This window comes from Gopherus flavomarginatus, chromosome 3, assembly GCF_025201925.1.
Source record: "Gopherus flavomarginatus isolate rGopFla2 chromosome 3, rGopFla2.mat.asm, whole genome shotgun sequence".
Classification (NCBI taxonomy): domain Eukaryota; kingdom Metazoa; phylum Chordata; order Testudines; family Testudinidae; genus Gopherus; species Gopherus flavomarginatus.
In genome coordinates this window covers 133,977,543-134,228,646 of record NC_066619.1, presented here as the reverse complement: position 1 = coordinate 134,228,646, position 251,104 = coordinate 133,977,543, and the positions used below count along the sequence as shown (strand labels likewise).

The 251,104-nt window shown below is 43.1% G+C and overlaps 1 protein-coding gene and 1 pseudogene across 10 annotated transcripts; one reads left to right on the top strand and one right to left on the bottom strand.

Annotated features, from left to right (window-relative positions):
• Window positions 1-116,817: 116,817 nt before the first annotated feature.
• ZNF462 (zinc finger protein 462) lies at window positions 116,818-227,579 on the bottom strand. Of its 10 annotated transcripts, XM_050948148.1 has the most exons (14): window positions 211,914-212,909; window positions 198,408-198,562; window positions 177,558-177,809; window positions 171,628-177,104; window positions 169,807-169,971; window positions 167,892-168,163; window positions 164,743-164,861; window positions 160,364-160,555; window positions 141,302-141,569; window positions 139,239-139,375; window positions 132,969-133,192; window positions 127,195-127,327; window positions 121,042-121,156; window positions 116,818-119,402 (listed from the first exon to the last, which is right to left on the bottom strand). In XM_050948148.1, exons 2-14 carry the CDS (start codon window positions 198,430-198,432, stop codon window positions 119,201-119,203), a joined length of 7,581 nt encoding a protein of 2,526 aa, XP_050804105.1. In that variant the 5' UTR covers window positions 198,433-198,562; window positions 211,914-212,909; the 3' UTR covers window positions 116,818-119,200. The 10 variants fall into 10 exon arrangements, with proteins under 10 accessions (XP_050804105.1, XP_050804108.1, XP_050804109.1 ...); XM_050948151.1 differs by lacking the exons at window positions 198,408-198,562; window positions 211,914-212,909 and adding an exon at window positions 226,743-227,579; XM_050948152.1 differs by lacking the exons at window positions 198,408-198,562; window positions 211,914-212,909 and adding an exon at window positions 225,525-226,295.
• On the top strand, window positions 206,760-209,741 carry LOC127048429 (pre-rRNA-processing protein TSR1 homolog; annotated as a pseudogene).
• Window positions 227,580-251,104: the final 23,525 nt, after the last annotated feature.

Sequence of the window (251,104 nt, the reverse complement as noted above, 5' to 3'; positions counted from 1 at the left end):
CCCAAGGCCTGTGAAAGTGTGGGGTCATTGTCCAGGATGGGTTGTAGATCCCTGATGATGCGTTGGAGAGGTTTTAGCTGGGGACTGTATGTGATGGCCAGTGGAGTCCTGTTGGTTTCTTTCTTGGGTTTGTCTTGCAGTAGGAGGCTTCTGGGTACACGTCTGGCTCTGTTGATCTGTTTCCTTATTTCCTCGTGTGGGTATTGTAGTTTTGAGAATGCTTGGTGGAGATTTTGTAGGTGTTGGTCTCTGTCTGTGGGGTTAGAGCAGAGTTGTACCTCAGTGCTTGGCTGTAGACAATGGATCGTGTGATGTGCCCGGGATGGAAGCTGGAGGCATGAAGGTAGGCATAGCGGTCGGTAGGTTTTCGGTATAGGGTGGTGTTAATGTGACCATCACTTATTTGCACCATCACTTATATGCCACCAGCCCTCCCAGCTATCTCCATGACACCACTGATTTCCTGAGGAAACTACAATGCATTGATGAACTTCCAGAAAACACCATCCTAGCCACCATGGATGTAGAGGCTCTTTACACAAACATCCCACACACAGATGGAATACAAGCTGTCAGGAACAGTATCCCTGATGATGCCACAGCACAACTGGCTGCTGAGCTCTGTGCCTTTATCCTCACACACAACTATTTCAAATTTGATGACAACATGTATCTCCAGATCAGTGGCACCACTATGGGCACCCGCATGGCCCCACAATATGCCAATATTTTTATGGCCGACCTGGAACAACGCTTCCTCAGCTCTCGTCCACTCATGCCCCTTCTCTACCTACACTACATTGATGACATCTTCATCATCTGGACCTATGGGAGGGAGACTCTGGAAAAATTCCACCGCAATTTCAACAGCTTCCACCCCACCATCAACCTCAGCCTGGACCAATCTACATGGGAGGTCCACTTCCTAGACACCATGGCATTCTTGACAACAGAGAATAACTTGGTTGCATTGTATTCAGTGTCATTCAAAAAGAGAGTGATGTTCAAGCACATCTAATATCCCTTGTTGTTCTTGTACTGGTTGGTTGTTCACAAGTTAAAACATCATTTGCCCTCTTTTACTACTACTGCGTGCTACTGTATTGAATTTCTTGTCTTGCAGCTAAAACCTTTAATTGTACTTCAGCGTTTCATTTAGCAGTGTTTGAATTTAAAGCAATCAAACCTCCTTAAATGCTGCTTTCTACAAATATAGCTGTTTTGTAGTTAATAGATCAGTACAAATGTAGACGTTTTGTAGTGAATAGTTCAATTTCCCTCAGTTGCACTACCCTTTACCACTGAAATCAAGTAGAATCACTTAAACATAAACAATCCCTTTTATCATTTGTGTATGGTTACAATTTATACATTGCAAACTTCTCCTCCCAAATATCAGATCTGATCCTCATTTATGCTGAGGCTGTTTTGCACTTCTCTGCCAGCGTACAGGGGCTTTAAAGATGGCTTAATTATAAAACCAGTGTCCACTTTAAGACCTTTTTACCTTGGCAGAGTGGTGTAAAATGGCATCAGCATAAATGAGAATCAAGTCCAAAGCTAATTTCCTAGACCCGAAGAAGCTTTGTGTAAGCCCCAAAGTTTGTCTCTCTCCCCAACAGTAGTTGGTCCAATAAAAGATATCGCCTCACCCACCTTGTCTCTATTGAATCCAAAGACATTTCATTTCTTAGGATGAAATTCTCAAAGCCTGTTATTTGGGCTTTAAGTGAGGAACCAATAGGGGATGAAAAAGAGCATAATCTTCCCCTAGTGTATAGGACAAGGCCCTGGGGCAACTCTACCATCTGCTTCTCCATTGCAGAGTTTGGAGGAGGCCAGAAATGCAGTATGGGCAATCCTATGGCCAATACATATCCTCTTCATTTCCAAAGCAGGTCACTGGAGATGTTGGCTGTTGGAGATGTGGTATCCCCACCACACCACACCCTGCATGTTCTTTCTGCAGCTCAGTTCCTACAGATAGTAGCTTTATGGTGCTTCCACTGTATTTGGTCCTTCAACAGCAGAGAGTATTTTCTGCGATGGAATCTGATTGTTTATTTTCTTCTCTTTTCATTCTACCACATTTGGAACAATTATTGCTTTGTGATCATAACAAGGCTCACAACTTTACATTTTGGTAACTTTTTTTTTTTTTTTTTTTACTATGTAAGGGCACAACACTGCTTCCATTCAAAGTCAATTGCAAAATTCCTGTTTGCTTCACTGACAGTAAACTTGAACCTAAAATTTCACTACTTTCAATTAAGTTCAGGTCTAGATTGCAAACCTATATGGCCACAGTGATTGTTATCTATTTTTCAAAAGACATGAGCTTTCTTTTCTAAATATTTGATCACAGTGATGCAGTCAGTCCAACTTAATGTTGCCATCAATTCGCCCATGTCTTTTCCCCATTATCCAAGACTCTTCCGTAGCTGATCTGACATTTCTTAGCTTAAAATCAAATCACCCAAACAGAGGTGTTTGTTTTCATTTCCTTACTATTAAAAAGTGAAATTATTAATTACAGAGCTGAAGGAAAACAAGCTGAAACAAAAAACATACAGTGCTGTTAATTGAAAAGATGAAAAATTTCTTGGGTCGCAGGGAATAGTGAATAGTAGTAAGGACCCAATCCTGAAATTAGATCTGTATGTGTGGACCTCTATGACCATGGAATGTTTCCCTGGACATATGGATACACTCACATGGGGCTAGTTGCAAGATCCTAAATATGTTTGAACAACAGCGATTTTCAATTGAAAATTGATATTAAATGGGCATCAGTTGTACCAAATTAGTACCATGGGTTTTGGCCCAGTGGTTGCCCCCCTCCCGTGGGGGTGACATTTTCCACTGAGTCAATATTAAATGATCTATGCCATACTTGCTTATAAGCTCTGTTTCTATGTTGCTGTTACATCCACAAGTACAATATTGCAATGGACCTTTCTGTAATGTGTTACAGCAAAATCAGTGAAACCTGCTGCAAACGCAGCTCCAGAATAGGTGACTTTGTCACTTACTTCCAGTTTGAAAGACAAATCACTTCTGTGTAAATGGTTTATATTTGTCAGTACTTAGCCTAATTTTAACTATTCGCAACTTTATTCATCTTTCAACAATAAAAGTATTCTTTCCTTTTTATTGAAGGAACGTTGTTAAGGTTGACAGGCCTGATCTTTAAAGTACATTAAAACTGCCATTTAAAAATAAAATTTCCTCCTGATCATGAAAAATCTATCAGCTTTGAATAATCCCACTGAAGGCAATGGTGCTATTTACACAACTAAAGTTCCTTGGGTGTAACTATTTGCATGGTCACACCCAAAAGTGAGGAAATTCAGTCAAGTCTCCAACCCCAAATTACAACAGACTGTCAGACCTGATTCTGATCTACCTCATGCAAGTGCAAATCAAGAGTTATTCTACTGTAGTTAATACATTTGCAATAGTTAATCAAACTAGTAGGAGATCAGAATTAGACCCAGCCTTCCTTCCACAGCTGCATTCTTAGTGAGTGCTACAGTGCCTGAGGGCCCAATTCTGCTAACACATATACGGGTCTAACTTTATTCACCTAAGACTTTACTCCACAGGACCTTTCATGTGAGTAGTTATGTCAAACCCACCAGAATTCTTCAAGATGTAACAAACATTTCCCAGTCAAAACCTTTTTAATTTATAGTGGCGGATATTTTCCTGCACCAAGATGCCTTGTGATGCAGGAGGGTTTGGGAAGTTGGTTCCAGGTCCCTAATTCTGTAGGACCAATCTGCACCAACCATCGTCCTGAACTGAGCATGAATCTGAGCAGCCTAGGGGCTCCTCTAACTTAAACCAGTGCTGCGCCTGGCACACTCTCTACACCAGGGTATGTGACAGGGGCAGCTGGTGAAAGAGGCAACTATCATGTCTTTACTGCAGTTAAGAATTTCCACATACATTGGAGGGGAGAAGGGGAATTTCTCAGGTGACCAGCTATGGCCAGATTCTATGGGAGGCATTCCCAAACTTGTGATTCAGAGACCATTGGTGGCCTGTGGAGAGCTGGCTGATGAGATGGAAGGGGAGATGAGATGAAAAGCAAAAGCAGACAGCGGATTTATCTACACTTGGAAAAACAGTGATGTTTTAAAATACATCAACTAACATTTTCTTTAACCTGTTTTTAAAAACCAGTTAGAACCTAGTGTAGATGCAGGCACTGAAATCTAAGAACATATTAGCTTATCATGGCTATCATATTAACTGTTTGGTTAGTCAGCACCATGCAACCAAACAGTTATCCTTGGGCCATGGGTTGTCCATGAGTCTGGCTATCTCTGGCTTATCCAAAGTGTCTCTGCTTTGCTGTGCATTGCAGTTTGGGGCATGATTGGAACCTTGTGTAGCCTACTCAGTGGGAATTTTGTCTGAATAAGGACAGTGAAATTGGGCCTGTAAAAGGTTTATATATTTATATAATTCCCAAAGTGGTCACTACATTGTGGCCCCGAGTCAGCAAAGCACTTAAGCGCCTGATTAGGTTTAGTCCTATTACTTCACTCATGATTTAATGGGACATAAGCACATGCTGAAAGTTGCATGTCCTTTAGAGTTTTTCTGAATTGAGGCCTAAGTAAATTAGTCTATGCAAGGAGGAATAAAGGGAGCAATTGTGACTTGAGGAGTGTTTCAGACACACTTCCTCCTGGCGCTGCTACTGAGGTGATGCAGCTTACTCCCCTCTCCTTGCATGGGGGCTGTAGCTCAAGTTATAATATACAAAGGGCTAGTTTCTATTTGTTTTTATAATTTGGTCATAAGTCTCTCCTCAAGTCATATCAGTGTCCCTGCCACTTCTGGAGGTGAGGCTTGCCAAGAAAGGGCATCTGGGAGTTTGTAACTGAACACCACACTGCACACTACATGATTCCCCAAACATTTAGAAGTGAAGATCATTTTCCAAGCTTGCAATGATCATGACTGACAGTTCTGGAAGCTTAGCCTCTCATTATGCATGCCCACCAGAGAGTATTGATTGTAAGTTTTTGTATGCATAAAGATTAGTTATTTTTAAGAGGCCCAGTGTATTGAATTCAATATGACAAGGAATTCTCCAAGTGAAATAAACAAAAATCCAGAAAATCTTTGGTTTCGGTAATACTGTAGTAGTTTGGTCATTTAATCAGAGGCTTTCTTTTAAGTGTAAGTGATTTATGAGGGGAGGAGGCAAAAAATAATTTTTGAGTTTGGATAGTGATCATCAGCTGAATCTCTGTGGCTCATTTTTTTTTCAGTGCATCAGGATTGCCCATCTGTGTAATATTTATGCTTTGCTGGGCTTCTCTCTTGCCTTTGTCCCTGTGAAATAATGGCAGGAGCAACTGGAAGCTGGAGATGAGCAAAGCTGCGATAGAGGAGGCCACACATCTGAACAGCTCCATGGCAATACTGAGTACCATGATGGTCATCAAAAGCACAGAGGGCGTATGATCAATTTATATTTGTGTGATTTGATAGTATCACCATCAAGGAATGTACTGCTGACCACACTACAAGGAACTCTGAGAGGGAATTTACCTCAGCTATTGGCTGTGATTAATCTGGAACATTGATTCCAAGCATGCCTGTCATATTAATAAAATTGTGAGACAAATCCTGCAGGACTAACTTGGGAAAAACTCCCTTTATTTGGTCTATTATGGAAAAGTTAGAAGAATTTATTATCATATGATTTATTAGTAACATATTACAGCTATCATTGTCATTATCAGGAAGGATTTTAATTTAATCAAAATGCAGTTAAAATTAATTTAAACAATTGTCAGCCCAAATTGCACTGTTCCATCCACAGACCAAACTTTTCAAAGCTGGGTGTTTAAAGTTAGGCCCCAGGTGTCCATATTTAGGAGCACACACTTTTCAACATTTTGCTTTTAATGCCTGTAGAATAAAGAAGAACAATATGGTAAGGCCTGGGGGTTGTTCACGCTGTTAGTAGCCTATACAGACCATCTGTTGTGCAGCAATACAACTGCTAGAATACACTGCTCTCCTACAATATGGGTAGTCTGACAGCTGGAGTGTGTGGTTCCTCTGGACTTGTCAGGGGATTGTTCATAGGTATAGCTCCTCTAGTTACTCAAGTACTTTATGTAAAACCATCCTAACTTTTAGGTCTTGGTGACCATCAAGCCTTCTAAGTGATAGAGTGTCATCAAAGTTCCTACCCCATTCTATGGCCAATGCAACTGGAGAGCAATTGCAAAAACTTATATTATGGCTCATAATCAAACTGATCTCTGCAAAGCATAGTCAATGGAACTGCCAAGCTCCATCTGCTATTTCCATTTCCTGACACTGCCCACCCTGCTTCCTTTCCTCCTCATGTAAACCCTTTTCCTGACTGAAACAAGACAGGTGGTTTTACAGCATCACTGTAACGATCCTCTTACATCAGCCAGAGTCTAATTTGAGTGTAGACACATGCATACGATAGGGCTATGCAAAGCAACTTGTATCTGCTTAACTTGTAGTGTAGACCCCAGGCCCCTGTTTCAAACTTACATGACTCTTCCCTTCCTAGCTCTGTACTCTTCCCCAGCTCTGCTATTGAGCAGGGGTTTATATACATTTAGCTGGCTCTGGCGAGCATAGGCAGCAGGCAGTCAACAAGTCCATTGGCCTACTGATTGATTGTTCTTCTTTCTGCAGCTAGCCATCTGCCTGGGAGGCAGTGTGATCCAGTGGATCGGGCATCAGACTAAGAGTATAGACCTGGCTTCTAATCCTGGCTCAATTATTAAAAAGCTAAGTAACTTAAATTACTTCACTACTGTGTTCCTCAGCTTTCCTTTCTCCCCCCACCTGTGGGGATGAAAAGGTGTCTTTCAAAATGTTGACTACCAGTTAATTTTAAACTTACCAGAAAGAAAAACAATCCAAATTATGAAAATTAAAAACTGGGAGAAACAGCAATCAATTAGATGGAACTATTAACTAATTGTTTCTCATATGACTAGTTCAGGAAAAAACAACATCAACAGATAGAATGTGGGATCCACTCCCTGGACCAGTCTCAAACAACAATTATCAATAATTCATGTCCCAAACTTAACAAAACAAACTTGACTTTGAAATAAAAGCAATTGTTTATTAAAGTACTCAAAGATAATAAAAAACCTAACAAAACAAAACTTCAACTAATAAAGAGTGTGCAAATGAGTTACACAGTATGAGAAGAAAGGTAAATAAATGGAGTGATGCAAGGCATTAGTCATGTTTAAAAAATCAAATAGGAAATTCTAGCATATAAAATAAAATGTAAAAGATAACAGTTTGACTAACTCTGTCTAAAGGACTTGAATAATGGGAGTATACATTTCAACAAGCAATGAGAATCAACAATAATGGTTACTCAGAACATTAATAGTATTGAAAGGATATTCATTTGAGGGAGGCTAACTCTCAAGCATCATTTACATCAATAACCGTACTTAAAAGAAATAGTATCATATAATCAAATGTAAATTAAAATGAAACTGACCTATATTGCATAACAATTCTATATTTAAATTAATATAACAAATCTCTGAAGCTAAAAGAATCAAAATGCCAGTAAGGTCTCAGCAGTACTTACGGTACTTTTAGAGGTTAGTTTTAGTAGGTCAATGGAACAAGCATAACCATCAGCAATGAGCTCTCAAAAAGATATGATGACACAAATCAGTGCAATCTGAAGAGGCATTGACAGCACAACAATTATAAGCTCACTAGTCTTTTATAGGCAGTGGCAAAGATAATTTTTGTAAGCTGGGCAATAATTAAATCAGCCTTAACATACAGAAAATGCAAACGTTAAGGTTATAGTGTTCTCTGTTTGCAAACAGGCAATTCAATCAGGTACCAAAGCAGCTTGTTTTCAGTGTTTCAGAAGTGAATCCTATAACCCAGTCTAATTATTATTTGTAGGAGAAAGATTTCAAACTCTTAATGCTATTTCAGTGCAACATCTTTCTCTCTTGTTCCAAAATTGATCTTTTCTTCTACTATTTGAAATCAGGATTTCTCAATAACAACTACGTAAGTTGTCAAGCTTATTAGTTTTGTATATCTCCCAAAGTTGATTCTTATCAGCACAATAGATCTTTGTTCAATACGTCCAGACTAAGTTCCAATTCTTTCAATTATCTAGTAAAGCAGTATTTTCACTCTTTCAGACCAAGTTCTGTCTTCCTTCAGAGTACAGAAATTCCCAGTGGACTCTTTGAGTGATAAATATTGATTTTTCCAGTCCCTCTGCTCTTTAAACAGATTAGGTTGGTCTCACTCTTAACCTCAGTGGTCATTGAAGTCTTCTCATGTGATGGTGGTTTCTTCTTTGTTGGGGTCTCTAATCTTCAGGAAAGCTTCCTCTTTCCCAAGATGATAAAGGGTGGGGTGGAACCGTGCCTCCATTTCCTTCTCTACCACCAATCAAAAGATGATCTGAAGCAGAGGAGAAAGATGATGGGTAGTGGAAAACAGATGGGGACCACACATTTCAAAGAACCTCAAGTTATGAAAGTAAGTAACTGGGAAGGGAGTGGGAGGTATCCTGTCTGCTTGAATCAATGGGGCCAGAGCAGTGACAGTCTGTGCCACAGTCAAACAAGACAGAGTTGAAACAATTGGTAGTGATGCTCTTGATGCTTATCCTTTATTGGTGCCAACAGAGTCCAGATTTTATGCTTGAATGGTACCAGAGGCAAGGTTTTGCTGAATTGTGGTCTGATTCCGATGGAGCCCTCAATTTGTGGGCTTTGTTGTCATGCCCATTACCAGATTTGCCCATTATTTTAGGGTATGCTCATTTATTAGGGTTACTCTTTTGTGGGGGTGGGGGTTCTGTAATTCTATCAATCTACTGCTTGTGTCACTTGTGTTCTCATACGGAGCTCTACTTCTGCAAGTTCTCTCCCAATGGAGTTATTCTGCAGTACCCAGGTTTCCCAGCTCTGGTTTCTTCCAGCCCCAGAATCAGACAAACACACACACACACATTAACAGAGCGCATCTGAGAGGATCAGGTTAATCAGCACTCCCAAGCTAACCCCTTATATGTCCCCGGACTTAGTAGGCTGGATCAAGCAGCACTTCCAAGCTGTCAGCCTCATAGGCCCTGGACTCAGCAGGCTGGGTCAAACAGCGCCTCCAAGCTGTCACCCTCCTATGCCATGGGCACCGCACCAGAATAGAGTAGGCCTGAGCAGGCTGGGTTGAGCGGCACTTTCAATCTGCCACCCTCAGATGCCCCAGGTTCAGCATGTCCCTATCCCCACTTTCACTCACCTGATGAGCAAACTCCACAGGATTTTTGGGCGCTGCAGGGATCATTAGCATAGGTACAAGGAGCGTTGCTGCAGAGCAAATGAGGAAGCCAAAAAACACCCACGAGGAAGAGAGAGTGTTGGTTACTTACAAGTCACTGAGAAGGGTGACAATAACCCTTTATAGTTATTGTGAGATTTCCCGACTGCTCCTTGGAGTTTGGCCAGAGGGTGTGTACTACATTCTTTAATCCAATTATTTAATTGTGGGATTACATTCTCTAAAATTTTATGAGTTATGCCCAGAATATTTAATTTCAATTCACTTAGACCTTCCATTCTAGTGCTAAAATGCAAGCAGTGTCTGACAGTATAAATTATTGCTCTGCTAGCCACCAAATACCATGTCAAATATGAAGAAAATTCCTTTCTCTCAACTGTGAGTTAGTTATGTTCCCTGTGATGGAATCACAGGCTGGGCAGGTATAAGAGTTGTGAAAGGCAAGTGGATTAGTTCTAGAATGATATTAGCCCTTTTCCCTAGAAGATGAAAAGGGATTACCTCAGGTGAACTAGGGACTCCTGAGTCCAATTAAGGGCTGCCCGAGACTTTAAAAACCCCTTCTCTGGTGTGAGAGGAGGAAGTGAGACAAGCTGCTGCAGGGCTGGGGACAGCAGAGAGAAAGGTTGCTCTAGGGTGGAGGGCTGATCCCTTCCCTACAGGGGAAGCTACCTAGCTACCTACCTACCTACTTGACTGTCTGTTTAGGGGAAGGACTGGCACCTTGGAGCCAATAACAAAGTCACAACCCTTCAGAGTGGTTGCTAGGAAGAGGTATTCCACTTTGTTTTGTGTTGAGAACTGGTTTCCTTTGTGTTTGGTGGAGGCACACTCCTTGGGCCTGCCCCGAGGCCTACCTGAAAAATAAACCCTGAGTGAGAGAATAAAAACCGTCCAGAGTGGGGCTGATTTATTCTGGGCCCCCACTGCCAGAGGGGGAAGCGCTGAGCCTGCCATGGAGGAGGAGGAGGAGGAGGTGCCTTGCCACATCACAGAGTTGTCTTCTGTCTTCTTCACTGATGAGAAGATGACTTCTTAATACATGTCTTAAATAAATAAATAAAATACACTTCTTAAAGCTTTCACATTTCAAGTTGATTTTGCTATTAATGCTTTTGGCTTTCATCCAGTTAGGATCACACCTGAAGTACAATACAAATACAATTATAGCAAACGGGGGGGGGGGGGGAATGGTAGTTAGTGTTACATATGAATGTTAACTTTGTTAAGTATAGCAACTTTGATCCCTTGACTGAGACTAAATGCAGTTTGAAATCACCAAAGGTGTCAATTTCTGAACAAGCTAAAATTTGAGAGGAAGCAATATTATTGGGTCAGAGTCATGCATTAGCTATCAAGCAAAAAATAAGTTCAAGCCATACAGTGGGTAGGGGAAATAAATGATTTTTGGGAGGCACTGTACTTAACAAGGCAAATTCTTGACACGCTTTGGAAACTAAACAATCTAGCCTTTGTCTGACTTTTCTGTTTAGATTGTAAACTCCTTGGGGCCGGGACTATCTCTTGCTATGTGTTTATATAGTGCCTAGTATGATGGGGCATGGATCTGAGTTGAGGTTTTTAGCTGCTACTGTATCATATATATATATAATAAGTGTCAGAGCAGGTTCACCTGCAGGAGTCCTGATCTAATTAATCTGCTAATGCTCTCCTGCCCAGGGAACTGTCGGCTTGTTATACACACACTATCTCCTCCTTGCAGAGGAGCATGCTGAGTTTATGAGCGGAGTTTGGCTCTGTCTTCCCCTCTATTATTAGGGGCTGTGAAATGGCTGGAAAGGTCAGGCAGAGGTGAGACTTGCAGCCAATTCTACTAACATTCCCAGCTTCCTCCTCCATGAAGAAGGAGGGCCAAAGCTCCTATGGTTTGGAGCTCTTAGTCACTAATTGTAATTTACATTGGAAGGACTTCATACCTTCCTCCATTTGACTGTTTTGGATTCTGGGGTCTCCAGCTTGCCTGCATTCATTTTAATATTTCTCTCATCCCTGGTACATTACTTACTCTGGTGCAAAGTCCAGGGCATTCATTCACATCCAGGGCTCTGGTTCAGATCCATGCCCCATGTGAACCACACAGTTCTCAAAACCGTCTGACTAGCTCTTTGTTCCTGCTGCTCAGCTCATTAGAGAAACAGCATTCAGACTCTGGCAGATCATTCTGCAGGCTCCATTCCAGTTCCTTTTGCTAGAACATCCCACTATCAGCAGATCGCTCCCAATGATACAACATAAAAAAAGACAGGGATTTGAACCCAAATCCAGGAACCTGGCTGTGTCAGCATAGTTCCTATCCTGAGACTCTAGATACAAACACAGAAAAAAACTTCAAAGGAAAAAAACACTTCAATTTGCTCAGCTAATACCCAAGGGAGAAAGATATTATGCAAAAAGGTTCAGAACTAGGGTAGTTGAACCAGTTCTCATCTCTTAGGCCCCAAGTAAGGAAAGCATCCCTATTTAGGATTATCTCCAATAAGATTTAAGCAAATACTTGAAGTTAAGCATGGTGGGTATGTGTGTTCCTGAATCAAGGCTCCAAGGCTGAATATGTTTGTCTAATGTGTATTTGTAAATTACCATCACCAACAAAAAATCCCTAAAACTCAGATTTGTTTGGTATTAATCTATAGTTGTTAACGACAGAAAAGACCTAATTGACAATTTGGAGCTATTAAAATCCAAAAGTGGTTTCTGGCTCTTGAACTGAAATTTTGCATGAGACTGTTGAATACTCTGAGTCAGTGTGCGTGTACAGCATCAGCAATGACGTGATGGACTGTTACAGCTTCAGAGGCATTGGTGCGCTCTATCAAGTCACAGTGTGCATGTGAAATAGCCCCTCCAGCACTCCTGGATACTGGTGCTATGACTTATCAGATCAGAAGGCTGAATAATTATGAGCTACTAAGTTCAAAACAATGTGTTTTAAAAGAAGGAAAGAAGGCATGATTGTTATTCATTTGTATTGTGCTAACACCCACAACATGAGGTGCTGCACACACATGCGCACACACACACACACACTCCTTGCCCTGAAGAGCTCACAATCTAAAGGCCAGATTCTGCCACCTGTACTCATGTTGAATAGTAAGTTAGGTGAGATCCTGCAAAGTCAATGAAGTGCATCTTGGTGGTCCATTTTCAGGCTGTGACCTTTTCATTCACAAGTTATCCCTTGAACTCAATGGGACTATTTGTAGAGTCAGGTACTACTCAGGGTAGAATAAGACTGTAAGAGGATAAGCAATATATGTAGGGTAAGGGATAAAACATAGTCAAAATACATACTTTAAAAATGAGTGGACAGTTGTGGGACTTGTCTGCCTTGTAGCAGCCCCTGCTGAGCTAGTGTGGCACTGCAGGCACTCCCTGACTCACTTTCCCTTCTCTCAGGGCCCCTTAAAAATTCCAAGTCCAAATTTGCAATACAAAATCCTCCTGCTGGGGTCCTACTTTAAAAAATCAAAAATAAACCTGAACTAAGGTCTCAACCCATGGCTTAGGGGTAGCACAGCCCTCCATCTCGGGGCCAGTGCCCGCTGGGAGTTCCTCTCTCTTAAGAGAGCCTTTCTCTCTGAGCACATCCCTGCACGTAAGCCCTGAAAGCCTTTTATCAGGCTCATTGTTCATTATTCAATTAATTGCCTAGACAGGCTTGTTCCCTTTAGATTAGCTCATGGTACCCTGGGCCCATGCTCCCCTTAAAGGGGCCAGCAGTCCTCTGATATAGATACAAACAAATACTATCTCAAACTTACCTTAAAGGAGGAGAAAGGTAAATTACACTGCTCTACAGCCAAAATGCTTCTGAAATAAATGTAGTCCAACTTTACTAATTCTGGGTCACTGAGAACGGAAATGATGCTTAAAATTGTTGATTGGCTCTAATTTTCAAGATATGCTAGTGGGTCAGTATATACGACCCTTGACTTGGGAATGGCGGAGGATAAGTGAGTTATAAAGGGAAGGGATCTCAGTTTAAACCAGAAATGACTAAAATACATCTTTGACTGGATCTATGAATAAATCTCTGACTGGGTTTGGACAGTACTTGCTTTCTAGGCAAAACAATGAATGATGCAATCTGAAGCTGGTATTGCGTCATACATGATATGAATTGCATCATGTTATTCCTAGAAGTCATGGATGAGGCAATCATAACGAAGCTTACATCAGTCTGCTGAACAAATTGCCCTAGATCAGCTCTAGAAATCATACAGTGTCGTGCTCTCTTATTTGTCAGTGTTTGATTTTGCAAAGGGACACATTTCTGTTTAGCCAAAGTGAGCAGAGATGCCTCGTACTTGTGTGAACAGTGCAGATAACTTCTGCTCTGTTTGTGGTGAAGTGACTTTTGGTTAAGAAAGCCTATCACCTTTATTCTGGCTGCAAAATTGGAGATCAGGACAAGAGGTGGGCCGCACACATATGCTGCAACACTTGTGCAACAAATCTTCGCCCGTGGTTGAACAGGAAAAGGAAATCTATGCCTCTTGCAGTGCCAATGACTTGGAGAGAGCCAACAGATCATACCAGCAATTGTTATTTCTGCATGGTGCCTCCAGTTGGGAAAGGTGTGTCAAAGAAGAAAAAGTGGACTGTGCATTATCCAAACATTCCATCAGCTATACGCCCAGTACCCCACGGAGAAGGACTGCCGGTTCCTGATGCACCAGAATCATTCTCACTTGAGTCAGACGAGGAAGAGGAAGAGGATGAAACTTCTGGTCCTGAACCATCAATGTCACAGGACCCACATTTTCTCCCATCCTCCTCCTCTGAACCACACCTCATAACACAAGGTGAACTGAATGACCTTGTCAGGGATTTGGAACTACCCAAGAGTAAGGCAGAGCTGTTGGGCTCCAGACTACAGCAGTGGAATCTCCTGGCAGGCTATCAGGGCAAATGGAGCCCATCAATGCTTGCAGACTATTGCTGGACAGTGACAAGAGATGCTCCATTTAATGAATACAAGAGACAAGCCAAGAAGCGCCAAGTAGACACTAAATAGGACTAAACTATGTACATAATAGTTTTTTGCCTTTTCTTTCATAATAAATTTTATTTATATAACCCTTTTGCTGATTTTTAAAGTGTTACATAAACAGGACAGGTGAAATATTGTTATGTCAAGCAACCATAAACACATGAAAAGACCTAGGTTTACAATTTATGATTAAAACTCTACTATCTACACAATATACATAGACATAAAATGTAAAAACTTAAATATCTTAGAAGCAGTAGCCAATCAGTTGTTTTAATTGTCATATTTGAATTCAGCGCATCAAAATACATAATAAATATCACATTTTATCTCTGAAGCAGACAACTTCTCAGAAATTGTAGACCAGTGTTATCAAATGTAGTGCAATGGGCAAACTCGTAAAAATCCATGCGTTTTCACTGCATCCACAAACGCCTTTATGTGCATGCAAATATTTTAAATGCAGATGCAAACAGGCAGAGGTGAAATGACCAGTTATAGCCGTAAAAATGCTGCTTTGTGGATTCCAGAGGTATGCACTGATATTTATGCAACCGTTTGTTCCACTTACATTTAAAAAGGTGGTCCCAAGTCCACATCTACTCATAGACTCATAGACTCTAGGACTGGAAGGGACCTCGAGAGGTCATCGAGTCCAGTCCCCTGCCCTCATGGCAGGACCAAATACTGTCTAGACCATCCCTGATAGACATTTATCTAACCTACTCTTAAATATCTCCAGAGATGGAGATTCCACAACTTCCCTAGGCAATCTGTTCCAGTGTTTAACTACCCTGACAGTTAGGAACTTTTTCCTAATGTCCAACCTAAATCTCCCTTGCTGCAGTTTAAGCCCATTGCTTCTTGTTCTATCATTGGAGGCTAAGGTGAACAAGTTTTCTCCCTCCTCCTGATGACACCCTTTTAGATACCTGAAAACTGCTATCATGTCCCCTCTCAGTCTTCTCTTCTCCAAACTAAACAAACCCAATTCCTTCAGCCTTCCTTCATAGGTCATGTTCTCAAGACCTTTAATCATTCTTGTTGCTCTTCTCTGGACCCTCTCCAATTTCTCCACATCTTTCTTGAAATGCGGTGCCCAGAACTGGACACAATACTCCAGTTGAGGCCTAACCAGCGCAGAGTAGAGCGGAAGAATGACTTCTCGTGTCTTGTTTACAACACACCTGTTAATGCATCCCAGAATCACGTTTGCTTTTTTTGCAACAATATCACACTGTTGACTCATATTTAGCTTGTGGTCCACTATGACCCCTAGATCTCTTTCTGCCATACTCCTTCCTAGACAGTCTCTTCCCATTCTGTATGTGTGAAACTGATTGTTCCCTCCTAAGTGGAGCACTTTGCATTTATCTTTATTGAACTTCATCCTGTTTACCTCAGACCATCTACATAGCAATCACAATTTGCATTATAAATATTTTTTGCCATACATTTCAACTTGGAGTCAATTTCTGTTCCTAGTCTTCTTTCATTATTATTTTCATTGGCATTGGAGACTTTCATCAGTCCAGTGGGGAGGGTATTGCACTGGGAATTAGAAGATTTAGATTCTGATCCCCATTCTGCCACTGACCTGGTGTGTGACCTTGAGCAAGTCACTTTACCTCTCTGTCCCTCAGTTTTCCCTCCAAAACTTTGACTATCTCATCTCTTTCAATTGTAATCTGTTCAGCCCAGGGACTGTCTCTCACTGTTTGTACATGGCCTCCATCTCTGTTGGGGCCTTTATGGGCTATGGTATTACTGATAATAACAACATTAGTGCAGTTTCATTTTAGGATCAATTCTGAGCAATAAGAAGAATGTAAAACTCTGGGCATTATAAATAAACTTAAATTATAACACGTGCTATAGTAATGATTACAGAAAATTACATTTTTTTCATAATTACAGAAAAGCATGAGTCAAAGATAAATTAAAGAGTTCATATACCTGATTCACAATACCCTGCTTTACTTTCTTCCATTCAGTGTAATAAAACCAACTGAAAAGTCTGGCAAAAGTATGCCATTTGCCAGAATCCACAAAATGTGCTACTATTTTTCTGTATGGGTTTTTCCTGGATTTTTTTCACCACAGCATTTGAGATTCTCACAAACATTAATGGATTTAATCTCACACCACCATTATGAGATAGATAAACATTATTATCATCCTTATTTTATTCATGGAAAACTGAGGCACAGAGAGGTCAAGTGACTTACAGAATCACACAGGAAGCATGTTATCAGAGCTAGGAATTGAACTTCTAAGTCCCTATCTAATGCCTTACTCTTTTCTCATGTAAGCAGGGTCTGAATGAATGCTTCCCAGACAGCTAGCTGGGAGAGACTTGGGTGTGTTTATGTAAATACAGTTTGCTCCTGCTCTGCTTACATATTCAGCAAAAAGTGATCAATTTTGGCTGGTGTTGGGTACAAATCACCTTAGTCCTGAAAGCAGGGGTAGTGAAATACGGTTACCAGTCTTGTAATTATTGCAGGAATACAGGAAAGCAGGACTGTGCTTAACTTGTTCCAAATGACTGAGAGTAACCTGTCACCCTCAGTGGAAAGAGACTTGTTAAGTCAGGTGCTCAAGTGTCAGCCACTTGTGATAGTGAAAAGGGTGGGGATAAGTATTCTCAGGCAAAAAGCTAGCCACCTGCAAGGCTTCTTATTATAGTGGTTTAATTTGTTTTTCCTGCTGTTCAAAAAGTGCTAAACAGGCTTTATTAGGAGCCTCTTTAACATGGGAGAGGTCTAGGTTGGATATTAGGAAACACTATTTCACTAGGAGGGTGGTGAAGCACTGGAATGGGTTCCCTAGGGAGGTGGTAGAATCTCCTTCCTTAGAAGTTTTTAAAGTCAGGCTTGACAAAGCCCTGGATGGGGTAATTTAGTTGAGGATTGGTCCTGCTTTGAGCAGCGGGTTGGACTAGATGACCTCCTGAGGTCCCTTCCAACCCTAATATTCTATAATTCTACTGTATGTTAAATAGCCAATCAGAGCTGAAATCAGTTGTGGTAGGACTGTGTTTCTGCCCAGCCTGCTAAGAGTTAACAGTCACTGAGCACTGCAATCACTTAAGATGGGGTAGTGTTTCTGCCCAGCCTGCAAAGAGCTGAAAATGACTAAGAGATTGATGTGCAGAGATCACAGCAGAGAGGCAGGTGACAGCAGAAGGTGACTCACAGTCAGCTGATGAATGAGTGGCTCGTGGGGTGGAACAGCATAATGAGTAGCCAGCAGGGCGACTGGTGGAGAGGTGCAGCGAGAGCAGTGAGCCGGCAGTTGGCGTGAGCGGCCAGGAGAGAGGGGCGGCAAACAAGTGCCCGAGCAGCGGCGCGAGTAAGATGCCTCTTTACCCCACCTAGGGGGAGGTGAACTCTGCAGATGCACCTCTGAACTTGGCCTGCATTGACCAAAGACAGCGCCTGAGAGTGGGGTGCAAAGAAGGGCCAGGCATGGGAAAGGGACATTTGGGTTGCTGGACTTAAGAACCTGAGGGGAAAAGGACACTGCCCACCTTACTTGGGAGTGGGTCTTTTGCTCATGGTTTATGTTTATGAGCCCTGTTTGTGGTGTTTTCCCAACTTAATGCTGAGTTTCTTCTTTCATTAAAAGTTTCTTTTCTACACTCAGACTCTGTGCTTGCAAGAGGGGAAGTATTGCCTCTCAGTGGCACCCAGGGGTGGTGTGTAATTTTCCCAGGTTACTGGGTGGGGGCTCAAGCCGGTTCTGTGTTGTATCAATGGAAAGGAACCCCTTGATATTGAACCCGGCCCTGGTTGCTGCCGGGTCCACCTGGCAGAAGGGTTACACTTACTCTATATTGTTTTATTGTGAACCCTGCATACATTCTCATAACACCTCTGCTGTCTCATCAGTATATGGAAACTATACAAGTGGTGCAATTACTGCTCAGAGCAATATTTTAAAAAGTTTGCAAAAGACTTGTTGCTTCAATTTAATTAATGGATCTGTGTCTGGTGTTCACCTACTTTGTTTCTCTTTGTGTGGGCAACAAGCAGGCTTTGAGAAAGTGTAGTTTCTTCTACAATATTCATTTATTTCCCCTACTGACACTGCTTCTTGATAGATAAAAGCAGAGATAGAAGACAGGCAGAATTACTGCTATATGATAGATTAATAGAAAGAGATAGCTCTGTCTCTTTATAGAATAACAGCTGCAACATCATCACAGGCTCGAAGACAGAAATATGTGTTTGGCCATTGTTCAGCCTTGGCAAGCAACTGTGGTGATTTTGTGCTGGTAGCCACTGATACCAAGGGTAAGTCTCACTGCTTTTGTGCGAATTCACTTCACATTACCCATGGTACTCTGCAGTTTTGCTTTTGAAGCATGCACTACTGACAAGTCATCTTAACCTAGATAAAGACAGCAGAGCCTACTATGCTGAACAGCATTTCCAAAGGTAGTCACCAATGTGCCAGTGCACGAATTGTGCATTGAGTTACATCCTGTTTTAGAAATAGTTTTGCCAATGAGGATAGAAATCCAGAAGCCGAGGTTTGAAAGTGAAAATCTATAGGAATCTGGCATGAAACTTTGCTAGCAACATTCCTGCTGAAGAATTAAGAAAAAAATAACTGGCTCTAATCCTTCCTCTTTATGTATTTTGGCAGTTTTCTTCCATTTAGAAAGAAATATAAACAAAAATGCATCCTGCTCCCCTTTTGGAAGGAATCCAAGTTACACAAATTGTCAGCATGGAAATTGGTGTTTAAAGTCCCTCGACTCTTTTCTCCAGATCTTAGATCATTCAGAAAAATACAGTTTATTTACTCCCTGTACCATCCTGAAACAAAAAGTAGCACTTAAAAGTGTGACTGTAGGATATTTTGGTGTGCAAAGGTAGTGATTAAAGCATTCTGGAAAACTGAGCATAAAACAACAAAGACTTTTATGCTCATGATTCCAACCTCACTCACATCAGTTTATACCAGTGTAGCTCCATTGATTTCAATGGAGATTAAAACTGATGTGAGATCAAAATCAGGGCTTTTATTTTTTCTAGTTCTACATTTTCCCCACTTATAATGGAACTGCAAACAATTTTTGAAGGGGCTTTTAAAAGCACAAAGGTTTGGGGCTTTGATTTATACACCTAAGCACAAACACACACACTTTAGAAGTTGTACATGCTGTATTTTAGCACTTGCCGTAATAAGATTTGCAAATAAAACCATGGGGAAAATATGATTTGAGATACATGGAAAACTTTTTTTCATAAAAAATATTCATTTGCTGCAAAACTAAACAAAACAAAAGTGTTCGGTTCACTGGTTCCAACAAATCCCAATTGCTCTTTCAATTAATAGTGCCTCCTTGCAATTGCAAGAATCGCTATGGAAAAGATTAGATGAAGAATTCTTACCCATTTATGAGGTTGTTTATTTCTATGCAAATGAAGGGCCTTCAGACTGGAACTCTCCTACTTGGAGAGTGAAAAACAATATGATTTGGGCACAAACTGCTTCATATTTTCAATTTGGATATAATTTTCTGCATTTCCCAATTTTATGTCTCTCGGGCAATGTAACCATGAACAATGGAATTTTTTTGCCCAGCTGTCTACAAATAACTCTGCCTCCTCTACCCCCAAACCATGACAGCAGTAGTAATAGTAGTAACATTTCTTAGTTACATTGCAGTAGCACCGACAGGCCCCTGTCAGGATCAGGTCCCCACTGTGCTAGGTGTGTACAAACTCCTAGAGAGACACGGTCTTTGTCTCTAAGTTACAGTCTGAGGCACGAATCGTTCAAAGACTTGGACTGTGTGTCTATACTAGAAATGCTACAGCAGCACAGGTGCAGCACCGCAGCTACAGCATCGTAGTGCAGACACTACAGCAATGGAAAGGGTTCTTCTGTCACTATACTAAATCCATCTCTCCGACAGGTGGTAGCTTGGCCACCAGTAGAGTTCTTCCATTGACCTCTATGCTATCCACACTGGGACTTAGGTCTGCTTAACTACATCTCTCAGGGGAGTGGATTTTTACACTCCTGAGCAACATAGATGGGTCAACATAACTTTCTAGTGTTGTCTAATCATTGTTTGTGGGCTTAATCTTAAGCATCTGAGTAGTTCCATAACAATTCACACACTTAAAGTTAAATCTGTGCATAAGTCCTGGCAGGACTGTGGCCTAATAATAATATAACTAATCCCACCATCCCAGCTGGAACTTCTTGTGGCTACAGGTTAGCATCCTTTGCAGATCAGTACAGCAGTACAGCACCTTGGAAGATAAGGCCCTACATCAATAGTGGTTTGTGTTCTTCCTAACAGCTATATAGAAAATGTGTGGCAATATGTAATTTGAGAAATTTAAACAATGTTTTTACAGCCGTTGTACAGTAAAGGTTTGAAAGTGTCTCTGTCACCCTCACCCACCTCCTAATTCAGTAATTATCATTAATTTTCACAGTCAATTCACGACTAAAGCATTCGTGCTTTCCTCAAGCATGGTTTGGGGGGGCTTGGCCCTTATGTGAACTACCCACTGAAAAACTAATGCTGTTACAATTAGAAAGGGGTCTGAGCCCAGCCCCAGAGATCTGTCCAGCCCCAAACTTTTGGGATGGTTGACTCCTAATCCAGTTCAGAATATCACTGCTGTCCTTGACCCCAAACCAAAACACCAAGTCACTTGAATCTTGGCAATTGTTAGCTTAGGATTCAGATCTGAATTTTGCAGCCCTGGCTCATCTCTGAAGGGCAGTGAAGCAGGGAGCCTGTGACAAAAATCTTACATTTGTTTTTTGAAGCACCTGCTTTCATGTTTCGCAGAACTAGTTTCCCTGAAAGCAGTACAGATAGGCAGGCAGAGGAGTTCTGTTTCAGAAGTTAAATCTCTTCACTCTGCTTATTCCTGAGGAAAGTCTGAACAATTACATACTTCTCTCTGAAGCTAGGGAATTTTTTTCATCGCCATTTTTTTTGCTGAAAAGTAGGTTTTTGGTCACAATGAACAAAATCAGTTTAATAAGTGTAGTCCAGTGGTTTTCGAACTCTTTGTATTGGTGCCCCCTTTCACAGAGCCAGCCTCTGAGTGTGGCCCCCCATATAAATTAAAAATAGGCGGGCTTCATTTAATATAATGGAGACTCAGGAGCTGACAGCTCATGACCCTCATCTTGCAGCCCCCTGAGGAGTCACGACCCCAGTTTGAGAACCGTTGTTGTAGTCTATAATTTGATTGCAGTACTAATACCTGGTGAGTAACAGTTTCTGTAGTGCGTAAGGCCCAGATCTTCAAAGGCATTTGGAGTCTTACTCCCATTCAATGGGAGCTAGGTACTTAAATAACTTTAAGGCTTTGGGCCACTAGCGTTCAATGAGACTTAGGCTCCTAAACCACATAGGCACCTAAAATGCTAATGTCAGATCCCATCAGTTAAAAACTGCAGTGGTTAAGACGGGCTGCACAATGCGCTGAAATGACAGACTAGCATTTCAGCCCTGGGAGTCTTAGTTCGCACATGATCACAACCTAATGCTTAAAGAGCATTTCTTCACCTTGCTATACCATCCTACTATTTTGCACAATCGTCCCTCTCTACTGAGGGCAAAACGGGAACTGAAGAGCAGGAATTCTGCAAGTCAGAGCTGAGTTTCTGGCAAAATCTGCCCAGTTCTCACTGGTGCTAAGATTATCTTCCTTTCATGGAGTCCAAGGCCACACGTGACCCTTGTGATCATCTAGTCTGACCTGTATAATACAGGTGTAGAATTTCCCCAATAAATTCCCAGAGCAGATCTTTTAGAAAATCATCCAACTGCGATTTAAAAATTGCCAATGTTGGAGAATCCATCATGAGCCTTTGAAAATTGTTCCAATGGTTAATTACTCTTACAGTTAGACATTTACACCTTATTCCCAGTCTGAATCTGTCCAGCCATTGGATTGTTTGTCTGATAGATTGAAGACCCATTATCAAATATCTGTTCCTCATGTTGTTCCTTATAAACTCTGTCTTTTGCAAGGATTAATTCACAAAACAATAACTGTTTATTCTCAGCGCTATATCAAGGAAGTCAATTAAGAATATGAACAATTTTCCAAGGCAATTTTACTTTCAGTATTAATGCACCAGAGTAGAGCTATTTGTCAGGACAATAATTTGTACATGAATAACAAATGACACAGTTTATTGGTTGACATTACAATTAAGCACATGAGTAATCTCATTGAACTCAAGGGATTACTCACATGCTTAAAGTTAAGCACATTCTTAAGTATTGTGCTGGGTCCAGGGCTGGAGTCTGTCAGTGCAGTCCCTTGTCCAGCGACCAGCAGATCTGACTCCAAGTGCAGGCTGGGGAGTTGAACTTGACACCCTTTCAAAGGATGGCACAGCAGCTGCATGCCTCCTACCCTTACGGGGGCCGTGTTCACAATACTTCACGATGCTCCTACTGGCACACTCCCTACACCACTGCTGAAGTGTTCTCCTGCGGATTGTGGCTTAGAACAACCTGAAGGTTCCAGCAGTTTCATACACTTACCCTAAACATGCAGGTTTCCTTTCTTGGTGTCTCCTTCCTCAGTTACATTTTCCTTCCTCCAGTTTTGATTAAGTTGTGCATGTTTCCTTTAGTTGTTTTCTCAGTGAGAGTTATTGCATTAAAGGGGGTTCGCACATCACTGATGGTAAACTGATTCTACGTAGAGCAAGCATCCCCCTGCAACGCTTCTTTTCTCTGACTCATCATGATTGAACTCATCTGAAATGGTCACTGACGCCTCTGGCTAATGGCTCCGATGCCCTCAGTAGATCAGTGATTGAACAGTTGAGCATGTCAAATTGATGATGGTTTGAATGAGTCAAGCTGTAACCACAGTTTCTTTGAGCTTCCACTGAGACTGAGTAAACAGGTTGATTCTAAGATTTTCAGACCAAGAGACAGTGAGAGTCTGTTTATATTCCAGCAGGTGTCTAGGCAAGTTGTAAATGAAATGAACTCTGCTTATGACATTTTGATTCAGCAAGCGAGTTGCCAATCTTCAGTCTCTGTGCATGCTGTGCAGTTTGGAGATGGCGGAAGAGGAATGAATGGAATGGCCCACCAAATTCTGTATGACCACAATCATATTCCACACGGAGGGTTATTCTGCTAAGGCCTGGTTCAAAATCTGTTGACATCACCATATGCATCTGTGACGAAGTGGGAATGTTCTTCATGTGTTCTTTGAATACTGAGTGGGGAGTATTGACCTGGGAAGGTTGCAGGGGAGTTTTGCTGGGACTGGCTGCATTGGAGATGGGACACTTTCCTTGAGGGAGGATACCTGAGCACGTAACATGAGAACCCAGGAGGGGGATTGGAGGCCAGGAGACACCTTGTGCCCAGGAAACTGGACAAAGGCAGGGAGGAGCAGGGGGGAAGCTGAGTGAGATGGCTGGAGGGAGTTTCAGTTTGGAGCTGGCTGGGAAAAGGGAGGGGAGCCCAGATGAGGCTCCGGCCTCCCAATGAGGCTCTGGCCTCCCTGGCCTCCCAAGATGGACCTGACTGAGGGGGTCCTGTTTTGAACTGTGTTCCTGTCGCCTAAATAAACCTGTTTTATTGGCTGGCTGAGAGTCATGGTGAATCTCAGGAAGCCGGGGTGCAGGGCCTTGTCTCCCCCACACTCCGTGACAACATCCTTTCCTTGAAAAAATACTACACCATTCTACAGTGGCAGCCCAAAACACGGCAGTGCTACAGCTGTTAAGGTGCACGGCCTGTTTCTTCTCTCATCCCATATTTGCTCTTTTTTGGCAATCTGCTTATAGTGGCTTAGAGTGGTTCCTCTCTGTCCGCCTCGTTGCACCACCTAGTTGCTGATACCATGCTAATCCCCTGTCAATTGGCTAACTGTCAGCAAAGAGTCTAGGGCCCTTGGGACAGGGCAGGGCAATTGGCAGTCTTTCCCCCAGCATCCTGACTGGGGTAGACAGCAAACACAATCGGGCTCAAGCCCCCAGGTTGGGCAGGGCGGGAGCAGTGTATAGCACAGCTTTCTGGCTGGAGCAGTCAGCAAACAAACACAGGCCATCCAGCCTAAGGTGAGACTGGCAACAGGGGGATCTGAACCAACCTTACTCCACTGGGCCCCAGCCCAGGACACTAACAGTGACGAGTGTCCCATCATGAAACAGTGGGGATCCTACTGCACCACACTGACTGTGGTTTCAGCAGCACAACCGGACTAATGTCTGGTTTCCCGGGGCTACTTTCTACCCCCACCTGTTTGTAGGGCTCTGTTGCTCATGGGTCCTCAATCTCCTCGGGGTACACGGCAGTCGACAGTCCCAGCAGCTCCTCAGGGTAGTCGTCTAGCGGCAGTCCCAGCAGCTCCTCGGGGTAGTCGTCTAGTGGCAGTCGCAGCTCCTCGGGGGGTAGTCGTCTAGCGGCAGTCCCAGCAGCTCCTCGGGGGGTAGTCGTCTAGCGGCAGTCCCAGCAGCTCCTCAGGGTAGTCATCTAGCAGCAGTCCGAGCAGCTCCTCGGGGGGTAGTCGTCTAGCGGCAGTCCCAGCAGCTTCTCAGGGTAGTTGTCTAGCGGCAGTCCGAGCAGCTCCTCGGGGTAGTCGTCTAGCGGCAGTCCCAGCAGCTCCTCGGGGTAGTCGTCTAGCGGCAGTCCCAGCAGCTCCTCGGGGGGTAGTCGTCTAGCGGCAGTCCCAGCAGCTCCTCGGGGTAGTCGTCTAGCGGCAGTCCCAGCAGCTCCTCGGGGGGTAGTCGTCTAGCAGCAGTCCCAGCAGCTCCTTGGGGTAGTCGTCTAGCGGCAGTTCCAGCAGCTCCTCGGGGTAGTCGTCTAGCGGCAGTCCCAGCAGCTCCTCGGGGGGTAGTCGTCTAGCGGCAGTTCCAGCAGCTCCTCGGGGTAGTCGTCTAGCAGCAGTCCCAGCAGCTCCTCGGGGGGTAGTCGTCTAGCGGCAGTCCCAGCAGCTCCTCGGGGTAGTCATCTAGCAGCAGTCCCAGCAGCTCCTCGGGGGGGTAGTCGTCTAGCGGCAGTCCCAGCAGCTCCTCGGGGGGGTAGTCGTCTAGCGGCAGTCCCAGCAGCTCCTCGGGGGGTAGTCATCTAGCGGCAGTCCCAGCAGCTTCTCGGGGTAGTCATCTAGCAGCAGTCCCAGCAGCTCCTCGGGGGGTAGTCGTCTAGCGGCAGTCCCAGCAGCTCCTCGGGGGGTAGTCGTCTAGCGGCAGTCCCAGCAGCTCCTCGGGGTAGTTGTCTAGCGGCAGTCCCAGCAGCTTCTCGGGGTAGTCATCTAGCAGCAGTCCCAGCAGCTTCTCGGGGTAGTCATCTAGCAGCAGTCCCAGCAGCTTCTCGGGGTAGTCGTCTAGCGGCAGTCCCAGCAGCTCCTCGGGGTATTCAGTTGATGGCAGCCTCAGCAGATTCCCTCCCTTAGGAGCCTCCTCCAGGGGCAGGAATTGGCACAGCTCTGTCCCTGGCCCAAGGCTCAGCAGCAAGGCAGAGGTGTCCGACTCCTTCCCTGGCTCTGGCCCAACGGAGCTGAGGGCCCTGCCTCTTACACTTCCTGTTCCACCCCTCCACTTCCAGCATGAGAGGCAGGGCTGGCCTGGCTCCGCTCACCAGCGGGCAGGAAGTGGTTCCTTCTTGTCAGCTTCACAGGGAGGCCACTCCACCTCACTGCACTGCCATTTTAACAAACATGGTCAGAATGCACTAAAGTAGTGGTTTCAGTGTGTTTGCTGCTGAAAGTCTCACAATGCAGCATAACTATTCCTGTGAACTCCTTGGACCAAACTCTGCTTTCAATCCCACAGCTGCAACTCTGGAAAGTTGCACCTATCTAGCTGAGAACAAAATTTGGCCCCGTATCTATCCAAGATGCCCCAGAATAGACTGTGTGGCATTGCTTTGCAATCACAGGTCTATGGTAAATGAGTAGCATTTCATGGATTTTATCAGAATTATCACTTGCAGCAAAAATATTTCATAAATCTCAGGGATTACACCAGTGGTCACCAACCAGTGGGTCGAGATCGACTAATTGATTCTGGAGCCTCTGACAGTCGATTGCCATCTCCAGCCATTAAAAGTCCAGCGGCACAGTGGGGTAAGGCAGGCTCCTTGCCTGCCCTGGCCCCACACCACTCCTGGAAGCGGCCAGCATGCCACGGAGGCCCCGGGGGATGGGGGCGCAGGGGTCTCCATGCGCTGCTCCTACCTGCAAGCATGGCCCCCACAGCTCCCATTGGCCAGGAACAGGGAACTGCAGCCAATGGGAGCTGCAGCGGCAGTGCCTGCAGAGAGGGGCAGTGCGCGGAACGATGTGCTCCCCCAAGGCCAGCAGGGCTGTGATGGCCACTTCCAGGAGCGCCGTGGGGCCAGGGCAGGCAGAGACTCTGCCTTAGCCCTGCTGTGCCATTGCCTGGGAGACGCCTGAGGTAAGTGCAGCCTAGCGGGACCCCAAATCCCCTCCTGTACCCCAACCCCCAGCCCTGAGCCCCTTCCTGAAGCCAGCACCCTCTACACCCTCCTGCACCCCCAAACCATCCTGAACCCCAAGCCCCTGCCCCAGCCCTGAGCCCCCTCCCAGAGCTAGCATCTGGTACTCCCCTCCAATACCCCAACCAATTGCCCCAGCCCTGAGTCCCCTCCTGGGGCCAGCACCCCATACCCCCTCCTGCACCCTGAATCTTCTCCCACACCTCAACCCCCTGCCCCAGCCCTGAGCCCCCTCCTAGAGCCAGCACCCCATACCCCCTCCTGTACCCGAACACTGCCCCAGCCTGGAGCCCCCTCCTGCACCCAAATTCCCACCCAGAGCTTGCACCCCTCACTCCCACCCCCTGCATCATTTAGCCCAGAGCTCCCTCCCACACTCCAAAACCCTCAGCCCCAGCCCAGAGCCCATACCCCCTCCCAAACCCCAACTCCTGCCCCAGCCCGGTGAAAGTGAGTGAGCGTGGGGGAGAGCGAGTGATGGAGGGAGGAGGGATGGAGGGAGCATAGGCAGCAGGTTTGTATAATTTTTGGTGGTGCCCAAAATGGCGGTGCACCCCTGCTCCTGCCCTGTAAGCCGATATGAAATGAAGCTACAATCTGTCAGTGCCACAAGATTACAAGGGTCAATTAAAAGTGGAAAGTCAGAAGCAGCACTTGGCTGCTTCTATATACAGTATTATATTTTGTTGCACCTGTTGTGACGAAGTGGGAATGTTCTTAATGTTTTCTCTGAATACTGTGTGGGTGCCTCAGTTTCCCCTGCAAGGTGCCAACTGAAGGTGTTGGGGACAAAGAGATCAGGTGGCCTCCTTTTCCGGAAGAGACACAAAGGCCAGAGGAGGGAGTGTCAGTTTGGAGATGTCTGGGGAAATGGGGAGAGGCCAAGAAATTGAGTCTGGGCTCCCCACCCTCCAAGATGGACCTGACTGAGGGGTCCTGTTGTCTGTACCTACAAGCTCTGTTTTAGACTGTGTTCCTGTCATCTAATAAACCTTCTGTTTTACCGGCTGGCTGAGAGTCACATCTGACTGCAGAGTTGGGGTGCAGGGACCTCTGGTTGCCCCAGGACCTGCCTAGGCAGACTCGCTGCGGAAAGCGCAAGGTGTGGAAGGGCATGGTGAATGCTCCGAGGTCAGACCCAGGAAGGCGTAAGCTTCTTGCCCTGGACACAGTGTGCTCAGAGAGAGGAGGCTCCCCCAGAATCCTGACTGGCTTTGTGTGGAGTAGTTCCAGAACATCCCAGCATCCTCTTCCACACCATGCGCTTCCCAGAAGTCCGCACAGGCACTGACACTCCATCCTCTGACCTTTGTCTGTTTTCTAGGCATTAGGAGGCCATCTGATCTCTTTGTTCTCCAACACCTTCAGTTGCACCTTGCAGGAGAGCAGCCCAGGCCATCAGTTGCCCGGAGATAGGGTTTTGGTCATTCTATGTGCAGACGGCATCACACTGGCCCACTGGGGCTCTACAACAATCACACCCCCTTATCTCACCATCTAGATCCTTGAGAAATGCATAGGGGAAACTGAGGCACTCATACAGTATTCAGAGAAAACATTAAGAATGTTCCCATTTGTAACACCTGTATACAACTAGTTATATACTTTAAAGGGTGTAAAATAATCAAGTATTGTGCTAAACACAATGATACTCCAAACTGACCACCAAATTTAAATTGTGTGTTTTTCCCTTCAGGTGAGGGGTCCGGAGTGGGGCTGGGGATGAGAGGTTCACAATGCAAGGAGGGTGCTCAGGGTTGGGGTGCTGGGGGCACAGGCTCTGGGCTGGGGCAGGGCCGGGGATAAGGAACTTGGGGTGCAGACAGGCTGCCCCAGGGCTAGGGCCAGAGAGGACTCCTCCCCACCCCCCACCCCCACTGGCAGCAGGAAGCTCCAGGGGATGGACCCCTCCTCTCCCCCCCCGGTCACTGCACATGCTCCTAGGGCCCCTCTCAGGTCCAGAAAGCCCACTCGCCTCCCCTATGGTGGGTACGGGGGGGGGGGTTTGCCATCACATGTGGCCTCCCCTGCTGCTGCCCCTCACCATAGCCTTGCTGGGGATGGGGCTGCCCCTTGCCCAGCATGGGGCAGGAGTGGGGACTGCAGGGTGGTGGCTGGGGGTGGGGGGCAGGGTGTCACAAAATTCACACAAGCCCCAGCTGCTCAGGTCTAGGAAGCCCCCTTCCCACATCTCCCCTGTGGTTGGTGGGTGCTGGGGGGGGGACGAGACTGCCATCACGTGGCTTCCTTTCTCCCCTGCTGCAACCTGCTGCCCTTCACTCTAGCCTCACTGGGGTTGGGGGATGAGGCTGCCCCTTGCCCAGCATGGGGCAGGAGTGGGGGCTGCAGGGGAGGGGGTGGATCACAGGGTCAGACCTCACCGAAGCCCCAGCAGCTGCTCAGGTGAGTGAGGTCCACTCCAGAGGTCCATCTCCTGGCCGGAAGTCCCCTTGGTGTCTCCTCCAGGTGGGTGCCGGGGACGGGAGAGAGGGCCCCCAAGCACGTGTGTGCCTCTTCCCCCCCACCCACTCCCTCTGAGGTGCTCCCACAGTCTGCCGGCCGCTGCTCTCTATAGCCTTAGGCAGAAGCAGCGTCAGGCAGCCAGCAGCACAAGCAAGGGAGAGGCACGGGCTGTTTTCTTTTAGGTAGGGAAGCTCCAAGGGGGGAGGGCGGGGCTGGGCCCACTCCAGGCAGGGCCAGGGGAGAAACCCAGCTCCAAATGTTGCTGGAGCACAGCCCCCAGCCTTGAATATTCCTGGTGCTCGGGCACCACGAGCCCATATAACCTGGGAGAGAGAGGGGCAGGGCCTTGGGGAAGGGGGCTGGGTTGCACTTAAATTCAAAAAGTGATCTTGTGTGTATAAAAAGGTGGAGACCCCTGGATTACACCGTGAGCAAAGCACTTCTGAACACCTGACCACGAGTGCAAATCAGGGAGTTAGAAGCTCTAGCACTCTGATTCACACCTGCAGTTCAACTGAAGGGCACACACTGCAACGGCACAAAGGGAGGCCAGGTTGATGGGCCAAACCCAAAGACTTATTATTATTTGTATTAAATTAGAACCTAGAGGCCCCATTAAATATGGGCCCAATTGTGCCAGGCACTGTACAAGCACACAGTGAGAGAAGGACTACCGTGAAGCACTGACAACCTAAACAGACAATAGATGAGAGTGGAAACAGAGACACTGAGAGGTGAAGTGACTTGCCTGAAGTTTCACAGTAGGTCAGAGGTAGAGACAGGAACAGAACTGGATCTCCTAGTCACTAGACGGTGCTTCCTCCAGTCAGACTCCTCTTTGAATTCCAGAGGAGCTCAGACATACATCATTCAGTCTGAGCGTGCCCGTATGATTTTCATTCCAGTTCAGATCCAATACTGGACATGACCTAGTTTCTGGTTTTGGTTTGGCTGCTGCTGCTGCAACCTTGTGAAAAGAGCTGTTGAAGGGAGTGAAAATCTGCTCTTGCAATGTTTTGATCAGAATTTGGAAGCTGTACTTTTCACATTTCATGTATTTTAAACACGTTCTTATTTCGGGCCCAGTGGCAGCCTGTCCTACTTGTCTGCACTAGAGATTTCGAAGGTATAAAGCTCATCCCTTCCTCGCGTACATGGGCTGCCTGGATCATGGGGTACAGTGCAGAGAGAGCGCAATCTCTTCAGGAACTGCATTGCAGCCAGTGCACATGGGTGGAGCTGTGCCTCCACTGTTCCCAGTGCTCTGGGAAGCTCAGTGGAGCCAGCTTGGAGGAGGAAGCACCTGCATCAAGGATAAGACAAACACTGGTCACTGGGGAACCAGAATGAGACTGTGACTCTGGGGATGTCCACTCTGCAATAAAAGACCCACAGCAGTGAGTCTCAGAGCCCAGGTCAGTTGACTTGGGCTCGCAGGGCTGGAGGTGTGGGGGGTAAAAACATCTGTGTAGACATTCCCCATAGGGCAGGACCCCGGACTCTGAAACTCAGCAAGGGGGAGAGGGTCTGAAAGCCCAGCCTCCAACCTGAGCCCAGACAGCTACACTGCTAGTTTTAGCCCCACAGTCCAAGTCAATTGACCAGGCTCTGAGACTTGGTGCTGCAGTGCAGTGCTTTACAGTGCAGACGTACCTTCTGAGTCAGGGTCTGCTTTCAGGCCTGTTTCTTTGGCAGCACAGCTACATGCTTCCCCTTACTCTGTCCTACTGGCAAAGCCACAGCTTGGTCCCTTCTACATTTACTTTTCCTCTGACTGGCGTGTTTTACAAATTAATGTCAATTACATTTCATTTTGATGTGCCATCACAGCCTGTGTCATAAACACATTGTTAAGGGTTAATGTCTCTTGTACCTGTAAAGGGTTACAAGCAGGGAACGGGACACCTGACCAGAAGACCAATCAGGAGACAAGATACTTTTAAATTTGGGTGGAGGGAAGCTTTTGTGTGTGTTCTTTGTCCGTTGTGTGTTCTTCTCTCGGAGGGTCTGAGAGAGACCAGACATTACTACAGGCTCTCTAAGTTTCTTTTCTAATAGTAAGTAAAAACAGGCGGTTTAGGTTTTTTGATTGTTTTACTCTATTTGCAATTGTGGATCTGGCTGGTTAACTTTTATATGTGTAGTTGCTGGGAATATTTTGATTTGTGTTGGTACTGGGGGGAAAGTCTCTTTCTGGTGTCTGTAAGCTATAGGACCCTGTAATATTTACATCTTGAAGTTACAGAGATAATTCTTTACTTTTTCCTTTCTTTTATTAAAAGGTTTCTTTTTAGAGAACCTGATTGATTTTTTTTCTTGTCTCCCTAGTTTTATTCCAGGGGATTTGGATAACTCACCAGGACGGGTGGGGGAGACGGGAGGGGGAGAGATAGAATCTCTCTCTGTTTTCCTTGAATCTGTTTGCCTCTTTGTGGAAGGGAAGGGAGATGCTTCTCTGTATGGTGATTTAGAGGTTGGATCAGTATCTCTCAGGATAGGCCAGGGAGGGAAATTCTGGGAGGGGGAAAGGTGGGGGAATGGTTTATTTCTCCTGGTTTTAAGAACCCAAGGGATCTGGGTTCTTGGGGTCCCCAGGGAAGGTTGGGGAAGTCAGAGTGCCCCAAAACACTATATTTTTGGGTGGTGGCAGTGCTATCACATCTAAGCTGGTAATTAAGCTTAGAGGATTCAGGTGCTAGTATCTCATTTTCTGAACTCTAAGGTTCAGATCTGAGTTAATGTCAATTACATTTCATTTTGATGTGCCATCACAGCCTGTTACAAAAGCAAGCCAACTCCTTATGGATAGAAATTCTAATTTACTCTTTCACTTGCTAACACCAGTCACTTATGCAGATAGAACAGCACTCAGACCACTTCTCCCTACAGGAAGTTCAATAAACATTTCCCCTCTGCATTTGAAATTGTTCCCATAATTGCTCTCTCTGCCTGCTTCCTCCTTTGCTTTTATTCCATTCCCGCATTAAAGCTTACATTATACTTGAAAAATAAAAGGAAGACTTGAAAACTATGCCCTTTCCTAGTAAATGATTTGCACCAAGGTAATTGGCTAATCTCTCCATTATTAATCATTTAGGGCTACATTTTGACTTCAGGCACAGCCTTGAGCAAGGAATGGTGCAAAACCACACCTCCCCAAGAGACATGCTTCTGAGTCACAAGTCCTCCCCTGCTTTCTGTTGCTCCTCATTTAGGCTCAGATCCTCAAAGGTATTAGACTCCTAACTTCCATTGAGATCTATGGTTAGGTGCCTAAACACCTTTGAGGATCTGGGCCTTACTGATCTATACCGTAGGAAATTCCTACCTCCCCAGCACTGGCCTACAAGTAGAAAGATTGGAGTCCAGGTTCCACTCAGTCTACCCCAGCCATTCTCAAACTGTGGGTCGTGACCCATTTTAATGGGGTTGCCAGGGCTGATGTTAGACTTGCCTGGACCTGGGTGGGACTGAAGCCGAAGTCCAAGCCTCCCACTACCCAGGGCAGCGGGGCTCAGGCTTCAGCTTCAGCCCTGGACAGTGGGCTTAGGTTACAGCTCCCTCCCCTGGGGATGAAGCCCTTGGGGTTTGGCTTTGGCCTCCCTGCCCAGGGCAATGGGGCTCAGGCTTCGGGCCCCCCCTCCTGGAGTCGTAGAGTAATTCTTGCTGTCAGAAGGAGGTCACAGTGCAATGAACTTTGAGAACTCTGATCTACCCCACCCACCCATCTCTTCAAGCAGCATCTTCCTACTTCCGAGGACCTGATGCAGTCTGCAGAGGGCTGTAAAGGGGGTTCTTATTCCCCGGCGCGGGCACACAACCCTAGTCATGAGCCAGCCCTAGGATTATGCAACCTGTTCCTTTTTCAAGTGACGACTGGTTCCCCTCTTCTCCCATCCGCCTTCCTCCTTCCTCCTCAGTTTGCCTTATTTCCCTTTCCAGTGCAGGACACCCATTACATTGAGCCCAGGCAGGAGAGGAAGAGCTGCCTCTACAACAGCTGGGGCAGTGGGACAAACAGTGACAGGCAGCAACACTCAGGGCAATACTCATCAGGGAGCCTTCTCTTCCGACACCATGATTTTCAGCAGGGGGAAAATGCATTCTTCGGCACTGTCATGATGGCTGAACAGATCTGTGTCTTGATGCAATGTAATTGCCATTCATTCATTGAATGTGCTGGGCACCATCCAACCTTCATTAGAAAGGTTTTCCTTCACTGGAAATGCTCCAAGGAACATCAGACAATGCATGGTCTTGACCCTCTGTTGGAGAACATTGTACTGAATCTAAAGTCTGATGCAATTCCTAATGGGACAGATAAGGAGCTGCATCCGTTTACACCAGTCTAGGGTCTGTCCCCACATCTCCACTTGTAGTCTGGTCTTTCAGCTACCACACCAACAGAGTCCAAATGATTCCTCTGAGCCACCTTAACAGGCACAAGGCTCGTTCTGGCAGCTTGGGAGTCTGGGACAATTGCCATAGTTGAGTAGTGGGATAACTCCATGCTGGAAATAGCTACACTTGGAAGAGATTGCTTTTCTGTGAGGCAGCACACTGCCTATGTATGACCAGATCTAGTAACTGCTGGGAGAGCCATCTGCCAAGTAGATCCAAACAGAGGGAAATGAGTCAGCTTGTCTCATGAACTGGATCTTGTGATCCATCATGGGACCATATTCCTCATAACCACTTCATAGACCTTGGTGAGGGGCTGGTGCAACAGATCTTAACTTAACTGTACCTAGTTACATCCTTGCATCCTTATTTCCATCCCTCACCACCCCCCATCCCTTATTTCCTTTTTTATTAAACTGCATCTTTCTTGCTTCAGTAGAACTGCTCTGGCTTTCCATCGGTGCAGCAGATGTCAGACTCTGGCCTGCAGTGGGGAGTCTCCTTGCCAAAATATGTGTGCCTGATTTTCTTCTCACACAGGTGTAACTCCATCAGTGGAGCTACTCCTGATTTACACTGGTGTGAGTGAAAAATGGGGGCCAGGGTTTCAGTGGGGCAGCATGATCTAGTGGCTGGGGCACTGTACTAGAGTTGGAAGATCTGGGTATTCTCCCCAGGTATGCCTCTGACCTGCTGTGTGACCTTGGGTGACTCACTTCACCTCTGTGTCTCCTTATCTGGTTTTAGACTGTAAGCTCTTCAGGGCATATGCTATCTCTAGCTATGTGTTTGTACAGCACCTAGCACAAAGGGGCACTGATTTTAAGACTTTTGATGCTAGTGTAATACAAATACTAGTCATAATTTGGAGGTGCAAATATACAAATGGGATTTGGCTACAGTGTACAAGTTTGCTTCTGGACTTTCCATCCTTGCTATCATGGTGAAAGTGTCGCTAGCTTGTCAGACTAGATCTTCATCCTCCTTCTGTACAAAACAGAACTGTTTGCTTCTGTCTCCTCACCTGCCCCAGCAGAACTGGGCACCGTTTATTGGCAAATGATTTTCCACTGGGCAGCCATTACTTACATTTAGAAACAGGATTAAAAGTAGCTTGGTATGTTACTGCAGGGCTTTGTTATCTTACTAACGCTTTGACTACAAAAAAATCCTACTCAAGCCTATTTTTTTTAAAGCACACTCATTTTTATCACTCTCTGGTTTAGAGGGAAAAAAGAACATGAAAGTGATTTGGTTTGACTCTTTCTCTGCAATGTTTGTGAAAGCAGCCAAGATTCATTTGTGGTTTTGACAGGAGTATGTATTGACTAAAGGTCTTCAGTGTTGTAAGCTCATATTATTTAAGGAGGCAAATGGAGATCTGTCTATCTGCTATATTTACATGCAGCTGTTCGTGGTATCTTTAGGATTATATTCCTCATCTCAAATGAAGCAGTGACCACAACAGAGCTGACTAAGGGTTTTCATACTTGTTTAACATAGATGATTTAAAGACTAGTGAGATAAATTCTTTGTTTCGGAGAGAAAAATGTGTAAAGCCAGAAGAAACCATTGTCATCATCCAATCTAATGTCCTGCAGAGGGCACAGGATTTAGAATAATAGAATCATAGGACTGGAAAGAACCTCAAGAGGTCATCTAGTCCAGCCCCCTACACTCATGGCCAGACTAAGTATTATCTAGACCAGGGGTCAGCAGTGCTGTGCCGAGTCTTCATTTATTCACTCTGATTTAAGGTTTCACGTGCCAGTAATACATTTTAACGTTTTTAGAAGGTCTCTTTCTATAAGTCTATAACTAAACTATTGTTGTATGTAAAGTAAATAAGATTTTTAAAATGTTTCAGAAGCTTCATTTAAAATTAAATTGAAATGTGGAGCTCCCCAGACCGTAGGCCAGGACCTGGGCAGTGTGAGTGCCACTGAAAATCAGCTCGTGTGCTGCCTTTGGCACACATGCCATAGGTTGCCTACCCCTGATCTAGACCATCTCTGACAGGGGTTTGTCTAACCTGCTCTTAAAAACTCCAGTGATGGAGATTTCACAACCTCCCTGTGCAATTTATTCCAGTGCTTAACCACCCTGACAGTTAGGAAGTTTTTCCTATTGTCCAACCTCAACTTCCCTTGCTGCAATTTAACCCCATTGCTTCTTGTCCTATCCTCAAAGGTTAAGAAGAACAATTTTTCTCCCTTCTCCTTGTAACAAACTTTTATACACTTGAAAACTGTTATAATGTACCCTCTCTGTCTTCTCTTTTCCAGACTAAACAAACACAATTTTTCAATCTTCCTTCATAGATCATGTTTTCTAGACCTTTCATCATTTTTGTTGCTCTTCTCTGGTCTCCCTCCAATCTGTTCAAATCTTTCTCAAAATGTGGTGCCCAGAACTGGACACAATACTCCAGTTGAGGCCTAACCAGCGCGGAGTACAGCAGAAGAATTACTTCTCTGGTCTTGCTTACAACACTCCTGCTAATACATCCCAGAATGATGTTCGTTTTTTTTTGTTTTTTTTTTTGCAACAGTGTTACACTGTTGACTCATATTTGGCCTGTGGTCCACTATGACCCCCAGATCCCATTCTGCAGTACTCTTTCCTAGGCAGTCATTTCCCATTTTGTATGTGTGCAACTGATTGTTCCTTCCTAAGTGGAGTACTTTCCATTTGTCTTGATTGAATTTCATCCTATTTACTTCAGACCACTTCTCCAGTTTGTCCAGATCATTTTGAATGTTCATCCTATCCTCCAAAGCCCTTGCAACCCTTCCCACCTTGGTATCATCTGAAAACTTTATAAGTGTACTCTCTATGCTGTTATCTAAATCACTGATGAAGATATTGAACAGGACTGGACTGCCCTGAATTAATTCTTGATTTGAACAAAAGCAGATTTTTTTTAGAAAAACATTGAATCTTGATTTTAAAATTGCCAGTGATGGAGAATCCACTATGCTTCTTGGTAAGTTGTTCCAATGGCTAATTACCCTCACTGATAAAGATGCAAACCTTATTTCTAGTCTGGATTTATCTGGCTTCAACTTTTACCCACTGGATTTTGTTATATATTTTCGTAAAAAGCGACAAAGAGTCCCGTGGCACCTTTAGGACTAACAGATGTATTGGAGCATGAGCTTTCGTGGGTGAATACCCACTTCGTCAGATGCATGCAATGGAAATATTCAGAGGCAGGTATAAATATGCAGGCAAGAATCAGTCTAGAGATAACGAGGTTAGTTCAATCATGGAGGAAGAGGCCCTCTTCTAGCAGTTGAGGTATGAACACCAAGGGAGGTGTTACATACTTATGTTTGCTAGCCTGGGGTGGAGAGTCCGCAATCAAAGTTATACTTACTTACAAAGTTATACTTACTTATAGACTATGATACAGTCACCCTGTAACCTTCTCTTTATGAAGCTCAGCAGATTGTATTCAGAAAGGCAGATTGCTGAACAGATGTACTCCATTCAAATTTCATTTGTGACAAGACCGATCATAGTGGTATAACAGGGGTTAGAGGAAGTTAAGGCCTCCTCGGTCTTCAGTTCAGTCTCTATCTCCACCACAGACTTTCAGTGCGATTTTGAATACAGGAGCAATAGAACTAGGGGTGCTAGCACCTCCTTGTTTGAGCTAATAATAGCAACCGAAAGCATGGCTTCCATCCTGTACAGGGTTTTAGCATCCCACTATAAAAATTGTTCCAGCACTCTGCTTGGGCAAGTCATATAAGTGCATGGTGCCTCAGTTCCCCGTCTGCAAAATGGGAATAATAATTCTTCCTTCTTCCACCCTTTGTTTTGTTTATCTAGCCTGTAACCTCTTAGGGTTTTACTACACACATGTACCATGCCTAGCAAAATGGGGCCCTGGTCTTGGTGGAGACTGCAGATGTGCCTGTAGTATGAACACTAATAACTCTTTTGCATTATTCACTGAAATCTGGTTCTAAATCTCCTGGCCTGATGACAGTGGGGGAGTCCTTCCCCATCACATCTGCTGCTTGTACACTGCATCACGATACTTCAATTCCATTAGGAGAAGACGTGCCATATTATTACAAGCTGTCAAAGCAGTAGCTTTGAAGTCAGTTTGAATAAGAGGCCTCAACACAGCATCAAAGTAGGTAGTGAGAACTTAAAGAGAAAATTTGTTAAAAAGAGAATAAAAGATGGGGTTTTTAGGTTGTCATTTTTTTCCACAAGGAGAAACCTATTCTGTTAGCTATCACATTTTCCACTGTGTCTGGCTGTATATAATAAGGGCAAAACCTTCCCTTCAATTAAACAAACTAGGTTAGTGAATAATAGGTATAGAAAAATACAGGAACAATACCTTTTAGATGAATTTGGCACTCCAGTGCAGTAGACTGTTGCACCAATATAGCTGCTTTTGTTCTTTGTAAATAGAATTGGAGCAGCTAGTTTTTGTCTTCCTTTCTTTGTGGTGCATATTTTTGTCTGTGTTTAAAAAAAAAGAAAAGAAAAAATAAAGGCACTGGTCAGGCACATGACTCGGATTTCTCTGTTGTGGTATCACTTTGCACTGAAGTAACTAATGTTTTGCTTTGGGGGGTAGGGGAAGAATCACTCTAAAGCAACTCAGGCACCCAAAATACTTGGGAAAATACTGCATGAGAAGAACGTATTCTGAATGTGCTTTGCAGGTTGATACTGAAACATGGGTAAGAATGTCTTTCTAAGTTTGTCCACACTAAGATTCAGATGCAGAGGTTTCCTGAGGTGCAGGACCTTGTCTGGGTTAGGATAGAACTAGACAACATGTTCTAATGTGGTTGGAAACTCTTGTGTTGAACACATGCTAAGGCTAGAGAAAGCCTAGGTTTTAACTCAACCGGTTTAGCAGGAATTAAAATTCATGCAGACAAGCCTTTCGTCTCCAGAACACCTCGATGTGTTCAGGTGCAATGGTCCAGAGCACCCCCTTAGCCGTTCTGGTTCTACAGCAATCTGTGGTTTTACATGGCCCAGCTCTGCAGCCAGTTCACTATTCAGTCCATTCCCCTTCCGAGTAAACAGAAAAGTACAAAAATAGGAAACTTGAACTAATAAGCCTCAAGCCCATCTCCTGACATTTATCTGGAACCTTTGGGAGAGGAAGGGGAGCGTAGGTCTGCCCTCTCCTCTGGGTTCCCTGTTTTAGGCAAATAAGGACTGTTTCTTCAATCTGTCTGCCGCTTCCCTGAATTGCTCCTACCTCCACCAGGTCTCTGGACTCTGTTACCTCTGTCTGGATCTGAGAGTCCTCAGTGCTTCTCCTTAGCTAGCTAGGAAGGAGTTTTCTGATAGACTGATCCCAGTCCTTCTCTGCAGTAGCTGGGCTGTATTGTAAGCCGGCCCTCTGAGTCTCTCCCCTTTGGAGCAGTCAGTACCTCCCTCCTTCAAGCAGGATCTTCCCCTCAACCCTGCTCCTGGACCTAAGGTTTGTGTCTCTGGCCTCTTGCTTTGGAATAATACACTACCTGGTATTTGCCAGCTCCCATCAGCTGAACACCCTCTCAAACTAGCTTTCCAATCTAGAGAGCTCAGAAGTCCAGTCTTCACCTATCAGCATCTACACTTACTGTGAGGGAGGTGGCAGCTTTCATGCTGGCTCCTTTCTTCAATTCATCCCCTGATTGGTTGGGGAAGAGCGGAGCCTTGCCCTGCCCACTCTGCCAGGCTCCTGGTCCCAGGCCTTACTTATTTCCCATCCTTATTTATTTCTGGTGACGCTTCCTGTCTATTCCTACCCCTCCTTTGTTTCTTGTATCTCTCTACAGGACCTTTCAAAATTCCTAAAGGGCCAGGCTAGGTGGCAAGGTGGGCTGGCTAATAGGAACTACTGCCCTTAAGGGCAGGCCATCACATCACAGTCCACTCTTGCAATTTCATGAGTCGCATGATATTAGTGTTTTCTTTAAAGCCCTAGCTCCTGGAGCCATGTGACTATTTGAGAATTTCAGCATGAACCTTAAAGGCTCAAAAGCAGAAGGCAAATAAAAAAGAATCCCAAAGTTCATATATTTTTCAAACAAAACATGATTTTTAAGACAGCCACATGATTTTTGAACACTTGGCATTGGCAATACTGATACGCTTCTTTGTCTACACTGGATTTTTCAAATGTGTTAGTTAACACATGCTAACAACAAACCTTCATGTATTAGGGCTTCGCTACACTGGAGAGTTGCAGCGCTGGTGGTGGGTTTACAGTGCTGCAACTTAGTAACTGTCCACACCTGCAAGGCACATCCAGCGCTGCAACTCCCTGGCTGCAGCGCTGGCTGTACACCTGGCTTGCTTGGGGTATAATGATTGCAGCGCTGGTGCTGCAGCGCTGCTCGTCAAGTGTGGCCACCAAAAGCGCTGTTATTGGCCTCCAGGGTATTCGGAGGTATCCCAGAATACCTGTTCAGCCACTCTGCTCATCAGTTCGCACTCTACTGCCCTGGCCTCAGGTGACCCGTCCTTTAAATGCCCCGGGAATTTTAAAAATCCCCTTCCTGTTTGCTCAGCCAGGTGTGGAGTGCAATCAATCAGTGACCATGCCTCCACGCCCCAAACGAGCCCCAGCATGGAGCAATGGCAAGTTGATGGACCTCATCAGTGTTTTTGGTGAGGAAGCTGTGCAGTCACAGCTGCACTCCAGCCATAGGAATTATGATACCTATGGGCAGATATCAAAGGCCATGCTGGAAAGGGGCCATGACCGGGACGCGGTACAGTGCAGGGTTAAAGTAAAGGAGCTGCGCAGTGCCTATTGCAAAGCCCGCGAGGGAAACCGCCACTCAGGTGCTGCCCCCATGACCTGCCGTTTTTACAAGGAGCTGGATGCGATACTTGGGGGTGACCCCACTGCCAATCCGAAGACCACGATGGACAGTTCAGAGCAGGGAGAGGAGAAGGAGGTATGGAGGGGAGGAAACCAAGAGTGAGGGTACTGGGGGGAGACACCCCGGAGTCCCAGGAGGCATGCAGCCAGGAGCTCTTCTCAAGCCAGGAGGAAGCTAGCCAGTCGCAGCAGCTGGAACTTGTTGGTGAAGAAGAAGCAGAGGAGCGGGTTCCTGGTAAGCAGCTTTATTTTCAGGATGGAAATGTTTCGGGAGAGGAAGGGGGGGTTATGGTTGCACGCATACCTAGATGTAGAATAGCCCATTGATTTGCTCTATCACATCGCGGTAATCGGCCTCGGTAATCTCTTCAGAAGTTTCTGCCAGACCGTGGGCAATGCGCTTGCCCAAGTTTATAGGGACAGCCACTGTGGTCCTTGTCCCAGTCAGGCTAACGCGTCCGCGCCACTGTGCTGTGAGGGGTGGGGGGACCATTGCTGCACACAGGCAAGCTGCATAGGGGCCAGGGCGGAATCCGCATTGCTGTAGAAGACCCTCCCGCTCTTCCCAGGCGACCCGCAGCAGCGAGATATCTTCCAGGATTAACTCCTGTGGAAAATGTAGGGATAGTGTTCAGTGCAGGTCCCCCCTGCAGCTCTTTGCTTTCCCCAATGCACAGAAACCCCAGTGCAGCCCTGAACCAATCAGTTCCCCTTCCCAGGTGAGCCGCGGCAGCAAGATAGCTTCCAGGATTAATTAACTCCTGCACTCATTCCCCCTTACTCACCATGTCTTTGCTGCTGTGACCTCTCTGTGCTGTGTTTGGTATGTGGAAAGTATGCTACAGTGAGACTCTGTGATTATACACAATGCTGCCTCTCTATTAAATGTTTCAATTTTTGTCTTTTTTCTAATGACAGTGTCCTTGACTAGTACTACTAATCAACTGGCCCTATCAGAGACTGCTGAAAAGCTACAAAACCCGAGGAGAAAGCCAAGAAAAAGCATAGAAGATTTGGTGAAAGCAGTTATGAATCAGTCTGCCAGAGAGAGTAAGAAGCTGCAGGACTGGAGAGAAAAAATGCAGCAGTGGAGGGAAAGAGAAAGCAGGAGAAAGGCAGTGGCTAAGAAGAAAAGCACGAAGCAGCTGATAAGCCTCCTGGCACGCCAAACGAACTGTATGCAGTCACTCGTAGCCATGCAGACAGAGCACTACCATGCTGCCCCCACCCCACATCCCAAAGCTCTCTTCCTTGTGCCCCAATGTCAGCTCAAAACCCCCTTCTCCAGCATCCAGGTTCTTACCACCACCAGCTGCCCCCAACACCTGTACGTTCACCTACCAGCCCTGAGAACTATGACCCTTACCCTCTGCACTCAACCCCCATCACCATGCAGCATTTTCATCCTGAAGTGCAGCAGTCATTGCACAGCACTCCAGGCAGGACATATTCAAACCTCTGACTGTACAGTTCACCACCCTACCCCCCCTGCCCTTTTCCTTACTTTCTTTTCAATAAATGATTTCTTGGCTTTTAAAACAGTTTTTATTATTGCAGAAAGTGAAAGATACTGTACCCCAAGGAAAAAGAGGCACTGCAAATCATTGTAACCACTGCACTTCTCTCCCGTGCAAGGCACCAAACATTACTGTTGGCTTTCAGCCTGAAATTCCTCCCTCAAGGCATCCCTAATCCTTTATCCCTGTGCTGGGCCTCTCTAGTAGCCCTGCTCTCTGGCTGTGCAAATTCAGCATCTAGGCATTGAACCTCGGAGGTCTATTCCTGACTGAATGTTTCACCCTTCCCTTCACAAATATTATGGATGGTACAGCACACGGATATAACCGCAAGGATGCTGCTTTCCCCAAGTCTAGCTTCCCATACAGAGATCACCAGCGCCCCTTTAAACGGCCAAAAGCACACTCCACAGTCATTCGGCACCGGCTCAGCCTGTAGTTGAACTGGTCCTTGCTCCTGTCAAGCCTCCCTGTATACGGTATCATGAGCCAAGGCATTAACGGGTAAGCGGGGTCTCCAAGGATCACAATGGGCATTTCAACGTCCCCTACTGTGATCTTCCGGTCTGGGAAAAAAGTCCCGGCCTGCAGCTTCCTGAACAGGCCACTGTTCCGAAAGATGCGTGCATCATGCACCTTTCCAGGCCAGCCTGTATAAATGTCAATGAAACGCCCACGGTGATCCACAAGCGCTCGGAGAACCATAGAGAAATACCCCTTCCAATTAATGTACTCAGATGCCAGGTGGAGTGGTGCCAGAATAGGAATATGCTTCCCATCTATCGCCCCTCCACAGTTAGGGAAACCCATTTCTGCAAAGCCATCCAGAATGTCCTGCACGTTCCTCAGAGTCACGGTTCTTCTTAGCAGGATGCAATTAATGGCCCTGCAAACTTGCATCAACACGATTCCAACGGTCGACTTTCCCACTCCAAACTGGTTCCCGACCGATCGGTAGCTCTCTGGACTTGCCAGCTTACAGATTGCAATAGCCACCCGCTTCTCCACTGGCAAAGCAGCTCTCAATCTCGTGTCCTTGCGCCGCAGGGTAGGGGCGAGCTCCTCACACAGTCCCATGAAAGTGGCTTTTCTCATCCAAAAGTTCTGCAGCCACTGCTCGTCATCCCAGACTTCCATGACGATGTGATCCCACCACTCAGCGCTTGTTTCCCGAGCCCAAAAGCAGCGTTCCACGGTGCTGAGCATTTCCGTTACTGCCACAAGCAATTTAGTGTCACAAGTGTCAGGCGACTCGATAGCATCATCGGACTCCTCACTGTCACTTTGGAGCTGAAGGAATAGCTCAACTGCCAAATGTGATGTGCTGACGACACTCATCAGCAAAGTCCTCAGCAGCTCGGGCTCCATTTCCCACAGAAATCGCGCTGCACAGAGACTCACAATGGCGCCAAACTGCTGGGATGTGAAGCGATGCACCACGGGGCTTTGGGACAGGAAGAGGAATGACCCGCACCCTTCCGTCCCCTTCCCACAACCCACGGCGCCAAAATGGGAGGAGGTGCTCTGTGGGATAGCTGCCCACAATGCACCACTCCCAACAGCGCTGCAAATGCTGCAAATGTGGTCACACTGCAGCGCTGGTAGCTGTCAGTGTGGCCACATTGCAGCCCTGTCCCTACACAGCTGTACGAACACAGCTGTAACTCCCAGCACTGTACAGCTGTAAGTGTAGCCATGGCCTAAGTCTATATAGGATCAAAGTACTATAACTCTTGCTCTGTGGAGCAGCTGCTATTAGTAGGTGAAGACTGCGGATGGTTAGTTCGAAGGACACAGCAATGCAGGGCTCTGAATGACAATCAGAGCACAATAGCTAGGAGTAGACTGGGCTGAGGGCTGTTAGGTAAATGTAAAACTAATAATCAAGGAACTGATTTGTTTAATACAGACAAAACAATTTTCCATTGGAAAATGCCATTTCAACAAAACTATAAAATCATATAGATTTAAATGAAATTTGAATTTTAAAATACTGGAAAAAACACTGCAACATTTGGGAACCAAAAGTGTTGTGTTTTTTTAACCACTTTGTTTCAAAATTTAATTTATTATAAATTAAGAAAAAAATTAAAATAAAAAGGGCCAAATTTAAAATGAAACATTTCAGTTGGCTCAGAATTTTTTTTGACTTTTCATCTTTATTCAGGTTGAAGTTTTTTTTTTAATCTCAAATCTTTTTGCAGGATGGAAAATCTCAATCTAAATGGAGAAAATAATACTGTCTTTCCCAATTCTCTAGTTAATGCTTGCGGATCCTTTCTTAAGACTCATGCCTGCAGGCCCTGCAAGGAGTGAGACAATAGTAATAATTATTGTTTGCATATCAACCATTTAAAAAAGTTAACCTTACTTATGCCACCAAGATGTGCACATGCCTATGCTAAGTATTTTATCTTACTGCTGTTACCCTCATCCTTCCTCACTCTGTCCCCTTCCTGTTGTTTGCTCCTCTCAACTTAGCCCATTATATCTAACGTTAGATAGTGAACTCTTTTGTGTAGGGACTATCTTTCTTTTTTTTTTCTGAAAAGTGGCTAGCACACTCTTAGGGCATGTCTACACTTACCAGGGACTGATGCTGCGGCGATCGATGCATCAGGGGTTGATTTAGTGGGTCTAGTGAAGACCCATTAAATGGACTGCAGATCACTCTCCTGTCAACTTCGGTACTCCAACGAACAAGAAGAGTAAGGGAAGCTGATGGGAGAGTATCTCTCGTAGACCCAGCAGGGTGTAGACACTGTAGTAAATCTACCTAAGCTATGTTATTCACATAGCCGGAGTTGAATAACTTACATCTACTTACCCCAGTAGTGGAGACAAGGCCTTAGACTGCACAAAATTAACAAATCATAATAACTAATTGAAAAAGCACTCAAGGATTAAAAGCTATCACATAGTGCTAAGTACTACATATGTTAGCACCTCACATTCTCATGTATTTCCCCTCACAAAACCCCTGTGCTGCATTTATAGCTATTATTCCCATTTTACAGCTGGGCACAGAGAGGCTAAGTGACTTACCCAAGGTCACACAGGAAGTCTGTGGCAGAGCAGAGACTTGAACTCAGGTCACCCAAGGCTAGTGCACAAACCACTAGGCTATCCTTCCTCTCTATTTTCAAATTGGGCCTGATTCTTTTTTACTGTCAGGCCCCTTTTCATTGCTACTATTAATCAGACTATTAATGAAGCCCTCACTCAACAGCAATGCTAGAGATAGCCAACATTTGTTTGATTAGAAGTTTTTTGGGAAAAAATAGGTTTTCATCCAAAACTAAATTTTTCACAAACAATTTTTTTTGATGAAAATACATGCAGTTCCATTAAACCTGAAAACTGAAAGATTGTCAATCAGTTTTTAAATTCAAAACTTTTTGGCTTTCAGTTGCCAAACCTGAAAGTTTTAAGTCTAAACCTGATAATTTTCAGGTTTCAGTTCCCCAAAATTGAAAAAGTTTGGATTTTGTGTTTTCAGTTTTTCTATGAAAACTTGCAATTTTTTTGTGGGGGATTAGGAGAGGGAGGGGTCTCTCTTTTTGATATATATGTTTCTAGTGTCACTATATAGTGTGTATAGGCACTGATATCTGATAACAACCTCTTAGGCACTCTTACAATATAAATAGGTAATAATTATAATATAATGGTCTAGTTATCATTGGTCTTAAAAATGGGACTGAGTTCAGCAAAATGTATGCACATTAAAGATAATACACACATACTATGGAGTACAAAATGCTGCATGTGATTGCAGTCAGACACCTTAATGAGCTTAAAATAGTTGATCAGTTTCAAAGCAGAAGGATGGATCGAGTTATACGGTGGATTAAACAGGTAATCAGAAGTGAGAATAGAAAAGCAGCATTTTGGGTAAATTGCCCCTCCCTGTCCTAAGAACTCTTTTGTTGTTCCAGTGGAAATCATGCATGCAGAGGAAAACACGGTGAGTACTGTCAGTGTCTGTACGGAATGGCTGTTCATCTGAGAACACTTCTGGATTCAATTTTACATGAATATAAATGAGAGCAGAATTTTGTCAAAAAATGTAGTCTCAGTGGATCCCCAAAGTGTTCTGTAGGTGGCAGCAGCTGCCTCCAGAAAGAGAGTGACTCAGATAGAGGTCTAGCAACTCCAACCCTTCCTTCACCAGCAGTTTTGCAGGACTCTTTTTCTTAATATGGAAATATACCTCTCTTATAGAGCTGGAAGGGACCTTAAAAGGTCATCCAGCCTAGTCCCCTGCCTTCACAGCAGGACCAAGTACTGTCCCTGACAGATTTTTACCCCAGATCCCTAAACGGCCCTTTCAAGGATTAAACTCACCAGTCTGGGTTTAGCAGATCAATGCTCAAACCACTGAGCTATCCCTCCCCCCAGGATCAAAGGTGAAAACCTCTTCTGATTTGAAGGCAAGGAACTGATATTTTGTCCTTAATGTCAAAATAAAGAAAGCTGTCCAAGCAGCGATTAAAAGCCCCCAAACCTGTAAAAGGGAGACTGAGTGAGATAAGAAAATAAAATCAGGGTTTTCTTCTTTGGTGTGAATTTCAGACAGACAGACAGAGACAGATATGTATGGAATCTGCAGCAAAGGAGAGTGCTCCACAGTTTCACAAAAGCAATAACAACATATTCCAGTGTGTGTGATTGTACTTAGAGGCACGAAAGGGGTGTGATAATTTCAGAACATCCACATACTCTTCTATATGTTGTTGTGTTGTGTACTTTTGAATACACACACACACAATGCCTATTCTTTGCCACAGTGCAGACTACAGGGGAGGGGAGAGGGAAGTGTGAATTACAGAGGGCACCAAAGTGTCCCGAGATTCCGTTAATGTAAACTAGATACTGAGATTATGTTAATGTGAACTAGCAACCTTTTACTTCATGCCAGCAGCGTCCACGTGGGGCAGTTAGCTTGCAACACGTTGGTGTGCTCTGCAATTTACACACCCTCAGTCCCCACTGTGGTACAATGCAAACAAGCCCTTAATGTGAAATTCTGTCCCTGGTGAAGTCAAGAGGAGTTTTGCCATTGTTTTCAATGGGGCCAAGGTTTCAGCTTTGGCACAAGTCTTATTTATAGTAAGGCCTCTGCACATTGCCAAAGGGATATAAAGAGCTGTTATTGTAAATGAGAACCAGGCCCATTGGTATTTAGGTCAATGGAGCTACACCGGTTTACACCAGCTGAAGATCTGCTTCTTTATATATATGCATGAGCACACTAGTTAGTGTTCCCAACTCCTGTGAGTTTATTGCAAGTTTCACAACGTTCAGTTGTCTTTCTTAAAGCCCCAGCTCCTGGAAGCGTGTGATTGTGAGAATTTCATCTTTCATTTAAAAATGTAAGCCTTTAGCTCTCCTGGTTACAGAGAAAAGCTTGAAAATGTGAATCCAGAAGACAAATAAAAACCTACCATCTAGTATTTTTATATATATCATTATTCTCAAACCAATCTCATGATTTTGCGGGGTCCTGGCTCCTGGCTTTTGAACAGCTGGAGGTGCCAATGCTGGCATTAAATAAGTCAGGATTTAATAGAATGAATCAAATAGATTGAATAGAATGAAGTGAAAACGATGTAATAGAAATGAAATGATGGTTGCTGCAGTACTTTCAGTGTACATGAGAATGCAGAGCTCTGCTTTTCTTTTACCTATGGGGCTCCATCAAAACAGGCTTCTTCAAAGCTATTTTTGTTCTTGCTCACCTGATCAGAGATGCAGTCTTGCATTTCAATGTAGACCTTACATTGTCAGCTGCACTCAATCGGAAGCGAAAGGCCTGCATTTTAATATGGACCAGCTGAATGTTAACTATATTACTCTAATCTATCCAAGGGAAAAGTAATCTTCTTCTCATTCGTGTTTCTAAAAAGACTCCGTATGAATGAAACATTAGAAGGGTCCCAGCCATAGTTTGTGCACATTGTATTCAATGGAGCTGAAGCAACGGAAGGCAGCTGAGAATCAGGCCCAGTATATTTCAAAACTGAAAGAAAGTAGGGAGGGTACTTGCTCCAATGGACACATCCAGCACTGCTTTTTACTCTCTACCAGAAGTTGGCAGTTACTCATTAAGTGCCTGCTCCTGAGTAATGGGTTTGGGGTAGGCAACATGATAATGTCAGGTATAGTATTTTTTCCCCCTTCCTGTATTTCCGCTTACCTTTCTGTTATGGTACAGACCAAGAGCTTAGTCTGCGCAGGACTTTGATATAAATCAACCATATATCTCTGATAGAAGAGTGACACAAAACTTCTAAAGGAAAATGTTTGCTAGACGTACAGCTACATCTGAACACAGAACAGTTTATTTATAATCTTGGAGAAAATTGTGACTGTTGTACTCTTTTGAACACCACAGTTACAGGGGAATCTTTCCCTACGCATCAGTGCTGGTTACTATAAAGTCAAAAGCAAAATAAATTATGTGCACAAACTTACATACACTTCCCAAGGGCTCTTCCCTGGGCAAATTTACCCTTCCCAGTCTCTGTGAAATGGTTGCCATACCTTCCATTGGATGTGCCCACTCCTTGAAGTCTGGGAATCAAGTGACAGCCCCACAGTCGCCTTCAAACTCCCTTTGAGTCTTTGCCACAACAGCCTGCAATTTGCCCAGCCGACAGCAGTTCTAGTCTTCTTCCTCACAGGATCTCCTGCACCCCAGCTGGGGACCCTAACCACTGGATGGTACCGTCACTCTTGCTCTGTCTCTGTGGCCTAATCATTCTTTATTGGTGTATCCAGAGTGGAACAGCATCAGTGGGAGAGACTGAGCGATCCCCTGATGTCAGAATATCCCATAGTGCCCAGTGGTGAGACCACTACCCTGTTCAAACCCTTTCTCCTCCACTGGCCAAGGAGGAAAATGAACCTGGTTCTCCCCAATCCCAGGTGAGTGCATCAACTGCTGGGCTAAAAGTTATAATGTGGGTACTACCAGAGGTATTGACTTTGGGATTTCCCCAGGGGTGCTGGAACCCCATTCTGCCCCAGGTCCTGCCCCCACTCCTTCATTCTCTTCCTGCCCCCTCACCCCGCCTCTCTCCCTTGTTCTGTCCCCTCCCCCCAGCTCTGTGGTGGTGGAGCTCTTCACCCGTGCAGACCTTATTGCTGGGTTGTGGCTGTCAGGACAATCATATCTGGAGGAAGACAGACCAGTTTGGACAATGGATGAGAGAAGAGAACATTGTGCTGCTCCATTCTCATACTTACCTGCATCACTTGGACCCAGTTCTTGCCCAGGCATCTCTTCTATTGATGTTCATGGGAGCTATGCTTGGATAAGAGCCATGGGTATAGGTTAGGATTATGTATATATTAAAGTTCAGTGCAAGCTGATACTTACTGTATCTTTGTGTTTCTCAAATACACTCTTGCTTGTTGCTATTCCTCTGTTTCAGGTGTTGTATTACCAATTACTATTTGATCCTTAATAAAAAAAAATTAGTAATCAGAATTGAAAACACAATACTAGCCAAAATGTTTTCAAAGACAAACAGCGCATGGGTTCCACCCTTAACAACATGGGTGGAGGGAGAGTCCTTCACTTTGGGTGATGGAAATAAAGAAGAAGGGTTTGACCTCTTCTGCTGCTCTGACCTAGCTATCCTCTTATAGGTGTTCTGCATATCAGATTTTCCTCCACTGTTATTTCTACTGTTACCATAGTCATAGCAACAGTCCTGATTAACTCAGTAGCCTATTAGCAAAACAAGATCAACCATAATCAGAGCAGCATTGAGCATCTCTCCTCTGCATTTTCACAAATGGCATAATCACATTTCATTTCTTCCCCCTGGCATACTTGGGAGATAATTGCTATCATGTAGCTAACCTTTGCTGATTTTTCTGGGTGGAAATGCCAGTGGTTTAAAAACACAGCTAATCACTGCATGGTGTCATTAGTATTTGGGGGGGAGGGAAGGAATTAACCAGGTGTCTATCAGGACTTCAAAAAGTTTGGAGTCTGAGGGAGCAAATTTAGAAGTAGTGCTATCGAGGGCAGGCATCGTCTCATACTCTGTGCTTGTTCAGCACAATTGAGACCCTGATTGCAGTTTGGGCCTCTGTCCCCGATTGTAATACAAATAATAAGTCAACCCCAAGAGCATTAGGCGAGGATCTGTGACTATTCCTGGAGCACATTCAAAACAGGATCAAAGATGTACCAATCTTCATATATTAAAGGGGCCAAATTCTTCCCCGTGGTGTAATGACCTCAGAATTACACCAGGGAATGTGGACTGCAGAGAGTTGCTAAACAAGAGATTCATACTGCTCCTTCCAGCCATTGGCCCATTAAACCTCAGTCTATATCATGGGGCTGACAGACTGCCAGAAATGTTCCAACCCCTCATAGTTTTTGGTGCTAATGAAGCTGCCAAAATGAAGACGGCCCAATTCAGCATGCAGTCTGTGTGTTGTAAACTCACGACACACAGGAGCTCTTTGGGTGGGTTGATCACTTAGGGCCACATTCTCAAACTTCACCCCAACCATTTTTATGCCCAGATGGAAGAAAAAGAATATTTGCCCATTTGTTGCCTCCCTGATTTGACTCACAATTATTAGGGATAATACTGTGTAGGGGGATGAGGAAACTTTGTGAGTCTTTTCCCTTCATTTTTAAAATTCCCCACAGATTTTAGTGAATCCTTTCAAATGGACATTTTCCAGACTGCTAGCCGAGTGAATGCTTGGGAAATGAATATATGACTATATTATAGCTATAGTCCTCAAAGGGTTAAACTTGCCCAGATGCATGTGCTTGGCAGGCTGCTTTTCTAGAAGCAAACTGCTCACCAAGGAGCTTTTCCCAAGCTTTTACAGCCCCCCCTGCCCTCCCCCCAAAAAAGAGACTGGACAGGAAGGGTGGGAAAAATGATGGGGCTGCTAGGCTATTACTGAGGCGCCAGATGCATCTTTCCAGATCGGTAATGTAACGCCACCCATACATTATAGACAGGAATTGGTGAATTCAGCACTGCCATCCCCCAAGCATTCAAAAATCAGGACTCAAGGCCTCTGAAAAAAATCACAAAGCTGGTTTAAAATTCATGAGATTTTAATTTGTTTCCTGGTTTCTGAAGCCCTGATTCTCAGAAGTATTTAGGCACCTAATTTCCAGAGTATCAAAGATATTTTGGTGAGAGTTTAGCGCCTCTGACAATCTGAGCCTGAGCCTTTAGTGTGCCCTTGTAGCACTTTTTCAAGCTTTTCTCTTCAACCAATGAGAGCTAGAAACTAAATAATTAAAATAACATATGGGTTCCAGTGTGGGATGGTCGTTGAAAAAAAGGGGTGTGTGGCTGGAAGGGGTTTTCTTTCTGTATTGAAGCAGGTTCTCTCAGGGTATTTGGGTGGCCTATTCCATGATGCGATCTACTTCTCTGTTGGAGTGTCCTTGTTTGGTGAAGAAGGTTTTGAGTGTGTTAATGTGTGTGTATATTTCAGACCATCAGCTGTCTAACCACAGACAGTGATCAAACCGGCAGACAAAGGGAGCACCATCATAGTCCTCAACTGTGAGGACTACGTGAACGAGGCCAACTGACAACTCTCTGACACCACCTACTATACAGAACTCAAAGAAGACCCTGCACCACAATTTACCAAGGAACTAAGGATATCATCAAATCTTTCCCTGGGCAACTCCAACAGAAACTCCACAAACTTATCCCCCACAAACCCATCCCAGGGACTTTCTACATGCTTCCCAAGATACACAGACAAGGGAACCCAGGCAGACCCATCATATCTGGCCACTGCACTCTTATTGAAGGAATATTGTGACTCATAGAACCACCCTCAAACCACTCACTACACAAAAGACCAGCTTCCTCCAGGATACAACCGACTTCCTCCACAACATTAACAACCTTCGTTAGAACATCCTTGCCACCATGGAATTCACTTCCTATACACCAACACCCCTCACAATGACAGCATAGCTGCCTGAGTCAAATATTTACAAGACAATGGACAACGCTCAGATACCCACTCCAATCATTATCCAACTCATCCATTTCATCTTCTCCTATAACAATTTTACATTAAAAAACCAACACTTTGTCCAAACCATGGGAACAGCTATGGGTACTAGGATGGCTCCCCAATATGCCAACCTCTTCATGGGCCACCTTGAAGATGAAGTTCTGGACAAATGCACCATGAAAACAATGATGTACCTGAGATACATCGGTGATATTTTCATTCTCTGGACAGATCACTCCTATATAGATTTCCACCACAACTTCAGCCACCACCACTCATCTCCCTGGAACACTCCCACAACAGCATCAACTTCCTAGACACCCAATCAGCTTCAACAATGGAACCTCTCAAACAATTATATACAAGAAACCAAGGGATCACCACACCTACCTTCCTAGATCCAGAAACCACCCCAAACACGTAAAGACAGCTCTTACCTACAGCCAGGCACTCAGATACCACAGAATATGCCATGATGAAAAAGTCCAGATGCAACACTCTGTACTTTGGGGGAACACTGCACCCCCATGTTCATCCTTATAATATGACTGTGTGGTATCCAATGCAAAGTTTGTCACTTCGGGTGTCTTCGGAAGGCTCATGATGCATTGAACATTGTTGGCGTAGTAATGTTATAGGTTGTAATTTCATGTATATAGTTATGAGTCTGAAAGTGTGTCCTCATTAGGGTGACCAGATGTCCCGATTTTATAGGGACAATCCCTATTTTTGGGTCTTTTTCTTAGAGGCTCCTATTAACCCCCAACCCCTGTCCCGATTTTTCACACTTGCTGTCTGGTCACTCTAGTCCTCATGGCTTAAAACAAGCCCAGGCAAAACTCTCCAGGAGCAGAGGAGCAGTTCACACCTCATCAGGACATGTATGGGACAAACTCAGCCCACCTTCACGGGAACAAAGGACATTGGCCTAGGTAGCAACAAAGGATCTGTTGGACTCTCGAGTGAGTCACCCCCACTCCCTTGGTCAGTTTGGGACTATGATGAGGTAATGCTCACCTGACTCTGAAGGTGCAGGGCAAATCCAAGAGGGAAGAAAGAACATCATAAAAGGCAGAGACATTTGCCATGCTCTTTCTCTCTCTTCCACCTCCATCTACAAACACAACCACCAAGCGACTGAAGCGTTGATCAAAGATGAGAGCCTGGATGAAGGGCAACCAGCCAGCCTGTGGTGAGAAGCACCTAAGTTTGTAAGGGCACTGAAAGCGTTAAGATCAGCTTAGAATGTGTTTTCCTTTTATTTCATTTGACCAGTTCTGACTTGCTGTGCTTTGACTTATAATCACTTAATATTTATCTTTTGTAGCCAATAAATTTGTTTGTTTATTCTACCTAAAGCAGTGCATTTGGTCTGAAGTGTGTCAGAGACCCCCATTGGGATAACAAGCCTGCTACATATACATTTCTTTGTTAAATTGATGAACTCACATAAGCTTGCAGCATCCAGCAGGCATAACGGGACACTGCAAGCCAGAGGTTCCTAGAGTTGTGTCTGGGACCGGAGATATTGGCTAGTGTCATTCAGTTGTACAATCCAAGCAGCGGCTAGCCAAAAGTGCTCACTCACGTAGCTGGGAGCAGCTTACATGCTAGAGGCTGTGCATGACCAGCCCAGGAATGGGGTTCTCACAGCGGAGCAGGGTCAGGCTGGATCCCAGAGTTGAGGATTGGAGTGACCTAGCAGATCACCAGTCCAGATAACACCAGGGAAATGTCATACAAGGATACACCCTGACCACATTCACAAAACCACTTTCACCAAACAAGGACACTCCACTAGAGAAATAGATAGGATCATGGAATGGGCCACCCAAATACCCTGAGAAAGCCTGCTTCAATACAGAAAGAAAACCCCCTTCAGCTGCACACCCCTCATTGCCACCTACCATCCCACACTGGAACCGATATGGGGTATCATCAGAGAACTAAAATCCATACTTGATGGGGACCCCATCCTGAAAGAAATTTTTTCTGAACCCCCTCTTCTGGCCTGCAAACAACCCCCCAGACTCTCCAAACTCACCATCAGAAGCAGCTCCCCACCGAGCAGGAGACATCAACTCAAAGCAGCACCAGAGCCTGCCAGAACAACAGATGCAAAACCTGCAGACATACTTCCACCACTATAATGATCAACACCCCACAACACACCTTTCAAGATCCACGGGTCCTACACATGCCTATCACAACAGATGGTTTACCTCATCCAGTGCACTAAATGCCCCAATAGCACCTAGGCCAGTGAAACCAGACAATCACTTTGCTCTTGGATGACCTTACACAGGAAAATGATAAAAGACACCCTAACACCTGTGAGTGAACACTTCTCACAAAGCTATCACTCAATAGCTTATATTTAGCTGTACCTTTCCCAGACCTGAGGAAGAGCTCTGTGTAAGCTGAACAGCTCATCTCTCTCTCACCAACAGAAGTTGGTCCAGTAAAAAATATTTTCTCACCCATCTTGTCTCTCTAATATCCTGGGATCAAAATGGTTATACCAACACGGCATTAGCATTGGTGTAAGGCTGCCTGGCCAAACTGCATATGCTCTAAAAATCAAGAGGATTACTTGGCATACCCTGAATGCTACTCCATATTCATAGAATATCAGGGATGGGAGGGACCTCAGGAGGTCATCTAGGCCAACTCTCTGCCACAAAGGCTGCCCTCATCTTGAATAGTACCTTTGGGCACTACTGCAATACAAATATTTAATAAAATAATAACAACAACAATAACAGTAAACTATTTGCGTGGCTTGTGTGTTTCTTTTGTATTTGTATTTGTAGTGATGAATAGACCTCTAGTGGTAACAGTAAATATATACTTTCATTTATAAATAACTTACTTGGTTAGGGAAAATGACGTAAATAGTAGTTTTTAAAAAGTAAAGGTAAGAAACAATCTGGATAATTAAATACTAAACCACTAACTTGTAAAGAATGTCATAGCTCTTAACCATATTAGTTGTCCATGTTGGTCTTTGCTGTCAGTACTAAAATTAATAATAGTGTTAAGTGACTATTTTAAAAACTGTGAAAAGATTGCTATCAATCACTGTAGTTGTAATTGGTGTGTTTTCTGATTCAGATTTTCTGTACAACTGAGTTTTGAGTAACTTCTGTAGTCTGTTGAACTTCAAACCATGCTTGTCTTTGACATATCAGAGATAGATAGCCAAAATGCAATGGGAGATCAGTTCTGATTCAAGCCACACTTAGAACCTCATCTGTGTACTGTCTTCAGGAACCAGTAGGCAACCCAGGATTCAACATGCTTTTACACAGCTGAAGGAATGGATCATTGCCCCTTTCTCAAATCTGGTAGCTGGAAATTGGCAAAAGATTAAGACCAAGATAAACTTTTACTTTCCACTAGCTCACTCAGGTCATCCCAGGGACCTGCTCACCAGTGTAAGGGGCTCACAGTCTGGCCCTTAGGACTTGCAAATCTATAGCACCCCAGCGTGCAGCACTGTAAGGTCCCATCCAGACAGTACTCCAGCACAGTGGAGTTCTGCACCATGTGTTGGCACACTGTTGTTTGATGTGGCAGTGTGCCCACGTGTATTATGGAACTTTTCATGCACGGTAGCATGGCAGCCTGGTGCACTGTAGACTCACACCCTGGCTTGCTATGCAGTAAGGTCCCATGTAGACAAGCCCTGTGTTAGTTTAATTGATCTCTTTTACTGCACTGGTGGTTTAAGGCTCCTTTACACTGACTTTAAGGCCCTTTTATGCTGCCAGAACAGGGTAAAGGGGCCTTAGTGTAAGTGAGACTCAGGCCACACAGGTTTAGCTCATAGGCAAACTCAGCCCACGTCTAAATCACAGACGTCTGCTGGCACAGCTGTGTTTGCCAGGGGTGTGATTTATGACTCACAGAAGTCCCTCATGCAGATGCAGTTTCACTGGCCAAATTCAGTGCTTTTACCAGTATAGCTTGTTTTGTTCAGAAGAATACATGGAATGAGCTATACCTGCAAAAGGATAACTTTGCCAGCATAGCTGCGTTCACACAAGGAGCGCTTTGCCTGTATACTATACAGCTATTCAAGCACTCCTAGATAGACTGGCCTCTAACAGTGCTGGGAACCCAAGGAGCAGTTAAAGCCATTCTCAAAAACTCAGACCCCATGAGGATCACCTGTCCCTAGCAGTCTGTTGGACGTCTAGAGTCTGTCCAATGGACTATTTTGTCACAAAGCCTTTGAATGTCAGGGTTTTGATCTCTGGTTATGACCTTTATATTTATATGCATGACTTCTCCATCCACAGAAACAGAAGAAGGCCATCAACCCCAATATGCTTGCACTTTTCTGACTGATGTTTCTTGCTTCAGCTAACCCCTCAACTTCCTTCCTAGTCCAGAAACAAATCTAGGTCGCTCTCAAACTCACTGGTGACCTTTGGTGACTTATTTAGGCCTAGCATCCATTTCCTAGGATTTTCTCAGAAATTTATAGGGTTTTTTATGTACCAGCGCAGCATAAAGGGGGCCTTGGTATAAATGAGAAGCTGGCCCATAAGAGTCTTTATTGGCTTATTAGACTGGACCATGTGGTGTTCTTTACTCCTGTTAGATCAAGTTTTACAGAAAACTCACCAATCTAGCTATCTTAGGTACGTATCTGGTCCCTCTTACCACCGTATCTGAGAATCTTGCAATCTTCTACATAGCTATTCTTGTGAGGTAAGGAGGTATTATTATCCCCATTTTACAGATCAGGACTGAGACACAGAGAGGCTAAATGACTTGCCCAAGGTCACACAGGAAGTCTGTGGTGGAGTAGGGAATTGAACCTAGGTGGCTAGAGGCTAAGACTAATGTCCTAACTAGTAGATAATCTTTCCTCTCTACCAACCAACAATGCAGAAGTTGAACTGATTTAGTGGGCTGCAGTATAAATGCCATTTTGCTCTAGTTTCTTAAGGGACAAGTGCAAGCGTCTTCAGTTATTCAGCCCACCAAAAGGACACTCAGTAGAATGCTTAACTGATTGCACATTCTCAATCTGCCAGTTTATGCCTATGCATCTTGCTTTCAAATGACTGGAACTTTGGCACTGGTACATCTATCCACTCTGCGTAGCTGGATCCTTCTGGCATGCTACTCAGTGCTGAAAGAGGGAAAGTATCCATTTCTCTTGGTGTTCTGGCTGCAGACTCAAAGCCCACAGTTTCGGTTGATGCTGTCAGGGTTATCTTTGGAACCAGAAGAAAGCTAGAGATTCCTCCCACCTCCTCTTTTCAGATGAGAATAAACCCAGATGGGTTAACTTTAACCTGAGCCCTTAACCTTTCCTTGTAATGTTGTGGAAGCTGCTATCTTTGTTGCCCTATCCCGCACCCTCTCCCAGGTTTGCTGTTTCTGGTGGCACAGTTATCAGTACAATGAAAGTCAAAAAATATTTTATAAAATAAGAGTGCCACCTCTTTGGGCTTGCATTCCTTTAGCCTGGGATTTCCTCTTCCTGCACCCTATTCTGGCCCCTTTTCACGACTCATGCCACACCAAGAGGGTGGAAACTGGCTGTGGCTACCCAGCGAAGAATTTCTCTGAGGTGGGGAGCTCTCAGGGGGCATAGAACTGGCTTCTATGCCACCAGTCTCTGCCCCTTCAGTATAGGGCGGTGCCAGATGAAAGAGAGGCTGTGTCCACAGTAGGGTGGACTATCACTACACTCTGCCAATTCTCAGCTGATGTATAGTAGGGACTATAATCATCTGGCATAATTTAGAGCATGCCCTAGGCTGCTCAAACTTATGTCAGGGCTGGATCACTTAGTTTCAGAATGAGAGGCCCTTACCTTTCTCATCAGTTAAGCGCTCAATGCAGGAGAGAATCAGGCCTATATTATCTTATTTACCTGCTGTGCTAATGAGCATGTCTATCTTTTTCTTACAGTAACCTCCATAATCAATAATCTGTCAAGGATGGTCTAATAGCAGTTCTCAACCTTTCCAGACAACTGTACCCATTTCAGGAATCTGATTTGTCTTGCATACCCCCAAGTTTCACCTCACTTAAAAACTACTTGCTTACCAAATCAGACATAAAAATACAAAAGTGTCCCAGCACACTGCTATGGAAAAATGGCTGACTCTCATTTTTACCACATCATTATAAAATGATCAATTGGAATGTAAATATTGTACTTGCATTTCAATGTGATTCTTGAGCCTGCTTTTCACTTGTGAGCCCGAGGCGACAGGGCTGAAGCCCGTAACTTAGCTTTACGGGGCCCACTGTGTCATGGGGCCCTGGGAGTTGCCCTACTTGACACCTCTTAATGTCAGCCTGCACTTGCAATCCACTAACCCGTCTTGTGACCCTCCTCTGGGGGCTACAGCCCCCTGATTGAGAAACGCTGAGCTAGATGAGTTGAGTAACTCTGGAAGACCTCTGCCCACCCCAGCTTGAGAATCACTGCTCTAGATAATACTGCAGGGGACTGGACTAGATGACCTCTTGAGGTCCCTTCCCATCCTACCCTCCACTTGTGGCACTTCTTGGTTCTTTGAGCTCAGATTAATTTTTTTAGACCTATGTAAAAAGCGTTAGCCGTCTAGTGGCTAGTGATGACTTAACCTGTCCAATCCTTTTGAATGCAGGTGCTTGGTCCTTGTTTATGGTCTCCAGATATACTCTATTGTCCAAACTCTGTAATCTTGAAGAAACGCTCCGTCTCCCTTCCCTGCCGACTGTATATGTTTGGTTATCTGCTAGCAGATTACTGGAAATAATAGTATATTCAGGCTTCCCTCGAGATAACGTTCACTCTTTGGCCTCAAGGGAGCCATATTATGTGCATGACTGTGCTAGCCAAAGAATTGCGATACTCTGAACATTGCTGCTTGTGGGATCTGGTTTGCTAACTGCGTCATTATCCTCAGCGTATTAGAGTAGCTCATAGAGGCCCCAGTTGAGAACTGAGCTAGGCATGGTACAGACGCATAGTGCAAGACAGATCTTCTCTGGAAGAGTTTGCCATCTAAGCAGAGAGATGGGCAAAGGAAGGGGAGGGGGAATTTAAGCTGAGAGCGACTGACTTGCACAAGGTCACATAGGGAGTCATAGCTGGAAACTGAACCTAGTCGCCTGCATGTACAGGGCCTTAATTCTAAACCCACTCTTCTTCTTACCAAGATTATTAATAAAATATCAGATCAGTCCAATGAAACAAGAACAGGAATTTTCTTATGTCAATCAGGTCCGGCTCCAGGGGTTTTGCTGCCCCAAGCAGCCAAAAAACAAAAAAAGCCGTGATCGCGATCTGCGGCAATTCAGCAGGAGGTCCTTCACTCTGAGCGGGAGTGAGGGACTCTCCGCCGAATTGCCGCCGAATACCTGAAAGTGCCGCCCCGCTTTGGAGTGGCCGTCCCAAGCACCTGCTTGATAAGCTGGTGCCTGGAGCTGGCCCTGATGTCAATGCATTTCTCCAGAAATAGGGCCTTTGCAAAATATAACTTCAGTGCATAAAATTAAAGACACTAATTCTGAACTCACTTACATTCATGTGAATCAGGAATACTAAAGTTGTTGAAATCAAGGGAGTTACACTGTGCGAGGGCCAACTCCGATTGGTGATTAATAGGTTTGTGATAAATAAACGGGGGTGGGGGGAGATAGCTTCCTTTGATGGACACCCAGCCAGCCAGTTATCTGTAAAATCCCTCTTGGTAGCTGTTCTTTACTTGCTTTACCTGTAAAGGGTTAAAAAGTCCCCCAGGTAAAGAAAAAAAAGTGGGCACCTGACCAAAAGAGCCAATGGGAAGGTAGAACTTTTTAAAATTGGGAAAGAAACTTTTCCTTTGTCTGTTGTTCTCTGGGCTGGAGGGACAGAGTAGCCATGCTATAAGCAGCTAAGCTTGGTCTGATCGTAAATCATCAGATCATGCCTAGAACTATGTATCTGAACTCCAGATGTGTAAGTAGATCAGAATGTTTAGCTAGATGTGATCAGGGTTATTTCTTTTATTTCTTATTGGCTTGTGGATTCCTCTGTGCTAACCCCTGATGTTTTTATTTGCTTGTGACCTTTAAGCTGAACCCCCTGCTTGATTTTCGGCATTGCTCTTTTAAAATTGAACAAAAGCCTATGTTCCAGATGTATTTTCTTTCTTTTTGTTTTTAATAAAATTTACCTTTTTTAAGAACAGGATTGGATTTTTGGTGTCCTAAGAGGGTTGTGCATATTGTTTGATGAACTCTTAGCCACAGCTAATTTCCTTTCTTTCTTTCTCACCTCTTCCCCGGAGGGGTGGAGGGTGAAAGGACTTGAGGGTACCCTACAGGGAGGAATTCCCAAGTACTTCTTCCTGGGCCCAGGGGTTTTTTTTGCATTTGGGTGGTGGCAGCATTTACCAAGCCAAGGTCAGAGAATAGCTGTAATCTTGGGAGTTTAAAAAAAGCCCGGAGTGGCCAGTATTAATTTTTAAAATCCTTGCGGTCCCCACTTCTGCACTCGCAGTAACAGAATGGGGATTCAGCCTTGACAGTGTTGAAGTATTGAAATCTTTTGATCTTTGGAAAAGATATCTATTGGGAAATGCCAATTTCAATGAAACTGACATTTTTTGTGAAATCATATTGATTTCAACAACATTGCATTTAGAGAGAAAAAAATCAATTTTTTATAAAAATGTCAGAATGTCCCATTTTGACATTTTGAGAACAAAGTTTCAATTTTTCATTTTGAAATAACTTTTTATTTTGAACATTTTAATGTTTCTTAAGACAAAAAGAAAGGGTCGAAATCAAATGAAACTTTTACATTTCTCCAAACATTTTCAATTGACCTGCAAATGATTTATTTATTTTTTTACAAAACATTTCAAATTTTTGGTTTTCATCTGGTTTTGGGACAAATTTTGTTTTCCAAAATCTCAATTTTTTTTGCAGAATGGAAAATACCATTTTCGGACCAATTCTACTAGTAGTATGCCCACCCTAGAAATAGTTATTCTGCAGCAGTCAAACCGCAGTGGCAGGAAGGTTTGGGTAAGCTCACACTGTCGGCCTTGCTTTACACATGAGGTTTTCTTTGACTAGGTCGAACGACATGTTAACAATGTATGCTCCCTTCTGGCCTTAAAGATCTATGACCGTATTAGCTAACACATTCTAAAACTAAAGCGTAGACTTTAACACATGCTAGAGAAGTTCAGTGCTAGGCTCCACTCAGGTTTTAACTCAACCAGCTTAGTATGTGCTGCTAACATGCAATGGGTGAGATTTTCAAATTTGCCTATGTGATTTACAAGCACCAGTCTCATTGGAAGTCAATGGGCATTAGGTGTCTAACCTGCTTGGACACTTTTGTAAATCCCACTAGGAGCCAGATCCCCAAAGGTATTTAGTTGCCTACCTCCCATTGATTTCAGTGTGTAAAACACCTTTGATGTCAATAGGAGTTAGGTCCTTACATACCTTTGAGGATCTGGGCTCTAGAGGACCTATTCACAACTGGATAGGTGCCTAAATACCTTGTAAATCTGGACCTCTGTGCCTCAATTCCCTAGGTATAAAGAGGGGATAACAATCATTCCTTTCTCCTACCCTTCGTCGGTCTTGGATGTCTAGCTATCTATATACCATGGCATAAATTAAGATCTTTGGGTCAGGGACTGTCTCTCATTATAAGGTGTTTGTACAGCACCTGGCACAATGGGGCCCCAATCTGAGTTGAGGCCTCAAGATGCTGCAGAAATACTAATAAAAATGAAGAGACCAGCATAATCTTGGAAGGAAATGCCCCTTTTGACATCTATTTGCTGATACAAGATAGCAGCAGCCTGCTATGTTAATAAGCAATTGAATACAATGTTTATGCCGTATTAATAATTTAAAAATCACCAATGGGAATCTGGCCTTGCATAAGCGAAGGCATGTGTACCAATTAATATAGTAGTGAGGGATCATCTTGGCCACAAGATATAATTTGAGGAGAAATTTATCCAGAAAGCATTTGAATTATTAATAAGGGGAGGTGGAAGGGGGAATAAAGCACCCATCCTTTCAAACAGCACAAATTAGAACATCAAAGAAGATTAGGATTGGAGGGGACCTCAGGAGGTCATCTAGTCCAAACCCCTGCTCAAAGCAGGACCAACCCCAACTAAATCATCCCTAACTAAATCAGGGCTTTATCAAGCCAGGCCTTAAAACCTCCAGGAATGGAGATTCCATCACCTCCCTAGGTAACCCATTCCAGTGCTTCACCACCCTCCTAGTGAAATAGTGTTTCCTGATATCCAACCTAGACCTTCCCCACTGCAACTTGAGACCATTGCTCCTTGTTCTGTCATCTGCTACCACTGAGAACAGCCAAACTCCATCCTCTTTTGAACCCCCCTTCAGGTAGCTGAAGGCTGCTATCAAATCCCCCTTCACTCTTCTCTTCTGCAGACTAAATAACCCCAGTTTCCTCAGCCTCTTGTCATGCCATATGCCCCAGTCTCCTAATCATTTTTGTTTCCCTCCGATGGACTATCTCCAATTTGTCCGCATCCTTTCTGTAGTGGGGGGACCAAAATTGGACAAAAATGTGTCCTCACCAGTGCCAAATAGAGGGGAATAAACACTTCCCTTGATCTGCTGGCAATGCTCCTACTAATGCAGCCCAATATGCCATTAGGCTTCTTGGCAACAAGGGCACACTGCTGACTCATATCCAGCTTCTTGTCCACTGTAATCCCTAGGTCTGCAGAACTGCAGCTTAGCTACTTGGTTCCCAGCCTGTAGCAGTGCACTTGTCCTTGTTGAACCTCATCAGACTTCTTTTGGCCCAATCCTCCAACTTGTCTAGGTCACTCTGGACCCTATCCCTACTCTCTAGCATATCTACCTCTCCCGCCATCTTAGTGTCATCTGCAAACCTGCTGAGGGTGCAATCCATCCCATCATCCAGATCATTAATGAAGATGTTGAACAAAACCAGCTCCAGGACTGTCCCCTGGGGCACTCTGCTTGATACCGGCTGCCAGCTAGATATGGAGCCATTGATCACTATCTGTTGAGCCCGACGTTCTAGTCAGCTTTCTATCCACCTTATAGTCCATTCATCCAATCCATACTTCTTTAACTTGCTGGCAAGAATACTGTGGGAGACCATATCAAAAGCTTTGCTAAAGTCAAGGTATATCATGTTACATTCTGATTGACTGAACAATTTAATGTGTATTTTTAATTGAGTTTTATCACAGGGAGAAAATGAGCTAATCATACACTTTCCAACCTCATTTTCACCGTTATATGGCCAGATGATGTCACCACCAAACTGATCATCAAACAATCCTCCATTTGTCACCTGAAGTGCTGCAGTCATATGGCAGGTCCTTATACCATTCTGTTCGGCACTGGTGAAGTCTCAGCTGGAGTACAGTGTCCAGTTCTGGGTTCCACACGTTAGGAAAGACATGGATAAATTGGAGAGATTCCAACAAAAATGATGGTTTAGAAAACCTGACTGATGAGGAAAGGTTAAAAAAAATGGGCACATTTAGCCTTGAGAAAAGAAGATTGAGATGAGACATGATAACAGTCCTCAGATATGTTAAGGGCTGTTATAAAGAGGACAGTGATCAATTGTTCTCCGTGTACACTGAAGGTCGGACAAGAAGCAATGGACCTAATCTGCAGCAAGGGAGATTTAGGTTAGATATTATGAAAAACTTTCTAACTATAAAGGTAGTTACACTCTGGAATAGGCTTCCAAGGGAAGTTGTGGAATACCCGTCACTGGAGTTTTTTAAGCACATGATGGGTACACTTAGTGCTGCCTCAGTACCAGGGGCCGGACTAGATGAGCTCTTGAGGGCCATTCCAGCCCTGCATTTCCATGATAGACTCAGTTTCTCCTTCTGTAAAATGGAGATAATAGCCCTTCCCTACCTCACAGGGACTTTAAAGATAAATGCATCAAGGATTGTGAGATGCACAGAAACTAACTAATGGCGAAGTGTAAGAGTCCTAGTTAGATAGTCTTATAGTGCAAAGATATTTCAACCAATTTGCTCAAGGACTGAAATATCCTGGTAGTCTGGGATGGCAGATTAGAGGTGACTGCAGTATTGATGCTTTGGGATGGATTTGGGCTGTGACAACTCTAGAGATGGTACCAGCCTGCACAACAACAATGGTGCTGAAGCTTCCTGTCCCTGACTCCGACTAGCATCCCCACTTGGGATAGCACTTAAACACATGGTGAACTTCAGTGGAACATTAGTGATTTTTCCTGTCATTCTGAAGATGTGTTTTCTTCAGTCGGGTACCCAAAATACTGCAACAATGTTCATTTTATAGGAAGCTACTTCTGGCTCTGTATAAGGTTCCCTGAAATTTCAGCCTAATAACTAAGCATTTGTTGAGAAAGAACAGACAAGTGCACAGCAACTGAGCAATTTTAAATCTTGTTAAATTCACAATATGTGGGAGAAAGTAATTCAGAATTAACAGGGATTTTTTCCAGATACAGATTATTCTTTAGAAAGGAATCTATACCTAGAGAAGTTGAAATTTCCAAAGCCACTTAAGGCGAAACTTCCTTAGGCAGCTTTGCACAGCTGGGCTAGAATTTTTACATTCCTGGGCCAAATTCTTAGCTCATTCTCAGCTGATAAGGCTGCTCTAAACCAGAAGTTCTCAAGCTGGGAAGCACGGCCCTTGGGGGGGTGTGCAGAATGTATTTGTGGGGGGGGCATGAGAAACTTTAGGAGAGAAAAATCTTATTGTGCACATTGAGAGCGGCAGAGTGATGACTGCTGGTTGAACGCCCAGCTTTGAAGGCAGCGCCGCCACCAGCATCAGTGAACTAAGGGTAGGAATGCCATACCATGCCAACCTTAGTTCTGCGCTGCTGCTGGCAGCGGCGCTGCTTTCAGAGCTGGGTGTCCAACCAGCAGCCTCTGCTCTCTGCTCTGCCTTCACAGCTGGGAGGCCAAAGAGTGGCAGCTGCTGGCCAGGTGCCCAAAGGGGAGGAGCATAAACTAATATAAACACAAAGAAAGGGCGCAGTCAAATAAGATTGAGAACCACTGCTCTAAACCATCTGTCTTCTTCCTCCATCCTGGGCCTAATCAGAGGCTTAAATATCCATCATGTGATTTAAATGCTTGATCCAATGTCCATTGACATCAAAGGAAGTCTTACCATTGACTTCAGGGAGTATTGGGTCAAGTCTTAGAACAGCCTAAGGACTGCTCTAAATTACACTCTGACCCTGCCCTTAGGAGGTTTTGAGCTGCATCTTCCTGCCCACACACTGTGGGGGAGTGGGTAGCAAAGAGCTAGCTATACTGGCTTAATGTCACCAGTGGAATTCACTTACCCAAGGTCAATTCCTGGCTGCATCTTTAGTGCAAGTTCCAGCCACTTTGTGCTGCCCTAGTGCCAGGGCCGGTGAAGCCCATTGGGCGACTTAGGGCATTAACATTTGTGGGGCAGTGACCATGGCGGCTGGATCTTCGGCTGCCTCTGCCCTCAGCAGTATTTCGGGGGAGGACCCTCCACTGCCTAGGGCACCAAAAAAGCTGGTGGCACTCCTGCTTAGTGCCAAAGATCTGCCCCTGAGTGTTTCCCAGCAGTGACTATTCACTTCAATGGAAGCACGCTCAGGCTCAAATAAAAAATGACTCTTAAACAAATGCCTCCCACCTGCCTCAATGGGTGGTGAACTTGCCGGAGCCAGCTGTGAAGGGGGACAGTCCCAGCAGCTATGGAGGCAGGCACTTGCTGAGGGACACCAGTAGTTCCTCCCCTACTGGGGAGTCTCTGGCACCTGTTGGGGGCGGAGATATTGACTGGCTAGTATTCCTCAGTTCCCAGGATTCAACAGGGCATGGGGTCCATGTGGAGCCTCTTTCAGCACCATTCCAGCAGCCCCACTTGCCCACTTGAATTACAAATAGGAACATGGCCTGACAGATAGTGCCAGTCTAGCCAACTGCCCATCTGGGGGGCAGGGAGGAATTTTTTCTCCCAGGGGCAAATTAGCAGAGCACCAGGGAGTTTTCTGCCTTCCTCCCAGCACCTTCAAGGCACACTCAGTTAAGTAAACATGTGCTTAGTACCTAACTGAGGTATTTGGTGGAGTTGCTAAATTGTTGCATCTGTTTCCAGTGTGATTAAACAGATAATAGGAAGAGTTCCTAGAGGTAAAAGACCTGAGATTTTGGTGTTATGTTTTGGGTTCATAGAATAGACTCAGTTCTAGTGATCCTTGTGAGCCAGTCCCCACCCTTCTGTACCCTTTGTTCCCCTCATGGGGGGAAGGGTGCCAAGACCCAGAGAGAGCTGAGTCCTATGGGGCAGGCTGAGGACACTCTGTCGTTAGATGTTCGGCTGCCTGTGTGCATTGTCCCTGTGTGCTGCCCCAGCTCTGAGCAGACAGCAAGCACAGCAGACTGCAAGCAAACGGCCCAATGACCACAAGATCCATTGAGGTACGAAGACACCAGGCCAAGTTTATTGTAGATATAGCCCAGTACTAGCACTTGGCAGACTCTACGAGGATACTAAGAAATGTACACCCATGACAATGGACACAGCTCAGTGAATGGCAGAATTTTCCATTCCCCTGTTGGCTGGACAAAGATACTTCCTCTGAGATACATCTTTATACCCTGATACAAACATGTTACACGCTGCCTCTGACATAGTTAGTTACTGTCCCCTGACGTGGCTACTTATCACCTATCACCTTGTACATGTTGGTTGGATTAAAACATCTCTATCACATACCGTCATCATGACCTTATCTTTTAGGAGGGGTCAGCGTGTTCCTGTTAGCCTTGGGGAATGTTTTTGTACCATCCTTGATATCGGGATGTTCTGGTACCACTTGATATCAAAGTATTTGCGTGAGTGCTCTGTGCTTAGCACTTCTTAGGAATGTGTATTTCTGCAATAACAGCCCTGTTCTTGCCAGAGTCTGTGAGCAGGGCCTGCCCCATACCAGGCCTCTGAAACAAGGACTTATGTCTCAGGCTCTCTTCCCACTGCAGACCTTACTCCAAGTTATAGGTTATATGATAAGGAACCCTGTTGCACTGGAACCATTTAAATGCCTGGTATAGAAAAGTGTGAGTAGCGGGCAGGTAGCACTCCCTCCCCTTTGCTAAAGTTTAATAAAAGTTGTGCCCTAACACTTAATTCCACACTTGTCTCTCCTCATTGCGTTGCTGTGTCCACATGAGCATGGACTATATATTCATTATTTGCTTGATTCTGTAGATCTGCAGTTTTCTAGGAGATAATTATTACGACATCAGAAGGGACCTGCGTCTTCGTAAAACCCAATATGTAGATCATACAGTCAACAGCCGAAAAGCTCGTGATCAATGGAACTAAAAGATCAAAGGCAAGCATATTTATCATTACTTATATAGTATGTTCTACCATTACAGCCAGGTATAATGTAGGATTATTGCTTACAACAAAATCTAAACTTGGATAAACTAGTTCAAGGTCTGAAAAAGTTGGTAGGTTTCTTATACAAGAAAGCATCAGCGAAAAGAATCGGTAATAAATAGGTGTCTTGGGCATTATCATCTTTTCTCTTTTTATTCAAGCCCTTCAACCTCTAGTTGTTGCAATAAGAAGGAATCCAGGAATCAAAGGAATTCAGAAGAGCAGCAGGGAGCATAAAGCCCTGTGTCATGCAGATGAAATACTTATTAAAGGATAATCCTGAGCAGTCTAGGCAATCTTTGGTGAACAGTACAGGAAATTTTGGACCACTATCAAGCTAAACAAAAATCAAGTTAAGTGCTGTCACTTTTACAGCTTTGGCTCTGTATGATGCCAGATGAGTTGCAATTCCCTAGCTCTAAGAGAATGACATTCCTGGTTATGTTGCTCAATAAGGGAGTGATTCCCATTGACTTCAGGTTCTACATCAGCCTTGAACCCAAACCTAAGCATGTGTATATGAACCTGATCTAGCTCTGAACTCAGCCGCTTTGTCTTTCTGCTAGAAAAATGTATGAATTAGCCATAAATTATCCACATCTAAAATTGCCATTATACCACTCACTGTGTGCATTAAAAATGAGATGTCTTTGCTTTTAGGAATAATATCCTTCTGCCAATCATATAATCCATATCCCACTGAATAATTATCCTGGTGTAATAAAAATCTCTTTGCAATAATTTTCAGATAAGGATTATTATATTTAATTGTTTTTTTTAATTCACCTACCTTTAGCTCTTCCCTCCCTTCCTCCTCTCCCACCCCACCCCACCCATTTTGTTGCCTGGGGTTAATGAATCTAACTCAGCTTTTGTTCATGTTTTTTGTGTGTGGACTTCACATAATTGCAAATAGTGCAACCAAAACCAGGAAAGCAAGGTTTTATTTAAGAACATAAGAACGGCCATACTGGGTCAGACCAAAGGTCCATCCAGCTAGTATCCTGTCTACTAACAGTGGCCAATGCCAGGTGCCCCAGAGGGAGTGAACCTAACAGGCAATGATCAAGTGATCTCTCTCCTGCCATCCATCTCCATCCTCTGACAAACAGAGGCTAGGGACACCATTTCTTACACATCCTGGCTAATAGCCATTTATGGACTTAACCTCCGTGAATTTATCCAGTTCTCTTTTAAACGCTGTTATAGTCCTAGCCTTCACAACCTCCTCAGGTAAGGAGTTCCACAAGTTGACTGTGCGCTGTGTGAAGAAGAACTTCCTTTTATTTGTTTTAAACCTGCTGCCTATTAATTTCATTTGGTGACCCCTAGTTCTTGTATTATGGGAATAAGTAAATAACTTTTCCTTATCTACTTTCTCCACATCACTCATTATTTTATATACCTCTATCATATTCCCCCTTAGTCTCTTTTCCAAGCTGAAAAGGCCTAGCCTCTTTAATCTCTCCTCATATGGGACCTGTTCCAAACCCCTAATCATTTTAGTTGCCCTTCTCTGAACTTTTTCTAGTGCCAGTATATCTTTTTTGAGATGAGGAGACCACATCTGTACACACTATTCAAGATGTGGGCATATCATCGATTTATTTAAGAGCAGTAATATATTCTCTGTCTTATTCTCTATTCTTTTTTTAATGATTCCTAACATCCTGTTTGCTTTTTTGACTGCCTCTGCACACTGCGTGGACTTCTTCAGAGAACTATCCACGATGACTCCAAGATCTTTTTCCTGATTTGTAGTAGTTAAAATAGCCCCCATCATATTGTATGTATAGTTGGGGTTATTTTTTCCAATGTGCATTACTTTACTTTTATCCACATTAAATTTCATTTGCCATTTTGTTGCCCAATCACTTAGTTTTGTGAGATCTTTTTGAAGTTCTTCACAATCTGCTTTGGTCTTAACTATCTTGAGCAGTTGAGTATCATCTGCAAACTTTGCCACCTCACTGTTTACCCCTTTCTCCAGATCATTTATGAATAAGTTGAAAAGGATTGGTCCAAGGACTGATCATTGGGGAACACCACTAGTTACCCCTCTCCATTCTGAGCAGGGCCGCTCTAGCAATTTCACCTCCCCAAGCACGGCAGCACGCCGCAGGGGGCGCTCTGCCGCTTGCCGGTCCAGTGGCTCCGATGGACCTCCTGCAGGCGTCTCTCTGGAGGGTCCGCTGGTTCCGCACCTCCGGTGGACCTCCCACAGGCGTGCCTGCGGATGCTCCACCGGAGCCGAGGGATCAGCAGACCCTCTGCAGGGATGCCTGCGGGAGGTCCACTGGAGCTGTCTGCCACCCTCCCGGCAACCGGCAGAGCGCCCCCGGCGGCATGCTGCCCCAAGCACACGCTTGGCGCGCTGTGGCCTGGAGCCGGCCCTGATTCTGAGAATTTACCATTAATTCCTACCCTTGTTCCCTGTCTTTTAACCAGTTCTCAATCCATGAAAGGACCTTCCCTCTTATCCCATGACAGCTTAATTTACGTAAGAGCCTTTGGTGAGGGACCTTGTCAAAGGCTTTCTGGAAATCTAAGTCCACTATGTCCACTGGATCCCCCTTGTCCACATGTTTGTTGACCACTTCAAAAAATTCTAATAGATTAGTAAGACACGATTTCCCTTTACAGAAACCATGTTGACTTTTGCCCAACAATTTATGTTCTTCTAGGTGTCTGACAATTTTATTCTTTAGTACTGTTTCGACTAATTTGCCCAGTACCGACGGTAGACTTACCAGTCTATAATTGCCGGGATCACCTCTAGAGCCCTTTTTAAATGTTGGCGTGACATTAGCTATCTTCCTGTCATTGGGTACTGAAGCTGTTTTAAAGGACAGGTTACAAACCCTAGTTAATAGTTCTGCAATTTCACATTTGAGTTCTTTCAGAACTCTTGGGTGAATGACATCTAGTCCCGGTGACTTGTTAATGTTGAGTTTATCAATTAATTACAAAACCTCCTCTAGTGACACTTCAGTCTATGACAGTTCCTCAGATTTGTCACCTACAAAAACATTTAAACTAAACTAAATACTGGAAATGTAAGCTACAAATTGTGGCTGGGAATTGGCAGGACAGAAAATTACTGGCAATGGAATAGAAATAAAGGAGCTCTAATATGTAGGCTGTGAAACTGTCCTAAAGTCTGTGTCCTCGTGTGAAATGGGCCTTTGGACAGAGGTTTGCACAGTGTTGCATTTCTAAAGATACGGACCTAAATTTTCAAAAGAGTCTAGTAGATAAGATTGGCAGAAGAGGGGATTTTTGCCTCCCTGGTTTTTGTTTTGTAATTCAAAATTTTGTCAAATTTTGAAATTTTCAAAATTAAAAACAAACAAACAAACAAAAACGCCTGGCTCACAGATAGTGGAAAAACAGTGAAAAATTCCACAAATTTTCCAAAAAGCATTTATATTCAACACTGATTTGAAATTTAAACCAAGCAATGGTAAAATTTTCAAAAGCGACTTCAGCATGTAAGAGCCCAGGGCCTTGCCTACATTTGCTCCAACATGTAGGGTACACGTAGCTATATGTGGCAGTGAAAGGCAGTTTGCCTCCACAGTCACTGAGGTGGAAACTTTCGCACAGGGAAGGCAGTAGGGAAAGACTCCAGCAGCAGGGAGGCCGCAGGACTTAGCAATGTGAACATGGGAGGCATTGCTTGGGCATGTGGAGAGCAGTGGAGAGTATATACCCTAGGGTTCAGGTGAGCTTCTCACCGACCCATCAGTGGGCCAGCGCCAGTCTCTGAAATCTCCCTGACACAGTTAGGAAGGCAGCAAGCCAGTCCAGGGTATCAGAACGGTTGAGAAACACTGGTGTAGGGCACTATACTCCCCTATGCATTGCCACTCTGTCTACACTGCCATTTACACCCGCACTAGCTGGGCATGCAGTGTGTGCACACCACCACCAGTGTAGACAGACCCCAAAGCTCAATGGAATGTAGGAGCCCAAGTGCTTGAGTCACTTTGAAAATACGATTAAAGCTAAGTCACTCAAATGTTTTTGAAAATGCTACCTCTAGTATCTAGGGATTCTGGGTATCCGGCTTGCCCAGCTCCCACTCTGCCCTCCTCTTCGTTCCCTCCCACCGCTCAGTGCCATCTGTCCCAGCATCTCCCTGCAGGGCACAGTCACTGCAGCTGGTAAAGCCATGCCAAGGGACCAGCGTCTCCCCAGAGTCCTCCTGCTCACTTGGCCCCCCTTGCTACATCTTATCACCTGCCTATCTGGCTGGCCCTCCCTCCTTTCTCACCTGCCTATCTCACTCCTCTGCACGATATCTCCCACTCTCCTTCTCAGGAAAACTTTCAACTATCCTCACCACCAAAAACATGCATATGCTCCAACATCACCCTTGATTTGAGTAATGTCAGGAGCACAGTGTTTAACATATTGCTTAGGTGGGATTTTCCCTTCTACTGCAGCCTTTTTATGCTACTGCAAAATGTTTATTTCAATTTTGACATTTTTAATTACTTTAATGTAATTTTTTATATATTTTTATTTTAAAATTAGGGTTTAATAATTATTTTCAAAGTACAAAAGAAATTTTGTTTTTGAAAAATATAATTTCAAAATGAAAATTCTAAATACTCCCAACCTTATTGAACCATTCTGTTTCCATTTTTAAAAAATGAAATGTCATTAAAATCAACAATTTGGGAACATGTCAATTTCAGTGAATCAGTATTTTCTAATGAAAAACTGTCCTGTTGGAAATTTTCCAAGCAGCTCTGAGAATCAGTGAGATAATATCAGAATTGGTGAGGAATTAATCAACACCAATTACTCTTAAATCAAAACCAATATCCACACATGGGAGCGGGGCGGGGGGAATGAAAAGGGGGGCAAGGGAGCACCAATTTAACTTAACCACTTTGTAAAATGATTAAATCAGAACAATTTTCTCATGTAGACTAGATCTTAGATAATCCTTCTCCCATGCCACCTCCCACCCCACACCCTGTTGTCTATGCTGGACAGGGAGCTGTTTCTATCCCTTGAGCACCCTGGAATCCTGGAGCCACAAAGATGCCATAAAACCACCTTTGCTTCCAGTACCCTGGGCTGAAAGTTTTGTACACGTATATGCCTCAAGGAGCCAAAGCAGTAATTCTCATCACTATTCTTTTTTTTTGCCCACTGAACAATCCTCACTCCCCTCCTCCCATTGCTTTCAGCCTCAGAATGTCTGTCCCCTACTCCCGGCTGTCATGGGGTGGGCCTGATCGTTCTGATGACCCTGCACGGCGGTGAAAAACTTGCCTCTCAGCTCCTGGGAAAGCGGCCTGAGACCTACTTGGTGGTTTGAAAGCGGATGGATAGTATCCCTATGCTGGATCAGTTCCTGTGTGCCCAGAGTTAGATACAAGATCACATTCGCTAATTTAGATAAGAATGGACTTCCAAAGTGGGAAGCAAGATAAGTGGATCCAGAAAGGAGCAAAGGCAGAAAAGAGGGAAGAATATAAGTCAGTCTGAAGGGGAACAATACCATGAAAGATCAAATTTAGAAAAGAAAAAATGCAGTGGTCGGGAACCCACGCAGTATGAGGTTTGCCTCACAGACGTCATTAGCTTTCAAGTACTTCAAACAAACAAATAAAAAGGATTGGAGAGAAGAATTAAATTGTTGGATGAGGGGATGGAAGATTGAGGCCTGATGCAAAACCTATTGTAGTTAATGGAAAGAATACCAGTGGGTTCAGCCAGCTGTGACTCAGGTCCCTAAAAACACTATCTGGGGTAATTAGATGTTAGGAACATTTATCATCAGTTCTTAGGAATATCATGGCTCAGAACCTCAGCAACCGGCAAGGAACAGAGAGCACAGCTCAGGATGGGGCATGAAAGGTGCTCTCCTGACGCCAGGCCAGCTCTATGACGGTGGACGTAATTTAGGATTACAGCTAGTTGGAATTTTTACAACAACAACAAAAAGAAAGTTTTGTTTTGTTTTTTTTACCAAAATGAACAGTTTCTACTTAGATTAGAAATTAACATGGTATACTGCAAACGACTGGTGAATCAACCCATCCGGTCAGGCATGATAATTCTGAAAGAGTGATGAAGGAGGAGACCCTAAGGGAGGAGCTAATAACACATAAGCCAAACATGAGCATAAAAGGTTGCACACAGGAGGAAGGGGTGGTGGAGGCACTCTGGAAAATGAAAAAGGAGAAAACACCTGGCCTAGATGAAGTACCAGCGGATGCACTGCCCTGCCATCATTACAAAGAGAAGGCATCAAGTATTTTACAAGTCTAGTCAATGATATTCTTAAGAAAGAGAAAATGCCAGATGAATGGCATGAAATCTTTGCGGTGCCTATTTTTAAACATAAAGGAGATATTAACTTTGTGCTAATTAATGCCCCAACTAAGCCTATGTCACATGCTATGAAAGGGTGGGAGAAGATTATTGAAAAGTATTGGCATGGAAGAGTTGACATTTGGAAGGGTTGGAATGGATTTATGCAGGAGAGGCATACAATTGATGCCATATTTGCAGTGCAAATCCTCTGAAGAAGTTCAGAGACAAGAGACGGCAACTGGACATGATCTCCATCATCTTGGAGAAGGTGTACGATTATGTACCAAGAGAATTAGTTTGGTGATGTTTGTGACAGAGAAGCGAACTGGACAGATAAAATGGAGTGATGAGGTAGTCAAAACCAAATGGGACTACAGCAGAGAATTTCCAGAAAACGTTGGCCTGCATTGGTGTCAGGGTTAAGCTCTTTGTTTGTGGTTACCTTGAATGTGGTAAGTGAGAATATTCAAAGGGAGCTGCCTTGGAATATGCTGTTCACTGATGACTTCTGATACATGTGGAAGATTGTGAGCCCCTGCAAATCAACTCTGAACAGCAGCAGCACAGCTTTGAGTAGGCTGGCCTTAGAATGAACATTGCTAAAACGTAGGCTATGATAACTGAGGGAGGATATTACAGGCAGAGAGCTTAAAAGAGAGACAGAATGTAAATCGATAGGATCGATGATTGCTGACAATGGTGCCCTCCTGAATGATGCTGGCATTTTACCAAATTTGCTTGGTGCAAATGGTAGAAGCTGACCCCAATTCTCTGATAAAAAGATACCAATAAAAGTTACAAGGCACAGTATATAAAACTGTAATTTGAGCCATCCTAATGTATGGAACAGACACTTGGCCAGCAACAAGAAATCAGACTTTCCACCGTGGACTGAAGATACTGTGTTTGTCAACTATTTGGACACTCTATGCTAGGCAATAAACAGAGATTGTGAGGTACCTAATGCAGGTTGCCCCAACTGAAGACAAGTTGAGGAGGTTAGACTTCGTTGGTATGGACATGTCTGGTGGACATCTGAGAGTTATATTGGTAGGATGGCTCTTGCAATGATCATGGATGGAAGATGAACAAAGGGGAGGCCAAAGACATGGTATATGGCCTGGATATCAGCAGAACTTGGAGAGCAGTTTGCACAACAGCCAGACCTACAGTCATGAGTTTTGGCAGAAGGCTATTGAAGTTGCTGACCCTGAACAAGGAAGTGGAAAGAAAGAGAGAAAGAAAAAAAGAAAATTTGTTTTAGTCAAAATTGTCTGTGTCCTTTTTCATTGAAAAACTGGTAACCAAAATTCAAACATTGATCAGTAAAATGTTTGGGTTTTGGTTAAAAAAAAACAAAAACTTTTGGTTTGGGTTTTCATAAAAAAAATAAAGAAAATTGAAGGAAATCTTGAAAAAAAAAAAGCAGAAAAATTTCAAATTTTTCCCATGATGATAATTGACAATTTTCAGAAAGAGCTACATAAACCACAATTTGTTAAGACGCCCAGATCAATAAAAGTCATAATTAGAGCTGGACAAAAGTTTTTGACTAAAAATTTTTGGCAAAAAATACAGATTCAGCCATACCAGAATATTTTGCAAATTCATGGTGATTTCACTGACCTGATGTTATTTTTTTCAACTTTTCATTTCACCAAACATTTGGAGAATTTTTGGTTTGGGTCCTTTAAAAAAAAAAAAACTTTTTAAAATTGCAAGTGACCTGAAACTTCCACCATGCTCTGGTGGTGATATTTCTTAAGTAGGAATTCAAAAGCTTTCCTGTTCCTCCTGCCATGGTGTAACAGTATCAATGTATTTATTTGCACTGTGGTAATGCCTACATGCCTGAGTCATGGCTCAGAACCCCCATGTGCTAAGGGCTGGACAAATATAGAAGTTCATTGACTAGACCCAGCCGATGAGCTCCTGGTTTGTGATTATGTAGCTGATTAGCATTAACACACTCCTTGCAATTCTGGCTCTTTTGTACCTCAGTCAGATTTCCCTGCAAGTCTAGTTTTATTCTAAATTTACACAAGCCAACGCTGGTTAATCCCTCTTCAAATATCATAGTCCCAAAATATCTGGAATCATTTTAAACTTTGATCTCCGTAACATCCAGCAAACTGCACAGCATTTTCTAAACATGATCTTACTTGCTGGATAGTAGCATCATTTATATGCTCCTCACTTTTAGAATTACATCTCAAGACTGTGTTTGCTTTTCAACTGCTGCCAAATATTGTCCAGATGGTCTTAATGTCACACCACTATAGGCCTTTTATTTTCTGGACTATACTAGGCTTCCTTGTAGGCTATCATCTCTAGGATTATTTCTGGTCCCTTACCTCATTTCCTATCCCTTCTGCTGCATTAGTCATTTGTCAGCCCAGGAAACCTCGTCTATTTACCCACATCATTTCAGAATGGAAGAGAGAAGAAGAGAATTAAATTTTCCTACAGCACCTTTCATACCCAGGCTATCCCAAAGTGTTCTACCAAGTAATTAGATACATACTGCCAACTGCGGTCACTGTGCGGGCAAACAGAGCAGCCATTATGTGCTCAACAATACTGAATGCACCTCTTACAACATGTTTTACAGAGAGGAAGAATTTTAGCCAGGACACTGAGGTTATCACACGCTGCCCGATTTGATAAGGCCTCTATAACTTGCATCTGGACAACACCCAGGATTAGTAGAAAGGACCCTGATTTCCTGTCTCATCTGAAGGAACTCATTCCTAACAATGCAGCCATTCCCTAGTACTGCTCTGAAGCATCAGGGTTAAGTATGGGCCCAAGTTTGCTTTAACTCACACCAGCTGGCTGCGGTAGTAGAGGGACCTTATGGCATTTGAGTACCAGCAGAGGGAGGGGCAGAGTGCACCGGGTACATAGGGTGGGAGAGAGGTGGTGTAGAAGCTGACTATGCTGCTTTATGCCAGCTGAGAGTGCCCCTATACCAGGGGAGTCTCTGCTGGTCACCTCGGACCAGATATTGCCACTTTGATCTGCCTGAGAGACCCAAGGTGGCCACAAGAAGGCGGGGGGGGGGGGGAATCGAGCCCTTGTCTTAGTCCCCCAGCTGAAACTAGGGAAGATAATAATCAGCTCACCATGCATTCGGTGACTGCAGAATTCACCTCTTGAAAACTACTTGTGCTCTAAGCACTCACCTGTCATTTGCAAACATAGATTTCTGACCTTACGGCAGCCAGGCAACTGCAAACCTGTGAACTGAATACAAGCTGACTAAATGTTGCTTCCTGAATACACAGAAAGCCCAAAAAAATTGCTCTCAGCTGTGTGACCTGCCTCCTTCATCTCAGTTAAGGCATTGTGGAATTTGCCATTTTATTGCATTTTGTTTTCTATCTCCCTGCCCTGCTGGGACCTTTCTGCAGCTGACTCTTGCTCAGCTGTCTTTGGAAAGGGACTTAGTTGGGTTATATTGCATGGTTCCCTGGCCTGTTCTAGGGCCAGGCAGCAGGGCGGCTGTGAGCTGTGGCTGGAGTCCAGTTAATAGCCAGCAAATGCAGGGAAGCAGAAGTGCAGGCTGGTGAACTGGGCTGCCTCGAGGGTTCACAGCCAGGCTGAAAGTTGCCTAAAATCTCCCCCATGCAGGGAAAGATGTCCCAGGCCAGGAACTACTTCTTCATTGGGGGAACTGAGAACTGGGAAATGAATGGCTCTCTAGAACGCATGGAGAGCATAAGAGGGGAAAACTCATTCTCAGAAACAATCCTCAATGGATTTCCCCTCACTGAATGTATTTTCAGCAAAGAATCCTGTGGCACCTTATAGACTAACAGACGTTTTGGAGCATGAGCTTTCATGGGTGAATACCCACTTCGTCAGATGCGTGTAGTGGAAATTTCCAGGGGCAGGTATATATATGCTAGCAAGCAAGCTAGAGATAACGAGGTCAGTTCAATCAGGGAGGATGAGGCCCTGTTCTAGCAGTTGAGGTGTGAAAACCAAGAGAGGAGAAACTGGTTCTGTAGTTGGCAAGCCATTCACAGTCTTTGTTCAATCCTGAGCTGATGGTGTCAAATTTGCAGATGAACTGAAGCTCAGCAGTTTCTCTTTGAAGTCTGGTCCTGAAGTTTTTTTGCTGCAGGATGGCCACCTTGAGGTCTGCTATAGTGTGGCCAGGGAGGTTGAAGTGCTGTCCTACAGGTTTTTGTATATACCACACTATAGCAGATCTTAAGGTGGCCATCCTGCAGCAAAAAAACTTCAGGACCAGACTTCAAAGAGAAACTGCTGAGCTTCAGTTCATCTGCAAATTTGACACCATCAGCTCAGGATTGAACAAAGACTGTGACTGGCTTGCCAACTACAGAACCAGTTTCTCCTCTCTTGGTTTTCACCCTCAACTGCTAGAATAGGGCCTCATCCTCCCTGATTGAACTGACCTCGTTATCTCTAGCTTGCTTGCTAGCATATATATACCTGCCCTTGGAAATTTCCACTACATGCATCTGAGGAAGTGGGTATTCACCCACGTAAGCTCATGCTCCAAAACGTCTGTTAGTCTATAAGGTGCCACAGGATTCTTTGCTGCTTTTACAGATCCAGACTAACACGGCTACCCCTCTGATACTTGAATGTATTTTGATTAATAGCTGTGTTTGCATGGTAGTGGAGTAGATAGGGAAGAAGGGAATTTCACGGTGACAGAATAAATTCATGTTGCCATGGAATGTAGAGTGTTTGCCACAGAATTTCGCCAAGGAGGACACACGACCTTGATAGAGATAATACTTCTCTCCTGACCTTTGCCTGCCCTGTTTACTTACACTCCAAGCTCTTTAGATCAGGGACTATCTGTCATTATGTGTTTGTACAGGGCCTAGCACGCTGTGGCCCTGAATTCAGCTGGGGCTTCAAGCACTTCTGTAACATAAATTAAAATAACACTAACAAATCCAGTTCCCTCTCTGACAAGTGATTTACAGCACAACACAAGCAATTCAGTGAACTGAGCAGCCATGCTTTTCTTATGGATCCAACCTGCATTTTTCTGTTTGCAGTTGCTGAAACTGCATGTGCAATGAGTATTTGTATGCATAACCAGGTATGCTAACCCAAGTGAACATACAACTGCCTGATTTAAAACAGTCAGCTGTGATTAATGCACTTGCAAAGTAGTCATACACCCAGACACAGATGTTGAGTTTTAAACTCATGAAAATCATATTTGATTTTTTTTCCCAATCTTGTTGCTTATCAATGTTCTTGTAAAAGATCTGTCATTTCCTAGAGCCTCCATAGTTCCTTTTCCCATCCTCAGTGAACTCGCTCAGCAAAGTTTTCCTGCCTTTTACTACTTCCTTCCAAGTTCTGAGATACAATTTTCCAACCCTGGTACTTTCATAACTTCCCGTAGTTTTTGCATTGCCTTAGCTGCTCAGATGCAACAATAAATCCTTTCAAAATTCTGCTCCCCTCCCCCCCCCATCCCCAGGAAAATGCAGCTCATTCTCTAGGATGCTCCCATCAGCTTCTTTCATGACTACTGTGGCAAAGATATAATTTAAGTTTTGGCGAATAGCAACCTCATCTGCAGCCAGCTTTCCACTCCTGTCCTCCACAAGTGGAATCAGAAGGCTCATTTATTGACCAATGGCAAACAAAGATTTTGAGTTGATTGGCTATCCTTGATGTCATCTAAACAGTGAATGAATTGAACAGGTGGCTGATACTTCTTTCTTGTTTAAGTAGGTGTTCTCAGCACAGTTGTTGATGAATGTCAAAGCTTTTAACTCCTTGTCACCCAGATCTGGGTTACTCCCCAAATAATCATCATTTACCTGAACAGGGCCACCCAGAGGATTCAGGGGGCCTGGGGTCTTCGGCAGCGGGGGCCCCCTATTTGAGCGATAATTCAACGGCTGGGAGATCTTTCCACTCCAGGACCCACCACCAAAGTGCCCCGAAGACCCGCAGCGGGGGCTCCCTGCCGCTTAATTACTGCCGAAGACCCGGCACTTTGGCGGCGGGTCCCGCTTCGTCTGTAATTTGACAGAAGGACCGGGGCAGAAGGACCCGCCCGCTGCCGAAGACCCAGAGCAGAAGAAGCTCCGGAGGCCCAGGCCCCATGAGAGTTTTCTGGGGCCCTCGGAGCGAGTGAATGACCCTGCTCCAGGGCCCCCGAAAAACTCTCGTGGGGTCCCCTGTGGGGCCTGGGGCCTGGGGCAAATTGCCCCACTCCCAGCCACCCTCGGGTAGCCCTGCACCTGAAGCACCTGGCACATAAAATTATGTGCAGGTTTGAAGATCAGCATCTGAATTTATTACTGTCATTTTCTGGGATGCAATCCAGACCAGTGAGTGGGGTTGTGCCACCACCTGCCCTGTAACCCCGGGTGCCATAAATGCCCAGCTGCTGTGGTTCTTGCCCTGAGTGTCTGTGTCCTATGCGTTGCTGGATCAGCAACTCTGACTCCAGCAACCTGTCTAAAGCACAACAGCCCCACCCGTAACGGGGGTAAATACACCCTTCCCTTTAAGCATAGTACCGAGTTGGTTTATAGTAAAAATAAAACAGGTTTATTAACTAAAGGACATAGGTTAAGTGATGCCAGGTAAAAGAAACAAAAGCGGAGATAGTTACAAGCAAGTAAAAGTAAAAACATGCATCTAAAAGTCTTATTTTAATCTAGCAAGGTACAGGCTTTGTTCAAGATGTTTTCTCTCTTATTTCAGCCGGGCTGACTTTCCCTCAGTCAGGATCTTCCCCAGAAGTACAAGGTGCTGGCTTCCCTTGTCATCCTAGGTGAAACATCTTTGCCTAAGCAGGTTTTTCACCTATATTCAGTTCCTAGAGACTTCAACCCCTCCTTGGCTGAAGGACTCATCTTTCTCAGCTTCCAAAAGTTCTGGCCCCTTGTGTCTGCCTAGTGATGAATAACTTAGAGGTTCTCTACTCCTCCCTTTATAGTCCAGTAAACCTTTGAAAAACATCTCTCTCAGTCCATTGACCTTGCTTCAAGAGGCAGGAATGCTTCCCAGGGGGTGCCATCTCCATCCCCGGTCAAGACTGTTAAGTGGTCCTCTTTCCCTACTTGCTCTCCTTATGACTTTGTGTACCTTGCATTTAAATACTTCTTCATTTTCTCTGCCTGATAACAACACTGATCAGACAAGAAAATACACAGAGACCTGAATTAAAACTTGGTGTAAGCTTGAAAGTTTGTCTCTCTCACCAATTAAAGATATTACCTCACCAATCTTGTCTCTCTAATATCCTGGGACCAGCATGGCTACACCAACACTGCATAAAGCAAATGCACAGTCCACAGTGATCTTGACATGCTGACTCCCAAACTAGCTTGTGACCTTTGATGGTTCTGTTTACTGCATGTGTAAATTGCAATCCCACTTGTCACTGGTCAACCCTACTTCAGATGCGTTCAAGACCTGGCCAGACCAGGGTTCTACTTCGTTCAAATACAGATTTTAAAACATAATATCAGAGACCATCCATACCTCCACATACTGTGTGAATACATACATTTCCCAATGATATTAATCTCCAGTGTCATTAGTTTTTCCAGTGACATATTGCATGAAACTTTTCAGATACAGATCATGACACCAATGAGTAGGGGTACATTAGGGTCAAGGGGGATGAAACCCAATGCTAGATACCAAGGAGCTCCCTGCCCTTGGGATGCTGTTAGGGTCCCAAATTACCATCCAATAATTCCAAAGCATTGTAGCAAGGTGAGATAAAGGAGAGATAAATAGCTTTGCTTTCAGGTCAGAGCAATAAAAACAGTGTGAAATGATGTTCTAGGTCTCTAGCCCTAAATACATTATTATATTAAATATGTATTAGGCTACGGTCTGAGCTGGTGTGAACTGGTGTGTCACCATAGAGGTCAATGGAGCTGCACTGATTAATATCAGCAGAGGATATGACTCATTCTCTTAGTTAACTCAGAGCCTGATTCCGTTCTCCCACCTCTTGATCTGTTAAGCAGGCCCTTACTCTATAAGAAGCCTCAGTAAGGGTACATGTGGATTTGGTTGGTTCTTGTGGATCACCATCAGAATTGTTCACTGAGCTCCCATCACCAACACTTGTACAAATCCACTGAAGGTTGGTGGAGTTGTACAGGTGACGGAGAGGGCATAATCTCAAGACATGGTGGTGCACAGGTGTAACTGCAAATCAGATTCGGCCTTTATTTCTGCTGCTAATGAATGAAAAGGAATGAACCAGCTTGGTCTCAGATCTGGGGTTGAGTTCCTGGAGCTGACAGATGGGCAGTGGGTGGGGGGAAAGCTTCGTACTTGTAAAATGGGCAAATTTGATCAAACACTAGCTGAGAAACTATGAACATGCAGCTTCACGATGCCCTTTCTCAGGCACTCCTCAGAGCCATACTTTAAAGGACAAGACCATGCATCAGTAGGACACATTGTTTTGTCCAGAGTATTATTGTAGTGCAGGTTTCTTGCTGGAATACTATCCAGGATTCAGAACACAGTGCTAGTGCTGCCTTTGTCCAACAGCATGTTGAATAGCTTTGTATCAAGTATTACGCAATCTCAAAAGGCAACACTCAAACACGGTCAGGACTTGTGGCCTACAGTATGACAGTCCTACTTCCCATGCAAGCACTTAGCAGTATTACACAAGCGTCAGCTAAGCAGAATTTGGTGCAATTTTGCTTGTGCAACTGTGTATGAGATTGGATCCTAAAACAACTCCTGTCTTACATTTTCAAATACTTGGAGCCATGGCTTATATAATATCTCAAATTTATGTGATACTTACAGAATTCACTTCTCCACAATGATGTTAGAGACACTCAGAGCTAGATCCAACTAGTTATATACATCATGTTCTGATCACCTTACAAGACACTGAAAAGATTGGAGGCATGAGTCGTTTTGCTACTGGACCAATGATTGAAATTTGTAAGTGTTTAAGAGGCAGAATGTCAGGGTTGAAAATCTGCCTATCTGGCCTTGCAGATCTGCATGGCCATTTATTCTACAAAGCAATGAAGGGTATCCTGAGTCTTTGGGCCAGACCTTCAGTTGATGTAAATTGATGTAGATCCATCAATGCCAATGGTGCTATGCTGATTTATGCCAGCTGAGGATTTGACCCTTAGCTTCCTGGGGAAGTTCCAAGGGCTTGAAAACGCTTTGGACGCTCATTCCAAGCCATCATGAGGATCATCCTCTATTTGTGGGAGATACTGGGAGGTGAAAGGGACCTTCACCCACCATCAGTCCTCTGAACAAGTCACTAGGATCCCTTCACACAAACCTGTTCCTTCCGGACCCCAGGATTCCAAAACAATAGATTGTTGTTGTTGTTTTCCTTTGAAACTTTTTCCTGTTTCAGTGTTGTTTTTTTCCAGCATTAAAAGTCTGAACATATTGACTGTCATATTTTAGAGATGAGACTTCTTGATGTTTCAGACAAGTGACCATGTCTCTGACAAACTGAAACACTAGCAGAAGCAGGAAGTTGCAGGAGGAAATGCAGAGCAGGAAGTGGTTTCCAACATATGGTATCTGATCTCAACAAAGCTCTCACGCAGCAAACCACAGAACACACCCCAGCCCCACCAGGTGTCACTGGTCTGTAGGGAACTCAGCGCCTCCAACTGTGGCTCCAAGAGAGAGACAGATGGACAAGCTGGTGCACGCTATGGGCAAGGATGCACCCTCAAATTTGCTCAGACTCTTGAGATGCCCATGATGAGTGCCAGGAAGCTGCAGTGCCTGAATAATTGAGGCGCCTGTGCTCCAAGGTATCAGTGTAACCTCTGGGTGTCCTCCTCAACAATTGGCATGTAAGAAATTGAGCTTAGCAAGGTCTTGCCAAAATACTGACGTGATCTTCTCTGCCTTTGCTTTTTCTGCAATCCTTAGAGCATCTCTTTCAATTGCCTTTTACCTGGCTCCAGCTGTGGTAACAGGATCTTGTCAACTGGCTGCCTGCCATGTTTCCAAGACCTGGAGAAAGCTGTCAAAAAATGGCAGTCTCCCACGCCTTCCAGCTTAATTCTCCTGCTCTCAGTGGAGATGGAATTCAGCCCCAAAACTCTCTTCATCTGATATTCCACGGAGGCGAGAGAGGATTACCTCAATCCAGCCTTTTACATTTGCCTTTATTAGCATGCAAGGTTTCTCCCCTCCCCCCCATTAGCTTTATAGTAATTTGAGAATGTGGACTCCTACCTCCAGGTGTCGATTTCACTTTAATTAAAATTCCAGGTCTGCAAGGTGTCAGATGTCCTGTTCAGAGAGAAAAGGGGATTTGCAATGAAAATGTGCACCACCAAGAATTCAAAATAAGAGCAACACTAGTTCTGGAAAAGGAGAGAAGTTCATTACCACAGCACAGGTTAGTGCTGTACCTTAATCAAAGCTAATTAAACCTTAAAGAGCTCCCTAATTTGAAGGGAAGTTTATTTTGTGCAGCAATCTGGGGATGTCGGAGGTTTGCAGAGGGGATGAGGGGGTGGAGGTGGGATTAGATTGTCAGCTTCTCGGGCCATGGATGGTCTTTTAGTTCAGTGGGCTGCTGGGCCATGACTAGGGCTCCTAGGCACTATGGGAATATAAATGAATAGTAATAAATATAAACAATCAATCAGTGCCAAAGTGTACAAACGACTCCCCTCCTCTCCTCTTGAGCATGGGGACTTGATTGTGACACTCTGATTCCCAGACTGCTCCTGGGGCCATGTAATGCCATGCTGCCCTGGCTCAGGGTTTGACGCAAAGCCTCCATTGAACCCCCAGTGGAAACACATTAATGTCCTTGAGAAAGAAATACTCCACATACAGCCAAAGCCGTACGCACTCCATACCCACGATACCTTGGGCCACACAAAGGAAAGAAAGTGAGTGCTTTGAGTGGGTTATGGCACACAGTTATGCTAAGCAGCCTCTAACTGGCTCCAACAAAGGAATACAGATCTATTTATTAGGGCTGTCAAGCAATTAAAAAAATTAATTTTGATTAATTGCATGATTAAAAAAATTAAATTTTTTGGATGTTTTCTACATTTTCAAATATATTGACTTCAGTTACAACAGACTACAAAGTGTACACTTCTCACTTTATATTTATTTTGTATTACAAATATTTCCACTAGAAAAATACTATTTCTTTTGTTTTTTTTAAATTCTCCCATTATAAGTACTGTAGTGCAATCTCTTTATCATGAAAGTTGAACTTACAAATGTAGAATTGTGTACAAAAAACCTGCATTGAAAATAAAACAATGTAAAACTTTAAAGCCTACAAGTCCACTCAGTCCTACTTCTTGTTCAGCCAATTGCTCAGACAAATAAGTTTGTTTACATTTGCAGGAGATAATGCTGCCTGCTTCTTGTTTACAATGTCATCTAAAAGTGAGAATAGGCATTTGCATGGCACTGTTATAGTCGGCATCACAAGATATTACGTGCCCGATGCACTAACGATTCATATATCTCTTGATGCTTCAACCACCATTCCAGGGGACATGTGTCCATGCTGCTAACAGCTTCTGCTCGTTAATGATTCAAAACAGTGCAGAGCAATGCATGTTCATTTTCATCATCTGAGTCAGATGCCACCAGCAGAAGGTTGATTTTCTTTTTTGGTGGTTCGGGTTTTGTTGTTTCTGCATCACAGTGTTGCTCTTTTAAGACATCTGAAAGCATGCTTCATGTGTCTTCCCTCTCAGATTTTGGAAGGCATTTCAGATTCTTAAACCTTGGGTCGAGTGCTGTATCTATCCTTAGAAATCTTGCATTGGTACCATCTTTGTGTTTTGTCAAATCTGCAGTGAAAGTGTTCTTAAAATGAACATGTGCTGGGTCATCATCTGAGACTGCTATGATGGTAAAACAGAGCAGGGGACGTACAATTCTCCCCCAAAGAGTTCAGTCACAAATTTAATTAATGCATTATTTTTTTAACGAGCATCTGGAATGGGGGCTGATGCATGAAGGGGCATGCGAATGTGTAGCATATCAGGCACGTAAATACCTTGCAATGCCAGCTACAAAAGTGCCATGCGAACACCTGTTCTCACTTTCAGGTGACATTGTAAATAGGAAGTGGGCAGCATTATCACCTGTAAATGTAAACAAACTTGTTTGTCTTAGCAGTTGGCTGAACAAGAAGTAGGACTGAGTGGACTCAGAGGCTCTAAAGTTTTACATAGTTTTGTTTTTGAATTCAGTTATGTAACAAAAAAAATCTACATTTATACGTTGCAATTTCATGATAAAGAGATTACATCACAATACTTGTGAGGTGAATTGAAAAATTTTATTTCTTTTGTTTATCATTTTTACAGTGCAAATATTTGTAATAAAAAATAATATAAAGTGAGCACTGTACACTTTGTATTCTGTGTTATAACTGAAGTCAATATATTTGAAAATGTAGAAAAACATCCAAAAAAAATTAATAAATTTCTATTGTTCAACAGTGCAATTAAAACTGCAATTAATCACGATTAATTTTTTTTAGTTAGGCACATGAGTTAACTGTGATTAATCGACAGTCCTACTATTTATTGCTGTTTCTTTCCATGATGACTTTAGGTTTCAACTAGCAAGAAGTTAGGGGGCTATTAATACAATACTGTGACTATTCCTTTAATGTTTCGTTTTATTCTTTCCTGTGTGTCCACTGTAATATTGGCCCATGTTAAGTTTTGAATCAAGGGCCAGAATATCCCCTCAGTTACATCCACACTGGTCTGTTGACATCACCGAGGTAGCACAGGCTTATCTGTGGATAGAATTAGGGCTGGATGAATGGACAATAAGGTGGATAGTGGCTCCACATCTAGTTGGCAGCCAGTGTCAAGCGGAATGCCCCAATATCTACATTAATGATCTGGAGGATGGCGTGGACTGCACCCTAAGCAGGTTTGCAGATAACACTAAACTGGGAGGAGTTGTAAATATGCTGGATGGTAGGGATAGGATACAGAGGGACCTAGACAAATTAGAAGATTGGGCCAAAGGAAATCTGATGAGGTTCAACAAGGACAAGTGCAGAGCCCTGCACTTAGGATGGAAGAATCCCACGCACTGCTACAGACTAGGGACCGAGTGGCTAGGCAGCAGTTCTGCAGAAAGGGACCTAGGGGTTACAGTGGATGAGAAGCTGGATATGAGTCGACAGCGTGCTCTTGTTGCCAAGAAGGCTAATGGCATTTTGGGCTGTATAAGTAGGAGCATTGGCAGCAGATCAAGGGACGTGATCATTCCCCTCTATTTGACATTGGTGAGGCCTCATCTGGAGTACTGTGTCCAGTTTTGGGCCCCCCACTACAAGAAGGATGTGGAAAAATTGGAAAGAGTGTAGCCGAGGGCAACAAAAATTATTAGGGGGCTGGAGCACATGACTTATGAGGAGACGCTGAGGGAACTGGGATTGTTTACTCTGCAGAAGAGAAGAATGAGGGGGGATTTGATATCTGCTTTCAACCAACTAAAATAGGATGGATCTACACTGGTCTCAGTGGTACCAGATGACAGAACAAGGAGTAACAGTCTCAAGTTGCAGTGGAAGAGGTCTAGATTGGATATTATGAAAAACTTTTTCACTAGGAGGGGGTGAAGCACTGGAATGGGTTACCTAGGGAGGTGGTGGAATCTCCTTCCTTAGAGGTTTTTAAGGTCAGGCTTGACAAAGCTGTGGCTGGGATGATTTAGTTGGGAATTGGTCCTGCTTTGAGCAGGGGGTTGGACTAGATGACCTCCTGAGGTCCCTTTCAACCCTGATATTCTATGATTCTATTCTATGATTCTGTGATTCTAGATATTAGGAACTGTCTAACTAGAAAGGTAGTTAAGGCCTGGAACAGACTTTCAAGGGAGTTTGTGGAATCCCCATCACTGGAGGTTTTTAAGAACAGATTGGAGAAACCCCTGTCAGGGATGGTCTAGGGGTTTACTTAATCCTGCCTCAGTGCAGTGGGCTGGACGGGATGATTTCTCGAAGTCACTTCCAATCCTACATTTCTATTATCTCAAAACCTTGCCTCACATCTTAAATCTAGTGCATAAGACACCTTCACCAGCACTCCATTTACCATATATGTGTCACCTTCCAAACATCAGCCAGAGCTGAGCAAAAAAATTATTTGCCCAATTTTACCATTTTATATTAATTAATAGTTGCAAACATTTGCAACTTTCTCAAGTATATTCACTATTTGAAATTATTCACCAAATAATTTGAACCAAGAACTCTTTGCCTGTAGGTTATTGGTACAGCAGTTCTTTGCAAGCATTCCATATTTGAAATTCAAAATTTGACACCCCTTAGTAACAGGGTACATTCTGTTCCTTGACTGGAGGGGTGTCACTCTTTGCACCAAGTTTCTGTTGCAAATGTGGGTAATTTGCAATATTCATAACTTGTTTTCTGTGAATAGCATGTAACACTTTCTTAAATTGTATTATTTTAGCATGCATTCCTAGAGAAGGGAAGTGAACACGCTTGAATTCTCTCTCATACTTTTATACCACAACCCATCACCATAGTGCAAACTTCCAGAAAGAGCCCTAGAGAACGTAACTTATGTGCACAACACACATTCTCAGAAATCAGCCAAGGGCAGGCCTTGAATTAACCATACACATATGATCCTCAGGTTCAATATCCGCAACATATTGAGTCACTCAGTTATTCTGTCAGTAAACCAGAATTCAAACAAATATTTGCAGATTTCCGCCCCCACCATATTCTCAGCTGTAGTGCCAACATTCATGTGAAATATTGTCATTTCATGTTAATTTTATTGTAGCAATGACCAGAAATCAAACATCTTATAGGACTTAGTTTTACAATCTCTTCATAAAAGATCAGTGGAAGCCTATGTTAAAAAATGTTTTGATAGTAATACAAAACAAAGGATCAGATTTTCAGTTGCTTTTGATTGACATGAAAAGAAAAATAGCCCTATTCCATTTACATCAGATGGGTATCTGGTCTCAACTTATAGGACTGATTTTCAGCTCTGTTCCACCAGTATTTTGTTAATAAAACTCTATCATATTAATTAAATCAATGTAAAAGTGAAGTAACTGAGGTAGATGGTGTGGATCTATTTTACTGTCAGAATATGGTCAATATAATAAAGCTTTCAAGTTGAGCTGTGAAGAAACCAGCATTTCTATTTCACTGGAAACTCCATGGTTTTGAAATCCACTTTCATTCCAAATCAGAACAAAACGGAGAAATTCAGAATTTTCCACAAAATGAAAAAATTCCAAAATATTTTGGTTTGGGTCAATAGAAACATCTTGTTTAGATAAAATCAGAACTTTTATTTAGAATAAAAGATGAAATCAAAAATAAAATAAAAGTTGAAACACAAAAAAAGTTATTTTGAAATGAAAATATTGAAATGATTAATTTTGATTTTACTTAAATTAATCATTTGATTTTTTTAGTGAAACTGACACCCCTGCAGAACTTTTAAATTTTGTTGAATCAACATTTTCAACAGAAAATTGGTCCATTGGAAAATTTTCAGCCAATAATACTTTTGGAGACAGTGCCAATACAAGTAATACCACCTCAGTGTGATGGGGTGGGACCCACCATGCCAGCACCTCCTACTGGTTGTCTTGCAGATCAGATCCACAGGTCAATACGCTGAGTCCTGATGGTCTCTCACCTGCCGTCATCTCTGTTCCTGGACCCGTGTTTCTCCAAGCACCGTGGTGTCCTCTTCAGGGCTTGCTCCTCTCTTCCCGGTAACAGTATCGCAATCCAACAATCAAGCCATTTCCTCAGTGAAGAGAGGGAGTGAGGGTGGGACCTGGGCCAACCCACTGCTCCAGGTCCAGCCCAGGGACCCTGTAGGTGGCAGCCACATGCTGCGTCCCTCCAACCTCTCAATCTATTTCCCAGGGCCACGTCCCCACAGCCTCAGTACTTTCTTCTTCCTGGCCTCAGGGCCTCAGTATGCCAGCCTTGGCAGTCAGCCACGAGCTTGCTCTCACTCCCCTGATCCTGCCCAGCACTGCTCTGTCCAGAGTTCTTCCTCCTGCAAGGCACCCAGTTCTCCCTCCTCAAGCTCCAAGGAGCAACTCAACCTGCTCTGTTCTGCAGATCTTCTTATATGGGCTTGCCTGGCCCTGATTGACTGCTCCTCGCAGCCACTCTCCTATTGGCTGCTTGCTGCACAGCCTCCCTGGGGCTCCATTAACTCCTTACAGACCAGTGTGGGGCAGAAACCCCATCACACTCAGCAACATTAAAACAAAGTTTAGTTTGAGGTATAAACTTATAAGATTTTCAGATCAAGTTGTCTCACTTATTATATACCATAGGGCAAAATCTTTATTTCGCTTGTAATTTTTGTTAAGTGAATGAACATCATTACAAATTATTACAATGTTTACTTTGGCCAAATTAATTGCGTCTTGCTATTTGCTCTACCTCCCATATGGCATACTGGGTAATGTTAATTACTTGCAAGTGTCAATTTTAGAGATTTTAATAGCAACCAAAATAAATTCTCAGGATTTAACAACAATAGTACCTACAACCACCACCTCACCCTCCAAAAAAACCCAAAAACTTTGTTTTCAAATGGTCACTTTCAGGTAACCTGAAAATTTATGGCATAATTTTTGCAAAATTTAAAAGCTAAAAGATCATTTCCACTATGAAACAAGTATTTGGATGGCTCCTTTAGACAGACTTTACTGTATTTAGTGCATCATGTGATGAGAGGCTGCTAGTGAAGAACTACCCAAAGTAGTGACGTGCCATTTGGTCCAGTATTGTTAGTCCATGGAAAATGGCTCTTTACCAGATGGTCCGTCTCCCCCATCTTAGCACCTCATCCCATTAATGAATTTACCTTCAAACCCCAGAGGGAAGGAGGTTGATTGAACCTCACTTATAGGTGAGGAACCAAAGCACAGCCAAAATAAGTGACTTACACAAAGGCAGACAGGAACCATGTAGCAGAACCAGGCATCCAACATCATTCTGCTCAACCTTAATGCAGTACCGTAACCACAAGGCCACCTGTCCTCGCAGTTACAGGCTGTTAGTTCTGCTGTGTTGGCACCAATGAGAGACAAGCACAAACACCAAAGGGAAAACGTGCCCTGAAGACATAAATAGGTACCAATGTTTGAGCTGCACTGGTGGCATCAGAGATATTCGTCTTTTGGAGAAAATCTAGACAGTTTGATGCTGTGCGACCAGGGCCGCCCGTGGGGGGGGGTCAAGTGGGGCAATTTGCCCCGGGCCCCACAGGGGCCCCCACAAGAGTTTTTCGGGGCCCCTGGAGCGAGGTCCTTCACTTGCTCCAGGGGCCCTGGAAAACTCTAGAGGGGCCTGGGCCCCCAGAGCTTCTTCAGCTCCGGGTCTTCGGTGGCGGGGGTCCTTCCGCCCTACTGCTGAAGTGGGACCTACCACTGAAGTGCTGGGTCTTCAGCAGTAATTTGGTGGGGGGGGGGGCCACCGCTGTGGGTCTTTGGGGAACTTTGGTGGTGGGTTCTGGAGCGGAAGGACCCCCCACTGCCGAATTACTGCCTGAATCTTCTGGGCGGCCCTGTGTGAGACACATCCATTAAAATTATATTTTTTAACCAAAGTTCTTAGGGGTCTGACCCAGATTTATGAGGTTTTGTTTTTTAATAAAATGAAGCTATTCATGGTTTGGTCTCATGGGCTCTGCTATGAATCACGAACGCTTGTTCAACAGGGGAATGAAACTGGCAGAATCCCACCTGCCCCATCTGAAGTGGATTATGTAAAACCCCAGTCATCGTTCTGTCAAAAATAATAAATCTATCCTGATAATACAGAGAACAAGCTAATCCATTAACCTGCTCTCACCTCTTTAAAATTAGCTCCAGAAAAGTGTCTGTTGGCTTTTTCACACTGTGAGCAAGTTACATGCCTGGCTTATCCATCCTGCCCCATAAAAGGGAGACAATACAGGGAGCACAGGCTTTCTTTTTACTTCTGCGAGATGAGGGTGCTTATTGCTCATTCGTAAAGGCCTGTTGATCCCTTCGGTGCCTGTGCTAGTAGTATGGCTAGACGTGATGGTGCAGCAGCAATTTTAGTAAGTAGAGGGCTCGATGGAGGAACATCCTTGCGTCCCACACAACCCACCTTTGCAGTCAGTAAGAACTTCTCTCCCCAGCCTCAGGCCAAAGCCCACTAAAGTAAATAAGAGTCTTTCCATGGACTTCAGTGGGCTTTGGATCAACCCCCTAACTCTGGGGACCAGATTCTTAGCAGGGGTTATGCAACTCCACTGAATTTTGAGAATCTGGCCCTGTAAGTAGAATCCACTTTCTATAGGACTTCAGTTGTTCCAGGTGGCTTCCTAAGTGCAAACTGGATTGGCCCAACATCTGCTGAAATTTTCAAAGCTGCCTACAGGATTTAGAGGCCCAAATCCCATTGAACTTAATGTGTCCATGTCTCCGAGGCAGCCCTGAAAATGAAACGGTGGTTCTTCGCGATGTGATGTAGACGTGTATTCCATGGAGGTGTGTGCATGCCCAGCACATCAGAGATGGAGACTTTTGCCTAGCAGTACACAGAGGGGTTGTGCATGTGCCTTGTGACTGTGGCATCTCCCCTAGCTATGTAAGGCAGCGCCGGCCCGTCCTTGAAGCTTTCAGCTATGCTGTGTCTGTTTGATAGGATGAAGTATACCAGCTTGTAGTAATTTAATTAGTTACTATTTCTAAAGTGTTTTGAACATGAAAAGCATTTGTGTTAGTGGCTCTTTGTGCATCCCTGCCTATGTCTCCTGCATCCCCCACCAAGCCAGTGTTTTATATAAACCTGGAGTGTAAATGCTACACTGACATCTGTAAGACAATGTGCCAAATACATATCATTTAAATATTTATTTCATGTGAAGTTAGAACATTTTGCACTTTCCTCCACAACTCTTTCAAAAGCAGTTCCTTTCTCCTCTCTGGAAGAGTGCCCATTGTTCATTTGATGCTAAAGATAGGTCTTCCCTGTTTTCTTTTAAGGCAACAATTGAGAGGGAAAAAAGTTGAGCTTTATTATGCTGCCTTGTCACAAGGATACAAAAGGAATGATGTGAAACAAAAATTTCTTTCTCTTCAATGTGCTTTATCTCTCCGGCATACAGTCTTCAAGCCATATTCTTCCTTCACTTAAGCCTTGTGTACTGGTGGATTTCAGATATTGCTGTCACTTAAATGGCAGACATTATGCATCCTTCAGTATCAGTTACTTAGGAAGCAATAATCTGTTTTCTATTGCCCCCCAAATTCTCTGTATTTCTCAACAGATGGGGATGAGCGTGGTTTATAGCATATGCCTGTTTATCTTTCATACCTACCTGTCTGGCCCCTATTACTATATTATCTGAGCATCTCACATAGAATCATAGACGATTAGGGTTGGAAAAGACCTCAGGAGCTCATCTAGTCCAACTCCCTGCTCAGAGCAGGACCAACTCTAACTAAATCATCCCAGCCAGGGCTTTGTCAAGTCAGACCTTAAAAACCTCTAAGGAAGGAGATTCCACCGCTTCCCTCGGTAACCCATTCCAGTGCTTCACCACCCTCCTAGTGAAAAAGTTTTTCCTAATATCCAACCTAAACCTCCCCTACTGCAACTTGAGACCATTGTTCTTTGTTCTGTCATCTGGTACCACTGAGAACAGTCTAGATCCATCCTCTTTGGAACCTCCATTCAGGTAGTTGCAAGCAGCTATCAAATCCCCCCCTCACTCTTCTCTTCTGCAGACTAAATAACCCCAGTTCCTTCAGCCTTTCCTTGTAAGTCATGTGTCCCAACCCCCTAATCATTTTCGTTGCCCTCCGATGGACTGCCTCCAATTTGTCCACATCCTTTCTGGGTAGGAGGGGGCCAAAACTGGACACAGTACTCTGGGTGTGGCCTCACCAGTGCTGAATAGAGGGGAATAATCACTTCCCTCGATCTGCTGGCAATGATCCTACTAATGCAGCCCAATATGCCATTGACCTTCTCGGCAACAAGGGCACACTGCTGACTCATATCCAGCTTCTCGTCCACTGTAATCCCCAGGTCCTTTTCTGAAGAACTGCTGCTTAGCCAGTCAGTCCCCAGCCTGCAGCGGTGCATAGGATTCTTCCGTCCTAAGTGCAGGACTCTGCACTTTTCCTTGTTGATCCTCACCATATTTCTTTTGGCCCAGTCCTCCAATTTGTCTAGGTCACTGTGGATCCTATCCCTACCCTCCAGCGTATCTACCACCCCCCCAGCTTAGAGTCATCTGCGAATTTGCTGAGGGTGCAATCCCTCCCATCATTCAGATCATTAATAAAGATGTTGAATAAAACTGGCCACAAGACTGACCCCTGGGGCACTCCGCTTGATACCGGCTGCCAACTAGACATGGAGCCATTTATCACTGCCCACTGAGCCCCACAATCTAGCCAGCTTTCTAGCACCTTATAGTCCATTCATCCAGCCCATACTTCTTTAACTTGCTGGCAAGAATACTGTGGGAGACTATATCAAAAGCTTTGCTAAAGTCAAGGAAGAACACATGCACTGCTTTCCCCTCACCCGCAGAGCCTGTTATCTCATCATCGAAGGCAATCAGGTTGGTCAGGCATGGCTTTAATGTATTTATCCTTACAACACCCTGTGAGGCAGAGCCATGCTATTATCCCCATTTTACAGATGGGGAACTTAGGTACTGAGAGACGAAGGGAGGTCCATGCCGCTATCGGAGCTGTGATTGCATCTTACATAGACACATCTGCCTAGCTTTAATCTAACTAGCATGGCTAAAAGTAGCAGTGAAGACAAGGCAGTGCAGACCATGGCCTGGGTTGAGAGCACTAGTACACATGTGCCGTTGCATCTTCACTGCTAGTTTTTTAGCCATGCTAGCTAAATTCAAGCTAACATGGGTTTACCTATCTGAGCTGCAATCACAACTCTGATTGCAATGCAGACGTCTAAGAGACTGCCCCAAATCCCTGTCAACTACCTGAAGGGGGACTCTAAAGAGGATGGATCTAGACTGTTCTCAGTGGCACTAGATGACTCAACAAGGAGTAATGGTCTCAAGTTGCGGTGGGGGAGGTTTAGGTTGGATATTAGAAAAAAATGTTTTCTCTAGGACAGTGGTGAAGCACTGGAATGGGTTACCGAGGGAGGTGGTGGTATCTCCTTCCTTACAGGTTTTTAAGGCCTGGCTTGACAAAGCCCTGGCTGGAATAATTTAGTTGGGGCTGGTCCTGCTTTGAGCAGGGGGCTGGACTAGATACCTCCTGAGGTCCTTTCCAACCCTGATATTCTATGATAATCACACAGGAAGTCTGTGACAGAGCAAGGACTTGAACACAAGTCTTGCAAGTAGTAGGTTAATGTCCTTAACCACTAGGCCATCCTCCAGGGAGACTCAGCAGATGTGAGTGTGTGTACCCTGAAAAGGAGAATAAAGGGATAGAAGCTAACCAAATGCCTTTTCTGTGTGAGTACACAATATAAACCTGAAGATACACAGACATCTATGGCCAATGGGAACCCTAGAAAACAATTTAGACACACACCCTGCATTGATGTTTGGTAAATTGGAATCCCAGCAAAAAACATGGCCTCTTCCACCAAGCTAGAGTCAGTGTGGGCTAAAATGTGGAATATGGCACCAATCTCAATAACATGATGACAAGTTTGGTATGAAAGGCCAGATCAAAGTCCATTGAAGTCAGTGGAAAGACTCCCATTCACTTCAATGAGCATTGCATCAGACAGTCCATCCCTACTCAGCAAAGCACTTAAATATGTGCTTAACAGGAAGCACAAGGTCTATGCATCTGACGAAGTGGGTATTCACCCATGAAAGCTTATGCTCCAATACGTCTGTTAGTCTATAAGGTGCCACAGGACTCTTTGTCACTTTTTACAGATCTAGACTAACACGGCTACCCCTCTGATACTTGACACAAGATCAAAGTGGTTCCATTGACAGTCGTGCTCTGTGTGTTTAAAGTTAGGCATGTACTTAAATGTGCAGTTGGACTGAGGCCAAAAATGATGGATTTTTGTTTTAAATGGGAACTGTATCAAAAATGAAGCATTTTTAATACATGATCTGATGCAGTTCCTTTTAGGTCACTAGGTGGAATGCGTCTGAATTGTGAAGTAATTATAAAGTAGAAATTTCTAGTTAGGAGGGCAAAAATAAGGCTCAGACTTTGCAAAAAACTTAAACACATGCTTAATTTTATGCACATGAATAAAATTAAGAACATACATAAGTGTTTGGAGGATCAGCACCTAAGTCCATATTAAACACATTTCAGTAAACAATTAGAATGAACCTACCTCCATTTTGCTATTACAGCAAATCAGACTCCACAGCAAATATAACTATATTCTACATCCAAGCATTTCAGTCGGTCAGGGAAAGGAAATAGGTAATAAATAGACTCAGCTTTTCATTGCTATAGGAGTCTTGGAATTTGAGCATCCAAAGAAAAGTGTTCGATTGAAAACTCATATGGTACTCCTCCTTTTCCTGAAGTGAAATGTTCTAGGCCTTCTCCATCTTCCTTCTTCTCAGCTGCTTCTGTTTTAGGGCAAGGCCCTGGTCTTGCAAACACTCTCTGCATGCAACTAGTCCCACTGCAGGATTGCTTAAGCCTTTAACCTTTCGCCCCATGTCAGGTTCCCATTTCTCCCCTGTGCAAATTAGTCTTGTGCCCACAGCTCAAAAGCATTGGCAGCAACCTCTCAGTGTCCTCTAGATTAACAAAGCAGAGATTTCCCACAGCTGGTTAGGTGGGAAAGGAAAGCCAACACATATTTTCTATTGTTATCCTTATCGCTCGGAACTTTTACCAGAGATTGTGGTTGAGTCTGAATACTGGATAGAAAGGAGAAGGTTTACATTGCCTCAGCTGTTTTCTGAAACTATCATTTACATTACAGTGGGGCATAGAAGTGCAGTCAAGAGTGGGACCCCATCATGCTAGGTGCTGCAGGTCAGCCACAGAACCCAGGTCTCCTGCTGCCCAGCCCAGTGCTCTATCCACTAGGTCCCATGGCCTCTTCCTTAGTCCCTTCCGGTTTGTTTTCTAGTGATACATCCCAATAATCTCTTTGCTCAACTAGCTACGGCCAGGCATGCTACGGTATCATGTGTTGCTAATAAGAAGAGCCTCCCTACGTGCTGAGGTAGAGTCCCAGTGGCCAACCGCTCTGCACACAATCTGCGGGGAAAAGGTATGCCATACTCCAGGAGAATCCTACAGCTGAAAACGATTTGCTTTCCTATACCTCTGTGGAATACTGCCAGGAAATTGCTAACACAGTAAATTGTCTCAAATATGCACTTACTAAAGCCTTTAAAGAGCAATTACTGTATGTTAAATGAACACCAATCAACTGTAAAAAGAGCAGTTACGTGGGTTTAATAGGTATATAAAGGAGAAAATCTCACTATCCTGCCATTAATTCTAAATCACATAAAAAGTGTAACTTGTACACTTATTGCTTATTAATCCATTAAACCATGTACGACATGTTAAAACATTTCATTAGCATTTAAGTAGCAAGCGGAAAGTTAAACATCAAATTATTGCCAAAATACTTGTTGATCTCTTTAATCAGCATGTTAACGGACCTCTAGCATGAGGTGCAAAGGTCCTCACAGCCAACAGGTGCCCTGTATTACTGGTTAATGTGAGTCCTGTCCCAGATGCTTTTCATCAGAGGTTATAACAGTATATTGTTCAATGTAACTATCTCTCAAGAAGCACTGCAGTCACAACAGTGGAAATGTCCCAGCCAGGCATCGGGGGAGGCGGGCACGGCTTAATGTGGGCCAGAAAGGACAAAACCACACATAGGTTAGATCCTCATCTGATGCAAACTGGTGCGGTGCCCTTGAAGTCAGCGCTGGTTTGCACCAGCTGAGGATCTGGACCATGAAGGTTTGGCAATGGGAAGTGCCAGTGTGGAGAAGTTAGTCAACTTCCCAGAGGCTGGGACTGGCCCAGGGGATGGAGCACTCGGCATTACCCTGCTCAGATCATTCCCTCTGAACATCTGGAACTGGCCACCATTGGAAGGGAGGATCCTGAGCTAGCTAGACCACTGATGACCTAGTATGGCCGTTCTTATGTTCTTAATACGTTATTACCAGACTGGATAGAAAATGCACCCAGATGTAGGACAGGGCATTGGTTAACTTCAATTCAATGGCAAGCTGACTAGTGAAGATAATGTAGAAAGAAAAGTCTTGGCATCATTGAACGTATAAAGCAAATATTTTGTTTCCTTACCAAAGGTTTAGAGAGAAATGAGACACAAGACTTAAAGAAAAAAATTCAGATCAGAGAAACAATGTTTTTACCTCTAGGCCTGCACCGGTTTTGCATCTGGGATCATATGAATATTTTTGTTTTGATAAAGAGAGAAAGGCTTGTCTAGTGGTTAAGACACTCAGCTGGGAGGTGGCGTATCTAGGTTTATTTCCCTGCTCTGCCACTGACTTCTTACATGAGCTTGGGTAAGTCACTAAATCTCCCCTTTTCCTCAATTCCCCATCATGCAGTGGGGATAAGAAACCTTCCTCTCTTCTACACGTGGGCTTGTCTGTGTGCAGTCTGTGTGGCCTTTAGATTGTAAGCTCTTTGCGCGTGGGGGGGGGTTCTATTACTATGTGTATGTACAGAACCCAGCACAATGCGGACCCAATCTCAAGGTGCTAAGGTAATACAAATAAAATATTAACCATTTCCTCACCTTTGGACCTGATTTATAAACTTTTCATGATCAAAATGTGATGAAAAGGATAAAACAACAACGTACTTACTAGCTTTTGCTGAAATCGTAGCTGAAGAATCCCCCAAAGGGGTAGATATTAAAAGGGAAGGATTGACATCACAAAGGCAGTTACCAGGGTCTTCCATTTACATTAAGACCCTTTTACATCACTCTGGCAGTTCAAAGAGTCCGGGCAGGGGGTAAATAATATTTATAACCATTTGGAAGCTGCTTTACACTGCCAGAGTGGTGTAAATGAGGATCAAATGCTAAGAATTTTGACTCAGAATCTTCCTCTCCAACAAGGAGGGGCCAGCCTCTGGCTCCAGAGCCACACGCAGTGCTTCAGAAGTTACTATGCGGCTCCTTGTACAGGCACCAACTCTGGGGCTGGAGCTACAGGCGCCAACTTTCCAATGTGCCGGGGGGCACCGGGGGGTGCTCACTGCTCAACTCTGGCTGTGCCCCAGACCCTGCCCCTACTCCACCCCTTCCCGCTTCCTCCCCTGAGCCTGTCGTGCCCTCGCTCCTCCTTTCCCCTCCCCCCGCCGCCTGCACGCCGTGAAACAGGTGATCGGGGGCTGCAGGGAGGAAGGGGGAAGGTGCTGATCGGCAGGGCTGGGAGGAGTGGGAGGCGCTGAGAGCAGAGGAGGGGAGCTGATGGGGGGCTGTTGATGTATTACTGTGGCTCTTTGGTAATGTACACTGGTAAATTCTGGCTCCCTCTCATGCTCAGATTGGCCACCCCTGCTCTACAAGATCTTCAGGAAAACACAGAACATGAATATTACAGAGTTCAGTAAGATTTTCTAAGGCTTGTGGGAAGTTAGTCTATAGTGCCATTTCTTCTGGCATAGCTGTTTTCTCTAAAAACCAGAGCCTGTCCTTGGATGCAAACTGTGCTAGCTAAAACTGTGCCTGAAACCGGTTACTGAGCACCACTGAAGCAAGCAAGATTCTTCACCATTTGTAGACAGCTAAAGATGTCTGGAAAACTTTCTAAGGATGAAAGCAGTTCAACAACGGAACAGCTGCATTGAGAGGTCATTGTGAGGCACCATCAATTTAAATGTTCAATTCAGAGATGGATTCGAGCCACAAAGTTTTGTTCAAGATTAAAACTTTTCCAAAATTCAGAGATGTTCAGCACTGAGGTTTTGGTTTAACGTGCAACAGGTCCACTGGTCCATGTTCAGATCCAGACTTCTCCAGAATGTTCAGAGTGTCTGGATCTGGGGTTTCTGGTTCAGACTATTTCCATTTCAAAGACATCAGGGCACTCAGACTGGAATACCACGGGGAATCAGTTACATTAGTTGAAATGGGTTGGATATGATGGCTCTTCTGCTGTGATTGCTAAGATTGCCTAGAATTCTTCTTCGAGTGATTGCTCATGTGTATTCCACAATAGGTGTGCGTGCTTGCCATGTGCACCGGTGGCGGAAGCTTTTCCTCTAGCAGTACTCATAGAGGGGGAGCACCTCTAACAACTCCTGGAGCAGTGCCTCCATAGCGCAGTATAAGGGGAGCTGCATGCTCCCCCAACCCTCAGTTCCTTCTTGCCACCAGTGAAACTGCTTGAGAACTGCTGTGGTCCAGCGTGTCTGCAGCTTTCCTCTAGAACTCTTGTTCGTTCAGTGTAGTAGGTGAAGAAGTTAGATTAGTTTAGTTTAATGCTCCTGGGGCGGGTCATGCCCTGTGCTTTAAGTCGTGCGACACTTGTAGGCGGCCAATGCCAGTGAGTGATCCGCACACTGACTGTTTACGCTGCCTGGGGGAAACCCCTCTCAGTGATCACTGCAAGGTTTGCAGGTCTTTCAAGCCTCGGACCAAGAGAGAAAGGAACATTCGTCTCCGGGCTATTCTGATGGAGTCAGCATTGACCCCCAACTCTGGTGCGCTGCTCCGAGTTGGCACTGGGTACCGCGATGTCAGAGCACGGCGACCCTTTGGTGCCATCTACCAGTTGACACCACTCCCCATCCGCGGGGCACACCAAGAAGGCTAAGAAGAGGCCTTCTCCAACGCGGCACCAGAGCAAGACCGGGGGCGAGGCTAGACCCACGTTGGCCAGTCCTTGGTCCCCACTGGCCTCCAGGCCTCCAACTCAGGTTGAGCAGAGTAGCCTGACTCATTCAGAGCAGGCTTCACCAGATGTCTGGATGCCCTCCACGCCAGAGGCCTTGGAAGCAGCCCGGGACGTTATGTCCCTGCTGGTACCAGGGGCACCACCAATGCTGGCTCCCCAGTCCAGAGGCAAGCCACCCCTGGGATCTCAGTAGTCGCCCCCACCTCAGTAGCATTTACGGTCAAAGGAATTTTCCAGACGCCATTCACCGCTCAGTGGCCGCCCTGTGCATAGTCCACACCGGTCACCATCGACCACCCGCTAGTTGTCTGACTGGGTTCTGACTGACAGGGGCTCCAGGCACCACTCCGCCTTGAGAAGTGGGCCCCGTCAAGACGAAGACAGACAGCACCGAAAGTCCTTGTCTCTGAGGGGCTACCAGAGCCAGTTGCGGCACGGACGTCGACGCTGTTCCCATTTGTCGTTTTGCTCCAGACCAAGATCCCACCATGGCACCACTCCCGTAGCCCAGGGCGTCAATTACCAGCACCTCGCCATCGTGGATCTGCACGCCGGAGCCAATCGTGGAGCAGCTGCTACCAGCGGTACCGTTCCTCACGTTGGGATCACGGTCTCATGGTTGGCACCATTCCCGACGCCATCGCTCCTTCCAGTCCAAGGACAGTGAAGGATAGTATGCCAGCCCGGCCTCCCTTTGTAGTCGTCAATCAATGGGACAGGCCAGTCAGGCCAAACAGCCTGCTCTGCCGGTGCCACAGCAGGTGCAGTGGCACTGGGCTCCTTTGCCAGCACTGTGGTACCAATGGGCCCCATGGTCCCTGATGCAGCCCCCCATGAGGGCTCGCTCAATGGCCAGAGCCTCAGAATGGCCGTCGGCCTCTTTCCCAGCCTCTTAGGAAGGAGTCTGTGAGATGTGCATCTTCAGTTCCATGCCCAGAGGGTGACCAGGTGGTGGAACCCCCAGTACCAGTGGGTACACAGAGCACCGCGTCTGCACTCTCCCCCTCCCCTGATGAGGGGATTACAGCCCCTCCTTCCCTCTCTCCCTCTGTCCCACAGGAGGACTCTGAAGCCCCCCAGGATCTACTGAAAAGGGTGGCATCAAGTCTCAACCTTCAGGCTGAGGAGGTGGGACCAGGCAGGTATCATAACCTAGTCCCAGATTTGGACCTTAGCGTCCAAAATATGGGGGTTAGCATGAAAAGCTCCAAGTTTAGTTACCAGTTTGGACCTGGTAAAGCTGCCACCACCCAAAAAATTAGAGTGTTTTGGGGCACTCTGGTCCCCCCCAAAAACCTTCCCTGGGGACCCCAAGACCCAAATCCCTTGAGTCTCACAACAAAGGGAAATAAACCTTTTCCCTTCCCCCCTCCAGGTGTTCCTGGAGAGATACACAGAAACAAGCTCCGTGAATCTAAACAGAGGGATTCCACCCTCCCCGTTTCCAGCCTTGGAAAACAGAAGTACCGAGAGCTAATCTCTCTTCCTCCCTCACCCAGAGGGAATGCAAAGTCAGGCTAGTAAATTTAACACACACAGATTTCCCCCTGACTTCTTCCTCCCACCAATTCCCTGGTGAGCACAGACTCAATTCCCTGGAGTTCCCCACTAAAGAAAAACTTCTACAGGTCTTAAAAAGAAAGCTTTATGTAAAAAGAAAGAAAAATACATAAAAATGGTCTCTCTGTATCAAGGTGACAAATATAGGGTTAATTGCTTAAAAGAAATATGAATAAACAGCCTTATTCAAAAAGAATACAATTCAAAACACTCCAGCAACTACACACATGTAACTACAAAAAAAAACATATAAATCACTATCTGATCTTTTGTACTTACAACTGGGAAACAGAAGATTAGAAAGCAAGAGACAGAAATCCTCCCATAGCCGAGAGAGAGACAGGCATAAGACAAAGAACTCAGACACAAACTTTCCTTCACCCAGACCTGAAAAAGTCTGGTTTCCTGGTTGGTCCTCTGGTCAGGTGTTTCAGGTTACTTCTTTCCAGGTGTAAGAGACATTAACCCTTAGCTATCTGTTTATGACAGCAGGGTGGCCCTTCCGCTCCATGAAGGGGAGGCAAAAATTTCAAATGCCTTACGACAAACCCCGGCTTCCTTGCCCCCATCTCTAAGAGGGCTGAACAGAAGTACTTTTTGCCTGCCAAGGGGCATGAATACCTATACACCTATCCTGCCCACAACTCCCTGGTGGTTGAGTCGGTCAGCCACAGGAAGTGGTAGGGCCAACCGCCCCTACTCTGAAAAATAAAGACTCAAGGAGGCTGGACTTATTTGGGAGAAATGTTTATTTATCCTGGAGTTTCCAGTTAAGGCTGGCAAACCATCAGGCTCTCCTGAGCTGGTATGAGTTCAATTTGGGGGCTCTTTACCCAAATTTGAGGAGTGATCACCTCCCTACAATGCTGGTCCTCCCCAGGGAACATGCTCCATGGGGTCCTGTTCAGGGGCAGGCCCCCGTTGGTGGAGCTGGTGTCCAACGCTTCGAACAGGGTGAGGAGACCATGTGGAGGACCTCCACGCGCCAAGCCTACTTGGCAAAGTGATCTTGATTGTCCTGATGGGCAGACAAGCGGGCGTTTCCTCTGTGGCTGCCCCGATCCAGCTCATTTTAAACTATCTCCTTCACCTTAGAGCCTGGGGCCTGGCGCCCTCGTCGGTCAAGGTGCACTTGGCAGCCATATTGGCCTTCCACCCGCCAGTGCAGGGGCACACGGTGTTCTCCCATGCTCTGACTGGCTGATTCCTTAAGGGATTGGATTGGTGAGCAGTGAGGACCTCGTAGAAGAAATGGTGGTAAGGGACAACCTTGGTTCGAGTGATCACGAGCTGATTCAGTTCAAACTAGATGGAAGGATAAACAAATGTAGATCTGCGATTAGGGTTTTTGACTTCTCGAGGGCTAATTTTAAAGAGTTAAGGAAATTAGTTAGGGAAGTGGATTGGACGGAGGAATTAGTGGATTTAAATGTGGAGGAGGCCTGGAATTACTTTAAGTCACAGCTGCGGAGACTGTCGGAAGCCTGCATCCCGAGAAAGGGGAAAAGAACCATGGGCAGGAGTTGTAGGCCAAACTGGATGAGCAAGCAACTCAGAGAGGGGATTAGACAAAAGCAGAAAGCTTACAGGGAGTGGAAGGAAGGCAGGATCAGTAAAGAAAGCTACCTTGCTGAGGTCAGAACATGTAGGAATAAAGTGAGGAAGGCTAAAAGCCGCATTGAACTGGAACTTGCAAAGGGAATCAAAACCAATAGTAAAAGGTTCTACAGCCACATAAATAAGAAGAAAACAAAGAAAGAAGAAGTGGGGCCGCTATACACTGAGGATGGAATGGAGGTTAAGGATAACCTAGGCATGGCCCAACATCTAAACAAGTACTTTGCCTCGGTTTTTAATAAGACTAGTGAGGAACCTTGCGATGATGGAGGGATGATAAACGGGAATGTGGATATGGAAGTGGATATTACTGCAACTGAGGTAGAGGCCGTACTTGAACAGCTCGATGGGACGAAGTCGGAGGGCCCGGACAATCTCCACCCGAGGATATTAAAGGAACTGGCGCGTGAAATTGCGAGCCCGTTAGCGAGAATTTTTAAGCAATCGATAAACTCGGGGGTTGTGCCGTATGACTGGAGGATTGCTAATGTAGTTCCTATTTTTAAGAAAGGGAATAAGAGTGATCCGGGTAATTATAGGCCTGTTAGCTTGACGTCTGTAGTATGTAAGGTCTTGGAAAAAATTTTAAGGGAGAAAGTAGTTAAGGACATAGAGGTCAATGGTAATTGTGACAAATTGCAACACGGATTTACTAAAGGTAGATCGTGCCAAACCAATCTGATCTCCTTCTTTGAGAAGGTGACGGATTACTTAGATAAAGGAAATGCGGTAGATATAATTTACCTAGATTTCAGTAAGGCGTTCGACACGGTTCCGCACACGGAGCTGTTAGTTAAATTGGAAAAGCTGGGAGTGAATATGAAAGTTGTAAGGTGGATAAGGAACTGGTTAAAGGGGAGACTCCAGAGGGTCGTATTGAAAGGTGAACTGTCGGACTGGAAGGAGGTCACCAGTGGAGTCCCTGAAGGATCGGTTTTGGGACCGATCTTATTTAACCTTTTTATTACTGACCTTGGCACAAAGAGCAGGAATGTGCTAATAAAGTTTGCGGATGACACGAAGCTGGGGGGGTATTGCTAACACGGAGAAGGACAGGGATACTATTCAGGAAGATCTGAACCACCTTGTAAACTGGAGTAATAGAAATAGGATGAAATACAATAGTGAAAAGTGCAAGGTCATGCATTTAGGAATTAATAATAAGAATTTTGGATATACGTTGGGGGCGCATCAGTTGGAAGCGACAAAGGAAGAGAAGGACCTTGGGGTACTGGTTGATAGCAGGATGACTATGAGTTGCCAATGTGATACGGCTGTTAAAAAAGCAAATGCGATTTTGGGATGCATCAGGCGGGGTATTTCCTGCAAGGATAAGGATGTGTTAGTACCGTTGTATACGGCGTTGATGAGACCCCATCTGGAATACTGTGTGCAGTTCTGGTGTCCCATGTTCAAGAAGGATGAATTCAAACTGGAAGAGGTTCAGAGATGGGCTACGAGGATGATCCGAGGAATGGAAAAACTGCCTTATGAAAGGAGACTCAAAGAGCTTGGCTTGTTTAGCCTGGCCAAAAGAAGGCTGAGGGGGGATATGCTCGCCCTATATAAATATATCAAGGGGGTTAACGTTAGGGAGGGAGAGGAATTATTTAAGTTTAGTACTAATGTAGCCACGAGGACGAATGGGTATAAACTGGATATTAGGAAGTTTAGACTTGAAATTAGACGAAGGTTTCTGACCATTAGGGGAGTGAAGTTCTGGAATAGCCTTCCGAGGGAAGTAGTAGGGGCAAAAGACTTTCCTGGCTTTAAGACAAAGCTTGATAAGTATATGGAGGGGATGTTATGATAGGATCGTTAATTTGGGCAATTGATCTTGAATTACCACCAGACAGGTCTGCTCAATGGTCTGCGGGGAGATGTTGCATGCGATGGGTAATGAGTTGCTGCGGAGAATTCCTTCTTGGGTGCTGGCTGGTGACTCTTGCCCACATGCTCAGGGTTTAGCTGATCGCCATATTTGGGGTCGGGAAGGAATTTTCCTCCAGGGCGGATTGGCAGGTGCCCTGGAGGTTTTTCGCCTTCCCCTGCAGCGTGGGGCACGAGTCGCTTGCTGGTGGTGTCTCTGCAGCTTGAGGTCTTCAAACCATTTTTGAGGATTTCAATAACTCGGTCCTGGGATAGGGGTTGGTATAAAATTGGATGGGTGGGGTTCTGTGGCCTGCCTTGTGCAGGAGGTCAGACTAGATGATCAGATTGGTCCCTTCTGACCTATGAGTCTATGAGTCTATGAGCCTCTTCCCGTATGTTAGGCCCTCCAGTCCCGCAATGGGACCTGAACTTGGTGTTGGCCTGGTTGATGGGTCCCCGCGTTGAGCCATTAGCTACGTGCTCCTGGTCGCACCTCTTGTGGAAGGTAGCCTTCTTGGTGGCAATCATGTTGGCTAGGCAGGTCTCGGAACTCAGGGCCCTGACCTCCAAGCCCCCACATGGTGTTCCATAAGGATAAGGTCCGTCTCTGCCCACATCCTTCTTTCCTCCCGAAGGTGGTCTCCACATACCACATGGGTCAGGACATTTTCCTGCCAGTCCTCTGGCTGGATGTGAGATGGGCTCTGGCCTTTTACTTGGAGCAGACTAAACCATTCAGGAAGTATTCACAGCTGTTCATCGCCTCAGCCAAACACATGAGAGGTCGGCCAATCTCCACTCAGCGGCTCTCCAAATGGATCACTTCGTGTACCTGTACCTGTTACGACCTGGCGGGAATCCCTCCACCACCAATTGTGAAGGCACTCAACTAGGGCGCAGGCCTCATCGGCTGCCTTTTTAGCCCATGTCCCCATCCAGGACATTTGTAGGCCTGCCATATGGTCTCCAGTTCACACATTCACCTCGCACTATGCAATTGTCTCCCAGACCAGGGAGCACGCCGGGTTCGGCAGGGCTGTGCTCCATCCCGACAGTTGGGAACTCTTACCCACCTCCAACAGATACAGCTTGGAATCACCTTCTGTGGAATGCACATGAGCAATCACTTGAAGAAGAAAAGACAGTTACCTTTTCCATAACTGGTGTTCTTCAAGACATGTTGCTCATGCCCTTCTCCTCCTCTGTTGGAGTTGTCTGACAAGAATGAACTGAGGGTGGGGAGAGCGTGCAGTGCCCCTTATACTGTGCCATGGAGGTGCCACACCAGGGGTCGCTGGGGCACTCCCCGCCATGGGTACTGCTAGAGGAAAAACGTCCAGCACCAGTGCACGTGGCTAGCACGCACACCTATTGTGGAATAGACATGAGCGACACATCTCGAAGAACACATTATGGAAAAGGTGACTGATTTTTCTGAGCAGGAGACTAGGGATGGAGAACGGATTGTTTTTAAGCAGCCATTGAGGAGACAGTCTGATCTGGTGAAGAAAGCACTGGACTGAACTGGGAATCAGGAGACCTGCGTTCTACCACTGCTCCACAGGGCCTTGGGCAAGTCAACCACCTCACGCCTCATTTTTCCCATCTGAAAAAGGTAATAATACTTACCTCACTTTGTAAAGTTGTTTGATATCAGCAGATTAAAAGCATTGTATCAGAGCTAAGAATCACTATCATTTACAGGAAACCACAGTGACCTACAATAATGTTTAAAAAATGAACATGGCCCATGACCCAGTGTGTTTGGTTATTTCATGAGGCTAGCACTAAGAAAGAAAACACTCCCACAAATGTATGTTCAACAGCAATGACCTCAGACATCTGGAAAATGTAAACATCCTGGCTGGATCCCAATACGTTAGTTATCATGCTAACAAGACAAACCACCTGCATATGCACAAGACCATACCATGAAATGCATTTCCTTGTTATTTGCAGAGAGCACAGCAAATTCAATCCGTAAACTCGAGCTAAGTGAGAAATCACCTGGATGCTGACTCACTGGTATGGCATCCCTACTATTTCACTTATCATCTTGCTAATACCCTGATTGGAACTGAACTCTTTAACATTTAATACGAACATTTTAATTGGAGAAACTTCGAGGCTCATTTTGCCTGGCATCCTTTGCATGAGAATCAAAATCACCATCTCTTTTCCAGAACAAATTAAACTGCCTGGTCACAGAGCATTTGCCATTGCTGATGATGCCAGACATAATCCTGTTACTCCTCCACGTCTATGCATGTCATAGCAGTGTTTCCCTCCCAAGAGCCACACTAGTGAGTGAGTAATTTTCTTATCCTTTGGGACACGTTCAAGCAAACTGATAACATTGGCTGAGCATCAACGATCTCCATGGCAGGAGGCAGCGGGATTCCTGCTCTCTGGACTGCGAGACAGGGCTGGAGTCACCGAGTGGTTACTCTGGCCTGTCTGGGAGCAAGAGGAAGATCTAGAAGATTCTATAGCTCCAGCCAGATTGCTAGGCACTGGCTTAACTCTGTGCCCCCAAATAGTCCCACTGATTTCAGTAAATTGGCCTGTGTTCCTTGCACTACTCCTCTCTTCTGTGTGAAGACAATGGCGATTTTCCAGCTCTCACTATATATGCCAGCCCATACTTACCGTGGTCCCAAACCACCACTACTTCACTATGAGCACCCATAGTTATTTTGCTCTGCAGTAGCACCAACGGGTGCAGGACCTGAGCATGAGCAGAGTAACAATCCAAAGCTCCAAGCAGGCAAAGGGAGGGAAGAAGGCAAGTGATGCTCATTTCAGATATGGGGACCTGAGGTATAGAGGCCCAGATCCTCAAAGATATTTCAGCACCTAACCCCCAGTAATTCTGATTAAGTGACTAAATACCTTTGAGGTTCTGGGCCACAGAGACTAAGGGCCAGATTTTTAAAGATATTTAGCCACCTAAGGATGCAGATAGGCACCTATTAGGATTATCAAAAGCAGCTTGGTGCCTAAACCCCGTTGAAATCAGTCAGAAGCAGGTATCCAGGCACTTTGGAAAAATCCTGGGAAGTGCTGAGCTGCACTTTAGGTGCCTAAATCCCTTTGAAAATCTGGCCCTAAGCAACTGTCCAAAGTCACACACAGTGCCTTGCAGAGCCAGAATTGAACCCACTCTCCTGAGTCTCAGGGTAATGGCTTGACCCTGAGCCCATCCTTCCTTTTCGGATGACTGGGCTTTGCAAGTTGTAATGGGTGAGCCCCCTATGCAAAGTCCTCCCCCCACACAGAGCCACACCCAGCTGTGCAGCCCTCCCCCCCCCCACAATAGCTGCTGAGTAAGTGGTAGGATTTATCTTCTATTGAGTTGGGGTATTTTTTTTAAATGACGAACCTCACATATTTACCCTGCTGTCAGTGCCATTGATATGACAGGCTTTTGCAGAATCTGACTAGCAAATGGAAAGGATACTCTCAAAATTATCATCTGCACCTATAAATGGGCACACTTCATTTTGCAAATGTGAATTTGTGAAGTGTGGTAGTGCAGAGCAGTTATTTCTGTATTTCCCCTTTCCATGAGCCCTCTAGTCCTTGCTCTCCTGCAGAATCTCTCTCTGCACAGCCCAGGGATGACATCAACTTGATATAAATTAGGTGGGAGCACAGTGTTTTCCTGTCAGTTTTCCAGTTCAATGACACAGAAATAAATCTGAGTTACAGCACAAATTCCTCTAGAAAGAAGTCCTAATTGCTAAGCACATATGTTAAACGGCTTAAGAAACAACGGAAATGTAATCCGTTGATAAGAATGTGATTATACTTTTGCTGATATGGGGAAATTAATGGAATAGTCTCTGATATGCACATCTGAGCAACTCTTTACCTCTACTTCTGGGTGTAAGAATAGAGATCAGTTGATTCATAACTATGGGAGCAGGCCCACAGGAAGACAAATTTTAATCTCATTCACCTAAAATTTTCCTTGGCTGCGGCTGGGTCAAAGCAGCACAGACCCTGGTTTATCCCGGATCTCTGGAGCAGAGAGGCAGGACCAGTGACCAATCAGAAAGAAGAATCTTTCTTCCTCCAGGGAATCTTTTTCACTCGCCAGGTTGATTTGCTCTGCTCTGTAATAAATCCAATTACTCCATCTTCCTACCTTGGTGGAAAACGCACCTCCCCCTATCCAGCCAGGAATCAAATTCCTCTTAGGTCGGTGTCTGCGCAATCTTGACTCAGTCGCAGAAAACAAATTTGTAGGTAAATGGGCCTGGGTCTGCTATGCACAGACTCTAGACGTGAAATCCTGGCCCACTGGCAAAACTCCCATTGACTTCAGTGGGCCGGGATTTTATCACCAGTTAAGAGCAGTAGACTAGAAGGCACTTAAGGAGGGACACAAAGATGTGGCCTACTGGAGAGGCCACAGGGTATGGGTGAGAGAAACAGTTAAGGGGGACTTTTTCCCTCAGCTCCTGAGAGACACTTCCTCACAGACAGGGTTACAACCGACAGCTGCACATTTAGGCCTACGCTTTCCGAAACGACTAGTGCTTTTGGCTGCTCAATTTGGGACACTTTCAGGAGGCTGATTTTCCAAGGGCTGATGCTCAGCCCCTTCTGCTCAAAACTCTCCATGGACATTTTAGAAAAGGGAGTGCCCAGGGTGCCCGATGGTCACTGCCATCCCTGGCTTGGCCAGCCAAAAGGTCTCAGCACTAGGGAGTGCCAGAATCTTGTCCCCTGCAGGGCAGGTGATCCTGCCTGTCTGTTCCAGAGTGCCATGGCAAGCTCCCTCACATTCACTTTTGGGGTATTCTCTTTTTGTGCTGCAAACATTTATTTGGGAAGAGATGTGAACTGCCAACTGCAAGAAGACACCCTTGAAGTTGTAGCAGGGTGTATCTCCAAAGGGCTCAGAGACGGCCCCTCTTTGCACATGTAGTGGCCTTTTCAGGCTATATATTTACTACAGTGAAACTCAATCCCTCCTAATTTTGCATGAGACTTAAAAATAACAGGTACCTGGTTTCTAACATCTCAGATATCTCTAGAGATTCTAGAGAGCGTTAAAGCAGAAGGAAACACTCCCAAAGTAATATACCAAGGACCCAAATATTTTATGGACCTTCTCTTCTAGTGATTTATAGTCCTCAGCTAGAAACAATGAGCCAAGTTGCCATCAGTGCAAGTCTGCAGTGCTATTCAGTGGGTTTGTTCTGGAATTACTCCAGCGTAACAGAGCACAGTTTGGTCCAGTAACTCAACGTGGTTTCTTTCAGCTGCAGAGAAAAGTAAAAATTTCAGTCTACCATTTTCACTCCAGCAACACTGATTTTTGAGGCATGCCTGGTAAACAAGGTTCTTGGTTAGATACCAGTGGGAGGGCAAGAGCTCAGCGGCAGACACATTTCGCTCCCATTTGGAAGGCAGTCCTATGGTTGGCTAGGCTAAACTCAGCTCTTCATTAACAGAAGTGAACACTCAATGGAGAATTTGTGAATCAAGAGGAGGCGTACTGGCTTTTATACCAACTATTCAAAAATCCAAATAACTGGAGAAGCAGAGGTGATAAAGTGTCTCCTTTTTCATTCCAACAGCTGACTTTTTCTTCTCCTGAGCACCCCAACTGAAAAGAAATCACTCTGAGTTCTCCATGGACTGTTATGTACCTTCGTATTATCCCAGACCCAATATATGGACAGTTGTGATGGGGTGTCCACCCCCAAAAGGCCTAAATGGGTAAATTAGACCAATTAACCTTGGGATGCACCTGGAAGGAACCCAGGGAATGCCAGGGCCTAATTGTTGCTATGGTCCAGCTAGGGGAGGAGCTGGATGGGATCTATGAAGAAAGGAAGCTGATAGGCTGCAGGAAGGAAACCTGCAGTCATACGCCCTGTGACCAGAGTCCCAGGGGAGCCAACCAAGGTCACTCAATTAGGGTGAACTGCAAAGAATGGGGCAGACAATCCCCAAAGCTTAGATTTACCAAACCAGCACAAAACAGCTTCTATAGTAACCCAGCCTCAGGCCTCCACCCAGACACCCACGTCAAATATGATGAGGATTACTGAAAATCTTATTCCTCATATAAAAAAAGTTACGTCAATCCCAAAGAATCTGACACATTACCTCCTCGATTAATGAATTTTTCAGATCTTACCCAAATACATATACACAGCAATTCTTAATAACTAAAGTTTATTAAAAAAGAAAAGAGAGAGTATTGATTAAAAGATCAATATACATAGACATGAGTACAGTCCTTGAGATTAGATTCATAGTAGAGATGCTGAGCTTTGTAGTTGCAAAGAGTTCTTTTAGAATTGGTTCATAGGTTATAGTCCAATATTCATATTCAGGGCCATTCCAAATTAGGACTGGAGATCTCAATCTTGGGCTACACGAGGCATCAAGCAGATCTGAGATAAAAAGGATCGGGACCCAAGGCATCTTTATACAGTTCGGAGTCCTTAGGTGAACATTAGGCAATCACAGATACTTTGAAGTAGACCTAGTTCCTAAGCATCACCGGTAATTAGCTCCATGGATTTACATAAGGGAATTTATCTATTAAGCAGTTTATCACAAACTTTAAAGAGACATATAGACAATGACATTACTGAACCCAAGATTCATCTAAATGTTAATACTCCCTTTTGATCTCTGAATCAATAGCTATAGTGATAGACAGGGACTGCCAGTTTACATGGCTAACATTTAACAAGATATAAGAACACCCATACAATTAGTATCACCTCTAATTTCTAACAGTATAGGTTTGCATTTCAAAGTTCTAGCCTATCTACCATGGAATGGCCCTAATCACCATTCACATACTTTTCTACCATCTCTCTAAAGATTGGCTTTGGGTTATTTAGCCTGCAAGCTGCTTAACCCTTTCTAGCTATGTGTCACACTTTGTATAAGATTCATTGCAAATATATAATAGTGGCAGCAACAATGATTTGCATGGTCATACTCTAATCAGATAACATCACACACCCGTATACAAGGGGCAAGAGCAGGAAGCTGTAAGGACAGGACAGGAAGCAATCCAAGGAAGGAGCAGTGAGGGCTGGGGGAGTAAAAGCCCAGAGCTGCTGTGCTGAAGGTCCTTGGCTTGGAAGCCAGTGTAGAGGATGGGCCCAGGTTCCCCTACCAACCACTGCTGGAATGACACACTAGGGAGAGCCCAGTTGGGGACAGCTGGAAGCAGTCTAGAAGCAGACTTCTACCTTCTGGGGTATCATCGAACTTTAATCTGACTTAGCCGGAGGTCTGAGCCATAAAGAGGAAAGCCAGGCACATGAAAGGCCACAGTGAATGAGTGAGTGGAACGATGGACTAAGAAATCACAGGGAGGGGCATCAGAGAAAGTGGAAGAGATAATTTCCCAGATGGGCCACAAGAAGGCGCTGCAGAGGAGTGAGCTGAGAAGATCTCTATCACAGCACTTATATTTTATGAACACTATAGGAAAGACACAATGCAACTAAGTTATAGGAGGATTTTTCCTTTTAGGGGAACAAAATAGCAAAATATTTCGAAAAGGCAAAAAAAGACGAGAACGATATTTTTCTGTCAAGTTTTATCATTGAGGCCAAGAATTTGGGGAGATTTGACTAGGCAAGAATATTCTGAGTAGTTAATGGTAAAAAAAGACGTGTGTATTGCAAGGAATCTGAAACCTCATGCTCCAGGGCTTCAGTTAAACGATTATGGAGTAGGATGATACTTTCATGGGGGACAGGTTATCCCACATGTGCCCACTGCAGGGTTTCTTGCATCTGGCGACTGGTGCTTGCCTCTCTTGGGACAAAATGATACCTGGGCTAGCTGGACTATGAGTCTGATCCAGCCTGGCAATTCCCATGTACTTCAGGAGCAAAAGAGTTCTAAAATGAAAAATAAATGTCATAATCAATGACGCTATGGAAAACTCCCTTGCATCCTGTTATTTTTTTATCCAAATTTTACATAACTTGGGCCTGGATTCCTCCATCTATAACAAGTGCGAACACCAGCTAAGCAAAAACAAACAACGTTGGCAAAACTTCAAATTTCAATTGATTTGAGGCAAGTTGTTGAAACATATATGGCGTGGGGGAGGGGAAGGAAGATTGTGTGGTTCATGACAAAGCTAATCAAGAGGTTTTGTCCAAGATGAAATCAAGTGATTCAGTTCACTATCCTCTACAAGCCTGTCACAACAAACTCATTCTCATTGAAGCTAATTTGCAGATCTAAAAATATTCAGTGTTACCCATCTGTTAATGAAGCAAATAAACCTGCAGAGAAAATGTTCATGTTTAAAATTTGTTCAGATTATACGAAGAGAACGCCATGAGGCTGGATGTGCATTCTGTGTTGGCAAGAATACATCTGAATGGAGGCATGCTTCAAAGAAGTCATTGGACTTAATGCAAGGGTAACTGGGTGATAGTCTGTAATATACAGGATGTCAGGCTAGATGATCTAATGGTCCCTTATAAATCTATGAATTAGCTGGCATGGCCTCACAGTAATTCACACTCTGCTTGAACTGTTCCAGATTCTGATTTTTGTATTTCAGTCTCTTATGCTTTGTTTCCACAAGGAAAGTAACAATCTCATATCTCCATCTCAGAAGCGCAAACTAATCAAGAATGAGATGTGCCCTGAACCACCATCTAAATCCAAAACCCAGGTTAATTCAAATAAGTGTACTTCCTTCCTTTCCTCCCAGGACAGCTACCTTGGATTCTTCTGCTAAATCCCACTTCCACTTTTCAGAAGATCCGCCTGCTTGAGTGAGTGTAGTTTGGGAAGAGAAAGGTGAAAAGGCATCAAAAGATCAACCTTAAGAGCAGTGATACTCAGAGCTCAGTGGTTCAGGAGCCAAATTAGTGATCAACATTCCCCAGAGCCAGTCCTGTGAATTCATTGTTTCATTTATTACAGTACTATATATTCACATTTAAACAGTATGACGGGGAAATAAAATTCTCACAGCAAAATGACTGACCAAGTATTATTACTTTATCAACTACAAATGGTTAATAACATAGTAAAAGCCTCCTGATGATTAATAGCTTAGATTAGTTAATAATTAAATCGCTCAGTGTTTTAATATCGTGCTGCAAAGAGCCGCAGGAGACACACCAAAGAGCGACATGCAGCTCACGTGCCTAGCTCTGCGTATCTGCCCTAGAGTATTGTGGCCTGTTGACCAGAGCACCATGCAAGCTAACAAACACCCAACTTGTAATGATGCTTGTTACAATGGGCGTGGCCAGCAATAACCGTGACACAAAAACTAATGAGTTTGCAGAGAACCAGGATTTTATTAATACTTTGTCTCTCATTGGGCCAGGGACTTTCCCTTGACACAACAGGTCTTACCTTAACCTCCTGAAGTTCATTATTCTGACATGCCCTCCCTCAGCCACTGTCAGTTAGCTTGATGCACACAACTGGCAGAGAGAATAGCTCTTCCTCTTTCTCACCAGAAAGTGAAATGGCATCAGCCCACAAGTGTTCAGTAAAAGTATTTCTGTGGCTGGGCCAACAGAGTTCAGTTTGTATTTAAATCTCCCCAAATGACCACGTAGTATTCCTACCAGTTGTGGGATCCAGACGTTCAATTTTCCATGCCCAGGCTGAATGACGCGCTCCTGTGGCTCTGGCTTTCCTTAGATAAGGTTGCATAAATGAGACAGTGAGTGAGGGAGCTTAAATGTATTGGGCCAGGTGACCATCTCCCTTCACATTGGTGTACATGTAACTCACTAGGATTTACAACGGCAGAAGTCCAGTGAAAGCAGCGCATGGAGGGGATGCGGATTGTAATTGTTAGCACAAAAAGAACAAAATCAAAGCAGTCAATTGGCAGTAAGTTAACATAAAGGCACAAATGCTTACACAGATCTCCTGAGAAGGCAGAAAGGGAACTAGTCCTTGAGAACACAGCATGAGCGAACAGAAGACCAGCACAAAACACATGAGTTCTCAGAGGCTGACTGCTCTCCAGAAAACCACTGAATTGCCCCCAAGTTAAGAAAGATGGACCTTGAATGTTCTGTCTGTACTTCGCTTCCTAAACTGCGCTTTAATTCAATGCAGGCACTTGACCCAGTTGAACTCGGAGACACACTGCTCCCCAGTGCAAACACAGAACTCAGAGCAGAAGCTCAAGGGGTCAGATTTTTCTCTCATTTCCAGCAGTAGGAATCGGGGGTCATGCCACTGAAGTCAATGGAGTTCACTATTGTAACTTACTGGGAGCTTTATACCAGTGTAATACAAGACTAGAATTTGTCCCACAGCCTCTTACTACATTAGCAATGTAAATGCTGTTAGTATTAAACAATTACTTTTACAAAATCAGGTTAGCTCTGGGATGGAATAGATAAAGAGTTTACAGAATGTTGTAAATCAATAATATATATAAATAAAATGATGAGAGGTTTCCAAAAAGCAACTAGAAAGACAGTAACAGAAACCCTTAGACATACTGTTTTGTTTTCTGTAGTTCAAGGGAATATGTATTTCAGCCCCCAAATTATTTTGATCTTGGTAGTATAAATGCCTAAAGAGAAAGGTACATATAATGAGATTTGACCATTGGTTTTGGTGCTATTTACCACCCAGGCAATCAGCCCAATTCTGCTCCCAATGAATCAAAGGAACTTCTGGCATTATAGAAGGAGCAGGATAAGCCCGAAAAATGAACGCTTGCCATGTATTTCCAATGCATTAAAATATCTGTGGTTGCCGAGGAAAAGATTCCGTATCGGTTCTCAGTCACAAACACAAAGTCCTTTCCAGATTCTCAGCAGCAATACAAGAGTAAAAATGCCAGCCACAGTTTGCTGAAATCATATTTGCCCAAGGTAAAGTGCAAAATCAATTAAGCATCAGAGAGATCCTCAGATGTGGAAAGGGACAAATACTACAGTAATGGGGGCCATTAAAAGTACTTACGATAGAACTATACACACACACACTTTTAAAAAGTCTTTATTCATTTTCATTGCCTTAAAAAGAAAAACCAGAAACCCCCCAAACCCATCAGTGCAACAATCCTCCGCCTCCCCCATCAGTAAGCAGTAATTTAAAATCAGGAAATACTGAGTACTGGAGGCGATGGGTTAGCATTTTGCTATTTATTTCCATCTGTCAAACTCTGAAAAAGTCCTCTGTATAAATTAAACAATGAAAAAAAATGTTATTTTCAATTCTATGTCATCATTACAGTTAACAGAATTCATAATAATGCATCTAAAATGTGGTGTTCACAATAGATCAGGTATACATTGGGGGGGGGGGGAAGAAAGAAATATATGACATTCTAGGCTTGTTAAAAGGATAATGGTCCCATATTTTTATTAACAGGTTAGTAAAACAAAATCCAATGGATTATAATATTTACATGTTATTTGAAAAATAAAGTAGTGATAAAAGCATGTCACAATCATTTATTTCATTTTTTTTTCTTTTTTGTTTTTGGTAACCATTACAAACACCCAATCCAGGTATGGAACTGTTTAAATACATTTGAAATGAGGCCAATTAAAAAACAAATACAGACACAAAATGTGTATTTATACTTGTCCCTCTGCTGTGTTTTCCACATGATGCTCCCTCCCACCTCCAAAGAAACCCCCAGAAGGTGAATCCTTAAAAGCAAAACCACCATGCTTTTCAAGTAGCATTTATTCCACAATGCAACATTTTTGCCATCAATTTTATGTGAAGCTCTGTGGGATGCCGTCTTCTAACCAGCTTCCTGTTTTTTCCCCTCCCTCCCAATACATCCCACCAAAAACAAAAAAACAAACAAAGAGACACATGCATTTCTAAAACTAGGTTTCAGTCAAGTACTTTCTACTTTTTGGAAAGAAACTCTTTTTTGTTCACGGTCAGAACATACCATGGGCCTGGATTCTGCACTCCTTACTCAGGCTAAACTCCCATAGACTTCAGTGGGTGTTGCACCAACGGGGAAAAAGAGTGCAGGATCCTTCCCCGTGGGTGAAGATTCCTATTTATTCTATGCTGCTCCCCTCATGCTAAGGAGGAGGGAAAAATAGCAACTCCCGTCTTGACTCGAGTTAGATTCAAGCTCCATGTAGTATGTAACTATTTCACCTCCCCTTGCAAAAACATGTGTTATCAGAGACCCCTCCCACCTCCCCACTGCACAAAAACAAAAAACCACACACCACAAACAAAAAGGCAGCCAACAGTAATGGAAAGTTACTGGCATGAGACTGATCAATGTTAATTTGACAAGCAACAGAACGGTTATGAGGACCTAAGTGGCTGGTCCGCAAGCTGCATAGCTGTGCCGTAAGTTTGGTTCTTTAGTTTCAATTTTTAAAAAAAGTTAAACTTCTTTGTTATTTCCATATGTTTAAAAAAAAATTTGTTCGCAAGAACAAGTCTCCTTTCCCCCAACCCCCCCCCATTGAAAAAGAAATCATTTTACATGAGAAACTGAATTGTGCTGTATTTGTAACACCTCAGGCAGATAGAAAACAAACGTGTGGCAAATAAAACCGCACAATCAGTCACATGAATCTATCAAACCCTAAAATTATAGTTGAATACTAACGAACAGCTTACCTGGAATAAAGGATGACAATTCACAAACAGTTATCTAGGAATTAAAGTCTCTCTCTCTTTTTTTTTTGTATTTTTTTTTACTAAAATAATTAAAAAATCACAGTATTTTAAGAAATAAAACCCACACTGGGATTTTAAGCACAATTTGTTTTCCTTTCTTTAAAACTTCTTTTTTTTTCTTCCTCCATTCACCATCTCAGCCAACAGTCTCTACATTTAACCACAACGACAACAGGTAGTACTGACAAATGCAGAGATTTCCCTTGGTTAATTTTGAGGTACTAAGAAACAGGTGACTGTTTTATGCAAAGCAGTTTTTTTTTTTATCCTTTCTTTTCTTTTCTTTTCTAAAGCAGTTGCATTCAGTCTGGAAAAGTGTAATGTATTAAAACTAGAAAAACGCACTGAAATTTGTGCGTCAGAAAGTTGTCCCCCCTTCTTCGACGCTCACGATGCTTCCATTCTCAAAATCCAAGTCTCCATTGCAAAGCACATTGTGTAATGTAGGAACCTGGGAAGTTGCTTCGTTAGTCCAAGATGAATGTAACTTCCCATTGTCAAAATCCAGAAGAAAAGATGCAGTGATGTAATGGAGCCACTTATTCCATCATTTAAATAACTTTAATATACACACACTCACACAGGTACCAGTGCTTTGAAAATAGATCATTCAGTCCTAAAAGCAGCTTTGTTTCTTCAGCCCACCCCCCACCCCTTTCATCACTGTTCAAGTAGGTTAATTAAAATCACACCAAATGCTTATTCGTTTTTGGCCTCTGTGTTCTCTTGGAGAGATTTATCGGCAGCCACACCAAGGACTGCAGTTTCATTCTTGTGGGAAAAGTCCACCATTTCCTCACTGCTTTCCTTTTCTTCTGCTGAGGGTACCTTGACATTTTCCTCCATGTTCTCCTTTGGCTGCTCATCCTCACTGATCCCTCGCTTACTTTCATTCAGGGCCCTGGAAATTCGAGCAACGGAAAGTGGAGAAATTTACGATCAGACCCCCAGAAAACAAAGCCCTCCTTTACTTACTGCAGCAGGGAAAAACAACTCATTTCTCCTCTAACGACCTTCAGAGAGAATACAACCAGTCAAACCTCTAACATCTAATGTGATATGTACGCTTGCAACAGGACAAGTGACAGAATGAAACACAAATTTCTGTGTATTCACGGAGTTCAACATTTGGTACTTATTCATTATGGGCTGCTGAACATAAGGGGCACGAACAATCCCGAACTTGATGTTTGACCTTTTCATTAGAGGTCACTGAAAGGTCATCTTCCTTCCCCTTTTCCCTTGTACTCATTATTTGTATTAGAATTGGTCCCAAAGTGTGCTAGGTATGTGAGTGTGAAGACAGTCCTTCCCTGAAGAGTGAACAATCTAAAAAGGCTAATGGCTTTTCAACCATTGAAGTGCCTTATGAGCTGCAGTCTTTAAACTCGGTACACTCATCATTACGGTTATAATGCCTCACTGCGCTAGGTGCTGTCAAACACAGGGTAAGCACTTTAGGGCAGAGACTCTGACTATCTAAATAGACAAGATAAAGGGTAAGAAAACTGAAGTTTGTTATCCCCAAAAGTAGGGTTATCATACGTCTAGGCAGATTTTTCAAATAACAGGCAAAAGGATTTTTGCAGAGCAGTCACTGCAGCTCAGAAATAGCCCCAACTGGTCCATTTCCCTGCAGCCACAGCTGCTGGATTCCATCCACCCCAGGCCCTCAGCCCTGGGGCAAAGGGGCCCCTCAAGGAGGCGCTGACTGATGGCTGTCACTGCATCCTGGGCTTGCACCAGCCACCCTGCCTCCATGACAGGGAGCGACACTGCCTCTCACCTCCTGTGAGTATCCCTGCAAGCATCCCCCAAATACCCTACGAGTACACACCCCCCAAGTATCCCTTCCAGCATCCCCAGATACCCCGGTACACACACACACACGATGCTGGCCTATGAGCTTGAAAATGGCAACAGTAGTATCCAGCTTCATTAGGTCAATGAAGTGATGTTCAGATTAGGCTGACTTTTAGCATTGGATTCTGAGGTCTGGTTTAAGGCCAATCTGGTCCCATGATTCAAGTTTGGATTAGATGGCTCTGTATTCCTGGAGCTGTTCACATACAATTCTGAACCAAATGGATGTACATTTCTGAAGATGCGCTGTGCTTGAGAGACTTCTGCCATCTTGGGCCACATCGCGAAGAGAGGTTCCTTCCAGTCTGGAATCTGATCCAGGCCTGGAGTCACAAGGAAACACACTCACTTCTGGGGTTTGAATCCAGCCACCCCAACCCCCCAATCAAGAGAGTTAGACTGAGGTTTGGTTCTGACCCATTTTGAGTACCACAGCCACCTTGGAATTATGGGTTCACTAGATACGTAAATGTTAAGCCCAGAAGGGACCATTATGATCGTCTAGTTCGACCTTCATATATCACAGACCACAGAATTTCACACAATGACTCCTATGGTGACTTGTTAGAATTATCTGTTCACCTCTCTGTGTTTGCCTTTACTAGGCTTGGGGGGGAGGAACAAAAATCTACTGTTGCCTTCAGCTGTGCTGAAAAGTAGTCTGTAAACAAACTTACATGCCATGTCTCAGCACGTGCCGTTCCCACTCAGAGCCCTCTGTAAATGACCTCCCACAAAACTCACATGGAAAACGCTTCTCAGGAGCGCCACTGTCAGAGAACATCATGGAATCTGGGAAAGAGTAAAAGAAATGTCATTCAGAGTCAACAATGTTATGGCCAGAATGGAAAATTATGATAAGCTAATGCGGTCTCCTCCACTATCCTTCTGAAAGGGGGTGTGTGTGTGGAGGGGAATCCTTTCGAAAAATCTGGATCAAACTCTCAGCACACACTTTGCAGCTCAAGATTCCTGCTCCCCATCTTCAAAACATCTCTGCAAACTGATGTGATGAAGTTTGCCACTCACAGGTACATCCCCTTTCTCCATATTTCAGTGGCTAGAGAACATGTGTACCTCCCTCAGAGTTCAAAATCAATGTTATGAGGGAAGCTTAATGTAGAAACAGCTTGTAAGAAAGCAAATAAATACAGGTCTAAATATATTTTCAGTCACAAAGCAAATTTTGGGCTATGTAGTCTCATTACAGTAGGCATCTGAACCCCATGTACGAGTCCCTCATGCCCATGTATATCTCATGTGTAAAGCAATACCTGATACAATTCTAGCTCACGAGAGCTTATGCCCAGATAAATTTGTTAGTCTCTAAGATGCCACAAGGACTCCTCAGTTTTTTTGCTGATACAGACTAACACGACTACCCCTGAAACCTGTTAACTGGATAGATGTTTTCTCCCATTCTAGTCTTTTACACAAAATGCCACTGCCCTGATCTGCAGAAGCAACAAGCACCTACAACTTCACCTGAAGTCGGGGAGGCTGCAGATACTCAGCACGTCTGAAACCAAAGCCCTTCATGAATGGAGCCATCTTTAACAAAAGATGAAACCTTCACTCACAAATTAAGATAGCCACACAAGCCATTAAAAATAATTGCATGGACTATCTCGGTTCATTCTTTTCACTGGAAATGAGACAGCACCATCTGTTCAGAGCATTAATTCCTTAGCAGGGATTATCTTGAGCAAGAAATCAACAGAATGCCTTTCTGACTCCTCCCCAACTACATAATGAAAGAAAAGGGATTTTGCTTCATTCCGTTTTGATCTCTGCTCGTCTGGTTTCTTCACTTTAAAATTGAGTCCATTTAAATTCAAGCTATGACTTAAAATTACCCACACACTCACTCCTATTCTGTGTGTGCGTGTTTTGTACAGATGTGTGTTGCGACGAGTTTGTAACCTTCATTAGTTGTTTACATTGTAGAGGGAATGTTCCTTTACACAGCTTTTATCCTTTTCCCCTTGAAGGAGAACTGGCTTCAGATTTCACAGGATGCAGCACTTCATTATATGACTAACTTCCTTGGGGCCAGATCCTCAGCTGATGTGAATCAGCATGGAGTCAATGGTACCAGGCCAGTTTACACCAGCTGAAGCTCTGGCCCCTAAGCTTGGTCATACACACTTAAGTGTGTGGGGCAAATTTATAAGCACCACTATCAAACCTCATCTCTGCACCAGGATTAGTCTACCACCTACTGAGGGTAAGAAGTTTTGGAGGCAATAGCTGCTCTTCTGTGCAAGAATGTACCTAGGGTACAGTAGCCAATGGGAAATTTATTCTGGGTCTGTGCAGAGGAGGTGCAGACAAATGCATTTTGTTCAAATGCATGAGGGGGGATTTAGACTTGTAATTTCCATTAACATTAATGAGCGTTAGCCTAGGAACTCCTCCAGCCTTTCCGAACAGATCATGTTCTCCTCTTCCCACTCCCCATGACTTTCTGGTCAGTTTGGCTTTAAGGTCTCTGAGTGTGGATGGCTCCCTGAATTACAAATCAAGCTGAAAGCAGCAAGGTCACCTCAGATCTACCAAGCTGGGTATATGCCATGGTCCCAAAGGAAAAAGGATGTTTTGTACACATGAGACACCTGACTGCCTTTGACGGCGTGTTATTTTGTGGGCATACATTGCTTGTTTGCTACTGCATGAATCATTTCATGATCTGAGTTCTAAGATTAAAGGACAGAAGTTCACAGGGGCAGACTGTGCATCTAGGACACTGCTTCTAGCAAGGGGTGTACAGTCACTGCTCTGTCCCAGAAGCATCCCAGGAAAGGAACATCAGCCCTCCTCCCTCCCCGCCATTGCTCCGAGGGGGAGGGGTTAATTTTCTGCTTTCCTATGCTAAGTTATTTTCCCCCCCCCCCCAACCGCCCCGCACACAACAGCTTATCTGTGCTGAGATGTTGCACCTGGGCTCCATTCATTCCTTGCCACCCTTCACCCATCTTCTCCAGGGAGCAATATGTGGTTAAACAGCTTTGCTTACTCCTGCCTGCGTGGTTTCTGTGGTTCCAGTAGCCCACATAAGGATGTGACAGGGATTCTTACTCCCTCATGCTGACTTGTAGGCCAAGTCACTACCTAGCCCATGGCGAGTCACTGACCTCAGTGGGGCGCTGTGGTGTATTGAAAACTGGGGTAAAACAACAAACTGTCACTTCAAATTTTAGCAGATTTTCCTGGTCCTCCTTGCAGGCTAGGAGGGCTTTATAGGGAAGCATGAGATTTGGGCCTAACAGCAGCCAGTCTACAGACAGCCAGGCTACAGTAATGGGATTGGCAGGTAGTGATCAATCTATTGGGGATTGATTTATCGCATCTAGTGTAGACGCGATAAAATCGATCCCCAATCGCTCTGCCATCGACTCTGAAACTCCACCACGGCAAGATGCGGAAGCGGTCGACTTGCCACCGTCCTCACAGCCAGATATATCGACCTAAGATACGCTGACTTCAGCTACGCTATTGGCATGGCTGAAGTTGCGTATCTTAGGTCGACTCCTCCCCAGTGTAGACCTAGCCTAAGATGGGGAGAGTTGTACCTCTTTATTTTAGGGAGCAGCCTGTTTTCTCTCTCTCTGTTTTTGAGTTCTTGTGTGTAACTGTCCTGAATTCTAAGAAATAAAAGTAGTGTTATACGACAAACTTCCAGCAAGAACACTTATGGTTTTTTCTAACTTCTTTCTCTGTGTGTTTTGAACATAACAGGGAGCAAAATTTCATCCATGGTACTTATAGTTGAAAGAGGTCTCTTATCTAAAGTCCAGTCCCTGGCACAAGATGTAGAGTAAAAATTTCAAAAATGCCCTAGTGACATAGGAGACTAAGTCTCATTGAAAGTCAATGGAACTTGGACTTTTAAAGTGCCTAATGTTATTTTGAAAATGGGACAAAGGCACTTTTGAAAATTTTACCCACAGTGTCTCTAACAGATGATGTATGTACCATGTCAGGTATTACATGGATACTACTGCAGCTGATACTAGCTAAAAGGGAGAGAAGAGAGGTCATTTCCTAAAGAGGAATGAGCGGAGAATGGTAGGTAAATAAAATCCTCAAAAAAGTATGATTTTTGGACCCATTGTTTGATCAAACATGGATTATTTTTAGCCACTCACAGATGCAGAGACCCAGCTGCAAGTGAAAAAAATATATGTAAAATGGTGAAATACTCCCCATGTTATAACCACTGTCTTTGGGAAATGTAGATATTTCTACTGTCCCTGATAAAACCCCAATCCAGAAAGTTCAAATCTTGTATTTGCATAACAAAAAACATCCAGAGATTTAAGTATCCTGACAACAAGTTAAAATAAATGTTCTACTGTGCTGGTCTACATAAGAAGTTAATAGGTCTGCTGCAGCTGCAAGTCACGGTCCTCTAGCTAAAGCAGTATAGGCTGATACTTTCAGCACTGCAGCTCCTAGGTTCAAAACCCACTGTTGAACTGACAGGACTAATTATATTGACACTAACTTACACTTTTACCTGGGATGCTGCACCTTTACAGATGCCATACTTCTGAGTATTTGTGAAAAAGACATCCCTTCTGCTGATTTTTTTAATTTCTCTAGGGCCACCAACAAAGATCTCATGGAAATTTTTTTCGATAAGAGCTATGTAGTTTCTTATCCAACACTCCTCCCCCTCATTCAGGGCCATCCCTAGGGGGGTGCGGGGTCCAGGCCTGAAGTAATGTCACTTCTGGGACCAACCGCACTGGAAGTGGGTAGGGGAGGCGGTGCCTCCACAAACAGTCGGCCTGGCCCGCCCACACTCTGCCCCCCAGGGCCCCGCTTCGGCATTGCCGCTAGGCCACGCTGACTGCCTTCTTGGGGATGGGGAGGCTACGGCAGCACCACGCGCTTGCTCTCCCTCGGGTGGAAGGGGCGGGGCTGGGGTAGTCTCCTCTGACCAGCAGTTCACTCGCTGCCCATGAGGGGCCAGCTAATTGCGCTAGCCCATGGGCCCCCCTCAAGCGTGGGGCCCAGAGCAGTTGCCCGATTTGCTGTCCCCTAGGGATGGCTCTGCCCCCACTGAAAAAAAGCTCTGGATGAGTTATAGCTGAGCACAAGAAACTGTTAAGAAGCAATGTCCTAACTACTGATTGTGCCATGACACTGAAATAGCTAACATGTTGAGATTTCAGTGGAATGAAAGACATAACCTAAACTCAAATTCTGTTTTATACACTGCCTGTGAGACAACAGCAATGCGTTTAAAAAACTTCAAGGAGATGGGTATTTTCCCTTCTGAAATTGTTTTTGAATGCAATTTTGAATTCTTTTTAAGTTCACAAAAAAAAAGTTTACAACATTCCTTTAGCTGGATGTGTAGAGAAACTGGTAACCTGCCAGTCAGTAGCATGATGGGACGTGGGAGCTGGACGGCACAGGAAACTGGTAATGGGATTCACCTTTGAGAGTCATTAGTTCAAAATGAACCCTGGCTAGCGGTGGCCACCATACTATGTCTGGTTGATAGAATTTCGCAATATAGGGTAGGTTCTGAGAATACAGAGAGTACTTCAGTTCCTGGGGCTATCGGTCTGGAAATTACATAAGCACTAAATCAACTTAGCAATATTAAAGGAAAAAGTCAAGTATTATGGATAGAAGATTTCTCTTTCGTATTCCTTCCCCTACTAATTTTACCAGGATCAGCAGCTGCAGAAAATAATAATGCCATTCTCCTTCTGATAAGCGCTTTATGAACAGAGTGTGCTACTGAGTAAAACACACTAGGACTGCACAGAAGAGCTGGCCAGAAAATGGAAAATCACTTCCCAAAAAAAATTTCATATTTTTGAAAAAAATAATTGTCCCAAACCAGGATGAAGCATCAAAACAGTGAGAATTTTCAGAGGAAGGGTTGAGAACAATTCCGTTTTGGGAGAATTGATATGGATTTTTCTGCCTGCCTGCCAAGAAGGCTCTTGCGAATTTCATTTGTGGAACTGATAAGAGCCTTCTAACTTGCTTGTCCAAGAGGCAGAGACCTGGGACATTTGTCTTCTCCTCCAGCCCCTGGAGCTAGAGAAGCAGGGAATTGGGGTACTCAGCGACTCCAGACTCCAAGCTGGGGCAGAGAGAGAAGAGGCTGAGTGTGTACAGCCTTGGCACCCCTTCTGGGAAAGGTTTTGTCAATTTCACTGGCAGAAAATATGAAAAATCTCAGTTTCAGGCTGCCTAGCTCTAACTGCGCAGTCCTTGTAATCTGAAATTGACAGATGATTCGGGCCCTGATTCAGCCACGCACTTAACCAAGCGCCCAGCTTTAAGCAAGTGAATTGTCTGATTGCAACTAATGGGAGTACTCACATCCTAAAGGTTAGACGCATCCTTAAGTATGTTGCTTAACAGGTAATGTGCTTCCAAGATGGAGCACTTTGTTATTCTTGCTTCACAGCTGCCAGCCAGCGTGAACCTAAAAAGGGGAGTCACGCATAAAGGAGGGGGAGGACGAAAAGCTAAAGAAGAGAAAACCAGCAGAACTACGATGGCCCAAAACACATTTCTCCACTAACTCTGATATCACACAGGATTAACCCGGAACAGCAAGGTTGCATATGGGTTACCAACAAACAGATTTGATAGCCCTCTGGACTACCATGCTACAAAACAATGTACTGACAGGTACAAAAGACCGCAGTTGCCTAGATGTGATCAGCTTTTTCTCAACATGCATCCTGTCCATGGTTCCTGAAAAATCTGTTGTTGAGTCAATGGCTCCTCTTGTTCTATGGGGCTGTCAGAGACATTCCTATGCCCAACCTGGGAGAAAAGGAAGCAACATTGACCTCTCTCTTCAGTCTTGGGGCTCATCTCCTCTTCCTTTTCCTCCTCATCGCTGCTGGAGCTCTCGGTTTTCCCTTTCATTTGTTCCAGCTGATCCAAGTTAACCCGCCCAACCAGCTCAAAATTACGACTCACCTTAAAAGAAACAATATAAATATTAATTAATATTCATGTCTATTAAAAAAAAAAACACATCTCTATTTGCAGAGTAATGACCGATGAGTAAAATTTGCCAGAGGCCATTTTTACCACCACTCTGTTAAGTTCATACCCATTCCCTTGAAACACAATTAGACACTCCTCTAATTGTTTCACTTATGTTTCTTTATACAGTATTTCTCCATGCTTCACCTTGCAACCCTCTTGTCAGCTGAGGAATCTCCCTTGTTTTTCCCCTATGTGCAGGTTTTAAACTTTATTAATAATAATAATAATACAGGCATCACTATTAACCCCTAAGCATTCTATAGTCATTATCATTGCAGGGGATTACTAATCTTATGTGGTATATTAATATAGCACCACGCTAGTGCAGCGGAATCCTTTGGGAATGATTCATTCAGTTTAATGCATGGAGAGATGGGTCCTTGAACTATACATGTCTGCTGTACGAGTGAGCACATTTTCACTCATTAATAACAGATTAATTTTCATTACAAAGGGTTGCTAAGTGCTTCACAAACTGATTTACAAACTGTAAAGGGAACATTTCACCCAGCAGTCAAATTCAGCTAACCCTTAGGTGAAATGCGCCAGCTATTTAACAGCTCACAGCAACACTACATAACAGCTTAGGATGGGAAGTGAAGAACGCGTGTATCTGACTGAAACAGTGGACAAAGGTTTACAACAGAGGCGCAGAATACAATTACCCAAGATGAAATGCGACCAGGACACTGGGGTTAATAGTTTTTCTGTGAACAGTGCCCTGGGATTTTTAATGACCACTAGTGATCATGACTTTGGATTCAGATTGATCTGAAATGACAGCACCTCCAGTCGCACCAGCATTATGCCAAGGCTCTGATCCAGCACTGACACATTTCCTGCAGCACCTTGGATGAAGTAACAGCTTGACATGACTGTTTTCTGGGAGGAGATTTGGAATGAATTTAAAGCGCAAGCCACTTTACATCTGAGAAACTTTTACAAAGTGAAGCGCTTTCCCATAGGGAAATGACAACAATCACAATAGCATGACAGTAGCACCTGCAACTAATAAAAGGTTTTTTTCTCCTGCTGATAATAGTCCACCTTAATCAATTAGTCTTGTTAGAGTTGGTATGGCAACACCCATTTTTTCATGTTCTCTGTTAATATATACACATCTTCCTACTGTATTTTCCACTCCATGCATCCGATGAAGTGGGTTTTAGCCCACAAAAGCTTATGCCCAAATCAATGTATTAGTCTCTAAGGTGCCACAAGTACTCCTGCTCTTTTTACCTACAACTAAGGAGCAATGCTAAATACAAGTACTGTGCACAAAATAGTCTGAAATAACTAATTTTTAAAAAGTGTGAGAGAGCATGAACAAGGTAACTGCTGTGTTAGTTAGGCTAAGACAAGAATATGCCTCTGGAAAGAGCCAGGACAGGGGTAAAATCTTCCCATAATGAAGCATTCCATCAAAAGGCATGAGGAATAGTGAATTCTGGCCCAGCACCCAGGCTGTGGTCAGTGGGGGAAATGGGAGAGCTAAAAATTGTCTATTGCAGACGAGTAGAAAGATTCTAAAGCAGCAGTACAGAGAAGAGGAGAACATAAGAATGGCTGTACCGGGTCAGACCAAGGTCCGTTTAGCCCAGTATCTGTCTACCGACAGTAGCCAATGACAGGTGCCCCAGAGGGAGTAAACCTAACAGGCAACGATCAAGTGATCTCTCTCCTGCCATCCATCTCCATCCTCTGATGAACAGAGGCTAGGGACACCATTCTTTACCCTTCCTGGCTAATAGCCATTTATGGACTTAGCTACCATGAATTTATCCAGATCCCTTTTAAACCTTGTTATAGTCCTAGCCTTCACAACCTCCTCAGTTAAGGAGCTCCACAAGCTGACTGTGCGCTGTGTGAAGAAGAACTTCCTTTTATTTGTTTTAAACCTGCTGCCTATTAATTTCATTTGGTGACCCCTAGTTCTTGTATTATGGGAATAAGTAAACAACTTTTCCTTATCCACTTTCTCCACATTACTCATGATTTTATATATCTCTATCATACCCCCCTCTTAGTCTCCTCTTTTCCAAGCTGAAGAGTCCTAGCCTCTTTAATCTTTCCTCATATGGGACCCTCTCCAAACCCCTAATCATTTTAGTTGCCCTTTTCTGAACCTTTTCTAGTGCTAGAATATCTTTTTTGAGGTGAGGAGACCACATCTGTACACAGTATTCAAGATGTGGGCATACCATGGATTTATATAAGGGCAATAATATATTCTCAGTCTTATTCTCTATCCCCTTTCTAATGATTCCAAACATCCTGTTTGCTTTTTTGACCACCTCTGCGCACTGCGTGGACATCTTCAGAGAACTATCCACGATGACGCCAAGATCTTTTTCCTGACTCGTTGTAGCTAAATTAGCCCCCATCATATTGTATGTATAGTTGGGGTTATTTTTTCCAATGTGCATTACTTTACATTTATCCACATTAAATTTCATTTGCAATTTTGTTGCCCAATCACTTAGTTTTGTGAGATCTTTTTGAAGTTCTTCACAATCTGCTTTGGTCTTAACTATCTTGAGTAGTTTAGTATCATCTGCAAACTTGGCCACCTCACTGTTTACCCCTTTCTCCAGATCATTTATGAATAAATTGAATAGAATTGGTCCTAGGAATGACCCTTGGGGAAGACCACTAGTTACCCCTCTCCATTCTGAGAATTTACCATTAATTCCTACCTTTTGTTCCCTGTCTTTTAACCAGTTCTCAATCCATGAAAGGACCTTCCCTCTTATCCCATGACAGCTTAATTTACATAAGAGCCTTTGATGAGGGACCTTGTCAAAGGCTTTCTGGAAATCTAAGTACACTATGTCCACTGGATCCCCATTGTCCACATGGTTGTTGACCCCTCCAAAGAACTCTAATAGATTAGTAAGACATGATTTCCCTTTACAGAAACCATGTTGACTATTGCTCAACAGTTTATGTTTTTCTATGTGTCTGACAATTTTATTCTTAACTATTGTTTCGACTAATTTGCCTGGTACTGACATTAGACTTACCGGTCTGTAATTGCTGGGATCACCTCTAGAGCCCTTTTTCAATATTGGCGTTACATTAGCTAACTTCCAGTCATTGGGTACCGAAGCCGATTTAAAGGACAGGTTACAAACCTTAGTTAATAGTTCCGCAACTTCACATTTGAGTTCTTTCAGAACTCTTGGGTGAATGCCATCTGGTCCCGGTGACTTGTTACTGTTGATTTTATCAATTAATTCCAAAACCTCCTCTAGTGACACTTCAATCTGTGACAGTTCCTCAGATTTGTCACCTACAAAAGCCGGCTCAGGTTTGGAAATCTCCCTAACATCCTCAGCCATGAAGACTGAAGCAAAGAATCCATTTAGTTTCTCCACAATGACTTTATCGTCTTTAAGCGCTCCTTTTGTATCTCGATCGTCAAGGGGCCCCACTGGTTGTTTAGCAGGCTTCCTGCTTCCGATGTACTTAAAAAACATTTTATTACCTTTTGAGTTTTTGGCTAGCTGTTCTTCAAACTCCTCTTTGGCTTTTCTTATTACATTTTTACACGTTATTTGGCAGTGTTTATGCGCCTTTCTATTTACCTTGCCGGGATTTGACTTCCACTTTTTAAAGGAAGTCTTTTTATCTCTCACTGCTTCTTTTACATGGTTATTAAGCCACGGTGGCTCTTTTTTAGTTCTTTTACTGTGTTTCTTAATTTAGGGTATACATTGAAGTCGGACCTCTATTATGGTGTCTTTAAAAAGGGCCCAAGCAACTTGCAGGGATTTCACTTTAGTCACTGTACCTTTTAACTTTTGTTTAACTAACCCCCTCATTTTTGCATAGTTCCCTCTTTTGAAATTAAATGCCACAGTGTTGGGCTGTTGAGGTGCTCTTTCCCCCACAGGGATGCTGAATGCTATTGTATTATGGTCACTATTTCCAAGCGGTCCTGCTATAGTTACCTCTTGGACCAGCTCCTGAGCTCCACTCAGGATTAAATCTAGATTTGCCTCTCCCCTTCTGGGTTCCCGTACCAGCTGCTCCATGAAGCAGTCATTTAAAGTACCGAGAAATTTTATCTCTGCATTTCGTCCTGAAGTGAAATGTTCCCAGTCAATATGGGGATAATTGAAATCCCCCACTATTATTGGGTTCTTAATTTTGATAGCCTCTCTAATTTCCCTTAGCATTTCATCATCACTATTACTGTCCTGGTCAGGTGGTCGATAATAGATCCCTAATGTTATATTTTTATAAGAGCATGAAATTTCTATCCATAGCGATTCTATGGAACACGTGGATTCGCTTAAGATTTTTACTTCATTTGAATCTACATTTTCTTTCACATATAGTGCCACTCCTCCCCCTACACGACCTGTTCTGTCCTTCTGATATATTTTGTACTCCGGAATGATTGTGTCCCATTGATTGCTCTCAGTCTACCAGGTTTCTGCGATGCCTATTGTATCAATATCCTCCTTTATCACAAGGCACTCTAGTTCACCCATCTTATTACTTAGACTTCTAGCATTTGTGTACAAGCACTTTAAAAACTTGTCCCTGTTTATTTGTCTGCCCTTTTCTGATGTGCCAGATTCTTTTTTATGTGACTGTTTATCATTTGATCCGGCCCTTACATTATCCTCTTCCGTCCTCTGTTCCTGACTATCAGAGAAGCATGCCAATTGTTAATAAGCTGACATACGGAAAGTAAACACACTGCAGTTCACAGAGCTAGTTTTTAAAATGCTGTGGAATAACTTTTAGGCCAAAACAGATTCTGCTGACACTTTTGACGCTCATTGTCAATAACATTTTTGGTTTGTTTAGCAAAAGTACTGGGAGTAAATTTCCAGCATGAGGACTTAGCTGCTTAGCCCCTGTTAACAGGAATTAAATGATTATCTCCCTATAAACTCTGACAAAAAATATGTATTCATAAAATTCTGAGCTGAAGCAATGCAAAGCCTCTATCCTGGAGAGGATCATCCCACACAAGAACATCTTGAGTTAGAATTATAGGGTCTGATCCAAAACCAACTGATATTACTCAACATATACTTAATGACTTCAATGGTTTGGGGTCACACACACCGTCAGGTAATTCTAAAAATTAATATGGCCAAAACACCCTTAACTTAGCATGATATATACATGATGTATTTTTTATTTATCTTTTCCTTAAGTGTAAACCAAAATGTATTACACGGTTATTAAAATATGTACTATGTGCCATGTTGTTGATGTTATTTATTGCCAGAGCAATTTCAACTTTTGAAATCTCCCAACTTTTATGGGACTGGATCATACTGCCTTAACTGTTGCTTCATAACTATTAAAAAAAGGTAAATTCTCCACCTACACATTCAGGTATCTGAATGGCTCAGGAGAGGTACTCAAAATTCAGGAAAAAGCCCTGCAAACAAACAAGATTTTGGAAAATAGGAATTTCACAAAAAAATTATTCCATACTGGGGTCATTTCCAAATCTTGAATCACTTACCTTCACTAAAAGTCAAGTCAACTTACCACTTGCAATGTGTACATAGTCCCAAAGAAAATCCTACTAAGAACTTACTTTATGCTCATCTCGAAGATGAGCGTCCAGCTCCTCCGTGTGTTTGGTCTCATAGTAGCACAGTTGGCATTTGTAAGGTTTCAGTTCATTGTGCTTCTCTATGTGCTGCTGTAAGCTCTCATCACTGGAGCAGGTGAAGGTACACTTATCACAGCGGAAAACTACTCCCTGCAAGTATTTTGACAGTTTGGATCGGCAGACTTCAATAGGAACAACTCGCTCTTCTGTTGAGATAAATGTGTTGAGAAGAGCATTTTCATTTTTAAAAAGTCAGCACTGTATCAACAGCCTTCCCCCTCTTTCCCCCCCAAGAAACAAGATTTGCTATGTACGTATACAATCCATTTACCAGCAAATAGTTTGAAACATTTTCTTGAGGGTGGGATAAGATGGCAGGGGAGCTAAACTGGACTGACCAAAGAAATGCAGCTACATTCCCTCCACAAAGGTAGGGTCAATCCTCTTCAAGACGGTGAATGCAGAGGTCATCCTGAAAACTATCACTAATTAGGTGGGAGAAAGGGAAGGAAGAGAGGAAGCGGTGCAGCCAGGAGTCAGGGCTGCAGAGTCTGGGAATTGGTGGGTAGGATACAGTTGACAGGATGGTGAGTCTTTCTGATGATGGCTGAGCTCAGCATAGCAAGGGGAGGTTTAGACTGGATATCAGGAAACACTTTTTCACTAGGAGGGTGGTGAAGCACTGGAATGGGTTACCTAGGGAGGTGGTGGAATCTCTTTCCTTAGAGGTTTTTAAGGTCAGGCCTGACAAAGCCCTGGCTGGGGTGATTTAGTTGGGGATTAGCCCTGCTTTGAGCAGAGGGTTGGACTAGATGACCTCCTGAGGTCCCTTCCAACCCTGATATTCTATGATTCTGTAAGAGCCTTTAAATATTACTGTAGTAACCTAGTCACATACCAGGACTCCACTGTAATAAATGCTGTACAGATTAGCTTTTAAATACTGTGACTGTAAGACTAGGGATTAACGCCCATTTTCATTTCCCACCCATGTGCTCAATTCTACCAATTCAGTTTTTCATGCCAACCTGCCCAATGTGTTAATATACATTTCAGGTTTTAGTTTAAATATATAGTGAAAAATTATTCTACTGAATTTTAATATTACTCACACACAGACAGGTGTATATATTGTATGTAACACACAATCACACTCATATAACAGCGTGACCGACAAGAAGTTTTCCATGTTTCCACTGAGCTAGAATCCTGCAATTTGGTTCCTTCATCCACTATGGGCCACTGAGTATTGTGCGCACACCAGGGCCAATCCCCCATTCAATAGGTGTTCCTTACTTAACTGACCTTTTGAACTAGGGCACAGGAATTTAAGACTGTTATTCCTTAAGGACTGCAGGTTAAGAGGCAGTTCAATGCTTCTAACATAGCGAATCACTAATGATTTATTTTAAAGAAGTAGGTCCGATTCTCAGCTGATATAAACTGGTGCAGCTCCCTGAATTTCAACGGAGCTCTGCCATACAAGAGGTGGATCCAGACTAATGTATCAGTTTCTTTGTTAAGTGGAAACGTGGGGTCTCTTGCCTCCCAGTTGGAGAAACTAAAGTAATCCTGGTTTCTAGTAATTTATTGTACTCACAGAATTCCTAGACATCCTCTCCCTCCTCCAAACACACACACACATACAGGAATGATATGCATATAATAAATGCATTTATCATGCATCTCTGACTATTTCATATGCACCCTTTGCCAATTAATCTATTTTTCAAATATTTAAATATTCCAAACCCCTCAGCTCCTTCAATCATCGGTTTATTAAACCAATAAATAAATAAAATACTAAATAAATAAATAAATAAAATTCAAAATATTTCCTTCTCCTCACATCACTCCAAAAAGTGGAATTTCCCCCAAAGCTATTCGTGCTAAAGGCTCAGAAGAAGTAAAATTTGCCCCTGTACTGGTGACAGTTGTTCCCTCTGTACAAATGTCAACTCACGGCTTTTCAGGGGAAGAAAAAACCCAGTGGTGGTGGTGGGGAGGCTACAAGAGAACAGGATTTAAAGTTGTGACCTCTGGGGGCACAGGAAAGCTATTTTAGAAGGCTCCCTCTGAGTTCAGTGCATTTGGACTTGTGGAACCAAGGCATCTGGCTTTAAAGCTGCTTTCAGCACTGGAAAAATATCAGAGCCTTTCATCATATGCTGAATAGGAAAGCACATCAGAGAATGGCCCGTAAAATGTAACTGCATCGTCTGGACTAAATTAAAGGCTAATGGCTGATCTGGGCACAGATCTGGAGTTCCCCAGTTCCAGTTACAGAACTTCCAAGGGCTCTCCAAATCGGACTGCCATGAAGCCCAAGAATGACTCAAAAGTCTCCTCTCCACTGTATGCCTGCAATGCAGGCTCTGGTCCTATAAATTCCCTCCCCCTTCAGACGAGGAAAGGGCACAGAATCACCGCTCCTCTGTGCCCATAAAAGGGAAGTTAAACCACACTGATGATGTGTAACTGATTGAGCTGAGTAGGTGACACATGGCAGAAGGCTCTCAGAGGCAGACTAACAACATCCTGCGCCCATAACTTTTAATGGGAAACATACTCCTTGCTTAAAGTTCTCTAACAAACCATTCCATGCTCTAGCTGATAATGGCTTGAACCCAATGAATGGTCAACTTTGATCACCACCCATTAACTGTGGTTAAAGAGAAGGTGATGTGCTATCAAGTGTCAGCCACATCCTGTGAAATCAGGGACCTCTCATTCTGATCGGGGCCTCTGGACATCATCTCAACAGAAACAGTATTTACAGTGTGTTTTCATCCCTCAGTGCCACGTGACAAAGACCCGAACGTCACAGTGAGAACTGGCCCGTACAAGGTTGGACACTTGTAACTAGCTTTCCGTTGAGGAGGGAGAAAGGGCACCAGTCAACATAATGGATCAGATCCTCAGCTGGTGTAAATTAGCAAAGCTCCACTGTTTTTATGCACAGCACCCATTACTTACCCTCACGCCCCTGCAAAATTAGTGCCTGGACAGACAGCCTGACACCAAGGCCCTCTTTCCATCTCCGGAATGGCTTCAGAATAGACTGCAGCAGGGCAGCCACCCCATGCCTCACTTCTGTCCAGCTCTCAAGATGCAAAGGTATTTCAGTGCCCATGTACATTAATCCCTCGACTGCTCTACTGAGGCCGCCATAATTAGTGTCATACATGATCTGGTTCCATGTTCATCAGGAAGAAGGGCTTGGATGGATGGTTCGGGTATTGACCTGGCTTTTCTATAGAGTTTGAGTGCTATGTGTATGCAAGAACCGCTCTTCGTAGGCCCTTGAAAGTGGACATCATCTAACTCTTCCCAGGCCCAATTCTCACTGACACTAAGGCCTCTTTACGCTGCCTGAATGGTGTAATAGGGCCTTTTTGTAGGATTCTCTGCAACAACGTACTTAAAGCCTATTTACAATGAAGCTTTGCCTAAGGAGGATGGGGACCTGGAGAGGGTAGAAGAACTTAATTAAGTTTGGATGCTTTTTTCCTTTTTTTGGAAGGGTCTTTCAGTAGTGTTCAGTTCATTTATTTGGTCTGTGTCTTCAGGTTTTTATTTTGTATGTCTAGAGATCTACAACAGGAGCACTGGATAAATTGGATAAAATTAAAAGACAAACATATGTCTCTTTTCACAGGGCCAGATTAGAACTGAGATGAAAGATGCTCTATCTTATAGAGCCTGTTGGAAAACAGAAACAGAAGTGCAGCTCAGCAAGGAGCGTAAATGTACTAAAGCGCACACACAGTCCCATCTAGCACATGGTCTGGTCTCGATTATTTGCAGCCACTAATAACTCTTAGGGGACTGTTCTGGCACCTGGGCAGAGAGATGCTTCACAGCTGCCACTCAGGAAGCTCTGCTCTACCTGAAGACTCACCAAGCCAGGGGTTCACGGCTGCTCTGTGTGGCTGGAGCATTGCAACGTCGCTGCAGTGGTGCAAAGGAACTGACCCACAGTTTCACAGAATAGTTATCTGCCTGTTCCTTTGGGGTGTTGTGAGGATCAACTCGTTAATGTCTGCACAGTGCTTTGAACATGTAAAGTGCTAACAAAGATTTTTGAACATTTGCAGTTTTCCTCAAAAATCTTGCATTAGTGCAAGTTTTCCAACCAGGTCTAGGGCACTGCAACCCATTCTCTTATCTACGCTTGTTAATTCACACTTTAAAAGTTGTGCTTAATCACACAGTCCAGATACAAACACAAGACAGAGAACAACCTCACTAGGGCGCCTATGTGTGGTAACACAAGTAATGACAACAACAACTCGCACAAATTATAAAACAACTCGCACAAACTATACCTAGTGAACTCTTCCGAGCCAATCAATACCCCAGAAGTGCCGATAAACACATTCCTCACTGATGCCTCTAACAGCCCAAATACACCTAACCCACCTCCTCAAAAGCCATAGAAGACAGATCCTGCAGATCAACAGACCTGGGCTGTCTAGTGCATAACACCTTTGGAGGATGAGCTCAGCACCAAGGGCCACTGCCTCCCTAAGCTGGCTCTATCACAGGGGTGGGCAAACTTTTTGGCCTGACAGCCACATCGGGGTTGCACAACTGTATGGAGGGCTGGGTAGGGAAGGCTGTGCCTCCCCAAACAGCTCAGCCCCCACACCTTGACTGCCCCCCTCAAAACCCCCAACCCATCCAACCTCCCTGCTCCTTGTCCCCAGACCACCCCCTCCCGGGATGATTGCCCCCTATCCAACCCCTCTGCTCCCTGTCCCAACTGCCCCAACCTCTATCCACACACCCGCCCTGTGCTCCTCATCCCCTGACCACCCCCTCCCAAGATCTCCCACCCCTAACTGCCCCCCAGGATCCTACCCCTTATCCGCCCTCCCCACTCCCTGTTGCCTAACTGCCCTCCCAATCCATATCCACACACACACCTCGACAAGCCTCCCCACGCCCTCCCAGGATTCCCACTTCCAACCCTCCCTGTTCCCCATCCCCTGATCATCTCCCCTGACTATCCCCCCAGAACCTCCACCCCATCCAACCACCCTCTCCTCCCTGACTGCCCTCCAGGACCCCCCGCTCCCCGCCCCTTTACCAGCAGCAGGAGCTTGCAGCCGTGAAACCCGGCCAGAACCAGCTGCACTCCCCACACTGCCCAGTGGGAGCGGCGGGCCAGAGCACGGGGGCAGCATAGCTGTCGGGGAGGGGGAACAGCGAGGGAGGTGCCGGGGACTAGGCTTTCCAGCAGGGAGCTCAGGGACCAGGCAGGATGGTCCCACGGGCCATAGTTTGCCCACGTCTGCTCTATCACATGCTTTTTAATCTTTCCAGATGCCCCTTCAACACAGTCTTTCCAACAGCCGGAAGTACTTATCAACTCAATCTACTTCATTGTTTGGAGCCTTTCTAAACCTCAAGCAGCCCAGAATATAGAGAAGTGCATGGTGTGACAGGGCTGCTACACGAGAAGAATCTCCTCCAGGAAAAGATGGCATTTGAAACCCATATTTGCTCAGCATCAGTGTCGTACTGCGAGATTCTGCTTGACCCGCGAGTAGGCAGGGTGCCATCCCAACCCATGGGTTTGGATTTAGGCAGCCAACAGACCATCTATAAGCATCAAGTGTGATTACTTCCAGCAGGAATCCCAGCCCAGAGTGTCCAAACAGCTGTCTCTTCTGAACTTTCAAGTCTCTGGTTAATAGAGTAGCATAATCTCTAAATCAGCTCTTAATTGTTTTTAAAAGTTTTGGCCATTTTTGCTCCTAAGAATAATTGATGCAGGTGTGGTGAAGAGATATTTTAAGTCTTAATGGGATCTTCTAGGGTGTCCAGGGTAGAGGACTGTGCAGATGGAATAGATCCATCCTTTAGCAATGTACACAGAACAGCGATTTTTAGATAATGGGCTCATTAGAAATACATATATATGGTGAACACGTTTCTGGTTCAGCAGAGTGCTATCCTCCCCCCCAGAGTGATAGGAGAAGCATAACACACGCTAACCAGATGTCAAATGATTGTAAACATTTCTGGTGGAAATTCTAAACAGCAATTTCAAATCTGCCCTCTATTCACTTTGGTCTAATTCTTTGTACTTCATAGAAAAGAAAAAAAATGCATCACTAAAAATATGTGCAAAGGCTTCTGGGCTACTCAACACTTTAAAGCTCACTTCATTTCATGGGCCTGAAATAAACAGGTATTGTTCAAAGTTTTCTTTGTCAGACACAAATACTACAAGGGATGTCTTACCTCTGTGCAGGACTATGTGGTCAATCATGTTACGTTTGTATTTGGTGTGGTACAGGCAAAGAGGACAGCGAAGGTCTTTGGGTCCTTCCTCAGGAACTGCTGAATGGCCGGCTTCCACATGCATAGTAAAAGCAGATCTATAAAGTAAGGAGAAGCAGAAGAGATAAAATTCAGTATTTCATAGGTCTACACACTTCAAATATCACAGCTCTATCACTGAAATATTACTTAAAGTGCTACAGATGGACTTACTCCTGTCTGTGTAAAGCCACATGATACTTCAGCAGGATTCCTCATACGAGTAACACATGTGCGTATGTATTTGCAGGATTTACTCTTACATAGCCATCACATACTCTGACAAAATATTCTATTACAGTAGTTGCACTGATCACGGGGCTACAGTTAATGCAGCGAAAAAATTTCCATTCCACATGCTCAAAAGAGGTCTTTGGGCTGAAAACTTCCATGCCTGGGCTCTGCCAGAGGCAAAAACATGTTTGGAAAATTTGAGCAAAATTCCTTGAACTGTTCTGGCATCACAAGCCTAAAGATAAATGTCACTCTGACAGCAGAAACATTCTCGCCACCTTTCTTTTGTGGGCCTAACTCAAAACCAGCTGAAACACTATGCTCCAGATTTGCTATATAAATAGACTTTAGTTAGCAATAAGTGTTTTGCAGCATGTTATACTACTAGCTGCACATGTAGAAGACAGATACACTGCACACTCATACCTAAGAAGTTAACTATGTCCTATGTGGCTACAAGGCCAGCTGTGGAGGAGGGGTTAGTAAACTTGAGTGGTTCAATAATTTTGGATTAAGGAGTGGTGGAGCCTGTAAATGCAGCAAGCTGCTTAACTCTTCACTAAGGAATTTACAGTCCCTGTTGGCTTGATATAAGGACCTTTGGACTATAAGGTGGATAGAAAGCTGGCTAGATCACTGGGCTCAGTGGGTAGTGATCAATGGTTCCATGTCTAGTTGGCAGCTGGTATCAAGCAGAGTGCTCTAGGGCCAGTCCTGGGGCCAGTTTTGTTCAATATCTTCATTAATGATCTGGAGGATGGCGCGGACTGCACCTTCAACAAGTTTGCAGATGACACTAAACAGGGAGGAGTGGTAGATAAGCTGGAGGGTAGGGACAGGATACAGAGGGACCTAGACAAATTAGAGGATTGGGCAAAAAGAAACCTGATGAGGTTCAACAAGGACAAGTGCAGAGTCCTGCACTTAGGACAGAAGAATCCCATGCACTGTTACAGACTGGGGACCGACTGGCTAGAAAGACTGCATTAAGGAACGCAAACTTCCATGTCACAAGTGTCAACATATTTAATTATATGTTGATTTAAAACAGTATTGTTTTGTCCAGTGTTATTGGTTGGAGAAAGGAGTAATAATAATAATAATGGTAAGTGATGAACAACAGTCTAAAACCCTGGAACTGGATATACATGGAAATAACTGAGTTTTTATTTTGGGGTGTTTAACCGATTTCATGAAATATTCAAATATACCGTCACACACTTTTGGGTATGTGTTTCACTTCTGCCATCTGAACTAGATGGAGAAAAAGGGAGGAGGAGATTATAAAGTTATATGATAAAGACTCCTTTAGGCAATCAGTGGGAACTCTATTACTTCACTACAATATCTGCCTTTCTCACATCTCATGCTGGCTTCTAACGCCCTCCAAAAACACACACAGGAGTTTTTGGACGGGACATAAACCCTCATGCTTCAAGGCATAAACCAACTTCTAACCACAGATGATCAGGAAGAATCATTCTCTGTGGACACACTATTCTGTAACAACCTACTGCAGGGATTTCTTGCACCTTCCCTCTTCAGCAGGTAGTAGTGAATGCTGTCAGAGACAGGAAATTGGATTAGATTAACCCTGGTCTGATCTGGAAAGGCAGGTCTCATGTATTTCTCCCTAATCAACCATTGTTATGTTTCTCTCCAGCTCCAGTCAACCATCTCAGGAACCAGAGTGCTCGTTTTTTTAAAGTGTTAGAAGTGATTTCAGTTTATCTGTGTCGTACCATACTTACTTAAAGCCTGTATAAAAGGAACAATCTTTGCACTTAAAGAGCTTCTTCCCTCCATGTTTGTCACGGTAGTGACGCCGAATGCTCTGAATGTAACCCGAGGAGAATTCACAAAATTCACAGTTAAGGATGGCTTCAGTTTTCTGTTCAGCTCCTGCAGCAGCCCCAGAAAGTGGGATGGGGCTAATATTGTTGTTGTTCCTGGCCAGAGCTGCCGACTGATAGTGATTCAGCTGTTGCTGAACGTCAGGAGGTTCTGAGTATGAAGAATCTGGGGAGAAAGTGAAGGGGAAGTTATATCTGTTGGTCAGAGAATCTGAGGTTTTAAGGACCTGATCCAAGTCCTGTTTACTTTGATTGGAGTTAGATCAAGCCCTAAATCATGAAAATCTTAAACATTTCTTTCGGAAGTGGTGTGGAGGGAAGAATGGTAATTGTTCATCTCTATAATCTCAAATCTAGTTTATATTTTACAATTAAAGGCAGTTGACTGAAATCATTATTTTTAATTATCAAGTGAGAGGCTTCAAAATGGGGCAGTACAAAAAGGAGACTAGTGTCAAGAAATCTGTAAACTGTGAAATAGAGGCAGGTTAATATACTGTGAGCATTCATCTATATTTGATGTCAAATATCAGAGGGGTAGCCGTGTTAGTCTGGATCTGTAAAAGCAGCAAAGAGTCCTGTGGTAATATCCCACTACATGCATTCGACGAAGTGGGTATTCACCCATGAAAGCTCATGCTCCAATACGTCTGTTAGTCTATAAGGTGCCACAGGATTCTTTGCTGCTTTGATATTTGGTGCACAATCTAAAGTAGATTTTCAGCTGGTGTGAACTGGTGCATTCCCATTGAGTTATGCTAATTTACACCAGCTGAGGATCTAGCCCCGATATTTACGAGTAACCTATTTTTTTTAAAAGCATTTACAGTCCTTTCCTCTAAAATTAATGGAATTAATGGAGAAACCTCTTAGCAAAGCTAGCTAAAACAAAGTGTTTCAGTATGGAGCATTCACTATAATATCTAACTAGTCACATCCTAAAATTTGAAATGATTTTAATTTTAAAATATAAAAATCAGATATATTCTCCAGTGGCTGATGTTTAAAAGTGAGACAATATTAAAAAGGGCATTTCATCCTAAATCCCACTAAAGAGATTTCCTAATCAGGTGTCTTTGAAAGATATTTTAGAAGTTTGGCTACAGTGACAAAACCATCAACGTCATACAGACAAGTCTCAAGGAGTCCAAGAGAATTTTAAATGCCATTAAAATATCATGATAGAGAAATGAGTTTGATGGGGCATGGGGGAGAAGGAGAAGAGGATGGAAAAATCTCAGAACACAAACTGAAAACCAGTATTCCTTCCTCTCAACATAAAAAAAAAAGGTCTTGAACCTTTCCCAATACACTGTTTTGAATGTGGAGGTTTGGAATTCAGCAGCTTTGTCCTATATAACCGACAGCTGCCCATGAATGGCACGAATGAAGGCAGATGAATACAGCACAGATGAATTTCAGTGTAACTTTCCTGAAAAGAAAACAAAAGGCTCTTTTCTTAAGCTTTTCAAAAAAAAGAAAAGAAAAGAAAAGAAAGAAAGAAGAGGGACTACAAACTGTACAAACCACCTCCTGCATTGATGGAAACTTAATTTTCCAAAGTATAATTCCCTGAGGTAGGATATGTAGGAATTCTCTAACACCCCTACTAGATGGAACTTAATACCATCCATTCTAACCAATTAGTAAAGACAAACAAAAGGCAAACAGCACTGCATAGCACTCACTGTGGGGACTTCTCCCCACCTGTCTTCAAAAGAGTACAACACTCGCTTGCTTTCTCCCTGCCAAAAAGGGGAATATACAGGCTTTAGAAATGATAAACAAAACAAGGCAAAAAACAAAACAGGGAGAAGAGTTAAATAATGTCTCACGCCTCCCTTGGTTTATCACCAGGTGTAGAGTGAGGACAAAGGACTAGACATAAAAGATCCTGGTAAAATGCATTAAGTTCTCTCCTACATTCTTCTATCCAAGTCTCATGAACCCAGACCTGATCAGAAAGCTGCATTTAGCATCTGTGCATTCATTCTTTCTGTAGCAAGTTTGTTTACCATTTCATTAGTGGTTTACAGTGTCCCCCCCTCCAAATCTTAAGGTTTGTTTTCCTTTTGTTCGAAACAGTCCCCTATTCCCTCCACGTTAGCACAGGCCTAGCAAGCGCAGAGCTGAAGCAGCCTTCTCTAAAAGCCATTACTCCCTTAGAGGGAGAGCTGGCAACGTGCTCCTCTGCATTGTTTTTGGCCAGTAAATCATAAGAGTTCATCGTATACTTTCTTTCAAAGGGGGGAAGCGACTAACGTCTGGGTTATTTGACCCAACCGTTCTAACGTCCCAGCTAGACATAGTCTCCCATACAAGGACCTGGCATCCTAATAATTTTGATGTCACAGCAGGCAGTTGTGTGCGCGCCATTCAGGCCTCCTGTAAATCACTTAACAAAACCTTGTTGATCCATTACTTAGCAACAAGGAGACTGACAATTTCCATCACATCTTCAGCATTCTGGGCCAGACCCTAAGCAGAAATAAACAGGTGCATCTTCATCCATTCCAATGGAACGAGGCGTATTTATAGCAGCTGAGAATCTGGCCCTCATTTTCACCCATCAATGTTTTGAATATTATCCATTGCTAAAATGTGGCTAATCTTTTAACTAGAAGTGGGTTTTTTGGAAGATCCATTATACTTTATTTTATTTCACATATTTTCCTTCTCCCTAGATCTGCCGCATATTACTCCAGTTGTCTCATTTAAAAAACAAACAAACAAAAGAAAGAGAAGAAGCCTTAAACTCTGGTATTTATATTTATGTGGAATCTGCTCTGTGAAACCTGCAGAAGTAAAGAGGCACTCTTATAAACCAACAAGAAGAAAAAGGTGAACCAAAGATCAACTTTCCTATCATGGGAAATACCAGAAAGGAACATAATGTGCATTTACATTTGAATTTTCTTCATTCAACTTGGATTTGTGTTCATTTGTTTTCTATTTCTGGTTTACAGCTCTTCTGATGAAAATATTCTACACTTGATCAGCACTTCAATATTTATAGAAAATAAGTTATCCACACACCGCTGGAGTTTGTGATTATATGCTCATGTTTAAACATTAACATTTATGCCTACAGCTCTGCATGGATATTTCACTCCTCTTCCTTTGCCAGTATGCTTTAATTCTCTCAGATTCCTTAAGCAGTGCAAGACTTAGCTCCCTCTGCAGGAAAACAACTAGGATTAACGTGTATATGTGGCTTCTGTTGATTTCTGAAAAGCAGTTTGCCAGACTATGTAATATGCTAGTTCAAAGGTGGAATGTTTACAGACACAATTCTAGCAAGAACGCTTAGGGCCCAGTCCAAAAGGCCACTGAATGGAACAGAGTCTTTCCATTGACTTCAATGAGCTCTAGACCACTGGTTTTCAACCTTTTCATTTGTGTACCCCTACAAAATGCTGAATGGAGGTGCAGACCCCCTTTGGAAATCTTAGACATAGTCTGGGGTCCATGGACCTCAGGTTGAAACCACTGTTCTATGGTAATGACAACCTGTTGTAGACCCCTTAGAGACAGTCTGGACACCCCCACGGGTCCATGGACCACATGTTGAAGACCACTGCTCTGGACTAAGCCCTTAGTACCTGATCTAAAGCCCACTGAAGTTAATGGAAAGCCTCATAATTGACTTCAGCGGGCTCTGGATCAAGCCTTTAGTGCATAGTACGGCAAGCACTGTCTGTAGGTAAAAGCCAAGTTAGGGGTGAAAAAAAGGTGGTGTAGTGCAATAATGACTGGGTAGGTTCTTTATTCAGAGCAAAAGAATGGTAATTCAGTGCAAAGGAGAAGGGGTAGTATAGCCCCAACTCAGCAAAACATTGATGTGTGTGAGTAATAAAGTCCATCCCTGTTCAGCAATGTATTTAAGCACTTGTTTAACTCCCATGGAATTGGGGGGAGTCTAGAAGCACCCGGAGTTACACTTGGGGGCAAGGATTGTCACTCTCTAGATGTCTGTACAGCACATAGCACAACAGGGTCCCAACATGATTGAGGCCTCCAAGCACTACCACAATATTAATGTTAAATAATAACGAGACAAGACAAAAAGACCTGGATATAAGGAAAATAGGCAGGTGGTTCTATTAACTAATGACTAGTGCCCTACCAAATTCACGGCCATGAAAAACGCATCACAGGCCGTGAAATCTGGTCCTGTGTGTGCTTTTACCCTATACTATACAGATTTCATGGGGGAGACCACTGTTTCTCAAATTGGGGGTCCAAATAGGAGTTTTTGGGGGGAGGGAGAGGTCAGAAAGGTATTTGGGGTGGGGGGCTGCAGTATTGGCGGGCAGACGGAGAGCAGCAGCTGTTGGCCAGGCGCCCAGCTCTGAAGGCAGAGCCCTGCCAGCCGCAGCACAGAAGCAAGAGTGGTTTACCATGCAATACATACCATGCCATCCTTACTTCTGCATTGCTGCCTTCAGAGCTGGGCAGCCAGAGAGCGGCGGCTGCTGACTGAGGGCCCAGCACTGCAGGCAGCAGCGCAGAAGGGTGGCAATGCCATACCAGGCCATCCTTACTGCTGCTGGTGGCAGTTCAGAGCTGGGCTCCCATCCAGCAGCTGCTCTCCAGGTGCCCAGCTTTGAAGACAGCGCTGTCGGCAGCTGCACAGAAGTAAGGGTAGCAGTACCGCGACCCCCATTTCCTCACAATTCCTATTTGGGTCAGGACCCCTACAATTTCAACACTGTGAAATTTCAGATTTAAATAGCTGAAATCATGAAACTGACTTTTAAAAAATCTTTGGCCATGAAATTGACCAAAATGGACCACGAATTTGGTAGGACCCCACTAATGATGCAAATTACACGCCAGCCTTTTGTTGCATCCAGAGGAGAAGTTGGGTTGGATGAACTCCCAAAAGGCATTTGCAATCTCAGCCCAGAGTAGACAGAGGGTCCTGCAATCCAGGTTTGAAGAAAGTAAAGAAAAAGGATATTTCAAGTTTGCATTAAAGCCCAGCAAGAAAAAGAAAGCCATTCAGCAGCCAGGGAGCAGTTAGAAAATGATATTAAATACAGAAAGCTAAGAGAGAGGCCCTAGAAGATTCATAAAAGGAAAAACAACCAGGAACGAGGGCTGAGCATGTAATAAGAAAAACTAGCACATTTTTAAAAAACAATTCCAAGACATGAGAATGGCTAACATGACAAAGAAAACATGGCACACTTCTGTACACACATCTCAGAACCTGCACCAAAATGGGACTGGTAAGCAATAAATCAACCAGGGCAAAATAGTCAAATATTCAAACAAAGACCAAAGAGATTTGCTTTTAACAACGATTTTTACACAAAGGACATACAAGACATAGTATCCCACTTCAAAAGTTTGAGATAAAATATAGAATGTTCAGACATAAAAGAAGAGCAGCAGTAGCCACCTCAATTAAGGAAGAATTGGAGAAACTGAGACAACAAACCTTGTCTCATTGGAACAACAATGGGTACAGTAGAAATACTTTGACTTGAAATGTAACCTGTAAGATTTTTCAATAGGCCAACTGCATAGACAGTGCCATAAGACTAGCAGATAACTCAGTTCCTGCCTATATTATAGGAGGGGGTATTCAAAAGTGCTCTCCATTGACCTAATTCTGTTCTCAGTGAAATCAATGGAAGTTTTACTATTGACTTCAAAGGGAGCAGTTAGGTCAGCACAGATTGCTTCTGAAAACCCCATCTATAAGTAAACAATGTGCTCGTAATACATGGTGAAGTGATCATCTGAGCTGGTTATATGCAGCACAAGTTGGAGGGTGGGATGAGGAAGAGTTGCTATGAGGATATTCAACACAGCCATGTGTTAACTATATTTGTGCGTCGATGCCTACCACGTTTCCTAACCATTGGAGGATAAAATTTTCAAAAGCACCTAAGTCACTTTGGAGCTTAAATCTCATTGGTTTTAAGTGGAACTTAGGCACTTTCGAAAAGCTGACTCAAAGTGTCCGGAGGATATGCAATCAGGTCATTTCAGCAACACTTTGGCCAGTACATACTGGATGCCCTATTAAAGAGGTCTACGAAAGGAAGGAGTAAGATTGCCCATCCTAGTTAGGAGGTCCTAGCAACACAGAAAAACAATAGTGTTGTGACTGGTTACTACTTTTTATATTGGAAAGAGCAACACATGGTTGGCTCATGGTACCATACCTGGTGTGTACAGCCATATACAATGGCATTAACTGTTTACAGAGTTTGTTAAAAATTATGGTATCAGGAGTCTATGGGGAAACACCTGGACTTCCATAACTCAAGAGAATGAGAAAACTCTTTTGTATTAACACAACATATTAACAATAAATATAATATGTAAGGTACAACAGGATTTCTTTATTCCAAAAGAAATTAAGCATATGTGAAATATGCAAGTGGAAGAGATGCAATAGAGAAAACAACAGGTTCATACATATACTATGGAATTGTGGAAAAACTAGAGAAATACTAGGAAAAAATATAAAAAAGTGCAGTAAATACTAGATAAGAATGAAAATTCCCAAGTTTCCATAGCCAGTCTTGGGCAAATTAATATGTGTGCGCCAACGTGCATAAAAATGTTTTTTTTATTTAATAAAAGGAAAAAATAGAATATTTTTGAGGAAGGAAAAATAAATTTAATTTTTCATCCCAGGATATTATTATTTACTTGAAAATCCAAGAAAATCAAGTTGAAATATCATACAGAAGTCTAACATACAAAATCTGTCAATCGACACAAACACATCAGAGCAAACACCAGTTCAGGCTAAGAGATACAAATGCAAAATGTTTAAGTATCAGGCACAGAGAAGCAGTAGGAAGATCACACAATTAAACTAAAAATAAAATACAAATGAGTGCCCCAGTCTTTCAGACACTGAAGTCAGTAGGCTACACATGTCTAACATTAAACATTAAAAATATGCTTCAGTGCTTCCAGAATCTGAGCTCAAGATGGAGAATAGAATATTGCATAAGAGATGCAATAGACTGAGTACATGAGGAAGAAGACTACTCCAGCCTCTAAGTGATAGCAAGAGATAGATTAATGACCAAAGAGAGACGGATACAAATAAAGACATTATTTCATTGTAAAATTCATACAAGAACAGAAACTACAAAGTCACTGATCATCTTCTTGTGGGGGGTTGAGGAATGAAATAAAATAAGAAATCGGCAGTTGGAGAAGCTCTTATACAGCTCCAGAGTTTTGAACAAAGGAAGTGTTGGGACACTTCAACATGTATTTAAAAGTCTCTTTGGGCAAAAACGGGATGATGGACTAGATCAAGAAGCAAATGGGATAGCATGGAAAGATCCAAGACAATACAGAACAGGAACAGCAACTTCAGCATTGGGGACATATTGGAGAGCCTATAACGAGGAAACCCTAGAATGTTATTCACAAAGGGAAGACTGCAATAAGGAACAGTCAGATTTTTTTTAAGGAAGAAAAAATACAAGCAAATGGTTTCTTCTCTAAGAAAGAAACCAAGTTAAGATGCGATAGCAGACACTGAGCAAGTACAAGTACGTTAAGATGGGATTTTGAAAAGAGTCTTTGTAATTTCAAAATATGAATCCCACTGCAACTCAAGCAGACTCCAAGTATCAGCTTAGGCAGCGGCGAGAGGATATTCTACTCATGCAGCAGCAACAGCATGAGAAGTGGGAAGGTGAGGAAGTGGAGTTCCACAGGGATCACTAAGATGACACACGTTTGTTCACTTGATGCCACACATCACTGACCTGAAGCAGGAATATGTGGGAGAGTGAAACACTCTGAAGATGGAACGTAGTGGGGGAGGAACAGGGTGAGAAGACTGAGGATTCAGCACAGACTTGAAGCATGGCTGCTTGTGGAAAATACTGAGAGTGCAAGGAAATGTGACAGGACCAGGTTTTTTGGGCTTACTTCTCATTTACACAAAGGGGCCCCTTTACACTGATAGAACAACAGTGAAGTGGCCCTGGTGTAAATGACAATCAGGCCCTCAACATTTAGGCACTGCCAAGAAATAACCAGGAGAAAGATCTGAGGGGATGAAACCAAAAACCTGCCACAAACTGCTTTATGCAGCAGAGAAAAACAACTGACATTTGAGGATGCATTTAAAAATAAATAAATAACTAAATAAAAGGGAGAGCTGAACATGCACTGGAGGAAGTTACTCCAGCACTGTGTATCAAGACCACATTTGGAACGGTTTGATCTGTTTGGGACATTTTTTTAACATTAGATGTAGAGAAGGTACAACAGGGGGCAACCAGCAAGATACACAGACTGTAGGATCTTAGTTGTTCAAATAAAAAGGCTGGAGAGACTATATCCATGCTCCTTTGTAACTTTTAATCTCCTTTTTTCTTTTGAGTTATAGACACACACGTAATTCTGAACACAACAAAGAGGGGACAGATGTTGCACAATTCCTTGTGCTAGTGTCAAAATCACTTAGAAAGGACATGCACTTAATCTAAGGAGAAGAAAATAACAAAAGGAATTTAGAAGATGAAACTCAGAAGGTAAAATTATTTAACACAGCGAGGGACCCATACTGCTCCCCATTGAAGTCTATGGGGGTTCTCCAATTGATTTTTCACTAGGCATAGGATCAGGTATACAGTAGTAATAATATACTATATAATCAATTACAAGGAAAAGCAATGGGAACTATATACATTTCAGAAGAAAGAAAAGTAATTGGAGGAAAAAGTTGTACCATATTATTTTTATCTGCAGGGAGGGGACCAACCAAAGAGCTTCCTGCCCCCTCCTATTCTAAAGTTTCCTGTACTGCCAGGAATTTCTATTAACATTGGCACTCAAGACCTCTATTTATCCACAGAGTAGGTAAAACATGGCCAGCAGCACTATCTGCATCCCTATGCTGCTCTACGAAAGTGCTGCTTTGGAATGATCAATTCTAGGCAGGAAAGGACACTGCTCTCTGTGTACCCATTCAGCCTAGGGCCATTAATTCTGTTTCTTCTTTATCCCCCGTCTCTCCCAAGCTGCTTTCTTGGTTTTATTTTTAGCTTATTATCCTTCAACTTTACTTCAAAAATAGTTTATTATTATTTTATGCCAAGCACATTTCTATTCTTTAAAACGCAGGTTATTCCAATCGTTTTTCTGCAACATGCTCCCTACTTCATATTTGTCAGGCCAGAGAGGAATTCTAGCATAGAATGGGTTTTCTTCATTATGATTTTCCTCATTATATAGGACTGATGCATGCTGAATAACTTTACATATTTGAATTACCTGCTTGAGAGTGTGGCATCTCTGTTTAGTCAGAGACTGCTGTTTAAAGTATGAGCACTACAGCAGGCTGGGAGAATGCTGCCACCTGGATGTACTGGCTTAACAGTTCAATACATAGGTCAGGTTTCAATCATGTGTTTACACAGTTTGTTATTCAAGTGATAAAAATTCCAGTCTAAACATGTGGTAGGACTTAGAAATAAACAAAATTTTTTTGTATTTCAAATGTCAGATCTCAATACACACACTATCTTCAAAGATTTTAAAATAAAAGTTGTCCATTTATTTCTAACATCTTGACCAATTGCATTCATGGTGCAGCTCCAGTGTGGCAAATGAAGTTATACAAGGGATGAATTGTGACACTTAGGACTAGATGGAGAAAGCAAAGCAGAGAGGTTAGACGCTAGGTAGATCTAGTGAGATATAGATTTAACCATTCAACGACTGGGAGTGATCAATAATAGTTAGTTTCTTAATTTATGTAAATTTCCATCTACCATTCATTCCTCATTCCAAGTGTAAAGGGCTGAGTGTGTCTTATGAACTTGTAATCATCTCAGACTTATTTTAGTCTGCTTTGCAATTCCCTTCCTGTTTAATAAACATGATCATTCAGGGGAGGGATAGCTCAGTGGTTTGAGCATTAGCCTGCTTAAACCCAGGGCTGTGAGTTCAATCCTTGAGGGGGCCATTTAGGGCAAAAATCTGTCTGGGGATTAGTCCTGCTTTGAGCTAGGGGTTGGATTATGTGAGGTCCCTTCCAACCCTGATATTCTATGATCACCAAACACAAAGTATTTAAATGTTTCTTCATTATTCTGGATCTGTGTGCATGTTTGTGTGTGTATATATATATATATATATATATACAAACTGCAGTAACTGAACTGCATTTCTACATTTAAGCCCTGTGTTTCAAGGCTTAACATAGTGTCTAACTATTGGGTGTTAGAAAGAAACTTCCCCCAAGAGCAGGTTATAATTAAATGGAGATATCCTATCTCCTAGAACTGGAAGGGACTTTGAAAGGTCATTGAGTCCACCCCCTGCCTTCACTAGCAGGACCAAGTACTGATTTTTGGCCCAGATCCCTAAGTGGCCCCCTCAAGGATTGAACTCACAATCTTGAGTTTAGCAGGTCAATACTTAAACCACTGAGCTATCCCTCCCTTATTCCTTAACTGCCCGTTACATGGTTTCTTGCACCTTCCTCTGGATTAGATAGCCACCCAGTCCAATCCAGTCTGGCAACTCCTGTTACCATGACTAAACTTGCTCTGGAGAATAACAAGATTAATAGTGGACACCGGGGCAAGGTGTGAAGGATCATGGGTCTTGAATTTAGGCCCTCAAGTCCCCAAGCAGCACCCAGACCATGACTGCCACCCGACAGCTCTCCAGAACCAGCATGGGAGGGAACTGGTAGAACTCTGCCCACAAAGCTCCTGATTGCAGCCAATGTCCAGCTCCACCAACTGGCTTAGTGTCCAGCCACACTGATTGGCCTGATGTCCAGCCCCTCCAATTGGCCTGGGTGCAATTCTAAAACTAGAAAGAGGAACAGGAAGTTGTCTGAGCAATCTTAATCAAGCCACTTTGGTCAATATTTTCAAACACGAGTGCCACACTTTGGTGCTAAAATCTCACTGACACTTGAAGAATCAAGCTACATATTCAGATGCCTAATTAAGTATGTAGGTGCCAAAACTTTAGGCACTCAGGTGCAAAAATGTTGATATGAACCTCTGTGCACCTATGTCCTCACACATCAAATGGACATAAAGCTGACGGTCCTTTACAAAGCTGAGATCTTTTGATGAAAGGTGCTAGAGCAGTGCAAAGCAGCAGTAATGAAGGGCCTTAACTAAGGTGGCCAGGTGTCTGCTTTTCGACTGGACTTTCCAGTCAAAAAGGGGACCTGACAGTGTCTAGTCAGATCTACTGACCAGACACCAAAAGTCTGGTTAATGCAGGCGGAGAAGGCGCGGATGCACCCGGTCATAACCCGTGCCAGCCCCTACTCAGCCAGGCCGCCGCCCACCTGCGTCGGGCAGCTACAGCTCCATGCCCCAGCTCCACAGTTGAGTCCCTCTCAACCTGAGCAAAGGGGGAGACAAACAGGGGAAGGAGGATTGGGCCAAAAGAAACCTGATGAGGTTCAACAAGGACAAGTGCAGAGTTCTGCACTCAGGACGGAAGAATCCCATGCACTGCTACAGATTAGGGTCTGAATGGCTAGGCAGCAGTTTTGCAGAAAAGGACTTAGGGGTTACAGTGGACGAGAAGCTGGATGTGAGTCAACAGTGTGCCCTTGTTGCCAAGAAGGCTAATGGTATTTTGGGCTGTATAAGTAGGGGCATTGCCAACAGATCGAGGGATGTGATCATTCCCCTCTATTTGACATTGGTGAGGCCTCATCTGGAGTACTGTGTCCAGTTTTGGGTCCCCCACTACAAGAAGGATGTGGAAAAATTGGAAAGAGTCCAGCAGAGGGCAACAAAAATGATTAGGGGGCTGGAACACATGACTTATGAAGAGAGGCTGAGGGAACTGGGATTGTTCAGTCTGCAGAAGAGAAGAGTGAGGGGGGATTGATAGCTGCTTTCAACTACCTGAAAGGGAGTTCCAAAGAGGATGGATCTAGACTGTTCTCAGTGGTAGCAGATGACAGAACGAGGAGTAATGGTCTCAAGTTGCAGAGGGGGAGGTTTAGGTTGGATATTAGGAAAAACCTTTTCACTAGGAGGGGGTGAAGCACTGGAATGGGTTACCTAGGGAGATGGTGGAATCTCCTTCCTTAGAGGTTTTTAAGATCAGGCTTGACAAAGCCCTGGCTGGGATGATTTAGTTGGGGTTGGTCCTGCTTTGAGCAGGGAGTTGGACTAGATGACCTCCTGAGGTCCCTTCCAACTCTGATATTCTATGATTCTATGAAGAGGGGAAAAGCAGTGAGCAACTGGGGATGGAGAGGGAAGAGGCGCAAATGGGGTTGGGGGCTTGGGAGAAGAGGTGGGGCCTCGGAAGGGAAGAGGCGGGGCCTCAGGAGGTTCTGGCACTCCTGCTGAAGTGTCCGGTTTTTAAATATTACAAAGTTGGCACCCTAGTCTGAACACAGGGAGATGACATACTGGAGCCACTCCTTCCCGTGCGACCTCAGGCAATCAAATAGAAACAAAGTTTTGCACTAATTGGAATTCTAGCACTGGCACCACTTGTGGGCCATCATCAAAAACAGGAAGGACTGAGAGAGTGTGGCAGCTCCTCAGAGCAAATGCTCATTAACTTCAATGGTAACAAAGTTAGACTCATGTCAAATGATTTTGAAAACTGCACCTTTGCTATTTTCAGGCTGGTTTGTTTGGTTTTTTTAAGTAATAGTAGAAGTCAAGTGTTTTATTTTTAAGCAATCACTGTCATTCTCCATACATTTTGACTACTTTTTTCCCTTCAGCTTGTCTCTCTCTCTCTCTGAAAGGTGATTAAGATGTGTCTCTCCTGTGTACTTTACAAATATGTATAATACTGTCAAAATGCACTTGCTGGCTTAAAGTGAACCACAGAGTATTAGTTTAAAAATAATTAAAAAAACAAAACAAACAAACAAAAAAACCCTCAACCAATGTTATTGGGGAAATAGCTTCCTATGACCACCTCAGGCTTGCAAATACAATTTTACATGTCACCACTCTGAAAAAAAAATCATTTAAGTCTCCAGGCTAACTTCCTTTCAGAATCATAATGCAATACATTAGCCACACATTTTTTCATTCCAATTTTGGGTTGGGTATACAATATAAGAATGCATAAAGGAGTTTTACACTGCAGAGGTCTGTCCATCTTAATCAAGCCACTAAACCATTATCTTCTGTGGTTTCTGACTTGGTGGAAAACATTTGATGTAAGACCAGAGCTTTGCAAGAAACCATTAAGAAAAGAAATATTTTTATTTATTTCAGCCTTCAAAGTTTTTGCTTTGTTGTTTTAAGTCCATCTGGACATCTTTAAGTTGTAATAACGCAAAGACAAAAAGAAAAGAAAAATCATAAGCAATTCTCCATTTTAGGAGTTTCTCTACTCTAAATAAATACGAAGTGTTTTGCTTTAAAAAGGATACATTTTAGGAGAGTAGTAATCAAACCCAAAGTGGTTGTTTAGATGAAAAAAAGTCCAACACTAAACCAGCAAAACTAAGGACTTGAGCAAAGAATTATGCATATGCTTAACTTCATGCACCGTGAGTACTTTCCTACAGTTCAATATGCCCACTGTGTGTCTGTAAAGTTAAGGACATGCTTAAGTGCTTTCTTTAACTGGGACCTAAGTTAGCAATAACTGAGTCTTTTACTGTGCAAGGGCAGTAACTGTTCTGACTCGCACTTTCATTGAAATCAGCACAAATATACACAAAATAACCCTAAGAGTTCAGTACCAAATGTGCAGATATACCTATCAAATGTGACTGTGCATGTGCACATGGAGACATCTACTTGTTTTAATAGCATGTTCATCACACCATGTTATCTGATCACCAAAGACATTCTGTGCAGTTGCACATCCAACTCGCCTTGCAATTTAAGCAATTATGCCTTAAGCTTTGTTTGAACTTGCACTTTTGTCCTCACTGGTTCTGTGCCTTCCCAATCAAACGGAAGCCAAATAAAGGACTGCCAACTTCAAAGGGTGTCTTTCAAAAACTGTGAGGCCCATGCAGCAAAAAGGATACTTCCATGTTCCCACAGCAACAATATTCCTATGAAACGTACTCTGATATCAGTCTTCTGAAACTTAACAACGTAATAGACTACAAGTATGGAATCCTTATATAAAAAAAGACTGTGAGACATCCAAAAAACACTAGCTACTACTAGCAAGACAAACACAAATAAAATTAGAGAAATAACTGAAGTGAAAATTAAACGACTGGCCTTAGAAGTGATAGATTTAGAGACTTCTGGATAGGAGGCTATTAAAACACTTTGAAGGAGGACAACACTACACCTAAGACAAAAGGTGAGCTAGAAACTAAGGCCTACACAAAAAATCAAGGGGCAGCTGAAGTCTCTGAGTATGCTGAAGGATCTGCCCGGACAAGTTGTAGTTGTTTTTTGTGGGAAAAGTGGATCACTAGCTATGTGCAACTCAATGGATCTGTTCCTGTCTTGCTGGTCTTCTGAGAACCCCTCTCCTCATCCAGGCTTCTTGTGTGGTTCTGCTGCCACATCAGCTCCCTCTAATAAACATTTGGAAGGCCCTCTGAGCCCAAGGGGATTTCAGCCATCAAAGAGCATGAGATAGGTATTTTTCCTGACTATGCAGCATCACTTCTGAAAAGGGGACGGGAAGGGGAAAAAAAAATGGATTTGCACCTTTCAGACAACAGCTTAAAAGAGGGGACTCACTTGAGCAGTTCTGTGCCCAGCCAGGCTCCAGTGAATCAAGACAGACACGTCTTTATATTTCAATCTCCAGATGAGGCAATGGCCTTTATCAAAGGGAAAATAACAAAGTTCAAGAAGAGCTGGAATACATGGGACTGGGTGCTTTGGACAATGATGGAGCTCAGATACTGCTACTTAGTGAATTTAATTATCATTACATCTGCTTTTTATTTTTGAAACTGAGGTGTTGGGTCTGTTTTGAGTTGCTGCTAAAAAAAAAAAAAAAAAAAAAGTGAACACACTGATGCATACCATAAGGTAAAACTCAAAAAAGCTTCTGTTTTGAACATTACTCACTCTGTATGTGTTCTGTAATGTGTGCCTGTATTTATGATGGGCAAATATTTTTCTTGGCATGCATGGAGGGAAGGGGATGGCCACTGAATCGCAGGAGCATGCATAAAGTGCATTGTATTGCTTCCAAAGGGTATCTCCAGATTCTGCCAACCTTACTTACATAGAGTAGTATCTTTCTCTGCAGTCCCATGAAAACCCAATCAGGCTATTCAAAAAAATAAGTATCACTCAAAGTGAGCATGGGTGAGCAGCCATGATGACTTTGCTTTTAAGTACAATGTGCATGAAATAATAATAAAAATGCCAACCCAATTATTAAGGTGTTGGGTATTTTTTTAAAATATTTTAAATGTTATAGGACCCACTCAAGTATTTCTCTGTCTCTCTCCTTTTTAAAATGAAGTAACATTGCCTTCAACTTCCAAAGATATTTGTTTAGGACTGAAACTTGCATGGAAGACACAGCCCGATTTACAGGTCTCAGAAGCTTCCCTTGGGGAGAATGAAGGCATCTAGGATTTTGACGCTCAGTCCTGCAAACACCTAAGCCCCAGCCTCGCGTAACTACTTACAGGCAAACTGAAAGATTTATGCTTCCTCCCATCTGTAAAAGGGATGGAGCAGCGTGTAGTACTGCCCTGGAAAGTCCAATCAGGCTTTCCCTAGTTTTGCTGGAGATCTCAGCGCATGTGCAGTATGATCTCTCACCCTGAAAGAAGGAGTAATTAATCTATAACTCAGGCCCTGCCTACAGTAAGGAAATTTGCACTTGTTATAGGTACACCAGTGTAACTTCTGCATATTACTGGATTAAGTTGCACAGATGTAAAGCCCCACTTTGCACCAGAGTGGTGCGTCTACATGACGAGTTTGTGCTGCTGTAACAAACTAGTATGGGTTACTAGAGACAGAGCCAAAGATGTCCTTTCTCCAAACTGCTCCTTAGACTTGGAAGTGAAAGAGAGGTTCGAAGAAACCCATCAAACACAAAAAAACAGTTTGACAAAACACAAAAACCAAAAACTTTCAAATGCTTAGTTTCGAGTCTCCTTATTCTTGTGATGTCATGATTTTACAAGCATGCCAGTCACTATCCGCTCCTCAAGGCCAGACAGGTGCTGATTTTCTAATTCAAAACAACCAGAAGGAAAGGTGTAAAGCAGCGTAGCTCCACTGACACTCAGTAGCGTCACAGCTGTGGATTTGGCCCTTTATCTGGATTATTATTGTTTAAAACAGCAACATAATACAGTGATTACACTGCACACAAGACTGCACTTTAATGTACAATATTTTCATGGCCTTTCATTTTTGTTTGTTGAAAGAATTTGGTGCTTCCTGTCCAATTTTTTTTTTAAATATTAACATTAGACAGACATGCCTAGTCAGGTCAATGTGTGTATTCAGAGATGTCACTGATATGTTGGCGGTAGTGTAAAGATGCTCACTAACGTGGTAAAATCCTGTTAAATTGAGAGCTCTGATGATCATTCTGCTATATAATGTTTCTCTAGACAAAAGCTCAGCATTGCAATGAGTATTGTTTGGTCTCTGATATTTACGTGGCAAGCTGTTAAAACTTCCTAATAAATAAATAGTTTGGGGGGTGGGGGAATTCTGTGCTTACAGAATGTACTGATTCCTATTTAAGGAGCCCCTGATATCATGGTGACAGTCATCTTTTACACCAGAAACACTGTGCACATGTAGAAGTCCCCCTTCCACAACCCAGGTATGGTAACTGGGCCTGATTTATATGCTTTCAATTGTACTTTCTTGCCATATAGCTACTGATTCATGAAACAAGTCCAAATTCGTTTGATACAGTATCCATGTTTGCGATGTACCCTCACTCTGATCCAATTTTGAGTCATCAGCAAATTAACTAGATTATAGCCAGCCCAGGGGAAGGTTATTTATATATGTTAGAACAGTGGAGGTCCAACTACTGTGTATTGTGCGAACCCCACTTAATACTTCCCCCAGTGGGGCATAATAGCATCTTTCACATGGACTGCCTGCTTTCCATTATTCTGACCAATCATTTATCTATTCCACGTCTCACCTGCAGCTTACAGGTCTGAGTTACATGGAACTCTATTCAGCCACTTCTAAAAATCCAAAATGAACCATATCAAAAGCATAGTGATCATTAATCTGGTCTGTAACCAACTCTGCAATGTCAAGAAAATTACTTAAAGCATGTTATTCCTTTCTCAAGCGATGCTGAGAATGTTCATATGATTATTACTTCACCTGTGCTCTTCTAATTGGCTGCTGGTGGCTTTTATTATTTTCAAAGTCATTTAACTATTAACGTAGTTTAAAGGCAATCAAGCTATTTGGGACAAATTGTGTCTTGGCCTCTGGTTACAATACAAATCTGGACTGTTTAACAGAGACCTCCTATGATAATGACTGAGTTTCAGCATACCTTAAAATTTTTAAACCAGAACCCTTTAACTAAGATGTACTCCTCTTTAAAAATAAAAATACTACAATATTGATAACATAACAGGCTACAGAGGATAATTGTAATTCATGCCTTGCTCCTGTAATCATGACTTGGAGCTCTGAGTGTGAGCAACAGAAAGCAAATGCATCATCCTTCCAAAGCCCATAACATTGTCTCTACGCATCTCTTAATATGTTCATCATTAGTAGAACCTTGCTAATTCACATTAAAGATTGGTAGAGCCATTGATAATGACTGAGTTTTGAAATCTGAAGAGTCAGAGAAATATCTTTTAAAAACACAATAATGCACAGCAGAGATACTTTATTCACTGGACTAGTCAGTATTAGCAAAAATGATATCAGTAGCAGCTCGGTCAGTATTCCCTGCCCAGTTCCAGACACCATCCTGTGACAAGAAGAGATCTGAACAGGGCTGGTCAAAACTGTCTCATTGAAAAGGTGTTTTTGAAAAAAGAAAAACAGCCTTTTTGGAACATGTTTGTGCTGTTCACATCTTTACAAGTTTTCTTTGAAAAATTTAGTTTCTATTTTAGTCTTTTGGGGTTTCTGCCTCTGGGTTTAGTCCTCTTTCATTCTTCCCCATTCCCCCTTAGAAATGAAACTCTCCGTTTCAACAAAACAAATCCAAATAGTCAGACCATTCTATGGAATATTCAGAACAATATTACATTCCTTCCTTTCTAACTCTTCCATGGAAAATCTGATCTGAGGAAATCCCAGACAACCTTTGAAGATCACCAGAGAGCCTGGACTTCTGCCCAGCTCCTTGTGCATCTTTTTTCCTTGTCAATATGACTCACTTGGGAACCACAGTAGTTTCTTGCCCGAGTACCAACTCCCTTGCCAGCCTGTGGAGCTTGACCCTGCAGCTGCATTATCTCCCTGTAAGCTTGCTAGGGTCTGTGTCATATATAGCATCCATACTCCAGTTCTGCATCTGCTCTATTCAACCACACTGACCAAAATTCCCAGAGCCCTGAGCAGCATGCTGCTTTTACAATGGGCTTAAGGGAGGCAGGAGGGTGGGAAAAAATGTCTCTTCTACTTCACTCACCATCTTTACCCACCATCCTGATACAGCCAATATTTTGGACTTCTTTTCTACACACCCTGTAGCTTTTAAGGGGAGATTTTCAGAGGCATAGATAGGGAGTTAGATATCCTGTTCCCACTGATTCTCAGTGGGAGTTGAGAATCTAATTGTGGCTTTAAAGATCTCCCTCATAAAACTTTGCTAAGAAGTGAAGACACCCTGACATACCCTGAGTATCAGTTACGGGCTGGATAAGTTAGAGGAGCATGAATTAGTGAGGTTCTTCTGTAGATCACATACTTCAAACAAATTTATTCTTATTTTAGAAGCAACTTCAGATTCTCCTTTACAAAGTGACCATAGAAACTGCCTTTGGGGCAGGCGGTGGGTGGGTAAACAGCACTTTAGACAGTTAGGTTCTTGCTCTGAGGCACCTCTTACCATTAGAGTCCTCCACTTCTTCAGCAGGAGTGTGGTTCTTGGAGGCGTGTTGGGCGAGTGAGGCTACAAGGCTGACAATGCGGGGTCTTGGTAGTGTCAGTGCTTTCCCATGCACTTTCAAGGAGTGCTCTTTCAGCTGGCTGATTGTCATGGTGGAAAATGAGCAGGAGGAGCATTTGTAGGCATGTTCACCTGGGTGAGCGAAATACAGGCAAGTCATCAGCTCACAAAAGAAATAATGGGGCCCCATCCTTCTTCTACTGAACTCAATGGCAAAACTCCCATTGACTCATCTGGTGCAAGACTGGTTCCAAAGAAAACCAGCTATTCAGTTTTCCTGTTGGAACAGTCAGTACTGGAGTCTATGGATAGTGACACCTGCCATATGACAAAGATATTGCCCTTTTGAAACCCTGGCCCCCTTGGCACATGACTAGAGGCCAGCAAATAAAGGCCAGACTCTCATCAGCACTCCCGTGCATCACAACTTTGTTGCATGGTGTTGGAAGAAAACAATCTTTGGCGAAATGGAGCTGATTCAGCTTCAGGGATTCAAAGATGGCTGGAAGAGGTGGGTACAGGACTTTCAAATTTTCTTGGAAGCAAGAGGCCTTTCACAGTAATTGGAGAGGGTGGAAACCTCCATACTGCTACATGTAGCAGGTCCAGAAGCATTACTGAAGGAACATGAAGGGCATTACAAGATGCTAGCCAAAATCCTTCAAAATCTTCAAGAATACAGCGATCCAGGCAATTTGGATAAGGTACATTTTCCTTACATGAAACCGGCTGCCAGGCAAGATCATTGGTCATCACGTAACAAAGCTAAGTCACATGAATTATTTGTGGTATAAGTGATAACCAGATCAAGGTAAGGTTATTACAAGAAATGGACATGACAATACTAGGAAAAGTGGATATTTGCAAGGCTAGCAAAAACTGTGTTATGGAAAGCATTAAGAAGAAGTGAAAGAACAGAAGTGCTTGTAATTCTAAATACATTCCAAGCCATAAAGACGGAATACAAGGATAAACAAATTGCAGAGACCAGATTTGTTTGCAGTAAGTGCAGAAGCAATTGGAACACAAAGCAAAGTTGTCCAACACAAGGGTTGTGATGTTACATATGCAACTATGGCTCTTATCTGGAAGGGAGAACAAAGCACCACACCGAGTAAGCATGGGTTACAAACAAACCACAAAAAAACAAACAAAAATAAGTGTAAAATATTTATGACTATTAGCTGGAGGACAAAGCTTTGATAATGAAGATGCAGAAACAATTCTTTTGAGTGGGGGATCTCTTCATAAATTTAGAAAATAAGATTCGTGAACAGATTGGGTTTGTGACATGGAAATAAACAAAAAAAGAGAATTTGAAAATATATACTGGAGCTCAGTTCAACATAATCCCAGCAAGCATACGTGGAAAGGTTAGTGACCACCCGGTGCTAAAATTAAACAACAACAACAACAACAACAACTAAGCTTCTTTAGTGTAAGACACAAGTAAGGCCACCGGCAAGCCCACACTGGTGTATCTGGAGAAGGACAGACCACTCAGAGTACGAAGTAGTGGAACAAGAATGCTGATTAATAAAAGGTGTAAAGCACATTTACAGACAATATGGAAATGTAATTCTTCCAGAATATGATTGGTTACTTAGTGAGACAGGATGCATTAAGGATATAATGTATCCCATGGACATAGATACCAGCATGCTGTCCAAAATACAGTGAGCAAGAAGGATGAGCTTCATGATATGGTAAAATTAGATGTTATTGAATGAATACAGGCACCGACTGACTTTATTAACATTAAAGACATCATAATGAACTCAAACAAGTTAAGTACCGTTATGGATCAGAAGATTTGAACAAGGTTTCAAACATAAGCACTACTCTATGAGAACAGCTGAGGTGGTTGTATCTAGGACTTCAAAATGCAAGAGTACTTTCAGTTTTGGATGCAAGGCAAGACTTTTGGTAGGTCTGACAATAGAAAAACTACAAAGATCTATCTTCAACTCCCCATTTTGCAGATATATATATTTAAATGATATCCCTTTGGGACTGTCTCAAATCCTAAGATGTACCAAAGCATCATGATCCAGATTATTTAGAATGTGGATTGGGTGGAAGTAATGGTTTAACAATCTGCTGATTTGGGGTGAAGACAACACCACAATGAGAGGCACCACATAACATTCCGTAACATGCCAAAAGAAAGAACATTACACTGAACAGGAACAAATACCAGATAGGAGTGAATGTAAAGTACGTACTCTGTGACAAACAGAGTTTGACTAGAGCCAGAAAGATGGAGGCAATTAACTGTACAAATGGAAAGACTCAGAATAAGGAGCAGGCTAACGTATCTAAGCAAATTCACTTCTAAATTTGTTCAGATTAGCACAGGTCTGATCACGGAGAGAAAAAGTTTTGGGAATTTAAAAAAAAAAGTTGTCATGGAAGCGCTGAAACTGGAATATTTTGTGATTAGAAAGAGTCTAAGATCTTGGTTGATTCAAATGCACATGGGTTGGGGGGTAGCCTTCCCGGAAGGTGATTACTTATGTTTCCAGAGGACTGAACAAACACAACAGAGCTATGTTTAGATTGAAAAAAAAATGCTAGCAATTATTCGGTTTCATGAATGTCTATTTGGTAGACACTGATTGAGGCAGAAACAGATCATGAAACTTTGGAAACTCTATTACACAACCATTACACAAAGCAGCACCTACACTCCAGAAAGTGACCACGAAATTCCAAAGTACCTGCATAATGTGAGATACAGGCCCTGCAGGGAGTTTCTCAGAGCAGACATGGTTTCAAGATCACCTATATATAGCAAAATCAAGAATCTACAGAAAAAGGAGTTTGGAGGAAATATGGCTCACTTGCAAATTTTTAAACAAAATTTTGACAAGCTCAAACAAGAAATACAAAATAGCCCAACCGTACAACAGCTTGAGAGATTGATTCTAAATGGACGGCCAACAAAAAGCACCCAGGCACCCCTACACATGAAAACTTATTGGGACTATACAAACTGAAGTAGCTGCTTAAAATGGGATTCTGTACAAAGGACACCATCCCATAAGACCACACAGCGTGAGGTCAGAAACATTAAACTAATTCACAGTGCCTAGCCGTATACTGAGAGGTGTAAGAACAGGGCCTGACATGAATGCTGTCGTTGAAGATAAGGTACGCAAGTGTGAAATCTGTAATCAATACAGGAAACAGAATGCAGAGCAGCAGCAAAACTATAGGCGACTCCTGACTGCCCTTCATGCCAGGTTAATTTTGATCTATTTGAATTTAACAGGAAAGATTAACTTCTTGTTAGTGGACTACAACCAACTGTATTTTATTAATTGTGCCACTGCAGAACAGGCAGAAGGAACTGCTATGAGACCAAGATGTGACCATGTGATCCGCAATCCCTGGAGTTTCAGAGATGTAGTTACTGACAGATGTCTAACACCGTTGGGTTTTAGTAATTAGCTAGATTACTGTGTGGTGGTTTGTTTTGGTTGACAGTCTACTTATCTGCATTTGATTTGATTTGCCCTTTTTTTTTCTTTTTTTTTATTAAAAGGAAGCTGTAATAGTAGCCAAAGGAGTAAGTAGATATTGACCCCAGTCCTGTGAGAAACTTTTTAATGCAGAAATATGTCACATGGCTGAGGCCAGGAAATCAAGATCAGTCTCTGAATGATCTTGTGTCTCCTTTAGATCTTTGTGTACCGTTTAGACAGTCATTGTTGTAATATTTTGCTGTGATCCTTTCCCTCCCCTGTATCACTTTCCCAATTCTCAACTATCACAAGTGTGTTGGTTGAGTGTTCATTCTATACAACAGGTCAAAAGTCTATAAAATACTTCACACCTCAACTTGTGTAAGTCAGCATAAGCTCCATTTCCATCAATGGAGCTATGCCAGTCTAAACCAGCTGAGGATCTGGCTCCAAGTTCAGTTTGCACATTGAAGCCAACACATGACAGTCCAAAATGCAAATCCCAGCTCATTTCAGGAGTCATTTAAAATATAAACAGATCAGAACAGCAGATCATCAACATGTGAGTATCAGATGTGTCTGGCTACCATTATTAGAAGCTGAATGACTGAGCACACTTTTAGAAACAAAAGTGTGGGATTTTCAGTCATGCTCAGTGTTGGCCTAATTCTGCTCCCTCTGAAGTCAATGTTAAGACTCTCACTGAATTCAATGGGAGCAGAGAATTTAATGCTGAACCACCTTTGAAAATCCCACCCAAAATGGAAAGTTTAACTGGTAACAGTGGCACTGACCAACAAAGAGTAAGACATTTGTTATAGCTGCTGCATTATAAAATTGACACAGACTTACCAGCATGAGCTTTGAGTATATGAGTTTTCAGACGGCTATTATAGGAGGACTTGAATGGGCAGAGTTTGCAACGGAATGGTTTATGGTGTCCGTGGTGAGTCTGCATATGGCGATCCAAACTTGGCAAGGGAGAGGCAGAAAAAGGAAACACAAAATATTAAATAACTTCGGCTACTATTTCATACGCCAGGCTGAAAACCTAATGGGCCAGATTCTGCTACCCTTCTTCATGCTGGGTACCACCTTAATCTAACAAGGCAACTTGCAAAGCAAGGTAGTTTCTAGCGTGAGGAAGGGTGAGAGAACTGAGCCCAATGTTATACAGAATGCAAGCCACTTAAAACAGCATAACTGGGGAAAATCTGGTTTTAATCAATCTTATCCAGAGTTTAACAGGATAGGTGCTATAGAACCAAGCTGGTTAAAAAACCAAAAAACTAACACAGCAATTTTTGGTTTGACAAGAGCCTTTGTGAAAAGTTTGCCCCATTTCCCCCTCCAATCAGCAAGTTTTGAAATTTTTCAACCTGCTCTACTGAGGAAGCCTTCTTCTGGCAAAGAGAATAGAAACTGGCTAGTCTGTTCTGGAGAAGATGCCAGCAGGCTGTGCAGGAGCCAACCCAGGAGCAAAAAAAAAAAAAGAAAAAGAAAAAAAGATGGTTTTAGAGAGAGATTTGGGAGACAGTGCATGGACCCCAAGAAGAAAGGATGGGTAGCAGGGAACATCTATGCTAGGATCTTCTTTGTGAGAAGTCAAAGCAAGAGAGGGAAGTAAGAAACCCTTTCAGATTCCAGACTCTTTCTAATCAATCTTTTTATCACAGCTCAACCCATAACTACATTTGATTTAGAAGAATGAAGCACTAGGTGAACATCTTAACCTTTGAATCAGAACCCTGCAGTTTGGAAGCTTCTCTAAACCAGCTGATCTTCCTGAGTCCACAAATCCCAAGAAAGCAAGCGACAACATTAGGCTGGGCTAGACATATCCCAACAACAGCCTCTTCTCCTGGTATGTTAAAACTTTTGACTCTTGTCCTAGTTTCAGCCTGCATGTGTAAGAGGTGCATGGCAACAGAATTATAGAATGGGGAAAATAGTCTTTAGCCTCAGAAGTGCTTTCGTTTTATTTTCAAATGTGCTTGTATTTCACTTCAACTGGCAAATTCATACTAAACAGCAAATCTTCACACACCATGCAGGGGTTCCTGCTGCATTTTTCGTCCTGTACAACCATAAAAAGAGCCTGATTTATGGCAATTCCTGCCCACCGGTGCACAAGCTGCACTCTTAGTCCATTCAAATTAACACTGGATAGTAACAAAATGTACAGTGTGTCTTTATTTACAGGAGCACTTCATAGCAAAATAATTTTATTGTAAATTCAATAAGGAGATATAATTACTGCCATTCCAGTGAAATTAACAAATCTGCTCAATGAATAAAATATGCTGAGCATCCGTTTGTGTTAATACTTCATATAACAAAACCCCATCTTAAATACCTGACAAGGAAATAAACTGTCTTAACAATTAAAAGAGATTGCCCATCCAAAGACGTAGAATATATAATACTAGTCCATACAGGACCGCATACAATTAAACTCAAAACATTGGTCCAACCTCCGAGATTCTTTTCCCATCAGTTTTTCTTTAGTTTTTTTTTTTTTTAGACTTGCACTACGGATTTTCTCTCTCCCAATTACCTATTTTACCCAAGTTAAAGAGATGACGTAGATTGTCACACAATATCTGATTGCACCTATTTCTATGGTAACCACAAATTCACTGAACTCCACCTTGATCCTCCCTATTTAATCCCAGCACCTTCTTCACTCAGAGCCAGTATAACACTTGCCAGTGAAGAGTGCAGGCAACCTCAGTGCTAGAGCTGTGTTGCATTGTGTGTGGCGGGGGTGGGGGGATTATTTTAGAACAGAAAGCAGTGGTTCTCGCTACACTTTTAAAGTGGCACAATCTGTATTCCACCAATGCAGTTCTGTCAGGGCCTGCCAGTTCAGTATGGGAATGTCTCTGCCCAGAAGCAGCCTCCTGTGCCCAACACACACTCCCTGGGGGATGCCCTGTCCTTTTACTCGCCGAGCCTGTAAAACAGATTATGGTTATAACCTGGCTTGGGGTGCTGGTGGAAGTGTCACCTGTCTAGAACACAAGATTTGTCTTCTGTATCCTGCTCTCTCCCTAGGTATGGATTTGGTTGCAGAGCAGACACACTTAAGCCTGACTTATGATGCTGTGGATGATGCCACGAATGTTTAAGAAAGAACAGAGCATGGATTTTCCCTCCTTCGTTGGATGAGTAGGTGTCTCCTTGGAGGATAGATGAAGCATGCATGTGCTCTCAAGCCAGTCCATAGGGGTTTGGTGAGGCGGAGGGGGAATTCTACAAAATACATTTCTTTGTGGCAGGCCTTCAAGAAGTAAGTTTAAAAAGCCAATTAAGAAGCTGCCTCTCTCCTCAGTCTAAGAAAACCTTTACCACATACTTTGTGAGAAGTTTGCTTATTTCTGCTAACACCTAATTTGTTGCATCAGAAAATGGAGTATGTTGTGGAACTCACTCAGAGAAGAGCCCTATACTCTTGTGGATAATGTTTTCATAGAACAATTTACATACCACAATAAGTTCAGCTTTTGAGAACTGTTCAGTATTAAAGAGACTACATCTCTCGAAATCAATCCAACAAAACTCCACCACCAAAAAAAAAAAACAAACAAAAAAAACAAACAAACCACACTGCTATCTGAAAACTATTGCTTCAGGTAACACCCAGGTTCCTTATTTATGAATATTTCCCTCTTTTCTTTCCTGTTTATTTCATGAATTTGACAGCACTGTGAAGGGTCAGTTTCATTGTTTCCTCTGTGTAGGAAGTTTGCCGCTTTTGTTTGTGTGTGTTCTTCCCCCACAGAAAAAAGGAGACTGAACATTTTTTAAAAAAATATGAAAAGAATCAGAGATACTGGTAAGGGGACTTAGAAGAATGTGAATACCTGAAAACTAGCAAAAAGAGGGGAAAAGCAGTTAAACGGTAAAAGTGTCCAGATTTCAAGTGTACAGTGCCCCCTTTAATGTCAGCACACATGAAAGCAGTATCACTGGTCTGTACTTCTATTGCAAAAACTTACTTGTGCCTGAACGCAGAGACAAAGGAGCAATACTGGCAGCTGTACTTGTCTTCACGGGTAAACATGGCCAGAGCCAAATGACTTCTCTCATGAGATCGCAGACCCTGCATAGACATCAAAACCCGGTCACACTGGCTGCAGTGGTAGCCCCCAGGCCTGGTTTCATCTTCCAAGGATGCTCCAGATTCAGCTTCAGTAAATTCCACCATGCCATGGTCTTTTGCTCCCTCAAAACCCTCCAAAGTTGTGTTTGAAGAATCTTCCGCTTCCTGCTAAAAAACACATACCCCCCCAAAGCCATCAATTCTCTCTCCCTTCTGCCTTGGGTCTTCCCCGTGTGTTAACTTTACCTCTAAGATTACCTTTTCAGAATCTCTCCTGGAATCCCACTACATCCATGTTCTAAAGATATCCCTGCACTGTTCCCATGTCATCAATGGCTTTCTTCAGGAAAAGGTCCCATACTTTCAAATCTATTCTAAAAAAAGACTAACTCTCACAACTGGCCCTAAGTAATATTGTCAATGTCAGCATAAAAGCCATGGAAATGGAGTAGAAACTGAGCTAACAACCATCGAAGCCCTGGAGGTGGAGTCCCCAAAACAGCTTAGAGACACATAGGAGGGTGGTATGTAGGAAACTTGCATTGTCCTTGCCTCTGGACTAACCCAGACCTCCCCTTCCAAGGGCTGTTGAGCAAACACTTTCCACCAGCACTAAATTCACAAGAGAAAAACAACAGGCACTCTAAGAAAACACTACTCCTCTTCAGAAACCGTTACCTGTTTCTTGTTCCCCTCCCTTATTATTATTCATCATGGCACATATTTTGTTGTGATCAACAGCTTAAAATTGGTAGAGAGTGTGGCACCACATTTATTTGACCTTGGTTTTCAGCTTTCTTACTCAACTACTTAAGTAATTTCCTTTTGCTCAAAAAGATGGCAGTGATCCTGTAGGCTACTCTTGGAAAGGATAGTTGGGTAGGAGAAAAGGAACAATCTCTTTTGTAGCATCACGTAAGCAAAGGGGGAGGACAGTGAAAGGACAACAAAATAATAAAAGCCCTTTTAGATAGAGTACTTCAGACCTTTCTGGATTTAGTTGCCCTATAGTAGTATGCAGCAGGGGTTAGGAAACAGGGGATTGTGGGGTCAGCTCTGCTACTCAACCCACTCTGAATTCTCACTGCAGCAAAAGGAATGTGTTCACAGCTCCTGCTGCATGACTGCATGCACATGCCCCAGTTGATATCCTGAAGAACCTGCTGTGAGGAAGTAACCTCTAGTCCTCCCCTGCACACCAAATTTCCTAGAAGCAAAAGTCCATTTGCACATGAAGAACAAAGTGCATTTACAATCAGCCTCTTTAGTTGGGCCAATGGCTCAGATAAATGACAAGTTAGCCATCTGAATGGCTGTTTACGGATACAAATACCCAGTTTGCTTGTCGTTGTAACTATGCATGCAAGCATGTAACACACAATTTCATGTACATTTGTGTGTACACACTTCAGGTTTCCTCTTCTGAAAATTTTGCCTTCAGAGGCAAAGACAGTAGAAAAGTAGCCCAGAATAGCTGGACAAGAGCATCCTGCTCAGAGGCCTATGCTTTCTACCATGGACAAGGCAAATTCCTTTATGCAAGATAAAGGGGATATACTCAGTGGCAAAAAACAGTCTTCATGTCCCAAATCAAAGGTAGAAGAAAGTTGTAACTAACATCTGAAAAATTTAGCATTAAAATAATCCAGAGACAACAAAGAAGACTGTCCATTCGATTTGGTTGATGACTAGGAAAATCAGTACCTAATCAAAATTGAATTTAATGAGAGAGTCTGCACATCGGCTTCAGTGAGCTTTTTGATCAGGCCTTAATCTCAAACAAACACATAGCCAGTTCTTATAATTCTCACCTTTACGGTAGCTGTCACAGAAGAGACATTCCCATACTGAACATGCTTGCGAAGGTGATTACAGATGGCTCGAAGGGTGGGATGAACTTCCACGCAAAATTTACATTTGTATCCAACAACTTTCCTCTCCTTAAATTTTGATACATCTTCCAAGTGACCGAATGTCTGTTGGAACACATCAGTATAATCAACATATACATGGAAATTTGCTTCCAGAACTAACTTAACCAAAAGAGTGAGAGAGATTACAAATGTACCCTGCAACAGCATGGATTTTAAAATAAAAAACAATTAGGCAAGCCATTTTTGTTTGTCCAAATAGAAAAGAAAAAGCCCACTCCCTTGGTACTTTAAGAACAGAGGTACAGATTTTGCAAAGCAGCCTAAACGACTTAGCCTTATTGCCAAGAAGGCTAACGGCATTTTGGGCTGTATAAGTAGGGGCATTGCCAGCAGATGGAGGGATGTGATCATTCCCCTCTAGTCGACATTGGTGAGGCCTCATCTGGAGTACTGTGTCCAGTTTTGGGCCCCAAACTACAAGAAGGATGTTGGAAAATTGGAACGTGTCCAGTGGAGGGCAACAAAAACGATTAGGAGGCTGGGGCACATGACTTATGAAGAGAGGCTGAGGGAACTGGGACTATTTAGTCTGCAGAAGAGAAGAGTGAGGGGGTATTTGATAGCAGCCTTCAGCTACCTGAAGAGGGGTTCCAAAGAGGATGAATCTAGACTGTTCTCAGCGGTAGCAGATGACAGAACAAGGAGTAATGGTCTCAAGTTGCAGTGGGGGAGGTTTAGGTTGGATATAAGGAAAAACTTTTTCACTAGGAGGGTGGTGAAGCACTGGAATGGGTTACCTAGGGAGGTGGTGGAATCTCCATCCTTAGAGGTTTTTAAGGTCAGGCTTGACAAAGCCCTGGCTGGGATGATTTAGTTGGGGATTGGTCCTGCTTTGAGCAGGAGGTTGGACTAGATACCTCCTGAGGTCCCATCCGACCTTGATATTGTATGATTGTATGATATATACACATCCATTAACATAGATGGATAATATGTGTTTAAATCCCTTAGGCTGCTTTGCAAAATCTCCTCTCAAGTTTTCAGTAACCTCTCGTTAATGCCTTTAAAATATGCAGGTAAAACATTTGCATAGTTTGAATTCTGAATTTCTGCCTAGTGACAGAGTATTATTAATTTTTAATTACAAGGACAAGTTTTGCCACTGAGTGACTCCGATATAAACTATGAATCACTCCTTCGCAATGGCAAATAGTTACTTCAGATTTACACCAGTGAACAGAACAACATTTGGTCCAAAGTTCATATGGGGCCTGATCCAAAGCCTGAAGTCATTAGATAGATGCTCATTGATATTAATAGGTTTTGGTTGAGGCTCCTTGTCAGCTATATTACCCCATCATGCTGACATCGAGCCTTACTGAGTAAGCTATTCCTGACAAGGAAATTGGTATTATTACAAGGGATGATGACTGGAGAGGGCGGGGGGGATTGGAAAAGAGACAGAGGCCAGGGGCCTTCTAATAGAAAGTCACATTATTAAGTGCCAGATAAGGAGGTTACTCACAGGAAGAGAGGAGGAAACAGAAATCCCCTAGGAAGCTCTAGAAAGGGATACAGAAGTGGGCTGGGGGGGGAGAATGTAATCGAGCTAGAACGTTTCATTGATTTACAAAACTCATCGGCACACTAAGTCACTTGCTTGCCTGTAGCTGTTTGGCTGCCAAAGAGCATGCATGTGTACACTAATAATAAGCTGTCGGGGAGGGGGGTGTTGAGAGAACACACACACTCTCTTACCCTCTCTTGTTTGAAATCTGCAAAAGCACCATCTGCATATTTCTGCTTGCTCAAAAGCTGTTTCCTCCTCTCTTGACGTTTGGCACGCTTCTGGAATTCCTCATTGTGACTGTTTAAGTGTGAGGTCAGTTCTGCCATGCTATGCAGTTTACTATCACAGTGCTTGCACTGGTAGGCAGAGCTCTGAGAGCGGGTGCCACATCCCAGTATGGTAAAGTCTCTCTTCAAATCCTTGCTGTGGTGGTCAGTGTAATGCATACACAGCAGCTCGGCCGTGCTGAAGGATAGTTTGAAACATTTTATGCACCTGAAAGGAAGCCACTCAATTTCCTGAGCCTCATTCTCCACCTCAGGCTTTTCAAAATCATTTCTCTCCTCTCCTAGAGTCTGCTTTTCATGCTCGTCAGCATACACAGCTGTAAAGTAGCCCCCCAGCTTGCTCGCATGCTGCTTCTTAGGGAAAACGCCAGGGTGACGCTTCATGTAGTGGGACACGATGCCTTTTTTGCTAAAGGACTGGAAGGAACAAAGCGAGCACTTTTTCTTTTCCACTGCCCTCCTCAGCTCCTCACTCAATTGAGGAGAGGTGTCTTTGGGAGGCGACGGAATGATCACTTTGCTGGGCTTGTCACTTACCGTCCTGGAGGCTGCCAGGCAATGAGTGTAATAAGCGTCAATGTCATGCCGTTTCTGGTAGTGTGCTGCAAGCCCTTTGCGGATGGGGTTTGTGTAGGAACACAAAGCACATTTGAAGAGGTTGTTTTTGCCTTCGGGCTGCGCCCGGACATTGTTGTGTTTGATGCGGTAGTGCCTGGCTATCCCCTTCCGGGTGGAGCAGAAATATTTGCACAGCTGGCAGCGGAACACCGTGTGAGACACGAGATGAGAGCTCGAGAAATGAGAAGCTGTCACGGTAACTTCTCCGATGTCCTCAGCAGCAATTTCCGGAGAAGCCTTTATTTCGGGGGTACCCCCCGGCTCCATGGACGCAGACACCTTTGATGGTGACTGCGCAAACACGTCAAATTCAGGTTGGTTGTGGTATTTTTCATAATGAATTTTAAGCTTTTCCAAAGTGCCATGGGTATAAGGGCATAATTTGCATCTGTAAGCACCATACCCTTGCTTGAAAATCCTACTCGTTTCTTCCACATCATTCTGGGCCATGTCATTAGACTGCTCCACGTCATGCACAAAATCCTCAGCGGTGACCTTTATTGACGGATGCCGTTTCTGGTAGTGTGTAAGGACACCGTGGATCCGCGTATTAATGTATGGGCAATGCCTGCATTTGTACACGGCTCCTGGGTTAATGTCTATGTCCTGTGCAAAATCTGCAGCTTTAACTTTCATGCCAGGATGTTTTTTGCCATAATGCGTCAGGAGCCCGTGCAAGTTATTGTATTCAGACTGGCACACCGTGCACTGATATGGCGTGGAGGATATCGCAGGGTTTGCAGAGGCCAGCTGGACATTTTTTTCCTGGGGAAGGCTGGAATCTTCTGCACAATCGACATCCTGTTCCATCTGTGATGTGGTTATCTGGTCATCAGAATTAACTCTAGTCCCGACTTCATCGGACTGGGTCCCAGCTTTCTCAGCAGCATCTTTCTCCTTGATGATATCCAGCAACACAGATTCATCCCCATTCATGGCCCAAGGATGAAAAGCCTGATAGTGATTTGTAATATCCCAAATGGAAGATGCTTCAAAAATGCAGTCTCTGCATTTATAGGTTTTTGCCTCTGATGGCATCACTAGGGCTGGAGGGGAAGGATCTGGACCTGCCCAGAGTTTAGTGGCCATGTATGTATAATCAACATAATGCTCAGGATGTCTCCTTTGATAATGCACGAGCAAACCGCTAGGCTCTGTATGTGAATAAATACACCATTCACAGTGATAACCAGCTTCTATTAAGCCATCCAAAAATGCCCATCGTAAAATGGATGTAACTGTGGCCTTCAGACTTGGATGGTCTTTCTTAATATGCTTCCTCAGTGCATAAAAATAAGGTGATGTGTAGGAACATTGACGGCATTTGAGAGCTCTGAGTTTAGCCTTGTCCCGCTCTGCATTGGAAGTGGGCGCAGGCATGCTGCTGGACAATTTTTTCTGGCCACGATCGCAAAGGCTCCTAATTGTGGCCGTGTGCTGTCTGATCACATCTGCATTGGCTTTGAAGTCACGATGCTTCTTTTGATAATGAATGAGCACGCCTTTAACGGTCCGATTTCCATAATCACAATGCTGACAGAAGAACATTTCATTCTCAAGGGGAGCCACAGAGCTCTCAGAGCTGCCCCTGTTCAGCTGCATAGACGCTGGTGGCCTCTGAATGCCTGGTGGCATTTCACCACCCCTCATCATTGCTGCTGTGGGGGGCGTCTGTCTAATGTATTTCGCAGTGACCTTTATTTCTGGATGCCTTTTCTGATAGTGGACGAGCACTCCTACCACTGAGCGGTTGCTATATGAACAGTGCTTGCAGTAGTAGAGTTCAGTGGTGAGGTCTGGTGGTGGTGGAGGGGGAGGTGGTGGCTGCGAAGCCATGTTGGACAGTTTTGGGGAGATGGGAGTTCCCAGCTCAAAGGACAGTTGAGCCAAGGCAGAACCCCTGTCGACAGACACCACCCGCATGGTCTTCTGAATCCTGAAATACGAAGCCTTTTCTTCAGGGTGTTTTTTCTGATAATGCACCAGAACAGAATGCATGTTAGGGCTTGCAAACGAACACACATCACAGTCATACACCACAACGCTATTAACTGAAGGCTCTTTCTGATTTTCACATTCTGGACTAAAACTCTTTGAAGCATTTTTGTTAAATGTAGCAGGCATGCCAGCCCCGCGGGCCACTGGGGTCGAAGTTGCCATGGTCTTCGGAGCAGAATTCAAGATCTCTCTCAGTGTTTGCGACTCTGCATTTAACCCTTCTTGCTGCTCAACTACATAGCTTGAAAATATCATTGCATTGTTAATTTTAACAGTTGGGTGCATTCTTTGGTAGTGTGGCATCAAGCTTCTAACATTCGGGCTAGTGTAAGAGCAAAAGCGGCAGCGGTAGATCAGATCGGAATGATCAAAGTTGAGTACATTCATAGCTTCAGGATGATGCTCACCATAATGCTGCTGCAGGTCTTCAAAGTTGGTGTAGTCAATGTAACATTCAAGGCATCTGTACACAGCACTATGATCGTTAGGGTCTAAGATATACCTAAAGCTGAACTTAATGTAAGGGTGCATCCGTTGGTAGTGGGTGCTAACACTCCTGGCAGATTTGTTACTAAAGTCACAGTGTTTGCAATAATAAAGCCGTCCGGAATCATTAAACTCTGCATTTTCACTGTTTTGATCAGATCCATACATACTCGACTGGCTGCCCAAAAGAGATGCATTAGGCCCTTGATGATCCTTCATGTTGACAGAAGAGCAGTAATAATCTTCCTCATCTTCAGATAAAGTTAGCTCAATTTCTGCCCCATTGGTGGAATTATAATCATGCGGCATGTTCCTGAAATTAGTCTCCTTCTGAGAATCATTAGTATCTCTTCCCCACATTTGCTGGGGTGCATAGGAACTAGACACCTCCATCAATGGCTCTGTTTGTTCTTCTTCCTTGTCCAATTCTACTTCTATCTCCACTTCATTGTCTTCCTCCTCCTCTTCGTCATCCTCTACATTAATCACTGCATCTTCTTGCTGCTTGTTTTGGTTGATTTTGCTCTGTAAGTTGCTAGCTATTTCATCAATTCTAGTTCGCTTCTTCACGGGTGATAGATCTAGGGGAAAGTCATTTGTCAGTTTTCGAGAGGCCTTAGCTACAAAGTTATTTTTAGATGATAACCCAAGAATTGAGGTCTGGCTTTTCTTCACAGTGCTGGAGGCAGCATGGGCATCCACCTCACTCTCTTGTGGAGCATTGGATGACGGTCCCTCATATTTTGGCAAGTTATCACAAAAAGAATGCTTGTGTTGTTGATGAACTCGGAGACCTTTCAAAGTAGTTGTGGAGTAGTTGCACAGCGTGCATTTATAAGGGTGTTGCGAGTGGGGTTGAGGGGACTGCTGCTGTTGCTGCTGCACGGATTCCATCATTCCGCCTGACTTCCTGCCATTTATATTTCCACTTTCATAAGACACTGTGCTTTCATTCAGAGAGGAGGCTATGCTTTCACTCTGGGAATTCACAGCATCCCAATCTGATGTTGTACCTGTATGACACTGTTTATGAGCTCCAAGTTTTAATGAACTCTTACAAGTGAAAGGACATTCATCGCACTTGTATACAGCCGTCTTCCCAGACAAGTGGATGTTCTCAATATGGCGGGAGATGCTTCGGCGGTGCATAGTGAGGAAAGGGCAAAAAGGACACTGGAACCTGTTCATGTATCTTCTAAAGGGTATCCCCTTTGTTTCCAATAATTTGTTACCATCAGATCCCATCAGCTGCTCTGCAGACATTCCTGAGGTCTGGTGATCCATGGAGTTCAAGCCGTTCTCACTGTCTATTTCATTTAGCTCTTCATCAGAGCTAGAGTCATTTAGCATACTATTAGTTTCCAGGTCAGCAGAAGAATTTGTCATGTCAGCTATTCCATAGCGGGATCTGTCAGACAAATTAACCATACCAGAGTTATGAGGTGACTTAGGCTTCATTTGAGGATAAGACACAGAAGAAAACTTTGAAGATGTAGAAGAATTGGGTCTGATAAGGGAGTTACTCATAGAACCTCTGAAGTTTGAGATATTGGCATTCGGCATCTCACGTCCTGTAGCATTCATAGAGATATAGTTGGAGTTTGGGGCGGAGTTCGGTGCACTCTTGTTCTGCACATCAGGCAACCCGGTTCCATCCTGTTGCTGTCTCAGGCTTGACAGTATTTTTACCATGCTGCGATGCTTCTTCATCATGTGGTCACACCAGCGTTCCCTTCGAGGGGTCTGATAGCTACACCATTCGCAGCAAAAATTGCCCCTGGACTTTGTTAAAGGCTTGACCATGGATTCCAAGATGCTACGCTCTACTACTTCAGCAGGTAGCTCCTTGCAGGATTCCTGTACTGGCACGGATGCAGATGCAGATTCAGATATGGCAGCTGCAGTGGCAGGGGGAGTTGAACTCTCCTTTAGATTATTTTTGTGATACATTTTCTGGTGCTTAATAATCCTTGCACGCCTTGGTGATTTATAGGTGCAGAACTGGCAAGAGAAAACTTTGCCAAACCCTTCATGCATCATGATGTTGTAATTTAAGGATCCAGCAGCAGGCGGCCCCACCGAGCTCCCTCCAGCTTGTGTGCCATGCACTTTTCGGGTATGTTCTATGAGAAGGTTTTTGGATCTGAAGTAACGCACACAGAATTTGCACTGGAAAAACTTGTTTGTTGGTTTAGGATTTGGGGCCATGTGCTGGCTATAAAAACTCTGGCTATGGCTATAATAACTTCCAGTCCCCATCTGAACTGCATTTTGCCCTAAAAGAAAGAAAAAAAAAAACACAAGACATAAATACATACAATTTCTTCCCCACCTACCACTCAATGATATAATTCAATATTCAACAAAAATCACATCCCATTGGGTACATCAGTATTCAAATGCATGCACTTGGACTATCTTATCTATGCTTCTCTACTACACATATTGCAAAACTCTGATATGTGGGACATAACGTGAATATGTATTACTTCTAAAATAATTTTTTTTTTAAATAAACACACTGGTTTCAGAAGTTCACACAAAAAAAACTTCTAAAATTCTTGATGATAAAAAAACAGGTAACTCCCCATTTCAGTGGTTACATACAAAACAGTAATCAGAACTGATATGGCAGTAATTAGACAATGCTCACTTTGCTGTCATTATAAGAAAATTAATGAAAATTACAAAGTAAAGACAGGCAACAAGAAAGAGGGGTTTATGTTTACCTGCAATTTCATCTGCAATTGTAAATTCATCCTTTATAGAAGAAAATTCGACCTCTGTCTGGTTGCTAGCATTCATGGAGCCAGACCTTGGCTGGCTAGGACTTTCCTCAGAAACATCTGTTGGCTGCAAAAATGCAGTGTGAACATCTTGAATGTGAGCTTTAAGGTCTTCATAGGATGGAGCTCGAAAATCGCAGCCATCGCACTGCAGCACCTCCATGGTCCTGGATAATACTTTTACATCAGGAAATTCTGAAAGTAAAGGAATGGGGGAGAAGCACTTGTCACAGAAACACCATTCAGTGAACTGTGATTAATAAGTAAAGCCAAGCTTGTCAGCAATAAGTTTTAGTAACTTCCAGAAATGCTAACATTACAGAAGCAGGAACTCAACTTTTACTCAATATGTTGAAAGGCATCAAGGAAATTCAAATTAACAGAAAGTCCTACCTAAATGGCTCACAAGTTGCTGAGCTGGGCTCTACAAATATTCAAGCCTTATGACCAATGGATGTTGATTCAGTAGACCATGCCTTCTTGCCTTTTCCCTTACTCAGGTTCTTCCTCTATGGGCTTATTGCTACATTGACGCTCTGCCTCAAATAAAGACATGGGAAGCACACGTGATTTGAGCAGCTCCATTACTTCCAGCCATTCATGCACTGACATTTGCTATTAGAAAACAGCATTTGTGCCTCTTTTCGACCAGCACTGACCTTCCTGCAGGTTCAACAACTACTGACTACTTCACTGCTAAAGATTAAAAAGCCTCCACTGGAAACTTGCATTTTCAATTAGTTTAAACATCTAGTTAGTTTTGACGTTGATGGAAAAAAGAGACATTATGGCAATGAGAGATCTGGATACGTTGACTTTTGACAGATTATTGCACAACCTCTAAACAATTCCACCAAACACAGATGATAGCAACATTCTTGTCTGATATTCCCATAAATATGCCCAGAGTTATACTCTGTCTCTGGGATCAGGATTTTGATGGGATGGTGGATGGTAGAGGAAGGGATTTCTGCTTTCATTTAATAAAAACACTGCAACAGCACAATGAATAAAAAAAGACCACTCCTCAAAGTTTCATGGCTTCCTAGGATTCTTCCACAAACCCTAATTTGATATACAACATGACACACTGATCTTGGTAAAGTCAAGTACTGTAGTTCAGTACATGACCAGTTAATCCAGTGAGACATAATTCTGGAGGAGAATTTGTCTCTGTGCTCAAAATTTATGGACTGCTGTAGAAGAAAGACAGGAAAAAAAGCCAGAGGCAGAGGTCCTCCTACCTCATATGTTTCTTGGGCACAGTAGCAACTTATTATCTTAATGAATGAATTATTTCTTTAAGTTTTCCACATGCTCCACTGGGCTACATTAACCTAGGACTTCCAGAGGTCTGATAGAGGGAAAGGCAGCTAAAATATTTTATGATGAAAATTCCATTCATTTATTGTAGAATATAAAATTACTTCTACAGCAAGATCAAAGTCCAATAATATTATGTCAATGCAATAAATGAAGGCATTGCATCAGGATTTTACATACAAGAATGTTCCTCCTGATAGCCTGCTAAAATAAACTTCTCTCAAGTCAAATTCTTGACAGACTGAGTACACAGACACTCCAGATGTTTACCTACACTACTATGCACACTGCATTTTATCCTTTTCCTCCTTAGTCCCCCATAAAGAAAAGGAACACTGCACCAGCTTCTTTCCAGCTAGCAAAGACACAATAATCAGGATACTCCAGTTTTTTTGTGCAAGTACCAGACCAAATTGTGTGGAAGAGGTTGCTATCTCTGCTCTGGATCAAATTACAGCAGTGAGTGAAGCCCCACCCCACGTCTCCTTTAGCACAGTCCATTAGACCTGAAAACAATTTTTTTTCCATGGAGCAGACGACTCCTGCATTTAGAGCACTTCACAGAAAAGCAGATCATCCAGTTTTCACTGCCCATCCCCCAAAGCTTAGTCCTTTCATCTCAGCCAAACAAGCCACAGCTCTGCTGAATGTGTTTATCACACTTTCAAGAGATATGAGCTCCTGCGTCACTGAAGCTTTAAGACTCACTAAGCTGCCCTAGTCCTCTGAGCTTTAGGAGCAGCCATTTTAGCTCAGACAACTCATGCACTCAGAAGCTCTCAGCCTCCAGCTTGTGCACAACATGGCCTCACTTATCTGAGCTTCATCTGAAGAGCACACGATTTTTAAAAAAATTTTTTGCTAGGTTCATGCTAGAAAAAGCATCATCATAAGAACACTACTTGCCTTCTTATGATTTGCCTTTTTCAACAGAGAATTAGCTGTTTCCATGCACTGTCAGAAACAGCACCTTTTGTCCCTAACTGATCATTTGCAAAGATCTCTGAAGGTTCTTTTATCCCATGAATGATAAATGTGTTAATTAGTTCCAGCACAAAAGTATTACTGAAGCAAGACACTTGTCCAAACTGTCCTGCAGACTGAAGCAGCACACAGCATGCCCTCTTAAACAGGGGGAGGGGTATGGGGGGAAGGAACCCTCCAGAATGCCTCAGCCTCTTGAGAGTCGTTCTTCTATGCACAGAAGACATACCATCTGACTCTGCTTGCTAGATTCCAAAGTCTAATGACCTTTGTTAATCACCAGCCAGCCTGTCTGCTTCAGCAAACTCTGCCAACAGACACACCCTTCAACACAAAGGCTGTAGCTATTCCTTTTAAAAGAGGTTCTCTGAAAGCTCCATTGTGTGGAAGAGAGGAAAAACAAAAACCTCTTTCCTTAAAACTTCAGTCACTTTAGAAAGAACATAACAAAAAATCTTGCTACTGTGTGTCTTTTGGGAACTTTTAGACCGATTTACCAAAAAAAAAAAAACCTGAAGGAAGAAAAATTGAGCTTCTGAACAAGATAAATGCAACGGCTTCAGCGGTGCAGTTAGAGCATCTATATTATATAAAGTTACCATTCTTTAATATTCTGGCACTTTCTGAAGTTATTCTCAAGGATGCTAGCTGTTGTCTAGACAAACTCAAACCAGCAGTCTTCTTGTTCTGCTACAAAGCAAATAAAAGGTTATGAGATTAGTAAAAGCTATAGATTTTTTTACAAAATGACGGAAAAGCCTTTCTAATGGGTTCTAGCTTTAATGTTACTAGGGCCTCTCCCACAAAAGCAGCACTGAGTCATAGGAGAGGTTAATCTCACAGAAGATGAAAGGAACAAACATCCTCAGGTACAGCTGAATGGCCTTCAATCTGAAACAGTTTTCACCAAGGCACGTACTGAAATCACAATGAAACTTACTTTGTGAGGCAGTTTGCCTTACTATGTGCACATTTATCTTTAAAATTCAAGCACTGTGTGAAGAAAAAACCCAGAAACTTGTAGTTTGGGCTAAACTATCCAAAGAAACTGAAATGTGATGCATTCCTTATTTTTTTTCTTGTCTGCAAGGGATATGGAACCAATGGAGACCCGTCTATCAGAAAGCAAAAAAGAGCACATTTTCAGTGCACATGTTGATCGTCTGTCAAGACATGCACCAAATAAAGGAGACAAAGCAAGATTTGCACAATTGTCCATCATGAGGCAGCAAAGGCAACACTTTCTGTAGGTTCATGTACCAACACTGCCTTCAACATTCCGATTTTTTAGTAAACACACACTCTGTTGGGTTTTTTTTCAGATATCGTGACAGCAAGATTTATTTATTTTTGTTACCAAATCAGCAAAATCAAAAGCAGAACAGGAAGCTTCTGAACTACCAAAGCAAAGTTTTAAACAAACATACAAACCAAAAACAAAAAGCCCCCAAATAACAAACCATTCAAGGAATCCATATATCAAGCAAGACCTCTAAAATATTCCAACCCATGCCTTGTGACCATGCTAACTACGATATCATAGCTTCTAAAATACCCATATTAATGTCAGGCTACTCCCCTCAGGCAACTAGGGAAAAACTGAAATTAAATACACCACTAAGTTTGTCTAAATTTGTTTGGTCTACACAGAGTGCAAACTTTTCTTAAATTATATGGCTGTTTCATATGAAAAAAGAGTCACTCTGATTTTCCAACTGGAAAAAAAAACATGAGCAAACAGATTTCCAAGTTTTTGTAGTTTTAAAGCTTCAGGCTGAAGTCTCCCATTCTCTCTACCTTTCTTCTCCTAGATCTTAGCAACAACTGAACTTCAGTACAAATAGTTTTGAGGGACTTTAAGTGTGTGGTTTTGGTGCTTCAAAAAACAAAATAATTATGAAGCCTAAAGTATTGTGACCTCAAAACAGAGCTTCTAGGGTTGACTACCCATCTGTTCTGTTTTGAGATGGAGTCAACAGTGCTTCCACAAGTTAAGAATACCTACATGAACAACCACAACTGAAAAGGTCATGCCGAGCACACACAGAACATCCATCCAGCTCAATTTTAGTATCACCACATTTGAAAATGAGTACTCCAATTTTCTGAGTTTTCCAACATTCGGAAGATCAGAAGCTTCTTTAGACCTAGCAAACAGAAGGCAATCACAGTTTTCATTTTGTTCACTTTAAATTTTATTTATTGCCAAGGTGAAGTTGATACAGAGCCACCCTAGGGTTACACAGTTTATTACAGACGCACTTCTGCTAAACCTGATACAACTTGACAACATTTCCTTGGAGACTCATTTTACTTGGCCAAAACAGTTCGGCATGAACAAAGGGTTTTAGTAGAGATTGGATTCATGCGTTTGAGCAAACTTCTCCTCTGACAAAGTGTAGGAGGCCTCAGCATTGGTCTTTTTTTTCCCTTTTGGTCTGTTGGAGCTTAACCTCCCAGAAATAAACTATGAAACACTACAGCAATGTGATTCACCAGCACCTAATTATAGACATTACAAAATCTTCAAGAAATAGAACTTGAAATCTCACGAGTAACACCATAGGGTATACGTTTTTTCCTGACACAGAAATCAACATTTTAAAAGATGCCAATATTTTACAGCTGCAGAACTGTCTCCTACTATAGATTAGATTACTAGTGAAATGCTTTATTTAGCCCATGCATGTGTGGCTTCTGATCTTCTTTTCTTAAGTTGATTTTTTTAAAACACTATCTATATTTAACCATTCAAGACACCAAGATTAAATGACCCATTGAATAAAACTATGGGACTTTATAGCAGTGGAAAAGCTGACATGTCTGAGAAATGTAAGCCTGAAGGGTGCTATAAAAAGGGTGTGTCTTATCATTTATATTCTTCACAGAATAGAAACAATGAGGAAATGAGAAACCAAATTTGTGCCTTCAGTTATATCCATGCAATCTCACTTGAGTCAGTGGTGTCTTTCAAAGACAACCTAAAGTGATTTCTTTAGCAGCAACTTCAATCCTCTCAGGAGCTTTGTCGGAATTTTTTTTCTTCCATTTTGTATTAGGAATGAAAAATAAAATCTATTTTCTTCCCTTATCTTTTTCATTTCTGTAGGGTTTGATGGTATTACATAGGTTGCAGTAGGTCACTTCATTAGCTAATTCAGGATTCCAGTTTGGATACAGTGTAGACTCAAAGGTTAAAGTCTGCCTTTAGCACATGGGTATAGACTATACAGTCAAACTCCCTGTATGTTAACCCAATGGTTAAGTCTTCTGCATTACGTTTTGAAAACAAAATGTATAAAAAATAGCTGCATCCATCAGTCAAACTCAATTCAAGTTGACTGTGTATGATGGTCATACATGCAGCATCACCACATTTTGGCCATTAAGCACTTATCCAGCTTCCTATGTGATCTCAATTTACCCATATTGAAAAGGCATAACATAAGATAGCATGAGTAATCAAGAAACTCAGAGAGATACAGAAGTGTCACAAAACAAAGGTTTCAGGAAAAGAAACTACTGTGATCAGAGATGTGCTATACCCCAGGAACAATAAATAATAAAACCACAATTTGAATAGCAGCAATAAGAAACCTAAATACCTCTGCTAGTGTCTGGATATACATTTTAGCCAATATTTTGAATGTGGCATGAGCTTCAAGCCAGGTTTCACAAAATGAAGTCTACCTAGTATATGCTGAAATTCTGGTTGACTGCATTGTTATAAAAACCAGGCACTGTGAAGCTCTACAACACAGCTAAATTCTATTCTGGTCAATTGAGTTGCATCTTCTTTCATGTCAGTGGAGTTGCACCCACTTATACCCATGCTTAATTTGGCCCTTTACAGTGTGTGAGTCCATGTCACATGCAAATCATTTATAACATTAGGTCAGTGCAATGCTAACGAGAGTTTTCAAGCTACTAGACAGCTTGTAAAACCTTCTATCCTTAAAAGGAAAAAAATCCTATGTGAGAACTGTATTTTGATGAGACAGAGGGAAACTTCACAACAACAGTGTTGGGAGTTGGGACATAAAGTACTTAGACTTTTCAGTGAGCAAGAACTTAAATTCTCAGAAAAGGGTGTTTTCTTCTTGAGACCTTGGCACTCACACATACAGAAACCACTACTGCAAACAGGTCAGAGCAATAGATAAAGTGTTACTGGCTCAACTTGTTCTCCAAGGCTATGTCTTCACTGCAAGAAGAATGGGTTTCAACTGCAGCACTTGTTAACTATCCCAGTTTAAAACCCTAGTGGAGACAATCCACTGTTGTTTCTACTGCAGGGTACCCAGGCAAGGTCCACAACATGCCTACACCTACAGTTCACTTTGCCTAGCTACCTTGCAGTCAAAACAAACAGTGCCTTGTCACCACTTGGGTTTTACAGTGGGACAGCTAACGCATCTCTTAGTTATCCGGTGGTCAACACACTTTAATTTGGCATTGAAGACAAAGCCCAAAATGATCTAAAATAATTATGAACCAAAGTGTTACTTGGAAAGAAACCAGGGGGGAGCATGAGTGGGTAGGGGTGTGTTTAGACATAGGTTACTTGAATTCCATGAGAATACAAGATGGTTTTACTAGTTCGAACTGCCCTAATACCGGCAGTTTTCATGATAATAATTCAATGGATTTTTTGCCTAGGATTCCAAACGTATGAACGAGAAGAATGACTTCTCCCTTAAAAACAGCTGAAGTTGCTGTCTGAATTCCTGGAGGATATTTCAAAATTGTAAAATTAAAGGCAGAATGCAGATATGCTGCCACATCTTAATTAAAACAAAAATAAAAACAAATTGAGGGAGTTTATTAAAAGCTGCTACAAAGTTTGGTTCTGGATACATCTCTCGGCTTACTGAAGTCCAGTTGCCAGAAACCAAGGGAAAACTCAGGCTTTGGGCAACCAGACTTCATCATAACAAGATCAGACACAGAAACATTGTTTACAAGTCTCCCAAAATTAGATGTTTAGGCTTGTTTGACCCCCCAAAAGTTGCAATCTCAGTCATCGCTGCCATGTAATTCAAAGGATAAAAGAAGACCCTCAGAAGAATGCCTAGGGGAAGACAGTTACTCTTACAATACCAAAAAGGGTCTGGTAACAGGGGTGCTGGAACAATTTACATAGTAGGGGTGCTGAAAGCCATTGAACCAAACTGTAAATCCTTCACACGATGGAAACCACTTGAAGCCAGGAGGTGCGGCAGCACCCCCAACACCCCTAGTTCCAGCACCTATGTCTGGAAAGGTGAATGAGAAGAATATGATCCTCCAGAAAGATGTGGATATAATGCACTTTTTCTTCCCTAAAAATTTAGGTAGTTCCTTACCTGTGTTATTGGATAACTGTAGCTGGGGAGAGGGGAGTGGGGGTTGGAGAAGACTCTCTCTCTAGGTAAAAGGAAATTCCCTGGAATCAATATGTAGGGGGGAGGGATAGTTCAGTGGTTTGAGCACTGGCCTGCTAAACCCAGGGTTGTGAGTTCAATCCTTGAGGGGACCACTTAGGGATCTGGGGCAAAATCAGTACTTGGTCCTGCTAGTGAAGGCAGGGGTCTGGACTTCATGACCTTTCAAGGTCCCTTCCAGTTCTAGGAGATTGGTATATCTCTAATTATTATTTTATTATTATACTTCCTTGAGCATATATTGCAAGAAGATCCAACAACTGCTTTACTCAGAAGGGGAAAAGGTAATTTCCTAGCAGGTTCCTTTAGTTCTCCTATACAAGCCCAGACAGGAGGTTTGCTTCCTCTTCCCAGCAGGTGAATAAATAAATGTACTGAATCCTCTTCCTGGAGAAAACCCTCCAGGGAAATAACTCTATTAAGCAGGTCTGAGATTCTAGTAAGTGCCTTTCAGAGGAAGATGCTATTAGACAAAACCATTTTCCAAAGGAAACATTAAGCTAATACATTTTGTAAAAGCCCAAGAGGAACAGGACAATGGAGAAAATCTAGAGGGCAAATGAGGCCAGTTGTCCTATTCACATGCTCAATGCTCAAGGAAAACTGACTACCTCAGTGGCACCCCACTAACTTCTCAACAACAGACATTCTCTTGCAAGAGGCTGGTTCATTGGCCCTCCTTTAAACACTCTGGTATCAGAGCCAAACAACTAAACTGACCTGGCTTTTTGCACCAGCCTCCTGAATGTACTTCTCACGCTGTAGAAAACAACTGAAAGATCTTTATTAATAGCAAGTTGGAGGATCACCATAAATGCCAGTTTGCACCATGCAAACTGTTACAAGAGCACACACTCTGTGTATATATAGTTAATACATAAGGTGCCTGGAGACAGTGCTCAGGAACACAGCAGCATAAAGCTGGGTTTTGTAGAACCAATAAAACTACTTCTTGTGTCCTGCAAATAGTTTCCTCTAACAGCTCATTACACAATGGATTACAAGACTCTTCAGCGTGGCAGAACCTCATTAAAGTTGGCTGTCTTGCCAAGAAAGTCAACAGTGAACCCAAGTCAGGACTACCAGGTTAAATAATCAGATTCCCTCTGTGGTGAACTGGCTATAGCTGGCAGGATAATGCTCTCTGCAAAACAGTCCAAAGAATCAGGAAGGGCAGAAACATCACACAGCAGAACTGTACACTCATCTCCGGTTACTCTTCTGCTCCTAGTGATCCCGACAATAGACAGACACAGATACTTCCTAACCCAGCCATCTGACCATTTGTCTCAGTCACAGTTATAAAGGTCTGACTGCTTAGGATGCATGATTGACAAGCTATGTGTGTGCATTAGGAAAGTCTGAGTTTAGTATCCAAGAAGCTCGATTTACTCAGGCCATATGCTGTATGTAGACTTTACTCTTCAAACTGATGACACAGCTAGGCCCAGGTCATGTATTTGCGAGATAAATAAAGATCCCTGAAATACTACATTATTTTATGGGCCCAGGGATCTGAAACTTTGTGATGGCCATAAAACGGGAGGTTCCATTTCCCCAAGGTCAGCCAGCATACTGATTCCAGGCCAAAAAGCAGAGCTCAGATCTGGTCCTGATGCTTACAAAAATCCTCAAGAAGGAAGAACACAGAATAATGAAAAGATATGCCTCTCAAAGGCTAGACAAACAGGAGTTCTGCTGGAGAAGTGTTCCATCTGCCACCTTGAGATCTAGACCCAGTGCTATATTGCATCAGTGCTACCAGAGGATTTCTAAACTGTGGCCGGAACACCTAAATAAATTCCTGGGGTTGTTTCTAACAAGTGCTATGCAATGCCCAGTTGGGTACGAGTACTAGGCTCCTAGCTGGATGAAGTTCAAAACATGGGCTGAAACCCAGAACTACACATGAATCAGTTCCATGGAGAGCATCAAGGCTTCATTCTATGGACTCCTTTCTTCATGAGCATGAACTGAACTAAGTGTCTTCCCCATGAACTCAACTAAGTGAGGCCTCTAGAGTGGAGGGTGTGGTTTTCTTAATCAGCATTCCAAACGCTCTAGATGCCTGTAAAGATTTATCATCTTATTACTCCTATTTCAAAAGAGCTGACCTGTCTAGAAGCCTTCCAAGGAGAATGAGAAAGGGTAGTTACTAGCAAGGTTGTAACCCTGTAACTTTCCAAATTGCAAGTGATAAAACCAAAGCATTGCCAACCACCAGCCATGTTCCAAGGCACCAATAAGTCCAATTAAATTGGAACATGGTTGACAAAGACAAGTAAGGGGCAGCCTATATGCTGTGTAGTGTTATCTCACTAAGATTCAGAGCCCACGTCATACGTATAAGGCCTAGGAGTGCTGTCAGTGGCTGACGTTTCCCTAGGGAACAGAACGTCTCTAAAGACATCTATTTTGTTTAGGCTTCAAGTCCTCAGGTAGAAACAGCAATTTCTCTACTCTTCACCACAATCTTAGGAAGTATTCCTCTCACTACTACTTTAATGCAATGCTTATTTCCTGGTATCCTAAAGTCTCCTGAAATGCCACATGCCTTGGACAAAGAGTGGAATCTTCTGCCAACTGGTCAACAAGTTTTCTCAGGTCGATGCAACATACTGCTGACTAGTTTATAATGAAACACAGGACACAATATCAGTTGCTCATTGAGTTCTGGCAAAATACCAGCAAAAATCTCTTCCTCATAGCCTCAGGCAGGATCAGAGAAAACAGTTCAGCCAATTTACTTCCCAGTGCACTTCAAAAGAGTATTTGACAAACTGCCATTAGCACTTACCTGGACCAGTATTAACACTGGGTTACACAAAAGCCCTCTCAAGACCACTTTTGCTGCATCTAGCTGGGGGGCCGTTCCTTTGTCTCTTTGGGGATGGAGGTTATCAACAGCGATCAAGTCTCACTCTTGACTCTACTCACCACCAATGCCATTGACTAGATTGAACAAGCATGAACAGGAACCCCTGCTGGTGTCCAAGAGAAAGCTCTGCCTCTTGAGGAAAGGCTTTGTGAAAAGCAACAGGTCCATCTCATGACCCCAGTATCATGAGGTGGATGCCAATTATAATTGGAACATTCCACCAACTCTAAAGACAACATCTTTGTGGCCCCTACTCTCTGCCTACTAGAAGTTTCAACTCTTCAAGAGAAGAAAATCTGCATTAGAATGAAAGGGGCTGCTTTCACCTATTGGAGATTGGAAAAATTAAGTTCTGATGACATCAGACCCTCATACTCCGTGAGAATCTTGCTGGCTCATTCAGCTGGGTTTTTTCCTTCTGTCTCCACTTGCTGAAAGGAGTGAATCAGCACCAGTTTCTGCAAGCTGGTATAGGAAGATTGAGCGTAAAGTGTTTTTAAAAGGGCAATAAGTTTTGGTTCAACGTTTGCAATTTGTAAAACACACAGGCACCATATGTTCTCTAGACAAAACCAAACAAAACTCTGTTCTGTACTTAAAAAAAATTAAAATTAAAAAAATTTAAAATTAAAAATTACAGCATTGCTAGTAATAGCTCACAATACTAGCTAATTGGCTGAGGTTAATGGAACATCTCCAGCCAGCAAATCTTTTGACTAGAGAGGCATTGGACACATTAAAGTAAGTAAAAGCAGCACTGCCTTGCCCTGCCCTATAAAAAGGGTGTCTTCAGCAAAAGAAGTGTGCATTCCATTACATAGGTGATTGTTCAGAACAGTCTCCAGAACAAATCATCTCCATCAACTTCTCATCTGTCAAATCACTACACTCCAATAGAGGCTACCTGTCCTCCTCCCTTAACTACTCCAAACACAATCAAGTTAAGAAGAGAAACATTTTTAAACTGAGTTATATCAAAAAAGGTAAGACGCCAGAGCTCTAATGGAGGAGTTCTGTCCCAGTTATTCCTTTCTGCCTTAAATAAGCTCTTTGAGGGTCAGTCACTGAGATCCAATTTCTTTTTCTTTCTTCAAAGAACTATCCAAAAAAGAAATGGGCCATAAAAAGGAAAAAATAACTAGGACTTTCTTTGTAAATGAGGCCCATAGCTAAGGGAGGTAATAAGAGATTATTACTGACGGCATCCTTACAAAAAGATAGAATCACTAACAGTTTGTAGATCCTACAGAAGTACAGCAGGAGTAGAAACCCATGATACAAAAACAGGAAAAATAAAGAGACTGTAAATGAATTAGAATATTAATTTTTTGGACCTAAAATTAAGCAAAGAGAATCAATTTCAAGATTAAAGCTGACTCACTATCATCTTAAATTTTTTCCAACTGTGAGAATATAGTGGGTTAATTTTGTTTGTACGATCAGGATGCTGGATAGAAGCTGGTAAAACATTATAAAGCTAGTGGTCAGATACCCAAACCATACTCCATTAACAATAAATATGCAGATTAGTTAAAATATAAAAATTAAATCTATATCTATTTCTAGATATACATTTTATTTATCTCACTTGCAGTGAAACTTCTTGATCTCAGGATTTTAACACAACTGAAAGACAGATCCCAATAAAGTAACAATACTCTGGATTCCTTGTTCTTACATTTTTCACCCATAGGTGATCTTTCTACATTACAAGTGAATTAGACAAACAGATGCTAATAATTTACAAATGGCTCATTAATTCTATTTAGCCACCTTGGACCATCATCAATTTCAGACTTTGCCCACATCTCCTATTCACAATAGATAGGCATGTCTTCTCTAGGGGGCTGGGAAGAAAAAGGAAGAAAATAAGTCTATAGGACTGCCCATCTGAGAGATGCCCTGTAGATATTTCAGTTGTCTTCATTTTAGGAGTTCCGGTTAATCTTCATATTATACATAAATATAAATTAAAATTGAGGTTGTTTATTTTTAAGGAAAAAGAAAATCTGTCCTATGAGAATGCTTTCTTTAAGGCAAGGTGAACACAGGAACAGATTTTCACTTTTCCTCCCCTAACAAAAGAAAATGCATTGATGGATCTCAGAGGATTCTTTGGAAAGCTCTCATGAATGTGCTTAATCAACAATGGGAACTTATCCAAAAGAAAAAAAAATGCCCAGATGATATATGTCCCAAGACATTCAGATCAATCCAAGAAAAGTGCTGCCTTCCACTACTCTACCGGGTGCGGTGGGGGAAAACGCTAGATTTGCATTTGCATTTTATTTTCACATGTAATTATTAAAAGTGATGAAGACAAGTCTGATAAGAGCCACGTAGCAAAGTGCCAAGAGAATAGAAGCAACATTTTCTTAGGCTTTGGCCTGAAAGTCTGACTCGTTACACCATTATAAGTTTAAAAATGCAAATAAGAAATAGACCACCACAGAACAGACCTTCCCAGCTGTCATTCTGCAGACCACCAGTGGCCCATGAACACTCATCCTTGGTCCATGGCCCTGGTCACAAGGTGCTGGTTATCCTTCTCGTTTTCAGCTGCTGTAATATTAATTCTCCATGTGAAACAACAGCTGCAGTGCTATTAGCTGCCTGGGGGTAACATTCTTCAACAATGGAAGAGGAAAAAAAGCACTCTTAGCTGCCAAAAGTATTAGCAAGCTCCTTCAGCAAGACAGAAATAAGACAAATTCTCTGCAGGATGTGCATGTGTAACACCCATTTAGTATTACCAAGATGGCCACTCCTCTCATTCTCAGTCCTTCCCTCTCAGCATGGTCTCATACAACTTACAATCCCTGCAGCAGTCCTGGGTAGTTTATCTTGGCACACTCTTCCAATCTATTCTTCAGTCTTCAGGTCTTCGGTCTTCAGGGCACACCAGACGCAGACAGAATAGATAGGATAAGGATAAGGAAAGTCTCACATAGTGATCAGAGTACTCAGATGGCAAAGATGGCACTTTCAATTCTTCATTTAACAAAGCCAAACCAAAGGCCCATGACCTTCTAGAACACCCAACAGAAGTTTCAAGCCCAGTGAGATACATACAGTACATAATACATCATGGTACCATTCAGGGTACCTGAAACCTTCAGGAGAGATGCTCTGAAAACAAAGAGGAGAATCCTTGGGTCAGGCAGTTAAACAAGAGAGAATGTTCCGCGACAGTAAACAGGATGCGCTGTAGAAATTAGACTACTGTATTCCAACACAAAAAGGGCATGACTTAGATTGGTTTTATTGATGGTTATGCAACTTGTTGGAAAATAAAATAACGTTCCACCCACGGGAAAACAAATCCCCAAACTTTCCTCCTCACCACTTTCCTGAGAGCTCCACTTGGCAGACTGAATAGCACTTCACAGCACTGAAACCCTCCACCTCCACTGGCCACAGATGAGATGGCAATGGTTTGTAATGCACATATTGTTGTGACATTATGCTGTAGAATATGCATTATGCATAGGCTCTCTCAGGATTTAAGATGGGGTTGCATTTCTAAAAAAATCATGTTAAGAACTGAGGAATAAAGAATTAAAAAGGCACATGTGCCAGAGCTTCAACTGGTGGAAGTCAGCCTCACTCCACTGGACTAATGATTGATTATTTACAGCAGCTAAGGCTCTGGGTGCATGCTTACAAGTACAAGGGAAAATGGAGCAATGGTTGATCCCATATAGGAAATGACAACAGACCTCTGTGTTATTATCAAGGGCATCCATTTCAAATAAGATCTTAACGGATTGCACTGCCAGTCAGACACAATGTTCAGTAACACCACTTTCTATTCAGGCCTGCCAATTCGCTGGTCTTTCATTGCAAAGATGGTTATGTGAACTGTATGAGACCCAGATGTAAATACCAATCTGTTCTGTGGGACCTCTTTGTTTACATGCCAACCTAGCCCTTAACACTATACCAAAGGTAAAGCATAATCAAAAGTGAAACTCTAAAATATTTAGAGTCCACTCTAGACATAGGCTAATACTTGAGAAATCATTGGTGAATATTTGTGTGAATAAAAACCACAAATATGCTTACACATATTTGCATCTCTTTTCATTCATTTCCTGAAAGCATTCATACACGTGTGGGGGGGTTGGGTTTGTCTGCAAGAATGTGGAAAGTGAAAGTTTCATATTCATGTGAATTCACTGACTCAGTGGTTCATGCCGGAAGTGTTCATGTGGACATGTTGAAATCTCATTTATAAAGCTTCCAACCAAGGAGCAGAAACAATACTCTGGGACTAGTCATATACCACGTACAAGTCATTGAAGATCGAGCCATGCAGTCCATGTTAACAGTTCACAACTAGCTCACAAGTTGAAATATTTGCCTACATTTTGGAATAGTGAACATAACCACAAAAATCCTATCCTGAGGATACAACAGGAATGGAAAGAGAGCGTTGAATTTATCAAATAATGTCTGTACAGCTACAAATATTCCCCTACCCTGTTGCTAATTATTTGTACTACAATAGCCTACAGGCCTCAGAGATTGAGGCCCCATTGTGGTAGGACCTATCCAAAAAACACAAAGTAAGAGATAGTCCACGCCATGAAGATGTTGCACTCTAAACAGATGGAGACAGAGCGACAGAGATGGGGAAGTGACTTGCCCAAGATTAGAGAACAGGTCAGTGGCAGGCCCAGCAACAGAATCCTGGTTTCCAGACTCCTACTCCAGGTCCCTGTGCATTAGACCATGATGCCTGTGTATCAACATCTCCAACATCCTTGGGTTTCCCCCCACCCCACCCTTCAAAAATGTGTGGGAACAAATCCAGAAATTAGTTTTTTCCAAATGCTGGTGGCTGCACCTGCCATTCACTGCTGTGGCAAAAACAAAAAGCAAGGCCCTTAGGTTTTGTGGGTTCAAAAAGGTTCAAATTGCATCAAGAGAGAGAACCGTGTCTCTTGAAAGCATAGGCTAGAATATTTTTAAGAAAAGCTTCCATTTTTGAAGCACTCCTACCACTTTCTTTGGACACTGGGATTTTCTCACAGCTACCTTTAGTTCTCAGATATCATTAAAGGCTTGTGGTCCAAGGATTGACCAGGAGAACAAATGCTCCCACAATACAGGCAAAGCAACTGAGCTCTTGTAGCTCATAATGCCATGCCACAAGCGTAGGTGCCACTGAGATCGCATCGTGCAAAAAGGTAGCTATCCCACAAATCTTTTTTTAAAAACTTGAATTGAGGCCTGCAAGAAGTCATGGAATTCAAACTGGGACTCTGCAGTCTGCTCACTATGAATCCAAGTTCTATGCACAGACACAGATCTGGAATAATCCAAACTTCCCAACATCCTCCCCTTTCGCACACACCCCCCTCCTCTCTTCTTATCAAACACATTACTGGTGTAGCACTTCTCTGAAGGGATAACAATGGATAGGGTTGATCTTGAGACCCCAGAGACATTCCCTGAATTGCTGACAAAGGAAAATTAACGTAGCACGGTATATGTATGTTGCTGGGAGCTGCAGATTTGAGATTTTTCCTTGAGAGGAGACATCAAATGGCTACACTTCTTTGGGTTTTTACTCAACAACAGATCAAGACACCAACAGCAGCTACTGCAGTCTGAGAGGGACAAGCTAAAAGGTTAGGTGTTCCAATTTATATTTACTGTGAAGTGGCAAGGCAAACAGGGAGATTACATCTTCACTGGCCAAGTGACATGGGGTACACCCAGAAGAGAACCATATCCCATTCACTAAACCCCTAGCTAGTAGTAAATTCTGTGTGGCTGTTGTCATTCCTGAAGGAACCCTCATACTGCCAGTGGGTAGCAGGCCTAGCTCCTTTCTCACTGAGACAAGTCAACTGACTGGCTCTTGGACTGCCCAAGTCAGAGTGGGGAAGATGTCAGGTTTCTTCATGGGGCAGGCTCCCCACTCTTTGCCAGTTCCATTCATAGTGAATTGCTAGGTAGGGTTTGGCAGTAGCAGACTGAGCAGCAGCTTTAGGGGGGAAAGCCTGCAGGAAGAATGGAGACCATCACAGAACTGGCAACTTCATACAATCATAACAATTAGGCTGTATGACATATTGTGTCTCTTCCATCTCTTCCCCTGCCTTCCTCCTAAAGACAGAATTGTGCCCTGGAGTTTTTTAGCACTATTTTGAGACTAGTTTTAAAGATGTTACCATTTCCATTAGAAACCTATTCCCATGACACAACATATCCCAGTGTTAGGGAGATTGTTCTAGTTTTTAGTCTCACCGATTCCAAAGCCAGAAGAGACCATTGTGATCATCTGGCATTTATAACACACAGAAATTCCCAAAAATAATTCTAGAGTAGATCTTTTAGAAAAACATCCCATCTTGATTTAAAAATTGTGAGTGATGGAGAATCCACCACAATCCTAGATAAATTGTTCCAATTACTTTCACAGTTAAAAGTGTATGCCTTATTCCGAGTCTGTATTTCTCTAGTTTCAACTTCCAGCCATTGGATTGTGTTATTCCTTTCCCTGCAAGATTGAAGAGCCCATAATTAAATATTTGTTCCCCATATAGATACTTAGAATGTAATCAAGTCACCCCTTAACCTTCTCTTTGTTAAGCTAAACAGATTGAGCTCCTTGAGTCTATTACTGTAAGGCACGTTTTCTAATCCTTTAATCACTCTTGTGGCTCTTCTCCAAACCCTCTTCAATTTATCAACATCCTTCTTGTATTGTGGAAGCCAGAACTGGATACAGTATTTCAGCAGCAGTCGGATCACTACCAAAGACAGAGGTAAAATAACCTCTCTACCTGTACTTGAGATTCCCGTGTTTAAGCATCCAAGGATTGCATTAGCTCTTTTGGCCACAGCATCACACTGGGAGCTCAGTTCAGCTGAATATCCACCACAATCCTTTTTAGAGTCATTGTTCCCATAACAGAGTCCCCCATCCTGTAAATATGGCCTATATTCTTTGTTCCTATACACATTTACATGTAGCAATATAATAACCTGTCCTCTTCATTATTTATAACTTCCCTAATTTGTGTCATCTACAAACTTTATGGGTGATTTTGGTATTTTCTTCCAGGTCACTGATATAAAAATTAAACAGCTTCGGGCCAAGAACAGATAGATATCTGTGGGACCCCAGTAGAAACACACCATTCAGTTATGATTCTCCATTCACAGATACATTGAGACCTATCTGTTAGCCAGCTTTCTAGCCATTTACTCTATCTCATGTTAATTTTATATCATTCTAGGTTTTTTTAATCAAAATGCTATGAAGTACCAAGTCAATCATCATACAAAAGTGTTTTACATCAACACTATTACCTTTATCAACCAAACTTGTGATCCTATATATAAAAAAAGAGATACCAAGTTTGACAGGATCTGTTTTCCATAAACCCATGTTGATTGGCATTAAATTATATTACCCTCCTTTAATTCTTGATTAATCAAGTCCCATATCAGTTGCTCTATTATTTTGCCCAGGATCAATGTCAGACTGAGAGACCTGTAACTACTCTTTTTAAATATTTACACAACATTAGCTTTCTTCCAGTTTTCTGGAACTTCCCCAGTGTTCTAAGACTTATTGAAAAATCAAAATTAATGGGCCAGTGAGCTCCTCTTTTCAAACTCTTGGATACGAGTTACCTGGACTTGCTGATTTTAAAATGTCTAACTTCCATGGTTGCTATTTAATGTCCTCCTGAGATACCAGTCAAATGGAAGAAAGATAAATAGTGGTGTTATGATATGATGAGACATCTGCTTTTTTCCCCCAAATACAGATCAGAAATGTTTATTGAACACTTCTGCATTATTATTAATAATTTTACAATTTCAGTCTAGTAATGGACCAATACCATTGTCAAGAATCTCTTTGTTCCTAACGTACTTAAAAACTCCTTCTCCTTGTCCTTAACTCTGCTGGCCATAGATTTTTCTCCTTGTGTCCCTTTGCTTCCCTACATTTCCTAGCTTCTAATTTATATTCATTACTAATAACTTTCCCTTTCTTGTGTTTGTTATATATTATTTTTATAGCAGCCTTCACTTCCCCTCTAAACCAGGTTAGTTTTTTTAACTAAAACGGTCTTCTTCCTTGACAGTGGCTTTTTGGGCATCTGATAAAGTAAATAATTCTCTATAATCATTCTCCTATTTCTGATTAAATTCTTCCTCCTAGCTGATTTGGCTCATAATTGTTTTCAGCTTTGTGAAATTGGCCCTTTTAAAGCATCGACTGTATATATAATTACTGTTCTGGACTTTATTCTGCTTGCACGTTATAAATGTGATGAAGTCATGATCACTTGTACCTAAGCTACCATTAATTTTTAGTTCTGTGATAAGTTCATCTTTATCTATCAAGATGAGATGTTATATAGAATTCCCCTTTGCTGGTGGCTATACTTTCTGAATTAGGAAATTGTCATCTCTCACTCTTAGAAATTCCAATGGTGTTTTAGTACTGACAACATGAGACCTCCAGCATATTTCACTCAAATTGAAATCTCCCATGATCATGCAGCTTTCTTCCCTGCACATTATGGATAGGTGCATACAGTCATCTTGTTCCCTAGTGTGATTTGGTGTTCGTAACAGTCACCAACTAATACCTCATCTTGTGCTTCAACTGTTAAGACATTGATCCATAGGCATTCAAAATCATTTTCTTCTGAGTTATCAGTGCCTCAGAAATAGGTAAAGTCATTTTTGACAGAGTGCAACTCCCCCTCCCCTTTTGCCTACTCGATCTTTCAGAAATAATTTATAACCATTGATTTTAACATTCCACCAGGTTTTACTACTACCAACTAGATTGAATTTATGCTCTTAAAATGAGCAATTCCAATTCCCCTTCTTTGTTACCCAGGTTCCTAGCATTGGTGTACATAGGCAATTACATTATTTCTTCTCTTCGTGACCTTTGGTTCCTTGATTAATTTTGTTTAACATCTTGATTCTGTTCTAAATCTTCCCTCTTCTTACCCTCCCCATCTGTTATTAGTTTAACAAGTTTAGATTTCCCTGATTTAGAGTTGCCCTAAGGGGAGATCTGTCCTCTTCTCTGAAGGTGCTCTCACCTCCTAGATCTGTGGAAAGGGTAAACGTTGGCCACCTCCTACCAGCAAGGCCTTCTAACTCCATAGGTATGTGAGGCAGCCATAGAGTAGTAAGATGGCTTCTTGATTTCTTCTACTTCTTCCTCTGAACATGGTTAGTGCGCTGGCCCCGCTATAATCAGGACCAGGTCAAAGCCAACGTCGAAGCCTCTTCGTGTTTTTTCCTTTTAATTGTTTGACTTTACTTTTGCAAAGGAGCATGTTTTGAAAAGTAGCTCCTCCATTGAGACCTATCACCTAGTAACACAAAGGGGTGGGAGGGGAAGAGAGTAATGTGTTTGGAGGAGGAGTGTGTATGGAGGGAGGAAGGAAAGCCAGACAGACAACATCAACGAACTCAGTCTAGCAAACAATTGTCACTGCTGTCTCTCAGTTCCCTTGAAGAGGAGGAGCATTGGCATCTGAAGGCACAGAAGTATTAAATTACTTCCTCTTTCTTTTTAAGGAACAAGACTCCCTTTTGGTTCTCATTGTCCTTTCCTCTGTATTTAGTAACTGACATAGCTTTGGTTAATCAAGATTGTGTGTGTGTGTGCATGTATGTCTGGATCCTCAGAAAGGAAGCCTGGTATTTATTTTTAAACTTTGGATCCAGTCACATAGTCCACATTGAAGGGCTTCATTCCTGAAGGTTGGATACTCCTCTGCTATCAGGTTTCCAAAAATAAAAAAAAAAGCCACATGCAAGCCACCAAGCACAACAGGAGCAAAGTCCTCTCCTATGCTTTGAGGCTTTTCCTCCCCTGTGCCTCACTCATAAAACAAAGAGATCACAGCAAGATAGTTTTGACTAATTCATGTAGCACCCTCACCCTATTTCTCTATTTTATTAACTGCAGAATTTTGTGCAAGTCTTGGAATGTCGCATGTTATACCTTTATTTCTGCAGGGTGCAGCTTAGAAACTTCAATGGAGCTCTGCCCATTTATACCAGCTAAGGAACTGACCTTAAGTGACTAGATCCTTTATGGCACAGTGGTGGTGGTTGCTGGGGGAGGGGAGGGGTGTGTGAAAGGAGAGGCGCAAATAGGAAATAAAATTAAAAAAAGTTTCTTACCTGACTGTATTTGTCTAGTATCCATCTCCACAGAGCCTGCAATAGGTCTTCAGGTCTTCATAATCCAAATCTTGGTGCCACACCCCTCCTGAAGAGCCTTGTCCCACAGCTGACAACTTAACTAACTTTATCTTGTATCTTACACATCTAGACACCTGCAGTGCAAGATCACCAAATTATTTTTTTTAAGTTAGGTTTCTGTTTAGCACACAGACTCAATTGAGCTGTATCTGCAGACCTAAATAGTAGAAGATGGGAAAGTAAACATTCAGGTAAGAGACAAGAGTTTTCTCTTCTCAGTCGCGACCAGATCTGAAAGTAGGATTTTCACAGAAGTGCTAAAAGCACAGCCAAGTGGAAGACAGGAAGTTTGTCAGCCTACCTTTGATTTTAACTTTTCTTAACGAAAGACATTCACTGCTCAGGATATTACTCGTGGCTTAGATTTGCTCATTCCAAAACAAAAACAAAAAGACAGCTCAGGCATTTGTCCTCTCCTTCTTTCCCCCTTTGAATTCTGACTCAGCCAGTTAGACTGCTGCAGCACTGCACTTTGGTTCCCAAAGATGAATTCCAAAGCTGAAATTACAATAGAAGTTCTATCAACTGGAGAACCGCCACTCATCTACTCTTGCTGCACAAGTAATGACTGTAAGAAAGGAGATGGACACACAAAGCACGGCCTCACTAGATGATTAAAAAATGTCTTATGGAATCAGGTTGATGCATCATTCTTCCATTGGGAGATTTGATTGAGCAACAGTTACAAAGAAACTGAAGATGTGAAGACAAAGCTGATACTAGTAGTCTTTAATTCATAACGAAGGACAGGGACTGAAATTTTAGGTAACTGAAGCCTAAATCCACTATGGAGATCATCCATGAGACAACAAGGGATGACGAACAGACATTTGGAACATATTTAAGCTGAGGTCTATAAACAAACTGAACAAGTCCCTCATGGCTGCTTGAAATGCTCTCGCTACAGAAGGTTTCCAAGACTTTAATAGCCAATTTCCAGGAGCAATCATGTTGCTGAACTCTATTCTAGGCTAGTTTTTATGCCGCAGCCACCACAGAGATAACTGAAGCATCAGACTCTCCAGTTTCACATTGAAAAAATCAAATCTGCAAAAGTCCAAGTAACTAAGCAGGTTCCTGGTGAAGAAGATTCTTGAAGAAACTAAGTTTCTGGATTGGGGAGATGGCTAGGATTCTCCTGTCACATTTTCATGGTGATTAGGAGAAACGGGGCAAAGCACACATGAATATCCGTTCCTGTGGAGGAGAAGACATCTAGAACGGGGTGGGCAAACTTCTTGGCCTGAGGGCCACATCGGGGTTCCAAAACTGTATGGAGGGCTGGGTAGGGAAGGCTATGCCTCCCCAAACAGTCTGGCCCCCACCCCCTATCTGCCCCCTCCCACTTCCCATCCCGACTGCCCCCCCCCCCTCAGAACTCTCCACCCATCCAACCTCCCTACACACACTCCTTGTCCCCTGACCACCTCCTCCCAGGACCCTCTGCCCCCCGTGACCCCACCCCCATCCAACCCCCCTTGCTCCCTGTCTCCTGACTGCCCCAACCCCTACCCACACCCCCGCCCCCTGACACGCTCCCCGGGACTCCCACATCTATCCAACCCCCCATTCCCTGTCCCCTCACCCCGCCCAAACCTTCTCCCCATCCAACCGCCCCCTGCTCCTTAACTGACCCCTGGAACCCCCTGGCCCCTATCCAACCCCCCAGCTCCCTGTCTCCTTACTATGCCGCTCAGAGCAGCATGTCTGGAAGCCACACTGCTCAGCCGGAGTCAGCCACACCATCGTGCTGCCCGGCAGGAGCTCGCAGCCCTTGTGGCATGGTGAGCTGAGGCTGTGGGGGAGGCAGGACAGCAGGGGAGGGGCTGGGGGCTAGCCTCCCCGGCCGGGAGCTCAAGGTATGGGCTTGATCCCGCGGGCCATAGTCTGCACACCTCTGATCTAGAATCATAGAAATGTAGGGTTGGAAGAGATCTCAAGAGATCTATTCCCACCCACCACTCTGAGACAGGATTAAGTACACTGAGACCATCCTGACAGGTGTTTGTCTAACAGGTTCTTAAAAACCTCCAACAACAGAAATTCCACAACCTCCCTAGATATCCTGTTCCAGTGCTTAGTCAGCCTTGATGTTTTGCTTGCCTCCTGTGTAGGCTGCTCTGGTAGGCAAGCACCGCCTCTCCAGTGAGAGAGGATTCTGGTGGCTGTGTAATCCAGATCTGTCTCCTTTGTTCCTACTAAGCAGTGGACCTGTGCCCACTGCTATCCAGTTGTCACTTGATGAGGAATGCAGAGAGATTCCTGGGAATCTGCTAAATGAATGAGCCACTGTATCATCTAGTTTGACCCTCTGCAGTACAGGAACAAACTCAGAGAGTGCTCCAAAAAAATTAGTGGGTGCTTAGCACCCAGCGGCAGCCAAGCTCCCCTACCCCCCCAGGGCCTCCTGCCCACTGCAGATCAGCTGTTCCATGGCATGCAGGAGGCACTGGGAAGGAGGGGGAGGAGAAGGAACAGGGCACGCTTAGAGTAGCAGGCGGAACTGGGTGGGAAGAGTCCGGGAAGAGATGGGGCAGGGGTCGGGTCTGGGGGAAAGGGTTGGAGTGAGGTCAGGGCCTGGGGTGGAGCAGGGGTTGAGCACCCCTGGGGAAAGTTAGAAGCTGGTGCCTGTGCCCTGCAGAACATAGGCTGTAGAATTTCAATCAGCTATTCCTACATTGAGATGAAGGACTCATGTCGGATGTAGAACTTATTTTAGAAAAAGACATGGGCACCTTAAAAAAAAATCAAGTCTCAAAGTGATGAAGAATGTACCACACAGACCCTTTAGACCTTGATTCTGGAAAGCACTTAAGCATGTGCTAAATTGCTTTCCTGAGTCAGTGCTTTAGGAAATGGTTTGTTATCCTCAATGGTTTGTTATCCTCACTGTTAAAAATGTGCGCCTTAATTCTAATTCTAAGTCTTCCAGCTTCAGCTTCCAGCCATAGGATTTTGTTATGTCTTTGTTTAGATTACACAGTGTTGACCCCTGAACTGAATACACCTTTTCAGTAGTGGAGGTAGTATTATTTTCCATTGAATATTTCCCTGTTCATACATCCAAAGATTATGGTAGCCCTTTTAGCCACAGCTTCACACTCAGCGTTCATATTTAGTTGGTTATCTACTTGTGCATTATTTTCAGTGCCACTGCTTCCCAGGATACAGTCCCCCCTACTTGTAAGTATGGCGTACATCACAGGTAGTCAACAGGTGGACCGGGGGCCAAATCCAGACTGCCAGATGCTTTTGAACAGACTCCACAATCTTTTGATTTATGTATTATCATAATTAGTTTATTATTATTATTATTTTCTCTAGAGTCTGGACCTTGATTATACCTTGATAAAAAATAATTGATACTCCTGGCCTACATTCATACACAAGAATAATGGGGGGAAAGGAAGCTCCATGGAGCTCTATAGAGGATGTAAAGAGGTAGGGCAGAGTCATTTCTTGAATGAGTCATGGAATATTTACAAATCTTATTTCGATTTCCGATATAGACTAGATGAAGATAGAACTGTTACAGGGACTAGAGACAACCTAAAGAAGACACCAGGGTCATCACTCTGAGGATGGTACTGGGATGATAGTTCCTATGTCTAGATACATTTCTCTTTTTTAAAAAATCTGAAGTATTGGCAGGGAGGAGAGAAGAAAAGAGGAGAAATCTCTCTAAACATTTTGTAAAGGTAACCCTTTTAGAATGCTTTTGTTTGAGGTGGCATTCAAAGGAGATATTTCATATTCTCCTTAGGATTAAAGGCCGTTAGGCTACCACACTCACATTATCTGGTTGATCTATTGAAAGGAATTCAGTGTTTATTTCTGCCCTGCAAACTCAGAAAGATGCTTCCTGGCTCCAGAAGAACAAAATGGCTGGTTAGCTCAAGGTATCATCTGTACTTTCAGTACAAGGAATTCTTTCCCTCTCCTTTCCTTCTCCTAATGAAACAGCAAGAAGAAGAAAGCAGGCGGTTCCACTTGGATAAACCTTTGAGTATGTCATCTGAGGAATTCACCCAACGACTTAGTCCCAGTGAAAAGTGAATAATATAAAGATGGTGCATGTGACAGGCATTAGGCTCTTCTGATTTCCCCTCTCTCTCCTCAGGGTAGCTGTATGCTGCATATTGTCTTAATTGACCATAACTTTGCCATAGTCTTTCAAGGATACAAGGCAAAGCCCTCTCTGATTTATAGGCCTCTTATGCACCATTTGGCAATCGACACTGTGGATGCCTTCTTTCCTTTGACTGAGAGGATGAATCAGAGCTCAAAACGCCATTGTTCTTGTGCAACATAGATATTTTATGGCTCTCCAGCTGTCTAGGCTATGCCATTGTTTATCTTTTTCATGAATACGATCTGGACAAAATGCAAGGAATGCAACAACTTCCTGGTATTTATGGAATATGGCATTTATTTTGGTATAACAGCTATGTCTTTTCTTGGTATGCCTTTTTCTGTGTGAAGATACTGTATTATGACTCCACAGAAAAGAACCATTAGTTCTGATATTCTTCTGTCTGGAGAGCTTCTATTTCAAAAAGTGTTACTTCAATTGTTAGGAAATACAACTCGTGCTGGCTCAAAAACATGGTTTTGTGAGTGGTTTAAAAACATTGGGGTGACTTCTATACTTGCTGAGGTGTCAATAGGAAAGTCACTAAGCTCTCCTGAAGATTCAATTGACTGTGGCTGCACTTAGCACAAGACCGATATTTGTCTTTTCAGTGCTTTTGCCTCCAGGTTTAAATCCTGGCTGTTTTGGAGAAAATTCTTGAGTTTGTGAGATTTGGGCTGAGCTGGAAGAATTATTCTTGCCCCCACACCAATATTTGAAAATTAGCCAAATGGATGTGTTTATTTTCTTCTGTTGCCAGAGCCATGGTCTAGGGCAGTAGGCATCTTTGCTGGCTCCTGAAGGTTTGCCTGGCATCTTTTGGCTGCACTTCCAACAGGGGAAGATAGGGAGGCCACAGAGTCTGCAGAACATTCTGCTGGGAATCAAGATCCAGAACTGGAGGAAGGTAGCTGAAGCTGAACCCTCCCAGTATTTGCTTGTGCCGATGGGTTGAGACCTTAGTGCAGGTTTTAAAGCAGGTGAAACAAGCAGGCAACATACTTACATTCTTAGATCTAAGGCTTTGGAACTTTTGTTTGGTGCCTTTACCATGGTGCAGGATGGAGGACAGACCCTGCAGCAGTGCCTCTGAAGGAGAGAGGCCTTGAGAAAAAGGATAAGATCCCCTGGGGAAATGCTCCTGCAGGTCCCCAAGGTCAGAGAAGCCTGGTTTAAAAGTCCAGTTTAGAAATTTGGGTAAAGAGTGTCTTTAATTTTTGTTTGAAGGATTCTTGCTCCCTGTTTCAAAGCTGGCAAGCTCTTCAGGAGGGACAGAGCTTAGACCCAACTACATGACTGATGAGTCTGATTCTGCCTCATCGAGCCACAATGGTCTGTGGAGTTGGATCCAATGGAAAATGGTTCTCCCCATGGAAGAATAATCTTAAGCATCTCAAATCTGAGAAGCCATGCTCAAAAACTTTTATAATGCTAAAGGCAACAATCCTTCCAGATGAGGCAACACACAAAAGTCTAAACAACTCTAGGGCTGCCAGAGCTTACTACGTAGTCCTCCTAATTTTTCAGCAGAAACCCACTTGAGGCTGGGAGTCAATCATTGTGGTGTTGGAATGTGCAGCAGCCCTGAATTATATACAAACTCCCACTTTAACATTCAACTTTTATTTTTTTTTTCCATTATTATTATTTCTAAAGGATGGATTTGAGCATAAATGACATCATACTCCTAAAACTCAGCCAGGTTTTAAACCAAGGCCAGCTCTGCTGGGACAACCAAAGTAGACATTCATAGCCACTCTTCTAATCAGCAACCTAAGGACATGTCTATAGGGGAGAGAACTGACTTATGTAGCTATTCTGCAATAACTACTTCAGAATAGCTGCCCATGTAGACACACTATTCTGGAATAAAAATAGGCTTGGAAGAGTTAGATTTTTATCTGTAAATGCCAGTAAAAGTCAATTTCACCTTACACATACAAACGGACAAAAAAATATTTCCATTGATGATGACAGAAATGTACAGATAGGTAAAATAAGAAACATGCTGCTTGAGAACTTAAGAGTTTGATTTAAGGATATTTACTTTGTATATTTTGACATGTGACATTGATTTGAATGGTTATAAAGCTGTAGATTTTTTAATCTTAATGGCTGCTGTCATTAAATTATTTTCTGATTCCCCCCCACCACTCCTGCAACTGTGAAAATTTAAAAATCAGTAAAAAAAATGCTTAAAAATAAACAAACATCGATATTATCCATTGAAATTATACAAAATATAGAAACTGAATTCTATCATGCCTAAATAAAAGTTACCTTATTCTGTGAGTGGCGTAATTATTCTGTAATAAGAGTCACTTTTAGTCTGAAATAGCATGTCCACATGAGGGAGTTATTCCAGAATCAATAAATTATAGTGGAATACCTATGTCGGTCAATTTTCCCCATGTAGGCAAGCCCTTAACCACTTCTCAGTAACACATCATGATCAGTGGATTTTCTCACTCATAACACTTTCTGCCCAACCTTTCAAGACAGGCTTAGTTCTTTCCACTTACTTCTCAAAATGCCAATTAGATGTTGTCCTAGACAAGCATTAATACATTGAGACACAAGGACATATTCAATACTGCTGGTCCATTGCCACTCCCCATTACAATACAGTTAAGTGTGTCAAGAGAGAGAGGTTCCACAACTTCGTAACTACTGCTTGCTTGCTCTCTCCCCCACTCCTTTTCCTTACTCTCTATTTCCTCATTTAACCTGACAGAGGGGAGAGGAGGATGGGAAATTCCTTTTAGAAGGTGACTTTGTTAACCATTCTGCACCTTAAAGACAATGGTAAAGAGAAGTCAGATTGTTTCTCCCTGCATTTCCTCAGGAAGAAGATGTTTCAGACCTCTCAAGTCTTGCAGCAGTGGCATCTTTCTTTGTTTTGATAAAGTTGCACTAACAGCCATGTTGGTGCCAGTCTACACAACACAAGGTGACCAATACCATTAAAACAAAACAGCTCCCCATCCCCAATGGCTTCCCATTAGAGATCAGCCTATTCTCCAATTGCACAGCCACTATCCTCTAACAATGCCCTTCAATGCTATGGACTAGTAAAGAACAAAAGGAAATTGCATAAGGATCTCTTTTCCTCAACCACTGCTAATATGAATAGTCAAGCAGTGGGTGTGGTCAGCAGCTTAATTCTCCACACTACTGACACCAGAAACGTAACTCACCAGATCTACTGAAACTCCTATGAGCTTTCAAAGGGCAACAAAGAATGGTTGTAATTTCTATTTTCCCTCCACCAACATAATGCATGCTACACATGCAGCAACTGCTGCCACACACCTGCATCCTCATTATGGAAAGAGTCTTCACTTCAACGAGAAAGCAAGATCTGTAGGTTCTTCAGAACCTCACTTGGCTGCAGACTACAAATTCTGCTTGAAGACTGAACCCCATCCACCATGGTTTCTTCTATATTTACTTATCTTTAAATTATGTGCTCTAGTATAGCTGATTCCAGGTAAATGTCTTAACTCTCAGATTCTGGCTTCTAGCCAGACTTTAAAACAACGGATTAACTATCCTATGGTTTGCAATGAAAAAAATATCCCACCACAGGAAAAATCACTTGCTTTTAACCAAATCTAATCTAATTTTTCCTTGCAGCTATAAATTCAATCAGAGTGCTTCAGTCCTTAACTTTAGCCTCACACATATGCACATGCACATGAGAATTACTGATGCAAACCTTTTGTACAAAGATGATTCTGAAAAAAAATATATATGAAACATTACAAATGGGCTTGATTAATACTCCACAGTTTGCAATCAGAATCAGTAAACAGTTCCTGGAGAATACATTGCCATTTTTAGTAACCATAGTATCCCCCAAAATATACTAGCAGCAACATGATTACTGTTTCATAACGGCTTTGACTTTCCTGCTATTATCCCAGTCTTGCTTTAGCACATACTTTCTATCAGAATCCATTCCAGGAAGCATATGGCAATAGAACTAGGTCAACCATTAACCAAATAACAGGAAGCTGCTCTGTAGAGCACACCCTTCAAAAGCTTGCTTAATGAGCTAGCTCTTCAGAATGTGTCCTTCAGTAAGGCTGAAGCTAACAGTTCCAGGGGACTTCTTTAAAGCTGCAAGGTCACCCAAGTTTGAAAGCTTCTGGTCATGCCCGATTTAGAATGGTTGAACTCATTTTTAAGTACAAAAGCATCCAGTTCAGAAACAGAGATGATGGACTCCCCCACATCTGAGCATTTTAGACTGGCTCAGAGAACAGTAGAGAACAGGCTCCAACCGTTCCTGCAGTTTGTGGATAAACACCATCCATCCCTCATTACTCTACATTCCCATGATTTCATCTTTGAAAACATGCATCTCTCAGTGTAGAATAGAATACCATGGGGAAGGTGTGTTACCATCTCTTCTTATTCAATACTTCTCCTTCATAGGCACACAAGTTATCTCCCAGATAAGCAACCCCTGAATCATTGCGGCATTTCCAAATATAAATTTTGTTCAGGGTTTGTGATCAGTGTTTTTGACTAAGTTCTTCACGGTTTGATTTTTTTCAGTGATCTGTATCTATCTCAATGGCATGATACAAAAGTTAGTGATCTGTCAAATATTCCATTTTCTGAAAATAGGGAGGAGGGAAAGGAGAGGAAACCACCAGCGGAAGTGCTGGGAGGCAAGATGGCGGCGGGCACGGGAGCTGTGCACCGGGCCGGGGCCCTGAAGCAGCAGAACAAGCTGCACAAGGGGCGGAAGCAGCGTGGAGCTGCCCAGCGCCGGGCGGCAGGCCGCGTCCCCGTCAAGACCCTGAGCCGCCGCCGGCGGAACCTGACCAAGCCGGACCGGAGGCACCAGGCCTGCAGCTCTGCAGGCAGCACAAGGAGGCGGTGCTGGCAGAAAAGCGAAACCTGGGCAGCAAAGATGGGCCTCCTCACCTGGTGGTGGTGGTCCCACTGCACGCTGTGGTGGTCACCCACGATGCCTTGAGGTTGCTTCAGAGTGACGAATCTGCCCTGGTGCATAAGAATGAGAGAGCAGAGGGTTTTGCGCTGGTCTGCCCCCAACTTAAACAGTGATGGCGCATTGTGACAGGACCCATGGGGAATCTTCATGCTGCGTTAAACCTGGCAAAAGCAGCCGATACCCTGCTGTTTGTACTGGATCCGCTCGATGGCTGGGACAGCACTGGAGATTACTGCCTCTCTTGCCTCTTTGCACAAGGGCTCCCCAGCTAGGCCCTTGCTGTCCATGGAGTCGCTGACCTCTCACAGAAGAAACAGAAAGATGCTAAGAAGAAATTGGGCAAAGCCATTGAGAAACACTTCCCAGAGGCCAAACTCTTCCCCCTGAACACTGAGCAAGGGTCTTTGTTGTTGCTGAGGCATCTTGCTTCCCAGAAGCAGCGGCACCTTGCTTTCCGTAGGTGCCTATCTGCTTGCCCAAGAGGCTGAGTTTATGCCCAGCCACAATAGTGACTTGGTGGGGACCCTGAAGGTATCTGGCTTCGTTCGGGGACGGACCCTCAATGTAAAGAGCCTGGTGCATATCATGGGACATGGAGATTCCAGATGAGTCAGGTTGATGCCCCTCCAGACCCCTTCTCTTTCAACCCCCGAGTGGCTAAAGGCCAGCAGAGGAAGGGCCAGGACATGGAAATACAGGATGATTCTGTAAACGGTGCTGTTGAGATGGAGGAAGTCATTAAGGTCCTGATGAAGGCAGATCCTAGAAGACAGGAGTCTTTGCAATCAGAGGTGATTCCTGATCCCATGGAGGGGGAACAGACCTGGCCCACTGAGGAGGAGCTGAAAGAGGCAGAAGAATCCCCGAAGGAAAGGAGGAAGGTGGTGAAGGTCCCCAAGGGAACATCCAACTACCAGGCTGCGTGGATTGTGGATGATGGAGAGGATGGCAGTGAGGAGGAGGAGAACATGGAAGATGAAGATTTGATGGCAGAGGCTTCCCAGGTTGGGGAAAGCAGTGAGGAGGAGGAGCTCGTAGAGGAGGAGTGTGAGACCATGACTGTAGCAGAGTCTGCTCGGGACAACCGATACGACGAGAAGCTGGATTAGGATGAGGAGCAGATGTTGGAGAAGTACAAGCAGGAGAGATTGGATCAAATGTTCCCAGATGAGGTGGACACCCCCCGCAACTTGCCTGCCAGAGTCCGGTTCCAGAAGCATAGGCGCTCAAGAGTTTCCGGACTTCTCCTTGGGATCCCAAAGAGAATCTCCCCAGGGATTATGCCAGGATCGTCCAGTTCCAGGACTTCTCCCGAACCAGGATGCATGTCTTCCGGCAGACAGAGAAAGAGGAAACTGAAGGGGCCGCGGTTGGCTGCTACATTACACTTCACATCTGTAGTGTTCCTATCTCAGTGATGGAGAGTTTCAGGGAGGGGCTGCCTCTGGTCCTATTCTCACTGCTTCCCCATGAGCAAAAGATGTCTGTGCTGAACTCTGTAGTGAGGCGGCACCTGGGCAACAATGAGACAGTGAAAGCCAAGGAGGAGTTGATCTCCCACTGTGGGTTCAGGCGCTTCCGCGCCTCCCCTCTGTACTCGCAGCATAGCTCAGCTGATAAGCACAAGTTGGAGCATTTGCTGCGGCCTGATGCAGCCCTGGTGGTGACTGTTTATGCTCCCATCACTTCCCCTCCCTGCCTCGGTGCTACTGTTTAAACAAAGGAGTAATGGAATGCACGACCTCATCGCCACAGGCTTTCTGCTCTCAGTAGATCCAGACAGAACCATCATCAAGCGGCTGGTGCTCAGTGGTCACCCTCTCAAGATCTTCAGCAAGACGGCTGTAGTGCAGTACATGTTCTTTAACAGAGAGGATGTGCTGTGGTTTAAGCCGGTGCAGCTGAGGACTAAGTGGGGCCGCAGAGGACACATCACACAGCTGCTAGGGACTCATGGTCACATGAAGTGTCATTTTGATGGGCAGCTGAAATCCCAGGACACGGTGCTGCTGAATCTGTACAAGCACGTCTTCCCTAAATGGACTTATGACCCGCATGTGCCGGAGCCGGTACCGTGGGTGAGAAACGAACAGTAGCTCCCTGTGCAGGAGGTGGAGATGGAATAACCCTCCAGGCCTAGCGTGCCTGCTGTGGTTCGCACCTCCTGCACCCCACATGGGTGCTTGGCTGTTCCAAGCCTTGTGAGAAGTAGGGAGAACTGCCCTGGACTTGTTAATGCGGTGCCTTTCCTGGGGTTTGTGTCCAGCATTCACGCTGGCTGCAGCAGCAGTAGATCTGGCTCACAACTGCCTATGCCCTGGCCTCCAATGTCAGTTTATTTCAATGGTAAATATATCTTCACCGCAAAAAAAAAAAAAAAAAAAAATCATCACTGTTGGCATCTTCAACCTGTATTCTACTCAACACAATCTTACCAGTCAGTCACTTCCAGAATGCCTAGAGTTCAAGATTTTTATAGAACTATGTATAACACAGTGATTCCAGTCTTCCAGTTCTGTGGTCCTGCTCTTCTGTTTTACGTGTGCTATCCTACTAGAATACTGTGTGCCATACTACATGCAACACAGAGGCCAATAAAGAGAGGCTGTTTTATCAGAAACCTACAGTTATTATTACAAGAGCCATGGAACAGAAATTCAGAAGATGACATGGGATGAGTTTAAATTTTGATGACTAATAGGTAGCTATATATACGCACTCAGCCCAGCTAGAGTACGAGATGAGCTGAGGAGTCCAATCTCTTCATGGAAATAAAAAGATCATTTACCAAGTTTCTATGTACTAGTATATAACCCGTAAATAATTTTGTACATGGTAGTTACTGAAGCTTCTCAGATAAATGCTGAGATAATATAGCTGCTGGATTGCCATAAACCACAAACAAGTATTATACTTTGAGAGCTTTAGATGAAGTCACTACCAAGCCATGTGAGTGTAATCAAAGCATAATGTGGAACGTATGAGGACATTAATGTTAGTCTTGTGATATCTTCAGAATAATGCATACTGACTCTTTTTATGCTATGTTCCTTATTTTATTTTGGGTAATATTTTTATGTAACTGCACAATGTCTTCTTTCTAAAGTCACTACATTACAAATCTTCACTTTGATCTCCCACATCACCACCACAGGCATTAGAAACCACAGGGAGAAGAGATCTCCCAGGAAGGTATGTTGTCATTATGTATAGATCACAATTCCTACAGGAAATCGCAGAGTCATTCATCAAGACATCCTTTGCCTAGCGTTACCTGTTTTGATGCCAGAAACAAAAAAAGATATCTATTAAGAACATTCACTTAGATGACTGCTCCACAACACTGTGCCATGAAGACTCGCTATGATCTCCAAAATCCTTAAGAAGCTCTCTAGCATCCTGCCTACTCAGTACTTAATAGGTCAGGCCTATTCCTCTGGTGTCATGTACTGTGGATTTCACTGGTCTTCCGGACAACGATTGTAATTCCTAGTCATCAGCTAGAGCAAATGATGATAACACAGAAAACTGCCAGTATGTGTGATCATATGTCCCTGCAGATTGCTTTACATCTTAAGCCAGAGCTCCTTGCTGAAACAGGCTAACTCAATGGAAGACTGCCAACTTTGCTATGGGTAAGATATTATTTTAGATGTTATTTATAATCAGCCATTCTCACAGTGAACCACATTTTTTGTTTTAAAAAAGTCAAATAAGATTTCTTTAGAGCATTTCTACAACACAAAGAAGTTTAAAGGAAAATATCCCAAGCAAAAATCTGGGAACAACATGAAACATTATTTCTTATTTATGATGGCAAAAACACACCTGATTGTGAGTTCATCCAAAGTGTGCTAGGAAGTTGTCAAATAATACTGAAAACACAAGACAACCAGCCAATGGAAAACAAGGCTTTGTAGAGTGAGAATTATACAAGAAGTGATGAAGGAACCATATCTTCTATTATTAAAGTAAGTTCTCTTGGCTCAGATATATCCTTGAACTGGCAAGTACAGAAATAACTACTGCAACCTGGGATTATTTTATATAACTAAGAAGTTCTACATTGGGAAATGCCATTCCAGTTCCAGATAAATTGTTCAGTGTCATTTTTAGTTGAGCTTTAAAAACAACCACAAATATATACTGTAAGCACAAGTCCTAGACTTGCAGTACTTCAACCAAAAATCTTCTGAATGGAGCCAGTGGAGTGAGCAGAAGGATGAAGGGATGAAGTTATTAGAGCACAGAACAAACAGTCTTCCTAGACAGATCTCATTTTATGTACATCTCCTCCCATTCCCAAAATGCCACTGGAAAAACATACCTGTGGGTTGATTACTTCTGTCATCAGCTCTCAGGAACGTCTGAAACTAGTCATACCTTGCAGGGCTACCACAAAACAGCATCCAAGACAAGTATTCATTCAAGTTAGGCTTTAATAGTATTCCTTCAAAATCCCACTGAACAGGCAACTGAAATTGAGAGGGCTCTGGTTATGAAGTACAGCTCTACCATGCCCATTACTGAGTAAGCTCTGGTATATTCCATGCTGTGACTACAGGAAGGTATCTCCGTTTTAAAAAAAGAAAGAAAGACATTTCCTATTCGGCTGACAGAAGAATCCACAACACTGCAAGCCACTAGGTTTTTGCAGTCTGAGTCAAAAGAGTGCCTGGCAAGTTCATTTATGAAGTCTCCTCCTGCAGATTTATTCACTCCAGTGATTGTATTTGGCTTTTAAAATCTAGTAGCATGGTTAATTTGCCTCTGGCTTTTACAAAAAGGGAAAAAGAAATCTTAAATTGTAGGACTTCCCTGTTAAGAGGGAAAGCAAAGACAATTGTGACAGTTTTCTATGTTTACTTAGCAATTATATAATTGCAAAGTCTATGCAGTATCACTTGCAATATTCTGTACACTTCTTCACTTCACAGCTGCAGTACAATGTTCTCAAATGATTACTGCTTTTGAACAAACTGTCTCTGCACTAAAGACAAAAGGATCTACAATGAAACTTCATCTGAAGCTCAAGACTCACATGACTAAACCATTCTCATTCTCCAGATTTGTTCAACCCCCCCTTTTTTACCCATCATACATGCTTTTGGAGTATACTTCAGTTGTTTAAAAAGACAGGTTCAAAAAAAGAAAGAAATGAAATCCTGCTGGGCTGAAGTTTTCAGATGACAAAGCACAAGGTAATCATGTAATACTGAAATGAAAGCAACATAAAAGGAGAAGATGCAGAGGGAAAAATCTATTTAGGCTTCCTGCACTGGCATGAAATGGCTGCTTTCCTTCTTACTGCCAGCTCCAATGCTTCATGTTGACATTACACATCCTGTACTGTAGATCCACCCCCATGCTGCTGCTTGCCCAACAGAATTATCTCCTGCGTCACAGCAGTGGTAACAGGAGTGCTGGCTCTGCAGATCTGAAAGCACCATTTCAATGCTTAATACATGCAGCAACTGGACACATTACCAGATATTCTTGGTTGGTTTGTGCCACTCTCAGCAATGCATTACTCGGCCTAACTTCTGTTAACCAGATGGTCTGTTCTTCCCTTGGGATCAAACCATTAAACTTTATTTTATTAAATTCTATCAAAACGCAGGGACAGTTTACAGCAGAATGTCTGGTTCATCTCCAACAGGGTTGCTAAGATAAAAATAACTGGAAATACTGCTTCACACCAACAGGGAACAAGATCTTTTGGAGTAAATATTTAAATGATCTGCCAGATTAAGTACCATAGCAGTATAACCACATGGATAGCAACTTATATTATGTACATACACACACCTCTAATTACAAAGGGTCTTGGTAGCATTTTCCCTGATCAATTTTCATTGACAACTACATTAGCATCTATCATAATCACTTATAATTCAAACTCAGCTCTTTATAAAGTAACTTGTCAAAATCCCCAGCTTCCAGAAACGCCATTATAAATACAGATGATATGAAGTATCTCAACACCATCTACTGAGCATACACTCAACAGAACAAAGGGAAAGTTCTTTTAAGCTTCATCCTTATATGAAATCACACCTCAGGGATATGCAGGCACTAAATGAAATCCAATTTAAGTATTTCTTAGACAAATGCTAAATTGCACTCCCCCACCCCCAAACCAAAATACAAAGTGTGGGAATTCAAAACAGGAGAGTTTGAATAGAAGTGAAAGAATTATCTATTGCATTAGCATTTGTTAGACAGTGTAAATGAACTCCATCAGAATCCCCACCTGCAAGCACCAATGAACACCTTACGTATTTAGGTGGGAGCTGTTGAAAATTAAGTGCATTTCACATTTAAGATGTCATTTTCAAGTGCATCAGTGCAAACCCCAAGAGTCACACTCTATGGAACTAAGGGTCTGGTCCGCCACACATTTACTCTCATGAGTAATCATACTGAAATTCAATCAAATCACTGGGACAGCTCACATGAATAAGGGCTACACACAAATAAGCTTTTGCAAGATAAGTCTTCATCTTCTGCTGTTTTCCATCATGCTGTAGTCCAGAACATGGAAAGGTAGCAAAGGGATCTGACCAATTAAAAAGCCATCTGAATACGAAGCTTCCTCTGATTTTGGGGGTAAATTTGTGGGCTACAGAACAGCAAGCATCGCTGTCAAAAGGCTGCTTATTTCACTTGTAAAGAAGACTAGAAGTTCTCACTATATTTAAATGGCAAGTGTAAGAATAACCAGGGTAGCAATTTAGCTCCATCTACCTTTACAATTTCCCAGCTAGAAGAAACTAAATGTTCTCGATTTTTTATGTCCCAGTTAAGATACTACCTCATCATAATCACATGACTGAACTCCATTGCCATGGCACACTAAACTTCAGTATATGGTAATGAACCCTCCAGAAAGTCATTCCATAATCTGAAACATCATCTACCCTTCAAACACACTAAAAATAGCTTACTCACCCCTTGAGGTCTCAACAGCCCATCTGATATTACAGTACAGTATTAGCAAAACTAAGTAGACATGAACTCTCAAAATAAACATCTCCACAGAGAAGATCAGAACACAGGTAAGCAGACCCTACGTTACTGTACATCACTGAAGCTACATGAATAAACCTATGGAGAGACATTTAGCCCTGGAAAACAGGGAAGGACAGCCAAGTGTTTAAACGGTGCAAGTAAAAAGCAGAAAAAGTTTCATGTTCATTTGCATATAAGATTTGGTTTGCTCATTTCAAGTCAATCAATGTACCACCCTGCCACTGCAACTTTTGATTCAAGGCTTTAGGTTGGATTGCATTTTCTGGTTGTGAAACCAGAATTAAACTATTAACAGTTTTAACGTGATTCCTTGTGACCTCCTGATAGCTTAGCACATTGAAAGCCTTATATTCCTCCTTATTGAGAGCTATGGAGTACACTTGGGAAGGGGGAGTGGAAAGGAAGGTGTATGGTATGCTAACAGTTGTGTTATTGCTCTGTAATCTGATACATTAATTTAAAAAATATTTTCAGGTGTACTTATTTATTCATATAGTTGGGAGACCCCAGTATATTGACTCATTCCTCCCAACAGTTTCAGCAAGTAATAATATTTTGTCCTTGAATGAATCATCTAACAGATCTTACCTGATAATAGAACCTCTGATGGCAGAGTCCACACACTCCCCAGAAGGAACTTTTTCTTTATCTAATGGAAAGTGTCCAGTAAACTAATTGCTTAGCTAGTCAGCTATAACCTCCAAAGAGGCATGCTTCTTATTTTTCCTATCCTACAACCACTGGGCCAAGAGGCCAGAAGAGGCATTGTATATGTTGATTCACTTAATGCTGTAAGTGATATTTACCTCCAGGGGGCCTGATAAAGTCATAGTCTCTCCACATAACTACTATCATACACAACGCTGTTTCACACAATATGCTTCATCATAGACAAGGGAACTTGACCTCTCTGTGACTTGACAAAGCTGAAAGCTGATATACTTTCTCCCCCATTCCCTCCCCCCAACAGAAGATAAAAAGGTCAATAGACAAAAAGGAATTGATACAAGTAGACTTGATATTACATGAATTTAACTTTCAGATACACTTCTGACCAGGAACTGAAGCACTTCCTTGCTTCATTGTAAGCTCTGGCCTTTGGAACTGTACTAAGAGGATAGCAACCATTTAGCAGTCAGGAGCTAATTAATTAGACTGAGAACTCTCTGGATACTCTTGTAATATTTAACACTCGCTAATTTCCTTAAACTGAATGGAGGACTGTCCAAAATACCTGAACGGGTCCTACTACACATGTGGGTTTCAGAATCTACCAATAGTGATACCTCTATATCCTGTAGCCAGAGCAAATTACCAAAACAAAGACAAGCAAGAGAAAAACTGAAATGCAAAGACGAGAACTTTCTGTTCACCAGAACAAGACAGTATCAGTATTTCTGCCTTTTTCCTCCCAATTCTCTGTCATTTCACCCCCTCTCCGCTTTTCACAAAACAAAATAAACACAGAGGAATCAACTGATTCTAGTAGAACAGCAGACTACTTACACATACCCCTTTGTTGCTGCTCCCTCCTGAGCTGCTCAGCCCTACCAAGCCACTTCCAAATAAAGAGTTACATAGACACAGTGTATATATTTTTAGTCTCCTCTTCCATACAAACCCTAGCTAGCAATACACATCTGAAAACAGATGATCAGTCAGCACAACTAAAGGTTCACTGGATGAGTACTTGAGTGGTAGCCCCATGGTGCTAAACGATAAATAATGAAACTTGTAGACTTCTATAGCACTTTCCATCCCAGGGTCTCAGAGAGCTTAACAAGCAATGGTCCAGATTCTGCTCCTCTTGCACACAGTGAATAATTCCTTACTCTGAAGGGGATGCTAACTACCGTATTTCTATTTCAACATGAGTAAAAGTGGCAGAATCTGGCCCAGTGAGTTTAGCCTCTCAATATCCCTTCTGACATGGATAAGTGTTATTTATCCCTGTTTTTTAGAGTGATTAGGGACAACATTTCCTGAAACAACCACTAATACTGGATTCCTCAGTTCCACCAGAGATCACTTCAACCCAATTTTCAGGAGCATTGAGCTACCACAACCCCAGCTGAAGCTGATGAGAGTTAGGAGCGTTAGAACCTCTGAAGAAAGCAGGCCCAAAAGGTCTGAAGTTAGGCACTTAACCAAAAAAAAAAAAAAAATAGTCTGGCTACTTTTGATATTTTGGTCACAAACGATTTGTCCAGCTTCACACAGTAAGCGTCTGGCAGAGCTGGGAACAAAAACTCATGTTTGACTTACAGCTCTGTGTCTTAACCATCATTCCTCCTTACGATCTCAGACGTTTATAAGACAGAATGGCCATACAGGGTCAGACAACGGTCCAGCCAGCCCAGTATTCTGTCTTCAAACACTGGCCAATACACAGATGCTTCAAAGGGAATGAACAGAACAGGCAATCACCAAGTGATCCATCCCCTGTCATCCAGTCCCAGGACCTGTCAGTCAGAGGCCTAGGGACACCCAGAGCATGCAGTCGCATCCCCAAACATCTTGGCTAGTAGCCACTGATGGACCTATCCTCCATGAACTTGTCTAGGGTTTTTTTTGAACCCTGATATAGTTTTGGCCTTCACAACATTGCATGGCAGAGTTCCACTGGTTGACTGTGCGTTGTGTGAAAAAGTACTTCCTTGGGTTTGCTTTAAACCTACTGGCTATTAATTCCATTAGCTGACCCCTGGGGTTTCTGCGTTATGTGATGAGATCAATAACACTTCCTTATTCACTTTCTCCAACCAAGTCATGATTTTTATAGACCTCTATCATATCCCCCCTTAGTTGTCTCTTTTCTGCGCTGAACGGTCCCAGTTTTTATAAACTCTCCTCATATGGAAGCTGCTCCATACCCCTAATCATTTTTGTTGCCTCTCTCTACACTTTTTCCAATTCTAACATATCTTTTTTGAAATGGGGCAAACAGAACCGCAAACAGTATTCAAGATGTGGGCACAACATGGATTTATATAGTGGTATTATGGTATTTTCTATTATCTATCCCTTTCCTAACGGTTCCTAACATTGTTCGTTTTTTTGACTGCTGCTGCACATTGGGCAGATGTTTTCTGAGAACTATCCACGACTCCAAAATCTCTTTCTTGAGTGTAACAGATAATTTAGATCCTATCACTTTGTATGTATAGTTGAGATTATGTTTTCCAATGTGCATTACTTTCCATACATCAACACTGAATTTAATCTGCCATTTTGTCACCCTGCCACCCAATTTAGTGAGATCCCTTTGTAACACTTTACAGTCAGCTTTGGACTTAACTGTATTGAGTAATTTTATATCATCTGCAAACTTTAACACATCACTGTTTACCCCTTTTCCCAAGTCATTTATGAATATGTTGAACAGCACTGGTCCCAGTACAGACCTTGGGGGACCGTGCTATTAACTCTCTCCACTGTGAAAACTGAATACTGACAAAGGAAACTCTTTGTTTCCTGTCTTTTAATCAGTTACTGATCCATGGGAGCACCTTCCCTCTTATCCCAGGATTGCCTACTTTGCTTAAGAGCCTTTGATTAGGAACCTTGTCAAAGGTTCTCTCAAAGTCCAAGTACACTTCATCCACCCTTGTTCACCCTTTGTTGACGCCCCTCAAAGAACTCTAACAGATTGGTGAGGCATGATTTCCCTTTAGAAAAGGGACTCTTGTTGACTCTTTCCCAATATATTGTATTCATCTATGTATCTGATAATTCTATTCTTTAGTATAGTTTTAACGAGTTTGCCTGGTACTGAAGTTAGGTTTACTGGCCCATAATTGCCAGGATCACCTCTGGAGCCTTTTTTTAAAATTGGAGTTACATTAGCTATCCCTCAGTCATCTGGTACAGAAGGCAATTTAAGGGATAAGTTACATACCACCGTTAGTAGTTCTGCAATTTCATATTTGAGTTCCTTCAGAACCCTTGGTGAATACCTGGTCCTCAGGACTTACTACTGTTTAATTTATCAGTTTGTTCTAAAACCTCCTCCTTTGACACTTTAATCTGGCACAGTTCCTCAGCAGTGAGGACTGATGCAAAGAATTCATTTAGCTTCTCTGGAATGGCCTTGTCTTCCATGAGTGCTCCTTTAACACCTTGATCATCAATGATCCCATTGATTATTTGATTCCTGTTTCTGATCCACTTTAAAAAAAAACAGAGATTGGACTGTCCACTTCATATACTGGTTAGCAGAAACCTTCAGGGAATTAATCAACTTCATGAGTTATTCTAGAACTTTTGTTTAGCCTAAGTTAGGAAATGCGGAATTCTTGGAGCTGTCAATTTAAAATAACAACAGGAGGAAGGAGGCAGAAAGGGAAAAAATTGTTTTCTTTTAGTTTCATCACCAGACAGCTGAACTCTGACATTCTGACTGCAGTGAGCCCTTTATTAATGATCCCTTTCCCAGCTAAACACTAAATTAAAGTCTTCAACAGATAACTAACTTTCAAGTAGTTAAAAGGTAAATATACCATGCTCTACAAGTAAAATGGCACTGCCCTCTTGACCTGAATCTCCAAGCACAAGAACTCTTGCATCTTGTATTTTGTTTACCTTTTTAAGCAATAATTCAAAAAATTTCATTTGCAACAAGAGTACAGGATTTTGTTTTCTTCTCCCTTCCCCAGACCCCCCACCTCCAATACATACACACTTCTACCTTAGCCAATAATCAGAGGCATTTTGGCAATATGTGGAAGCCTTTTATGGGCCTCCTACAACAAACCATCATGGTTTGAATCCATTAGCATTGCAATCAATTTCCACTTTGTTGTATTCCAGCAGTTTTGGCCCATGTAATCTCCATCCTGAATGTTCAGGAAGGTAATTCATCTGATGACCAGTGATGTCATCCCAAAGTAACACAGTTTGACCCGAAAAGACACAAGGGAAGGGGAGTTTGCTCATTCAGCTGGTGCAGTGAAGCCTTTACTGTCCAGTAGATCATAGAAAGATACACCCTCTCTCTCTCTCTCTATATATATATATCAGAAAATTCCATTTTTAGTATGTTTCAGTAAAGTCTTCTCCCTCATTATCACAAGCACAGATTTCTCTGTCTTCCTATATCATTCTGCCTCTTAACATCTGCTTTGTTTTGTCTCACAAATCATTTTAATGCCTCTCTACCCCACGCAATTGCTCTATTACCAGCAAGTTTCCACTACACATAATTACGGCATGCCTTAGCCTACTTTTCTGTTGGCTGCACAGCCCTGCCTATTTTCTACTAGTGCTGGTGCTACTGTTTGCTTTTCCTGACACTCTAATCCTTGCATCCTTTGAAGGCCTTATTTCCTCTACCTTGACAGCAGCTAGGATTCTAATTCTCAGGTCCCTTCCAAAGCTTTTCATTAGCAATAGCAATGCAATGGTTTAAATATCCTATTCCTTAATCTTCAGATCAGGATCGAAGATGTGCTTGTAAGATCTCTTGCAAACATGACATATTATGCTGCTACCCATTCCTTTTCTTAACAATTGGTAAAATTATTAAACTGCAAACATATAGCATTAATCAGAGAAGGGAAAAGGCAGATCCACAATGTATGGGGTGAAGGTTAATTGTTCCCCACACCCACAAGATCCTGGGAGAGTCCCAAAGACATCAGCACAAACCTAACAATTCAGTTTTACCTTCTTCCCAATTAAAAATATAAGCATCATCCACGGTGAAAACTGGATTCTTAAATTGACAGGCCTACTCCCTTGTGGTGATGCAGGTCAATCAAGTGCTTCTAGAGCTATTTGGCTTTCACTACGTTAGCCTTGAAATGGTCATTACCCAGTTAAGTTTTCCATAAGTCCTTTCTAATCACTGATGACATTGTTGCTGTGACTACAGCTCTTTGCCCAGACTGTATCATCAAGCTTTTATTCTTAGAAGGAATGTATGCGACTCCCCATCTGGGAGCAATAGCTATGTGCCTCGAGATCTCTTGCCGCTATTCTCTTTTAGCACAAAATAGTCCCAACAGCTCAGCTTCCTTGAGGGATCTTCCCAGCCCACCCTTATCACAAAATACTAAGCCTTTACAACACCAGCCTCACCCAGTTACATCATGAACCCCCTTCAGGGGCCAACTGTGCATGTTCATCTTCTACGGTTTCACCAACTGCATGCATATTGTCCAAAAACATTGGGGTTTTCAGCACAAGGAGAAATGGGGAGGTCAGAAGACACAGCTTTTTGTTGCTCTATCTGGGACTGACATTCAATTAATTGGAAAAAAGAGAGCGGGTTATGTCTAGAGAATAAATACCAAGTGGTCCTGACCTTCCACCATGGGGGGGAAGTTCTTTCCAAATATAGCTTAAGAAAAGTTTCTTCAATTAGCAATTAGTCAAGAATGGTTTGAGAATATTGCAGTAATAAGACAGTGCCTCAAGCTGAACAAAGCAATGCTACCAATGAAAGTATTCTTGCTGAAGATAGAATACAGTAAAAATAAAAACCACAAATGAGCCTGCGTACTTGCAAGTATCTGGAAAATGAAGATCCACTTTTGCCGTATCTTAAAGCTTCTCTAATGCTGTGTTGGTACTGCAACACAAAGCTTCACAGAACTCTAAGACAACAATGGCAAAATGTTAAATCTTGTGGTCTTGTTTCGAAAATTAAAAGAAGAAAAAGAAAAAGAAAAAATAACCTCATTTGACTTTTCCCCCCAGTGTTTTCAACCTCCCAAAAATAAGCTGAGTAGACAAAAGAATGCTTCCAAAACACAAGGCATAAAGGAAGTCTGAATTCTTATAAATCAAGTCCCCTCATTTGGAAGCTTCTACTAAACCCTTTTCACTACAACCAACAAGATAATTAACATAAGTCAAGCTATCTCCCTTCCTCCCCCTTTTTCTTCTTTCAGCACTGGCATACAAACCATGCTATTTTAACTTCTTTCCTGTTCTCCCAGTTCTTCTGGAACATTTTATTTTCAACAGTCAACTCGTTTGGAGAAGTGCCATGCTGAAGTTCAACCGTTTACAATGTTAACTGTGTCTCTGCCAGCAACTGAAGACTTGCATCACACCACCTTCTTCAGACCCTCTTAGATTAAAGAATTTGTGTTCCTTGGTCTTAAACATTTTAGAACATTTAAGCAGTCTTAACTCTTACCTCAGCCCTGTTTTTTCTTTAGAATTACTTTCGCACATTTTATAATAAAGTGGGCTCCCCTCTTTCCTCCCCCCCAACATTCTTTAGCTAACACTTTCAAGGCTTGGTCTCCAAATCCAATGGGCTCATATTACATTTTACTATTATCCAAAAGATTTCCATAAGAATAATTTCCTGTCACCAGCGGGATAGTTCAATATGCCACTGTGATTAGAGAAACACTGATGTTTAGACTAATGGGAACAGATATCTTTTTGGAAGCCCCCAACTAGAAGTTCAGAACAAATCCACTCTCTTCATTATTAATGAAAATTATAGAATTCTGTCACTGGTAGAAGACTTGGAACAGTTTATAAAATATATTCTCTCAGTCCAAGAGAAGCTACTGGAACCTTCCAGATAAATATTGCTATAAGGGTTCCTCACTATAGCACAAAGCTCAGTAAAACAAATTAAATTAAAAATGACACAAAAGCTTGACGTGCTCTACAAACTTTTCTTCCCTACAACTAATCCAGCTCCCCAAATTACTCTTTGCAACATTTTAGCTTAACTAAGTGTTGTTATGCTTGGTTAGTATACAACTAGGAGTATATTTTTCTTCCCTGAGTTTGGTCAATTATAGATTTATAATAGGACAAAGCTGGTTAAGGAATAGTACATAATTATTTACCAATTTTACAGATTATGTCCTTCTTCCACAGTTTAAAACCTACAAAGCAGTGTGCTTTAGCTTAATTTGAGAAATTACCTGCAACAACATGCACAGATAGTATTACAGCAGAATAAAATAATCTTAATTCTTATTGTAAACCTCCATGTGCTTATAGAAAGTCTACTCAACCATCATAAGAGTAGCTTTTTGCTCACTACTCTGTCTCTGAGAGTTCAGCATTTCAAGAAGTATCTTTGTTTTTTGGAATAACCTTCCTCAAACTGTAGCTTGACCTATAATAAGATTTTAGTACTTCCTATTTCCTTTCTAGTGCTAAAATTAAACTGTCCATTCCTTAGGGCCCAGCATAACATCTGCCAGATGTCTAAGTATCTATGTGGAGCATTTTCTCCTAATACTTATCAGCCATCCTCACAATCAGTTAATGGCTTCCAAATACTAGTCTTCCTTTAAGTCACAAACCAATGCAGTAACATGATTAAATCTCTCTTTAGCTTTATTGAATTACAACAAAAAATCCCCCCTAAAAAAAATCTTACACTTATGCTTGTGATTGTTCTAGTTTCCATATCAACCAACCAATTTTGCACTCACATCAGATTGTTCACATTCTGAACTCATTATATATACACATTAATACTATTTTTTCTGGATAGTGAAACAGCATCTCTTCTCTTTATCAACTTGAAATATTCAATAGTGCTTTTTTTACATTCCATGTTCTTCAACAGCATAGCTCATGGTGAGATGTGCTTTTATAAGGATTATAATTAATCATTGTTTAAACCAAGGAACCAAGCATCAAAGTCAAGAGAACAACCGTGAGGTAACCGTATTTAGAAAATAAGACATTCTTTCCAAAGTTACTTTAAGGTTTACCATCTTTTCAATACTTATCAAGTCCATTTACTGTGATGTGAATTTCAGTTCCTGCTTGGAAATATCTAAGGTAAGTATCTTCACTAGAAGGAACATTCTTGTGAGAATGAGGCCATGTCCCTCCAAACATGAAGAATGTTGTATGGATTTTTACATTCACAGTAACTAATTTAGGATTTTCTACATTGCCATCACTATGACACGTATAGTCAGCCCTTCCTTAAGGTACTTCACCTTAAATCTCATACCTATTGCAAGATAACACTTTTCATGTTCTATAGCAATGGTTCTCAAACTGGGGGTTGGGACCCGCAGGGGTTGCAAGGTTATTACATGGAGGAGTCATGAGCTGTCAGCCTCCACCCCAAACCCCACTTTGCCTCCAGGATTTAAAATGGTATTAAATATATTTTAAGTGTTTTTTAATGTATATGGGGGGTTGCTTGCTATATGAAAGGGGTCACCAGTACAAAAGTTTGAGAACTACTGTTCTATAGCAATGAACTTAAGCTCAGAACAAACCCTTTGGTTTCTCTCATTTTAGAAATTCACTGCTTTTTTGGCTATGGAATGTATATATCTAAAAATAGTTTCACAGTTATAGGGATGGGAAAAGGACAATGAGAACCAGAATCAAACTTGTGGAATTAAATGAGGGCCTTTTCATTTACTTCAATGGTCATTGACTCAGGCCCATACCACTGATAGGATGGTAAATGAATTTTCCTTGTTTTTTATTCAGTTTCAGTGTAACCTTAAACACATCTGAAATTAGTGTTCCAAAGTTCATCCTACAAAAGTGATGTTTCAAAGAAAGACACAGATGTTTGCACCCTTTCAGAAACTGAGCCAGACACACTGGCAACCAGAACTCTGGAACGACACCACCTAAAATGTTACACGTAGAACATATTGAACATATACTACCATTAAAAAAATTGGAAGGCATCAAGAAAATGTTTTTAAAACCTCCTAGCAGCTAGAATCACCAAGTTCTACTCCAACAACTACCATCTCCAAGTATTTCAACTTTTGTGTGTATTTTATCCTACGACCACCATATTGCTTTCTTGAGCTCTTCCAAATATTCTGAACACAGTACAAAGCACATTACTCACACCTTTCTACTGACCCATGCTTTCAAACTGTATAGTGTAGCTCCTTTAAATGCTGCAGTGTTTTAGGATTCTGGTTTGCACTTTTGAAGAACTGCATAAACTCTGCAACCAATCTGCAAAGGTTGGTGGGGAGAGGATGATGGGACACTTGCCAACCTTTTTTTAAGGCTATCCTAAACTATTCCATATAAAAAGGTGAAAAGAAATAAGCTTTGAAGAAATATGCCATCATATTTTTTTTTAAGATCTTAGGTTTCCATAATGACATTAAAAATAAACCAGAACACCAATGTTGCTAGACCATTTCAGAAATAAGCATTTTTAAGACACTGAAAACATGAACGTTGTTGGATGTTCTTAAGTCAGACAACATGAAGAAAAAGAGAAACTTCAATGAGAAACCATATCTTTTATGATACCTTAAGAACCTTCACCTTCCTAGCCTGCCCCCAGGCACCTCTAAAAGCTTTGTGACATTGTAAACATGTAACCAAATTAGTTGGCAAAAATGTTTCATTTTAATGTATAATGTATCCTAAAGAAGGAATGATGGTGAGCCTCAGAAGTGAAAATGCTGAATACAAGGCTACCAACATTCCCTTAGCACCTTAATGACTGACATTTCATGGTGTTCTGCAGAAGAACCTGATCAGACTCAAGTGACAGACACTTACCTCCAAATACTCAAGAAAAATTAGGTCTTTGGCCAACTGAATCAACATCTCAAATCCCATGAAGTTCAACCAGAAAAAAAGTCTAAAAGATTGACTTCAACATGAAAATTGGAGAGAAAAAACCTCAGGATGTGTTTCTCTGTGTGGATGAGAGCCTAAGAAATTTCTTCCATTTCCTTATAGAATGAAGTCACAGAGAAGAACCATCAAAATGTTGCACACTGAAAAACTGAAGAACCCTTAAGGGAAAAAATAAACTATGATTAAGCCAGCCATTGCCAGCAAAGCTTCAAAAAATGGAGAGACATCCATAATGAGCACTTCCCATCTCAGCTTTGTCTACTGGGAGCCTGCTCTCTCTCTCTCTCTCTCCCCTCCATTTTCTGGTGGAGCTACAGAACATGACATGGCTTACCTGACTCAGATCACAGCTCTCTGCCAAACTAGTCACTTCCTCTTAGACATGCAAGCCGCTTCATGAGACAGACACACACGAAAAGCAGCAGCAGAAAGCCCCCAAACTTGATGGTCTTTCCAGTGGCTGACATTAAAACAAATGAAACTTTGTTTTGTTTAAAAAGGAGGAGAGGAGGGAGGGAGCCTATCATATCTCATCTATTGGGAGCTTCAGGAGGATCTCACTCTGTGTAGGGTAGAAAGTACAATGCTAAGAGGAAAAGAAAGGTTACTCCAGGAGACATAAAAAGCTTGGAGACTGTGTCTGCGGGGGGGGGGGGGGGGGGGAGCTTTGTGTTGTGGAGTCTGGACTGGAACCAAAGCAGACAGCTTGCAAATGGAGGACAGGGAGATAAAGGAAGGGAAAGGGAGAGGAGGGAAAGCTGCTGGGGGGGAGGCTCTTTCTTCCCTGTGTGACTGGAAGACAGAGACACCCGGGGAACTGAGCAAGAAGTGAGGCTCTTTCCTCCTCCTTTCTCTCTCTCCCTCAGAGGAGAGCAGGAGCGTGTGTAATGGCTTCTCCTCTCCAGCTAACGCTGTCCTCCTCCAAGCAACCCCCTTCAGAAACCACCAGCCCCCCCGGAGACCCCCACATCCCAACTTCAGGAGTGGCGGAGGGAAGGGGAGGCGAGGAGGCAAATACCTGGGCGAGGGACCAGCGTTGCACCAGGGGAGGAGGAAGAGGAGAGAAGGAAGGAGAGAAAGAAAAAGAAAGAGGTCACCCGACTGCCTGGGTCGTGCCAGCACGGAGCTTTTCTCTCCTCTGTGTCTCTCCCGTCTCTGATCCAAGTCCACACACCCAGGCACCATCCAGTCCTAACACACACACACATCCATCCATGCCCCCAGCTCTGCTGATCTCTCACTTATCGCCCCATATCGCCCCCCCTTAATGCAACAACAACAACAAAAAATTAATTAACCGCCTTCCTCCTCCCACCACCACCAGCACCTCCTCCTCCTTCTCCTCCTCCATGCAAGAGACTTCTCTCTCTCGCTCCCTCTCTCTTTCAAACAAAACACCCCCCTTTTTCTTCTCCTCCTCGCCTTCCTCCCTTGGCCGAATGAATGGATTTCAGAGGAAGAAGGGGTGGTGGAAAGAAAGGAAAATACGGGCGAGAGAGAGATGATCTCCCCAAAGCCAAACCGGAGATGGATTTTAATTGCAAGAACTTACAGTAGCGTCCCGAAGCTGCTGCTGCCGCTGCTTTCTTCTTCTCCTCCTCCTCTGTGTCTAGCTCTTCTTCTTGTGTTTGTTGTGGAAGTTGTTATGTGAGTCTCATGTGCTCCTTGCCAGGTCTCAGCAATGGAGGATCGCCATCTTTCCCTGCTTTTTCCCCCCTCTCCTTCACTGGCTTGCTGCTGCAGCTGCAGATGACCTGAGATATCCGTCTCTCTCTCCCTCTCTCTCTCACCCTCTGTGTCTCTCTCTGAATAATGAGCAACCAGAGGGAGAGAGAGAAAGAAGACAATCTCCTCTCCTACCACACAAAACGCAAGAGCACCAGGGGGTGCACGAAGCCTTTCTAACAACAACAACGAAGTGGAAGGGAAGAGGAGGAAAAAAAAAGAGAAGGAGAAAGAGAGAGGAGGAAAAGGCAAGAAGAGGGGGAAAGGGAGGGAGGAGAGAGGAAAAGAAAGAGATGGAGGAGGAGGAGAAGATGATGCTGATAGAGGAGGTGGTGAAGATGGAGGAGCCTAAGAGGAGGGAAGGTGGTTACAAAGTTAAGGTTTGGGACATGGAGTCACTCAGAGGCCAGCGCGAGGACGTGGAGGGGGGAGAAGCGATCTAAAGAGCTTTCCACTCCAAGCTGTTGCCTTCACACCGCCTCCTGCACAGAAGCGCTCATTAGCCCTGGCGGTGCTGAGACAGCCCGCTCGCATGGATCTCGCCTGCTGGGTCATAGCTTTCTACCAGCCCTGGCAAAAACCGGTTCCTGCATGCAGATGTGCCCCTAAGCTGATTCCCTCAGACACATCCATCTAGAGGCTAATCTTCCCCTAGCAGGGTAAAGAACATAATGGAGCTGGAGGTTGCAAAGTATAAAACCAGATTCACCACGTGGTTGGTTTTTAATCCCCCTTCCAGCCTGCATTTGATGTAGAGGAAAGAGACTCGAATTGTCCATTGCTGGCACGTATTTTGAAGTCTTCTCCCGGAAATAAAGACTCTGCCATTGCTAGTTTTTCATTACTCATAAGCATGTAGGAAAAAGAGAGCTTGTAATACCGAGCACCAACATTACTTTCTAGATCTGTGAAACGTTTTGACTGGGAAATTCCCCTACTTAAAATAACTTTTACACCTTCCAACCCAAGTTCTCTGCACGTCTGTAGCTGAACATTTTAAACCCTGGAAAGTAACAATCAAGGTTCATAATGATCAGGTGTCATGATGTTGAAGGCAAGAAAGCAAAGATGAAGTTGTTATACCCTGAATTTTTGTTTAGTGTCATTTTCAAAAAATCGTTCGGAGCCACCTCTTCTGCAAATGATTCCCCACCCCCCACCCCCCGCGCCACCCCTTCTTTCCATTCCAAATCAAAACCCTCTCCGGCTGCAATCTAGGGCTGGGGGGGGGGGGTACAGTCTCGAAAAATCAGTACATTGTAGTGATGCCAAAGCAAGCTAAGTGCAAGGACATGCCTATTCATCACCGGCATTTCTCTAGTTCTCAAGCTGTGTCGTGCTTTATATGCCTAGGAGAGGAAGTAGAACTTTAATTACAGGTTCTTTTGATCGGGCTTTAGTTTGGGCGAACAGGAAGAGCCCTTTTGTGGTTTGAGGGCGGGACGGAGAGGATCTTAGAGGTGCCAGGGTTTTACTAGAGCTATGGCGGTGGTTTATTACAGCTCTGTTCTCTTTAACATCCCAACTCAACAGCTAAGGAACAAGGCGAAATGGAGACAAGGGCTAATCAGATCGTGCCCTGTAACCATCAGACATGGAAACAACGTAGCGTCTCCCATGAGCTCATTCATCCCTCTCAGCTAAAGCAAAAGGCAGAGTCCTCCCGCTTAAACCACCAAAGGAGACTCCCCACCGAGCGGGGGAGGAGGATGGCTGGGCAGGCGGCGCACGGCGGGACTCAGCGGCTCTCCGACAAGCTCCCACTGACTGGTGGTCTCACGCAGACCAGTGAAGCGGACCCCTCCTGAGAAGCTGAGAGAGGAACATTAGGGAAGGGAGGGACCGGCTTTCCGGCTGCCAGGAGGTGCATGGCAGCAATCAGCCCTCGGCTTGGCAAGAGCGCCCGGCCGGCCGGGACTCTTACAGGATCTTTGACGCCCCTTCGGCGGCGGAGCGGATAATTTACCTCTGTCTTTAAGGTGAGGGAGAGAAGAGAAAAGACCCGAACCCCTGGCGCCTCTGTCAGGCTACACGCCACGGAAATAACAAGCGCACAGCGGGCTGGAGGCTCGACATCAAGCCTGGGACAAACACCTCCAGTGAGATCCTTTCTCGATTGCTGCTTTTCACTGGGGGGGGCCCCCAAAATCTCAGTCCTTGACCTTGTCTGGCCTCTCGCTCCTAGAATCCAGTTCCATCGGCAGGGCAGAGAGCTGCCGCCCTTTCCTTTCCCCACAAAGAGCACGAGGCTTGCCTATAAGACACAGGGAAGATGCAGCTGTTTCCCCCCTCAGATGTCTCAGGGGACTGAAAAGCGGAAGCGTTCGCTAAAATATCCCCTCTCAAATGAATGAATGAGCCTCCCATCGGTGGCCCTTAAGACAGGAGATGACACGTGTACTAATAAAAGTCAAGTTTTGCAGAAGGTTTCTTGAGGTGGGAGTTTTGGCAGGGATATAAAACCCTCCTGCCTCAAGGCACAAACTAATCCCTGGCTAATGGGGGTTAGGAAGACACTGTCCCTGTGGACAGGTTAATCCATAACTTCCTTCTGCAGAGTTTCTTCCATCTTTCTTTGAAGCAACTGGTGCTGGCCACTCTGGGAGAGAGGCTCTGGACTATATGGACCCCCTGGTCTGATTCTGTCTGACAATTCCTATGTTCCTGAAAACAATGCATCATGAAAAATAGAAATCTGGGGGAATTTTATTAAAATCTGCAGGTACTGCCATGCCCCCAAACTTTTAGATATCTACAGATCTCTGTGTTTCTATTATTTGTTCTGCTTAGCCTTATTACACAAATACTGACTTTTCAAGTGAGCTCTCTCCACTGCTGCTGGATAGGACATGTACACAATTCCACAAACTGCAGTCAGGAGACCCAAGATTTTAGCTAATGAGGCAGCCATTTACCTATAGAAGGAAACTAGCAAATTCATCAACTAGCCAAATACAGTCAATGAAAGTGTGTCTGACTGTCAAAACTTACAGCCCTCTTCTTAGGAATGTAAAAGGGATGAAGTGTCAAGATGTGACAGGTGGGTCCATCCACCCGAGATGACCATATAAACGGACTGTCTCAGGTATGGTGATCAGCAATAAAAAGGTTAACTGTGTTGACACTTAAGTGATCCTAATTAGCCTCTCAAATTATCAGCCCATTAAGAGGAAGGAGGAAAGTTTGCACTTCTCTTGGTGCTGGTATTTTGGTCTCTGATGACTCACCAAGACAACAATGCTTTTGTTTACATTCTGAAGGTTACCTTCACAACCAGAGGGCCTAGAAGCATAATTTTTAAAATTGAAAGCCCTGAATCTGTAGGAAACCAGCAAAATCTATTACAAGAACCTAAATCGACTGTAGATGTGCATCTTCTGGCCCTGTCATATTTTTCTTGTCCCATCATTCCACATAGGAGCTCAGACCTAGTTCAGTTTTTTTTTTTTAAATGGAAATCTTGTTTCACCAGAATGGTTACTGTCTAAAACTACAGCATTACTCTTGTTCCTCTTGAAGCCAATGGAAGTTTTTCTGTGGACTATGATGGGAATTGGTTCAGGTCGATTAAAATAATAAACTTTTCATTTTTGGTATAAAGTAATAATGAGAACTAGAAGACCTGCCCAAGGTAGGTGGCTGAGAAGCACAACAGCAGAGGAAAGTCAAGGTACCGTACATTGTTCTTCTAGTTTTCAACCACTCATGCACGTTGATGGGTTCTAAATTAACCATAACGGCTCATGAGAACCAGTAAACAACAACAAACATGCAAATAAGTTGTATGAGGATATTAAGAAAAGGGTAAAGGATGAGATTGGAACTACACTTATATAAATCAATAAAACACCATCACCTTCAATCCTATGTTTATTTCTGGTTACCCCATCTCAACATTATTGGAGCAGAAATGGGAGAAGTCAAGGAAAGGACAAAAAAAGTATTTAGAATCTTGCAAAAACTTTTATAGTGAAGAGAGCTTAAAATGTTTAGGACTATTACATTTGGAGGCGTTGAGTAATGAATAGTGACTGTCAATCAAGTGCTTCCATTTTCTTCTCATAATAGGAAGGAAAGGAGCATTCAGTTAGAAGACAACACACATAAAACTGAGAAAGGGGCATTTTAAAACTTAGCACATAGTCAATCTGTGGAACTCACTGCCACAAGATATCATCAATGCAAAGACTTTGGTTGAATTTTAGAAAGGATTAGACATATACAAGAATGTCAGTAGTTTCATTACTAGGATAAAATAAACATTCGTGCTTTGGGACACAGAACTTCCAAGGCCTTTTATGGCATAGGTGTCTATATGAGATGTTTTACGTTTTCCTCTGAAATGTCTGGTGCTGGCAACTATTGTAGACAGGATAGATTGGGATTATTGATCTATTTACATAAGGTAATACACATGTAAAACTACAGTAATATACCAATATGACCCACTCATCTTGCTATGCAGTAGAAGCAAAACAAGTATTAGGATGTTCCATAAGTCTGCTTGGTACTGCAAGCCCAGGAACTTCATAGAAGAGACAAATCTACAGATGAAAGACCATCTGGGAGCACAGAGACATTCCAAAATCCTTCTAAACAAGTAACAGGAGGGAACTGAGTGGAACACAGAGAAGGAATATTGGCACTATCTCTGAATCCATCGTAATGTATCCAGTCAAGAAAGTGTAATGATATTTTAGAACTAGAAATATCATATTTCCCTTGACTAAGGAGGAGTTACTATCAGTATTATCACCTGTAATTCTACCTGTGCTGCGATGAAGAGAAGAAATACACACCCCTTTTTACGTTATAACTGGCAGAAAAAGGCTTCAGTTGCTAGAAGGGCCTCATGTTCTGATATCAGTGTAATTCTGCTGATTTCATAGATTCATAGATTTTAAGGCCAGAAGGAACCATGCTGATCACCTAGTCTGACCACCTGTATAACACAGGCCACAGGAATTCACAGAATAATTTTTGCATCAAGCCCAACATTTCACTGTTAAAAGAATGAGCTTAGTTATGCCAGTTCTCTGCTGAAGAGTTAAATCATTTGGTTGCTCAGGGCTCACACTGCCCCTGTGTGGCTGTAGCACTTTGTCAAGATGGGAGAACGTCTCCCGTTGGTGTAGGCACTCCACCTCCCTGAGAGGCAGTAGCTATGATGACTGGAGAAGCTCTCCTGTTGACATAGTGCTGTCTACACCGGGGTTATGTCAGTATAATTGTGTTGCTCACAGGCGTGGCTTTTCCATGTAATTATACAGACATAAATTGTTAGTGTAGACCAAGTCTTGGTTGGACATCCATGAAGTTATTCCTTTCTGAATCTGATGTAGCAAGTAGTTCTGAAATTTGTTCCCCTAATTAGTACTCTTTCCCTGTAGAGCAGATGATGCCCCTTTTCACAAATCAGGTAAGAATAAATTTGATAGGAGTACCAGGAAGCTTCTATTTAGACTTTTCACCTTAAGAGTCCTTTTATCCTACACCACAGAGGCTTCCAATGCCTTAATCTGATTTCTACACTACAGGGACTATAGCTATGGTGCTGTCATAATCCTGTAGTGTATATGCAGCCTACAGTGATGGAAAGTGTTTTTTGTTTGCTGTAGGAATGCCACCTCCTTGATTGATGGTAGCTAGGGTGATGGAAACATTCTTCCATAGACCTAGCTGCTTCTACACCAAGAGTTAGGTCAGCATAGTTACAGTGCCTGGGGGCATAAAATATTTCACACCCCTGGTTGTCGTAGCTATGTTGACCTGGTTAGTGTAGACAAGGCCTGGCAAACTAGCTTCTCATTTTTTCTACTGAGGACCTGACTAACATTCCCTTTCTCCTGAATATCACATTCTGCAGGTATTAAGAGAGTTTCACTCTCATCTCTGAGAAGATTAGAATATACTGTTCTTTTACCCAGGCAAAGAACTTACTTCTTTAATCTCCAGAGATGTCATTATTGTGAAGAACTCGGAAGACTGGTTGGAAAGAAGCAGAGAGACTCCACCCACCTCTGTGAGGAACAGGGACACCTACTCACTGGATTTTCTTTGTTTAACATCTTCAACTAAAAACTTGTCTATATAAGCCAGAATTCCTGCTCCCAAAAGAGCTACAAAAGTTTTTGAGAAACCTTAGTTCTTTTAACATTGTTTTTGGAAGATATCAGATATAATTGCTGCAAGCATGCTGAATAATTATAAGATTAATGAAGGGTTATTATTTACAGAGGTACCCTAGCATGTGCTAGATACTTTACAGACATCTAGAATGATATGCTTTTGGGGGCGTGGGGAATGTTGTAAAGGAAACTTGTTGGCAGGGAATGGTATTGGATTGGCATTTGATGTCAGCTCACTATATGATGAATGTACAGATCACTAGTGCAGGCCAGAAAGTAGGGTTTTCCTCCCTGTGCAGTAAATTTTCAGTTTTTCAACAAAATCACAGTTTTACTTGAAAATCAGACACTTTCTGTGAAAATGTTAATTTAGTCAAAAACCCAATTTTCCATCAAACCCCAGTTTTGATAGAAAAATTTTGACCAGGCCACTCATTTTAACTCAGTTCAGAAAAGTTCCCTATCTTGTGCCTAGTTTGTGTATACTATGGAACCGATCCAGGAGCATCTTATTTGGTGAAACAAAGGCACAGACCTTGCTCATTCACTGGTTGAGTTTTAGGCGGCCACTGTGTTATCTCCAGCCATGTTCCTAGAGTTGACATTTGTGACAGACATGACAATATCCTGCAGTCTGCAGGACAAATCTTATTGAATGAAGTTAAACCTGTATATATTGCCATGGGGAAGGGGAACGATAGGCCATCCAGGAGCTAAGAGCAGTGGGTGGTAGTTAGACACATTCACTCAGGTTGTAACAGCTCCAGAGAGCTATTACCTTCCGAGGAGACTCACCTATACTGCTTCAAACTGGATTCTCCAGGAAGGGGAGCAACAGACAAAGAAAGGGTTTTTGGTTAAATAGCCTGAGTTAAAACTGACTTTGTGTCTCCTTTGTAAGCCAGCAAACAGACAGGACCTGTGGCCCAAGAGCACAGGGGCAATCCTTAGGGAAGGGTTGACAGGTCTTTGGCCTATTGAGGTCTCCGAAGATTTGGAAGCTAGTTCAGAGCTGAAGCAGTGATGAACTCATTACCACAGGAAACCCCCCTGTGTGGGGTTTGAAGGAATAATCACCAACCAGAGCCCTTCCTGGAGTGAGGTTTAGTGGGAACTGGACTGGGACCTAACTGAAAGTCAGGTTCTTTCTTGATAAGGCAGTAATCACCAGTTGTCCCAAATCTTTAAATAAGTAATTTCCCATAAGGTATTCTAGCTTCCTTGTGTTCTCTTTTAATGACCAACCTGATTTTTTTTTAAAGAGAGTTGGAAAGGTGCATATCTAAACACCAGTGACCATGAGCCTTTAATTAAAGCTTGCAAGCATTTTGTACATATCCCACAGAATATCTTTCATCTAAGGATTTCAAAGTAATTATTATGCAATTCAGTCTTTCAAACCCTGCTAGATTTACTCACATTTCAGTAAAATGTACCTTCTGAAGGGTTTTAGATGGTGTCAGAAAGACTGAAACTGTGAAAGCAGCAAAGAATCCTGTGGCACCATATAGACTAACAGACATTTTGGAGCATGAGCTTTCATGGGTGAATACCCACTTCGTCAGATGCATGTAGTGGATATTTTCAGGGGCAGGTATATATATGCAGGCAAGCTAGAAATAATGAGGTTAGTTCAATCAGGGAGGATGAGGCCCTGTTCTAGCAGTTGAGGTGTGAAAACCAAGGGAGGAGAAACTGGTTTTGTAGTTGGCAAGCCATTCACAGTCTTTGTTTAATCCTGAGCTGATGGTGTCAAATTTGCAGATGAACTGAAGCTCAGCAGTTTCTCTTTGAAGTCTGGTCCTGAAGTTTTTTTTGCTGCAGGATGGCTACCTTTAGGTCTGCTATAGTGTGGCCAGGGAGGTTGAAGTGTTCTCCTACAGGTTTTTGTATATTGCCATTCCTAATATCTGATTTGTGTCCATTTACCCTTTTTCGTAGCGACTGTCCAGTTTGGCCGATGTACATAACAGAGGGGCATTGCTGGCATATGATGGCATATATTACATTGGTGGACGTGCAGATGAATGAACTGGTGATGGTGTAGCTGATCTGCTGAGGTCCTGTGATGATGTTGCTGGTGTAGATATGTGGGCAGAGTTGACATCGAGGTTTGTTGCATGGATTGGTTCCTGAGCTAGAGTTACTATGGTGCGGTGTGCAGTTACTGGTGAGAATATGTTTCAGGTTGGCAGGTTGCCTGTGGGCAAGGACTGGCCTGCCACCCAAGGCCTGTGAAAGTGTGGGATTGTTGTCCAGGATGGGTTGTAGATCCCTGATGATGCATTGGAGAGGTTTTAGCTGGGGACTGTATGTGATGGCCAGTGGAGTCCTGTTGGTTTCTTTCTTGGGTTTGTCTTGCAGTAGGAGGCTTCTGGGTACACGTCTGGCTCTGTTGATCTGTTTCCTTATTTCCTCATGCGGGTATTGTAGTTTTGAGAATGCTTGGTGGAGATTTTGTAGGTGTTGGTCTCTGTCTGAGGGATTGGAGCAGATGCGATTGTACCTCAGTGCTTGGCTGTAGACAATGGATCGTGTGATGTGCCCGGGATGGAAGCTGGAGGCATGAAGGTAGGCATAGTGATCAGTAGGTTTTCGGTATAGGGTGGTGTTAATGTGACCATCACTTATTTGCACCGTAGTGTCCAGGAAGTGGACCTCCCGTGTAGATTGGTCCAGGCTGAGGCTGATGGTGGGGTGGAAGCTGTTGAAATTGTGGTGGAATTTTTCCAGAGTCTCCTTCCCATGGGTCCAGATGATGATGTCATCAATGTAGCGTAGGTAGAGAAGGAGCGTGAGTGGACGAAAGCTGAGGAAGCATTGTTCCAGGTCGGCCATAAAAATATTGGCATATTGTGGGGCCATGCTGGTGCCCATAACAGTGCCACTGATCTGGAGATCTATATTGTCATCAAATTTGAAATATTTGTGTGTGAGGATAAAGGCACAGAGCTCAGCAGCCTGTTGTGCTGTGGCATCATCAGGGATAGTGTTCCTGACAGCTTGTATTCCATCTGTGTGTGGGATGTTCGTGTAGAGAGCCTCTACGTCCATGGTGGCTAGGATGGTGTTTTCTGGAAGGTCACCAATGCATTGTAGTTTCCTCAGGAAATCAGTAGTGTCACGGAGATAGCTGGGAGTGCTGGTGGCATAGGGTCTGAGTAGAGAGTCCACATATCCAGACAGTCCTTCAGTGAGAGTGCCAACGCCCAAGATGATGGGGCGTCCAGGATTTCCGGGTTTGTGGATCTTGGGTAGTAGATAGAATAAACCTGGTCGGGGCTCTAAGGGTATGTTGATTTGTTCTGGTGTTAGTGTAGGGAGTGTCCTGAGTAGATGTTGCAGTTTATTAGTGTATTCCTCAGTGGGATCTGAGGGAAGTGGCCTGTAGAATTTGGTGTTGGAGAGTTGTCTGGCGGCCTCCTTTTGGTAGTCAGACCTGTTCATGATGACAACAGCACCTCCTTTATCCGCCTCTTTGATGATAATGTCAGGGTGGTTTCTGAGGCTGTGGATGGCATTGCATTCTGCACAACTTAGGTTATGAGGCAAGCGATGCTGTTTTTCCACAATTTCTGCCTGTGCACGTCGGCGGAAGCATTCAATGTATAGGTCCAGACTGTCATTTCGACCCTCAGGAGGAGTCCATGTGGAGTTCTTCTTCTTGTGCTGTTGGTGGGAGGGGACCTGTGTATCAGTGCACTGTTCAGTGTTGTCCTGAAAGTATTCTTTGAGTCGGAGACGGCGAAAGTAGGCTTCCAGATCGCCGCAGAACTGTATCATGTTGGTGGGGGTGGCAGGGCAGAAAGAGAGTCCCTGAGATAGGACAGACTTTTTTTCTGTGCTGAGTTTGTAGTTGGATAGATTGACGATATTGCTGGATGGGTTGGGGGTACCACGGTTGTGGCCCTTTGAGGCAGGTAGGAGTTTAGACAGCTTACAGTCCTTTTTCCTTTGTAGAGAGGTGAAGTGAGTAATGTAGATCTCCTGTCTTATTTTAGTGAAGTCCGTTTGTATGGAAGTTTGGTTATTAATGAGAGTCTCCAGGTTGGAGAGCTCTTTTTTGATGTCTTCCTGTTTGCTGTATAGGATGCTGATCAGGTGGTTCCTCAGTTTCTTTGACAGAGTATGGCATAATCTCTCACTGTGGTCTGTGTAGTATGTAGATAGCAGTGGATTTTTTACCTTTAGTCCATTTGGTATGATGTCCATCCATTTGCATTTGGAAAGGAAGATGATATCTGTCTGTATTTGTGCAAGTTTCTTCATGAGGTTGATGGATTTCCACTCCATACGGCTAAATGCAGTGGCTTGCATGGTGTCAAGTATCAGAGGGGTAGCTGTGTTAGTCTGGATCTGTAAAAGCAGCAAAGAATCCTGTGGCACCTTATAGACTAACAGACATTTTGGAGCATGAGCTTTCGTGGGTGAATACCCACTTCGTCAGATGCATGTAGTGGAAATTGTGGTCACTCTTTAAAACATCTGACCTTCCGGACCATGACATCAGCTGTCAATTTCTTGCTGAACATTCCATTATCTTAGCAATGTATCTCGACATTATATTACACTTGCTAGCAGGAGGACTCAGAGAGAGTTTGATTTTGCCATTTGGTATGGATAAATATTGAGTGATTTGTGAAATAATTCAGTTTCTGAAATGGTTGGATTTTATGGTGCAGTCTATGTTGTCTGGCCATATTTAGTAGTCAATATCCCAATGACATTTATCCTGAAATTAACAAGGCAGTTTTTACTAGGAATTCTATAAGTCGCATGTAATTCAATACAGTGTTATCTTTGCTTGCCTTTCCATGCAGAACATAGGAAAAGCAATGCACAGTGTTCTCTCTCTCTCTCTCTCTCTCAGTTTCTGATGTGGATGCTGCATGTGCACCTCCCTCAAACAATCAGAGATCTGACTCTTTGATATTTCCCTTTTTCTTTTAATGTATGTGACCATATTCCATTCAAATCTCCCATTTTATTCTGTTAATGTTATTCTACCTTATAATATACAACCTCAAATAGATTTGAGATCCACTCCCTATCTAATATTGCTGTCATTACAGCTTCTAGAGAAGCTAGGGTTTAAAGCTATTATTAAAATGAGCAAGATCTACTTTGGCTTTGCACCTGATAATATTGAATAAACTGTAGGGATATATAGGGTTTAAGAATATTTTTATTCTTACATATGTGGTTACAATTTTAATCCAAATTTCAGTTGTTTTGGGGCAACTCCAATAGATGTGCTCTGTCTCCTCTCTTCTTTGAAACATTTTCAGCATAGATTATCACGCATTCCCTAACTCTCTGCAGCTGTACTGGGAACCAGGACATTTTATTACCTATTTTTGAACTGCTTCAACGTATGGGGCACATTTCCTAGTAGTCATGTTATTTCTTCCCTAGCTTTTGATCTAGTCCTTAGTGCAACTCAGCTCCAGTTCATTTCCCCTTGTAAGCATAAAGATGCCCACATGAGAAAGCTGCACATTCCAAAGGGGTGTGTGAGACGAGTCTTGTTTTTCTAACAATAAGGCTTGCTCATGGCTCACAAGTTCAGCCTCCAAGACTTTTTGGTAGGGGTGGGACATTTATTTATTTATTGTGGGGTTTGGTTTTGTTTGTTTACCTGAATACATTTATAAACATTGCTTAAGGCAATTCTCTCTCAGCCCTATTTTAGCCCTAGTTGTAAAAAGTCTCAAATTTATTACCACGAGTCCAAGATCTCTCACATCCATGTTTTTATCCATTTACCTGTATTAATGATTGCATCCCTATTACATTAGTATGTACTTCCGGTGTAAATTTTTCCATTCTAATTCACCACATTATCAGCCACAACCTCAGCGTGTGTAAATTGGCTAGTTCCATTGACTTCAAGGGATACGCCACCATTTTAAACCAGATGGCCTGCTCATTATTCTAATGGAGTTAATGAGTCTTTACCAGCTATTTCAGATAGAAGGCTTTTATTTCTCTTTTTGCTTGTAGACATTTATGCATTGAAGTTACACATACCTCCTTCACGGAAGTTTCCTTTACTCTATTTTTAAAGTCAATTAAAGTTCTTTTTCTCTTACTTAGTCTGCTCTTTTCTTAGCGTATTCAATTGTCTAAAGCCATTCTTGTTTTCTTACTTTTTAAATGATAGCCTACTACTGAATTTCTCTCCACGTTAACTTATTTTCATCTACCACATTTCAAAGCTGCTTTCTTCTATAGTATCCTATTCCTACCATCTCTATACTGTGCACAAAGCAGAAACTGTGTTTCAAGTCCTATCCTTTACAGTTACCCATAGTTCGCAGTATTGTTGTATCTCTCAAGATAAACTGTCCTACAGAAGTGGAACAAAAAGATACCATTCATGATGTTAGCACCATCGCTACATTGTTACTCGTGAAATGTGGACCAGCTAATAGCGAGACAGTCCCACAACTACATAAGGTACAGTGTATTTTAAAAAAGAGGAGCTACCATATAGTATTTAAGGACTACTTCACAATTTACAGCAGATATATTCTAAAACCTAGGCTTTCTGTAATAAAGTTTCCACAGAAGAGGCTCAATAGTTTTTGGCAACATCATCTCAATATTGTTTCAAAATGCTTAATAGGTCCCATTGACACAAGAAGCTTGGGAATGGTGGCCAATCCCTTCACAACGTGTTTACTGGAGAGGTGACAGCTCAGGGTCAAATTCTGCCTTTAAATATGTATGCAAAACTATCAGCCATCTTCAGGAAGACTTTAAGGATATTAGAGTGGACAGAAAATCAGCCCTTAATGAGCCAGCATTTGCAATAAAGCCCATCCTGCGGCTACATTCCATTGCAGATCGTGACTTTACTATTAAGACCTTTTATTAGATTCACATTGGCTTCTGTGAAGATACACTAAGGCTGAATTTAGAGCAACATATCTATCCTTTTCTTTTTAGTTTGGTACATATACCTAATTTAAGTACCTTAGCTTCCAGGTGCTCCAACTTTCAAGGCTGCTACTATACACTTTAATTAAACCTCCTCTTCTTTTCCGAAGAAGTATCAGAATGAGTTTTCATGACACACAATGTGCTTCCACAGGAACATATTGTAAATACTCTGATACGTCACAAAAAGGTGTTTTACTCTAAGGTCTCAACCAGCCTATATAGAAGTGTTTGCTATTGAAACCTGCAGCAGGCACTGCAGTGATATGAGATTAGATGTGGAACCTGCTCTAAGAATGGAGAGATGAGATAAGACTGTCTTGGAGCCTTTTGATAGGGGAGTGGTCTACACTACACCACCACGGGTGTGTAGTGAGAGGGGACAGAATGCAAACACACAGTGGTGCCACCTGTCACCAGCTCTAAGAGAGGCTGGCACTACAGTGTGAACACTCTGACTGCATTAAAATTGGTTGGAGTTTTAGACAATGTGGTCTCACCTCATTCCTCAGATTCCCCTGATGTTACAATATTTTGGGTTAAAATGAGGGGAGGGTTCCATTGCTGCCGCCTGCACTCACTAAGGAGAACAGTATTGTGAAGAGGAGGAGATCCCCACTCCAGTGCTGTTTTGGCAGTCATGGCTAAGTCCACAGTTTTAAGAACAACTTGTCTAGAACCAGAGTCTGAAAGCCTCATTTTCTCAAGCACAGAAAACAAAAGTTGCCTCTGAAAAGGGTACAGGAGTAACTGCTGTTTGACCTTATCCCTGAGCAAAAACACCATGGAAGACCTTAGAGGGGCTTAAAATAATGTGTACTAAAGAGTACATGGTTCACGTCACAGGTGTTTGGCATGCAACCTAACCATTTTTGGTTTTTCCACTTTGAGTTAAAGGAATGCTACAGCACATGTTCTGAGTAGTATGTCCACGTTTATAGAAACTAGAGCCACACCCAAGGCAGAGTCCCCCTTCTCTGCCCTTCTCTCCCCACCAGATTTTCCAGGATTTTGTCTCCTTCAGCTACAGAGACAATGGGGACAACAGGGCTATTTACGAGAGCTGGGCAGAGAAAGTGAATTCTGTTTCATGGAGTATTTCATGGTATCACAGTTTTGTTCTGATTTGGACCCTGGAAGTCCTGGTATCTTGGGCTGCCAAGGATCTGTGAGCCAGGACTCCCAGGGCTTTCTGGCTCTCTGTCAGCCTGCCAGGCGGGCTGCCAAGGAACTGGAGCCAGGGAACCCTGCAAACCTGGCCTGCTAAGGAGCTCATAGCCTGAAAGCTCAGACTCCCCAACAGTCCACCAGGTGGGCTGTCGAGAAGCTCAGACAGCAAGCTGGCAGGAAACACATCAGAACTATGCCACAGTTCCCTCAGAACTTTGCCAAAAGAGAAATGTCTCTGCAAATCAGCAAATTCGACACAAAAAAGGTTCCATTGGAATTTTTTCTACCGGTTCTACTGTTTACTTTACTCTCTGACTTGTCACCAAGCCTTCTCATCACAACTTGCAGTGTGAACAATGTTTACTGTTCTCTTACATCTATCAGGATGGATTCAGGCTTGATATGGGCACAAGTCTTTCCTCCTTAGATTCTAAAGGATCCATCTTTATTCGAAGAGGGTGACCATTTCCCTTAAGAGCCCCTGTTTCTTTTCTTCTCCTACACCATATCACCCTGCTCCTCGTCATTGGCCTTTATGATTGCAAAGAAACACTTTATTCACATTTTCAAGGGTAAACTGATACAGGATTCGCTTTAGCTATGTCTGTACTACAAGGGCTACAGTGGCAGTGCTGAAGCTACACTGCAGTAGTACTCTAGTGTAGACACTTGGTACAGTGATGGAAGGGTGTTTACCGTCACTGTAGTAAATCCACCCCCCTCAAGAGGTGGTAGCTAGGTTGACGGAAAACTTCTTAGAAACCTAGCAGAGTCTATAACAGGGCTTAGATCACCTTAACTACGTCTCTCACATTTCTGAGTAACATAGCTAGAGGCGGGTCTACACCGATACAGCTGCACTGCTGTAGTGGTTTAATGAAGATGCTCTAAGCCAACAGGAGAGAGCTCTTGCATTGGCTTAGTTAATCCACCTCCACAAGAGGCAGTATCTATGTCATCAGGAGACGCTCTCCCACTGCCATACACTATCTACAATGGGGGGTCAGTATAACTATGTTGCTCTCGGGTGTGGATTTCTCACACCCCTTGGTGACATAGTGATACTGATATAGGTCTGTAGTGTAGACCAGACCTAGGCTGATCTAAAGTTTTAAGTGTAGGGCAGACTCTGAGAGGTGTGAACAACCCCATTCATCTCAATGGGGTGTTAAGTTGTCATCTTTAGGTTTCAGTCTCAAGTGTCAGCATTACAGATGGTTCTACAAGTGGGAACATTTATAAAGTGTCTGGAAAATATGTCCCCTTTTTTGCCTCAACATTTCAGAAATTGAACATTTTCAAGGTGCTCCAATCAGCATTTTAAACTATTTCTCTTTTGTGGATTTCCACAGAAATATCCAGCTAGTTGCTTTACTCCATAATTCCAAAATGTCTCCCATGCTTCTCCAGGTGAGAAAGGTTCCAGCTACTAAAATCCCCTGATAACTTTCATGATGCAGTTAGGTGTCATCCTTACAAAAACTTGTGGGGTCTGCATAAATTTAATTTTATATCCATAGAAATACCACAGGGACTTGTGTACTGAGTGTATTAATTATCTTCATATATAATTCATTGGAAGCCTCAATATTTTAAATGTAAATCAAGTTGTCACATAATTTTGAGTGTGGGCCTCAGGAATCCAAGAATCTTGCTGCAGAAGTTAGGCCTGGTGTGCGGGTGAGTACACGGGACCTCAGCCATGTGCATAGAACACTAAACTTCTCAGCTGGTCTTGTTCTTATACTAGCATACTTACAGGGACTATTGGGTGGGTGGGGTGCTCAGCTGGTATACATCAGCCTTACTCCACTGAACATGAAGATTTGTAGTAACTGAAAACCAGCCCACAAAGTTTTAGTGTTTTGGAAATTTACATAATCATTCCCTTATTACTGAAATCAAGCAATCATTCTGATTTCCTTGGGAGTAACAAAGTAGAGAGAGGCACAAACCTGAACAACAAATGATAAATACCACTGATATAACAGGTGGAATTCTGCTTCAGTGTCTGAAATATTCACATTTCCTAGCTCAAACTCTTTCCATCTGTCAGAAGTTGTTTTGCTATTTCTTTGCCAAGAATCAAACCCTTCTGCTGCTCAGTTCTTCAGCTGAGCTTCCACAGTTCTACCCTAACCAAAAGCTTTAGCCAACCTCACATCTCCTATCTGGGAGAGATTCCATTGCTTCACTAAGGGCTGGTCTACACAGGGAGATTGATGATCATTAATTCTACTATAGTCAGTTTTTCTGTGTAGACAAGGCCTTAGGCAAGTCGCCTTGTCTGATCCATGCTCCCAACTGCACAAACCTTTCGATCAGGACACATGGTAAGTCTTATTCCTCTTCTAGTTCAAGAGGAATCCCTGTTCTTTCCATTCTGTGCGCTGCATTTGGCCATTTCAGCTTCAGAACCCTTCTGATTTCCAGACACTCAGTCAGCCAAGACTACTGCCCAGCCAAGCCACATGGGGCTACCACCACTCTCCACTGTGTGCGAGGCTTTCCTAAATTCTTCTACCTTCTTCTGACCCTGGATATCCAACCCTGCCCAAAACTGAACAATCCAAATGATGGATGGCTTCAGGCCACAATACAAAGAATCATATGATGCAAAGAAGTTGATGCACTTAGATGACTCTGGAATTTTACCTAATGGAAACAAGAGATTCAATGACTATACTTTATAGCTTGAACAATCAAGAGAATAGACACTGAATTCATCATCTTCTAAATGATCTTTAATGCCATCAGTCAAAGATGACACCCACCACAGTTTTCTTAGCCCGCTCTCTTTGGGTTGCTACCAGTGTTATCAATGCCGGAATCATGCCTGAATCTTTTTTGATATCATGACTTTTTTTGATTGTTTGTTTGCCAAGAAAACATACACTTCATTTTGGATTCTATTCTACTTTATTTCTACTTCTCTTTTTTTACTTTAGGCTAATTTTAAACATAACATCAAATTGCCAAGAAAAGCACCTAAGTTGCCTGGAGAGTCCTGGAGTCTCCAGGGATTAAAGATTAATCTTTAATTAAATATTATGTCATGATAAAAACTCCAGGAATATGTCCAACCAAAATTGGGGATCATAGAAGCATTAGAATACATAACAGGCTTTTTTTTTACTATTTGGTGGGAGGGATAGCTTAGTGGTTTGAGTATTGGCCTGTTAAATCTAAGGTTGTGAGTTCAATCCTTGAGGGGGCCATTTAGGGATCTAGGGCAAATATCTGTCTGGGGATTGGGCCTGCTTCAAGTAGGGGGTTGGACTAGATGACCTCCTGTGGTTCCTGATAATCATAGAATGTCAGGGTTGAAAGGGACCAGTCCCCAGATTTTCACCCCAGTTCCCCAAATGGTTCTAATTTATACTGACACACATGTTTTGAAAACACCTAAAGGCAAGTATGTCTGTGGTAGGGGGCTTAGAGGGCCAGGTTGCCTAGTGGTTACAGCACCTGTTTTCCATCCCCTTGCCTCTCAATCGGAGCATTAGAAGTACCTGTTCCTGGCTGTAAGCCAGGGATCTTACAATTTTCACATACATCTGGGTCTATGGGAGTGTCATAGGGGGACCCAGGCCCTCCCTTTCCTCTGAGTCCCAGAAATGACATTTTTATTTCCCATGCCTGCATGGTGGGACACCAGGAAACTACATGGCTGCAGTGAGAGGTACCACTGCATGATGCGTGGGGTGTGGTCTTTTGCGGAGTCAGCCATCAGAGTGGTGCATGGTCAGTTACTAGGTAGAAGGTCTGCCCCTGCAAGTGATGTCACATGGCATCAACAGCCCATTTTACTGCCAGGGCCCCTCTCTCAATGAGTGCATATGCCAGCTCCAAGGGAAACAACTTTCTACTGAGAAAGAGAATGGGATACTCATCTCCTCCAAATTCTTGAGACAGTACTGCTCTGAGCCCAATGTCAGATGTGTCAGCTTCACAAAATCTAAGTGGAACAGCACCAGTTCCTGGCTCAGCTTGTCTTTCAATGCTTTGAATGCCTTCTCACAGCTTTTCATCTAGCAGATTTTCTTGGATCCTAAACTCTTTACCAAGTCCATTAAAGAGGCAGTAATGGTAGTGAAGTTTGGGATGAATTGCCAATAGTTCCATGGCAATCCCAAGAAATGGCAAAGCTGCTTCTTGTTGGAGAGGATGGGGCATTCCACTAGGGCTTGGACTCTGCCAACGAGGTGTTGTAACTGCCTTGTGACATCTTGTGGAGGAGATCCAGAACTCCCTAGAGCTGCCTCCCAGACAATGACTTGAATGGGGAGAAGCCGGTAGATGCTTTGGAACCTTGTGTGGATGGCTTACAGAAGAGATGGGAGCAGGCAGTCCTAGTGTCAGGGATTAGTGACTAGAAATTTCCTCAACATTCTTCAATGTCTTGTTGAACCACTCCACTAATCCATCAGTTTGAGGGTAGTGTGCCAATGTTTTAAAGACTTGACCCTCGGCAGTTGCACAGCTCCTTCATTAATTGTGAGATGAAGTTGGTTCCTTGATCTGTTATCATCTATTTGGGGATCCCCACCTGGGACAATACCTTCAGGATCTCATCGCTAACTATGGCCCCTGTAGCGGATCAGAGTGGGATGACTTTGTGGTACCTGCTGGCATAATTCAGGTCTTTATACACAGTCATGGACTTTTCTAACAGGCCCACTAGGTACACACATATCCTTTCAAAGGGAACAGATATGATGGGACAGTGGTAGCAGTGGGACCTTTTTCTGATTTGTCCACTGGCACTCAGCTTTTCATCTGAATCATGCAAAGTTTCCCATCTCTGAGTGGATGCTTGGCCATGAGAACCGCATAATCACTGTTTTGAGTGTCTTTTCTTTCCCAAGTGGTCCCCCACATGATATCACATGGACCTTTAGAATTTCCTCCACACAAGAAGCTGCATCCTCACCTCCCACAGCTTGGGGTCCTTCATGGCCCAATATGCCCTTTCCTCAACCAGCATAAAATGGGGCCATTATTTCAAGAGCTAAGGGTCTAATATCGTGCAATCCATATGGAGGTTCTTTTCATAATCCAATCCAAGGTTGGATTGTTCTTTTGTTCTTTACAAAGTCTGGCTTGCTAGACAGCAAGTCCCTGTTGAGGGGTGGTGGTGGGACCTTATTTCTCTGGTTAAGCCCCATTGTACGGTCATTCACCTGTGAGGATGGTCCTTCCCCTAATTCCTCAAATCCTATTGAGGCACTCCCCTAGTGGTGCTCTTCCTCAGTCACTGCGGTCTTCTCTGGCTTTCCAGGGTCTTCTGGTCTTGACTCTGCCTCCAGTAGTGATGCACCACCCCATCTTTGGACAACCTCTTCAAAATACCTCTAGTGAGACCCCAGGATGACTGGATAGATCAGGTCTTTGGCCTCTTTGGCCGGTACCATCATGGTATGGTTTTGACTGTCTCTCGTTGGGTAGGGCCATATGTTTCTGTGGATATACTGTAGGTAGATTATCCCTCTTTGCTTCCCTGTGAGCCCCATCAGCCTTCTCTGATCAGGGTGCAGCTGCAGCCAGAGTCCATCAGTCCCTTCATGGTTACTCCATCCACTTATAAAGGGACTAATATTTTCCCTGGTCCCCTTTTCTGAACCTGGCTATCTGCAGTCCATGCTTGTACATATCTATAATCCGTCAATGGGCAGTGTCACCAGAAATGGCCTTTTTGCCCTCAAGTGAGGCAAACCCCATTTCGCAAGGAACCCATCAGCTGGACTTGGGGTTCAGTAACATGTGGGCCTTGGAGTCACACTGGGCTGGCCTTTGATGTTAAAGCTTTAGACCTGAGGGACATCAGATAGTTGTATTTGCAAACTGCTGTTGACTATCAGATCCTTCCAAGCTGAGCGTGTTATAGTACAGCAATGGCTTCTGCAACAGCTTCAGAATGGTGCCTCAGCTCCCATTCACACTCCCCTACAGGGATGATCTGCATGAACTGCTCTATAATGACTTCTCCCTTACCTGAAACCCTATGCAACCCTTTGGCTGGAGCCATTACCAGCAAGGTTCTTTCAGACTGGGCGACAGCCCAGGGCTAAGGTCCAAGTGAGAAGTTCCCATGGTGGAATTGCTGCAGGTAGGTTTTAGGAGAGATGTTAGGGCATAATCCTGGGCAGCCATTGTGTCAAGGCCTCACTTCATGGACCAGGCCAGACCCATCAGGTAGCGGGTCAATAGGGTGGCCCTGGTTTCCACAGGCCATTGAGCAATGGTGATGATTCTCTCAGACATGATGAGGAACACTTCTGGGTCATCCAGAGGCTCATCTTTGTCAGCTTCACCAGGATGGATAGCATGGGGTCCTGAGACTCACTGCTGCCCCAGACAACTGTAGGAATGTCATCCTCTGTTCCTGCTGCTGTGCCATGATTTCTTTAATCAGCTGGTGCTACTGGGTGGTGAGCTGCTGGACCAACTGATTCTGTTGCTGCTGCTGCTGTTGGGATACCTGCTGTTGCTAGTTTTCCAGGACCCACCTCAGCAACTTCTCGAGATCCATTTCTGACCTTTTTTTGCCCTCATCTCTCTCTTCTCTTCTCTAGCCTACTCTCAGGCCTGGGATGCTATAGCGCTTGCATTCTCCACCTGATGAGATACAGGGCTCAGACAGCCAGGTAGCCTAGTGGTTAGAACTCACAACTTCTGTCCCCTTGCCTCTCAATCAGGGCAGTAGAGGTAGCTCTTCCTGACTTAAGTTAGGGATCTTCAGCTTTCCACACATGTGGGTGTATGTCCTTAGAAGCATGCGGCAGGGGGTCCCTGGCATTCCTTTTCCACAGGTCCTACCCAGGGCTCTGTGGAAGACTGGCAGGGTCCTTCCTGCAGTGAGTCTAAGTTGCTTTACTGGGCTAATTCCTACCTATACGTCCCATCAGTTTGGGGCATGGCCCCCATAGTCCAAATAGTCAATCACTTCATAACAAAGGAGTTGAAAAGACCAGGGCCATGCCAGATCTGTGACTCCTCAAAGGGTGTTAAGGTTAGGGAGGGCACTGTCAGCGTCCTTACCTGCTCTGAGGTCCCTTCTCAGCCTCACTCTTCTGCCTGGCTTCTGGGAGAAGGATTCCTCTCGCCTGCAGCCCATATACCACGCCTTGTTTGGCCTTCTGAGTTCCTTTTAACCTGCTTCACCAGTCAGAGCATGCTCAGAAGGCCTGAGTGTGTGTGTGTGTGTGTGTGTGTGTGTATATATATATATGTGTGTGTGTGTGTGTGTGTATATATATTCACACACACCTCTACCCCGCTATAACGCTGTCCTCGGGAGCCAAGAAATCTTACTGTGTTATAGGTGAAACCGCATTATACTGAACTTGCTTTGATCTCTTGGAATGCGCAGCCTCGCGCACCCGGAGTGCTGCTTTACCGCATTATATCCGAATTCATGTTATATCGGGTTGTGTTATATCGGGGTAGAGGTGTGTGTGTATATATCCCATATTGACTTTTATCCGCTTCAGGCCCAGTGTGGGGTTTGTGTACCCCATTACAATGCCTTACACCTGTATATTTTATTGGGTTAAAATACATCCAAAAGAATATGTTCTGCATTAGTGCCCCCAACTAAAAACGTTACATTTATTGGCAGTTGTAGTGGTTTGGACCTATATTGCCCTTATTTATTTTAAATAAGTGGACAGGTTGTGATAGATATCTAATATCTTCTGCTTAATAGAAGGTTTTCTACTCTCCAGATAAAATGTACCCCTATGCACCGAGCCTATGGAAACACTTTAAGCCCTCATCTCAGCTAGGGCAAATCAGCATACCTCCCTGGAAGTCAATGTAGGTGTGCCGTTTTGCAGCAGCTGAAGTGAGGTCTTAAGTAATGCCTATATTTGGGCTAGCCCTTTGTTCAGGGGCGAATTTCACCCTCTGATTTCCCCTTTTAGTGCCCATTTTGTCTTGCAAGTGGATTAGCTCAATTTTCCATTGCTTACAAAAAAAATCTTTCTAACTTGCCTAATTAAAATTTACCAGCTCATTCCTGCGCTGCTCTCATTTCTAGAGTATTTCTGGGAACATAAATCAGTGACTCTTTCTTGCCTTCCATAGAGCCATTAGAGAATAAGTCAAGATGGCTTTCCACTGACCCTCTCATGCACGTTGGGTACAATTGGCTCTTTGCTGAGTTGGAGAAATATTTGGTAATTTCAGCCATGTGATGAAACCCAGCCAACCTTGTTGAAATGTTAAAAATACACCATGAAAAGCTGCAAAGAAACTTTGGTAATACTTTATATTAAACTTCCATTTATAAATGATTAGTGATTAATGAATGCCAGAAATGGGAATTTCTGTTCTGTGTGACATTCCAACCTTTTGAAATTTTTCATTCTGAATCAAATTGAAGTCAAAATTTCTCCAAGAATGGAAATGCCAAAACATTTCATTGTGGTGTAGTAAAAACATTAGTCCAGTGGTTCTCCTACTGTAGGTCGGGATCCCAAAGTGGGTTGTGACCCCATTTTAAAGGAGTTGCCAGGGCTGGTGTTAGACTTGCTAGGCCTCAGGGCTGAAGCCAAAGCCTAAGACCCACCACCCAGTGCTGAAGCTGAAGCCTGAGGGTGGCGGGGCTCAGGTTACAGGTCTCTCACCTGGGGCTGCAGCCCTTGAGCTTTAGCTTTGCTCCCCACCGCTGCTGGCAGCAGCGGGGTTCAGGCCTTGGTCACCCCTCCTGGGGTCGTGAAGTAATTTTTGTTGTCAGAAGGGGATCACGGTGCAATGAAGTTTGAGACCTTCTGCATTAGTATAATGAAATCATACAATATTTTAATATAAATCAAAACCAAATAAAAATGATAGGCAAAACAATATTTTTACTTTAATGTAATGTTTTGACATGAAAACAGAACAAGAAGGTGTAAATGTTTTGTTTAAACATTTTTCCAGCAAATATTTAGTCACTCAATATCCCCACAAACTATTTTGATTTAAATGAAGTTGCATTTCCAATGTAAAACTGTTTAGTTAAGTTATTTGTCCAGCTTTAGGTAAAAGCCCTGAATCAGACATGAGTGATGAGTTATGGATGGCTATACCAACTATTGACCTGTTGGAATCTACAACAGCCTGTTATCCATTTATTAACCATCTATTATTCATTTATAAATGAAAATTCTTACTGGCAAACAGTTTACAAAAAAAGTCATCCATCTTAAATGAAATATTTGAATACGTGAAAAAGTTTCACGGGAATTTCTCTATTTTCATGGAAGTCTTGTGAATTTAAAGCAGAGGAAATGTCAAGTATTTTAAAACACAGCTCTAGTCACAATAATTTGGGAATTCTTAATATAGCAGTTCCTTAAAAATAGGGTCCTTCAATAGCTTATGAATTTTAGAAAATGATAGCCACATTATGTGAAATATACCTAAGTATTTAAAGATAACTCTTTTCACTGATCATGGTAGATTTGATGTAAGCAGAGTCTGAATGAGCTCTCTCCTGACATCTAGTGGTGAGCTCTGTAAAAGACTTCAGGGGCTGATCTCATTTGTATGGACACACTCACCCTGACTAGGTGCTCAGCATGATGGGATTGCTTGCCCAAATGATCGCTTATGGCTGGTGTTGGATCCCCAGTCTCCTTGTTATTGGGGCAGGAGTAATAAAGAGTTGCTATCCTTGTTGTGTGAACCAAGGGCAGCAGAACTATACCCAGCATATCCCAATGAAGGGACTCACCCTCAACTGAATGACACTCATTAGGCAGGGTACATGGGTTCCAAAGCCCAATGAATTGAGATAGAGTGGAGAGAGGTACTTGCATGTGGTGGTGTGGATCCTATTTAAGGGTCCCAGGCAACATTTGACCCTTCCTCTCTCCATGGTATAATAAAAGGGCTAGTTTAGACTCATTTGAAAGTCTTGTTATATGCTGCAGAGCTGAAGTCACTGATACCTAGGTCTAAC

Bases quoted from the DNA above. Each gene is read 5' to 3' on its own strand.
- ZNF462 (XM_050948148.1), bottom strand. From the start codon at position 198,432: ATGGATACTAGACAAATACAGTCAG. The intron at 177,810-198,407 runs GTAAGAAACTTT...CTTTACTTTCAG, and splicing joins TACTAGACAAATACAGTCAG to AATTTCCTGATGTAAAAGTA. The intron at 164,862-167,891 runs GTAAGTTTTTGC...TCCCTTGCCAAG, and splicing joins GTCTCTGCGTTCAGGCACAA to TTTGGATCGCCATATGCAGA.